Source organism: Phaenicophaeus curvirostris, chromosome 1 (assembly GCF_032191515.1).
Source record: "Phaenicophaeus curvirostris isolate KB17595 chromosome 1, BPBGC_Pcur_1.0, whole genome shotgun sequence".
Classification (NCBI taxonomy): domain Eukaryota; kingdom Metazoa; phylum Chordata; class Aves; order Cuculiformes; family Cuculidae; genus Phaenicophaeus; species Phaenicophaeus curvirostris.
In genome coordinates, this window is record NC_091392.1 from 93,173,149 (window position 1) to 93,461,506 (window position 288,358).

At 38.5% G+C, this 288,358-nt stretch overlaps 2 protein-coding genes across 7 annotated transcripts in view; one reads left to right on the forward strand and one right to left on the reverse strand.

Annotated features, from left to right (window-relative positions):
* Nucleotides 1-16,513: 16,513 nt before the first annotated feature.
* ALCAM (activated leukocyte cell adhesion molecule) lies at nucleotides 16,514-145,992 on the forward strand. Of its 4 annotated transcripts, XM_069868552.1 has the most exons (16): nucleotides 16,514-16,861; nucleotides 110,322-110,422; nucleotides 113,101-113,320; nucleotides 117,383-117,447; nucleotides 117,851-117,938; nucleotides 118,783-118,965; nucleotides 123,546-123,673; nucleotides 125,319-125,448; nucleotides 131,169-131,281; nucleotides 132,155-132,290; nucleotides 132,366-132,497; nucleotides 133,865-133,993; nucleotides 134,686-134,724; nucleotides 135,027-135,144; nucleotides 142,140-142,254; nucleotides 143,927-145,992. In XM_069868552.1, the coding sequence occupies exons 1-15, from the start codon at nucleotides 16,771-16,773 to the stop codon at nucleotides 142,225-142,227; spliced, it is 1,761 nt and encodes a 586-aa protein (XP_069724653.1). In that variant the 5' UTR covers nucleotides 16,514-16,770; the 3' UTR covers nucleotides 142,228-142,254; nucleotides 143,927-145,992. The 4 variants fall into 4 exon arrangements, with proteins under 4 accessions (XP_069724653.1, XP_069724637.1, XP_069724660.1 ...); XM_069868536.1 differs by lacking the exons at nucleotides 142,140-142,254; nucleotides 143,927-145,992 and adding an exon at nucleotides 137,083-137,420; XM_069868559.1 differs by lacking the exons at nucleotides 16,514-16,861; nucleotides 142,140-142,254; nucleotides 143,927-145,992 and adding exons at nucleotides 66,019-66,154; nucleotides 137,083-137,393.
* A 24,551-nt stretch (nucleotides 145,993-170,543) lies between these two features.
* CBLB (Cbl proto-oncogene B) overlaps nucleotides 170,544-288,358 on the reverse strand; it is a 124,666-nt gene continuing 6,851 nt past the window's right edge. For 2 of the 3 annotated variants that reach the window (XM_069868517.1, XM_069868508.1), the window contains exons 3-19: nucleotides 285,173-285,423; nucleotides 230,122-230,268; nucleotides 216,818-216,974; nucleotides 213,320-213,441; nucleotides 209,429-209,566; nucleotides 208,772-208,859; nucleotides 206,376-206,507; nucleotides 202,487-202,690; nucleotides 196,022-196,207; nucleotides 193,414-193,779; nucleotides 191,389-191,483; nucleotides 187,666-187,812; nucleotides 183,182-183,270; nucleotides 182,948-183,082; nucleotides 181,531-181,668; nucleotides 178,957-179,076; nucleotides 170,544-173,277 (exon numbers count right to left, since the gene is read on the reverse strand). In XM_069868517.1, coding sequence (XP_069724618.1) covers nucleotides 173,015-173,277; nucleotides 178,957-179,076; nucleotides 181,531-181,668; nucleotides 182,948-183,082; nucleotides 183,182-183,270; nucleotides 187,666-187,812; nucleotides 191,389-191,483; nucleotides 193,414-193,779; nucleotides 196,022-196,207; nucleotides 202,487-202,690; nucleotides 206,376-206,507; nucleotides 208,772-208,859; nucleotides 209,429-209,566; nucleotides 213,320-213,441; nucleotides 216,818-216,974; nucleotides 230,122-230,268; nucleotides 285,173-285,423 — 2,778 coding nt within the window. In that variant the 3' untranslated portion in view covers nucleotides 170,544-173,014. The remainder of the gene's footprint in view (nucleotides 173,278-178,956; nucleotides 179,077-181,530; nucleotides 181,669-182,947; nucleotides 183,083-183,181; nucleotides 183,271-187,665; nucleotides 187,813-191,388; nucleotides 191,484-193,413; nucleotides 193,780-196,021; nucleotides 196,208-202,486; nucleotides 202,691-206,375; nucleotides 206,508-208,771; nucleotides 208,860-209,428; nucleotides 209,567-213,319; nucleotides 213,442-216,817; nucleotides 216,975-230,121; nucleotides 230,269-285,172; nucleotides 285,424-288,358) is intronic. The other variant, XM_069868525.1, reaches the window with a different exon arrangement.

The following is a 288,358-nucleotide window of genomic DNA, read 5'->3' on the forward strand; positions in this document are numbered from 1 at the left end:
ACATTTTCAGATAGATGTCAGAAATATCTAGAATGACCAGACAGGTCCCTTCCTGTTACTTTTGTTTTGTAAATTTAAGAATTAAAAACTAATAAATAAATGCAAAGCAAATTACTGCCAGGCAATAAAACATTATATCATCATTTTATGAATGTTAATGGCAATTTAAAAAATGTTGATAATCCATCTGCCCATGGCAATTTAAAAAATGTTGATAATCCATCTGCCCAGACAGACTATATCTTAACAATTCTGTTACCTAATTAAATCTTGATTACCTACAAAATCAGCCAGCCAACACATCTATATGTGGATGAAGTTATTCATTTTCTGCAGAACTTGCACTATATAATGCAAGGGCAGGATATTAGAAGCTAATTTGGAGACATGAAAGAAGATGCACAGGAAATATTTCTTTCAATTATTAAACTATTACTTGTTTAAAATTTGTGGGAACAGAAGACGTACTAGAGGACAGCTGATGTGCTGCTAATATAAGGTCTACATGGTAGAGTATTAAATGATGTATTCTGATAATCAAGTTCACTTGAACTCAGCTTAAAAGATATAGACATTTTCTTTCTCCTCTTTTGAGTACCATTGTACAATTTTCTCTTTCTCTAATACATACATCTATATCAGTAGAGATATAATCAGTGAGAAAAATACACTAGGACTTGGCAAACAAAAGTATATCAAACTAGTGCTACCTTTTTCTTATTATTCAACTTCAGAAATGCATGTGTAAGTGCACTAGGTCTGACCAGTGCACTAGATTCAAGGAGCACTACTTATGAAAAACATATGTAAATGCTTGCAAAAATAGAATCAGTGGATCCCACTAAGCTGGTAGCTGCATTTGAACTGTTTCTGGAATTCATCGTCACTTTTCCTTATCTTCTGAAATTTCCACAGAAGCTCCATGGTGAAAGCGCAGGAGCTGGTCAAGAGGGCTGCTACAGTTTTTCTGTTTTAATGAATGGTTCTCCAAATGTTAGAGCAAGGTATCAATTAAGTATTTAAATAACAACAGGATTCTCTATTTGTTTTCAGGGACGTGGTGAAGATGGTAATTATTTGAAGCAAGTCTTACTCTTTCAAGGTTATTCCTCCCTCTCTGCCTGTCTACTTTTTCTCTCCAACTAAATGTAGACAGAAGCACATGGAGAATAATAAATTATGGATAACAACTTTAATTCACAGACCTCATAACAGAGAATTCTCAGTGATCTATACTTACTCTCCTATGCACCAGCAAACAAGCCATTAATCTGAATGTTTTCACTAATATTCCTATCTTTTCCAGTAATTACAAGCAATATCTCAAAAAAATAGTTTCCTTATTCACTTCCACAGTATTGTAGAATAGTTTGATAGTCATGGATTTAGCATTAGTGGAGAGTTCAAATAAAGTTTCAGTCTCAATGGAAAATTGAGATTTTAGTCGGTCACTATGACATCTACTCATATAAACTCTTTGTTTTGCTTACATGCTCTAGCTATTTGCTTTCCAAATATAAGGTGATAGCATAGGAAAATTAGAGAAGAAATGTTACCAAAATGAATACTGGATCAAACCCTTTGCATCTTAACTGAGCCATAATCTTATTTGAAAGGAATATTACTTGATTAAAACCAAGCAAAATACAGCCATTTATTCTGGAGTACCAGAGGCGTGCTAAGTAACCCATGCAACAAAAAACTTCCACTAGAACTTGGTTGTGGCTTGCTGACAGCACTGACAAAAGGACATCATAATCACAGAATCAGAGAATCGCTAGGTTGGACAAGACTTTTGAGATTATCAACTTCCGTCCACTACTAAATCGTATTCCTAAGTTTTTTGTCTACTCGTCTTTTAAATACCTCCAGAGATGCTGACTCAACAACCTCCCTGGGCAGCCTCTACCAGTGGCCGATAACCATTTTGGTGATGAAATTTTTCCTAATGTCCAACCTGAACCTTCCATTGTGCAACTTGAGGCGATTTCCTCTTGTTCTATTTCCTGTCATTTGGGAGAAGAGACCAACACTGGCCTTGCTACAACCTCCTTTCATAGAGTTGTAGACAGCAATAAGGTCTACCCTCAGCCCCCTTTTCTCTAGGCTAAAAAAACCTAGTTCCCTCAACCGATCCTCATAACTCTTGTTCTCCAGCCCCTCACCAGCTTCATTGCTCTTCTCTGAACATGATCCAGGACCCCAATATCTTTCTTGTAGTGAGGGGCCCAACACCGAGCATAGTATCTGAGGTGGGGCCTCACCAATGCCGAGTACAAGGGCGGAATCACCTCCCCGGTCCTGCTGGTCACGCCGTTTCTGATACAGGCCAAGATGCCATTGGCCTTCTGGCCACCTGGGCACACTGCTGGCTCATGTTCAGCCGGCTGTCAACCAACACTCCCAGGTCCTTCTGTGTCAGGCAGCTTTCCAACCACTCTTTCTCAAGCCTGTAGCACTGCACGGGGTGGTTGTGTCCCAAGTGCAGGACTCAGCACTTGACCTTGTTCAGCCTCATGCCATTGGTCTCAGCCCACCGATCCAGCCTGTTCCGATCCCTTTGTAGAGCCTCCCTACCCTCAAGCAGATCGACACTTCCTCCCAGCTTAGCATCATCCACAAGCTTATTTAGCATACATTCAATCCCCTCATCCAGATCATTGATAAGGATATTGAGCAGAGCTGAACCCAGCACTGTGCCCTGGGAAACACCACTTGCAACAGGCCTTCAACTGGATTTAACTCCATTTACAACTACTCTTTGGACCTGGCAATCCAGCCAGTTTTTTACCCAGCAGAGGGTGTGCCACATCAGTTTAAAGTAAATGAATACCATTTGGACTATTAGAAATTACAAGTACTTAAGATGGAAAAAGTATCTTGCCCTCAGCAGGTATATGATGAGAGGAAACCAATGCTGTTATGCAGTGTGTGTTTACAGCAGCAATGGTTGGTACTACTTAGGGTACTAAGAGCAATATAGTAATAGGAGCTCATAGTATGTTAACTCAGCCACATATTTACAGAATTTCATGAAGAAATTTTGCAGGCTGTGATGGCTGTATCTAGGCTAAAAGACATTGAAGATATCCTACATACTCTTCCAAAAAGTTATTGCCCTGAATCAGCTGTTAAGACAGTTCTCCCACTTTTAAGACAAACAGGATGGACTTAGGTAAGTGCATAAATAAAATAAATCTTCAGCTCAGCGGTAACTTATGCAAAAATACTGGTGTCTTTTGACAGTCCAGGAAAGCTTTGATAAAGATGTACTAAAGATAAGTAAAAATCTCAATGCTATATTAAATTGCACAATAATCTGTTTATTAAGATCAGCTCGCATATGCTGCACAAGAACGTTAAGACTGGTGTTGCTCCTTGAACATACCATTGGAGTAAATTTGAATAATCAAAAGAAATCAGCCCTGGACAGCAGTTGTGTGGAGATTATTTTACTAGGCAAAGTTTTAGGTCAAATGATATTTTTTTTCCTCAAATTTACTATAATAAAATAAAATAGTTCTAAAACTAATAATAAAAAAGACCAAAACCAAGAATGTGACTTAACAGGTGTACAATGTATCCCTGCAACTCATTCTCACTGTTGTGTTTTCAAATTCAGCCTCCTACCAGCTGCAACTGAATAATTTTTCCAACTTGTTTGAGTGGTTTAGCTCTGAAGTTAATAGATTGCTGATCAGAAGGGGATGGAATTTTAAAAATGACTTCCAGTCCACTCTTTCCCTTATATAGACATACATACATTCACGTGTAGCCACTGCGTCTGTTTCACATGTTTAAACAGTCGGAGTCGTCAGTAGCAGCAGCTGCTCTACATGAGGAAGATGGTATCCTTCTGAAAAAACAAGACACAATTCCTACAGACCTTCACCCATAAATAGCCTCAACACTTTGAATCACACCAAGAGCCACACATTTCCATCCACCTTTTCCCACAAATGTTCAATAAGGATGATGATATTGCCCATCTTCTGATCAAGACTTAGGGTCTCAGTGTGAAAAGGTCAGAACAAGTGCAAGTAATTATAACAACTACTACATTAACTGTATTAGTCATACAACAAGTAGGTGAAGCAAAAAAGTACCTCTGTCCTCCATGGCTTCCGGATAGCCTTGCCTATGTCCAGTTTGCTTACAGGTTAATAGCATGTCCTAGAGATTGCATATGTAAGATCTTAAAGATGCTTTTATCAAAATAAAAAATTCAAATCACCCCATCATAGTTGATTTCATTACATACAGATAAAAATCACATTTAACCAATATAATCTAAAACATCATGTTTCAGCAGGATTTATCTTCAGTAATGTCTTTGAACAAATACCTTGAGAGGGCAATATGCTGTCAGAGGAGGATAATGCACCCAATAAAAAGACCTTGTGCCAATATATTAGCTCTCCTGTCATCTCTGGCTCAGCCTTCCTCCTGCTCTTCATTCTGGTCCTTGTGGTTGGCAGCTTTTAAAATAACAAAGACCACAGTATATGACTTGAATGCAAAGGAAATATATCAGCATACTGCCTACCTCCTAATAATACTGTTTTCCAGGTTATCCATGGTTTCTACAAAGGCTCCATATACACTTTGGGAAGGCCATGAAGGATTCAGTACCAGAGAGCTATTGCATTAAAAAATTCTCAAATTCAGACTTCTTAAGTTTTCTCAAAGAAATCAAGTGGCCCACTTCAAGAGTTTTTCTCAAGGGCAGCTTATTCTCAAGCAGCTTTCAGAGGAAGAAACTAAATTATAAAGATGACAAGCAGTATTAGTATTTTTGGGATACTGTACGTGATCCCAAGTCTTTTACAGACCTACTGGCTGATTTAGGGAATCACACTGCACCCCTCTGCCTCAGTTTCCCAATCTACAAAATGTGAATAAATGATACTGACATGCTTTCTTAAAGTGCTGTTGGAATTGTAATTGTGTATGATGAGCACTTCATAGAAGCCATGTGCAAGTACTATTATTCTCTCTTTTTTTTTTAAAAATTTGAGAGGCACTTAATTTTGAGTGCGATAGATGCCATCCCTAAGAACCTCTTAAGACCTCAGAATTTCGTTCATACAATGCAAGAATGACATGGCTGTGCCATCCTCCATGTCATCAAGCATAATTTGAAAATGCAACATTAATTCAGCATGAGCTCGGTTAGAGACTCAAATCTTTCTGCCTGCCATGTTAGAGGATTTTGCTTTTCAAGGTTTTCAAGATGTATGCAAAGATTAGTTGCAGCAGTTCAAAAGAAAGTGGAAATTTTTCTGCTTCACAGTAGCATTCACTTCAGTAATCTACTGCTTCATTTATGCCTCCCTAAAACCTTACCCCACTTCTCAGAAAACTGAAATTTTGTAACTGCTGCCCTGTTTCATTGAAGAAAGGGACTGTCACTAAATGTCAGCATCCCCTTCCCATTTCCAAATTCACATGACAAAACGAAAATGCTCGAAGATTTATACTTGAAGAGCAGGTGAGTGAACGTGTGCAAGGTGCATAAGAACCACAATTAATGTATCCTTTTTCCACTATGCCTTTCTGTGTTTAAAGAGATTTTAGAATTGTCTTACAAAGAACAGTGAGCAAAAGTTTAGTTTGAGGATCAAATGGGTCTTCACCGTGTATCTTACACTTGTAAACATCCTTATCCTTGTATAAATGCAACTTCATATCTTTGACTACATACTGAATATACAATTCTGTTGCTGAATATGTGGCATGACTGCTGTCTTGTGTGTGTCATTATCTATTAATAAAGCCATAATAAGTCTGTTTACTTGTAGTGACTAGTCAGCACCTTCTAGTATGGAGTGAATAAAAAGAAGTCCAAAACAGAAAGGAAAATCAAACAACGGGCCAGAAGATATTCTGGAAGGAATAAGACTTGTTTTGGTTTAGCCTTGGAAGTCATGCCAGTGCCCTCCCACCCCCCTTCCAGCTGCTTGCTCACTCCCTTCATTGGGATGGGGGAGAGAATTGCAAGAGTAGAAGTGCAAGAACTTGTGGGTTGAGATAAAGATAGTTTAATAGGTAAAGCAAAAGTCGTATGCACAAGCAAAACAAAATAAGTAATTCATTCACCCCTTCCCAGGGCAGGCAGCTGTTCTGCCATCCCCAGGAAAGCAGAGATCCATCACACATAATGGTGACTTGGGAAGACAAATGCCATAACTCCAAATGTCCCCCCTTTTCTTTTCTTCCCCAGCTTTTATTGCTGAGTGTGCTGTCATCTGATCTGAAATATCCCTTTGCTCAGCTGGGGTCAGCTGTCCTGGCTGTGCTCCCTCCCCGCATCCTGTGCACCCATAGCCTACTTGCTGGTAGGGCAGTGCAAAAAGCAGAAAAGACCTGGACATGTGTTAAGCACTGCTCAGCAAGATCAAAACCAGCCCTCTGTTATCAGCAGTTTTCCTCACAGATCCAAAACACAGCACCATAGGGGCTACCATGAAGAAAATTAACTCTATCCCAGCCAAAATAAGTACAAGACTATAGGTGAATTTACAAGTAACAGGAGAAATTGATGATGCTGAGCTCAGCATCCAGTGAGGAGGAAATGAAAATCAAAGTTAAGGGGTTCTTGATCATGGCAACAGCCAGAGGAAGATGCATAGTAAAGAGTGGGGAGAAGAACTGACTGGCAGGTTTAAGGTTGCTGGGCTGCAGATAAGAAGACAGGTAGAAACCTGCCTGTGGGCTAAGACAAATGACTTTAAGTCCAAGGGAACCAAAAAATAGACAGATATATGGACTGAGGGTGGCAAAGAACAGTAAAAGAAATAATGGGATGCAGGAGGAACATCTTGTCGATATGAGACACAGGAGTCTTCAACAATGGGAGAACAGGGCGAGCAACAAGTGTAAAAATGTATCTGAACTCTGGATAGCAGAATCAAGGGAATAAATTGCCCTCTCTAAAATGTCATAGACTAAAAATGTTAGTTCAAATGCAAGCAGAAAGATTTTGATAAGTCTGCTCTCAGCAAAATTCCCTTTCTTGTTAATAACTGCAGTTTTACAGAACATTTGTGCCAGGAAAGTTTGAATTCTTTTCACTGCCATCCCCAGCAAAGAACTGTTTCACACATACTGACAGAATGTGAATCTGACCTTGAAACAACTATGTGCTACCTCTTGTAGAGCCTGATCCTGAGACAGATGATAACAACTGCCTTTCAATTTTTGAGTTGCAGAGTGCTACTAAATAAAATTGGCAAAATATGTTTATTAGTTATTCACCATTATCAGAAACTTTCAGTACTCTGTAAGAAAAAAAGCCGCTGCAGCATTGCTTCTACAATTGCAATGATTATTTTAGCCACTGCAAACACAAGGGGCAGCCACTCCAGTTAGCCTCTTTAACAAGGATGCACCAGCCATTGGTATTACCTTCTAGGACATGACTCAACAGTGGTCCCTAATCTAGTAATCTGTACTTATATTTTCTGCCAATATGCTCAGTGTCATAAATATTCTTCCCAAATATGTCTTCACAGTTTCTTGAAGATAATGAAAAGGTCATTTTAATGAAAATGCATCTTCTACTTTAATTTCTGCCAATAATAGAGTTCTTCAAGTTTGATTAGATTTTTTCTAAAACTGTTTTTTTCTTTTAATGTAAAAATGTAATGTGCAGAATGCTGTAAACTATTAAATTGAATGAAGATTATACATTATTGGTGATACTTTAATGTGGATGCACTTTTATTTAATCCTGAAATATTTGCTATAGTAGATTGGCAATGTCTTAAATTTTTTTTCTAGACAGATCCTACCATTTTCTTCTCTTTCAAGGATGAACTCTTCTGCAAATTTTTATAGAATATCTTTCCTTTGAATTTTGACATATGCAAAAATGCAGACTTTAGGGCCATTTGAGTTTAAAAACTTCCTTCTCCAGAGAATCATGTCAATCTCACAATGCTTCATTGCCCCATTTGTAAAACAAGAATAACGTTTTTCTTTTCCTTGAAACTACCCTTTGCTCATCTTGTCTACTTAATCTGTAAACTCCCTGTAGCAGGAGGTCTTCCTTATTTGGGAATAGCAGAGCTATTTAAAGGGAGTCTAAGCACTTCAGAGTCTTTTGTTCTAATACAACATTAGTGTTATATAATAATCATTATATAACACACGGCTGAATCTCAAACTCCACGTCCTATGGCTCCTCACCTTCCAATTATATTAGTACATTTCTATTGGTTTGATAAAAAAATACTTTTTATTCACTGAATAAAATTCACTTATGAAGGGCTAATTTTACCTCTGAGGAATGAGCACTGCATATGTAAGGGAGATATTCAACAGTTGCCCTCTAAGTTGTGCTGGAACCCAAACAGTCTGGTCTTAAATGCCTTTCAGTCCTCAAGCATGTGAAAAACAATTTTCAAATTTAGCCTTGGCACAGGTATCCAGTTAAAGGACAGAGGATCAAAACCACTTTTCCAAGGATTTGACAACAACATGGCTCTGAGGACCATGTGATCAACCGACAGCCTTTTTGTCCCTTGAAGAAGGCCCATTCCTTCCCTAGGTAGCCATCAGACAGGGAAGAAGCTACTCCTTTCATTTACTTAGGAACTGCTCTTTCTAATCTGCAAGTGCTGATGTAGCACAATCAGGGGCAGACACGCTGCAATAAAGGTTGCAAGGAAGAAATTGCAATGCTGGAATGTAGTCAGTGGATTCATTTTAATGGTTCTGCATATGGCTGGATGAAAAAAGCATCATTGATTTCCTGCTGACCCTCTCCTCCAAGTTAATGAATGAAAGCTACTCATGTTAAAAAGCATGCAGCATGAGAAGGTCTGCTGCTACTGTGAAGAATTTAAGGAAAACCTGATGAGCAGTATTTGAAGTAATACCTGTCACATAAGGAAGCTGCCCAGGTTTGAGAAGTACAGAATCCAATATGCTAGCATTGCAAAGCAGTGAGTCACGTACTACCTCTTTTTTTAATTTTATTTCCTCCTTTTCAATTCTTATTTTGTTACATTGCTCAGAGAAGCAGTACTTTCAAGGAGCTGAACCCTGCAGTGTGGTACAGCAAATACACCTGCACTACTCAACACTAACTCTTTCAATGCATGATCCAGGTTCTTTGCTTCACCCTAGACAAAAAGGGAAGAAAACTGCTGTTGATGAAGGAGTAACAGATTTCCTTTGGCTTAAGTAAACCCTAAGTAGCCTTGAAAGGCTCTAAGCTATCTGCTGTCCTGTCTATCTTCCACACAGAGACCTATCGGTTGCTCTAAATTGCACTGTCTTTTTCAGCCACAAGCAGACCTAAAATCACTTTGTCTCCACTTAGGATGGTCAAAAGCAAAGTCAGATTTGTCTCGTCACCTAGTTTTCCAATGCTATCAAATTATATCCTGACAAGAATCCTACTTGTATCAACTGTACTATTTATAATGTAAGATGCTGAAACACTTTGAGAATAAGTGGCAATAAGGAGCCCTTAAAAACCATGTATTTTTCTAAGTTTATCTCTACTTTTTTGTTCCATTTCTCCTGCTTTTCTTTTCAGATTTTTACCCTTGGACCTCGCTCCTCTTATCTTAAGATAAGTCGTTTCATGCTTTCATCTTTATCATAGCTAAGAATAATGTGCAGATGGGATGGAAGTACAGAACTGTCTTCTTCCTTTCTCCCATGGACATGGCGATAGTATACTGCTTGGAATGAGCTATAGACCAGACTCCATTTCACTCCTTCCACATCTTACCTTCCAAACTTTCTATCAAATACACCTAAATTATTTCCACTCTTCCTCTCATTCTTGTTTTCATAATGAAAAGGAGAACATCTGCAAAATCCTTTGATGTATGACTGCTCTGAATGAGTTATCTCCACTTTCTTCACCTTGGCTAGGTTTAAAAATTAAACACTACCACACTAACCACTACAGGCAGGTGAATTTCACTGATTTGACGGCCAGTCTTACTTCTGATATTTAAATTTGTTTTTATTACCTTTCTCTATCTAACACAGATATAAACAGAGTGGTTTTAGTTACAGGATTGAGAATGGAAACTCAGGAACTCTGAATTTTGACTTAGATCACCATTGCTTTTTTTTTAAATAGATCTGGGTAAATCTGTTCATCTCTCTAGGGTTCAGTATCTTCTCTAATGTCACATGCTGTGACATATGTGTTCCTGCCCATTCAAAGGGGGTTGGAACTAAGCGATCTTTAAGGTTCTTTCCAACCCAAACCATTCTAGGATCCTATGGTTCTAAATGCTGCCAAGCACTTAAAGCTCTCGGAAGTATCTGAATTCCTCAAATGAAAGGTGGGATGTAAGTGGAACCTATTTGAGTATCTTTCTTACAAAGATGTCATGATTTGAGGCTTAATCAGTGTGAGACCCTCAGACGAAAAATTGCTCAGCACCAGTCTTCTGATTAGATTTGATCAAGCTGATTTTTAAATTTACATAGCTCTTGCAGAAATCACTGATCCAAGCAAGAATCTGAATTTTTCCACCAAAACCAGACAGAGCACCTTTTCCGTAAAAAATGAAGTTAAAATTAATTTTGAAAACAGTGACATTTAAATGGTCTTCTGTTGTTGACACAGGAGTGGGTACCTGTGGCCATGCCCATTGCTGCTCTGTGGGACTGCTGCTCCCCAGCACTCTAGCAAGGGCTCTCCATGAGGAAAGACTGACCCACTTCTTGATACTTCAAGATCTCCCACTCACCCCCCATCCCACACTCCAAAAGCTGTTACGGTACTCCTACTGCTGTTCCAGCACTAGCTCCTAGACCAGCTTATCCGACATCCCATAATCCCAAAATGATTATGGATTGCTTCCTCACTGACCGCACGGTAGCAAAGATAAAAGAAGGATGATGACTAAAAAGGGCCTCCAGCCTCCTCTGTTGCTCTGCGATGTTACTGTCTGTACTTATACTGGCAGTATGGGTAGAACCAGGCAACAAAGGCCCAAATTTGGTAGCTGGCCCAGATTATGCCACAGCTGACCTTGCAAGAATCAAGTTAGTCCAACTCTTAGCTGCAAGCAACACTAATGGAACAGCTAGGGAGACGCTTCCAGGCAAGGCTGACGCCAAGACCAACTGCACTTCACTCCATTAGGAACAGCCCCGAGGAAAGGCTCTTCAGCCCAAGAAACAGCTTCCCATGTCAGGTGTTGCCTGAGCCCTTCTGAGAACTGTGCTCCATGCCACTTAAGACACATGGAAGTCCAGCTTGCATGCAGGTGGATCAGCTGTCGGTAATTGTCAGATGGCCGAAGTCACCAAACAGGGCAATGGAACCCATCAAAATCCTTGTAAACCACATGACACTATGCCCTTTCTTGCTTCTTCACAGCATGCCAACATTGCAAGCCAGATGTCGCAGAAATCCTTGCAGGATGTTTTCTGATAGAATGTGTCATGTCTTGTCAAGGATACTCCTAATTATGGGGCAGGGGCAGCCAGTTCCTATACTATTAACGTGTTTTCCTGCCACAGTCAAGTGCCACCAAGGACTAGAAAGCACAAAAAGTCAAAGAACTTGGTCTTCTGGGTGACGAGAAAGGGAGAAACAAAGTAATAATTTTAGCAGTCTTAAAAATCTCATTCTTTCCTTTACAGGTGTTTTACATCTCCAATATATCATCAGTGCTAATCTTCACACTCTGCCATTTTGATTTCCACTGGATTTTCATACAAAACCCCAATTCTTTATCCTCAAATGCAGTTTTCATAATGATAAAAGGGTCCTGAACTCTGAAAACTGCTCACTTTTATATGCCCGAAACCTGTTTTTTAAAAAGACAGAGGAAAAAGCAACTGAGTCTTCACAAAAGGCAAGCAGGTGGCCAGCAGTTGATACAAACTGATCCAAGCTAAAGGATAGGATTGATTTTGCTCTTTCTGCATTTCTCAGTTGCCATGTCGATCTGCTGTGGTTTTTGTACTTTTTGTCCATAAGACCTACTTCTAGTCTAATATTTTTGTTTTATATATATGTTTTATAATATGTTTTGTTTGCTTTTTTTTTTTTAAGGCAGATCATAAACTTTCAAAGATAGTAACCACCATCTAACCTTCAAACTCCCTCCTCCCATCTTCCACTCACATTTTATGAAAATTTTGTCTCACCTGAAGGCATTCTGGGTATTTTGTACATAATGCAAGTGTAATGTCATTTTAATGAATGTTTGTACAGTACTGGTCCTTTAGTTAAATTATGTTTCAAACAGGTGCATTGGACATGGGTAGTAGGAAAATAAGTTACTTTCAAGAGCCTAATTGCTATGCTGATGACTATAAAACAACACTGGCAGGCATTTGCTGATTTTTTTGTGTAGGATCATTTTTGCAGTCAAGAAATATTGGAAATAGATGTTCCAGGTATTCTTCCACTGCAATTTTTGGGGGTTGTTTATTTATTCCAACTATATGGGTCTCATTTACTTAGACCAGAGACAGCCAAATTTGCAGATAGCTGCAGAAACCTAGGTAAGTAGGTTTTCTTCTTTGCTACTATTGGTCACAGTTCATTTTTAGCCAACATTTGATTTTTAACCATTTTCTATTTGTCCCCTGCATGTTCTGTTGCAAATACCTTACAATCTAGAGACACTCTACCATAGACAGTTGATCTAATTCAGAAACACTTCGCTACTAGTTATCCTCACGTACTAGTTATCCTCTGAGCAATGGAAGATAATTCGTGACAAACATGAGTATTCTGCCACGGCTTGTAATTTAATGAAGCAAAGTCAGCGGAAGACTCCACTTGACTTCATCACACTTTGGCTCAGATCTGCAGAGCCCGGTGGTTAAAGGTATTCAAGTGCCTAAGGGAGCTGGAAGAACCTTGTGGATTTCCCAGTGTCATAAAAACATAGCCCAAGTCCCCCGTGGTTCACTAACAATTCCTTCAGCAATGTTGTAACTGGCAATAAGGATTCCATTCAGGCTTAACCCTTGATGTTAAATAATGTTGCAATGAGTATCAGCACAAATTACAAGAATCTATACCCATGCAGGTATTTTCTGAATTAACACCTTTAACTTAATAGTATCCAGCTAAATTAACAGTACCAGATTTACACAAATACAAATCTAGATGTTGTGTTCAATAGTTACCTTACAAATCATGTCCATTTTTAACAACAGAAGGCTTCCAATTTGAGACTGTACTACCAAATGCTGAGCCAAAAGAGCATGCACAGTTTCACTGACATAATATTAACTATCCTCCAAGACTAAAGCTTCTTCACTCACTATTAACAACAAATTAAACTACCAGGAGCGTTGAACAGTGCTCTATTAAACAGTATTCTCTACTATTCTTGCTAGAAATTTGCTTCCAAAGTAACTATTCCATGTAGCTATTGTAAATAGGATATTATATTTTAGTTTAACCAAAAATCTTTGTTATGATGCACAACAATTATTAATGGATTAAATTTTTAATCTATTTTGTCACATAAGTAGAAAATCTATGATTTGATAATAATAAGCATTTAGCAAAGAATTTTTTTAGTAGTAGTGCTTTTCAAACACAGAGTTATTTTCTACAAATTTTTTATTGCACTAGTGAGTGTTTTAAGTTCTTCAAAATAAATATTTATTTTGGACTTTAAAGCCAGGCAGTTGCTGCTTTCCCAACAGATCAGCAACTTACTCATATTCCCATTAATTTCAGCTGGAAGAGGGGCATGGCACAAGAAAATACTCTGCAAAAAAACCCAAATCTGTATTCTAAAAGACATTAAGGGAATTAATTACAAATTCCAGAATTGAGAACAGTTGAAATGACATAGCATATAAAGATATCTTTAATAATTACCTTGACAATTTCTAATCACGTTTAAATTCCTGTAAAGTTATCAAAATATTTGAGTAATCTGAGTTGGAGATGTTTTCTACTTACTCAGAATTCAAAGAACTCCTTTCAATAGAAAGGTAGAAAAAGCTTTGAAGAGAAATTACAAAGGAGTGAGGGAGACCCTAAATAAACCCTTCTATTGATTTAAGCATTATATCCTTAATGTAATCTTCCGCATTTCTCATATTTCTTACAGACTTCTAACAATGCACCCAGTATTGATATGAGAGCAAGACACTCATTGACTAATTTTTCTGAATACTGTCTTAAGCATAAATTATAAAATGATTCCGTATGTTTTGCCTGTTCAAAATGCATAGTTCTGTAGCTTGCTTTTTTTTAGTCTCTGCACCATGCTATTGGAAATTATTTGCAATATTCACAAAGATTTCCTCAGCCCCACTCCCACTGACAAAAAGATACGTATCACTCATTATTTTGACGCAAATGAAGGAACACTTAATAATCTGCTTTAAAAACAAGGTGCCTGGCCATTATTTAATTCCCTAAACCACTGCAAACTATCTATTTGTATTTATACAAACTGATCTCGACATTTCCAGGTTGAAACAAAACATATACTAAGAGCACCTGTGAGTTCAGGTCTATAAGCCCTTTCCTCTTCTATGTTTGCTTGCATTTAGATAATTTTTAGAGTTTGACTTTTGTCTTTTCTCCCAGTCACACTCCTACCAGATTCAACAGGCTTGCCGACATCAATAAAGAAGGCAGGATTAGGCCCTTAAGTTATAATGGAGCCCAAGTTGTGGCAAAACCAGCACACAATATTAAAAGCTCTAGAAGTTAAAATACACTGTAGGAATACAGCTTTGAACTGGATTAGGTGGTCATTTCAATGCAATTCTACAAAATGCGTCTCTCAAGCTTTTGAGGGGCTCACAGGCTCTACAGCAATAAAAATGTTAAATATCCCTACTAATGAGGACTCTGCTGCTTTTTAAACATGCAAGAAAAAAATATACTGAGAGGAAAATACTAATTGGCCTCAACAAAAAGATTATTGATCTTAAAAGTAGGCGTTTTTTTGAGTCTGCTTAGTAATATGCCCATAGAAAGAAATCTGCTGAGAAAAGAAAGGATGACACAGGTATGCCAAGCAGTAAGCCCAGAAACCAAGATATTTTTAAAATTGATTGGATAGCATGCCTTCCACAATAAGAATAATATAGTAATGTGGACGAACAGAAGGACGTTATGAATTGAAGATAATGCTTTAGACTTAAAGTTCTTAAAGCAAAATATCCTTCACTTTACAGAAAACAAGCATGCTACATAATGAAAAAATACACAAGCTGTGTAGTCTAAACCTACTCTGTATGATGATTGTGTTTAAGAACTCGAGTTGTTAGTCATCATGAAAGCAGTTTTGAGAATAGCAAATATATTTGCAGAACAGACTGGTTAAATTTGCCTTTGATTTCCAGGAGTTCTGGGGAAGCTCCCATCTAAGAATTCACAACATCACATGGTGAAGCGAGATAAAGAACTTGACACTTTAGATTTCACTACTAGAAAAGTCCCTCTGGAGAGACCGTATGACATGCATTATTCATGTTTTCAGATTTTGGACATCAGCCTCACTTCCTATGACAGCATCAGCTACATGTTGATCACACCGCACTGCTCGCCGAGAAACTTGCTGTGTGATCTCAGGGTGCTTAGTCCTCTCAGTGTGAAACAGCACCGCTTACTCAGACTGCAACAGCGAAGCGCTGCGCATGAAAGCACCATTTCTGGATTACGTTACTTTGACGAGCAATCTGTTTGACCTTTAGGGCGGCCGACTTCCAGAAGTGCCGAGTGATCCCTCCTTTGCCCTTCAGCACATTTCTCCATGCAACCAAGTGTTGCGAGCTCCTTTCCCTCCCCTTTACCCAATCCTTTGCTAAATTAGTTTAATCGGATTAAACTGTTTCTTATCATCTTTGGTTCTTTTTTTTTTTTTCATTTTGGCTAAGGGAGAGCATAACACAGGGCCCATTACATTTCTAAAAACCAACAAAATATGGGTATTGTCATTAGTTTGGGTAGTTTGGGTTTTTTTTAGCTTTTGGGTTGGAATAATGGCATCCAGCATGCATCCTGAGCGCACACCTGGAGAAACAGCCCGTGCCCCGAGCAGATGCAAAAGGGGGGGGGGGGGGCGAAGAGGGTCCCAAGACCTCCCATATCCCGAGTAGATGCAAAAGGCGGGGTGGGAAAAGAGGGTCCGAAGAGCCCCCACATCCCGAGCAGATGCAGAAGGAGGGGTAGGCGAAGAGCTCCCGTACCCCGAGCAGATGCAAAAGGAGGGGATGGGGGGGGGGGGCGGCGAAGAGGGTCCGAAGAGCTCCCGTACCCCGAGCAGATGCAAAAGGAGGGGTGGGCGAAGGGGCCCTTCAGCTTTTCCAAAGCCTCCGTCGCCCAGCGGTGCCGGGGCAGCGGCCCATCCCTCCTCAAGCCGTGGGGGGGTGGGGGGTGTTACCTCCCGCCGGGTGCGCGGCTCGGGCTGCCCGCGGGGCTTCCCCCGCCCGGAGCGCCGGGGCGGGGGCCGGGGGGGGAGTTCGGAGGGGGCCGGGCCAGCGCCGCCGCCGCTCGGCTCCGCCTCCCCCGCCGCAGCTCCCAGTCCTGGAGCGCCGCTCGGCTGCCAGAGGGAAGCCGCCAGCCGCTCCGGTGCGGAGTCGCTCCTCTCGCTTGGGAAGGGAGAGAGCAGCCGCCCGCGCTCCGGGGAAGTTACCGCTCCTCTCGGGGAATCGCCGTCCGCCGCCTCCGCCCGGCCTCGGAGGAGGAGAAGGAACCGCCGCCGCGCTTCCGAGAGGGAAGAGCCTCTCCCCGGGCGCTCCGCCGCCTCCTTCCTTCCCCTCCGTCCTCTCCCGGTCCCGCCGCGGGCAGGCGGGATGATGGAGCCCCCCGCCGCCGCCGCCGCCCGCTCCTCCCGCCGCCGCCCGCTGCTCTGCCTGCTGCTCGCAGCCCTCTGCCTGCCGCCAGGTGAGCGCCCGTCCCGGCACCTGCCCTCCGCGTCCCCTCCCGCCTCGCTCCCCGCCGCCCCGGGGAGGCCGGGCGGGTGCCTCGGGAGCTGCCCCGGCGGGCTCGGCGGGGGCGTCGCTTTTCCCCCGTGGGAAGCGGCGTCGCGGTCCCTCCGGGGCGTTGTCGCCGGGAGGCGAGCGGGCGAGGGGCGCGCGGGAGGGGACGCGTCGCCTTCTTCCCACGAGCCTCCCCCGACCTCGGAGTCCCGGCCGCTTCTCTCTCGCCTTCCCCGCGCCCGCCTCCCCGCTTCTCGCTCTCGGCCGGGGCCGGTGCCCGGGGAGCGTCCCCGCTGTCGCCTGGGACGGCGTGGGACGAGGATGCTCCGGGCTCGGGCGGGGAACTTCGCTCCCGGTTCGCTCCGTTGCGAGCGCTCTCGAGGCTCTGTGGAAGCAGGGAGGGAGGCGCGGGGAGCGCTTAAACGCTCTAATTGTTCTGGGAATATTTTGGCCGTGAGGTGTTTGTAGGCTTTATTTTGTAAATATTGAGCGTGAAACTGAAGTCTGAGGGAGAAAGCTGTGAAGTGAGGAGTTCCGCATTCGACGCGCAGACCGCCTCATTATTCTTGTAGAAAGAGCGTCAGCCTGTGGTAGCATTTTGTATTGCTTTAAGAAAAGGGCTTTGCCTTTACGTGCCTGCTTTTGCAGCGGAGAAGGGTTTGCACGAGTGCTGGAGTTCGTGGATTTTCGTTCCTTGCTGTTACGTGCTCCCCGGTTAACCATTTCCAGGTGGTACGTCCCCTTCGAAACAGAAGGACAGACCTCTTTCACTAGGTGTATTCATCTTTATTTTGTACAAGCTCTAGTTAACTAGAAAATGAGCTACAGCAACAGAGCTTTGGCAGCCTTACGCTAATTTCAATTAGAATAGTAAAACAAGCTCCTCACAGAACCAAAAGTGATGTTGGAACCACACGAGATGTGTCGGGTTGCTCTGCTAAGGTTTTGCTTTTGCAAATAGGGTGTGTAATCGCTGTAAGATGTAGAAAGTGTCAGCCTCGGTGGCAGGTTACGAAGAACACTGGTGTCTGTGATGTTGAAAAGTCTTCTAGGAAATATTGTTTATTTTATGGAATCTTAAAGGCATGTGGAGTATCCAGAGGGACAAACACTTTGGCTTCTAAGAGGCAAGACATGTCCCCAGTGGAGAGATTTGTCCCAGTAAATGGGAAATTATCTCACTGATTGTGTGACTGTCTGCATTTTCCCATTGAAGGGAACCTGCAATCATAACATATTTTATCTCAAGGGTTATGTTGATGGAGGTTTATGAAAAGGTAGAACTTGATTACTTGTGATCTAAATAGGTTGGAGGTAAAACCATTTGCCTGTTTCTTTCCTGCTCTTTGTTTCTTCCTTGCCCTTCAAGGAGAAGCTCAGGCTCACTGTGTAAGCAAATATACATAGGGAGTAACCAGCCTCTCTTCAGGTTAGAAACTCTCCCTGCGGTACAGACAATGCCTGGAAAGCCTAATAGAAGGTTCAAGCCTCTAGTTCTTAGTTTATTCTGCAGGTATAAAATATACTTAAATATAGAAGAAGTATCTGTAAAAAGGTCTTGATATTACTGTATGCTTCACACGTTTCTGCTTACTATCTTACTAGTTTTAGATGATAGCTAATTTGCTATCTTCTGCAACAAATTCTGGATATATTACCGTTATCACGGTGCTTGGCGTTTGGGAGTTCCACTTTGGGTTTGCCTGTGGAAAACAAAAGATGAGCTATTAAAAGCGTATTCAAAGTTGATGTGCATCAACTGTAGATCTCACCAGCTATATTCAAGCTGACTGGGGATCCTTGTGAGAAATCCTGAATTTCTTTCTTCACAGAATAAACTCTCTAGGAACATAGCCCTTAAAAAAAGAAAAGAAAAAAAGGTCCAATTCCACGTTTGGTACTAGGAAAGACTAACTTTAGGTTCACTTAAATGAGAGCACCAATTAAAACTTTGTGCTTTTCTAGAGTAAATGACTGTATATGAAGAGGAAGTCCACTTTTTAATTGGTGGTTAATCATGACCTTTGTGAAGCTTCTCCCTCCCCTCTACTTTCTGGTGAGTTATAGCAAAGAAGCTCAGAGTATCTCCTACTATGTTTCATTTCTGAAGACTTGTCACATATTGCTATATTGCGTAAGGGTAGTAAAACTGTAATGTGTAGTCTTCTCATTCACATGTCAGTGTTCTCACTCCTGACTGTGTTTTTCTCTTCCTCTATGTGGCATGACATTGATCTAGGGAAACTAGTTTTCTCTATTAAGATTTGAAGTTCATATGTTTCTTTCTAAGCAAGGAAACGTTTGGACTATATTTTGATATGCTGTGTGTCTGTGGTCTAATACACAGGTAGCAAAGCCACACTCAATTTTAAGCAAGCTGTACATTTTTAAATTGCTTGCTTTGTGAAGTGTTTAATATGTTTAAAAAATTGTTGGGCTTTTTGTGTATTTTTTTTTTTAGTGTGAATATGCTAGAAAAATCTCACAACAGAAATTATTTTTCTTCTTGTGCTGTCCCTTCCCTACTGGGTTTCTAGCACTTCTTATAAGGCAGAGGGCAACAACAGAAATCATCCAGGTCTGTAAATCTCTGAAATTTCAGCCCATTGATTTTTACTGGAGGAAAATATATGTTGTTATGTTCCTGAAATAAATATCTCTGTTGTAAGTCATATTTAATTCCAAGATATCTTATTTCCACTTTCTAGCCTGTGTAAGAGTAATATCCTTCCTAAGAGTACCATCCATTCTCCTTCCTGAAAGTAACCTAGGGTGCTAATGTGTAATCCCAGGATAAATAGTTTCATCTGTCTTTGTAGTATGAGTTAAGCTATTTGTTGGCTTATTTCCAGCAGGAAGTTTTGGGGAACTGGTTCTCTAAATATTTACACGAGGTGACACAGCAAGAGGAAAATAAAGAAAACTGCATTAATTGTTTTCCACAGTGCAGGTTACATCTGTGTGATCAGGTTAAACATATCTTCTCTGTTTTTTTTTTTTACACATATCCTTGTTCCGTAGCGTGATTTATAGTCTTAAGCTCGGAGAGTGCCCGTTGCAGATTTCCATAATGTCATATTTGATTACATATTGTGCAGAAGTACCTTGTATGAAAACAAGCATTACTGTAGTGACAATATCTTTAATGTGTTGGCCGGTCATACCACATCACACCACCATGGGCTTTTCTTGAGTTCCTACCGCAGAGTCTTTCTGGAGAGTATTTTGTGTCAAGGTGCTTTTGGACTGGTTGAGTGAAGCAGAAGTAGATTGCAGAGTAGGAAACAGACTGCAGAGGAGTCAGGCCTACCTGTACGTACTTTGAGAGACTGAATGTGCTAACTGGTTAGGAACCATAATTTGTAACGCTAACACTAGCTAGTCAGTACTCAGTTTCCCCTTTTTGTGACCTGCACTGCATGACTGCGAGCACGATGGTCTCCGATAACCTCGCTCAGGGTCTGGTCTGCAGTGCTTGTTCCACTGCTGTTTCATATGTGGGAGGGGTTTTTTTTTAATACTACTGTGCTGATTGGGGAAACTGGTTTTTTTGCATCACTAGTAACATGTTCTTTTCAGTGTGGTCTTCTGCAAACTCTGATAGAGGGCTAGACTTCACCTACTGGTTTTTGAGAGATAATGTCATATCTGAAAAACATAATCTTTGGGCTCTCTGTTCAGTGCTCCTCAAGGTTCCTCTGGGTTGGCTAGTATATAGGTTTTTCCTCTGGCAATAAAACCTTTTTTATTAGAAAATGCATCTAAACTCTAAGGCTATGCTTGCAAGAGAACTGAGGACCTGTTGCAGTGTGCTGGTTTCTCAAGTTCCTCTGCTTTCAGGAAAAATAGTTATGCTTCCATGCACTGATGCTCAAATGAGAGACTTTTCAAGAACTGTAAATGCTGTAGGGTGGTAATTAGAATTGACTTGAGCAGAATGTAACTTTTCCCAGGAAAAACCGAATATTAGCAGCTCCCCTTGATTTGAAATTGTTGAGCATTATCTTCCCTGAAGACAAGGCTTTGACCTATGCTTTCTTTATCTAGGTATTTTTTCTTTAATAAGAACAGGATAAATACTAAAGAAGGCTGTACATTCCTGTCTATAATACGCTTGAAAATGAATCTCATCTTTTAGAGAAGAAATTGCAGTACAGCTAGTATGCAGACAATGACCACTGGCAGTGATTGGATCAAGTTTCTTCCCTTTTTTCTCTTCCAGTTTCGTTTTGGCTTTTTTCTTCCTCAGTGTGTTTTATTGAGGATGGCTTGAATTGCAGTCGATCTTACACTAGTGGATGTTAATCTGCTGCTCTAAAGTGGTGCCTCTTTTGAGGAATATCTGCCTATCTTAAGATTAAATTGCTTTCCTTATCGTGCATATAGGTCCCCAGATAGGCAAATAAATATTTACTTCTTAAAACAACTGCTGCTTCTACTGAGCTGTTATTTTTCTTCTTGATAAGAAACGTGCCTCTCTTGTGAGGTAAAACAGGGAGAAAATGATAAAACAGCAGAGAGAGCAAGAGGGAGCACCTGCAGCTTTAGGGTATGAATTTTAGAGGTTATCAGGGTTAGAACAGTTCTGTAATGTTTGGTTAGAAAGCATTTGAAGTGCTTTCAATAGCCATAGAAATACTAAGCTGTTCCCTTGATAATGAGCAAAAAGTGCTTTTGGTGGTTTAATGTGTGTTCCAGCAGTGTGTATATATATATCTCCATATCATCTGCTTTCAATTAGGTTGTACTCTATAGTTAACCCCTTATTGTGAAGGAGAGCTTCAAATGTTTGAACTGCATTCCTACATTGCATTTTGTGCTGTGGTAGCTTGATCTGTAGAACCTCCTGGCATTGTTAAACATGGGCACTGGTCACAGTTTTGGTTGTGAGGGAAAGCTCTCAAACAGCAGTCAAATCTTAAACATCTCAGGTCTCCTGGAGAGCAGAAGTCCTCAGGGCTGAAACCCTCACAGGTTGGTAACATTTTGGCATGTGCCTGAAGCTCTGTGTAGTGGCTGTCCCTTTCCCTCAGCTTGCTTTCTCATTCTGCGTGTACCTGATGTGTGTGTCCCAGCTGTCTGGGCTGGAAGGTTTTGGTTTTTTAACAGAATGTTGATTCTGACTGTAGCTGGCATCTTAAACTTGAAGAGATATCGGCAGCTAATTCAATAGAGGGAGCTCCACTACCTTACTGTTAGAAGCAGCACGTCTCTGCTTTTCCAAGACCTCTGGCTCAGCTTGAAAGTTGTGCTAAAAGTCTTGGTTTCTTCTCAGTGTTCTGTGGTGCCAGGCATTGTTTCTGAAGCATCTTATTTTCATCATAGGCTTCCTGTTGTATGAAGGAGAAGGAAGGACAAATCCGAATCACATAATAGGCAAACCCCAAAATATGACTCAATTAGAGATACTTCTATTTTGCAGCAAGGCATTGTGCATGTTTTGAATGGATATGTTACAGAATCAGGTTTTTAAACGACCTTTACTTGCCTGGACAGGGCTTCATGGAAAAAGACACAAAAAAATGAGATTAAAGAAGGTACTTTCCAGGGATGAAAGGGACAAAGAGTAGTGTTGCATGAAATAAGGTACAAAAAAAGATAAGGACATGATTGCACTAGATAGACTATTGTGGTGGTATAAAGTTTCCAATAAGATGGACGAAAACTTCCAATCATATGTATTAAGTAGGACCCTTATTTAAGAAAAATGATTCTTTCAGTAGGTTCTTCTGGGATCATAAAGGAAAAGTGGAATATGTATGCTATGCTGTAACCACACATGGATTCTGTGCTATTGTGAAAGAAAGCCAGCTTAGGTACGTGCTGGTATGCTTTTAACCTATTCCATGTCTTTAATAGATAGAGAAGTACATACAGAAAGCTGAAAACTGCAAACCTAGGAGTTTATATTTTCCTTGTATCCTTTAATTTTAAAAATATTATTTCTCATCAGGCTACTTTGAAACTAATTACGAAGCCCTGTCAAGGACCAGTCCCTCAGCCCATTGTGAAAAAAAACCTCCCAAAATAGTTTAAATCGGGTTGCCATCAAGTAAGCTTATAATGAACTCAGCATTCTTCTTTGATCAGAAAAATCCTACACAATTGCTATTTATCATTTGACTTGCTGCAGAAGTTGCTCTTTCCTATTTTTGTTTTCAATTTAACTAGAGATAACAACCCTAAATATTGGATAACACATCAGATGTAGCTTGTGTACAGCTAGAGTTAAATGTAGCATTTTATGATAGATGTATTCTATGTTTTTGTTGTTTTCTTTTTTTAATGTGAGGTTTAATTTTTTTTTTTAATTTGTTGTTATTGTTTTAGAATGTGGAACAGCTTATTTTTCAGGAAATCATTGCTAAGTGAGTTCACCATGCTGGCCAGGAAGAATTCCTAACACTCATTTTTTTAGAAAGAAAAGAAGGGGTTGTTGATGCAGTTTATTTGTGGGTGGAATACTACATGTTCATGTAAGGTTCTGGAGCTGGGTAGTTTGCAAAAAATACCTGTTTTAAACTGGTCTTGAAAATGAAACGGCTGAATGCAGCTGTAAGGTCTTAATGTTATTTCTGAGATGCATCTTAATGTTATTTCTGAGTTCTTTAATTGCAGTTTCTGAATTATTTGACTGTCGATTAGCTAAAGCATTAGCCTAGGTATTATTCCATTTTGGGCCTGGAATTTTCTGGAAATCAACATGCATTTAGCAAAGTGAGGTCTGTGATTCATCCAGATAAAATCATGTACCTTTGTTGGCTTAATCTAGTTGTTTTGGAGAGTAGAGATTAACTTAATGGCCTTTACCTACAGAACTGTACGTGGAATAGAAAAAAGCAGATGAAGAATGGAATATTTAGTCAGGAATTGGGGAAACATCTTTGTAGCTATGTAGCACCAGAAGAGAGAAGCATTGTGAATAGATTCCTTCATTCTTGATGCTGCACATCAAGTTGTATAAGAAATGCTTGCATATAGAGAAGATGATAGGGTATTATCTTCAAATTCCATAATGCTGTGTCAATGAGTAAATTTTCTTTCTCAAATTGGGGAAGTGGAAAGTTTGACACTGCCAGCAAAGTAAGTGTGCTGACAACTGGTGATATATATCAGGAAAAAAAATTTGCATCTTGCACTTGACAGCTTGAAAGGGTAGCAAGGGTATAATTTTTCCAACTTAATTTGTGACTGAGGTTTTTATCAAGTTTGGTTAATGTTACTCCTTGGTTCTCAAACTGGAGCACAACTTAGTAATAAGTTTTTGGGGCATGCTGGCAGCATTAGGCTGCAGAGCCTGCTGGCTGTAATCATCCCACAGATGGGGACTTGGACCACTGCTGCAGCCACCATGGCAGCACAGCTTGGTGAGGGGAGCTTTGGAATTACTCATGGACAGCATGGAGCTCAAGAGACAGAGATCAGAAACTCTCTTCACTGTTGGTCATCTGTAGTGTCTGTGGTGGCTACTTCCTTTCCACTGTGTTTGAAGGGAAGGGTCTGTATTTCTCTCAAGGGTGAGAAGTTCCCAGCTTTTGCTAGAGACATACTTACCCTCTGAACTCTGAGGAGAAGTATCTGCTTATATTAGGAGTGTTGATATGTTCTCTTGCGCTGAATGGTGTGCGAAGCACACTGTAGCTCACTTTTTAACCATTGTGTCCATCTGCGAGTATGGCAGTGATAAGGAAGGATGGGCATCAGTGTATTCAGTGTGTTCACGGTCTTTCGCTTTCTTTCCATTGCATCAGCAGCAGAGGGCACAGAGGAATGAATAACACAGTGTTTCTTTAATGAATGCTGAATGGCGAAGTGTAAGCTGCCAGAAGCTTTATCCAGAAAGAAGCAGGGTGTTGTGATGATACTTGCACATGAGGGAAGAGACACAGGTGAATCACTTTCAGCTGGAATTCACAGTAGTTTTATTACGTGTGGGAATGGTTTTGGAGACTAAAGTTGGTAGTTCACCCTAAAAGCTTGTCAGTTTTTCTGTGCAGAAGTAGTATGTTTAAACTGCTTCTTGAAATGAATTATTGTTAGAGTTTCATGTATGGTTACTCCCGAGAACCACCTATAAGCTTCTGATTTGGAAAGAGCTTTGCATAAGTACATACAAAAACCTCGCCTTTTTGATATGGTGGGGAGCCTTGTCTTAGATTTGGATTCTAATTCACAAAACCTCATAAATCACTTGCTATTTTTTGCCTTTTGGCCCATTGCTAGTCTTCCTTCAAGATGTCATCATCTGCAAACAGCTGTGATTGTTCTGAGAAGCTTTCCATGTAAGCGTGAAAGAATAGGATGCTAAGCATACTGGGGACTGACTCCATCTGAGAAGGCTTTCTATGTGCCGTAGTATAAGTGTTAGTTACTTTTTTTGGGGTGAACTGTACAGCACAGACTTTTTTTATAACAGTAGGAGGAGGTTGGTGGTTCGTAGTCTAGAAGTTCTATACAGATCATGGTACATGTTACAAAAATTTTGAGGGAACCTGTCAATTGAAAATCAGTGATAGAAGCTTTAAGGGGGGTATTGCAAGGATAGTCTTTCTTTTTTTGCTATAACTTTACAGAAAGCGTGAATGGAGGGTGTGTTTTGTTGGTTTGTGGTTTTTTTCTTTCTTTAAAGACAGACCATTATTCTGTTTTTAGGAAAGGAGAGGAAGATAGGTACTAGAAAAACAGAAGTTTTATCCTGAAGTTCCTAGTGTCTTCCACAATGGTAACTTTAACAAAAAAAATTACTTTGTATCTTTAATTCCTTCTGCTCAAGGAAGACTGAGGACTCGATGTTGATTGAGAGTTGTTGCTTTCATTTTTTTAAGTATGATTTCAGCATGGAGGAAAGTGATCAATGGTCAATGTAAGTGGTGCTATATGCCAGGCTTTTCAAACAGTGATGTTTGTAGGCAGAAGCAAACTGTTATGAACTGGGACTGACAGTGGTTTGGGAGAGGTCACTATGAAAGTGGGTTGGTTTTTTCGCTTGGACATGTTGGCATTCCTGAGCTGTTAAGCCAGGGTGGAAGTACCTGAGTATGCATTTCATGTAAGAGGATTTGAGTGGTGTGACTTAAACTCCGATACTCCAGTTGTGGAAAAAATGATTGAATTTTGTTTCTTGTGGCATTTGCTTGAGCTTAATGTCAAATATAGTGAAGATTCACAGTCTTTGGCTGCCCAGTTATGCATTAGCTACAACAGCAAGGCTAAAAAATTTTATGTAAGCTGCTTCTACAGTGGATACACATCCCTGGTAATTGCTATTGCCAGCACGCTGTTTGTGAGTCCATGGTGCTTAGCCTTGTACAAATTGCATTTGCAGATGTACCAGATGAATTGTATGTTAAAAAGCTCTCCCTGTTTTGGGGGTAGCCAAACTTTGCCCTGCAAGGCTTGGAGGGCAGGCATTGCCATGTGCTCTGAACCTGAACAGCACTTGCTCAGGTCAGAAAGCCCAGAGAGGTCCAACTTCCACCAGGACTTGGAGCAGGAGCAGGGATTCCTCTGAGAGGGTACTTCTACCATCTTACAAGGGAGGTCTAGGTCAAGTGTTTGGTGACTCTTAGGGCACCACCAGCAGTAACTGCAGCAGCTGAGGACCTTCAGTGGCTGCGTGATTTAGCCCTGGACCCTGTGACTGTGTCTTCTAGGTGCTGTATGTTGTATATCTCCAGGTGTGGTCTTTCCTACTGATGATACATGTGAGTGGATATTTAAAATTCTGTGAAGTGAATTGGCATGCAGATTCACACTGAAAAAAAGCTGTTGCTTTTTCTGCAGTTTTGTTTGGAGTGGAGTCTAAACTTGGCCTTTCAAGATGATAGAAGAGGGGAAAAAGATACAAAAATGGAATACTGAAATTCTTACCCAGTGGTTATTTTTCTTTTAGCATCTGATGTTTAAGAAAAAATGTGTAACATCTTTGGTTTAAATAAAACAAGGTAACATAATAAGGGTGTTTTTAATTTATGAACTGCACTTGAACATCAAAAGATATTTGGGAACATTTCAGACTAAGAAACAGAAAATATTTTTTGCTAGCATATTGTTTGCTAAACTTCCCCGTGTCGTTGACTGGCATATGTGTCTCTGATCTGTAGGTTTTAGAGAGTGAAGTCTTTAGAGGTGAGAACAATTAAGAAAAACTAGAGAATTTAGAACTGCAAGAGCAGCACTTTGAATCTTTGACAGGATGTATTAATATGAAAAGGAAGATGGATTGGTTTTCTACTTAAAAGTTCAGTTTTCTTCCACTGCTCTGTAAGCAAATGTTTTTGACAGGAACACGTATGAACTAGCTGAAAGAGAAGTTTGCTGTCAGCAACTGATGGTCAGGCCAAAACCACAAATCAGCCTTTCTGCAGGGAGTGCTGTACACAAATGAAAAACAAATTGCATACTTCCAGTATGTTGAACCAGGTATACCCATAAAACCTTTGCGGGGGGGGAATAATAAAAGAAAATGGTAAACCATGGAAAAGGGTCTTAGCAACAGAGACCGAGAAGGATGAAATGTCACTTGAGAAGGCCTGTAGGAGGGTGCTGCCTGGACAGGAGGGTCAGCTTTTCTGATGTCCAGGAGGAGCTGTAACTGGCATATTTCTGTGTGAAACTTGCACGTCTTGTGGCTGAGAGTTTCTTGGGAACCTGAGGAGAACCCAGGATTTGACTCAATGGGAAGTGGCATCTGTGGCGGAGAGCCTGGGGGTTAGGGAGTGAACAGTGACAGGAGGAAGCAGGGGCATGGACCCAGCTCTGCAGAGCCAGCCAGTGCTACCTCTCTCTTGAGTGGCCAGCAGGCTTGTGGAGGCAGAAACCTTGATGGAGGAGGCAAGCTATCTGTACAGAAACAGCAGCAGGATAGCTGGATTTTTTGCTTGCGAGTGGAACAAGTTGTGGAGGGAGAACAGAATGATTTCTGTAGGAACTTACTGAAAAATGGTGGGGTTAAGGTGAACCTTTGAAGAGTATTTTGAAGGAGAGGAGCAGAAGCAGGTAGGAAAGACACCAGAGAGCAAGGGAAACCTAAATTCCAAGACGGGTGGTGCCTCGTTTTCCCCGCCTGTATCATTATGTGCTCTCCTGGGTTTGGCAGTCACTCTGCCTCCACCCTTTCTTTACAGGTGCCATAATGAGCAGGTTGTCCTCCATGGGGATGACTGCACTGCCACACCACCATACTCAGTTTTTTGTTCCCCTTTTGTCAGCTGTACAATTCGGTGTTATTTTCTGTCTTGGGAGGAAGGCGTCTGCTTCCCCACAGGGATTTTTCCTATCCTCTGCTTGCAGATGACTGCCTGGACTACCATACCCTTTCTGGGCAGCCTCCCCTTTCTATATGGGGAAGAACTGAATGCTTTCTTCTAGCCCTCATAAGAGGGTTGGTGTATGAGGTAATGTGTCAGGGAAAGTGTGTCGTATGCTAAGCATAACCGCTGTGTTACCCAAATGTCCGGCTCTGTCCTGTTGAGCCGTCAGAATTTCTCTGTAGTAGTGCACATTCTGCGCTGTGGTCACTCAAGATGGTCAGGAAACTCTCGTCTCTGGAATGAAGCAGCCCATATTCTTACAGTGTGCTTTTATCAGTTCTGAAGAAAAGTAACATTAGTTGTTTAATATGAACACTGTAATAGATAGAGCTGTATGACCCACTGCTGCTGAAGCTGAAACTGTCAGCTGTTTTTTTCTAGTCTGAGCCTTTTCATGCTGCGTCTATGACTGAGGTGGGAAGCATCACACTGTGGTAGTTAAGAAACACTGTAAACCTATAATAACAATTGTGGTAAGTCACAAATCTGGAAATTAAGCTAACGTGGTGGTTTTGGGCCATGATCCAGCCTGTGTTTGAACACCCAGCTTCAAACGTATTCAAGAATTTAAAAATAGCCTAAAAATTAGGTCTTTCAGAATAAAGGTAACAGGGGCCCTTGCAGAGTGGGGCTCAAGAGGACATGGTAAGCCATAAGTGACGGTGTGGAGGCTGTTAGGGTGCTAGATACTTGCTGCCTGAGAGTTGTAACGTCTTTCTGCTCCTTGCAGAGGATGTCTGTCCAGCATGGCTCGCAGGGAAACAGTTTAGGTAGAGAGCTGATCTAGTTCAGTCTTCATGAGTTCACAGGCGTTTTTAAGCCTGTGTTTTTAAATTGCACACACATGGTTTTTCTGTATATAAAATCTACATACTATATGAGAGGATCAATTTTTTTTGAGGCTATCAGCAGGGAATATGGAGCTTACTAAGCTTTCTTGAGTGTAATTTTAAATGGAGAAAATGCTTCTATATAAACTAAGATTATCTCATCACAATATTTTTATGATTGTTAATTAAAATGTGAGGAAATCCTTTAGAGAAGATTTGCAGTTTTGAGACTTTTATGAGGCTTAACATGAGAGATCTATTTTTATAGTTATGCCTTCTTATTAGTTTTGAGATTAGGATATGTTTAAATGCATGGCTATCAAATCCTGTGATGATGACTTGTTTATTTTGCAACATCGACTAATTCATTTATGGTCCCATTCATGTGTTGTTTGTTTCCCACTTTTCAACAAGATATTGTAGTGCTTCATTGTTATTGCTATTAAAAAACCCTCCCAAAATAGTTTTAATTTGAGCTTGTATTTCTTTCAATATTAACTTTCAGTGAAGCATATTTTGTTAGATTATTGTGAATAATGACCATTTATGTTGTTCCAATTCCTGGAAATCCATTTTTATCAGACTGGAGACTATAAAATGTAAGTGAAGGAAGCCACAACTAGCTGCAAGAGGCTACAAGAGCTCATTAAAAAATTGACTTGATGTAAATGGAAACCTGTAAAAGTTTGGCTCCCTGCATAAAATTGTGATAGGAAGCAAGACCTTTAGAAAGTTTACTGGGAGAAAACAGGAGTTATTAAACATTAGTGTGTTCCCTGTTCTCTTTGCAGCAGATAAACATATCAGTGGAAGATTCATTTTTAGGTGTGATGCTTTCTAGGGGAACTTGTGCTCAGGCTAAAGAAGGAATTGGAGTGAAGATCTGAACAGGATTAAAACAATTTTTTCTTTTGCCTTGCTCTAACCATGCCTATAAAGCGTGACAACATGAATCTTTTGAATTGCGGGCTCATCTGTCATCTCAAAGAATTCCTCAGAGTTGTTTTATTGCAGAATTTCCCGGACTAGGAATAATTAAGACATGAAGAAAAGTGATCAGTTGTAGATTGAGAAGGAAGCCAGAGTCCATCAGAAGTCAAGGTGGTAAGGATTCAAAGTCCCTTGCCTTGACCTATTTGTGTAAGTGACCATGTGGAGACCTTTGTACTCTGGGCCAGCAGGAGACTGTGTAAAGGAGAAGAGGATGCTTCTTTTTTCCTCCTGTGGGTTATTAAACACACGCTTTGGGTATTTTGTGAAAGTCTAGAGAGGAAACACATCAGAAAGTATCAGACAGAATAATCAGGGCTAATTATCTTACATGCTTCAAAGGGAGTATTTTATTAGAGGATCGCATTGCTCAAGAATATAATGTATGTTTCCCTGATGGTTCTATACTAACCCACGCGCTAGCATGGATGCGCTTACGTGAGCAGACTGCTCTGTCAAAATCAAAGCAAGGGAGAGGAAGAAGGAAGGAGAATTGTTTGTTATGCTGGCAGAAACACACATGCTGATGTGAGCTGTGTTTATATTAGCAGACTACTCTGATACAGCTAATTAATTGAAATTCGTCTACTGAACTATGCTTCCGAGATTGTAGACCTTTTGCAGGTGTTGAAGGAGAAAACTGAGAATGGGTAGAGCGTCACTAGTCCTCATGTTTAATAGAGGAAATGTCTTAAAAGAGTTGGCTTTTATTTTTTCATAAGCACATAGCAAAAAATGGGGACAGAAGTTGAAACAAGAAAAAATGAGAAGGGAGAGCACACAGCTTTTAAGAGAATAAGAAATAAAGACTGGAGTTTCGGTGTGTGTCTTCTGAGAGAAAGGCACTGAAAGATGATGGGTAGGTGGACATCTGTCTCTGTCTTCAGAGCTGTGGAAGTAGTGTGCGTACCCATTCCTTTTTGGTCCTGTTGGAGCTCTGGGCATTCTCTCCAGCGGTTATGCCAGGAGAACCGCAGGATTACAAGATCTGCCAGATTTCTGTGACACAGATCTGCTTGGGAGATTTGGGGGACAATAACTAATGATTGTTCCTGACTCCTAAATTCCCTCCTAGAAAAGTAGTAACTACTGATAACCTTGCATCTCATTTTGTTTTGGGTAATTTACCTAGTAATAACACCGAATACACGGAAGTAGTCAATTTTTTTTTTTTTGCAAGTTTGGTTCAGACTTCATTCATAGAGGGAAAGTAAGTAGATGAATTGTTAGATAAAATATCAATGCTTCACATGCAGGCTTTCATATCAGTGTGGTTGGATGCATACTGAAAAGGAGAGTCAATTATATAGCTGCTGCTTATCAGAAGTCAGCAAATGGTAAATGCAGTTTCATTTTTATAATCAATTACCTAGCTGTGGAACTTGTTAGCAAAGGTTAGAAGCAGTAATAATTTTCAGTAAATGCCTACATGTTATCTTAGTACATTTCTACACAGCATGTTTTAGGGAGATGAGGGAGAAATATTTCTCTTCCCTGAAGTCTTTCAAACTGGCTTGTGGAAGATGAGGATCAAGCCTTTCAATTTCGAAGCAAAACTTGCATTCATCCAATGACAAAGGTGATGGAGTATACTTTCTTGTTGGTCAATCTCTTCCCCTGCCCCCCCGAAGTGCAGATTACTTTACTTTCAGCTTTGTGAGTTTAAATGAGGTTTGCATCCATTCATGGTTGTTTTTTCCACGTCATCAGTCAGAATTTACAGGTAAGGGGGTTGGTAACAAAGAAAAACTTTTTTCTATTTCCCTTTCCCTCTGACTTTCTCAACAAGAATCCGAATTTCTTTAAATGCTGAAGTTATTTCTTGCTGGTAACAGACTGTGAATGCATTGTGTCAGAAAATTGCCAATCTTCCAGTCCTACTAGTTCATTCAAGCCTGCATTCACTGTTCATACAAGCTTTCATGTTCCTATTCTTGACTTACCTTCTTATCAAGTACTCCCTTATTTTTGTTAAAATGTTCTAGCTTTTTGTTGTTTGCTTATTGACTCTCTTCTATGATTGTGTTTCTGGAGGCTTCTCTGGTCTTTGTTTCTATTGCTTTTCTGCTGGATGGCAGCATATCCTGTTAGATTTGCACACCTCTGCATAGCTCCTTTCACAAGAGTATTTTTAGCAAAAGGTCTTATGTGCAATGTAATCCTCAGGTTTTTTAAAGTTGCTAATACCTGAAATTGCAGCTATTGGGAATGATTGGATCAAGCTGCGCTGTTAGCCAGACCAAAAGGCAGGCGTTATTTACGAAGAGGATATTTGATTTGTTTGTATTTCTCAGTTATTTTGCTTAGGGTGAAATTTGTGCTCTTCTTTTTATGTTAATTTTTATTTATTCAACTAAACTAGTGAAACTGTTTACTGTATCTGGGGATTTTTCTCATTTTATATTTTCTTTTAATTAATAAAAATCTTGCTCTGTTACTTTTATTTTCCACAACTATTAGTTGTTTCTTATTCAAGGCTAGCTTTTATAGACCAGTTAGTTTCTGAATCACAGTGTATTTTGGCCTCCTGTTTATCAAAGAGCATTTCATCAGCACCAGTCAGGCACTTGTTAACCATGTTTTCTGTCAGTATGATCCTTTCTTTTATTGATTTAAAGTTGCCTAACTGTTTCTCTGTTTTTAAAAGGGATGGATAATATTTATTGGAATCTCTGTGGCAATGATTAGTTGTTCTAAGCCTGGAGAACTTTCTTGCCGTTCTTTTGCTTCCCGGGTCCTCACTGAAGAACTCAACTGCCAGCTGCACGTTGCAGTAGCAGTGAAAATGAAAGCATTTTCTAGGTACACTCGATATGTTTATTTACCAGAAGATCTTTATTTAACTGGAAGCACAGCTAAGAATAGCAACCCCTGCTAGTCTGACTGTCTCAGTTCTCACTCGGGAGTCAGTATCCATATTTACTGGGGCTGTTTTTCTCTGTTCCATTGTGCAAGTCTTCTCAAGTTGTCCCAACTTTCTGCACAAATTACATCAGAGAATCCAGATCACATAGATGGTTTAACAAACTCTTTGGTAAGCAAGACATTACAGGGTAGGGCAAGTTTCTTCCTGGCAGTGGTTTTCTGGGGTGCCACATGCTGCCTTGGGTTGTGCAAGGGTCCTGGAACGAGCACAGCACACTGCTGTGGCTAGATGGTAGCTATGTGAGTGTAAGGCTCTGCTAGGAGTTCATTTATGGAGGTGCTGCACAGCTGCATTGTCAGTGATGCAGTTTTCCTTCTAGTTCTGTTGCTGCCTTGTTGAACTCCAGCTCAGAGGTTCCTGACCTATGCAGAGCTGTAAGAGACTTATAAGACTCTTAAAAGTCCGGTACGGACAGGAAGAGGATAACAGTGTCAGCTCTTCCCTATGTGGATATGAGAGGAGCCTTTTGGATTTTGCTGCAGTCCAGCAACAGTACCACTGCCTCCTTGCCCTGGCCAGGCGGGGTTGTACCACTAGCAAACACTGCTACTGCTGCACCTGAAGCAGTGCTGCTGCAAGGTGGGCTAGGAGAGTGGTAACTGACTGGCTTAGTTCAGGCCAGGTAGAAAGTCAATGGAAGTCATTCCTGTCATTGTCTAAAATGACAGAAATTAAGGAGCCTCTGGAGGACTCTGTTACTGGATGAGACAAATGGGATGGAGATGGAAAAGCTACATGAAAGGTGGAGGAAAGGCAAAGCATAAGGAATGAGGTCTATTGTAGAACTCTTTTTTTTTCCTAAATAAATGAAAATTAAAAAAAAATCTCTTACTAGCATTGGGCAGTAAAGACTGGGAATGGTTTCCTTGCTTTCTAGTTTATCATTTTTATAAGCTGTGCAAAATCTAGAACTGTACTTCATCTATGGCTGTCAGTAATTGAGTCTGTAATTAAGGCCTTTATTACAAATAAACTCTTGTGAGTCTGTGTAGTGAATATTATTGAAGCCCATTTTTGGTTATAAACTTCTCAGTTATAAAAATATTGGTTTTAATTTAAACATCAATGACATAAAGCATTTTGTTTGCAATTAATTTTTTCAGAATACAGAGTAGAAGAGCAATACAACAGACATGGTGATTCAGACACTATGGTATCTCCATTTTTTGGTCTCACTAAGGAAACAGAATTTTTTTCTTTAAACCATTAATGTGATGTGTAATAGAGATCTATTGCGAGAAAATGACCAGAGGAGAAGAAATTTAGCTTCATCTAGAATTTTTTTTCTTCTGAGAATGATGCACCTGTATGCCCAAGGAGAGTGTCAGAGCCATTTTGAAAGTTCATTAATTTAATTTTTACCTGCTATTGTCCAATGCATAGTTTTACATGGGATAAGGATATGCTTGAGCTGTTTTTTTTTTATACACTAATAGCAAGACGTGTGCAAAGAAACTGTCCTCTTTTATTGTATTCTTCATCTAGTACTTCCACAGCCTTTGATGGAGCAGGTGCATTCTTGCCAAGTTAATGAAACTATGCTGTGTCTATTACTGTACAATGGAAACATTTTAAGGAGGGGAAAAACATAGTGGTGCTAGTGGACCCTGATCACTGTATTTTCATATAGTGTGTGACTTACTTCCTGCATGCTTGGTACTGTTTATAGTTAACTGTTGCTATCTGTATTTTTATATTGGAAATACAAGCTAGGTGATGTTTTGCATTGGAACTAGATGAAGCAGAGCACATCACTCCACAGCAATGGTTTCTGCACTGGCATGGTTTGTCTCTCAACATCCTGAGCCTTTTTTCACCCTACCAGGTGACTTGTTGCCAAAGCTGGACCTGCAGCTTTTAAGGTCCTTGTACTTAGTAGCATACCTGTGCTTCAGACTTCCTATGCTTTTCAGCAGTTCAAAGAAACTGATGCCTTGACTACCTTTTCCCCTCCTCCTTTCCATTTCTTCCCCTTTTAGTCCCCAACAAAATTGCTGTCGTATTCTCTTGTTTTAGTACAGCTCTCTTACAGCCTTGCCTCATCAGGCAAGGTAATGAAAAGGCACGTCAAGCTGCTCTCAGGATGTACAATTTCCAGCTAATTGTGTGCTCTTGAATTGTCCTCTTAAGAGATTTTTTTTTTCCAAGATGAACTATATGTCCTTTCACAGATGGTTTCAAAAACATCTTTGGGTGTTTTAGGCACTGAGGAAGCTGTCCAGTACCTTCTTTTGTTTTAATTCATTTACATGCTGAGAAAGTGGGGCATCCTAATTACAACTCATCACTTGGAAGGTCACTTCAGCAGCTCTTCAAATTAAGTTGTCTGTTTTAGTAAAACATGATTTGTAATTTTGTTTTTTTTCCAGATTTTTATTTGATGGGGACTGAAGTTTCTCATGTCCCTTTGGGTAGTCATTGTAAAAGTTCAGGAAGAAAAAGTAGTTTCTTCATGAAATGTACTGTTCTTTCAAAACTACTTGGATGTCAAATTGCAGGTCTTGTTTATTGTAAACAGTGGTGTCCTTAGTGGAAGTTAGATGATGTATAGCTTCTGTCAAGTGAAATCAAATCACCCTTATCACCTTGCCTCCTGAGGTTTTGCTTGCTTGTTTGGTTTTTTTTTTTGTTGTTGTTTGTTTGTTTTTAAATCTCAGGAAGAGTTTATCTCGTCTTAATTTCTTCCACTGATCTTAAAGTATTTTACTTAATTTTTGTAGTAGTGTGAATCCTCACACTGGAATAACTCATGAAGACAAGGCAGTTAAGTTTCACCATTGCAAATAGTGGGAGAACTTTGTATTTCTTTTCATGTATTTATTATTATTAAGCATGCTAAGTAAACAGGGAAATTCATGATAATTTCTAATGCCGGCAAACTAAATCTGTCCTGTTATAAGGTGGCAACTCTGCCACTGAGATCAGTGTTACCGAGTATCTGCTTTGTGTTGCATGTGTCACTTCTGTATTAAAACAAACTATTAAGCTAGTGAAGCTCTGTACCAGCATATTGTACATGCAGAATTACTGTAAGTTAAAAATCGCTCCAAATGTTTCTGCCTCTCCCAGTCTGACATGGAAGTTCTCAGGGTTTTTTAGTGCTTACAGCTGAGTAGCCTGCCCTAATACATTCAAGAAAATGTGTTGGTGACTATGAAAGCATGGTGTGCTTGTGTAAGATTGATTGCTATACTTTGCTTTTGCTCTTGTGTTCTTTTGAGCATTTGTTTTAGTTTTGCCCTTCAAAAGTTTTACTATGGTAATTTGTAAGTGACAATGTAGTACCTTAAGTGGGTGTGTTAATGTTCCTATATTCTGTGTTCTTTACTGATGTTTGCAAGTTGCACTGAATATTGTTACAGGAAAAAAATAAAGCTGAGCATAGGAGATCTTTATGAGTAATTGTGTGCTTTCTGAAGTGTTACGCTTAGCTTAATGCACACTTCAACTCGTCAGAAAGCACCTGAGCAAAAATTCCAGTGCAACAAACTTAAGTTAATCACTTTCTCTCTTCCGTTTCCAATTACATATGTCACAGCATCTCAAGTCTTTCTGCTGTTTTTTGAAGCCAAGAAGGTGTGAGCAGATCATTGAGCTATGGAAAATAAAATGCAAATTGCCATACATAAAGATTTGTGATAAAACAGCAGAAAAGAAATGGTGGGGAGAGTTGGTACAAATACAAAAAGTATGGAGAGCAGGAGAAAATATTTCAAAATAAAATACATTAATGAAACTACTACTTAGATATATTTTGTCCTATGCATTTTCATTTATATAACTGTTGAATGGGCAATCTTGACCATATAAAACTGCCTTCCATCAAAGTATAATTTGCTAAAAGCTTGCATTCACTGTGGAGTTGTTTGGCCTGTGATGGTGTTTTGCGAAATGGAAGGCTGCATTTACCTGTTTAATCTTTACCCAAATCTGCTGATATATTTTGGGTGATGTAAAGCTGAAATTAGGCTCATGATATGTGGTCAAATGCCTTCCATTCAAATGCTGTATGGAATTTCTTCCTTGCTTTTCTGTTTCAAGTTTAACTCTTGGTTTTGAAAGTCTGCCAAATGGTAACATTAGACTTCAGTCTTTGAGATAACACTGTAAGCAGGAGTAAGATCAGTATGTGCATGCCAAGGGAAAAGATGTATGCATTTTGCTTTTGATTTAGGTGCCCTTTCTGACACAAAATGACATAACTTCTGCATGCTTCCAACACAAGGCCAAAGCATCTCTTGGGGACCTGATGAACATACTGACATGTGAGCACATAACATCAGACAAAATTCACAGATTTATATGGGAGGGCAATAATGGATTATTTAAGCTATTGCATTAACAAGTCTTGCTACTGTCAAAGCGCACAATACTGTGTTGTGACAGCTCTACTGCCTGTCACTGAAGTGGGACACTAATAGGACAGATTGGTAGTGCTGATGCAGGCACCTATGAAATGTTGGTTTAAGTTGCACCTGGAGAGGTCTGGCTTTCTGTGGACCAGACACTTGACCTGTGGGAAGTATCTACTCAGTGTTGAGCTGTGGGCATGTGCTAGAAATGAAGGTATGAGTTGCAATTTTATGTGTTTGGGGTCCCTGAGTATGGTGTTTAACTGCTGTTTTCGCTCAGTGTGTCAATCTGCTGAAGAGAGGCTGCTCGGCTCTATGCAGGGAACAAGCCTCTCAAAGCCCTTTGATGTGGGTGTCTGGGGGAGTGACCATTTGAAGAACTTCAGCTTTTAATTGGCTGACATTTGAAAGGTGTTTTCAGAAGCTAAGAGCATGAAGTATCTTGGAAGTTGAGTAAAAGCTGAATTAGCTCAGATTGAGGACCTCTTCAATCATTTCAGCTACCTGTGGTCATACTAGGAATACCAGTCTGAGATCAGTGCTCTGTGCAAACATCTGAGGTCACAATTCTTTCAGTAAGACAAAAATTCTTCACAAAAAGTGACAAAAATGGTGATGCTTGTCAATTAAAAATGTTCTTTAAGCAGTTGTGTAAAAATATGTCTGCTCTTTTTGTAATTTGTGTGTCTCATCAGGGTTGGTTTATTTTCTATCTAGATTAAAATGTAAATATGTAAGTATAGGAAAGTGCCCATATTAATAATTCAGCCTTGTTAAAATTGAATTTGTGTCCAAGACTGGGCATTTGCACTTTAGTTAGCTTAATTTGCATTTGAATGAACAAGTAAAAACTTTGAATTTGATACTCAATTAAAAAATGGTAAGCAGTACATCCTTCCTTACTGCAGCCTCCAGAGACACATTATTTATATGTAGAAGGAGAAGTTCTAGGTTTCTTTTTCAAAATTTAGGTTTATATTTAAAAAGCATCACTGGGGTTTGGTTTGTTGGTTTTTTCCCCCCACCCCTCTATCAATCTCAAATCTAGAATTTCCAGACTAGAATTAAGACTTTGTTTCAGAAGCGTGATTGGTCTTTGTCTCTTTGCATTGATGTAGTGAGTTACAGGTTTGGTATGTTACTTGTTAGTGGCCTTGAAAAACAGTAATATCAGGTAGATGAGATGTGTGAATTAAGCAGAGATGATGCACTGACAAGCTCTAATCCAAAGAATAAAATTAGTTTACATTTACTTCATCTGAGTGAAAGACATGTTTCTCTTTATTTTTTAGAACATGTAGAAGAAGAAACATAAGATTAAGAATGTAATTTGGAAGTTAGTTTAATACCACATTTTTGGGGAGGGATCTTACACCTTGGCAACACCAGCACAAATTACACGTGGAACATGCACACAAACACTTGCTGCTGAACTAGCTTACTAAATGCTAAAAAAACAACAGCATGTCACTTCTAAAACACTTCAGAAAACCTTTCTCTGAGATGTATTTTCAGGTACAGAATGAAGAACAAGAAAGAGGGAGGAGAAGGCAGAGTTCAAAGCATGACTGAAGATGAATCTGCAGCTTCTCAGACTGGTGCTGCATCCCCAGTGCTGCATGAAGAAATGACAGGGTACCAGGCATGTAAAATGCTCCTAGAAGCCTCTAAAGTTAGGCTAGAATATGTTCTTAAAAGTCCAATAAATTCAGAGGGGACAAACAAAATATTTTAAGCAAAAAAACATGGGAAAGTAGCAGGGAGATACAGAAACAATTTTTTGGTTTATCTATATTAAACATATATGGGGCTATGGAAAAAGAAGTTCCTTTTAGGAGAATTTGTTTAAAAATTCAGCAGACTAGAAAATAGACGTAGGCTCGGAGGAGTCTTAGGTTTTCAGTTCTAGTATTCACTGCTAGTTTTGGCCAGAGGGCACAGCTTGTTCAGGTGAAGGAAGTGGGTTTTACCTATGTTGGAACTTCCTTTGGGAAGATTTATAGTGATGTTAGGAAGAAAGAGGTGCACACTTAAGGCTGGAAGGGGCATCTTGGATCATGAAATCCATGCCCACATAGTTGCAGATGATAATGTATATTCCGCTTATGAACTGACTCCTTTTAAAAATGATGTAGTTTTCCGCTATTGACTTAGTCTGTCTAGTACTACTGTCATTGACAACATCTCCTTCTACTTGGCCTGTGGATCTCATGAGCACACTGCAAAGAGCATTGGTGAGAATCTAAATACAGAATTTTGGCATCAAGACAGGCATTTTGAGAGGTCCACTAATAACGTGCCATTTGTTCCTAGGTTTCTTTTCCTATGGGGTTAATATTCATCCTTTGAGGATGAACACAGTGACATGAATAGTAGAGCTGTTGACTTGGTTATGAGCTGTGTAGTGCTGTTGTCTTGACTGAAGCTGTGTGTTTTCTTCACATCTTAACTCCTGAAGTGTGCTTAACTTCAGAAGGTTAGTTCATTCTTCTAGTAACAGTCACTCTAGTGTAAGTACAAATCTAGTGGATTTTGGTGAAAAATATTTTATTAGAGGAGAAAAATGGCTGACGTGAAAATGTCATGAATATGGCAAGATGGATGTGGATAGGAAACTTGGTGGATATTTGTTAATGTACATGAAAGCATTGGACTTTTGTTCTAAAGACTTAGTCTTATCTGCTTATACATGATTTTTCTTACAGTTCTGCAGAACTGAACCTATTTCAGATGTTACTTGGTATATTCTTTCCCTACTGTTACGATGTTAAGTTTTTTTTCTGTTAGTTTACATGTGGGCAATAATATATGGTTTCTTCAGCTGATTGAAAGGAACATATAAGTGTACAGCTGGCTTTGGGTAGGAGGAAAGGGTCTTTCTTCCTGCCTGAAGACATCCTGAGATCTAGGATGTTTTTTGATCTCAGAATCAATACCTGACACCTTAGGACATAATTCAGCTTACTATCCTTGTTGTTACTATATCCAAGATGACCCTTCTTTTCCTCACCCCTTTGCCTGCTTCCGTTCATTGAAAACAGAAGAATTCATGTAGTTGGAGGTACAAAGTTTGGGGAAGTTTTTTGTAAAAAGAGCATAATTTTGAAGGTAGACTTGTAATCCATTTTTATAGCATTTCAAAAGGACAAAATAATTTCACTGCTTTGACTATATCGTTCAGGCTTTTATTTTTTAAAATATAAGTTTTATTAAGGGATAAAATATCAGATAAATATTTTATGGAGTATAAACTCAGTAGAAAAAGTAATGAGAGAGAGAGGGTGTAAACAAGAAAGAAAGGTGTGAGAGAATGGTGAAGAATGCTGTGTGAAAAGTCAGTATGATGTGGTTTCCTATGTTCTTTTAGCAATGTCAGAGTTCAGATTTCAAAGTCATGCATATACAGGATTTTTGTAGCATGGGAGAAGGGATCTAAGCAGTCTGGAGAGTCCTGATTTATTACAAACTTCTGACTTAAGTGAAGAAACCAAAAATGATCTTTCTCATGTCTCAAACATTTCTGTGAGAAGACCTGATTGATTATTCTGTTGTTGTTGTTGTTTTTTGTACACGTTCAACTTTCCTCATCCACACATTAAAAAAATAGTAAAAATTGTTCCTTTTGCTGCTGAGTAACTGGACCCTGAGGGAGCACAGCTGTGAAGTACTGCTGTGAAACAGGGTGGCTGCATGATTCAACACTAGGAAATTGAACTGAAGGATGCCCAGTTTCCTGAGAGTCAACCTACTTTTTTTACAAGTGACAGGATACAAGTATCTGTAATAGCTGCTTATCTTTTAGGAAGGGTGACTATTTGAGAAAGTAACAACATTAAAAAACTGTGGAAGGATATTGATTCCCAACCAGCATCTTGTGAGCAGAATACCCTGAATGTATTTCCTGTGGTACTCTGTATATTCACCAATTATTTTATCCTCAGTGTTACTGAAAATAAGTAGACATTTTTCTGAATGCCAGTAAAGCAATGCCTTGCTGTTTCTTACTTAGCTGGAAGAAAAGTTGCTCATTTTGTGAACTTATGAACAAACATGGAGAGCTGGTTCCTGGAGTAGCCAGCATTTACTCCCTTGTAATTATGAAATTAGGACTAATGGCTTTCCCTTTCTTAGCATGAGTCATTTCTTGCCACTACCCACACAATTAATGTAAATGCAGTAGTAAAATGAAAAGGGGGGAATCTTGTCCACTAATTGATTTTAATAGGTAATATGCATAATTCTTTGGAGTGACATGCGGCTGGACTTAACTTTCAAAAATGGCATTGTAATGAGACTCACTAGCTTTCTTTGTCTATCTATAGTTTATTATCATATATTCTTTCCATTAAACACTAGCTGCCCCTGGTTGTTTCCGGGACATAATAAATTGTGGAGGAAGTAATTTCTTCCAGATTTTTAAAAAAAGCCACACATTGAACCAATAGTGTAACAGTGTTGTGAAGGCTTACTGCTTTGGAGTTTAATGTTTGACTTTGGAGTTAGCAATCAAAACTTGTGGGTTTTGTTTTGGTTTTTTTCTGGTTTGTTTTTGTTTTGTTTAATAAGGCAAAGGAATATAGAAGGTAAAACAAGATAGAATGTCTTGCTTTCATATTCATTTCTCCCCATCAGAAGGAAATTGGTGGTGACATGATGAAATGTAAGTCAGCCATTGATGGCTGCTCCTGCTGAAATCTCAGTTACCTTGATTATGAAAGCCAGTTTCCTGTAGTAGCAGGCAGTGGCAGGCTATGCATATAGTGTTTATCTTATAAAGCAGAGAATGTGCAGTCTTGAAGTGCTGAACAGTTTTAACTTGTGTGTTCAGTTTAGTCTTTTGTTGCCTTGGCGTGATTTTTTTCCTCTTATAAATAATAAAGATAAACCTGAAGACGCATAGAAATATTTTGAAAATTGCTGCACTGACTTCCATGGAAAGTAGTAAATATCAGTCTACATGACGAAAGACCATAGTGTGGTAAATGATTTTGGTTTTCCCCACTAACACTTTAAGGAAAAAAGTGAGGAGAATAGGTCATAAAGAAAATATAAAAATAATCCTTAAATCTCTGTTCTTTTCAGACATTGAGCTACAGCATGGGCTATATACTGTGACTTTTCAGATTTGGGGACTAGCTGGTAAATTCAATTCTGGCATTTTTCCTTGTGTTGAAGTAAATCTTCATGAAAAGATGGAAAGAGGGAGGTTTATACTAAAATCACATCTATCTGTAAAACAAATTAATGTTAATGTACCTAGCTTCCAAAATTGTGTTCAAATAGAGCTTAAAAACCTGAAGGACTGCAACTGGATATCTTTCATGTTTAACCTGATTGCAAGAATTTGAGAAATCATTCAGGAGCTGAGATTATAAATTGTGTTATGGTTGTGTGGGAAGAGACTGTTTTAAGGATAAATAGCATGTCTTGCTGCTTTTTTCCGCACTCCCACCTTGCACGGGAGGGACGTGGATTGAAACAAAACAGATAGTGATCAAATAAAGCTGGCAGAAAGCATATGTAACATAATCACGTTATATGACTTTTCGTATAAAGATCTCTATTTGTGTGGTTGAAGACTTTAAGCTTCAGCTGTCTAACCGAGAAACTCAAAAAGAAGTCAACACTTTTCTGAAAATAAAACCGGATGTACTAGAAATGAAGCACTTCAGTAATGTGGGCAAAACAAAAATACAATACTTTTGAAAAATACTTCACAAAAAAACCAGCTGAAGATTCACAGCTCAGCAATTATGGTGTTTGCTGTTTAGCATGGGAGCCATAGCTTAATTTTCTGAGGAACTGGAGGTATGAGTCTGAGTCCAATTAGCCAGTATCCAACCTGCAGTGTAGGAATGGGCATCTGAACAGCCACTCCATGTTATATTTGTAGGAGTATGCTGCGGCAGAAGTGAAGCCTGCATGTCAACTCCTAGGAAAGCAGCACCTCAGCCCCTGGAAGAAGTAATTTTCTTACAGAAACAGCACATCAACAAGAAAGACTGTATGGGTCATGGCTTCTTGTGGTTTTCTGGTCTCACAGCTGAGCTTGCGACTGCAATGTGCTAGCATTGCTCCAGCCAGCCAAAGCAATGGCACCCAAGTGTCTGAAACACCCTTGAGAGTTCAGAGAGAAGTAAAAATACATGCTTTTACCCGCTTTGTTGGCATCCTATATAACGGTACTGTGAAAAAATTGGTGGATAGTGAGTCTTTGGAGGTGGTTTTGGGGTTTGGTTTTTGTTTGTTTGGGTTTTTTTTTCCTTCATTTAGCAAAGCCAGTAAATTTGTTTGGCGGGTGTTTACTTCTAGAATTGGCTTCTGCTTGAAGAATTATCAAAGCATGAAACAGTTGCTGCCTGGCCATAGCTCCTCTCTTTCAAACCTTCTGTGTGTGCCAACACACATACTGTTCTTGTTCCTAAATTGTGGGTTATGGCTGTGTTGTGCAGCACGCTTGCATGAATCTGACATCAAAAAAGTGATTTCTGCTAAAAGGCAAGATCCTTGAAGGCATGAGCCCTATGCCTTTTTTTTTTTTTTTAATGTTTTTCTGTATCAAAAGCGTGTTCCCTTGCTCACTATACTGACAATACAATGTAGAAGCTTTTTTGCCCCCTAGGAGAGCCAGGGAACCCTGTTTCCCACATGGAAACATGGTCCGACTTGAAAAAGGAATATTTTTTTTGTAACCATTATTAGATTAACAGATTGCTGTTGCTTTCTGATCTGTTGGGTCAGTGTCAGTTAATACCTGCTTTGTGTTTGTAAAACACAGCCTATTTGGAAGTCTAGCCCACAACTGGATCAGAAGTCAGCCAGCTTCACTGGGGGGGGCACTGAGCACCTTTATGCAAACCCACATAGAATGAGGAATGAACATGAGAAGTTAGAGACATACATGTGCCTGCAGGACTAGAATCTCATTGCCATCATGGTGATGTCGTGGGATGGATCCTGTGACTGGAGTGTTGGAGTGGAGGGATACAGGGTTTTTAAGAAGGACAGGCAGGGGTTGATGAGGAAGGAGTGTTGCCTTCTCAATGTGTCAATGAACAGCTAGAGTGCATGCAGCTCCTTCTGTGGATGGATAAGGAGTTGACTGAGAGCTTGTGGGTCAGGTTTAAAGGGAGGGCGAAGATGGCTAACATTATAGTGAGGGTCTGTTATGGGCTGCTGAATGAGGAGAAGCAAGCAGATGAGGCCCTCTGTGGACAGATAGGTGCAGCCTTGTGTTCACAAGCCCTGGTCCTCATGGGGGGACTTCAACCGCTCTAATATATGTGGGATGGATGATACAGCAGGACACAAGCAAGCCAGGAGGTTCCTAGAACGCGTTGATGATAACCTCCTTGTACAAGTGATAGAAGAGCCAACAAGGAGAGGTATGATGCTGCATCTTGTTCTCCCCAACAAGGAGTGGACAATGTGAAGCTCAAGGGAAGCCTTGACTGCAGTGATCATGCAATAGTGGAGTTTAAGATTCTTAGGGCAGCAGGGAGGGCACGCAGCAAGCTCCCAACCCTTGACTTCAGGAAAAAAAGACTTCAGCCTCTTCATGGTTCTGCTTTGTAGAGTACCAGGGGATAAAGCCCTGGCTGGGGAGGCAAGAAGGCTGGTTAATACTCAAAGATCGCTCGCTCCAAGCTCAAGAGCGATGTATCCCCACAGATGGATGAACGAGGAACTCCTGGACAAAATTAAATACAAAAATTAAGCCTACAGAGTGTGGCAGCAAGGGCAGGTAGCCTGGGAGGAATACAGAGAAGTTGTCCGAGCAGCCAGGGATCAAGTTAGGAAAACTAAAACCCTGGTAGAATTAATCTGGCCAAAGATGTCAAGGGCAACAAGAAACACTTCTATCAGTACATCAGTGATAAAGGGAAGACTGGGGAGAATGTGAGCCCTCTTCAGAAGGAAATGGGAAACTTGATTACCCAGGATATGGAGAAGGCCAAGTAGTCAAAGGCTTTTTTTGCTATAGTCTCGCCAGCAAGGGGCTCAAGCCATGCTGCCCAAGTCGCAGAACGCAAAGGCAGGGACTGGGAGATTGAGGAACTAACCACTGTAGGAGAAGATCAGGTGCAAGATTATCTAAAGAACCTGAAGGTGCAGCAGTCCACATGCTGCTCAGATGAATCTGTGGGTCCTGAAGGAACTGATGGACGAAGTTGCTAAGCCGCTATCCATCATATTTGAGAAGCTGTGGCAGTCTGGTGAAGTTCCTACTGACTGGAAAAGGGGGAACATAACTTCTGTTTTTAAAAAAGGTGAAAAGGAAGACCCAGGGAATCACAGGCTGGTCAGTCTCACGTCTGTACCTGGCAAGATCATGGAGCAGATCATCCTGGAAACTCTACTGAGGCACATGGAAAATACAGAGGTTATTGGTGACAATTAATATGGCTTCTCTAAGGGCAAATTGTGCCTGATGAATCTGATGGCCTTCTACAATGGGGCTACAGTGTTGGTGGATAAGGGAAGACTAATTGACAACATCTATCTTAACTTGTGCAAAGCATTCAACACTGTCCTACTTAACATTCTTTTCTCTAAATTCAAGAGATGTGGATTTGTTGGATGGAACACTTGGTGGATAAGGAATTGGCTGGATAGTCACACTCAAAGGTTTGTGGTCAATGGCTAAATGTCCAAGTGGAGACCAGTTGAGTGGCATTCCACAGGGATGGGTACTGGGACTTGTGTTTAATGTCTGTCAGAGACATGGACAGGGGAACTGAGTGCACTCCAGCAAGGTTACTGACAACAGCAACCTCTGTGGTGTGGTGTCATCCCGAGGGACCTTGACAGACTTGAGGGGTGGGCCTGTGCAAACCTTGTGAAGTTCAGTAAGGCCAAGTACCACATCCTGCACCTGGATTGGGGCAATTCCAAGCAGAAATAAAGGCTGGATTGAGAGCATCCCTGAAGAGAAGGACTTGAGGGTGCTGGTGGTTGAGAAGCTCAACATGAGCCAGCAATGTGCACATGCAACCCAGAAAGCCAACTGTATCCCGGGCTGCACTGAAAGAAGTGTGACCAGCAGGTCGAGGGAGGTGATTTTTTTTTTCCCCTCTACTCCACCCTTGTGAGACCTCACCTGTACTGTGTTCAGTGCTGAAGTCCTCAGCACAGGAAGGACATGGATCTGTTACAGCAAGTCATAAAGGTAGGGTTGGAGGACCTCCCATAAGAGGATAGGCTGCGAGTTGGGCTTGTTTAGCCTCGAGAAGAGAAGTCTCCGGGGAGAACTTACAGCAGCCTTTCAGTACTTAAAGGGGGCCTACAGGAAAGATAGGAGAGGGCTCTTTATCAGAGAGTGTAGTGGTAGGATGAGGAGTAACAGGTTTAGGTTGAAAGAGGATAGCTGTAGATTTGATATTAGGAAGAAATTTTTTTCCCCGTGAGAGTGGTAAGGCACTGGAACAGGTTGCCCAGAAAAATCATGGATGCCCCATCCCTGAGGGTGTTCAAGACCAGGTTGGATGGGGCTTTGAGCAACCTGATCTAGTGGAAAGTGTCCCTGCCCATGGCATGGGGGTTGGAACTAGATGACATTTAAGGTCTGTTCCAAACCAAACCATTCTATGATGTTATGAAATGCCTTTTCATATTTTTTTCTGATCTCATTGGGTAGGCAGAAACTAATTTTTTAATGCTGTTACAAACTGATGATACATGCAAGGGTATTCCCTTTGTTGCCATCTGAAAGTTGCAGGAAAAAGAAGCTTTTAATAAAATTAAAAACACCCCTGAAGTCTTAATTTATTGACGGCCATCCGTATTAGTGAGCAGAGAAGGCAGGAATTAGATAAAGTTATTTTGTTACTGGTGGGGGTATTTTTTTTTTTTTTACTTCAATTCAAGAGTTGCTTAGATGACTTCATAAAGGTCCAAAGATGTACTCTTTAGAATATGGGGTGGGTTATTTTTCACACAGCTGAGTAGCAGGAAGAAAGAAATCCATTGTATCAAGACAATGTCAGGATCTAAAGCATTAAACTATTTTTTATCTGAAGTGTGAAATTTTAATAGCCATTTTAAAAGCTATTGTGAAGCACTATTCATATCCTACAAAGGTTAAGTTTTATAGCTTTTTTTAAAATGATGTGTGCTTAGGTTACAAATGCCTTTTGAATTTTTTAGTACCGTCTAAAATGTTTGTGTGGTAAAAGACAACAAATCTGAGTGGACCTTTTCTGACCAATGACCAAAACAATGAAATGGTTTTTTTTTCTTTTTTCTCAATAGACAGTATTTCATTTTCATTATAATAATACTATATAAATATTTGAATGGAGGAAATGGATACTGGTATGCAAGTATATCAAGTGTACATTGTGCTATGAATGGAAGTGCTCAAAGCCTTCCAAGTAAGTGAAAAAATCACAAGGGAGAAGATCACAGGTATGCACTTACAGCCCTGTGAAAGATATGTGGTCTGATCCTTCAACTTCTCTCTTGTACTGGACAGGGATTGTATTGGCCAGTTCTACCTAGTGAATGACTTTAGAATTAGCAAGAGATGAAAAAAAGATGCATAACATCTGGCTAGTGAGGAGATATTTGCATATCTCAGCAGTTCATTGTGTGTTTTCCTTCTGAGGATGTGTTCTTGCAGGGCTGTTTCCTTAGGATGAGCTGTGACCTTGGACAAAGACAAGAAATTCTAGCTTGTCATCTATGCTTCTTATGTTAAGAAGTACACAAGTTTGACTATAGTTAGGGGGTTGGTTTGTTTGTTTGTTTTTAATTGTGTACTTATGAAATATTAGTTGGAATCTAGGTATTTTTGCCATTTTGGTGTTCCATTGTTTTGCTTGGCACATGCATATACACAAGATAAACAGAAGAAACTGAAATTGACAAATACTTAAGGAGCCTGATGGCTTTCATGGGAAGAGTGTATTGAAAGCCACAATTCCTGAGGTAGCAGATGCCAGGAAGGAAACTTTTTGCAGATTGCCTTAAAGGAAATAAAGGGTCTTCCACTAAGAAGGGGATGCCGCCAAGAGCCCAGCTGAAGTGCCTCTATACAAACGCATGAAGCTTGGGCAAGAAATAGGAGCAGCTGAAAGCTACTGTGCTACCAGAAAGTCATGATGTGGTTGCTGTCACTGAAACTTGGAATGAATCCCATGACGGGAGTGTGGCTATCAATGGCTATAGGCTGTTCAGAAGGGACAGATTGGGCAGGAGGAGTGGAGGCTTTGCTTTCTATAGCAGGACATGGGTAGAGTGTGTGAAGAGCTGTCATTGAAGAGCAGCCACAAACAGGTTGAAAGCTTTTGGGTCAGAATAAAAGACCGAGGAACCAATGGGAACCTTGTGGTTGGTGTATACTACAGGCCACCTGATCAAGGAGAGCTAACTGATAAAGTCTTCTTCCTCCAGTAGGAGGCTTCATACCTTCCAGTACCTGAAGAGGATGTACAAGAGAGCTGGGGAGAGACTTTTTACATAGGCATGTAGTGATAGGACTAGGGGGGAGTGGCTTTAAATTGGAAAGGGGAAGATTTAGACTAGACACAAGAAGGAAATTCTTCATGTTGAGGGCAGTGAGGCATGGAACAGGTTACCCAGGGAGGCTGTGGCTGCCCCATCCCTGGATGTGCTCAGGGCCAGATTGGATGGGGCCTTGGGCAGCCTGATCTGGTGGGAGGTTTCCCTGCCCACAGCAGGCAGGTTTGGAATTAATTGACCTTTAAGTTCCCTTCCAACTCAGACCATTCCATGAGTCTATGAACTCCATTTGAAAAAAAAACCAAATAAATAAGAGTAAGAATGCATATAAGTGGCTCCTGACAACCCTGAGGAACATTTGAGAAGCTGTGACTTAACATGTTTTCTGTCATTTGGTGTATCCCAGTGACTACAAGTGGCTTTGCTTCTGTAAGGCAGTACAAAAACATTTGGCTTCTGAATGCAAATGGTTAAGAGTGAATGAAAATAAACTCTCATCTATGTGCACAATGCGTAATTTGATTAATGAAATTCTTTTTTAAAGTCTTACCCTCAGAATGTCATCAGTGTTCATTTAGTAGTCATCATTATCTACTTTGCAGAGTTTATGGCTGTAAGGCTCAGCTAGAAATAAGGCTCAGCTAGAAATAAGGCTCAGCTAGAAATAAGGCTCAGCTAGAAATAAGGCTCAGCTAGAAATAAGGCTCAGCTAGAAATAAGGCTCAGCTAGAAATAAGGCTCAGCTAGAAATAAGGCTCAGCTAGAAATAAGGCTCAGCTAGAAATAAGGCTCAGCTAGAAATAAGGCTCAGCTAGAAATAAGGCTCAGCTAGAAATAAGGCTCAGCTAGAAATAAGGCTCAGCTAGAAATAAGGCTCAGCTAGAAATAAGGCTCAGCTAGAAATAAGGCTCAGCTAGAAATAAGGCTCAGCTAGAAATAAGGCTCAGCTAGAAATAAGGCTCAGCTAGAAATAAGGCTCAGCTAGAAATTAAGGCTCAGCTAGAAATTGGATTGGCCAAGTCAGTGAAAGATAACAAAAAATCTTTCTACAAATATATAAATAATAAAAGGCGGACTAGGGAGACCATACAGTCCCTATTGGACACAGAAGGGACAACAGTAACAGGGGATGAGGAAAAGGCTGAGGTACTTAATGCCTTCTTTGCCTCAGTCTTTAGTCGTAAGGAGGGTCGTTCCGTCTGTGTACAAACCCAGGAGCTAGAGGAGCATAATGAGGCTCCCATGATCCAAGAGGAGGTGGTCAGAGACTTGCTAGCCCGACTGGACAGCCACAAGTCTATGGGGCCGGACGGGATTCACCCTAGGGTACTGAAGGAGCTGGCGGATGTGCTGGCCAAACCCCTTTCCATCATCTTCCAACAGTCCTGGAAGACTGGGGAAGTCCCACTGGACTGGAGGCTGGATGATGTTGTGCCCATCTACAAAAAGGGCCGCAGGGAGGACCCAGGAAACTACAGGCCTGTCAGTCTGACCTCAGTGCCAGGGAAAGTCATGGAACAGGTGATCTTGAGTGCTATCATGAAGCACATGCAAGAGAACCGGGTGATCAGGCCCAGTCAGCATGGGTTCACAAAAGGCAGGTCTTGCCAGACTAACCTGATCGCCTTCTATGACAAAGTGACTTGGCTGCTGGATGAGGGAAAGGCTGTGGATGTGGTCTTCCTGGACTTCAGCAAAGCCTTTGACACAGTTTCCCACAGCGTTCTGCTTGAGAAACTGTCAGCCTCTGGGCTGGACAGGCGCACACTCTCCTGGGTGGAAAACTGGTTGGATGGCCGGGCCCAGAGAGTGGTGGTAAATGGTGTGAAATCCAGCTGGAGGCCAGTGACAAGTGGGGTTCCCCAGGGCTCAGTGCTGGGTCCAGCCCTGTTCAATGTCTTCATCAATGACCTGGATGAAGGCATCGAGTGCACCCTTAGCAAGTTTGCGGATGACACTAAGCTGGGTGGAAGTGTCGATCTCCTGGAGGGTCGGGAGGCTCTGCAAAGGGATCTGAACAGGCTGGACTGCTGGGCAGAGTCCAATGGCATGAGGTTTAACAAGGCAAAATGCCGGGTCCTGCACTTGGGGCACAACAACCCTATGCAGCGCTACAGACTGGGAGAAGTCTGTCTAGAAAGCTGCCTGGAGGAGAGGGACCTGGGGGTGTTGGTTGACAGCCGACTGAATATGAGCCAGCAGTGTGCCCAGGTGGCCAAGAAGGCCAATGGCATCTTGGCTTGTATCAGAAACGGCGTGACCAGCAGGTCCAGGGAGGTTATCCTCCCTCTGTACTCGGCACTGGTGAGACCGCTCCTCGAATACTGTGTCCAGTTCTGGGCCCCTCACCACAAGAAGGATGTTGAGGCTCTGGAGAGAGTACAGAGAAGAGCAACTAAGCTGGTGAAAGGGCTGGAGAACAGGCCTTATGAAGAGCGGCTGAGAGAGCTGGGGTTGTTTAGCCTGGAGAAGAGGAGGCTGAGGGGTGACCTCATTGCTCTCTACAACTACCTGAAAGGATGTTGTAGAGAGGAGGGTGCTGGCCTCTTCTCCCAAGTGACAGGGGACAGGACAAGAGGGAATGGCCTCAAGCTCCGCCAGGGGAGGTTTAGGCTAGACGTTAGGAAAAAATTCTTTACAGAAAGGGTCATTGGGCACTGGAACAGGCTGCCCAGGGAGGTGGTTGAGTCACCTTCCCTGGAGGTGTTTATGGCACGGGTGGACGAGGTGCTGAGGGATATGGTTTAGTGTTTGGTAGGAACGGTTGGACTCGGTGATCCGGTGGGTCTCTTCCAACCTGGTTATTCTGTGATTCTGTGTGGCTGGTGGTAAAAGATGTGGATGTTTTTTTTCTCTCTGAAAATGAGCACATCTAGAATCCAGTGAACTTTGTGGCATACACCAACAGAGAAACATTTTCTCTTACTTAAAAGCAGCGTTTCTGGCAGAAAAGCCTGACATCTTTTGTGTCCTCCATTGGCCCAGGTCAGATGGGTCGGAGCAAAATATTTGCTTAGTGAGGGGGATGTCACTTGTGACATAGAAATAGGGGAGCAAACTCTAAAACACTGTTGCTGGGCTTTGAACATGAATAAGAGCAGCTCCTGCTCTCTTCAACTTTTCTGTCCCAAGCTATTAAAAAAAAAAAAATAAAAAAAATCACAAACTCTATACAAATCTTGGATTTAAACTATCCCTACACATGTTAAGAATCCTCCACCAAAACAAAGCAAAAGCCAATCCACAGTTCAACTTTCCTAAAAAGAACTGTAATTTTAGTGTAACTACAAAGAACTGTGAATAACCACTTATTTGAACAGGTTCTGTGTTTCTGACAATAGATCTGTTCTTTTTGGTGGTAACCATAGTGAAATGCCATTCAACTTTACTTGACTTCAGAAGAAACCTGGCAGAGAACTTTATCTGGCTTAACCATTTGTTTAAAATAACTAGAATTACCACTTAGTAGTGGTACAGAACATGCTTTGGCACAAATTATTGTGTGCTTCTTGATGATTGACTTCAGATCAACTAGTATGGTAAAACTTCTAAAATGTTGTTGCTCTAAACAGGTTCTGAATGCCTTTCCGTTTAATTTCTGAAATGAGAGTAATTGCCTAATGACATGGGTTAGTCCAAGCACTGTGAAGGAACTTTCCTGGTCCAGCATTTTCAAAAGTCTTCATTTAGTCACTATACTTTTGTGTGTGATAGCAATAGGCTAATTTTAAGTGTACGAAAGCACTTGGTTTATTAAGAAAGATAGACTGGTGATAAGCAGGCTTGGTTTTCTTCCCCACACAACCCAAAATAGATCTGAGAGTTCTTACCTTGATAAAGTTGTGAATGTGGATTGTGGGTTTTATTTTTGTGATCCCCTTGTTAAAAAGTGTACAGTAATTAGTATAGCTACAAAGAGAAGCACTCAAGCAATTTAACGTTTAATTGGCATTGTTAAACGTTTAAAGGTAATAATATAGGAACTGAATGTTGAAATATGATGACAGTTTTGTTTAATTCTAGAAAATGTGGGATTGCGGATTAGATTTTTGGGTTACTTAGCTCTTTTGATACTTCTGAGTTTTTAATCCCAGCCCAGTGAAGTATTTTGCATTTCTGATATTTTTTAAATTGTGTAATAAAAGAAACATAAATACAAAAGTCATGTTCTAAAAAACTTAAGTGCAATTATTATCAAGTCTGTAAAATCTGGTAAAATAAAAACCCTCTGAAGCCTGTAAATCTTCTCCATATTAATTTGTGCAAAGTCTAAAAATTCGATAAGCCCTGCTTACGGGAATACACAAAAGATGAAGTCGTCCTGGTAAGAAGTACTCATTGTTGTACTTAGGAAGCTGTAATTTAAATTACAAAGTAAATATGCAAGTTTAGGTTATGGTTTATTAGAAAAAGTGTAGTTCAGTACATCTACATTTTAGAGCTTTGTTTTGTCTATGTTAACACGTTCCCATCGCAAATCTGAACCAACCATAATCGAAGCTGTTTCATATTCCTATGAAAATAGATGGTTCCTGTGGTAGTGTTCTCAAGTTGGATAACACTTGATTTTCCATTTTAAAACTCAAAACACCAAGGTGGATTGATCGTATGACCATGAGTAGAAGTCTGTATATATTTTTTTTTCTTCTGAATACTGGATAAAAGCATTAATGTGCAGAGGTATGATGGGGGCAAGGGCTGTTAATGAACTTGAATCTCAAAGACTAAATGTTTAAGCACTCTTATCCAGTGGTTCCTCTCTTTTCACCTTCTTGTTCTTCTCCTTTCCCTAGAGATGTGGTGTTTCTTGCCCCCTGTTAGGGCTGTTGCAGTCACCTCTAGTCTCAGTGTGCTCTCTCCTGTGGCAGCATCCTCTCCCTCCTGCTACAGCATGCACACCAGCCAGTGAACAGGGCAGGTGGTAGAGCATGGTATGCATTCCACAGCCAACCTTTCTGCTGGGAGCAAAGTTCAGCCAGTGCAGTTTTGCCTGAATTGTGCCTCAGCATGGCCACGTTGTGCTGGAGCATGTGCAAAGCCACCAAATGGCACATAGGCGTGGGGAGCCTGTACCCTTGCACTGCTTGTATCACTGGTGTAAATGTAACCTGCATGGGATTAGCCCACTCTATCCTTATTTATCACTAGGACGGTACATCTGAGGAGCAAATGGAATAGTATGCCTCTCTATTAAGCTCTTCTGAAATAGAAGCTTCTAGTATTCAAAATAGTTAACTAGAAATTAATCTTACCTTTGTAGGTGCAGTGTTTTTACAATATCTAGTTTTGATATCGCTTTGTGACTCCAAGTATTTAACCTCACACGCATGAACTGTAGGCTGCTATTCAGGCAAACCTTTTTGCTAAAAAAGTGATGTTCTAGATTCTCAATGTGACCACTGGATAGAAGTATAGGAGGTTTCTGGTGTTTGCTTGCAGTAGTGATGTTGTAGAACACTACTTTTTATGTTCATGCTGACACATCTCTATCCAGTCTTCTTAACACAAAAAAGAGAAGGAGAATCCAAGATAAAGTTAGCAATACCTCTAGAGTTGTAAACAACACAATTTCTTATAAACTTGCCTCTTACCTAGGGCATTAAGAGTTTTGCAAAGGTTTCCTTGTTGATCAGAAGTTTCTCACTCCCTAATACTTAGTCCAAAGTTCAAACTGAAGCTTATTTCATTGGGAATAGCAGGTTTTTTGTTAGAATTGTTATCTACCATTAAAGAAGATGCCATGTTTTTTTTCATTTTCCTGCAACTCCTGTTTACAAGTTATTTTGCAAATGCACTCTGACTTGTAGTGGAAGTCTAGTGCCAGCATTAGAAGTGGAGGGGAAAAAAAAATTTAAAAGAGGCTAGAAAAGCTACAAGACTTTTCTATTTACCCTGTCAGTAACCTCCGTGTTTGGATGAAAGACAGTTGTAGGTAACAACAGGAACAATGGACTTAACAAATGTGCAAATTCTGTATGGTATGACATTGTGTTAAACGTTTTTACCCAAGAGTAATTGCCCTAATCATCTTTATGTAATTCAGATAGTTACCTTCTGAGGCATTCATCCCATAAACCTATGATTAGAGCAGTCAGGCACAAATGCAATTTAGCAATGATACAATAAGGGTAACAATGAAGCTAATTTTGTGTTTAAAGTGTATTTTAAAGTAACTAAATTTCATATCAAGACATGTAATTAGATCTGTTATTATAGGAGAAGGGTTATGAGGGTATTGCCAGGTTACAGTACACTGAATTCAATAATTTTAAGTTTTGGGTCATTTTTACTTAGTGAAAAATACAAATTTTGAGCTCGCATATAGCTTTTTCCTAATAACTCTGTTCTTTATGATACATAATCCATCAAAAAAATCCACCCACAGATATGTTCTTTAGAAATTCCTGTGTAGAAACATCAAAACTTAAATGCTTTAGCATAAACAGCCTTGCACAAAATTTTGCCTTTTGATCCATGTGATTGTCATTGTAAATGTTTTTTGGATTTAGTATTTGAGTTTTGCCATTGGAGACTATTAAAAAGGTATGCGTGCTTTGAAGAACAGTGACAACTTAATTGCTGCCTCTCAAATGAGGACTATGAGGAATCCCTGTACTGTAAAGATTGCTGAGATTATTGACACTGTCTCTTATGTTGTTTCTTAAATACTAGGCCATCTTCTTAATATGAACCCCTAAGCTAAAGATTATTTTACTTACTTTTCAGCTATTTAGTCAAGAGCAATGTATATCTGCTGAAAACTGACAGAGGACAGAGCTCGGCTGTAAACTTAGTCTCCTGACTGAAATTGTACACTTCTGCAGTATCTGACTATTGTCTGCTGAAGCTGTGAACTCTTACCTGGCTGTTTTGTGATGCTGTTGGTTTGTCAGGTATGCTATGAGAACTTTCATCACCTTTAGGGCATTTTAATATAGGCTTTTAAAAGTACCTTGGTTGTGCTATTACCTGAAGCCAGTTTACTTTTAGTTTTTGGAAATAACTGTGACAAATTAAGAGGAATGCTACAAGGAAGAATTGTGGTGTTGCAACACAGCATCATGGAAAAGATGGGAGAAGGTGGTAAAGCTTATCATTGGCCACAGAAATATGGAAGATAAGTAATAACATTCTCTTTTATTCAGCATGTTTTAAAGAACTGAAGTAAAAGTTGCTATATGATTAAAGGAAGTGTGATAACTATGAAATGAATTTACCTTTGTGTGTTGGATTAAGGGAACCAGTTAAACTTGCTGTACAACAGTAACCAATATAGTAACAGTGCTGTGCGTAATCCATTTGGGAAATAAAGTAATAAAAAAACTCTTATAATATCTGCATATGGTTTTGAAGCAAATGTACAGCGAGATTTTTTATTTTTTTTTAATGGAAGTGGATTGGTACATTCCTGTTGTAACAGTGATGCCCACCCAATGACTTTTACAAGTAGATGTTGCCTGCCTTCTGGTTAATTAAATATGTTTTCCTTCAGTGAGTGGCGAGAGTTGTTGGAGGGAGGTGGCCTGCTTTAGCAAGTTGCATGGATGTTAGCATGTGTGAACCAGGTGTTCTAGATTTGAGTTTAATCTAAAATTTCATGAGAGGACGCATGTTCTCATGTAATGCTTGGAAACCCAGGATGCCAAAGAGAGCTGTGCTTACGAGAGTTTGTGGTTGGAGAAATGTTGGTGATACATGAGTGTGAGGTCCATCTCTGTGGAGTTATTAAATACATAAATGAAACTCACTTTTCTTTGGATGTTCCCACTGTTCTTTTTCTGTTGTGTGAAAATTGTTTTCTAACGGAAACAAGCTATTGCACAGTTAAAGATTCTTGTGAAAATTAGCCTTTCAAAAGACAGGTCTCTAATGTTGTATAATTAACCACTTCTGGAAACAAGTGAAGACAGATTTTTGAATGTATAATTTATACCGATGTCACAGAATCCATAATTCAGGAGATAAGGGATTGGGTTGTTTGTTCTTGATTGATTGTGATTGCAACCAGATTTAAAAAAAAAAAGTGGGGGGAGGGGGAAGGAAGTCTAAAGGTAATTTTAACATGGAAAAAAAGATGGACTGTGGCACTTGTATGAAATTCATGACTTCTATCAGTGTAAATTGACCAAATTTTAATATTTTATTACATATTCAGTGATAACATCAATCAGCCTTTGACCTTCTCTTTTACTTCATGCTAATCCTCTCTTCCTGAGGCTGTTATACTTTCAGCCCTGCTGAGCAGCTTCAAATAGCAGTTACTTAAGGGTAGTAACTTAACTTAAGGGTAGTAACATGCTGGAGCTGTCAGGTCTCCTGCACACCAAATCTACAGAAAAAGAGAGATTCATGGTTTGCTGTGGATCTTGTTGCAAGCTGTGGAAGATATGTGATTAGAGGACACAGGCCAAAACATGCTTCAGTCTCTTGCCTTCAACCAGTATTGTGGCAGGGAATCCTTTAAAACTAGTGTAATATATATATGATAAACACTCTCTTTAGATATAGGGGGAAAGTTTGAACTGTCTTGCTCATAGTTGAGGTGAAGTTTAATGGCCGACCTGATTGTGCTTATATTGGATATACAATGACTTATAACAGAAGAGATGTACAGGACACGAACAAACATTTGTACTTGGTCTGTTCTGCAGACTGTATTTAGAGCAGACAGACAAAGGGCTTTGCCCATTAAAATGACTGATAAATCTTTCCATGATACAGTTGAAATCCCAGGGGAAGTACCAGGAGATGGGTAAAAACCACAGGACTTACCTATTAATTGCTGCCTTTTGTGAGGCACAGATTTTTTTTTTGTTTCTTTCTTTCTTCAGAGGAGAGAGGTGGATGATGGACACAAAAGGGGCAGAGTCTTCTCATTGACCTCTTGGTATGAATCAGACAGGGTTGACATATCTGAGAGGGAAAACTGATGACACTTCTGCAGGAGGCAAACTTCCATTTTCAGTGATTTTTGGGGAAAAAAAGAATGATTCTGGAGTTTTCCTCTTTCAGAGCCTTTCCTGAAACGTTTTCTTCAGAAGCCCTATCTGAACCATACTAAAGGTAAATAAACTTGTCTCAGTGCTTACAAGGACAGGATTTATTTTGTGGTATGTATGGACAACACAGGAACTATGGAGTGAGGGCACATTTTAATATTAACTGCTTGATATTGTCAAGTTGGAAAATGAGTTATGTGACATTTTTAGAGGAGGCAATGAAAATAGCCTTACCAGATGGAGAAATGTTGCAGTTTTGGGACTAGAAATTCAAACATTGATGCGAAAATCCCTGAAATGAGAGATTAGCCGTTAGACAGAAGAGCTTGTGAATTAGAGGAAAAGCTGTTGATTATCTTTGGGTCTGATTCTTGTCCTCGTATAAGGCTGTAGTGTTCAGAGTAGATTGCTTACTTGCTCTTAATGAAGGCTAGCAGCTGTTTGCAATACTGAATTAAGCCCTTGGAGACATTGCATTAGCAAGCAGTAGTACTCAAAAATACATGATAAATGAATATTGTATGGCTGCTCATTCAGCATACATGTCTATGCAATGGCCATACACAAACTAGGATTTATAATAATATATTTCATTTCAAGGGAAAACAGCCATAATGGCCAGCAGGGAAATAGAGTAAGTGATCCTGATCACCCTCCCTCTTTGTTTATTCAGATTGAAGTCTGCTGTGTGGCAAGCAAGCAGTTAAAAATAAAACTATAAATAATTCTGTTAATTAAAATAATTTTGTGTATAATTTATCTTTGTATTTGTTTATTGCCTTGGGTACTTGATTAGGCAGCTCTAACATACAATTAATCAGTAACCTTCAGTGTTAACTTCTCGGCATTGTTTAATTAATCGGTTGTGTTGCAGAGGCTCTGCCTGCTATGAAAGCCAGGAACTGTGCCATGTAAACACTTTTGTTAATGTCAAGTGAAGGTTGAGATAGGCTTTATTTATTTTTTTTATTAGCTTAATTGAACTAATCAGCCTTTCAGGGTATAGGTGCAAGTCCTAGGGACAGTTCTAAAAAACAGACAAAAATACATTGAAACAACGTGTTTCATAAATGCCAGGAAAATTTCGTGCCTTAACTATTATCATGTGTCTTTTTAGGTGTACTGATCATGTGTTTATTAAGCATCAGTACAAGACAAAAAACAGAGTGACATCAGTTATTAACACTTACAATGTGAGGATTGATTTTTACCTTTTCTAGACACAGAAAAGCTACCTGCATATGTAGTAAGAATGGAGGGGTTTTATCTAGGCACTGCAGGTAATTAGCATAAATGTAGGTATTGATGTGTTTTGGGTATTTGGTCTGTGTGAAGGAGGGTTTAAAGTTCTTCTGCGGGTAGAAGAGAATGAATATGCAGGTTCTGGTTCTGTCAAAGTTAAGATTTGCACACAGCTGCGATGTTATTCAGACCCTCAAAATACCATGAATGCAACAAATATTGGTTTCACAAGTGACAGATCTTGACTACTTCGTCACAGTTACGTGAATTTGGAAGGAAATTTGCACATCTCAGTCTTAATACTTCAGTTTGGTTAAATCTATGAAGTTGATATGGATGGAGTACAAGTGGAAGTGCCACATGTGCATGTGTGTCTTTCTGTGAAAATGCCAGAGGAAAAAGCAAGATGAAGACTGTAAGAACAACTGGTCTTCATTATAGACCCAGTTTGGGGATACTGCTCCCAGGACATAATTTCTGGTAGTAAAATGGAAGAACATGTGGCTTTTATCAAGATCGAAGGCCTTGTGCTCTGATACCACAACATAGATGACTGCATAGAACACAGGGTCTTTCATGGGCAACAGGACAATGAGAGTATCACCTCTGTGATTTTTCTTTCCCATTCACTCAGGGAGGAAAAGCAAATATGTATTTCAAACAATCAAGGAGAAACAAACAATGCACAAAAACCTCTCAAGATTTATAGAGTCTGAAGTAAGCAACATCTTGAAGCAAAGGACAGTGTCATAGCAAATGTTGACTCCCAATTGGTCACATAAGAAGAACTTTACAGCCTGCATCTCGTATTTTATGTGTCGCACCCGAGAGATCCTGACCAGACAACTTGAACACGTGTGCCTTGGTACTTTCTTGTCTGTAATTGCAAGATTGTGAATGAATGAATTCTGTGAGAGAATGGTGAGAATAAAATCAACTTAGAGACTTGGTGGATAGCTTCCACTACCTTTTTCTATAGGACTTCCCATAGAGTTCTCCTAGGGGAATTTTCCAGTGATATTTGTCAAGGACGGTCTTTCCTAGATGTTGCAACTCAGGACATGCTACTGTGCATCTTGATCGTGTTGGTTGAAATATGCTCCATTCACACGTATTCTCAAGTCCACATGTTCATCTGAAGACAAAGAAAATAAAGAAGTCTGTTTTCCTACAGCTTCATGTTGTTTATCCCACACCTCTCTCCTGCCTTCTCAGACTGCTGAAAACCTGAGGTCCTCTGCATAACCCTGACCCACTTCCAGGGAGAATCAGCCAGACATGGCTACTTTTTTTGCAAAGAGGAACAAAATGGATATGGGCTTAATGTAGTCCTCTTCCATGTTAAGTGTGAAAACTATACGCAGTTAACATCCTTGAGATTGATGGCTGTATATCAACTTTGAGATATTTTCAGGGCAAAGTAATTAGGACTCAGCTAACAGATGGACAGGTACAGAGCTCAGCATGATTACACAGACTTTGTCCCTATAGGACACTAGGCTCTCTATTGAACAACATTTATTGTAGGCAAGCAAAACCCGTTGTGGCTTTCATCCAGTACTGTGATAGATAGGAATTCTTCACAGAAGGGGAATGAGAAGTAGGTGACGGTACTGACAAAAATGCCAGACTGTGAACTGAAACAGCGAAAAGATGGTATTGCAAAATCAATGCAGCTACCTCACGGGGTAATATAAAGAGGTCATCTTTCTTCCTAGGAGACAGTCATCTACATCAGATACAGCTGAATATGTTTCTGGAAGCCTCACCCAGAAGAAGTATCAAGGATGGTACTGCTAAAAATGATCAGTGTTATTCCTTCTACCCAACAGTTGGGTTGGGCTAGAATAGAAGGGTTGCTCTATGTCACACAAAACCACAATGCTGTCTAGAGGAGAGGGGGGAGCCTTTTGTTAACAATAAGCTAGTTACAGAATGCTTTACCTCTGAAGTAAATATTCTCTTATACCCTTCCTCATTCAAAAGTGTGCCATTTAATAAAAAGAAGACTCTGGCACTTTTTGTGTTTGGTCTTCTGGGTTTAGCATGACCTGCAAAAACTACGATATATTCAAAGGCAGGATTCTATCTGCCAATATTTAACTTGTGTACTCAAGTGTATATTTTTTTAATATTTGCTGAGATGCTGCAAAGCAGACATTTTTATTCATTGCATGCATCTGGTTGCTTTAGATAAATTAAGTAAAAAGAGGTGAAATACTGATGATAGTATTTTTCAGCTTAGTCTTTATTTCCCTATGCTTTGCTGTAAGCTTTAATAGCAAACTATTTCTTTGCCTGGAAGTTCATATTACATTATTTTTCTAACACGTAGACTAATCTCCAGGCATTGAAAGTCTCATTACTGCAGTAATTCTGGATACAGTGACCACTGCTATCAAGTGCAGCTCTGTATCTGAATTCATATGGCCCAAAGTATATGGCTGAGCAAAGTAGCTAAAACAAATCGCTCAAATACTAAGCGACTTTAAAGTTTAGAGGGAGCTTAAATGCATTTTTCACAAATTCATCATTTACTGAAGATTTAACACCTTAGAATTATAAAATTGATATTGAAGTAGTCTTAAAATTACTAAATTAATTCTTTTTCCTTTTTTTTTTTTTAACATGGACACTAATTGACTAAGGATAGTGTTTTCCTGATCTGTGGCTCATGAACAAAATAAAACTGGTTGACTTGTAGCTACCATGAAACAATGGAGCTCAAAATCTTGAGGGGATCCCAAGTGACCTGGCAAGTCCTTAGGGATGATATTCCCTTCTTCTCCAAGCATGAAAATGCTTCTGCCTTTTATTCAGGGAAATGAGTAAATAAATCACAACTGAGCTTTGCTTTGAAAGGGCAGTATTGGGGAGGTGGGGGCTGGGGCAGACTACAAAGGAAGAACTTAGAATTGCACAGGCAGATAGTAATTGTATTAGGAAAGCCAAAGCTCAGCTGAAGCTGAAAGTGGAACGGGGCATCAGATACAACAAGGCAAGCTTCTGCCACTGCATAAGCAGTAAAAGAATAAACAAGGAAAATGCAGACCTGTTCTTGAACAGATGATTCAGTGACAGTGGACACAGATAAGAAGTCCTCAGACACATTAAAATGTCCTCAGAGCCTTCTTTCCCTTAAGTTTTCAATGGGGTCCCTCAGAGATCTGAGAGACAAGCTGACCACAAGCCAGCAGTGTGCCCTTGAAGCAGACTGCAAACAGTATCCTGGGCTGTGTTAACAGGAGAGGTCAAGGGAAGTGCCTATTCCTGACACTTGGTACTCCCTAGACTACATGTGACAGCCTACATCTGATTTTAGGCCTGCCAATACAACACAGGCATGGATGAAATGGAGCAACTGCAGTGTGGTGCTCATACAGCCTGGAGGACTGTCAAGGGTACCTGACAGCAACCTCCTCTCTATGAGGAGGCTACAGAAAGGACAGCCAGGCTTAGTACTGAGGTTCACAGGATAAGAATAAAAGATAGTGGTCTTAAATTGGAGTGGGACAGCAAAGAAAAATACTTTCACTGGGAGGGTAAGGAAATTTCGCTGGGAAGGAGCGGGTTGTCTGGGGAGGTTGTGCAGGCTCCATCCTTGGAGGTTTTAAAGATCTGCCTGAATAAAGCCTTGAGCAGCTGATGTCACCCCATGGCTGACCCAGCTTTGAGCAGGGATGTGGACTAGATACCTCCCTGGATCCTGTCCAACCTGAATTACTGTGATGATTCTGTGAAAAAGGTTAATCTCTAGATTATTGTCCTTCCTTTGCTTCCCTTCTTTCTTTGTTGTCTTGATATTGGATATGTGGGAAGAATGCATGAAATGTATTGTAAGAGAAAAAGATCTTTTGAAACCCTGGTTTGGGGAGTTTGTCCAGTAGTAAATTGCGTTTGAAAACTAGGTAATGCTGGTGCAATGTGATATGCTTGTAGGTAGGGGTCTGAATTGTGGCTTTTTGTTCCTACTAGCAGCCTGTTAGCAATATGCAATCCCAGCACAATTCAGTGATTTCCTTGCATATTTGGGAAGTGTATTCTGTTCCCCTTTGCCTTTTCTCTCCTCCCATACTTAACAAAGGCCTATGTCACAGCATACATTTCTTATTGACACAAAATAGCAGGAATCTAATAGTGTGTACTTGGTATTCTGTGTATCAAAAGTATTGGACACCAGACACACTGGTGCCAAACTAACTTACAAAATCATTTATCAGATCACTTCAGGGGCTTCCCTGCATTTTCTTTACTGCTCTTTGAAGAGTGATGTAATAGGCTCTGACTGACTTCTTGACAGCAGGGAATATACAATACAACATTTGGCTTTTGAAATCAAACCTCCAAGGTATGCTCTATGCAGAGAGCTGTAATGTGACTCTTGAATCCTCAATATATACAAGTCCACTTTCATAAAAAAGCAGTTTAGTAAAAATGTCAATGCAAGGCACTAGAACTTGAAGTTCAGCATTTCCCTCCCCCTCTTTTATAAAGAACCATTTCTCAGCAGTGTGCTTTTTGGAAAAGGAATGACTTAGGTTAGGTCACTTCAATCTTTTAAAGCAGGCAAGGTGGAGAATTCTTACATACTGTATATACTTATATACTGTGTAAGACAGTTGTGTTTAGTCAGGAGAATGCTCTGAAATGATGATCTTGTTTCCATGTGGCCATTTTACATATGAATGTATAATCATAAAGTTGTCCTCACAGCCAGCCATGACTTCTTTGTATTCTCCTCCAACAACACTGTATGCAAGCATCAGTATAAGGAAAACTGTATATGCTTTTTGATGTGTTTTGTTTGCAGGAGTCTTCAAAAACTATTTTCACTAACAAATAGATTATCTGAATAGTTCCATTGAAATAAACTATTATGCTAGGAGGTATCATGTGCTTTGTCCTGTTAAGGGGGAAAAAAAAAAAAAAATAGTACATTGAATTACCTGTTTCCGTGGTGCCTTTCTTTTTTTCTGAAGGTTTCTGACCAGAGACACTTGTTCTTGGAGTTTTCTTCTTTGGGAAAAAATAATTTAGAAGGTAGAGTTTGAAAGTCTCTATCCTAGAAAGCTTGATGGGTCTTATTTGCAAATTTGTAATTTTTTATTGTTGGATTCACACTCCTGGAATGCTTCTTATTTTAGGATCATCCTGAGAAGATGTTGGCAATTGCAATAGAAAAAAAAAAACATTGATTAAAGCAGTAGTACTAAATGTTCTCTAAATGTGCCAGTAATTTTTACATTATTGTTCAGGGGTATTACTTAGAAGAAGTAGTTGTATATTTTGGTTGCTATATCCGACTGTCATTTGGCTTCAATGTCAAAATAAGGTACTAAGTGTTGCATTTCATTGCTAAACATCTGCCAAAGCTGATGATTTGGAATAACTGGAGCAAGATTTCCCAAGGACTTGGCTTTAAGTTGAGGAACTAATTTAGCACCATAAGTGGATTTATTGCCACATGGACATGGATAGTCCAGAGAGTCTTATACCAGCCTCTCTTTCAGAGAGCTGTAGTTTTATCATAAGTATGTAAGTCTATGTTCTCAAATTATTGGGACTGAATTTAGGAATTATGTCATCTGGACAGGCTAACTAAAAATTCTGGGTTGTAACTTTGTTCCTCCTTTTTGAAGTGAAGTTTCACACCCTGTAGGATAACTATTATGCTTGCAGTTAGAAAGCAATGAATGGATTACTCCATTTGAAAGAGTGTGAAGTTAAAGGACCTGATAACTGCTGGAACTAATGTAGCGAGGCCAGGTCCCATTATCTTCATCTTATGAATTTCAGTCCGTTAAGTAACATCCTTAACACTTAGCTTTTGGTAATTACAAACACAGAGAGTCACCATTTGAATTGCTTTTCCAGCTGCTTTGGAAATGGGAAGAGTTTGGGCTACCCAGGCTGCCAAGAGATGCTGCCTCTCTGTGGTGCAGAGCCTGGCACTTCTAAGGTCCCTTAGATGAACTTTACTTTCCTGCTTCTTGATTCCACCGATGTCAGGCCAGTGACCTGAGGTGTTTGCAGAAATATTTTTGTGTCTGTCATGCTGGTGACCCTCTGCATAAGTACCCTGAACTGTGGCCTGATATTACTTTTAATATTCCATTTTTGGTTGCAAATTCATTACTCTGCTGGATATGAAGTCCAGACTCTCTAAGCTCGAAACTCTGTTAAATAGTTTAATTTTCTCTTTTATTTTCTTCAGCTTCTGTGCCTGACAAATAGAAATGGCAATACTGCTCTTTCTAGGTAACTTAAATAGATGTAGCAAAAATGCCTGTAAACCGGTTCATTCAAAATATCTTTGTTATTAAAAAAAAAAAATGGCATGAAACAGATATCAAACACATGGGGGGCCTTATGTGTGCAAGTTTTTATATTGACTTCAGCATTTTTACAGTACACTAGAACACATTTTGCAATTAATTTCAAATGGAAAAAGGATGAAAAGGTGTTTTTTTTCTCCTTTGTCAGCTAATTTGTTTTCTCCAGCATCATTGAAACCAGTTCAGCTCATGTGTCATGTTGTCTGCTGGATTTATAAAGCAGGATGTAATTAATTAAGATGAATATCTGCAGAGCTAGTTTCTAGATCAGGTGAAACCTTTGGCCTTGTCCTCCGCTTTGAATGTGTGTTTGCGCTTTTGGTGCGTGGAACAGCCACATCTACAGAGAACTTAGTGGCTTTCATTTTGTTCAGAGCGTCTAATTTGTTACTTGGAGAAGTCAAAGGGCAAGAGGAAGAGGGAATGTGACCGGATGAGCTATCTGGTTCTACTTGCCTTTCCCACTGTAAACTTTATGGTAAGTAAGTATGGCCTGCCACTCATCTACAGAAAAGGGAAGAGGGAGCGGGTATAATATAAAGAGTTGGAAAGCAAGACTGGGAACCAAGGATGCCTCACTAGAGCTCTTGATGCTTCCATGACCTAATGCTTTTCATCTGTCTCCTCCCAGACAGGGCTAGGAGGGCAAGTGCTCCCTGACAGAAACAGAGCCAGGATTAGTTATGCTTTTGAAGTTCAGCAGGAGAACCTTAGGGCTTTTGGACAGCTGTCTTTGAAAGAATTGATCACTCAGGTAGTTCCATTGCATGAGAAAATTAATTCTGACCAGAACACATATTAGTGAGCCAGTAAGTATGCAGTGTTTTTTCTTAATTGGCTTTTTGGCATCTCTAAGGGAGCAACCGATGCACTGAAAGTTGCCCCATTAAGTTAGATGTCTTTTAGTCCGCGGTTCTTATGGTAACAGAATACGCTGTGTCCCAAGTCTCCATGGAGTACTGACTTTTCTTTCTTCTGACTTCCTTAAGCATGTACCATGGTATTGGAATTGAAGGGCAGGGGAGTGGCCGTTGGCCTCTGGCGTGTTTGCTCTCATTTCATGTTCAAGAGCTTGTATCTTCATTTTTAAATAAAATGTTTCCTATTAACGACCATAAAGAGTTGACTGCAAAACTGTTATCTACCCAATAAAAAATAAAAGCCTGTGCAAACACATTTTGTCAGTCTGTCAGCCTTTGTGATTATCTCCTGTCATACACTCAAGAGGTTTGTCCAAAACAGAAGAAAAAGCCAGCTGCTCTCTGTTCATCTAACCTTTCTGAGAGAAACAACTTTTATGTTGCATCTCAACTACCAAATGTGCAGTCTGAATGTGCTGGTGGAAGACCTCCAGAGTAAAGTCATAACCCTAAAAATTAACAGTCTTTTGTCACGTATCTTATGGAGACAGTTTTCATACTGCAGAAGGGATGTAAAATACAACAGTCATAACATGGATTTGTTTGCTCTTGGCTGACACACAGTTCTCACAAAGCTACTGAAAAGGTATAGGGCAGAAGGAAATAAAACTCTGAAGAGAGTACATGTCCAGCAAACCTAATATATTACGTTGATATAGTCTGCACCAACTGTACTTTTTTCCAACCTTGATTTTTGGATGGCAGCACAGCTTATGGTTAAATACCCTCACTCAGTTGTTACTTCTTTTGCTGGAGGAAGAAAGCGCAGACATAGGTCAGGGCATATAAAATCCATCTTCATCCCATGAACATTATTCTCTACAATCAGGTTAAACAGAGTTAAAAACACATGTTACCACATAAGTTATCAATATTTATATGGGAGTGAGGAAAGAATAATTTCTGTATGTTGTTTTTGTGATCTCCACAAAGAAAAACAACGGCATCATTTATCCTGCCCTGTGAAGGGCCACATATTGATTAAGTTACTGATATCAGTAGCAAAAATCAGTCAGTCTGTGCAGATATATGAGAAAATTAAATTCCTGTAAGCATCCCCCAGATCAGTAGATATCAGCTAATCTCTGTATTCAGTACAGTGGATAAATAGCTATGCAAATATCTAATCTTGATATTCCGGCTTGTAAATGATACAGATACCAAAGAGGAAAGGATGCTCGTTCAAGTAATGCTGATTCATTAGCGAAACAAATTTGTGCTTACTAGTTTTGTTAGCCCAGTGTGCAAAAAAAATGATCTGTTACAATTAGACATCAGTCTGAATAAGATGATAGCATGTTTAAACATTGAAACCAGAAGATTCTTGGCTGTGCCTTGAAGAGCTAAGGGAACACGCTCTACCGCTCTGGGAGCTATAATCAGTTAGGATGATCTTTTCTTGAAGAAATGCTAGGAAATTTGAAAAATCATATGTATTAGAAAGTAAGATCAGGAAGAAATCGCAAAGAGCTAACAGCTCTGTGAAAGGTAAGGATTAGCAGCTTACAGTGGTTTAAAGAGAGTGTGTGGAGGATGACCATGTTGCTTGGGATCATAAGTAGAAACAGATAAATATTAAACTGTCTTGTTAAAATTGCTAGTCTCACTAAAATATTCCAAGATAAACTAGGAATATTTGTCAAAAAAAAGTGAGGAATATTTGGGATTCTTCTTTTGAAAGAGAAAGTATCTCTGTCCTTTTGGTGAGTTATAAACAAAAAGGTAATATCTGTTTTCCTGTGTTGAAAAGCAGTGAATAGGAGAAAGGACTAGTTTCATTAATCCTATCTTTCTCACAAGAAGTGACTTTGCTTTGAGAAGTTAGCTGTTCACCAGTTCTTAATTTTTGCAGTCTTAAAACTATGAACGGATTTTCTCATTTACTTTACTTAGTGTCACAGTCAAATTTGCAGTGTCACAAAAGTTCACTACGAAATTTATTCGGTATTTGCTAACAGCGAATTTGTGTTATTAATTTAAGTTATTAAATGAATTTGAAGAAGTGATATAAACCACTGTAGTTTTTTTGTTATCCTGGTGACTTAGGGTAAGGAAATGGCCTCATGTTGTGGCAGGGGAGGTTTAGATTGGAGATAAGGAAAAAATTGTTTACTGAAAGAGTGGTCTTAGCGTTGAACAGTCTGCCGAGGGAAGTGGTGGAGTCTCCTTCCCCGAGGTTGTTCAAAAAACATGTAGACATGGCTCTTCGGAACGTAGTTCGGTATACACAGTGGTGTTGGGCTGGTGGTTGGACCGGATGATCTCGAAGGTCTTTTCCAGCCTTAATGATTCTAATATCTTTCAAAAACTATGTAGATTTTAACTGAGATTTCTAGAGAACCTTTATATTTAGACTGATATATATGGGAGTCTAAGTGACAAGGTTTCATGCATCAGTGTCATTGTTACATCTTCTAAACACTTTGAATGTTTTAATACTGCAGACTAGATAAATGCCTGTGTAGTGTTCTCTTCTGTATTCAAAGTCTGTGAAATATCTGCTGGTCTTTGGGGAAAGAAATCCATCACTTATGTTATCAGTAAAGAGTAATAGTCTCAAGGCTGATCTATTATATGATTTTGCAAATGTGAATTTTTTCTCTAGCTGTAGAACGTTAAAGATATTGGTAGCATTTGCAGTAAGTTAATGTCAGCATTTTTACTGGAAACCTTTACCTTTTGTCTGCAAAAATTGTAGAATATTGAAACTGCATATTCAGCATTTCAGGTTGCATAAAAGTGACTGCAAAATCCAGTGTGAGTATTTGTACCAGAGTGATAGAAAAGAGGATGCTATTTTACAGGCATGTGAACCAAAATGTGGTAAATACGTGAACAGTCTTTCAGGATCCATTATACTGTGTTGTCATTTGTGTATAGTTATCTCCTCAGATACTCAAAGTCACTTGATCGCACAGCTAAGGGAGAAGGTCTGCTGTACAAGTAGACTTGGAGCAGTGGTGACTGTGGATTCACTGGGTAGCCCTGCTCTCTAGGGAAGACTTTTGGTGTCTTTGGGTGTGTAAAGGGTACCATTTGAAGCAGCACATAGAACAGTTGCAGACTTATGCATAGTGTGTTTGACTGTCAGCTACTGCTGAGAACTTCCTTATAACTGTCTGTTGTCTCTTTGGGATTTTTGATTTTTTTTTTACAATAGTTTGAGTACAATAGCTACAGGAATTTATCTGACTGCTGGGGGATGTGTATATCTGAGTGAGCTGTCTAAATGTTGTTTGTTCACAGTAAAAAAGGCATAATTCACCTTAAGGAAGACTATGAAGTGAGAACCTCATGAGGTTCAACAAGGCTAAGTGCAAGGTCCTACACTGGGGTCAGGGCAATTTCAGTCCACGATGGGGGCTGATGTGATTGGGAGCTGCCCTACAGAGAAGGGCTTGGGGGTGCTGGTTGATGAGAAGCTCAACATGAGCTGGCAGTGTGCACTCACAGCCCAGAATGCCAACCATATCCTAGGCTTCATCAAAAGAAGTGTGTCCAGCAGGGTGAGGGAGGTGATTGTGCCCCTCTATATTCTTATCTTGTGAGACTTCATCGGGAGTACTGTGTCCAGTTCTGGAATCCTCAGCATTAGAAGGATATGGAGCTGTTGGAATGGATCCAGAGGAGGGCTACAAGGATGGCCAGAGGGCTGGAGCACCTTCCATACGAGGACAGGCTGAGAGAATTGGGCTCGTTCAGCCTGGAGAAGAGAAGGCTCCAAGGAGATCTTATAGGGACCTCCCTGTACCTCAGGGGAGCCTACAGGAAAGCTGTAGAGGGACTATTTATAAAAGCTTGTGGTGATAGGACAAGGGGGAACGGGTGAAAACTGAAGAAAGGCAGATTTAAGCTAGATATTAGGAAGAATTTCTTCACCCTGAGAGTGGTGAGGCACTGGCACAGGTTGCCAAGGGAAGCTGTGGATGCCCCATGCCTGGAGGTGTTCAAGGCCAGGTTGGATGGGCCTTAGGCAGCCTGGTCTGGTGGGGGGTGCCCCTGCCCATGGCAGGGGGGTTGGAAGTAGATGATCTTTAAAATCCCTTCCAACCCTAACTATTCTGTGATTCTATGATTCTATTCATTAATTAGTTCTCTAGAAGTGCATTTTTCTATCACCTGAGCATGAAGGTGATGCTAGAGTGGTATAAAAGCCCATATTGAAGGTAATTATTACTGCTCTATTAATTTTTTTAGAGTAAGAAATCGGCTGTAGTAGGTTCTTTTGGGAGTTAAGAGAACACAGTGCAGTAAATATCCTGAGTTTACAAGTTTGACTATCTGTGCTTTAATAACAAATTAGTTGGTAAGGTTTACATCAGCATACAAAAGAAATTATGAAATGCATACTTAGCCCTGATAATATTTACCTATTGAATTGAGAAAAGTTTGTGCATAGCTTAAAGCACTTGTTGAGGAGTTGAAATGCTAATTTTACAGCTTTAATATATAAAAAGCAAGAACAGTAGTATGTTCAGTTGCATTTTCTTTGTATGCTTCAGATACTGGTAGAAACAACTTATTTGTGCAGCTCAAGAAGGACTGTTCAGGAATCAGAATTAATTTGTATGCTGAGTGGGGAAAAAAAAAAAAAAAAAAAGAGGGTATGGACACTGCTAAATCACACAGCAAACATTCACAGAACATACCCTACTAAACCACGGTTTCAACCGATATACCAGAATGCTGGTCTCAACAATTTTCGATAAAAACTTAAGACAGAATTTTGTAGTGTCTTGTAGTAACCAAAAGTCTCTTTACAGATTAGTAAGCTTAAGGTCATTGAAATATTTAGTGATATAGTACAGTCAGAAGAAATTAGCATTCTTAAGTTTTTTCAAGTGTTCTTTGATGTTTTATTTTGTAGCATAAAAGAATTTTTCATGGGACCTGTTAATTTTGCCAATGTTTGATACTGAATCACATTCAACTCAATTAAAAATTCTTCAGATACATCTTTTTGTCATATAACCTGTTGTTATTCAGTTGCCTCCACTTCCTTATCTTTTTTACTGATATTTTTCTTGCCAATGTTCATGTCTGATTATTTCAGGTGTATTTATGAGAGGCATCTTGAGTAACAAGAACAGTAAATTTCAGATTCCCGCTAGAGTGACAATACTTAAATAGTAAATCAACATTTTTTCCCCCTCATAATTATTCCGGAGATATGTTTCATCTGATTTGCTGCAGCTCATGTTACGAGAAATGTTACTTCTTAGCGTAATAGATGCTACAGCTAGTGATAGGTTATGATACCTATCAAGTGAGGCATTTCTTCAATAGATTGTGCCCTGTCTGCATGTGTGCAGGATGACTATTTATTTCATGATCAAGTGTTAACTATTTTAATTCATCTTTTAGCTGTAAAGTCTATTTCTCTTGCTTTCCAGCATCAACTTCAGAATAGTCAATCACAACCTCAACAAATGAAGTGCCCTCCCACCTGTTGCTCATGTGTTTTGAAGACTGGCCATCTAGTCATGTCTTACACTGCTAGAATGGTTCTCCCTAACAAGTAGATAGTGATGCTGGTTTCCCACTAAGAGACTTTGATAAAATCCATACAGATGGCTACTAAAAGTGCAAATAGCACCTATTTTTGCAATCAGATGGAGTTCAGGGGAAAAAAAGATGTTCTTTCATAACTTGAAGTCCTATTTTTTTCTTTTCTCTTCTTTTTTTTCCATTTTTTTTCCCTTAAAATACTCCTTTTAATAAAACTGACATTCAGAAGGTCTTTCTTCCCTGTGGTCTTAATCTGACATTGAGTTACTTAATGGAACCACCCTTGGAGCCTTCCAGTCTTGATTGGTTGTAATTCTTCTCTTTCCAAGTGCTTCTCCTGTATCTATTTATTCTGCTCAGAGAGTTAGCGTTTCAAATCTTTCCTTACTCTTCAGGAGACAAATTTTCCTACTTCCACCAACTGTTCTTTTTCTAGTGTCCCAGAATTCAACTGAAAATTTAATTTGTCCTTCAGTTAATCAAGGCTCTGTTCTCATCAATATCCGGCGCATCGTAGCTATTAGGAGATTGTTATAACAGAGTAAGCTTAACTGTAGATTAAGGCCCTAAAATGTTTGTTCTGGTCCTGGAGGGGAGAACCTTACAAGTTTAAAAGAACAGCCTGTCCTCTTCAGTTAATGGCCAGCTACTCCTTGAACAGACTTTGAGATTGACAAAGCCTTAATTAAATTGCTTAAATTCTCAGGTGTGGATCTGATTTAACACTCATTGAAGTTGATTGATATCAGCAAGCTTTAGACAGACACAAGTCTAACAAAAAAGAGGTATTCAAGTACCATCTCCACTGTTACACAATAATTATCAAACAGTTCAGCTGCTTATTTCTTTCTCCAACTGCAAAACAATGTGGATGGTGGCTTGGGTTTTGCACAAAATGGCAACTGGCATGCAGGGTCTCTGGGATGCTTTGCTCAAATCTGTGGAGCTGCATCTCTTAGTGGCTTTATCCACACTTTATAATAAAACTCTACAGCAGGAGGACATAGGGTGGATTTGCAGCAACTTTTTAAACCTCCTTTAACTTTCTGGTTTGAAATTACATTAGAACTTTTTGTCCCTTTTGTGACAAGACTTAATAAATGAAAATCAATTGAAATGAAAGGCCTCTTATAAAGTCAACACCCACCTCGTATTTGAGTATTCTTCTTACACTTATTACCTATAGGTAAGGAGAATTAGAGAAAACCACAGTATTTTGCTGTAAATATTTAAGAATTGGCTTGATAGAATCATAGAATCACTAGGTTGGAAAAGCCCTATGAGATCATCAAGCCCTTGTAACTTGTAACATCTTGTAACTAACTCCAGGGATGGTGACTCAAGCACCTCCTTGGCAGCCTGTTCCAGTGCTTGATAATCTGTTGGTGAAGAAATTTTTCCTGTGTCCAGTCTGAACCTCCCCTGGAGCAGCTTGAAGCCATTCCCTCTCCTCCTGTCACCTCTCACTTGGGTGAGGATTCCAACACCCATCTCTCTATAACTTTCTTTCAAGTAGTTGTAGACAATGATAAGGTCTCCCCTCAACCTCCTCTTCTCCAGGTGAAACAACTCCAGTTCCCTCAGCCACTCTTCATAAGACCTGTTCACCAGTGCCTTCACCAGCTTTGTTGCCCTTCTCTGGTTATGCTCCAGGTACTCATTGTCTTTCTTGTAGCAAGGGGCCCAAAACTGAACACAGTATACAAGATGTGGCCTCACCAGTGCTGAGTACAAGGGCAGAATCACTTCCCTGGTCCAGCTGCCCACGCCGTTTCTGATATAACCCAAGATGCTATTAGCCTTCTTGGCCACCTGGGCACACTGCTGGCTCATGTTCAGTCGGCTGTCAACCAACACCCCCAGGTCCTTCTCCTCCAGGCACCTTTCCAGCCACTCTTCCCCAAGCCTGTAGTGCTTCATGGGGTTGTTGTGTCCCAAATGCAGGGCTCTGCTCTTGGCCTTGTTAAGCCTCATCCCGTTGCCCTCAGCCCACTGATCCAGCCTGTTCAGATCCCTTTGGAGAGCCTCCCAACCCTCCAACAGAATAGGGCCATGAATAACCTGATCTGTACCCTTTTTTCAATAGAAGTTTGGGCTAAATAATCTCCAGAGCCTCCTTAAGCCCAAACTTCTCTAAGAGCCTGTGACTCTGCAGTACCTTCAGGTGCACAGTGGGTACATGTGCACGTCAATCTGGTTGATCCTAGAGATGTATTTTTAACTTTATGCTCATGCTTCTTTGTAGTCCCACCTCTTGCAAAAAACTTCAATATAAACTGGAGTTACAGGGTGTGCAGACCAGAAGAACCGGGAGTGCTGCTTCTTCACTTGGCAAGAGCAAGCTTTTCGGAGCATGTTACTGTTAGCATTTTAGGCCTGCAAGCAGCAAGTGGAAAACCATAGGAGTGCTGGAAATATTAATGGAGCTCCTGGCAGACATGACAACAAATACAGTTAAGTGAGGGTAATGAAATAATTTATTACTTTGTTCCTTTTAAAATTTGTGTGATGGGCCTTAGACTGTAAGACTATTTAATATGACATGGAGGACTTCAAACATGTTTAACAGAAAAAAAAAATATATATATTTATACAGCTAACCTTCACAGCATTCCATTTTTAGAGTGCAGTGAGATTACATGAAGAGACTGATGTTAGTGAGGAAGTACATGAGTTGGGTCTACAATGATTTCCCAGTGAGTTTTCTTGTCCCTGTAATGTCCTGTTGCACATTCCTTCCTGACAAGAGATGACTCCAGTTCAGGTTAGAGTTTATCTGGGGAAATGCAGACCAAATTATATCCTGGACTACTATTTTATGTACACAATGAGGGAGCACTTGGTGTTCTACAGTGAGGCAAAAGTAGGGATTGTAGCTGTCAACAGGTTATCTTGTGAATCCTGTGGTGAATGGGGATTGCCAGATGATACTTTTCAAAGGCTGAGAAAGTGGTCTTAATTTACAGCACATGTGGCTCTTTGCAATACACTGAAAGGCCTCTACTTTTCAGCTGGATCCATGTGGCTTCTTTTTTAAGATGAAGGGCGTAAATCTCAGGAGCCAGCTGAAGAAATACATAGCTAAGGTTAAACTATGTGCTAAGTATTCTATTAGAAATCCTTTGTTCAAAAGTTTTGATTCTGTAATATCTAAATGTGTAGAAGGGTCTTGTTTTCTGTCCTTCTAGGAACCTGAGATAGCTTCTGATAGTAAAAAAAAAAATTAAAAAAATTGTTTGTTTATATTCATAGTTTGCAACTTTGAATGTGCTGAGTTGGAATAGATTTGTTTGTTTGTTCTATCTCTAAATATACTAATCACGATTTTAATAAAATTGATAGGGGATTCTGCGGGTTTGCACTAGATTATAAAATTTCTCTTCCCCATGGCAACTGAATTTTGAGAGGTATTAAGTTGTGTAGAGACATAATAATCATAAGTAGCTATGCAACTGGCTGTGCTTTCCCTTGTGATGCTGAGCTGGATATCTTCTCAGAGCGTGACTGAGGGCTGACTTCAGAAAATCAGATTTCTCCATTATATCTCATTTTGATCAATCAAAAAGCAATATTGACTCTCTAAATTTATGTTAATGGATATGCTGTCATGCTTGTACGGAGATGTATCTCTGATGGAACTTTGTTTTTCAGCAGTCCTTGGTGGTAGCATCCCTGGGGGTTTGCTAACAGGAAACTTTACAGGACAGCGTCATTTGTGGAAGCCAGACTTAAAGAAGCATGATATAGCTATTGCTCTGAGTGTCTGTTTTGTGTGCTTGGACTCGTCCAGAGCTGGAGTCTGCACCATCACAGAGCTCATGGCTGCAAACCCTGAACGTAACAGGGTTTTAAGATCTTTTGGATCTGTGAAATCTGTTTTCCTTGGGCAGAAAGCTGTCTTTGCCTTTTAACCCATCCTGTCTCCTCAAGATGCTTTTTCACTGCTTAAACAAACTAGGGTAGCATCAAAATGGTGCAGTTAATTGAATTCCTGGGCTGATCTTGTTGGAGATGGTGATTTCAGTCTCTGTGCCATTGTACTAGATGGGTCTGACCCTTTGCAGAATTTCATGCCTTGACTTGAGGGAGATGATCTGAAAGAGAGAGGTTTCCATCTTCCTATCTGCAGGGGATACTGTTTGTGAGAAGCAGGTGTGACCTATTCTGCAATTGTGTGCATGCCATGTAAGGTCTCCTTGCAAACCTGAGAGCCCAGGAGCAGTGGCAGTCTTTTCCCTCTGCTATTTGCTTACTTTGCAAGTTGTAGCAGCCTGTCTTCCAGAGATATGTAGTGCCTGGTATGGTGAAGGCTGAGCCTTCGTATTACTTCATGCCACTACAGTAGAAGTCCTAACAATGCCAATATTTGAAATGCAGAGAGAAATTGTAGTATCTTTTATCTGAGCAATATGAAAGATTGCAAATCTGTAATAACAGATAAAAAATATGCTGACATCTCTCTAAAATCAAGTAATTATATGTGTTTTAATGCTTACTATGCTGACTGCTTTTTGCTGTCACGTAATTTTTGAACAAATATAAAAGCAACTGAAGAGGAGCAATTCCAGTATTTGCACACAATGATTTTATGTATAAGTGGAATGGCGATAAGTTGGTAGAAGAACTGATCAATGTGCTATAATGGAAAAGTTATTAAATCTTGCTTTCTGTAGTTTTGTGACAGGCAGCCCAGTAAAATTAAATTGTGTTTAGAACATGAGGTTAATACCTAGGAGACCTGGAATTGCATTTGTAATATAATGTACTATGGGTTTAATTTTCTAAGTAGCCGTGCCTCAAAGTGACACAATCAGCAGTTTAAAGCTGCTTCTTCTTGCCTCATGTTTCATGAAGAAAGAGCTGAAAGCAGAACCTGTTTTGTTTTTCCAAAACAGAAAATGACTTTTTGTTTTCACAGTTGGATGCCAAATCATAACAATTGTTTTTTGCTGACTGCGATTAAAGCTAGAAGTTAGAATCTCAGAAGCATTTTATAAATTTGTATTTCAATATATAATACATATAAAATAACTTAAAGAATCACTTGAAAAATATTATTGTGTTTGTTCAGTTTATCTATTCCCCAGATATATAATGCTGACATGTCTTAAAATTCCAGAAATTTCTTGCAGAGTTGTAACTATCAATCCAATTTCAGATTGTTCGGTGGAATTTGGTGACTTTTTATACTAACTGTGCATTGGGAGGAGGCTATTTTGCAGTGCCTACTATAAGCTGGATTAAATAGCGTAATTTGTGGTTGTGTCAGTCAGCTACTCCTATAGTATGTTTTCCTGCAGTGGAACACAGATCAGCTAAAGGAGTCCATTGGTCTAATCTAGTAACAAAGGGTTGGGTAAAACTTCATGAGACTTGGTGGACCTCGGCTTGTGACATTGCTTCTTGTTGTTGCCATCTTAAACCTCAATGTGTTGGCCCATTTTAGCAAAAGTCAACAAAATCGTTTGTCTCTTTTAGCTTGTTGTGAAACCATTCGTTAATCTGAAAGGGGTTGAACAGAGAGTCATCTTGAGTTTCTCTGAAGAGTGGAGGAGGAGAAATCTCTGGGTGAAAGGTGCATTTATTTATCAAGGTTGAGGTTGCATGCATATCAATAATCAAGTATTAGATAATTTACTGTACTAAGAGAAAAAAAGATTTTTTAAAATAATAGAATGTATTCTTATTTTAAAAAAATTAAGAAAAAAGATTTGAAAGCATCTTGCCCCAAGTGCAGCATGCACAATGACTTATATTTTGATGGTAGAACAAGAATATGAGTGTCCTTGTTCCTTGTTCATATCTTAAGCCAAAATACTTTTATTTTGTAATATTCACAGTTTGATTGTGTCTTTCTGTTGATACATCAGTACATTAAGTACATCAATAGCAAAAGAAGACTAGGGAAGATATGGGCCCGCTGCTGAATTAGGTGGGTGTCCTCATGACAGAGAATGCTCTTTACTGCTAAGACCAGCCCTAAGAAATTCCAGACCCTGGAGGAAAGAGAGAAAGTCTGGAGAAAATTAAAAGCGTGCTTTGATCAAGGAAGGTCTGATTAGAGATTATTTAGGCAAACTGGACACCCACAAATCCATGGGCCCTGATGGGATGCACCCACGAGTACTGAGAGAGCTGGCAAATGTTACTGATAAACTGTTCTTCATGATCTTTGAAAGATCTTGGAGAACAGGAGAGGTGCCCGAGGACTGAAGAAAAACTAATATCCATGCAGTCTTCAAAAAGGTTAGGAAGGAAGACCCGGGAAACTACAGCTTCACCTCCAGGAAAGGTGATAGAGCAGCTCAATCTAGATGTTGTCTCCAGGTATCTGGAGAAAAAGAATGTTATCAGGACTGGTCAGCATGGATTCACCAAGAGTAAATCATACTTGACCAATCTAATAGCTTTCTGTGGTGGCATAACTGGCTGGGTAGGTGAAGGGAAAGCAGTGGATGTTGTCTACCTCAACTTCAACAAGACTTTGGACACTGTCTCCCTCACATCCTCATAGGTAAGCTTAGGTAGTGTGGGTTAGATGAGTGGACAGTGAGGTGGACTGAGAACTCACTGAATGGCAGAACACAGAGAGTTGAGATCAGTGGTGTAAAGTCAGATGGAAGCCTGTAGCCACAGGGGTCAGTACTGGGCCAAGTTCAACATATTCATCGATCACTTGGTTGAGGGGACAGTGTACGCTCAGCAAGTTTGCTGATAGCACAGATCTGGGAGGAGCAGCTGATACACCAGAAGGCTGTGCTACTGTTCAGCGAGATCTGGACAGGCTGGAGAGTTGGGAAGGGAGAAGCCTAATCAAGTTTAATGAAGGCAAGTATAGAGTCCTGCACCTAGGGAGGAATAAACCCCTGCACCAGTACAGATTAGGGGTTTGACCTACTGGAAAACAGCCCTGTGGAGAAGGACCTGAGCATCCTGGTGGACAAAAAGTTGACCATGAGCCAGTATTGTGCCCTCATGGCCAAGAAGGCCAATAGTATCCTGGGCTGCATTACGGAGAGTGTGGCTAGCAGGTCGAGACAAGTTATCCTCCCCTGCTACTTTGCCCTAGTGAGACCCCATCTGGAGTATTGTGTCCAGTTTTGAGTTCCACAGCTCAAGGAAGACAAGGAGCTACTGGAAAGTCTGGCGAAGGACCATGAAGATTATTAGGGGACTGGTGCTTCTCTCATATGAGGAAAGGTTGAGAGACCTGGGTATTTTTAGCCTGGAGAAGAGAAGACTGAGAGGGGACATTATCAATGCTTATAAATATCTAAAGGATGGGGGTCAAGAGAATGGGCACAGACTTTTTCAGTGGTGCCCAGTGGCAGGACAAGGGGCAATGGTCACAAAGTGCAGCACAGGAAGTTCCACCTAAACATGAGGAAAAATTTCTCTACTGTGAGGGTGACAGAACACTGGAATAGGCTGCCCAGAGATGCTGTGGAATATCCCTGTGATGATATTCAGAATCTGCCTGGATACATTCCTGTGCAGGCTGCTCTAGGTGAACAGGCTTTAGCAGGGAGGTGGACTAGATGATCTCCAGAGGTACTTTTCAACCCCAACCATTTTTTGATTCTTTGATACTCTGCTTGTTGCTCTAGATATAGAACATATCATTTTCCTAGCAGTAAATCTTTCCAATTCCAGTATTCAGCTTACATAAAGTCTTCCTCCCTGCTTCTCATGAAAACTGACTTGTACTTAAGAGAATTAATTTAGAAGCAGCATGGAAGATAATGCTGCAGTGGGTTCACTGGCTTGAGCAGGGTGGGAGGCAAGGGTATATGGATTTGAAACATTGGCTTTTAATGTTTTGTTTTGGTGGCCGTAACAAAATTTTCGACTATGATTTAAAAAATGTACATGACCACATTAAAAATGTAGAGTCAGTTACTCTAGTACACATCTGGAATAACTTAAATGTCACTGATTTATGCAGCTACAACTGTGATCAAAACCCAATCCGTAACTATTGCATTTCATCTTCTCTTCATGCATTTGAAGAGGGGGAGCTTGAAGGCTGAAATCTCAAGAAACTGTAATGAGTTCATTAACCTGTTACTTTTTTTTTTCCAATTGTATTTGAATCTTCAGTAGTATGTGAGTGTGAGATAGATGCAATTTTCCTCTGAAATCAGTTCATATTTGTAGTGTGATTGTACATATATACAAACAGGTTGGTAGCATACATACTACGTTTACCTCCTTTGTCTTTCCATAAACCCTAAACACAAAACCATTATCTATATTATTTTTTTTTCAGTTGAGTAAATACCACAGCTTCTTAATATTTTGATGAGTCCCATCTTCATCTGCTGGTTTGAATATTTCTCCTTCCATGATATCTTAGAAGAATTTGTAGCTGAAAGAGTAATGCATATTTATAATTAGGGTTCTCCAGAACTGCATAAAGTTCTTTGAACATAAGAACTTCACTTGCCAGACTGGTCACCCTGGAACAGCTGAATTGGACCCCTTGTCTTATTTTAAAACGGTGGCAAGAAGGGGAAAAGTCAGAACCTGGTTGCAAATGAGGTTTATCAGCAATAGCAAAAACAAGTTACAGAATGCACAGAAGTGCTGTTATGTTTCTAGTCCTTAAGTACCAGAATATGCCATAATTTAAATTGTCAGGTCTTTGCGACACTTTCTTTTCAGGTTAGTAAGTTTATAAAATTTTGTAAGCAGAGAATGAAGACTATACTGTTCTATAATGGCATATATATTTAAATAATCCAAAATCTAGGAATATAGCCTACATATCCACGAAATTTGAACTTCTTTGCAATTTAACTTTATTTTAACATCAGATATGTGGACTTTAGCTCACACCAGATATAAATTTTCAAATTATCCCTGCAAAAGTATGACAGCTAGAGCTTGAATATCTGAAAAGGATTACACATGCATTTAGTTTTAAAACTGAATCTGTAAATCTTATAAATATTTTTCCTTTTGCAGAAATCAACTATCAAAGATCTAGTATTTGACCTTAAATATTCAGTGTAATCCCTAATAATCTCTACTTCAATTTTCTGTTGTGGGATTTGTGGTTTTGGTTTTGTTTTTCCTGCTAGGAGTAATGAGTACTTTAATATAATTTCACATTTATAAAGCTTCTTCCATGTACAATTTTTTTTAAACCGACAAAACAAGTTATAAGTGAAAATAATTTTACCTGCTTGCTTAGAAGGAACTGTTATCATAGGAGAATATAGATTCTATTTAACATGGCATATCCTCTGTAAAGAATGAAGATATGTTCAGTGAAAGACAAGCCACAAGTTAAGGTGATGAAGCATAATTCTGAGGAAAGCATTATTCAGAAGATTAATGCCTGGCTCCGAGCCTGGTGTGAGGAAAGGGGCTTTGGCTTCTTTGATCATGGGGTGGCTCATGCACCCCGAGACTTTGTTGCTAAGGATGGGACACGTGTGTCTCCTAGGGGGGCCAAAGCCCTTGCTAAAAACCTAGCTAAGGTCATAAATCAAGCTTTAAACTAGATGTGAAGGGGGAGGGGGTTGAGACCAGGCTAGACAGGAGCGAGCCTCGACGTGGGGCACTGGTGATTCTAAGAAGGTATGCTGGAGAGGACCACCTCGGGGTGCTAAGGGAGATACGAGCACTCTGGTGCTAGCTACTCCAGTCACCAGGCAATTGGGAACGAACTCTGTTCCCTCTAAGAGGGCTGAAAGCTCGGCAGCTCAGCTGAAGTGCATTTACACCAATGCAGGCAACATGGGTAAAAAGAAGGAAGAGCTGGAAGCTGTTGTAGGGCAAGGAGCCTATGATGTCGTTGCCATCACGGAAACATGGTGGGATGACTCATACAACTGGAGTGCAGCTGTGGTGGGGTACAAACTCTTCAGGCAGGATAGGAAGGGTAGGAGAGGAGGCAGGGTAGCCCTCTTTGTAAGGGAGGACTTGGACACTGTTGAGATGGATTGTGGCGATGAGGAGATTGAGTGCCTGTGGGTTAAAATCAGAGGAGCCCATAAGAAGGTAGATTTTGTGATGGGAGTCTGTTACAGACCACCCAGCCAAGGAGAAGCAGCTGATGAGCTCTTCTATAAACAGCTGGGGTTAATCTCTAGATCAATGCCTCTTGTTCTTGTGGGAGACTTCAATCTTCCTGATATCTCCTGGAAGTACAATAGAGCAGAAAGGAAGCAGTCTAGGAGGTTCCTGGAGTGTGTGGAAGACAACTTTCTTGCACAGCTGGTGAGTGAACCAACAAGGGAGGGTGCCCTCCTGGACCTGCTGTTTGTGAACAGAGAAGGCCTTGTGGGGGATGTGGCAGTAGGTGGACGCCTAGGACAAAGCGATCATGAGATGATAGGATTTTCTGTTCTAGGTGAAGTGAAGAGGGTGTTTAGCAGGACAGTAGCATTAAATTTCCGGAGGGCAGACTTCGAACTCTTCAGAAGGCTGGTTGGCAAAGTCTCATGGGAGGCAGTCCTTAAGGGCAAGGGAGCCCATGAGGGCTGGGAGCTCTTCAAAAAGGAAATCCTAGCAGCTCAGGAGAAAGCCATCCCCATGTTCCGGAAAAAAAGCCAGCAGGGGAAAAAACCAGCTTGGTTGAACAGAGAGATCTTGAGTGATATCAAGAAGAAGAGAAATGTTTATGGGCTCTGGAAGAGGGGACAGGCCTCTTGGGTGGACTACAGGAGGGAAGTGAGATTGTGTAGAGAAAAAATCAGAAGGACTAAGGCTCAACTAGAAATCAGATTGGCAAAGTCTGTGAAAGATAACAAAAAATCCTTCTATAAATATATAAATAATAAAAGGAGGACTAGGGAGACCATACAGTCCCTATTGGACACAGAAGGAACAACAGTGACGGGGGAGGAGGAGAAGGCTGGGGTACTTAATGTCTTCTTTGCCTCAGTCTTTAATTGTAAATAAAGTCGTTCCATCTGTGTACAAACCCAGGAGCTAGAGGAGCAAAATGGGGCTCCCATGATCCAAGAAGAGGTGGTCAGAGCCTTGCTAGCCCGACTAGACACCCATAAGCCTATGGGGCCGGATGGGATTCACCCAAGGGTGTTGAAGGAGCTGGCGGATGTGCTGGCCAAACCCCTTTCCATCATCTTCCAACAGTCCTGGAAGACTGAGGAAGTTCCACTGGACTGGAGGCTGGCTGATGTTGTGCCCATCTACAAGAAGGGTCGCAGGAAGGATCCAGGAAACTACAGGCCTGTCAGTCTGACCTCAGTGCCAGGGAAAGTCATGGAACAGGGGATCTTGAGTGCTATCATGAAGCACATGCAAGAGAATCGGGTGATCAGGCCCAGTCAACATGGGTTCACGAAAGGCAGGTCTTGCCAGACTAACCTGATCGCCTTCTATGACAAAGTGACTCGGCTGCTGGATGAGGGAAAGGCTGTGGATGTGGTCTTCCTGGACTTCAGTAAAGCCTTTGACACAGTTTCTCACAGCATTCTGCTTGGGAAACTGTCAGCCTCTGGCCTGGACAGGCACACACTCTCCTGGGTGGAAAACTGGTTGGATGGCCGGGCCCAGAGAGTGGTGGGAAATGGTGTGAAATCCAGCTGGAGGCCAGTGACAAGTGGTGTTCCCCAGGGCTCAGTGCTGGGTCCAGCCCTGTTCAATGTCTTTATCAATGACCTGGATGAAGGCATTGAGTGCACCCTTAGCAAGTTTGCAGATGACACTAAGCTGAGTGGAAGTGTTGATCTGCTGGAAGGTTAGGGAGGCTCTGCAAAGGGATCTGAGCAGGCTGGACCACTGGGCAGAGTCCAATGGCATGAGGTTTAACAAGGCCAAGTGCCAGGTCCTGCGCTTGGGGCACAACAACCCTATGCAGCGCTACGGACTAGGAGAGGTCTGTCTAGAAAGATGCCTGGAGGAGAGGGACCTGGGTGTGTTGGTTGACAGCGACTGACCATGAGCCAGCAGTGTGCCCAGGTGGCCAAGAAGGCCAGTGGCATCTTGGCTTGTATCAGAAACAGCGTGACCAGCAGGTCCAGGGAGGTTATTCTCCCTCTGTACTCAGCACTGGTGAGACTGCTCCTCGAATCCTGTGTTCAGTTCTGGGCCCCTCACCACAAGAAGGATGTTGAGGCTCTGGAGCGAGTCCAGAGAGGAGCAACGAAGCTGGTGAAGGGGCTGGAGAACAGGCCTTATGAGGAGCGGCTGAGAGAGCTGGGGTTGTTTAGCCTGGAGAAGAGGAGGCTGAGGGGAGACCTCATTGCTCTCTATAACTACCTGAAAGGAGGTTGTAGAGAGGAGGGTGCTGGCCTCTTCTCCCAAGTGACAGGGGACAGGATGAGAGGGAATGGCCTCAAGCTCCACCAGGGGAGATTTGGCTGGAAATTAGGAAAAAATTTTTTCACAGAAAGAGTCATTGGGCACTGGCAGAGGCTGCCCAGGGAGGTGTTTGAGTCACCTTTGCTGGAGGTGTTTAAGGCACGGGTGGACGAGGTGCTGAGGAGCATGGTTTAGTGTTTGATAGGAATGGTTGGACTCGATGATCCGGTGGGTCTCTTCCTACCTGGTTATTCTATGATTCTATGATTTAAAAAAATAATTATTTACCTAGGAATAAAATAAAAAACTTGCCTAGGAATAAAAAAGCATAGGACTGAAGATACCTGTTTAAATATAGTATTCATTAAAATTAGATCATCAAGTTAAGTAGAAAATTGTGCAAGTGTTACCCTTATCATATTACTCCTTTGAACATGGCAGATTCAAAGGCTGCTTGTTAATATATACTTTACTCCTCTCTAGTGGCTGTATCCAGAACACAAGAGTGGATTTTTTTCTTTGATAAATGAATAGAAGAAAGAAGGAAGAGGCAGGAAAGCAGGTGTGTCAGCACATAGCCAAGTGTCCTGCCAAGGAAATAACAGCTGAGCCTGTGGTTTATCTTATCATTAGTTTTATGCTTTAAATTAATTCACCAACTAATATCTGGTGAAAAGTACAGAGAAAGGTGGTTTTTAATAATTATTGCTAAGCATATGTTTCTTTTATGATAAGTGACCACACATAGCAGTTTTGGCTGTAGTGGAAAATGGGAAAAAGTCTGCCCTCGGTTTGTACCAACAACAACAGCTGGCATAGGTATATGAGCTAGGTATGCCAAAACCAGCTGGAATACCTGTTATTTTAATAAATAAATTTTCTTAAACTTTTGAGGTTTTATTAGTTTGAGGTTTTTTTCTTTTTAGTAGATTATTTCAGAAAGCTTGATGATTTTCAAAAAATAAATACATGAATTAAAAGATGCATTTATCAGCTGTATTACTGTGCAGCTTTCCTTCTGGCAGAGGAGCTTGTACGGGTTGAGGTTTGTAAGCAGTGTAGATATGCATTCTGACTTTTTTTTCTTGTTTGTATGATAAATTTTTGTGTTTAAGATGAGATGATAGAATATCTCATGAGGTGTCTTCAGTGCTAGAAAAACAGTATTTGAACCAGTTTCATTGTCCTGCTGTAGTAGTGTGATTTATAGAAGTGCTCCTAGGATAGATAGTATGTTTTTTTAAAGATTTTTAATCCACTGAGTATTTACTTCCAGTTGAAATCCATTATTATAAAAGATGCAGGTGTGAAGACTGAGTGGACAAAGTGAGGTGCTGACATTGAGAGAGCTTTCCTGTCCCCCTCTCTCCCCTCTGCTGGAAGGGCAAAGCAGAGTTGAATGATCCACACCAAATTACATTAACGTGATTTATAACTTTTGACAGTGACATAAACGTATCCAGCATTCAAAAACATGTCTGGTTCATGGTATAAACTACACTAATCTTACTGGAACAGAGGGGAGAGGAGATAGTGTGCAAAAGACACTTACAGACTTCAATACTAGCAGTGTTAGTAGTTAATATGGATTGTTTTAACTCCTAGTGCCACAACTTTTACTCTTAACTGGCATCACACCCATGGTTTTAGAGAGTGTTTCTTTTGCCACATTTACGTGCTGTTGTTATGTAAAAGGTAGGCCTATTCAAAATATCGCAAAGCTTTTCTTTTGCACATCTGCATAGTCTTCAACCTTCCAAGGCCATGGTACTCAACAAATCAAACCACAGCTGTGTTATTCTATTAACCTCTTGGAGCTGCAACTAGATAGCTTCCATTATCTAGCATCTTGCTAGTGCATAGATTATGTAGCTCGGCCTTTAGAAAATTAGCTCCAAAGGAACAACACAAAACTAAATAGCTGAAGCTCCTAATCATAAAGGAGAAGAAACTCTGCATTGCTATTTAAGCTCTACTTTAATTTATCTGACATGTGTATGCCGAAGGCCAACAATGTGGAGGTTTTGTTAAATCTTCATTTACCCACCATGGCTTGGGTTTTTTTATTACTGAATGTTCCTTCTGGATTGACTGTTCTTATCACTTGTGTGCTTTAAAGTGGTATTTAAAAAAATCCTTTTCTTTCATGTGTCAAAATTAAAAAAAAAATAAAAATAGCAGAATCACTGCATCTGTCTTGGTTAGAAGATTGCCATTTTGTGCTTCGGGTTCTCATAGTTTGCAAGGAAAAATACCGCAAAGTTATCTTAACATTTCAAATTCAAATGTAAATCTTTTCTTATTCAAAAACACTGTCAGTAGAAGGGAAAAAAATTATCCAAATTATCCTCAGAGATTGCTGAGGTAGAATAGTGCTGAGCAAATCAAATGTACTTAATCTTTTTGGGGGAGATTATAAGTTTTGTTTAGGTTTGCTTTGGCTTTGAATGATATGGGATGGGCTCCATCCCCACTTTTCTGTCAAAGCTTTGCAGAACTAGAGGGAGTAGGGAAAGGCGCTTAAGACATTGACATGGAAATAAGCAGCTCTGAGTCTGCAACTTTGAATGCCTACCAAGAGCAGGACTAATGAATAAAGTGTCACCATTTTTTCATTGCTTATTTTTAGCACAGCCTTAGCACTTTGGTGAAGATTTAAATAGTAGCTTGCAAGGATTAAAAGTTGATATCTTTCATAGGGATCTTTTCTCTAACAAAACCAGTCAGAATTGTACGTAAAATTAAAATGAGATTCTAGTCGGCTACAAGCTTTCCACACTTTTGTCTTGTATTTTTCTTATTGTAACTTAGTATTTGGTTTGCAGAGTGTTTGTATAGAGAAGTATGTCTTGGTGTGTGTTGGTACAAAGTGAACGTTTTCTGACATCTCATGTCTCTGGTTAGGTGCTAAATAAAGGCAGAAAGAGAAACGGTACTGAATGAAACACCACTGCTGTACACCGTTAATGCTTGGGTGTATCAGACATAATGTATCTGTCAGCCTACTCTCCTGAAACATCCCTTAAATCAGGATAATGGCTCTTTTTTCATTCTCATTAATACAATTCGTTATTCCCTACACTGCTGCCACATTGTATTACAAGTACCTAGCTTGAAATCCACTCTACTCTCCTCTGTCACCTCTGGGTCTTTTCCAGCACGAATCCTGTCTGCATGTGTTCTCTTCCTTCTGCTGACACTTGCTTTGGATTATTTTTCCTGACATTAGGTTATGAAGCTTTTTTTTCTGTGCAGCATCTAATCAGGATTTATATCTCATATTCAAAGTAATCTGAATAGTTCAGCATTGTGATCTCAGCACCAACACTTTCCTGATATCTTTTTATTTTCCACTTTTTTTTTTTTTTAATTAGTGGAGGCCACAGTAGTGCTTTTTGCTTGTGGTTTTTTGAGAATGCTTAGTAATATAAAGTTTCGTATTATCAATAGGTGTCCCTAAATAATGAAATGCATCACATTTTATTGTGTTCTAATGTACTTTGACACAAATAGTTAAGTCTATGATATTGCAAGTTTAAGGTCTTTTACCTAAATAGTTCCAGGAGAAAACTAAGCAGAAATCCTTTCTGTTTATGAAGGCCTAAATTGATTACAGTTGTTACAATAATTTGCAATGTGTTTCATGTGTGAACATTCAAATTTGAATGATTTTTAAAAGTGATGCTTTTTAACTCTGTTAAAAAATTAGCTCAGGCTTTGTAGTCACAAGTCATTAATATTGAGTGAGAATAAAAATTTTAATCCATTTTAACATGAAGTGTGAGCTTTCTACAATTCCCCACATTATCTTAACAAAATGAATGAGCTTTCATTAGGAAAAAAGTAAAAAGTACAAGATTAAAGTTGATGAGCTAAATCAAGGTGTCCTGCTTGGTTGATTTAAATCCATGATTAAAATCAGTGATTTGATTTAAATCAATCCACTGTTCTTTCAGCCAGCCTGAAAGGAACTGTTCTTCATTTCCTGCCTAATTAGAATTGCTTCTGTAAGATTAGTTAGGATTGTGCCTTGATACAGCAAATCTGCTGCACTCTGAATTCCCCGAATGTCATTTTTAGGGTGGAAGACCTTTTTCCCTGTTGTTTTCCTGCTTTACAAATAATAGCTTTAATGAAGTGATATTTCTGCTAGAACACTGTACCGCTATCTTGATAGCTGGAGCTAGAAAAACGGGTCTCCATTTGTAGCTCACCTTGTCTGTTAAGGATCAGTTCAGTTGGATGACTTCTTCAAATACTGGGGAGGAGTCTGATGCTCCATTATATCTTCCAACTGCCTGTCCATTAAGCTGGGATGTGACATTCCCAGGTGCCTGCCTCCCTGAAAGCTACATCTGTGCAGCCTGACAGCTGCTGACAGGTTACCCCTCTCCACCTAAGTAACTGAAAATAAAGGAGTGGAGAGGTAACTAAGTACACAAGGGGCAGTAAAGCTAATAATGGCTATTTCTCTGTGGCTTCATGCCCATCAGTGGGTCCTGTGGAGATAAAGCCAGTGGAGGTTCCCACGGAAGCTTGTCTCCTCCTGGGAGCCTTGCAAACTTCTCCATGGGGTGGATGCTCTGGTAGCCTGTCAATTTAAGCTTGTTTTTTAGTCTTTTTCTCAGCTGACCACTGTTTATCACCCCATGGATTGCACAGCTGTTTAAGAAAGAGATTACTACATAGTCCAGGTCTTTGGAGTGCCTAATATTGTGAGATAGGGAAAGCATGGAGGCAGCTATGAAATATTACTTTATTAATAATGTGCAGAGATACTATGCTTCAAAATAATACTGCTTTCCAGTTCTAAAAGCTGAAGAATTTACCTTCAAGATGGAAGTGTAAAAGCTTGTCTGTACTTATGACAAGAAAACAATATTTTGTTAGATAGAACATAATGTAAAATATGTTATGGGAATTTACATTTTCTAAAGAAGGAGCTGCCAAATCAATTGAGTTTTGAATTCGGGAAACCTCTTGTTGAGGGATTTAGACAAGCCATATGGTACTCTCTTGAAAAGATCAAGGCAAGGGAAGTATTGTGTGGGCTTTTATCACGTTGTAGTCATTTTGAGAAGAAAATATGTTTTAATATTTTATTATGTACAAAATGGCTCATACTGCAATTTAATGAGAAAGAAATGACATGTGCCTAAGATAAATCTAGATAATGAAAACCTACACAGATGCATTCAGCTTGATTTAAGGTGCCTTGTTTTTATTGTAGAATAATTAATATATTGAGATTTTTTTTTTAATTTAATAACTGTGATGGATGTGAATTTTGTGTTGGATTAATTTCAATAATGCAGAAGCCAATTTCAGGTACTTACATGGATGGTCTAGAGAGGAAAAATTATTCTTGGAGCAGCTGTTGCACAGGAGACAGGTTCAAGCATGAAGCTACTTCTAGGGACTTTTTCAGGCATTTCAGCCTCAAAGCAGAGACAAGATGCTTATTAAACAGAGTCTTAGAATAATACCAAGAGTATAATTTTAATAGTGCTGCAGAAACCCTCTCACAACTCAGCAGCCTGGTGGTCTGTCACCTGATTCAAAACTTCTTTGTACCAAGTGTCCATTGCTTCTTCCTACCCATCCTGCCTCTGCTGCAGCTGGCAGTCCTCCTCACCCACAGGTTGGCAAGGTGTTGTGTGCCTGCAGACTTTTGCTTTGCTGTTTTAAAACAAGTATGAATAGCAGCTATGTCCATGGGAAATTCTGTTCAGATCCATTGGTGCACTGCCTGTACCAGGTCTCAAAGCCCAGTCATTCACCTCTCCCTTAATTCTATGCATTTGGTTTAGGCTGTGAATATCTATCTTTCAGACTGAATTTGCTTATCCAATGCATTTAAGAACCAGAGGGGAAGAGGGGAAAGGCATATCAAAAGGTTAAACAAAGCAAATCAGTCTAAAAAAGCTGTTACTTTGCTGGCGGGTAGCTTGAGTTATTCTGGTTGTTTGGTTTTGTTTTGTGGAGTTTTCTAATGTGTTGTTTGTTTGTAGGACTCAGTTAAGACCAACCTAAAATAAGATACATTATCCCAAATACCACTGATTCCCCGTCATGCGCGCACAACCCATACCACATGTGTTGTGAGCACATGTGCATGGACATCATGGCATCCCTCTGTTCTGCTGATACTGACATTTCTGCAAAGGCCCTTAAGAAAGGCAACTTCTAAGGAATAAAACTTTGCAAAGTCACTTTTATCTTCACCGTGCAACATTTGTTTCCCATTAATTTAGAGTAAAAAGGCTTGTTGTCAGTATTAGGGCATTAAAAACATACATCATTCCCTGAGCTGTTCAGACATGGTCAAAGCTCGCATAAATAATTCTCTAGCCTTGGTATTTTAGGGAGGGCACCATCTGGCTCCAAAAAGAAAAAAAAAAAGGATTCCAGAACTAATAATTAGTTTTCATGATTTCTCAGAATAATTAGGTGTAAGAGTTTTTTTAAAATGTGTGTTGTAGTTAGTGCATATTCTCAGAAAAGCTGGAGACTATGAAAAATCGTTTCCTCAAAAAAAACTACCAGAATGACAATATCGTTTTCTTTGGGAGCTAGATCCTTTGCCTCACTGAGCCATCCTAGAACACCTCCTGACCCTAAGAGGTGGCTTGAAATAGCCGTAACTTTGTTCTGGCTTTCAGAAGTTCTTCTGCCAGGTGCCCAGCATGGTTGCATTCTTCTTGTCCCAGCACAGTGGATAGGAAGGGCTCTAGGTCATGTGTGCTTCAGGATACCCCCTCAGGTATGATGGCTTTGAGAGCCACAGCACAGCAGGATGACTTGTGGATGACTTGTGGGTGCTTCTAGCCCTGCCAGGCCCTGTGCAAATGCCATTTGTCTGCACAAAACACAAGATGACTCGTCTGTCTATCATTTATGAAAGAAATAAGGTAACTCTCACTTGTTTTGCGGTGCTGTAGTATAAAGATGCACACAAAGGCTTTGCCCTTCAGTAAGTGAGATACTTAAGCTTAGCACTGCAGTACCTTGTGTGCTTGGCCAGCATACAGGCTGTGTAGCAAACACCTTGTCCTCTATGGTTGTTGCAAAATGGTAATGCTCTGAGTACACAGTTAATGTGGGATCTGAACAGGCTGGACCACTGTGCAGAGTCCAATGGCATGAGGTTTAACAAGGCCAAATGCCGGGTCCCGCACTTGGGGCACAACAACCCTGTGCAGTGCTGCAGACTAGGAGAAGTCTGTCTAGAAAGCTGCCTGGAGGAGAAGGACCTGGGGTGTTGGTTGACAACGACTGAACATGAGTCAGCAGTGTGCCCAGGTGGCCAAGAAGGCCAGTGGCATCTTGGCTTGTATCAGAAACGGCGTGACCAGCAGGTCCAGGGAGGTTATTCTCCCTCTGTACTCGGCACTGGTGAGACCTCTCCTTGAATCCTGTGTTCAGTTCTGGGTCCCTCACCACAAGAAGGATGTTGAGGCTCTGGAGCGAGTCCAGAGAGGACCAACAAAGCTGGTGAAGGGGCTGGAGAACAGGCCTTATGAGGAGCGGCTGAGGGAGCTGGGGTTGTTTAGCCTGGAGAAGAGGAGGCTGAAGGGAGACCTCATTGCTCTCTATAACTACCTGAAAGGAGGTTGTAGAGAGGAGGGTGCTGGCCTCTTCTCCCAAGTGACAGGGGACAGGACAAGAGGGAATGGCCTCAAGCTCTGCCAGGGGAGATTTAGGCTGGACATTAGGAAAAAATTTTTCACAGAAAGAGTCATTGGGCACTGGCAGAGGCTGCCCAGGGAGGTGGTTGAGTCACTCTCCTTGGAGGGGTTTAAGGCACGGGTGGACGAGGTGCTAAGGGGCATGGTTTAGTGTTTGATAGGAATGGTTGGACTCGATGATCCGGTGGGTCTCTTCCTACCTGGTTATTCTATGAATGTCAAAATCTACCAGTATATAGGTAGAAGCCCTTGTCACAATCAAAATAACAGCTTGGCAGACCTGTCTTCTCTGTTCTTGCTGTGGGAGAAGTGGTGATATAGGTGGCAGGAGCACCTAGAGAAGGAAATTGGTAATTATGGCCCAAATACATAGGTCAAAATAGCATAAAAGTGCAGTTGGGCATGTATGCAGTTTGCAAGACCGTAATGCCCTGCAAAAGCTGTCATGCTAACTAAAACACTGTTGCCTTTTCCACGTGGAGTTTTTGACAGGTATGTAGAGAAAGCAGATGACTTTCACGCTGAGATATGTGTTTACAGAGAGTTTCAGTGACAGCATAAGTGCAGCCACTCTGTGCTGGAAGGCACGCATCTAACTGAGGCAGGCTATTCTGAAGGAATTGCTGTTTACTCAACCATTCACATCGAAATCTAAAATTACAAGTATTCAAGTCTGTGCAGCTGCTATAATTTCTGATACTGCTGTTCAGGACTATGTCAAAATGAGTGCCATGTAGTGAACACATTCCCTAAAGCCAGTGTAGTGTGTTACCCAGGTAGTTTCTCTGTTCTTGCCAACCATGTACCAAGTTTTGTTTGTGACAAAGGTGCAAGCTGCATGCCTGGAGTTGGGACGGTCCTTGGGCAGGGTTTAAACTCTTTAAGTTACAGTAGCTTCACAAGGTGCTGAACTCCTCTCCTGAAGGCTGGGCTGGGTTCCTGAGCAATCACTCAATTGTGCTTCTTTGTTATGTTATAAATAATAGAATCACAGAATACTTAGGGTTGGAAGGGACCTTAAAGATGACCTAGTTCCAACCCTCTTGCCATGAGCAGGGTCATCCCATTAGAACAGGCTGCCCAAGGCCCCATCCAACCTGGCCTTAAACACCTTCAGGGATGGGGCATCCACAACTTCCCTTGGCAACCTAGCCTGTTCCAGTGCCTCACCACTCTCATGGTCAAGAAATTCTTCCTAACATCTAGTCTAAATCTGCCCTTCTCCAGTTTATACTCGTTCCCCCTCATCTTATCACTACAAGCCTTTGCAAATAGTCCTTCTCCAGCTTTCTTGTAGGCTCCTTTCAGGTACTGGAAGGTCATTATAAGATCTCCTCAGAGCCTTCTCTTCTCCAGGCTGAACAAGCCCAATTCTCGCAGCTTGTCCTCATATGGGAGGTGCTCCAGCCCTCAGGTCATCTTTGTAGCCCTGATCTGGACGAGTTCCAAAAGCTCCATATCCTTCTTATGTTGAAGATTCCAGAACTGGACACAGTACTCCAGATGAGGTCTCACAAGAGAGGAGTAAAGGGGCAGAATCACTTCCCTCACCCTGCTGGTCACACTTCTTTTGATGCAGCCCAGTATATGGTTGGCCTTTTGGGCTGTAAGCGCACACCACCAGCTCATGTTGAGCTTCTCATTGACCACCACACCGAAGTCCTTCTCTGCAGAGCAGCTCTCAATCACGTCATCCCTCATCGTGTACTGAAATCGGGGATTGCCCTGACCCAGGTGTAGGACCTTGCACTTGGCCTTGTTGAACTTCATGAGGTTCTCACAGGCCCACTTGTTCAGCCTGTCCAGGTCCCTCTGGATGACCTCTCAATCTTCCAGTGTGGTAACTTCACTACTTATCTTGGTGTCATCTGCAAACTTGCTGAGGGTATACTCAGTCTCCCTGTCTGTATCATTGATGAAGATATCAAACAGCACTTGTCCTAGTATGGACCCCTGAGGGACACCACTTGTCACAGATCTCCGTCTGGACTTTGAGCCATTGACTACTACTCTCTGAGTACGACCATCCAACCAGTTTCTTACCTACCATACTGTGCACCCATCAAATCCATATCTCTCCAATTTAGAGAGAAGGATGTTGTGGGGGACCGTGTCAAAGGCTTTACAGAAGTCCAGATAGATCACATCTATCTGTTTACCCATGTCCTCTGCTGTGGTTACCCCATCAGAGAAAGCCACTAAGTTGATCATACAGGATTTGCCCTTGGTGAAGCCGTGCTGGCTGCCATTAATCACTTCCAGGCCTTCCCTGTGCTTTAGCATAGCTTCTAGGAGGATCTGTTTCATGATCTTCCTAGGCACAGAGATGAGGCTGACAGAGATGAGTAGTTCTCAGAGTCGTCTTTTCTGCCCTTTTTAAAAATGGGCACAATGTTTTCCTTCTTCCAGTCACCAGGGCCTTCTCTTGATTGCCAGGACTTTTCAAATATCATGGAGATTGGCTTGGCAATTACATCAGCCAATTCCCTCAGGACTCTGGGATGCATCTCATCAGGTCCCACAAACTTATATACGTTCAGGTTCCTCAGGTGGTCACAAACTTGATCCTCCTCTACAGTGGGAGGGAGTTTATCCCCCTGGTCACCATCTTACCTTCCCATGACCCAGGAGGGGTGAGGAGAGCAGTTATCAGTGAAGACTGAGGCGAAAAGGTTAAGTACTTCAGCCTTTTCCTCATCTGTTGATACATGATCTCTGTTTCCAACCATCAGTGGGGATACGTTCTCCTTGACCTTCCTCTTTTGATTGACGTACCTATAGAAGCCCTCCTTGTTAGTCTTTACTTCCCTTGCCAAGTTTAGCTCCAGCTGCGCCTTGGCCTTCCTGACTTCATCCCTACACAACCAGGCAGTGTCCTTAATACATGTCCCAGGTTACCTGTCCCTGCTTGCACTGCCTGTGTAGTTCCCTCTTATTTAGTTTAACCAGCAGGTCTCGACTCAGCCACCCTGGTCTCTTCCCTTCCCTGCCTGATTTTCTACGTACAGGGACTGAGTGCTCTTGCACTTTACGGAAAGCATCCTTGAATATTTTCCAGATCTGTTCTGCTCCCTTGTCTCAGAGGACCACGTCCCAGGGGATCTTACCGAGTAATTCTTTGAAGAGCTGGAAGTTTGCTTTCCCGGAATTTAGTGTCCTGACTATACTCCTTGCCTGTCTCATATCCCTCTGGACCTTCAACTCCACCAGTGCATGAGCACTGCAGCCCAGGCTGCCTCCAATCCTAATATCATGATGAGTTCACTTGTATTGGTGACCATCACGTCCAGTATTGCATCTCCTCGGGTGGGGGCCTCAGCTGGACTAAGAAGTTATCCTCAATGCAGTCCAGGAGTCTCCTGGATTGCCTACAGTTTGCCGTGCTACTTTCCAGCATATGTCAGAGTGGTTGAAGTCTCTGAGTAAGATGAGAGCTTGTGGGTGTGAAGCCTCCTGTAGCTGGAGGAAGAAGACTTCATCAGTTGGTTCTCCTTGATTGGGTGGCCTGTAGTATACACCAACCACAAGGCTCCTGTTGATTCTTCTGTCCTTAATTTGGACCCACAAGCTCTCAGCCTGTTCATGGCTACTCTTCAATGACAGCTCTTCACATTCTATCCCTTTCCTGAGATAGAGAGCAACATCTCCACCCCTCCTTCCAGGTCTGTCTGTTCTGAACAGCATGTAGCTATCGATAGCCACACTTAAGTCATGGGATTCGTCCCACCACTTTTCCGTGATGGCAACTAGATCATAGCTTTCTAGTAGCACAGTAGCTTCCAGCTCCTCTTGCTTGTTACCCAAGCTTCATGTGTTAGTGTAAAGGCACTCCAGCTGGGCTGCCGGTTGCAGCACCTTCCCAGTGGACCCTTTATTACCTACAAGGTGTTTTAGAGAAGTATCTTCCCTAAAACCTGACCCCTGGCACCCATCTTCGCACCACTTGTTACAGGCTAGCCTGATGTTATCCCCCTCCCCCTTCATATCTAATTTAAAGACTTATCTATGAGCTCTGCAAGCTTCTGGGCAAAGACCCTTGTCCCCCTCTGAGAAAGGTGGCTCCCATCTGAAGCCTGTAGTCCCAGTGCTGCGTAGGCTATCCCGTTATCAAAAAACCCAAAGTTATTGAGGTGACACCAGCCAGGGAGCCATGTATTAACTGACTGGATCCGTCTGGGCTGTGCTTTGTTGCCACTCATAACTGGAAGGAGGGAAGAAGAAAATCACCAGGGCCCCAGATTCCCTCAGTACCTATCCCAATGCCCTAAAATCTCTTGTAATCCGCCTTGGGCTTCTTACTGCTGCTTCATCCCCTCCCACATGGAACAGCAGTAATGGCTAATAGTCTTCCGAACTCATGAGGTTGGAAAGTTCCCTGGCCACATCCCTTACGTGGGCTCCTGGGAGGCGGCAGATTTCCCTGTGAGTGGTCTTTGCTCAACATATCGGACCCTCTGTCACATTCAATAGCAAGTCTCCTACAACTATGACTCTTCTATCAGTCTTTGTGGCAGTCATGGCAATGGGGGTCCTGGACTCTCAGGAAGCTACGACTGTATGTATATATATAATAATAGGGAGGGATGCCTGCTCAGCATAAATGTTGTCTAGTACTAATGCAATGTTTTGTGCCCTGGTCCTTGTGCTGTGGGACTGTTTGTTCTTGAAGATAAATATGTGCATAAATATTTCAAAGATTGAACTTCTGTATTGCTTCTGCCTGCACACATTTACAGTAACTCTTTGGTACCCTTTTTGGGACTAAAGATAGGCTTTACAGTGCATGAGGCTGCTTTTAACTTTTATAGAAACACTGTATTTGCAGAAAGCAATGCCTACAGTTTAAAAATCCAGGAAGTAATTCATATATTATTTTTAAAAAAGAGTAGGAACTGTATTGTATTTTCTAGCCCTTCAGATTTTTCTCCAGAGGGCAGCTGAAATTTAGAGCAATTTGTTCAATAGCTGGAAAGTACCTATATGTTCTGTTGTTATATTTTCTTGGAAAATCATTGTGAGCTGTGAGCCCATCCACCAGGTTTGAACTGTAATTGAGTGGTCCTTTCCTGCATTGTTTTGTATACACAGAATTATTTTAAGAAATAGAGGGAATTTTTTTGTAAAACCGACAAAGAATTAATGCAAAAAAGAAAAGTAAAGGCATGTCAGATGCTAGCTTCTGTACACACATACGTATATAAATACATGAAGTGGAAACAGGCTCTAATATTTGGCAGCATTTCATACCACTGCCCATGTCGGTAGTATCCACAAGTAGAAATGATGGGCACTGGTGTCACACCAGCCTTACATGTTTCCATATCCATGCATCTATGTTTCATTATTGAATAAGAGTCTGTGCGATGTTAACTTTCTTTCTATATATAGTTTGCACGTAGTGCTGCTGACACACCTGCTAATTTTCAGCATACTGCTTAAGAAAGGCAAGCAATGACAAAATTTACAGAGATGAAGGTGATACTGATTTCTCCTGTTGGTGAAAGTGCATGTCTGCTTCAGCTCATCCTCCTACAGCAGGAGACAGTTGCTAGCACCAGGGCTGGCTGCAGGCATCTGTGAAATTTAAAAAGCTGTGTCTGTGAGGAGCCCATTAAATCTAAAGAGGGCCTCAGAGGAGCTGTTAGTCACTTATTTTAGCATAAATCATAAGGATTTATAGCATTATACTTTCAATGAGCTTTCTCCTCCCTCACACCTATGTTATTGTGCTATCAGTGAAATGATAGGTCTTGTCTCCAGGTAACAAAGACCTGTTGATGATTCCAGGAGGCTGTATTCATCTCATCTGCGTCACTTTGTCCTCTCCCTTATCAGTAGGGAACGCAGTTGGAAACAGATGGAGCAGCCAAAAGCCTCTCATCAGCTGGGGAGATGTCCATTCAACTACAGCCACCTGATGGCACATAAAACTGATGCTTTCCATTTACCAATCTGCTGGCCTAATTCAGAAGGGCTAGAAGGTTTCTTTTGAAAGCATGTACAGCTTTTTCCACCCACTTAGTGTTACGGAAAGGTAAATATGTCCTTCGTCTATGCCCTTTAAAGGTGTAGCTTCTGTAAAGAATTGGGGAGTGGGTGGGTTTGAGATGATTAGTGCATGGTCTTTACCACAACTAAATATAGCACGTTCACTGGAAATAATATTCTGTATACATTACAGTCACAGGTTATTATTTCCTTTGTTGGTGAAATCTAGCTGGTTTCTTTGGGAACAAACATTGCTAAAACCAGTCCAGTAAGTGTGACTCCAGTTTGGAAATGTGGCAGGACACTGCCTGTTAATTAGCTGTGGATGCCACAGCCTTGATGAAGGGCAGGTAGGAAAAACATGTTTCTGTGGTACACAGTATTGCATGCATGATTTCAGGTGCCTGTCTAAGTAGAGTGTCAGTGGAAGCTAGGTTGTGCACATCTGCAAGTTGGCTATCAAAACTTCCATTCACCAAATAGTTTGTTTCTTACTTGTTGGTGTGAATGGGATTATTAAGGACTTGGAATTTCTTCAAATGTTTCAGAGCATTGATAAAGAAAGAGAAGGAAAAAACATGGTTTTTCCTCACAGATTCTTCTCTGCTTGCTGGAAACCCCGTTTTCTGCAGAGGGAAATGCTGACAGCAAGTCTGTTGCAGAGCTGGGGAAATGAACCTTAGGATAGTTTTGCACAAATAACGAAATGCCTAGATGAAATGCAGGTAATGGAGAGAATGAGGTTTGCAGATCTGGAACGTATACAGCAGTAGCGATCTGGCCTTTGTTTTAGGATTACTTGACAGTGTAAATATGATTTGATGTAGAGGAACCATGAGTATGATTTAGAAACAAAAAATACTTGATTTAGAACTATCAGGTACTAATTTTCAACTTGGAAGGATCCAAGACAGTCAGAAGAGAAATGCTTATTCCTATAAGGAGGACTGTGGGCAGAATGCAGACAACTCACATGAGCAAAGTGGTTAGAACAATGCCTGCTATTGAGATTCCTTTGCATAGGAGGACTGTGGTAGCATTGTTTTAACTACAATAGGTTTTATAATTTTTTTTGTGTTTCCTTATTTTTTCCAAATCCTTTTTTTTTTCCTTTGCCTTTATTACTTTCAGCTGGAGTGAACAGTGTTTTGGTTTTTTTCCTCATACTTTGCAGAATGATCCTCTGACGTGCTTTCTGGTACCTTGATTTTTCTTTTGAGACTCCTTAATGCTTAAAGAAATGCAAGAAATGTATACATATTTTGGGAAGTACATCTTTGGTAAAAGATTAATTGTTACTAAATTTTCACTTTTCAAGAAAATCAGTATTTTTTATTTACCTTTATAGTGGGAGGTACAGATAATTTCTGTTCCTGTACTGCCAAGCCTTAGGCATGTTAACCATGCAATTTTCACTCTGTCAAAGTAGAAAATGTGCAGAAAGCAAGTGAGAAAATTCAAGTAGCATTGATGCTGCTGTTGTTTCTGTCAGCTTGGCCATGGAGCCCTTCCACGTATTTAATATTTGATTGGGAGTAGGTAGGTTCAAGGTCAGATTTCCCTATGATGTCTCTGTGCACATTCTTGCATCCGGCTGGTACCAGGGGGAAGAAATGCTGCTTATCAGCTGCTTTTTCAGAACTAGGTGCTTGCTTGAACTATTTTTCCTCTGTTTTGATGCAGAAGTTGGAGCATAGATTAATGAGGCATATGCTTCTTAGCACCCAACTCCTAAAACAACTGTATGTGGAAGATCTATCTGCTTCTTGTCCTCTTACCTGCTTATCAATCCTCACAGATCAAAATCTAAAGGGATCTACTTACAAGGGATGCTTCTATCCAGACAAGTTAGCCTCAATAGCATATATGTACCATATTGTGTGTGAAAGGAAACATTTTACCCTGTGTTTTTCATAGTTGTAGAGGACCACCCTGGGTCAGGAACTTGGGCACAGTACTGCTTTTTTGTTAAATGATGATCACTGTGGATTCTTAACATGGTGGTGTGATTGCATCTTCCCAGAAACAGCAGTTAACCACGTGGGATGTAGTCACCACCTCTTTGACGTCTTATGGTTGCTTCTTCTTGTTGGTTTAATCCAGTGCAGACTGGTGGGAAGAGGTTAATGGCTGTGGCAGGGAGGGAGCCCAAGTTTCTCACCCTATGAGGAACACTCTGTTTGCTTCCAGGTGCCCTTGGAAGGAGCCAGCAGGTTTGGGCTCCCTTTGCTGTCTCCATGCCAGATGCCACCATGATTGCAGCCCCGTTTCTGAGGTGTGCAGCAGCATTTGCAATCAGAAGGATGCAAGTGGCAAAATTTCAGCCTCCTTTTCCAGGTCATCTGCCTTGGTGCACTGCCAACTTGACATTGCCTTAAAATCTAAGATGATGAGGCAATGTACTCTTACTTAGAGTGCAAACAAAACCTTTCATAGGTCTGATATGAAAAACATGTTTAGCCTTTTATTCAGTATTTATGTATGTGTTTTTTCTGCACTATTAGCCTGTAGAGTGTATTGATCCACACTGTCAATAATAAGTTATGAAAAAGTGAGAGGGCCAGCTCTTTTTTTAGTATACTGTCTATTGACTTTTTTAAAAAAAGGGGAAAAGGATTCATAGCAAAATATAATGAGGGATTTTAGATAATTATTTTTAAGAAACTACAGGTTTTATTTGACATAATCGAAACTTTCAAGTCCCTTTAAGCTATTGGATTCTCAGCAGCATTGCTGACTAGCATAATGAGAAGATAAAAAGTGATTGGAGTAGTTGTAGCAAATGGAAAAGTGCTCTGGAAGGGCACTGGAGAAGTGTAACGGAAGTATGCTGCAGGAGCAGCCAGAGGCTAACCTCAAAAGGAGTAAGAAATATCATCAAGCTACAAAAGCTTTGTTGTTCTCATTTTGCCTAATTAGCTGTACCCTTTAAAGTTGAAACTCATTGCAGTATTGACTCAATACTGTTTTCCCACATTTGAGCTCATCTCTTGGCAGATAGCTTGTATCATGAAACATTAGTAAGCTACAACTCACTTCCCTGACAGATGTGCTGGACCATTGTAAAAAATCACACCGTATGTTGGTAACTATTTTAATAATTCATTTTCCATTTTCTACTATGTTAAAAAAAATCTTAGTTCCTTTAGTCATGGCTATATCTTGAACAGAAGTATTTATAAGAAGATATGTTGGCCATCTTGTCTCTTCCTCTGAATTGTAAGAACTATCCTAAGCAATGTTTTGTAAAAAAATCTTATTAAAGTAAATAATTAATAGTGGCCTTTCAGCTGCAGCATCAAGTGTGGGTAAAATAGCTTTTTTCCCACTGTATGGTGTTCACACAGCTGTGTTTTCTGATGCTGACCACAACTTGCCAATACTGGTCTTGTCTTTTGACATGGTTCAACCTGTGGAAACATTGTCTCTGCTAGCCTTATAATAATTCAATAATTTCTTATGTAGGTAGGAGTTTTTTGCCCAAAATTCCTTTTTGTAAATATTTGCTTGGAATTGAACTACATTTTTTTTCCTACTTACAGCAACACTGCTAAATATGTAAGTTCTCAAAACCTGTGAGATTTACTCTAAGGACTTGAAAATTTAAACCCTCAAATCATTCTGCAAAACAGATCTGTGACTGGTTTTGGATTAGCACCAAATCCAGAAATAGAGTTACTCAATTCTAAGGCAAAAGCTAGGGTTTCCGTAAAAATAGTGTGCTTAGACGGCCATTGAAATCACAGGTGATGTTTTGGGGTGGTGATTTGTGGAAATAAGCTTAGGACTTTCTGTTTGAAAGGAAAATTTTTCTGTCACAAAGCCCACGCAGTACAAAGGCACTGGTGGCTTTCATGTGTTTTCCTTCCAGTTCTTGAGCAGATTTTGAAGCCTTCCTGATTTAAAAGGGACCAGATTAAAAAGCAGAGAAGTGCTTACTGCTGCCAAGCAAACCAGAGCTTTGGTGGTCCTGTTTCAGAGCTACTGGTCTTAGCAGTTTCCTTTGTCTTCTTGAAGCTGGGCACCAGAATAGAGGCAGAGGTGAGAAAGCAGGAAGGTTGATGTGCTGACACAAATAATACATTTTGTGATAGCATTTTGCATCAGTTACTGAGCTTTGAACTGCTCATTTGATCTCAGGCCCTGCAGAAGCTAATACTAGGAACAGCTTTTTATTCTGTAGCTTGAAAGCTTTGCTGACTTGGAAAGCAGTATCTGTTTTACTTTAAGTGACAATTATAATGCGTTTAATGATGGGCATTTGATTTTAAAGGAGTATGACTATGTACAAATTTCTTTTGCATACCTATCAAAAATTCTAGAAACTTTTGATGATTATCATTACTGTCATGATCATTATTTTATATATAACATTTTAAATTCCTAAGCTGACAAAAGGTTATTAGTCATCATTATTTAGATGCAGTCTATGTGTTTTAGTAGATTCAGACTGAAGAAGCTTTTCTAGTAGTGTTCTCCAGTGCTCCTTTAGTAGCAGTGATGATAGAAAATGTTCAAAGAAATGCTCAATGTGAACCTCTCTAGGGTAAAGCTAACAGTAATGGTAACCTCTACAAACTACACACTGTAGCATCTACTACAAAACCATCCCCTCTTGGAAGAACATAACTTTCTAAGATCTCTGCCTTGAAGTTTGGATTTTTCCTCAATCTTTTCAAAACCTTGTGCTAAAATCATTCAAAATCAAGCTACAAGTGAAGCTTCTGGGAAGGGAGCATGCATATGTGAAAGCTGCTGTGGGAGGTGGGAGAAAATAGTCACTGAGTTACTGAAACAGCTGGATGTCTTGATATCTTAGAGCAGAAATAGCCCTCAGTGAAATGAACAGCAGTTGAATAGTCTGGTTTGTGAACAGGCACACAGCACTTCAAGTTTTATTCGGTCATGTTGTAGGACTTTGTGGTTAAAATGCTCCGTGGGATTTTGGACCTAAATTCATACAGGCCCCAGCCTTGAGCTCACATATAGGGTTACATAGAAAGCAAAAAAATATGCATGTGTAGGAAAACTTTGCAGTGCAGAGCTGGCTGAACTATAGAGTGAAATACCAGTGAGAAACAGGCAGTGACTTCAAGTCCTCTTGAAGGAAGGAGCTGGGGATTTCTTTATTGATCAGGTTGAGCTTGTGCAGCCATGGTCAGATTGGACAGGTTATCTCAGCTAGTTGCTAATTATAGCTCATATCTTTGTACTGATAAGGAAAACATTTGATTTGTAAGGAATTAGAAAGGAGTAGAAGCATATTAGTCTAGGATGTCCGAAGTACTATCATGTTTCCTTCAGGAGATTTTCCTCACTCATAAGGCAAAACTCTGTGTGTTAAAAACGCATAATGCATTTTGTAGGGTACTGATAGCTGAATTCTGCTGTCATTTAGTGCCCGCTCTCTGGTGTTTTCAGTATCTCTTCAGCTTGAAATTCCCTGCCCGTTTCCTGATGTGTACTGCCTGATGCCTTGATATTTCTGAGCACCAGGCCCCATCTCCCTAATCTGTCCGAGTACTTGCCAAAATCAGCGTTAAGCACATAATTGCTCCTGCTTGTGCGAACTTGGCTGTTTGTGCCTTTGGAGTTAAGTAGATGTTTCTTTGACCAGCTTACGAAAAGAGAACACATCTTCCAGAGGCACAGCCATCTTTTGTGTTGGATCTTCATCCTCCAAAAAGAGACCCTGAATGTGCAGTCCCATTCAGTAGCTTCACATCTTCAAAGAGCTCAACTTAGCATTGATGATTCCAAAGGGTAATTGCTGTCCATTGCATCAGAGCTTATAAAATGATAAAGGATTTATTTTTCCTTTGGTATTAAAATTGGCTATGCTCTAATATTATTCAGGTTTCAAAACTCATTCAAGGAATGCTGTGATAAAGTATAAGATACCCTTCAGCAAGTCCTGTTACGTTGTTTTACAAGTGTATGTTACATTAAATACTGTTGGATGTGTTTATCTGCAGTTAGTTTCCCTCTTGGATAATAGTGATGATTCTCTTTAACTAATAGTCCTTTTGAAGTCACCCACCTGTAGATTTGTTTCAGTATTTAAAAAGGCAGAGATAAGCAATATACCATCTATGTAACCTGTATCAGATAACATGTCTACGAACACACACTCTTTTAATTGTATTCATATGATGAAGATAAACAATGTTTGTATTTTCTTGGGAGTGTTTGCCCTGGTTCCCTATTTTGATGCCCAGCATCTGAAACAAGGAATGATTGTAGCTACCAGCCTGAAATGAGGGCTGTCATATGCATGAATTTTGATAACGCAACCTTTTTTTTTTATTATTATTGCTTTGACCAGTCTTTTGACATCCTGAAGTGTATCTTTTTTTTTCTGTGCTATGTCAGAAGATTATTACCAAGGGCACATCTCTGAGCTGTGTGTAAGAGTGCCTATTGTAGCTCCTGTGAAGAGGCTTTTTTTTTTTCAGTACAGTGAGCTAGATCACAAGGACAAGCTTGTTGAAAAAAATGGCACCTGGGCCTCTGTTGCAGAGGTCTGGCTCCCAGCCTGTTGTGGCTCAGCAAAAAGGATTATTAATGCCCCATTATATCTGTACAGGACTTAGCCTTTTTACAGCTAACTTTGTCAGGCCCAGGTAGGGAAACATGAGGTCCATTACATGTTTGCTGGATTTTCTCTTCTCTGCTCCTGTGAACAGTGTTGTTAATGTCTTGAAAGTTCACTAAATGTCTTACTGGAAAAGTTACTTTTTTTGCCATGCAAGGAAAAGAGAGGGAGAAAAGTAGTTAAAAGTTGAGCCTTGTCTGAAAAGTCCAGCTTCCATGTAGCATGGAAGGTGGCTGACCACCTGGAAAGCAGCTTTGCAGAAAAGGTCCACGGGGTCATGGTGGATGCCAAGTTGAACATGAACCAGCGATGTGCCCTTGCAACAAAGAAAGCTAATGGTGTCCTGGGCTGTATTAAGGAAAGTACTGCCAGCAGTTTAAAGGAGGTGATCCTTCTTCTCTACTCAGCACTGATAAGGACACATCTGGAGCAGTGTGGCCATTCCTGGCCTCCCTAGTACAAGAGAGAGATGGGCATACTGGAGAGAGTGCAGTGAAGGGCTGTAAAGATGCTGAAGGAACTGAAGCATCTCTCACATAAGGAAAGGCTGAGAAGATGCAAAAAGCATAGAGCCCGGTGCTTTTCAGTGGTGCTCAGTAACAGGACAAGATGTGATGGCACCAACTGAAGCACAAGACATGACTCTGCACATCAGGAAACACTTTTTTACTGTGAGAGTGACTAAGCGCTGGCATAGGTCGCCTAGAGAGGCTGTGGAGTCTCCATCCTTGGAGATACTCAAAAGCTGTCTAGATATAGTCCTGGGCAACTGGCTGTGGATGGCCCTGCTTGAGCAGCAGGGTTGGACCAGATGACCTTCAGAGATTTTTTCCAACCTCAACCATTCTGTAATTCTCTTAACTCTCTTAATTTTTTCCCTAAATACTGTTTCTAGTTAAATGGAAAATACTTCTCCATGTTAAAATCCACCTTAAGACATGATTATCAACAGTTGGGACAGTGAGTACATGTCAAGTCTTGTCTGATTCATTCAAAGCTGGGCCTTTTTGTCTTATATGTTTTATGTTGTACTAACACCTTGCTGTCATCTATGTGCTGCTTTGTCCTTAAAAAAAAGGTACTGTTAATAAAAGATGACTTCCTTATCTTAAGAATGCAGTTATTGTTTTTTTTAAATGCTGACTTTCCTGGCTAGCGCCTAAATGGATACTTAAGAGGACCTGTATGTGAGCCTGAAATACTTTTAGGAAGTGGCAGAGAGGTCAGGAAGAAAGATCTGCCTGTTTCTACTTCAAAGCTGATAACAAGCCACTTAATAAAATATTTATTTCATTGGGGAGAGCTTTTTAGCTTCTCGCAACGTATTAAATACAAACTAATCTGGGCTACCTGAAGATAAGATGGGAAAGCCAGATATTCAAGTAAAGATTTGGAGTGCCAAACATAACTTACGTTTCTGAAGTAGGTGCTGAATGGACATAATAGCTCTTGGATTTGGACACTTCCATTTCAGAAGCTGCTAAGTGAGCTTCCCTGCTTACTGCTGATGATTGCTGTAAAGAACCATAGTGGCAAACAAGCTGTTCTCTGGTAATGATACCTTGCTCCTTGCGTTCAGAAAATGTAGTAGAAAGCATCTTTGCTGAATTTGCTGGGGCAGAAGCATCAGCAGTAAAAAATGAGATGAAGAAGGAAAATGCAGGACAACTCTGTAGATGTAAAATACCATTTAAACCAGTGGACTAAAGCATATTAAGGGAAGCTCAGCTGCCCAGTTTTCCGTTGCTTTAGTAACTGGAAGTAAGCTGTGCTATGAGGTAGACGAGCGAGCCAGTGAAGACAAATTTCAGGCAGTACCTCTGCTAGTAATAGTTTTAAGATACAGATTTATAGTCTCCAGTGGATATTGCATCTAAAGGATGTTTGAACAGCCCTTGGTCTGTTTTACATTTGTCACAAAAATGTTACTCTTAAGCACTTAAAAAAAGCATCTGTGGTGAGAAAAATACTCAGTATTTCAGATGGAAGGTAGAGGTGGAAAACATGGTGACTTTCCACATGCTTCCAAAGGCTTTTGATATTTCCTTGGAGAAACATCAGCTTCCTGATTTTTAGATACTCACCTTCTATCTATTCCTCTTGTGTGACCCTGTTGATTTAAAAACAATAATTAGTCTAAATTATGACCTGCAATCATAATCTCTTGGTGAGGACCTAAATAACAGGCCCTCTGCTTCCTTTAAGCCTCTGGTGAAATAGTCAGATTTTTTTGTTTTGTCATCCAAATACATGAGTACTTCTTGGTTCTTGCCCTGTGATACACAGGCAGAGAGGGTGACAAAGAGGAGTTACCACTGCCATGGGAACAAGGAAAGTGCTATAATTGACAGCATCAACAGCAAATGCCATCTCAATTCAGCAGTGTCCTGCGAGGATTTTTCTCTGAGTCCTAATGCTTCCTGTTGCTGCTACTTTCTTCCCATGTCCAAAACTTATGTGGAAAGGTTTAATCTGACTTAAGCAGAGTTTCTTCAGCACTGGATCAAAGAGAAGGAAATTAATTAAGAGTCACCTCAGCCTGCTCAAATGTGTATCTAAAGACATGGAAGGAAAGTGAGCTTTATTAAACTGCTATATAGCTGTAATTCATAGCTAGCTCAAGTAGAGCTTCTCCTAGTGTATGTGGGACAAGATCCTGCCTCTGAACTAGTGTTGTTATTAACAGCACTGGTTCAGTTTTAGAAGGTAACATCTGAAAATCATGCAGGGGAGCTGTCTGAGCTCTTAATTAGCTACAGAAAGGTGCATCAGAAATACAGCAAGACAGGGCATGGTGTCTGCTGACTTCTTGCGGTGTTATTCCCTACAGGGGCCTTTTTGCCCTCCTGCAGTTAATGAGATACAAGGGCCTTGACATTGACCTTGAGTTGCGTTAGGGCATGAAGCAATTTGTTAGGTATTTGAGGATCCCACTTCCCTTTTCTTCTTCTCAGAATAAGCTGGAAATTGTATAAAAGGCTCTTAGAAAATGATGATTCATGGTAAGCTCTGTCATATAGTTAAGTAGTAATTTTCTTCTGATTTCCTCTTCATCCCACCATTTTATACATAGACTTGTAAATATATTTGTATATATTTATGTTGCAATAGACGGTGGGATTTTCAAATTTGTTGAGATGTTTTTCTAGATTTTTTTCTTACTATAAAAGTTTGTAAAGTTGTTTTGCGGAGATTGCTGCAATTCTTCCAGTGTAAGTTTACAGTTGTTCAACTAGTTTGTGCTCCTTAAATGTCCTAGATTTCTTGCTACAAATGTAGGAGGAGCAGGACCTCTTGTATTCTTGTGAGGACCATTTATCTGCATTTGAAGTAAAAACCTGTGTCTTCCTGATTCTGCAGTTCTGTGTCCCTAGAAAACTCTGTGATTTTAGTTTAGGCAAAATTTATGGGAAGACATGATTATTGGGGGGAAGGATGTGGGAAGTTGGCCATCTTAAAGAATGCCTTTCAGATGAAAGAGTTCTTCCTAAAATCAGAGGCCAGTCGTTCTCTTGGTCAGGCCATTCATCAATTACCTGGTATGCATCCTTTCCAGAAGGAGTTTCATTCACACTCATGAGGCTGTTTGTGAGGTCTTTGGTGGCACATACTTGTTATCTTAGCAAAGTGCAGGGGTTAAAGAGATCTCTAGGAGAGAATAATATTGCAGGTCCCACAGGGTCATTTTGTTTCCTGCTAATCATAGAATCATAGAATAACCAGGTTGGAAGAGACCCACCAGATCATCGAGTCCAACCATTAATGATAGGGAATATCTCATAGCAGGATGAGCAGTTTCTGGTTTTCTGTGTGATGCCAAATTTCAAATTATTAAATGACATTTGACTAGAATTTGACAGGTATTGACCAGCTTACTAGTTGAATATATATTTGCAAGTCTCAAGTAATTTTGTACCTGTAGGAGAGAGGAACCAAAAAGGATTGGTTTTAATAGCTCTGGCAAAAGTGGAAATTGGGATTCAACTTCCAAAGCTGAAGTTGCATGATCCGCCTCCTAGAGTGAGGATAAATGCAAGAGAGGGCCAAGGGAAAAAACTTGTTCAAGCTTTGAATTTTATTTCCATTTATAGTTTGATTTTGTAAAACTTCAGTCCTGTTTCTGTAAGATTGAAGTTAGCTGATTGTTTTTTTAAAAAAAAAATTGTTTCATTTTTAGAGATTGCACTTACTCAGCACCATCTAGTGGACCAACTACTATTGTCATTAACAAAACAGTTGGTCTTCATAAACCATACAGTAAATGAGAGCGTGCAGCCCTTACAGTGTGAATGACCTACCTAAAGTATGTCTGTGACTTATGATGTAACAGAATTAGTAGTCGTGTAGTCTGAAAGGAGCTGTATGAAGGAAAGAAAGTATAAGATATGTGCGGGTAATGGTGCCTGTTATCTCCTGTGTTCCTTTAGTCCATCGAGCTCCAGTCTGCTTGCCTGCTTCTCTGCCTTATCATGTGATGCCATCTAGGTTGTAAGCTTCTTTAATGCAGGATTTTGGAATATTATTTCTTTGTGCAGTGTGACGCAGTACAAATCACTGTGATACAAATGATAAGTATGACCTGGTGCTAACAGTGAGCTCTGAAGTCCTCACCTGAAGAAAATGCTCTAATTTTAATTAGTCTTTCCAATTTAAATTGTAGGCAAGTAATTCAGCACTTGGCTCTTTGATGATTTTATTTAAACAAAAAAGTACAGCCTTGGGAAAACCTTCCGACAGAGTATATGTGTACAGAAAGCGAGAGAATTGTTAGATCATCCCAGTGGCTGCCTCAGGACTTGGGAAATGATAAAGGCTCTGTGACTCCAGTCTTTTGGGTGAATGGGAACAGGTTTGCTTTCTCTAGCTCTAGCAAGAAGGGCCGAATCTCTGGAAAAATGAATGTCTCTAGAAGACATTCTGTCTCTGTTTCTGCAGCCCTGGCTACATCACCAGAATCCCACTACTCTCTCTTAAATAAGGTTTCTTTGGCACCAAGTGTTTAATTTTGTAGCTCCAGTTGCAAAGGAAGGGAGAGCAAAAGGGGAGATGCTGAGACCCTGACAGAAGCTACAGATGTGTGAGAGAGTCCAGCTGGTGCGCTTTCTCAGCAACACCAGGCAAGCACCAGAGGCAAAACGTTCCCTAAGTGTAAGGAGAACAAGCATAACCAAGAGCAGGTGGAATGACCGAAAACGCAAGCAAAGCAAAGTTGCGTTGAAGCAAGTACACCACATTGTAAGATCCTCACCTTTAAACTTCCTTGCGTTTTAATATTTCATCGCTTTAGGGTCTGTTGTTTTTGTTCAATTCCCATGTTTTGGACAATGAAAATAAGTGGGTCAGTTTCATTCTGTAAGTTTGTATGCATTAGCATAATAACATTGTGCTGAGCTTTCTATAAAAGCTATTCTTAAATAATTCATAGAAGCATTTCCCTTGGTTTTTCCAAAATCCAAATGTGCAGACTAGTTTGTTTCCCAAGTTCGAGGGAATCCAGCACTTAAATAACACTTTCTTTCTTTTTGAAATTTTATGTAGTGCAGCAGCCAGAATATTGCTTGTCTGGTAGCCTCCTCACAATAAAACTGAGTTACAACATAACCTCTCCAGGCAGAAGTAGCTGTTTTTTCAGATGAAGAAAATAAAGGTCATGGAATTTTCCTTTTGAAGTCTTATGTTTGGGACAATAGCTGTGGACACTGATTGTGGTGTGTGTGTTGATACAGTTGAGCAGATACAGTCCTGTCTGAAAATCCACTTGGCTCCCACAGGCTGCAGCAGGAAACATGGGTCCAAAAAGGTCATAATGTTTAAGTAAAATAATTTAGTGACAGGAATCCTGTTTTGTCAGAGGTTTGGGGATAAATCTCATGCTGGAAAATACCCATTTACAAAGGACATGGCTCTGGTTTTATAATAGCTGTGAACCAAACGTTAGCTAGGATATGGGAATTCAAGAAAATACTTAAAATTGTTTCCTCTCTTTCTGTTTCTCCTGTAGCTCTGGGATTGTACACAGTAAATGCAGTATATGGAGATACTATTACTATGCCTTGTCGTCTAGAAGTACCAGATGGTCTTATGTTTGGAAAATGGAAATATGTAAGTACAGCTTACTTTTATGTTCATTACTGCTGGTATAAGAAGATGTGTGTTTTTTATGGGTGAGATTACAAGACTCCAGTCAATAGGATTTGTGCCTTGAATACAAAGACATCCATTGTAAGACTGCAAGATTCCAATCTGCGTAATTTCTGCCAAGTGTAGATTAGAGGTTTGAGGAATTAATCTCATTGTTCGAGAGAAATAATTATGTGGGAGTTCTCTTATTAGAGGTATGGCATGTTACCTGGTGGTGTCTTGCTTGCTTGAGGAGAGCCATCGTTGTACATTTGAATACTTTTGAAGTGGGTTGCCTTGAAGCAGAGCTTGTTTTATCCCTGGGAAAGCGCCGTACCCAGGTCTTGTTGATCTGACAGTCACTCAGTACTGATTCATGCATCAACATGTTTAATACAGAGCGATGAAGAGGGCAGACCTGATCTCAGTAGAGTTGCTGGTGGTTTTATTCTCCCATTTATAGCACATGGAGAACAGAGACAAAAACTGTAATGCTCTCCTGGTTGGCTCTGTCAGCCTGCAATAGGAATACAGCAGGATGTACTTCTCTTATATGCAATTAGTATCCAGGGCCAAAAGGAGAATAAGCTTATCAAAGTTAAACTAAACCTGGAAGCATATGTAGAAAAAAAAAGCCAGGATACCAAAACCCTTTCACTTCTCAGACTGATGTTGGGACAGCTGGTTTGCCTGCTTCTGTAAATCTCTCATGCTCAAAGCAAAATGTTACCAGCAATAACAGGTGATGCTTACTGTGACAGTGGATTTAAAATTACATCGTTTTCTCTCTTTCTTTCTGAGTGGCATCCACCTGCCTACTTTACAGCAGGCTTGTCTGCTACTGAGGATTGTTTCATAATTCCTGCTTGCTCCTTCCCTCCTACCAGATGGTTTACAGCTTTTGCAGACCTCATCCACTCAAGAGTTCCTGCTCCACAAAAATGTTTTGGGAAATTAAGTCAGAAGTCTATGGAGGGACAATGAAACTGTTTCATATAAGCATTCAGAAGATGCAGGGCCTACATTTTGCAATGTGCTTTTCAGTCTGCTGACTTCTTGGGATGAAGTCCATCTGTATGAAGATGTATGGCTCTTTTGAGAAAAAGAAATGCATTATTTCTTTCCAGTGCACTTGGATTCCTCATCTCGGACAAGTACCAAGCAGCAGATGGAGGCATTATACCTTCTTCTAAATGGAAAGGGACATAAACTAATGTGAAGAAAAGCTCATCCAATTGCAGTCGTATGAAGTTTTTGACACAGCCCGCACACTTGCTTTTAGCAGGGGCGGTGGTGGTGGTTTAGGTTTTTTTGGTGGGTGATTATTTCATTAGAAGAAGGAAGATCATTTTCTACTCTGCTGCCTTAGGAGTAGCAATTTGGATTGCTGATGGGAGCCTGGGACATTGGGAGAATTGCACCATGGCAGGAGCAGGTGTTTCTTTAGTTTCTACCTGTGCATGCTCATGCCCTGGCTTAGGGAGTTAAGAGCTCATTTTCATTTGACAGCCAACTTTGGGCATGTTGAGTCGAAGCAATGCTTTCTTTCCTCTGTGACAGACACCTAGAGTAATCCAAGAGTTAAGAGAGGAAGAAAGACTATAAGGGAATTTAAACTTAGCATTAGCTATAGTCTCCTACTCCCTGCCTGGCTCTGACGCTGCTCATCTCTTGTCACAGCATCGTCATGCTTTTGTGGGCTGTGCAGTCAAGCAGAGGTATTGTGCTGGGAACACTACTCACATCAGTGCTGCAAGGTACAAGGGATAAAAAGGAATGAAAACCTCTTGCAGCTCCCAGCACAATACTTGAGCATAAAGATGGGAATCAGCCTTTCACCTCACTTTATTAAAGACAGACAGTGTCCGTTCCTGCTCTGTGTGTGTGTGTGCGTGTAGGAGGGGCGGGGGAGGCAAGGGGGTTGTAATCCTGCAGAACTCAGCCTGTAACTTTGTCTTTCATAAAAATAAATTTTTGACGCGATAGGTTTGTACGAGGTTGTCGACTTTGTATGTGTTCTTAGGATGGCAGTTGCATACTGATTAATATAAGGAGGATATGTAGAAGATGATATTTTGCAGATTATCCTGAGATGCATAAATAACGATATTTGTTTGTATGTATATTTGCATGCCACAAGCTCTTGGGTCCTTTAAAAAACAAAGAGAGAAAAAAAAAGCTAAAAACTAATTTATAATAAAGTGGGCATTTATCCCTGATTAAATCCTACATTTGGAATGATGTCTGAATATCCCAGACAAACAATATGAATATGTAAAATAATCATGGAAAAAAGGAAATGGAAGCTTTTGAGCCTAGCTTATGAATGCTTCTATTTCGAATACTTTTTCATACAGGCAGAGGCAGGTGGTGCCACAACCACCAGCCTTCATTAAAGAAAGCCCTATGCTATGCTGAGATTGAACTGAAGGATTGATATTATTCTGCTGATTATATTCTCAATGTGTACCAAGGCAATCTTAAGCGAGCTTTGTATTACACTGAATTTCTTGTTTATATGACAAAAATTAATCAGAAAAAAAGCCATTGGATGTAGTTTTCAGATTTTTTAAATTATGAATTTTGTACCAATTGCAGATCTTCAGAAACTTCTAAATGAATGCTTATACAAAATAGAAGTGTTTATCCTTCTATTATAGGAAATGCCAAATGGATCTCCAGTATTTATCGCCTTCAGATCATCAACAAAAAAAAATGTACAGTATGATGATGTACCAGACTACAAAGACAGGTTGAGTCTTTCAGAAAACTATACGTTATCCATCAAGAATGCAAGAATCAGTGACGAAAAGAGATTTGTATGTATGCTAGTTACAGAAGATGATGTTTCTGAAGAACCAACGATAGTCAAAGTCTTCAGTAAGTAAATCTAGTTGGTACTACTGTTAACATCAATCAACAACTGAATCGTAAATTACAGAAACTTTTGTTTAAGGAAAAGAAAGATTAAAGCCAAGAAAGTGTGTTTGGCTGAGTAAATTACTAAGACTAGCAAATTTCTGCAGCTTTCAAAAATGTAATCTACTGGTGGCATTTATGTAACAGGACTGCCTGCACTTGCAGTTTATTCATGATAAATGCTGGCTCAAAGAGAATTTTAGGCTTTGATAATGACTCACTTATGTGATGTCATTTGGCCTTGGAAATGAAAACTGTAAAATTAGCACTGATTATTTTCCATTTGTTCTCCGAGCAAAATTTTCTGCAGGAGGGAAGCATTAACTGTGTGCAGTCTACAGGATTAGATCAGTGGAGATTTTTAAAGCAGCTCCGAGCAGCTATTATGTAATGTTATGAACTGTGAGGGACAAAGTGAGAGGCTGGAAAACAAACTGATAGCCCCAAATGCTTTTTTTGTCCATGCTGAACTACCAGGAGGAAGACCAATCTGCAGTTCTCTTTTAGAGCACAGCGAAGTGTGTTAGACTTAGATATCACTACAAACTGATCAAAAGGCTGATCTGCAGTGCAAACTACAGAAACCTGAGGCTCAGTCCTGTTCTGAGCTCACACAGTAGTGTGGTCAAACTTGGCCTCTTCCCGTTGTGATTCAGAGCAAATGTGTAATCCTTCAAACCCTGACTGACCCCTTGGAGGCATCCATTACACCTTTCTTGGGGTGCAGGTCTGCAGACTAAGGTTAGTGTTGGTAAATGCTGCCCTGTGACTGCACTGTGTATCTTGCTTAGCTTCATGTTTTTATATAGCATTTTTCGGCCTCTTCATAGGCAGATTTACACAGTCAAAGTTAAGTCTCTGTTGCGTTGCTTGCAGGGATGAGCAGTTTGAAACGGATAACACTTCTGCTTTAAAAACAGGAATTCATGTTTGGAAGGGCAGCCTTGTACTCTCAGGGAGAAGGTGCCAGGGAGTCATCAGTGGTGTCTAGGCAGAAGTTTTGTCAGTGGCATACATGAGTTTGAAGCTAGATTAGGAGTCAACAGTAATTCATTTCACTCTCAATTTGACTGCAAGAACAAGTGAATTAATGACAACAGGGAGGAGTGTGCTCAGAGCACACATAGTAAACACAGCACTCCAAAGGAAAAGATAAAGAATTATCATGTTTACTTATCACACAGCAGTAAATATGCAGATGAGCCAGTGGTATATGGTGAAACAAAACGCTAACTGCTTGAATTACTGTGTACTGTACTAAATATTAACACAATGCTAACTCAGCCATGGAGCACAGCTTGTATGTTTTATTACATGCATTAATACTAATAGACAAAGCTTCTACTTACTAAGGAAGATAAGAATAGGGATTGCCTCATATGTAATATGGCTGACTTAGAACTGCAAGAAAAAAAATCCTTTTGCAGTTTTTCATTTTCAATTCACAACTTTATTTAGAGTTCTCTTAACATTTTTTTGTCATCTTTTTTTGTCAACTTCCCTGAGTCTAGTTTTTGGGGTTTCATTTTTATATTGTTGTTTGCTTGCTTGTTTGTTCTAATTATGAAAGAGTTAAGAGTAGCCTGGAAGCTTCATTTATTTAACCAGTGGAATCTCTAATTCCTTGAACCACAGATACAGAGCTAAGATGCAGTAGTGCAAAGCCTTGTAAACCAAAATCTTGTGCACCTGAAACTCAGCTGTATCTCAGACGTCCTGACTGATGCTGTGTTTCACTGAAGCTTGTCACGTCTTCAGCTGTGCTACCTGATTAATGCAGAACTAACGAGCTGAAATGGCTCATTGCACAGGTACCACCTGCTAGTCTCACTCGCTGGGCTATTCAAACAAGCTCTACCAGCCTCCCAGATGGATCCTGTCAGCATCTTCTTTTCTGGAATTAAATGGCCAGAGTTTCAAAAGCAGAGCAGCCCAGCCCGGCAGACTTTAGCTACACTGACGTTTGGCTTTAGCAGGCAGTGAGCTCTTTTCCCTGCTATTATAGGGCCTGTATAGAGTTGCAAAGTACTCTGGCAAGCTCTTAAGCTGGGAGATAAGCAGTGTGCTGAAGTTGCAAACCCACCAAAGAGGGTTCTGCTGTTGCCAAGTTTAAAATTTCTTCTCGCTTCAGAAGCTGAGCTGGTAAATGCCAAATAAGTATTTTCTAGTGAATTACCTTTGTGCACTAGTGACTCTGAGGATTTGGCAGCAGGCATTTCCTTTCAGAGGCTATTCTGACAGAGCAGGTGGTGGTCTCAACTGTAGCACCTGATTGATGACCAGAACACTCAAAATGGGGAGAGCCATGCAGGCAGAGGCCAGGAGCAAGAGGTCCTCCCCTTCTCTCAGTAGAAGCATTTTGGGTGTGGGGGAAATGCACAGAGTAGGTCTTCTCAAACCAATCTTGGGGAGGATAAGAGATGAAATGAAACAAAGGTGAGGTGCAGAATGGTTTTGTGGTTTGATCAGCTGGTGACTGTGACAGGCAGCCAACTGTGCCTGTTATGGGACCTGAAAATCTGAACCAAAGGTGTGTTAATGTAATTTGCACGAATTGACATGCAATGCTTTGTCCTTGACAGATTCTTACAGAAAATAGGTTAGCCTTTTTCCTTTAAAGCTAACAAAAGAGAAATAAACATACACACTTAAAAAAAAAAAATCTTTGTTAGCCCTTTGAAGAAATTGTGATGGTTTTGCTGTATAGGTTTGACTGTTACATTTGTTTTATGTTTTGGGGTTTTTTTGCCACAAGCAAAGTTGTTTGAAAATGTCAAGTGAGTAGCTTTTTTTATTGCCTTTCATTTCCCTTTTGAACTATCGTTCCATGCTGGTGTAGTCTTCCAAGCGAAGAGTATCTGTGCATTTGTATGCACACAAACACATGCACACACGTATTTGCACACACACAGAGTGGATGCATTATTGTGGAAATACATAGCCTTCCTATCTTTGTATCAGCAGGAGCAGTACAACTGCATGTTAGTTACTTCATCAGTGTGTAAAAATTTTGGCAAGATAGCGCAAAGTTCATTTTGGGCTGGGATTACTGATGTACATATATTATTTCTTAGGGAGCTTGATTTGGGAAAAAGATTCTGTAAGTTGGCATGGTTAAGGATGTTTGGTCTGTAAAATTTTATATGTATGCTTATTTAAGCAGTATAGCTAGGGTGTAGAGGCTTTCTACAGCTGTATAAATATTGATTCATTTTTTTTCCCCTTACTTTTCCTCTCTTCTTTTAAAAATGTGGGGAGAACTGTCTCTTTTGGAGATAAAAATTTGCATTCCGGGCTTCAGGCCAAACTATTTTAACAGACAAGTTATATAGTCTCTCAAAAGTAGTCTTTTATGATGGAAGTGCTAATAGATCCTCTACTTTGGCAAGCTAAGAGGTCCACCTACCATAATAAAAGTAAATAAGAAGATATACTGTCACTGAGGAAAAAGTTGGGTTTGTTGGGGTTTTTTTCAAGAAAATCTTAACTAAATCAGAATCAGTTAAAGTAATTACACTTATCTCTGTCATCTGAATTTCTTAAATGTAACAATCCCAGTCAGGAAAAATAAACCTTAGAAGAATGATTAGGTTGAATTTGTTCCTTTATAACATGAGAGCTCAGCTGCAGTAATATCCACAGTAAAGCTGTATTGCTGTTGCTGTGTTTTCTCTACTACAAATTCCTTGTCCAGCATGTGTGTCATATAAATCAGATAGATGAAGTTCTCTCCTCCAAGGTGATGAACTAGTCTGCTTGGCTGAAATGTATATTGTCAGAACATATGGAATTTATTATAGAAGGTATGACGCATTTTAAGGTTAAGATTTTTCCTTTTCAATCAATTTGCTAATATTGAGGTGTCTCACTTTTTCTCCTTTAATGGCAAGGTGTAGGTAAGACTATACCAGGCCAGATTGTTCTATTTAGTCTCAAAGTCCATGTATCATTTAGTAACTTCTTGTTTTTCAAACAGCTATTTGTGCTCCCTTCACTTGAATTTTTATCCTATTTATGTTTTAGAACAACCCTCTCAACCAGAAATCTTACATCAAGCAGACTTCTTAGAAACAGAAAAGCTACAAATGGTAAGAGCAGCATTCTCCTTCAAAGTTTTGTGCCTGACTGCTGCCTGAAGCCCCTTTACAGTCAAAGCGCAGATAGGTGATGGACTGAGGCATGCACACCTGCTCGTGAGATATCGTGGTCTATAGCCAGGCTGACATCAGAGCAGTTCCCGTGTCACTACTGCATTAGCCTTGCCCAATCTGGCAAGCAGGAGCCATGCTAATCCTAGACCCACCACTGAGCCGTCTTCCAAATTGTATCTAAACCTCACTGATGGGATTTGTCTTACTTTTTTTAAAAAAATCTTTGGGGCTAAGCATTTGAACTTTCTAGAAATATTTACCCAAAGGAACATACGCAAAAATAGAGTTAGATTAAAACGTAGTGGAGAAAAACAGTGACTAATTCCTTCCTGTTTTCCAGCTCGGGGAATGCGTTGCAAGAGATAGTTATCCCGAAGGCAATGTTACGTGGTACAAAAATGGGAAAGTTTTGCAGCCTGTGGAAGAAGGTACGTTTTAACAATGGCTGGTGTCCCTAAGACTGCAGACAGGAGTACGCACGAAGAACTGTGCTTTTAAGAATTGACCTGCTTTAGTCTAATGTACTGTTCCTTTGAGGAAGACTACTTGTATGGAAAGATGAAACTGGAAGGGAACTTCCAGGCCTTTCAGAACACCCAAGCTACACAGTATAATCTCTCTTTGAGTTCTAGCTTTAAAACCACATAATGGGGCGGAGGATTGCCTTTCTTAATGGTATTGCAAAGTTATTCTTGAGCCTATGTAGCTAGCAGGAACCTAGATCTGATTTCCAAGTTTTTATAAGGTATTAACTGACTCAGTTTCACACTTGTCCAGCATTGTTGTTTGGACCATGTAGATCATCATCTCCTTACACAGGTATTTATTTTCCAGGACATTTGGAGAGAAAACTTCTTTCCCACTCCCTTTCAACTTTGATTTTTGACAAGCTGAGCAGACCACAATGTTTCACCTTGCTTAAAACAGAGAACACTTAGAAAATTAAATTGTAAATGTGATGCTAAAGCAATAGGTTTTGGCAGCATTTTTGAGGCCTTCTTCTTGTCTTACAAATTAAGCTGAGGTTTGTATTAAAAAAACCTCATGAGTTTGCAATTTGTTTTTTGTTTTGACTTACAGTGTATGTTATGTTAGGAATATGTTGTTGATAAAACGTTCCCAGTATATGTCAGTGGCAATACCAGAGGAAGACTGTTTGTACAGTACCTTGCATGCTTGCAGCCTAATTACAAATACAGAGCAGGCAACAAAATGTAGGAAAAAGGTTGCAGATTCTGTCTATGTGACACTGAAACAATATTTCCTTTTCAGTTGTGGTCATAAATTTTCAGAAGATGGTGGACAAATCGACTGGACTTTTCACCATGACATCATCTCTTCAGTATATGCCAACGAAAGAAGATGTAAATGCCAAGTTTTCTTGCATTGTAACATATTATGGACCATCTGGCCAGAAAACAATAGAGTCTGAACCAGTTGTCTTCAATGTTCACTGTGAGTAATTAAAAAGCACCTATTGGTATGCACTTTATCTTTGGCGGAGTGGGGTGATAGAGGGGAGGAAAATCAGAGAGAGTTTACAAAATTAGAGACATTGTCCATTGGTTGTCCAGATGGTTTCTTCAAAGCTGGTTTGCAGCAAGAAGGTTCAAGTACATTATCTGTGTGATTTTTGCTTATCTTCAGATTTACCCAAGATTTCTTTCTAACAGCAGAATACTGAATGTCAAGATTGCATTGGCAAGAGGAGGGTGCTAACCACAAAAAGTTACAGTGAAATGGGCTTTTCACAACTTTAACAGAAGTCAGAGTGGTTGATTAGAGCGATTCTCTGTGCCCTCTGAAATATGCAATAAATACACAATGCAGTTTTTAGTATACTCAAATGTTATTTAATTTTTGGCAGTCAGTGCCAAACAAGTAATGCTGGCTGACTACCTTGTACAAAATGTAGTAGGTTCTCTACAGCTATAAGATGCTGATTTTTACATCCAGTATTGGATTTATTGGTAGTACAGAATTTGTGTAAATAATTACTTCCAGCTGGCCCAAGTCCTAAAACAACTCCCTTACTGTGTTACTGACCAATCTGGAAATAGTAGTTCTCTTTTGAGTAAAGAAAACAGGCAGTTGGCAAGGAAAGGTCAAAGAGGGTGGTAGCAGTTAGAGAAGGTTAAAGAGGATAATGGATAAGAAAACTTCCGGGATAGTAACCATTATCCTTTCAAATAATAAAGAAATTTCAAGCCTGCAGATGAAAATCCCATCACTTTAAAGCTAAGGATTGTTTTAGGTTTTCGTTTTTGTTTTAAAGTTGGTTACCAAGTCTCACTGGGTTTTTTTTTTCTGTCATCTGTGGAGCCCCATGACCATGAATGACTCCTACTGAGAATGGCAGATGTTCACAATAATGTCACAGAAGTTTAATGACCAGAATGTACTCACTAAGAGATGCTCTGCTGTCCCTATTTCCCCACCACTTTCATGCATTAGGCTGCTTCACCTGTTAAAGAAGAGGCTCTAGCCAATTTCCAGGATGCATGTACTATGTACACTTGCAATTCAGAAGAAGGTATGAGGAGGGGAAAAAAAGAGGGCTGCATAACACTGCAGAGTAGTCACTGCATCAGATATTGTGTCCACTCTGAGATGGGTAGTATGACAGTAGTGCTAATTATCTGACAATGGGAGACAGACACACCCTTGAGTACCCCTTCAGTACTGAAGACACCTCAGGTATCAACTTTATTTGGCTATAGAATATGGGGTTACCCAATTTCCTTTCTGAATATTTTCATTTGCTGTTACTTCAATTCCTTTCTCTGCTTAAATGCATCTCCAAATGAATTTTTAAAACTAACTATTCATAGGTGTCCAACAGATAGATTTCTTGACTGATGTTAGTTGCTGTTAATGAAGTGTCTGATTTGGTTTTTTTTTTTTTATTTGGTTCAGTGACCCTGGTTAGTTTTTTTTCTTAATAAATGTGATTTTTTAGTTTGAGTCAGATGAAGTGCAGTTGAAAACATAATGAGAATCTCCAGCTCTATGAGATGGACGTCTTTCAGACTGACTGTCAAAACCATCATGTTTTTTGGATCTCTGAAGCAGGTAGAAAAAAATCATAAAGACCTGCTGTTCATTCTCTTATCTAGTGAGATTCCTTGCAGCTTATCCATTTGTCATAAAGAAATGGAGAGAACCTGGTTAGAGCTATGCTTGCACAGTAGTTTTTCTAAAGATCCATTCAGATTTAAGAAATGTTTTACAGGGTATTTTTTAGCTCTTGGTTAGTGCAGGCTCTAGTACTCAAGTGTTTAAGAGACGTTCTGGAAGTAACCAGCCACTGTAACCTAGTATAAGAAGAAGAGTGAATTAGCTCCTGCCAAGCTGGATGCTAGTTGGAAATGGATAACTTGGCTTAGCTAGCAGAGGTTATCGTTCCTAAGCCATTGCCGCTGGGTTGCAGCAATAGTGAGCAAGCCACAGAAGGAACACGAGTAATACAAGAGAACTCCTGGAGCTGGATGGTTAGTAGTATCTCAGATATATGTATTTTCTAGACTCCGTTTGTGCTGGGCTCTGTTCAGTATTAATCAGTGTAAAAAGATATCATTTGTCAGGCACGATTTCCAATCATGCCCTGTTGTGAAGCATCTGTCTTGATATGGATAAACTCCTTTACTTAAAGATTAGGTTCAAAGACGCTTTATACTCGTGCTGCTTCCAATGCTCTTATTTTTCTCATAATTACGCAGAATGATGCCAGTTACGGCCATGGCGGGCCTGGGATAGTGGCATTCGTTTACTAAATAACTGCTTTTGGTGCTAGCTCCTAGAATTTTGCTATTGTGGAAAGCAGGTACAAAATGTCAGGTTTACAAAAACACAAGGTGAGATGGGCCAAGCCAGGGATATGTGCCACAGTGAGGCAAGACACACCTTCACCAGCCTGCTCCTGTTTGTTAGTGAAAGTAGGGGAGCATGTTACTCCTGCCAAACAGCACTCAGTATTGCATTGAACACTATCTTTCGGCCCTCAGGTTGTGTCTTTCTCAGATGGGTGACCTGCTCAGCTTAGAGAACAACTTAATTAGTCTTTTGCTATTTACTTCTGTAGATTAGTTTTTCTTTTCCAGTTTAGAGAATAAAATGCCAAATTTTCTCCTGATTGATTGAAGTAGGTAGAATGACAGGAGGCAAGACTGGTGTTTTCCAATAATATTATTCTTGTTTAACTATGTCCACTTTTAATCCGGTTCTGTTCATCTCTGTGAGAAAACCTGTTCCAAATTGAAGTCCTAAAGACTTTTTCACTATAATTCATCCCTTTTGTGTCTTGAGATAAAGCCTGAGCAATCCCAGGTCTATCTAGACATGTTTTATGATAACTACTTCACATTTTGTAACATTCACATAAACTTGAAAGAAGGAACGACAAGTTTCTGCAGAAAGTATTTATTCCCTTGAAACTATTTATTTTGATCCAGCAGCCACCAAGAGGCATGCATGAAGAAGAGGAGGCTGAGGGGAAACCTCATTGCTCTCTACAACTACCTGAAAGGTAGAGAGGAGGGAGCTGTCCTCTTCTCCCAAGTGACAGGGGACAGGACAAGAGGGAATGGCCTCAAGCTCCGCCAGGGGAGGTTTAGGCTGGGCATTAGGAAAAAATTCTTCACAGAAAGGGTCATTGGGCACTGGAACAGGCTGCCCAGGGAGGTGTTTAAGGCACGGGTGGACGAGGTGCTAAGGAGCATGGTTTAGTGTTTGATAGGAATGGTTGGACTTGATGATCCGGTGGGTCTCTTCCAACCTGGTTATTCTATGATTCTGTGTGCTTCCTGGCCAGCTACTTCATAACATTTGTTATGTTAACATCGGCCACAATGCTGGACTTCTCTTTCCCAAGCAGGCAAAGCTGTGCTTCAGCGTTGAAGGTACTGAGATGGAAGCTGTTTGGATGTGGAAGGGAGCCAAGCATATTGCATCTGTAGGAGGGGGAGAATGTGGCTTGTTGAAGCCTGGTACCCCTTCTCCTGTGGGAAGGAGTGAGATGCTGTGTTAAGGCTCTCAATCATGGAGAGGCCACAGCAGAATGCAGCTCCTGTTATTGAAAAGTGCCATAGCAGACCACAGACACGATGAATGCCTTAAGGATCAGAGGGGTTGTACTGTGCATATTTCACATACTACATAAAATGAATTGTCAGGCAAGGGTTTCACTGCTGTGTAGATTTTTTTTAGTGTCTAATAAGGTGCAGTGTACTGTGTCTTAATGCAAGACTGGCATCTTTGGTGGAATTTTATTCATTGAAATTAAAACAGTTATCTGTCCATATTATGTCCTTCAGTTTTGTTCATTTTACTTTGTTTTTGAAGAATTGTATTGTAGGCTTCTACTTAGAAAGAATAGCATCTATTAAAGTATACTCTGTCTTTGCCTTAAAAAACTACTGAAGTAAAATATAAGTTATTGTTCAACTTCACCGAACATGACAGAAGTATGTTATGTTTACAGTTCTGTTGACTATGTTAAGGGTCCTATTATGTTCACCAAATTCATCTTTCTGAAAGCCTGTAGTGATCAGCATATAGAATAGGCTGAACACAGTTGCTTAGCTCATATTTCTTTCTTTTTAATACAAGAAGGCTCTTATCTAGTACTAACGCAAGGCATTGAAAGCTTCAGTTGTTTTTCTGATTGCTGCAGTCCTCCAAACAGCAAGCTTTACAGAGGACAAGTTAATCCCTCATAATGAAATCACACCATGAAACTGTTTGTACTTACCAGAGATTTTCTTCTTTTAAGCACAGGACACAGCTATAATCATTGGTGTTTCAGTTACAGGTTGCAAAGAAAAATTAATTTTGATTATATGGCTTCTTTGCACTTAGTTCATTTGCAAAAATATAGAAAGTGTGATTCAACTTCAGTTCTTCTATAAAAAGATGTACACATGCGAATACCTTTGCCAGCTCGATGGTAAAATCACATATTCTTCAAACATGAATATTGTATGCATAGCTCTGTGCTTTCTTCTAGAAGTGATTAAATGTGTACATTACTTTCACAGATCCAACAGAGAAGGTGACTATTCAAGTACTGCCACAAAGTAGTGCCATTAAGGAAGGTGATAACATCACTCTGAAGTGCTCAGGAAACGGCAACCCTCCTCCACAGGAGTTCCTGTTTTACATTCCAGTAAGTCCTGCCTTGCTGTCACTGTGTAGTGAAATATTCTGTATCATCCTTTCCTACAGACGCAATTTGCTATGTGTCAGTGTAAACGTGATTTTATAACAAATGAAGGAAGGAATTCAATGCAACTAGAATTGAAGACAGACATTGACTGTTACATCACACTGAGAACGCCTCATCTGAGTTAGCAAAATATTTTGAAAGAACCTCTCCTTCCCCCTATCTGAAATGTTGGGGGGTTTAGACCTGCTAAAAATTGTTAGGCTTCATTTCCCAATTTGAGGTATTTTGATAAGAATCAGTTTTGACGAAAAGGGTTTAGCACCTTGAATAAAATCACCTTATCTGTTGTCATAACAGCCAAAGATCCAGCAGTGAAAATACAGGATATTAATTCTGCTTTTTTTTTTTTGGACATTCACAGCTTAATCTTTGTGTAATGTCTTTTAATTAATTCATGCATTATTTGGTGATATAATGACACAAAAAAGAACCAGTGGGACAGCACAGGAGAAAGTGTAGCACAAATCCATCAAATGCATAAGATGCAAATGGAGAAAAATAAAGGCTTTGGTTCCATTAATCTTCTTAGTATTGGTGAAATCCACAGGCAGATGTGGCTTTATATTCTAAGATTCCTAGTTATGCTTCCTGTGTCCTGCTTCTCTCTGTCGTATTTGTATCCCTTTTTTTTGTTCCTGTTGCAGTAGTGAGCAGAGCTGATCTTGAGAGAGGCCAAAAGCAGTGACATGCTTTCAGGTATTTCAAAAACTGCATGTCATCCTTTGAACATAATCCCTATCTACTTTGGACTCCTGTCATGTTTGAATTGCAGAAGACCAGCAAGGGAAACTAGGAGCTGAAGTCTTCTTATCTCAGAACAGCCATTTAGGTTTAGTGAGTCATCCAAGGAACTCTCACTATATGCCTGGGAAAAAGTGTGTGATAACTCTCCTTGCTCCATGATCACAGTGAGCGAGTTAAATGCTCAGTTCGTCTTATCTTCAGTTTCCCTGCTACCTGATACTAGTACTTTTTCTCAAGGTGAGCTGAAATTGGTGGTTTCTTTGCAAGACTTACAGATACTGTGACAAACCTGGTAGATCTCTTTCTGGATTCAGGGAATCAGGGTTTCATTCTATGCTTGCTAATTCAAAATACGAATTTCCACAGGTAACAGCATGTAAGCTAGTGTATACCTTTGCAGGCTCCATACCTTGATAATGGATAGAGCAGGGTTTGCTTGTGCTGTTTGAAAATGTGTAATGCAGCACACTTAATTTCATGATTTTTCCTAAACTGAAAATAGCGTATGAGATATGGGTTTAGAAAACTACTTGTTTTGCTGTTGTGATTTCTCTAGTGCTCTTATTTGTAGGCTGTTTCAGTCATTTGTTTTCAGATTTGGTATTTTAATTTTAAGTTAGTCATTCAATTAAAGAGTAAGTTTTTAATTGTACGTGTTTTCTAAAGCTATGCTGTCATACAGGAAATAAACCTTAACAATGGTTAATAGACAACTACACTTCAATGATGCTGTGTCTATACATATTTTGGAGTATTTCAGGATCCTTATAATAAAAACCTCATCAAAAATGAGTGGTTTAGCAGGCCCATCTTCAATAACTCATTTGTTTTCCATCCACAGGGAGAAGCAGAAGGTATAAGAAGCTCTGATACTTACACAATGACAGATGTGAGACGAAATGCAACAGGAGAATACAAGTGCTCTCTGACTGACAAAAGCATGATGGACTCTACCACCATCACTGTGCACTGTAAGTCATTGTATTTTGCACTCCTAGTGGACACAAACCTATCTTACATCTTCTGGGATGATCTCTTTCTGCTTTACTTAGGTAGATTTGTCAGTTAACCTACAGGAGAAGTGATTGATGTGGTTGGCCTAAAGCTGTGACAGGTCACTTCTTTTCCTTTCTGGTTTTTTTTTTCTTTTTTTCTAATGTATTTCTCTTTGAAAACCTTAGCTTTCTCAATTCATGGGCTTAGATACAGATTTGCTTTATGCAACATTTGTATAGTATATGCTATTCTTGCACTGTCACGTACCATGAAAATACTGGTATTTTATGTTTCACTCATGTGGATATATATACGACAAATTATTCTCCTCCAGCTGTGCCTTACAATGTACTCAAACACACAAGCTGGCCCACAGTGGTATCCCTGAAGGTCATACTTCATAGTCAGGTTCAAACTTCACATTAGTCTAGTATCCTTTATCTTATCTCAATGAGGTTAACATATAAGGAGTCTAGGGAAGAGTCTTAGGAATTCATTATATTGGCATAGGACAAATTGCAATTTTCACTTTACCAGAGCCATGAGGGCTATAGAGCTCAGTAAAGTTTCTTTAACTGAATGCTAGAGCATTTACTCACATTTTACCAGCACCACTTTAAAAGCATCCATTGAACTGATTGAACTAAAATATGATTGCTTTTCCAATGGTTGCTTTAATCTCTTTATGTTGGAAAACAGAGCAGTGGGAAGTCTTTCCTACTTTTTTGTGCTATCACAAGCTGTGAGGAAAGACTCAGTCTAATGGTACTAAGTTTCCCCTAGAAACATTGGTGGTCTGTAGTCTTCCCTGTGGCATAAATACCTGTAATAGTTTACAGGTTCACAGGGACATGATAGATAACGAAGTTTAAAGGCTTCCAGAGTGGTTATACTTTACGTAAAAAGAAACTTCATGTTTGTATACTTGATTTCCCACCTCCCCCCCAACCCTTGGAAGAGGTACAGTGCATGCAGAATGTATCTGCCCATGAAAAATTGCACTATTCCATTTAATGAGTACTTTGCGTTTAATAAGGTGATCTGTTATTTTCCTAACTGCTCCTCTTTGCCAGTAGTCAGGGTATGTAAAATCTGAAGAGAGCTCGTGCTGCTCTGGTATCTGCCCAATATCAAAGGTAGCTTGCTAGTAGTTTGCTGTGGTATAACTGACCCTTTTGTTCTGCTCCAAGTGGATTGCATGTCTACTTGTACTTCCATAAATAGTTACGCTAAAGAATGACTTCCTCAGCTCCTAGTTATTTATAACAAGCCAGTTTTTCTTTCTCTGCTATTTTGTCTGCATGTCAGAAAAGCTTTGCTACACGAGAGAAGCATGTATTTTCTTGACAGAAGTCTTTCCAGTGTTGGCAGCTAGTGCAGCTACTCAGAACTCATAAGTACAATCTAGTACCCTGCTATTTCACTTCAGTTAGAGTTCAGAGTTGGGGGAAGGAGGGGAGGTTGTTTCATTTTCATTAAACACCTCTATCTGCAATAAAGCCTTTGCTTAAGTGAGGTACAATAGCTGGAGTAATTCTGTAATTTCTGAATATTCAGATGATGCCCTGTCTTTAAGCTGCTTCTGTGTCTTGCTTTACGCTAGTCTAAAGCATTTCTACAGCATGTGTTCTTTTGAGGAGAACTGTTCTGAAAAAGTCATGAAACTTGTAGATGCTTTATAATATCCTCCTTCATCTTTCAGTTGCTTACTTTATATTAATTTTCCAGCATGACTCACTAATTTTTAGTGCTTTCTCCTTCTAACATACTTATAAATTTTTGCTGTTAGATGTTCAGATATTTTTATGCTGCCATGATGTTTTTTTATCCTTCAAATACTACTTATTAACAGCTATCAAATCCTACTTTTTCTCCCCCTTTTGCTCTACTGCTTACCTTCCAACATATGGATGAATATTCCTGTCTATGCTATTACACTAAAAAAGCCTTCATTCTGAGTCAGGGCATTTTGTTTCCACACATCTAATGTTGGCACTTCATTTATTTTTTAATTTTCACTTAGGAAAAAAAAAACCAACACACACATACAACAAAAACCAGGCAATACAATAGTTCTAGTTTAAAACTGTCAGTCTATTTATAGTAATTTGTTACATTTCAACTGTAGTGCTTTTTCCCAAACAGATTTATTGAACATTATAATTACACTGGTTCCTTTCAATGTCTAGGTAGAGAAAGCTTCTTACTGGTATGAAAATACATTAGCTCTTTTTTTCCAAGATGAATAGAGATTATGAGATCCACAGAAAGCTTAAAATTGACATTAAAACATCCAAGTTACGCGTAATGGGAAATATTACCTTTTAAAGCATGTTTTGAGTGGGAGAGAGAAGGGCTATTCCTTACACACAGAACATGATAGACAGACTGGACAACCTGGCCTCTTGCCTCTCAGAGCAAGTGCAGGATCCATACAGCAAAGTCCTGGTTTAAAGTCCACCAAAACTATGTGTCTATAGTTGGCATTATTTGTCCCTTAACAGAAGGAGCAACAGAACAGGATTTACTTTATGGGTTTGGGTTTTTTATACTAGATTGTTAATTTTCCTCCATCTCTGTGCCTTGAATGAGTTTGGCCAGGATCAGATAAGCAAAACTCGCAGAGGCCCGGAAGAAAAGGGAGGGGACCATGGCAGACCCTGGTTACAACCACTTAAACTGCTCTAGAAGCATACTCTGTGTGAGGCAAGCAAAGCACGTAGGAGTAGAGGGGTGGGCACACCTTCCTTAAGCTACAAAGCAGCAGGTGACTGTTTCAATCCCCAGTCCCTTTTCTTTATCTCTTGTTATAATTGTTTCTGTAGTAAGGCTGTGGAACTTCTTAGTGATACTTTACTTTCTGCTAAGTTGTTTTTCTGGGGAAATAGTTTTGCAAACTGTCCAGTAAATTAAGGGGTTTAGAAATTTATCATTTGTGTTTCTCCACAGGTATTTTTTAAAGTCTTTCTTGCTTTACAGATACATTGAAAATACAGGGGAAATCACCCATTGAGTGTTGCATGGAAAAAAACCTCTGTTCTCAATATATATACCAAAAGTTTCTGGTTGTCTGCTAGTATATTTGGGAATTCAGACTGCAGGCAAGTTCTGTGCATAGTTTCCCTAGTCTTAGCACAGTGTTCCTTCGGAAGCCTCCTTTAAATGCTGGGAGCCTGTCCTATATGTGCAATAGATTTTCAAAACAGAAATGTTTACTCCAGTCTTCCTCACATTAATTCCATGCCTCTCACATATGATGTGGTAATAGATGCAGAATGCACTGTTTGCTTCTTCCCTGTGCTACTTGGTATGCAAAGACAGCACTGAAATCAGCGCAAGACTTCAAGTGAGACCACATTAAGAGCTAGCATATATTGAAAATGGTGCCTGATGAGAAGTTTGTTTATGAAGAACATTTCAAAGCCAAACGGGAAATGTATGGAAAATTCTTGAAGCAAAGTTTTTCTTTCGGTGGCAAGTAAAATTAATTTTGACAGTCTTGTGTATGCAAGAAATAATTTTTCCTCATACCTCTGTACCAGGAAGAGATTATTTACTAATGCACCATATAAGTTGTGAGGTAAAAGAATTTACTTCACATTTCTTTGTGGACCCTACAGATAAACTGACAGAATATTAATCCAAATCAAATTGCTTCCCTTCCTAGAGGGGATCCTATGTTAAACAGTAGCTTAATTTTGTAGTTGCCTCATAAATCATCTTACCAATACTGCTCTGAGCTATGCAGTTCATCTGCACACTGTAAGTTTTCCTGAACTTCTATAGCAACCAAGACCACTATGTGAGAGGAATTGTAATTATAGTTATACCACAAAAAAAGGAGGGAGTGCCACCCTGAAGGAAGACTAGGTTGAAAGGTTGCTCTGGGCTCAGTGTCAGTCTTGCCTGATATGAAGGCCAAAAATTTAATGAGCTTCTGCTTCCTGTGACCTGAGAGAAGTCCCTCCAGTATGGTCTTTGATGATCTCTTGGGTTTAAGGTGCCGTCTTGTGTCAAAGTAACAAGGTTTAAGTAGGTGTGGAAGGAAAGTTGCCCTAAGGAAATAAAAAAAAAATTGTCTTTTCTTCAGCCACCCCTCTGCTTTGGTAGTATGTGCTCAAGAGTAGCAAAGCAAGAAGAAAAAAATGCCATGCGCTACCTGAATTTATATACAAATGCTCACTGGCTGAATCCTATCTTTATTAGTTTATTTATTTTGGGGTTTTTTTTTTTCTGGAAGCAATGGTAAAATATAGAGGACCATTTTAGTTTGGTTGCTTTTACTAGTTTGGATAGACAGGAGGAGAAATGCCCCTAGGAATAAAGAAACAAAATGCCATTTTATCTCTTTAGTAAATTTTTTGCTTTACTCATACATAGATGAAAGTATCATTCTTATGACCTCTCGGACTAGGCATTAGACTCGTAAAGCAGATAAAAATGCAGACTAATAGTACAGGATGGCCCCTAGTTGTTCCCTGAAGTTCTGCCTTTAATTATAGTGATGTTCCCAGGGCAACCACTGAATGAAGCCGGTAGCTAAGTTCACTGTTTTGTTAAGGAAAACCCACTGTTCTTCCTTTCCTCTACCAACTGTGATTTTGCTTTAAGCCTTTTTTAAACTCTGCTTAAAAGCCAAAAGAATGTTTTGCAGTCCTTTTCCAGCAAGTACTATATTTGTGATGAAATCATGTGTGCTTACCATTTGAGAGTGTGTGTATGCATCTGTGATAGTCATTCAACTAGGCAGCTTGGCTTACAAGCAAGGCACTGTGAGAAGGAAAGCAAAATAGAAGTTTAGCTTGGCAAACCCTGCCAAATGTTTCTTTCAGTGTAGGGTTTATTTTTTTTTTTTAAAGAAATTACTAGCTCACCAAATCCACATACGAGGAAAAAACTAGAGCAGTGTTTCCTGACCTTTCTGTTACTGGCCGTCACCCTGCATTGTGTCAAACACTATGACCGCAATTTCCCTGCCACTGAAACAGGTCAAGCAAAGCTTGGACTCTACTTACACAAAAATGGCTTTTTAAGTTACAAATTAAAGCAAATAAATCAAAGGTGCTTGTGTCTGGCCTCCCAACTCTATAATTCAGGCTTCTCACCCCTTCATTCAGTATTCTGTTTCACACACCATCCTCATCCCCTCCAGATGCTGATAAAAATCAAAATCAGAAAAAAGGTGTTGGTAAAAATGAACTTGTTTTATCAGATTCAAGAAAGTTATGCCTTGTCCTCCTGTCCTCTTCTCCACACTTACAACTTAGGTTAACCTGCCACTCCTCTGTGAGTTCCAACCTGAAGTTAGGTTTTTGCCTGGCCCATAGCAAGCTACCCTCACAGCAGCCTACGCTTTCCCTTCCATGACGCACATACTGCTCTGTGAAGTACTCCTTCAGTTGCTTGTACCTTGTCTGTCATTCCTTCAGCGGTAGAAGGTGAAAAAAATATCCATTTGTCTAGTGATAAGTGAGTTTTTGCTTTACCCTTTAGCTTATAATTACAGCAAAAATGTGAATGTTCTGCAATGCCTATTTTAGAATTATTCTCTCTTCTCCCTTACTTGTAAAATTGACTTAGATTTTATTGAAGAAATGAAATCTTGAATTTAATGAGCACAATTAGCTGCATTTTCTTTCCTTGGTAAGGCAGGCTTTCTGAGATTAACTTCTGACAAATGTTTATTCTCTTCTAGATTTGGATTTGCAGCTTACTCCTAGTGGAGAAGTCACAAAACAGATTGGAGAGGCTTTGCCCGTGTCATGCACGATTTCTTCTAGTAGAAATGCAACTGTGTTTTGGTCAAAGGTCAGTAATTCATCTACTTCACACTTCATCTGAGTGTTCACCTCTGCAATATTCCTGTAGCTACTTCAGCATTTTGGAAGGCATGAAGGAAGTAATTTGTTTGTTTTTTTAAATAATAGTGTTAAAATTATTCTTCCACGTATTGCTAAAATGAGAGCAGCTAACTCAGGTTCATGACTGCAAATCAGTTACTGTAATTATCAGCTGCTTTAAAATGGAAAGAAGTAATGCCTACTGTGAAACAAACAGAACTTTCCTTAAAACAGTCTGTATACAGCCCTTTGAGAATCGAGTCCTTCTAAGATGAAAAGCCCATTTGGAGGAATTTAGATTCATTGTTTATTTTCTTGGAGGCAAGCTTGGTATTAGTGTTTCAATAAACATAATAAAAGGGCAAGGCAGGTGGAGAGAGAAGATGTTACCAACTGGTGTTCAGTGGCTGATGAAAAAGGTAGTTACCACAGATAATAGGTTTAAATTAAACCTATGCTACTGGAAACTAAAAATAATGTTTGGTGGTTCAGTATAATATGTTGATCTCATAAGCCTGGTTCCTAGAAGAGAGTTATTTGTCTCGTACATATTGTACCACTAGTATTTTTGTCTAGCCTGCCAGAAAAGCTCAGAACAATTGATCCCATCTCTGCCCTTGCCTCAAAAGTGAAGAAGGGAGCTAACTTTTGTAAAACTCCAGTAGTTTCCGCTTTTCATGGTGTTATGTTGCTGTCAGCTATTCAAAAGTAGTTATTAATGGGGGAATACTTTGAATGGGGGTCTAACCTGCCGACGTATGTGAAAAATTCTGTTGATAGTAGTTACAATTGTGATTTAGAGGTTATTGTATTCATAGAGATTAACTTGTTATTTCATCAGGACAATACTAGAATGCCAACAAGTCCGTCATTTTCAAGTCTTCAGTATCAAGATGCTGGAAGCTACATCTGCGCTACAACTTTACAGGGGGTTGAAGGGTTGCAGAAAAGGAAGACACTTAAGCTTATTGTGGAAGGTAAGGGAACGGGTGACTATGCTAATTGATTGTCCTTTTCAAACAAAGTGGTTAACTGTAATATTGTTCTTGTAGGAAAACCTCAAATCAAAATGACAAAGAAAACAAATAAAATGTCTAAAACTATTATCTGCCATGTGGAAGGTTTCCCCAAACCAGCAGTGCAATGGACAGTTACTGGTAGTGGAAGCATCATAAATAAAGCAAGTATCTTTCTTTTTACTTTATTCACCAAACGATAGTGCATAGAAGATACAATTTAAAATCAGTGTTTTCCCAATAGTGAGACTGAAGAAACTAAGTCTATTTCATTTACCTAAGAGAAGGTTAAGTTGTAGTTGTAGCTACATGATGCCTATATGAATGATTTCTGATGATAAAGGTCTTCTGAATAGAGCAGGTGAAGGCACAGAAGATCCACTGGCTGCAGGCCAAAGCTGGAAGGGAAAAGAAAAGATTACAAATGAAATATGCATTTTTAAGTGATAGTACTTAGTCATTTTATATGGATAATGTGGTGATTTTGCCATTGTGTAAAGAACTTTCAAATAGTGATGGAACTGTAGAACTTACATTAGAAAGCAAATGGGTACCTGATCTAGGAATAAATGAGGTGATATGTAATGAAATGTGGCAAGTAAAAGTCCGAGAATATGGTCAATATAGTTTCTTATGGGCTTTGCAATTTTTATCGTAATTTTTATAGGGTTTTTTGTGTGGTTATACCTTCTGTGTCTCACTGGAAACTGAACCATAATACAGTCATCCTGAGGGAGAGGTATAGAGCACCCATAGACAATAGGAAAAATACTTGGAAAATAAGTAAACTGAAGTATTTTCATATTGATTACCAAATGACAAAGCATTGCCACCTTTTGCCTTAGCAGGAAAGGTAGATGAGACATCTATACAAGCAGTCAGAGACTGGAAGCAAAAAGCATGGTGCTCCTGTAGATTTCATTACTCCATTAGGTTTTGCTTTAATCCTACAGAACTTATGCATAGCTGTCAAGATTTATCCATTAAGTTGAAACTACAGGGCAGGAATTGTCTTGATGTTACATAAATGCTTGAAAATAATTTTCTCTGGACATTGTATTCAGACTAAGAATGATGTACAGCAAATTTAATGAACAGCTTCACATTACTATTACAGAACAGATGCTGCGGGTACCACTAAATACACATAGCTTGGCAAAATAATGCTTAGTGTGGAAACAATTTGGAATGATAGAAACTGGAAAATTTACAGTGATTATCTTCCTTATAAAGATATAAATAAAAAACAGCAAGATGGAAAGAAATGAGAACTTAGAAGTTTGGTAGGGGAGTTTCTTGAAGAATTTTATCACTTTAAATATCTTTGAAATAGTCAACAGAAACAAAAGCAATTGCAGAATGTGGTTAACTTTCTCAGAAATGCCTCTATTATGCGATAAGGCATTATTTCTGTTATTGTTTGGAAAACTGTAATATTAGTTGAAAATTATTTCCCACTGAATATTTTCAATGTGCAATACAGGTAATGCATTTTTGAAAGACACTAATCTTCCAATTTTTATCTTATCAGACAGAGGAGACCAGATACGTTAATGGAAAATTTTCCAGTAAAATTGTAATTGCTCCTGAGGAAAATGTGACTTTAACTTGCATTGCAGAAAATCAGCTAGAAAGAACTGTGACCTCCCTGAATGTCTCTGCTAGTGAGTGTCTTCTAAAGTCCTTTTCCTTAAAGTTGTAGTTTCACGTAAAGTACCCACACTTCATGCTCATATGAAGAGTAGGTCTGCATAGTAATGTTGATAATGTTGATTTTTAACCTTGTATCTTAAGTCAAGCAATTGTCTTCCACTCTGGATCAGTAATATATAATAGTTATTGATAGCTTTCTGGATGAAGTCGCTTAGTGTTCATGACTTTCTTGGCTAGCTGTATCTTGTCTGCATTATATTATTTACTTCTGGAAATAATTCAGCAACAGAATTCTACAATATAATAGAAAAAATATTGCAAAATAATACATTCTTTATGAAGATAAAAGTCTTTCTTTATTACTAAATTAACAGCATCTTTTATTCCCCGAATTCCAGTTTGTTATTATTCGTATGACTTGATTCAGAACAGAAATCAGCCACAGATTTAGAAGGGTAGCACAGAAATGCTCAGTCAGAACGATTTCTGAGATTAATATTACACATTTTGAATAAGATTTTTCAGTTGGATATATTATAGTTACAAGGGAAAGATTTATTCTTAATGATAAAATTAAATACCTTCTTTTTTGGCAAATACTGCATTAAGTTTCATTGTTTCTATCATTGTTACAAATAGGAAATTAAATGTGGTGTTCAGGTATAACACATTTTGTCTTTAATTTTAACATTTTTCATTTCAGTAAGTATTCCAGAATATGATGACTCAGAGGATAATAATGGTATGTTTCATTTTCTATCTCCATAACCCTTTCTGAGTTCAAGACCTATTTAGTGTCATTGAACAATTTCAGTTCCCATTGTCCCTTAAAGTTGGACTCTATTTAAAATAGCTAGTGCTGTGATTGACTAAGAACGTGACTTTCTTGAAGCTTTAAACATCTTTTTTTAAGAACAATGTCTGGGTTTTTTTTAATTTTTACTTTCTGACCCCTTTTCTTGTTTCTAATGGAAATTCTTTAGAAGTAGTATAATGCTTGACTTTATCATAGGTCACCTCATTAACTTTTCTTCTTTGCTTCAGGTGACAGCAGTGAAAAGGTTAATGACCAGGCAAAGCTTATAGTGGGGATTGTCGTTGGTCTTCTGCTGGTTGCTCTGATCGCAGGTGTTGTCTACTGGCTCTATGCGAAGAAATCAAAGTAAGAATTTATGGAAAACTTGCTAATAAGTTGAAAAACAAAAATCATAAGTGGGAATGTATGTTTATCTGTTTTCCTTCTGGCAGCATTCCACTAGTCTGAATGGGTCAAAGTTGTTAGTTAGGTGCATTTAGTAGAGAAAGATCGGGTACCTCTGATCAGGTCTTCTCAATGCTTAGCAGGATTCATCTTCTGGAAGTGGGGCTCCAAGACTCTTATAGATCACCACCTGTAATGAAGTTCTGTTTCCTGACAGTCAACTCTGTGCTGATTCTTGCATTTAAATATTGTACCTGCTACTTAGTTGTGGGATTTTACCTCTGTGTGGCTTTACTGGTACTAGCAACTGTCTTCCTTTAGAAAAAGGGTAGCTTGTTTGCCTTAAAAACAGAATAAATCACAGAATATGTCTAAATCATCTCAGAGGGAGAAGAGATATCTTTAATTCATTTGTTCATATATACTTTGAAACCTCTGAAGTAAAATTGGTAAAGATAGACCTTGTTTTGCTGAAAACTAGAAGCTGTCTTCCAAATCAATGTGTTTTAGCCATCCTAGGTATAGAACAGGATTTGCCAGTGAGTCCTTCTTGGTTTCACATTTCTTTATTATTACTCAGGCTCGCTTTAGAAAATACAGTGAAGGTTCTCAAAAAGTAACTATGTTTTCCATCCTTTTAAAGATGGCCATGACTATATGCCTTTTGGCATTATCCCTATAAATTTGTCTCCAAGGAGAAGCGAGGGCAGCTTGCTCTCTGAAGGGTTCCTTACAGCTGCTTCTTAACAGGGAAGATTAAGGTAGTTATGCACAAACCACTACTGGTATAGAAGCAGTCTTAAAGTTCAGTTGTTCTTTCTATGACCTTTCATTAGCTCAAATGAGATCTAAAATATACCAGTGGGATTTTACTATGAACAAATGTGTTTTCATTGATTTGGAAGTACAACGAATTCTCCATCTGCTTGCAAATACTCCTTTTTGAATAATACAGAGGGATTTTACTCTAGCCATAACTGAGCAGGTTTTGGTAGTTTTTCAGATAAAGAATTGCTATAAATTTCCCAAGCACAGAACCACATTCAGATATTATACAGGGAAAAAAAGCACATATTTTTTGCAAAGATTACGCTTAATTTCATAGAAATTGAAAAGTATTAACAATGTTGAGCTCCTCCTCCACAATTTACTACTAGAGTAATAACATCTGCAGTCATTTTCTTTTGTCTTTCTTTTTGAATGTGAGAACGTGGAATCATGAAACTGTGATTCACTGGTTTGGGATTTTTTCGCAAGAGGGCGAGTATAAGGAGGGCAGAGGAGGTAACATACCTTTTCTTGTATCATTATCTAGTGTGGGGAGAGCTAGCCAGGATCTTTGAATATAGTATATCCCTTGCTGAGATGATTTTGTGACTTAAGATAACTTTTCAACATCACAGGTAGGATACAGCACATTCTCAGTGGGCAACGTTTCTTTTCCTTATGCTCAACTTCTGTTGAAAAAGCTTGGAATAAAAATTAGAGCTAGAATTGATTAAACAGGTTCACTGGAAACAAAATAAAAATTCCTTTATAGTGAAATGATAGTCTTCGTATTTGATACATGGTTGCTGGCCTCTGCAATCCATTAAAAATGCATTGTCACTGACAGTCTCCTGTTCTCAGCATATATTTACGTTGATCTGTTGTTACCCTCCCTGCTTTCTGCATATCATACTTGGAAGAGCAAGCAGAGTGTCAATACCTATTCTGAAAAAGTTTTCAGCAGGAATTATAGCCTAGAAACCAAAGATGAGTTGGCAGAAACCACCTTACGCCTTTAGGCACAAGATGTGTCTAATCAGAACCCCCCATCTCCATACAGGCCAACAATGTTAATAGTTATTTTTTGAACCCAGTCTTGAGCAGTAACTCACCTAATCTCTATCCCTGAAGTGACACCAAAGGAAAGTCTGAGAAGGCAGCAGAACAGAACTTTCCAAGTCTGCCGAGGCAAGAAAAACATCACTGTTTTCATTATTGGTGTTGTGATTTGTATAATCTATTGTCTTGTCATCCTCACCGAGTAGGAATTAAATGTGTAGCCTTGGAATATATTCACAATAATTCACTTATATAGTTATTCACTGCCTCAGCACCAATTTGATGCAAAAGATGATTTTTGCCAGGTATTGTTTCACTATGTATATTATCCCACAAATCAGACACTCATCCGTAATCCACATCCTTCAGCCAGCCCCATCTTGAATAAAAAGTTGAGGCTACCTACCCCGGCATGTTGTGTTTCTCCTTCATCTGAGCAGACGGCCAAAGACTTGTTTTGTATAGTTTTCTCCTTTTTCCAAAAGGGATATTTTAAACAAATTTAAACTAGTTTAATTTAAACTAATTAAGCTATTATTTTAAACTAATAATTTACATTATTTAAATTAATTTGCAGCAAACAGAATATAACTTAGCTCTTCAGAATCTTTCTAATTTTTGTCAGACACAGTCAAGTGATTCCAGGACACCTATCTTCAGTAAATTCTTCATATATGGAATTTTCACCTTGCCAGAAACACATGAGTACAGAACAAATGAAAAGTTTAAAATGAAAATACTGTACCCAGCCCACTTTATCCCTGTTCTCTAGGCACAGAAGTTCTGTGTGTGGATTGGACTTCTGCCCCATTTTTGCTCCTTGGGCTTGGAGGTGTACAAATTTCAAGTCACGTGACACTAGATCAAGGTTGAAATGTTTTAAAAATGCAGTGAGGGAAAAGTCAGCTGAGGAAATGAAAGCAAAGCAGCAGTTTTAAGGTTGTTCTTACCATAGCACACTAAACTCTTGAAATTCTTAGGTCAGGGTAATCAAGAAGGCTACAAGTGTCTCTGAAACTGAACACTTGAAGCATAACAATTCTGCTTTTCTGATACTTTATAGGAAACTAGCATATGAATCCAAACATGGCAGGCCAAATACATAGGAAACTCACGGTATGTTTTGAACAAGAATTAGCATTTTTTTTGTTCTTTGTGCAATTCTCTTCCAGAGAAAAGATAGTGTTATAAACATCTCTGAAAGTGAAAGTTTGTGTCACAGAACTTCTATGAAAGTGGCACAAATTAAAAAGTGATCACTCAATTCTTGATGACTAGAATATTTTTTCCAATATTGTCTTTTTTCATACTGATGGAAATTTGAAAATAATTGGAGGAAGTGGAAGTCAAGATTGAGGTAAATAGAGGTTGCAGATAATCCAGATGTGAATGTATAACACCATTAGCTCCTAAAAATTGTTTTTCAGCAGTGCAGCTGAACATTTAACATGCCTTTTGAAAGTAACACACACTTCAATGAAATTTGCGGCTCTTGCTTCAGCACCCAGAACTACACTGATGTGTGTTCTCTTACCTGTCATTATTGCAAGTTTGGGTAACAAGGACAAAGAGCACTGCAGATTTTACACTTTAAAAAGTGTTGAAGGTGAGGCCTATACTTGCAAGATTAAAAGAAATCAGGAATTAAAATCCAACAATAATTTCTGAGTCATCTCTATGCAGTCAGTATTTACTCTACAGCAGGCAAAACAATTGAGATGAAAAATGGTCTTTATTAAAACCAATGGTATGAACAGTGTCTGAACAAAATCCATGAAAATAGTGGGCCTTCAGAGCACACACTCTCCAAAGAAAACTAAAATCCTCACCTTGGTTAATACTCATAGAGACATTTTGATTAGGATTCCCCGAGGATAATTATTTTCTTGAAGAGCAAACATAGAAAACTTAAAATATGAGTTTAACAAGAGCTTGGAAAGATCCATGTTTTACAAATGAATTTAAAAACAGTTGAGAGAGACATAAGTAAACTCATTTTCATACAGCCGGCTCCTCATTCTTCAGAACACTATGGCCAGAGCAGGCTAAGTCATAAGCTTTGTTTGTGGAGCTGTAGATAATGTTAAAGTGTGAGGTGGCCTGGGCAAAGTGAGCTGGCTGTCTTGCTCTTTTTGGCAAGTCCTTGGGAATATTTCTATCCATCTGGACCGTGTTACCCAGCTGCTCAGGTATCATCAGGAAATGGCTTTTGAGCAAGCTGACAGGACTTAATGCACGAAAACATAAGGAACAACTGGTTTTGAATGTTGAGCTGGCAAAGGACCATTTGTCCTGTGCCTCAAGTCACCCCAGGAAGTGATGGAAACCATGTTTTGAGCCATTTCTCTGTTATAAACACAGGCCACGTCTGTCGAGCTCTGAGGACTGGTCCAGTGCCAACATGGCCTATTCCTTTACTGTTGGCAGAGCACTGCCAGTGGATCATACTGCTGCAACTCAGTGCAAAATCACTCTTTTATCTTTTAATAATTCTCTTTAGGTAAGAGTGAAAAAGGCAGCAGTATTGCTTGAGCTGAGATGGTGAATCTGCCTAGATATCAGTGTTTGGGGAACAAACAAAAAAAGCCAGTAAGACACTGAACCACCAAAATTAAACTGCAGTATTTCAGTGTCTGTCACTGAGAATCTAAATCCATCTGATTGTCAGACATGAAAAACTGCTACTGCTCTCATTTCAAGCAAGCGGTACATGCCATCCTCCAAAAGACTTCTGGATTGCCTGCCTCATTCAAAATCATAGTGCTGCCTTTTAAATCTCCTATTTTCACCCTTTCTGGCCTTAGGAAAACAGAGGTGACATTTAGCAACAGGAACAGTTTCATTGAATGCAGGACTAAAATAGAACACTTGAAAAATCAAAACCTGATCACATTGCAGAACCTCCCACATTTGAGTCACCAAGTAATTTTAACCTAACCATAGACTAGTGATGCTAGTTTCGGTTCCCTCTGCTGTTAAGTGTCAGGTCACGTGAAATCCAGTCTGCCTTGGGCACTGTAAGACTCTTGATAAGAGGCCAAAAAAAAAGAATAAAACTGAGACATGCCAATAGTCTATCCAGCCCGCTCTCTTGTCTCCAAGACCAGACAGAAGGACTTACATGAGGGCAGATATGCATGATACTGCTTTTTTGCCTCCAACTCATTTCAGCTCAGGTAATTGCCAGAGTCCTGATTCTTTCAGCTTTTAATCTCATTCACCACTGTCTCCAGTTTTGGAAGGCTTATTTATGGAAAGCCATGACAAGCCAAATCCTGTGCGCTACCAAAACCAAACATTTTTTCTATTTTAAGTTCTTTAATTTTACAGGATTCGTTTGAGGGTTTGTTTCTTTATTAGGATTAAAGAGATTTGTGAAATGTTATTAAGATCACAGAAGTTTAGTCGCTATCCGAGCACTGAATTTTTTTCTTCATTGCATCTTACATCCTTTCCTTCTGTGCATATCACGTGTTTCAGGTTTTGAATACCAAAATAAACTAGAGAGTTACTGCATAATAGAAATGCACCACTTTAGAACAAGTTTTTTTATTATATGATCTCAGCATTTTTCAAGTTAAATTTGCCTGCCATAAGCATAAGCTTGGATCTTTGCAGTAAGCTCAGCTCAGCACAGGAACGTTCCTGTCAGCCACACAAACAAAAACAGAGGCACTCTAAACGACTGATAGAAGGTCAGTGCAGCTTTGAAGCATTAAAACTTACAGGTACTCAGGAAATAACCTACTCTAAAACCAAAAACATTTTAGAATGGTTCCATTCAATGTAATCCGTGGGATTTAGGCCCAGAATCCCATGTCTCCCTGGCACTCTACTTCCCATGCTGCTTCTCAGTCCTGAGAGCAGCATTTCAACAGTGTTTCCAGAGGTGCTGAGCGCTAGGTGTGCTTGCGCTCCAAGCTCTTTTGAGGTGGGGACTAAACTATATTCTCTTAACAGTGCTGTTCAAGGTTACTTCAACTCAGGGCTCATGTAGTGCTTAGTCACTGCTAGTGGCCTTTGCTCAGATGGAGGATGCACACCAAAACATCCACTAGCAAAAACTCAGATCAGAAGATTTGGGAGGTACATACCTGCATGGTGTCAAGCGTGACATGTCACACTATCTTCTAACCTGTGTCTTCATTGTATTTTGCAAGTCAGTGTCACTATGAGTCTTTACCCTGGAGCAAGGGTGAGCGTATGCATGAGCCTGTCACAACACACGTTACTGTTCTGCAGGGGAAACAAGTTATCCATAGAGAAATGTGTGTACCATAATCTGCTTTGACACAAGGGATTTACTTTGTCCCACTCAAACACGTCTGCCCATTTACATTTTAAAAATTGTAGCCTTCAAAATGTTATCGCAGCACTGCAGGATTCTTTCACCTTGGCAGACAGCGAGGCTTCTCACACGTAAATGAATGGCTTAGTGGTTTTATTGTGCTAAGCTAAACTAAGCACTTAACTCATTAATTCATCTCCACTACTTGTATTAAGGAAGTCCTGCTATTTTAAACGAGATATACCTCTTTCCCCCCCCACCTTAAACATTTAGACAATCTCTTCTTTACTCAAAGCTTGTTAGTCATGGCTAGCACAGCTCTAAAAGCCAGAGCAGGTTTTTTTTTAGGTGTTACCAGAATTTTCATTAATTTCTTCATAGTTAAAGAGCTTCCGTTTGGCATGGTCTCTGAAAATCAGTTTACTACAAGTACACAGAAGATTGCTATGTTGAACAGGGTATTTTAGCTATACTTGTAATGTTTTAGTGTGCCTTAGAGCAAAGTCTTGTTTATTGAAACAAGATATATACTTAATTTGTCAAGAAACATGGAGCTGCACAACGGGTTTAACCTTACTAAATGTCTGGTAGCTCAGAATAATTTCGAATTCATCAAGAAGTAAATCAAAGATACACAGCCCGACTGCAACAGTTCCTGCAGTACTACTGCTTTTGGGGAACCAGTTCTGTTGGCCTACAGACATATGCAAGCCTATTGCTCTTCTCAGAACAGAACTAAGAGTTTTCTGTCTTACAGAGAGGGGAAGAGGCAATGTTGCTAATGTGAGGATAGAACAAAAGTGCTGTAGACATGCAAAGATGACCTTTTTTTCCATTATAGGGCAGCATCAAAACATGTAGACAAAGATCTTGGGAATATAGAAGAAAACAAAAAGTTAGAAGAAAACAACCATAAATCTGAAACTTAAGAGAAAAGGTGTCAGTTACCATTGCAGGTAAGTGCAATATTTAACATCTCATTGTCCACATTGTTCTTTCTAGCAATCACAGTGGTGTCTTGGATGGAGCCTGTTGCTCACCTTCCAGCCATTAGGCAGTGGAGTAATTTTGAGTGGTGCAATATTAGGACAGACAGACTAAAGCCCCTGGCCAATTAAGAATTCATACCCGTATATGCATGTATTAAAGAATCCTGACATTTAGACGTAATTTATTACTTGGCTTTATATTAATCCACATACTTGGGAAAATGTAAATACAAATTTGCATAATATATCACTGGGAGGGAGGGGGGAGTGTGTGTGTATGTATGTATATGTGTGTATGTGTGTGTGTGAAGAGTGTGCTTAGGTATAGTTTAGAAAGTCTTAAGTTGTAATAACGACTTGAAATAACAGGAACCGTATACCCTTACTGGAAGCAACAGTTTCTAAGTCCTTGGTCAGCTTTATTCGTCATCACTGTAAGAGGCATGAAACTTAGAACAAAGTAATTCTTTTTCTCAAGATTTAACATAATCATAACTGTTATCAATTTCACCCTGGAAGGGGATGATGTCTATTAAGTTAGTAGCAATGCAACAGGTATGACAGTTTCTCCAGCTGAGATCTATATAAAATAAAGTCTGTACAAATAATTAGGCAGAAGCAGAAGTTCTGTGAGGAATTACAGGAGCATTACAGAGCACCAACAGCACCATCCAGTGTTCACATTTATATACACCACTGCTACATATGTGCTACTGCTGTATCTCTCCCCTTCGTACCCAATGCAGAGATTTAGACCACTTTTCTCTGCCAACTAAGGCCATTTTAAATTAACACTGTGGTACAACAGTGTGGAAAGTAGCTAACCATATTGGGGTTTCTTGAGTTTAGTCATAAATGTTCTGAAAATTGACAATAGTAAGAGTTCAGTGGTGGGGCATTTAGATAAGGAGATATTTATTTAAATAAGGAGGACTGTCTTTATTAATAATTTCAATATGTTAGTATTGTCTGAAATTTTAAAGTACAAAGCACTATTTTTGCATTAATTATTTGGAATTCACTGAGTAGAGTGATTATGCAGTACAGAAAGAAATGGAGCATTGTAGTATGCACTTTTTTACTAGTTTAAAAGAGAGAGTTGGGAATACCAAAATTCTGCCCTATGAATGATTTAAAAGTGGAAAATAAATGTGGATTTTGAAAAATTTGCACTGTAAATACCCAGCATTTCTACTACAATTCTGTAGGAAATTCTGTCATCTTTTTTGGTTAGGACTCGTTTTGTACTTTTTTTTTCCTAGACTTGGTACCTTCTGCAACATTGCAGTATTGAGGTGATTAGATGGAGCTGAAGTTAGCTGAGGGTATTTAGTGAACATAAGAGTTCAAGTAATATTCTGTGCCTTCAGCACAATCTTTAATTATTTTATTTCTTCAGATCAATAGATCTACATAAAGGAAAGCTTATCCAAAAATCCATTGCTTACTAGGTAAACTTACTGGAATTACCAGGAACAGTATTGCAACAGCTATTCTTATAATGAAAGAAAGTATTTTCATCGTTGAAAGCCAGGAAAAAGTACTATTTGTGTAGCTGTTTATTTGAAGGTTAGATACTGAGTAATGTTGGTTAACATATTAAAAATGTTTTAACTGGCTTTGTCTTTCATATTTTCAGAGAATACATATAGACCAATTGAAGCATGAACGTGGATTGTATTTAAGTATATACAAAGAAATGACAGCTATTCATGGTTCAAATATTAAACAGATCATACTACCAAGTTTTCAAAGGATTTTAGACACAATTATCTCAAGCTAAAAAAAACCCCACAAACTAATTTTGGCAATAGCCATGATAATAGGTCACCATGTTGTGTTCTGTTTGAAATATTTTTTGTAAATGTCTGCACTGAAGATTTCTTTTTGTTTGCCTTTATGTAAATTTTTTACGTAGCTATTTTTATACACTGTAAGGCTTTGTTCTGGGAGTTGCTGTTAATCTGATGTATAGTGTAATGGTTTTATTTCAATTGTTTTTATGACACCCTTTGAGCAGGTACATGTCTAATTCTGATTGCTATCAGTGAAGCCTCTGTTTTGTAGCAAGTACCTAGAGTGTAAGATTGTCTTAAAGGAAAATGTCAAACTCCCTTTCGTTCTTTGAAATCACAGTAAAAGAGGAAGAGTGACAGCTGTGACAAGAATAAGTTGTTAATAAAAGTGAATTTTTAAAAAACCATGCAAAGCTAAACAGTCAGAAAGGGAATAAAGAGTTTCCACGAGAAGGCTGGATATTGAGCAAGGAACACAATAATTCCTAGCCTACGTGTAGATGGTGGCTAATTATCCTTTTCGTCTAGGGCAAATCACACATTTTATCGATACATTATCAGCGTCTTTCATGTTAGAATTAAAATAAGGAACTGGAATTCTGGATTAATGTTGATTCCTTTATGTTATCTGCTGCCTTAAAGTACTGTACATTTTCTTCATTTCAAAAAGACACCAATCAGAATTGAATTTTTTTTTAAAAAGTGGTCATATCAAAGCTGCATTTTTTCCACAAAAATAGAATATATATATATATTTTTTGTGTGTTTTTGTTAACTATGCTACAGATATTGAATGCACCTTGAGATAATTTTAGTGTTTTTAACTGGTACCTAATTTATCAAACAGTACATATAATTGTAACAATGAAATGTCTATGTATCTTTAGTTAATTCAAGTTTGTAACTTTATAAACATGTTTTATGCTTGAGGGAATTTTTAGAATGGTACTGACAAGGAAATGTTTTGGGATAAATGGTCAATAGAAAGTTGTACTTAAGGAAGAAAAGTTTCATCTTATGGAGAAGGTTAATTTCTGGAAGACAGTAATGGGCAGCTTTGATGGAGAGGAGCAGTAGAGTAAGCAGAAGATCAGGTTTCCATTTACAAATATCCAGGGAAAAAGTAAGTTTTTATAGTCTGGTAGGCAAAAATAAATAATTAAATAAAAGAAAAAGATGGACGTTAGGAAATGTATTTTGCCACTTTTGCATTATTTAGGGGGAAGAAAACTGAAAACTGTTACTTGTAAATTTGTAAAATGTTAAATGTCTGGGCAGTAGTGACTGATGTCTTAATAAAAGCTTCCTGTAGTGCATTGGCATGGATTAAATACATAAGATGTCCTATAAACTCTATGCTGTATAAAATATTAGAGGGAAATCATGTTATATGCCTCTAAACTTTGATTTGTTACTGTTTTATTTGGCAAAAAAAAAAAAAATTATGATCTTGGTCAATATTTAAACCAAAGTAAAATGGGGGGAAAAAAACCAAAGTAATTTGTTTTGCATGGCTAAGCCATTCTGTTATCTCTGTAAATATTGTGATTTTTTTCTTTTTAGAATTTTGTTAAAAAAATTCTAAAATTTTTAGACACCTGTTTTTCCAAAATAAAACGTGAACACACAAAAAAGTTACTTTATATAGAAATATATCTTTTTCTTTTGGTGGAAGAACACTGCCAAGTGATACACATTTTTTAAAAAAACATGCAGTGGGCGTGACTGTAAACAGGAAAAATTGTAAAAGATTCCTGTGAAGGAGTGTGTAAGCATCACCTGTCTTTGTTTATAACACTACCAATAGTTCTTAAATGCAGAGAAGAAACCTCCAAAGATCATAAGGGAAAGAGCATAGGGAAGGGCTGAGAATTTTCATACCACTGTCTGGGGAACACAGGGGAGAGGAGAGGAAAAAAAAGTGCTTCAACTTCCACAGCTTCAAAAAAGGAATAAAACCAACTCCTCACCTTTTGGGATTCTGCTAGATCTCCTATGCACTTTAAATCATCAGTCCTGGGAGCTGGGTTTTTCACTGCTCCGAGTTTGCTATAGGAACGTTTCAAGAACCAAGAGTGCAAAAGAATTAATGTTTCTATCCATGCCTAAACAACAATAAAACTGAAGTATGTCTTCATTCACTTGTCTCAGATGTCAGTTTACAAGGACGTATACGAACGCGAGGCAGGGCACTTACCTAGAGCTTGCGCTGCAAATGAATCTCCATGGAGCCTGGCTGGGATGAAAAGTTCCATAAAGCCCAGGGGGTCTTGGGGTGGGTGTGTGGGGCCTCCTCATGGACCTGAGGGTCACGACCCAGAGACTATAAGCATTCATTCAGAGAAAAGCGTGTGCCTGGCAGTCATGCAGAACCTTCCGAAAGTTCATTATGCAGGTCTCTACTTCTGACCTGGTAATAAAAATACCCTAGCAGAAAATCTTAACGTCTGAGTTTGTACATCACTCTGGAGTTCAACTCCATTCCATTTACTGCAGAAGGGGAGAAAAAAACTTTTCTCATAAATTGTTTAAAAGCATGACAAGAGGTGGGTGACAGACGGTCTTGCTGTTTGAAGGTTGGGAAATAAAAGAGTTCATGATGTCTGTTCATGGCTGTATAGAAAATAGCCTCTGAGTTTCAACAGCTTTGTCTGCATGTTGCAAAGGCAGTGTCCTGCAAAAATACCATATGGGCTTCCCAAGCAACTGTGGAAGTCACCAAAAGCACTAATACCCAAAGTATAGCTCTACTGCAGTCGATATGAGCCACTAGTACCACACTTGCACAGAAATATGATAGCGGTGCAGTCAGGAGGTGAGGTATTCGGAAAACAATAAAAGCACTTTGGCACAACCCAACAAAAAGCAAAATATCAGGGACATTTTTTACTGGTTCTAAGTGCTACAGAACAGCATCTGTTCTAGGGCTTTACTGTACCTACAGCTAATGCTCTGCTGGGGCTAGCAGCTGGTCAGAGCCTTAGCTACTGTTAAACGCTTACTGGACTGCTTGCCAGAAAAACAAACAATCCACACCTGCTCCTTTATATTATCCACAACTTGCCAACATCAACCCAGCATTACAGATGGCTTAGGCAATATGTTACACCTTATTCTGGACACAGAGACTTTTCATTCTGTCTTGTTTTAAAATACATACAAAAATATGTAATTTTAAATTCTATATTGATTATTACTTGAATATTCTGAGATACCAATGTGAGTTTTATCCATATTGGTACTAGCTTATAGAGACAGACAAAAAATGAATAAATGTAAATTTGTTGTCTAAAGTAAGATAAATTTCTTCAGGGAACATCTGATATTCACCTAATATCATCAGCTGCTGGCTGTTGCAGTTAAATCTGATTTACTTGTAGTACCATATGTAGCTAGATACCTTCCTGTTGACTTCATGTTTAGACAGCCATATATATGTAATTACCTCAGCTAAGATTAAGCAGCGACATGAAATGAGATCATGAGCTCCTGTGTCAACTACGTCCGTGCAACTGTCTCTGGATATGCTTTTGGCTTGAATGCATATCTCCATCGATGTCTCTGTTTCCAAGGATTGTCCAATACTGTTTTTTTCAAACAGATTTCTCCTCCAGGCAAAAGAAGATGGAGGGAACACAGGTGGCATGTTAACAACTCTTGGTTACGTGCATCTCCCAGCACCTGAAGGGCTGTCACACTGTTCTGGAAAAGGGCAGCATCCTCAAGCTGGCATAATTCAGTGCTGAGCAAGGCTGGCTTCAGCATTTCCCTTCAATAGTCTGACTGGGAGTGAACGCATTGCTTTATTGCGGAAGGAGGCTAGGAAGGGAGATAGACAGGCTGCAAACAGATGAACAAACCAACCCACCACCCTCACCTGAACTGTGTATGCTTCATGTGTAGTGCAGCACACTCTTAATAGTGACTTGCTACATATCAAGTTATCAAAGAATTAGAAAATAAGGTTATTACTTGATATAAAATTATGCCAATTTTTAAAATAAGACTAACTCCATCCACCCAGCCACTCACAATTCTTTAAATGTCCTCTAATTCATACATTCTTCTCATTTACATTCTAAACATAGACATTTATTCTGTTCACAGCAAGGCATTCGCTTTCATGTAGTAATGAATTTCGGCTTGAAAAGGCAGAGCCTAACAAATTATTATGAAATTTTATTCCTTAGTAAGAAAACAGTAATGTACCTCTCTCATCACGCACGTTCCCCAAATGTTTTCCCTGTTCTTATGTTCCACATTATGATACAGCTGAGGCTTCTGTAGTCCTCCGTTCCTTATCCTAGTGCTCATTTTCGTATCTCCTGTGCTGTATAGAATGATTCTCTTCTGCCTTTCACCATCATTTATTTATTTGTAGGATATGTAGTTCAGAAATGACAAAGCCACCTTGAGACAAATACCAGCAGTTTTAACACAATCAGAAACATAAATAGGCTGTGAAACAGAAAAAAAATAGCAACATGCCCAGCTTCCCATGTTTGGACTTCTACGTATTTGTATCCATTGTTTTGAAGTCTCCTGGAGTTACCAAATTTTGGAAAAATTGCACAAAATCTAGTTCATACTATAAAAGCTCAGCTGCAATACCATAACATATGCCTGTAACACCAACGTGCCTAAGTCTTTTAAGGGGTTTTTTTGGCTAACCCTTTTCGTGTCACTTGTACAACTAGAAATAATGTTAAATAAATAACATGAGGAATCTGTGTGCTGGAACACCAGCACAAGTTTTATGTTTAAGGATGTAATCTTTTCCATATATTTCAATCCATGTAGTTGTGATGCAAGGATTTATTGCATGCTATCCAGCCTTGCACTGGAGAGAGAGCAGAAGGAAGCAAGTAACATCCTATTGCTCTAAGAAGTAACAGATTAAATTCTGTTTAATTATAGTAGTCTCCACCCATTTACTTTCTCTGGGAAAAAGCCATCCCCCCCTTCAATACCTACATTCAACCTTGCTCAGAAAAGCTCTCAGTGAAATAAAGTTTATACTAAAATCCAGAACAGGAGCAATGCTTCTCCCTCAGTTTAAACTCACTTCATCATTATCCTTTTTACTCCTGAGGTTCTCACTGGGGCAGTCAAGTAATCATGTGCCTAGGTACATCACTGATGACAATTTGTTCTCTCCAGAGACAGCAAATAGAAATTCGGATTGTGTTGTAAGTGTTCAGTAATGTCTACACACCAGATCCAAGATTCCATTAATATTTGCATCCATCACAAGAGGAGCTAGGCTAGCATGGGTAACAGAATGCATCTGCAAGGAAGAATATAATTGAATCTAAATTCAGGAAATGAAATGAATTAAAGAAACAAATAAAGTGTCATATAGACAAAATATTTCCACAAATTCAGTTTCAGTGATGTTAATATAAAAGGCTCTCTCTGTTTATATCACTCCAAATAAAAAAGATCACACTCATTTCCATGAGTTTAAGGGAGTAAATAAACATAACAAAGAACTGGCCAAAGTGACTACCCTTCCTAAACAGAAAGAAACAGGATATGGAAATCAGATCAGGCAGATTTTCTGTTAAATTTGAGTTAGCAATATTAATGCGTGCACTAATGTAGTTTCAATTCTGTGTTCAATGTCCTAATCCCACACTTGCTGCACCTTCAAGTAATCCTTTTTGCAATATAGTCTGTTTGCTGCATGTCTTCTGCATAGTGTTTGATCTCAGATTTTCCTAATCCAAAATGTATCAGGAGCAACAGTGGAAATTTTTACACATATTATGGGTAGGGTAGGAAGTACAAGTTTGGCAGCAAAAGCTACCAGTCAGAAACTCTAGAAAGTAACATTTGCAGACCACTTCCTATTGCTATCTATGCCTGAAAAAAAGAAAAAAATGATTTGATCCTTCAAAAAAGGATTAGGGAGAGAAGGGAAGAGTGAAATTGCTAGTAAATAGGAGCATAATTCACTAAAAGTTATCTTTAGCGACAGGTAAATCTCTTTCAAGTGCAGAGGGCTTTTTTAAAAAAAAATAAGGCAAGAAAAGAAGCTGAAATGAGAGTGTTGCTGTGCTCACTGTACTCCAAGGATGTAGTCCTTTGACAGGTGCAGTGCTCCATCCTAATGCTATGTCTACGGTACTCTCTGGAATCATTATTCAAACATTTGCTCTCTCTTCTTTATGCACATGCTTTTCTAGATTTATACTAGCTAAAAAGTGCTAATAATACCTATCACAAAGAACGGATCTGGTTTCTAAGGCAGTAAAAGTTGTCCTCTGTAAAGCTGCTAGCCTTAATGGCCATCTTTAGCTCCAACAGGAGCAACCATCACTTCACTTTAGATAGCCTCAGAGAGGGAGCAATGTATAGTATCAGGCAGAAGTAGATTCAACAAATTAACAAATCCATCTAGTTCCAGTTGCAGCAGAACAGCGTTTTAAAAACTGAAATGTAACTTCAACCATTACAGAAAGCATACAGAGAGATGGCATTAAGCAGGATATATTTGCTTTGGAAGATTTAAAGAAGGTCTAATGGCCGAACCAGCAGAAGCACCTGAAGCAGAACTTCTTGAAGCACTAATCCAACCTCAACATCGCAGTAGGCATCAAGAGAACTTTTTAAACATTTGCAATTCTCCAACAACTACAATTCAACTCGGAGTTCAGAGAAGAACTGAGAGGAAAAAAAAATGATGACCAAACCAAAACAGCTCAGCTTCCTCACTAAACATAATACTGCTTTTATTAGAATTCAGCTTTCAATGCAAAAAAAACTTTTACATAAATTTACATGAGGAAAAGTACTCAAATGCATTTCAAGGTATTATTAACTAATAAGCCTTTCTTAAATGATATTTTAATGCACTCAGTTCTTTCATCCGACTAGATCTTGACAAAAGACATGATTATAATAAGTAATCTGGCATAAAAATGCATTACTCACCATCCCTAATAAATCCACTTGAAATATGAGGCATGGCCATTTGTTGCTCACTGGCTGCGTGGAAGAGACACAGACGAAGGCACAGTGAACATCGCTGCAAACATCTTGCAAAGGCAAGAGAATATCGAAGTGGGAAAACAGCCTCTGTTTCTACCACTCTGAAGAGAATTTTGGTGTGAAGACGTCACAAATAGTACTCCCAATTTCTATTACTGGTGCTCATCCATATGAGAAACACACTAAATGTGGCTAATTCAAAAAGTAACACAGCAGGACAGAGGTTCTAAGAGGGAAAATGCCAGAAATCAAGAAATCAAGATGGAACAATTAATGGAATTACTCACAAAGCGTAAAGCTTACCAAGAATCATTAGAAAAGATCCAAAGGAAATTAAATAAGGAATGAAAATTTTCTTTAAAGTTCCAAGTAAAAATTCGGACATATGCAACCCTGCCCACAACAGGTACCATAAGTCTAAACTGAAATATGAGACCAACACAATTTTGACCATGCAGGAACTAATATATAGCTTTGAATAAAAGAGCTTTTAAATTAAGCACATCATTATTTAAGGAAGAATTCAAAGTTTGTAGACTACTATGGAAGACAGCCTAAGCAGAGGAGAAATCAGACTGCTATTTAAGTTATGTTTACAACAGTTCCTTACTCTCCCAGGTTGTACAAAGACACTGTTGTGCAAAGTCTGATTTCAAAATAATTACCTGCTAGGTTGTTGCTTCAGCACTCTCCTCCTTTATATTACAGGCTTGAAACGTAACTGATAGGGATTATAATGCTTATTGATTAATCAACATATTACTAATAATAAATAACCTAAAAAACTAACAGACTACTTTTATCCGTGTACATTATATGGCTTGCTATTACACACAGCTACAAAGCTACTGTTTATTGTTATTAAACCCTATTAGCTACACATAGCTACTATTGAAATACAAATCCCTCCCTCTTCTTTCCCCACACCATTTAACAGTAAGGTGCAAATAATTTCACTTCATCCCATCCTCCTATGCCCGGCCTTTTCAAAGCAGATTCAATAGGTAGTCCAGCAAGTTGTCTCAAGGGTTCTGTCCAGCATCCTTATGGCCTTGAGGCTGTGGTATATCTATGCAACCATCTGAAGAATTTCATATTCTTACTGCTAGAAAATCTGCCTCTGTTTGTTCTTTACATGATCTTTATCTTACTTTCAGTTGTTCCATTTCTGAACCTACCTTTTTGCTCCCCTTGTACCTGCCTATCTTCAGCCAGTCTCTTCCTAAATGAACAGCCTGCTTCTAATTAATTTTCAAGTGGTGTTAATTCTGATAGATGTGTACCTAATATGAGTGATTTTTATATCAGCACTGAGGTAATTTCAGCTATAGCTAGTATTACTACAGATAGTTTACTATGGGTGACCTCGCAAGCCAAACTCACCTACGGCTGCCCAGTTCACGCTGGTTACCTTTAGCTTACAATCCCTCTTAAGAACCTTCTCTCTACTTGAGCCTTGATACCACTACCTGGTTCCAGTTAAGCAGAAGCACTCTCCTATCCTCTGCATGAAGAGTGTGCATGTGACAGCCATTTGTTTTTCCTTTCACATACCTGCTCCACGCCACCCAGCTCTCTCTTAGCTGATGGATTGTAAAGCAGTGTCTCTGAGATGTGCTTTGAAAAATCTGGAGATTTCCTGTAGAAACCTCAGAATACAAGACCTGTAATTCCAGCAGGACATCTTGCTCCCTCCCACAGGTTACATTAAAGTGATCTGGTAGGACAAAATCCATAAAAGTTTATGGCCAAATTAATAATTTGTGCAGTAGAAGTAGCTTAGCTGTAATTTAGCAGAGAAAGTGAGTTGATTTAAATCCACATAGCTGAAATTCAAAGAAGCAGCAGAAATATCACCCTCTTACATGTCTGGTACCTGAGCTAGTGTGAGTGAGCATGCTTAGAGGAAGAAATTGTCCCCCTGAACATATCTGGGGAAGTGGAAAGTTTTACATACAACAAAAATCATCACAGTTAACATTAACGGGGTTTTAACTGTAGACAGCTGACTTTATTAGCTGCAAATATCAAGCAGTCATCACAAACATACCTGTCTGATGCCTAATCATTCTTGACAGCAGGTGAAATTTTCGTTTTTTTGAATTATGAGTCCTTCTTCCTTCACATCAGAAATAATTTCCTTCCAGTACAGTCTCAGCGCCTGGAAAGCAAGACAGTGTTAATAGGTTTCTTTTCCCCCTGCTGATGCTGAACTGCCTATGATTAATCACACTGTCACCAGATCCTATTCTGATGAGAAAAGTAAGCTAAGCATTATTTGTATTTCTAAATCTGTTAGGCTTTTACAATAACGCTTTAACAGTTCATACACTGAATTTCTGTGACACTGGTTTGAACAGTAAAATGGCAACAATTTAGTGTGTGGAGATGTACTAGCCATTACTCAGCCCAGGCTCAACCAAAAGCATAATTCTTGTAATTCTCTCCTTTTCTTCTAAAATGTCTCATCAGTAAAAATACAAGGTCCAATAACATTTCATTGGCAGTTGCTTCTTATATGTAATTATCCTGTTCAGAAGATGCTGGTGATGTTGCTAGCTTTAATGCTTTCCAATGAAAAGGTTAAACTGCTAGGACTGTTCAGAATATTTTAAGCATTGAACCAGGCTGAAACCTGTGATGGCTTAGACATATTTTTATGTTCCTACATTCTGCAAGATAAAGCCATGTACAACAGTGATCTCAGGGCCCTTCAGCTGGGACATCTGTCCTCCTGAGTTGTCACCTCAGGCGAAAAACAGCTACCTATCAGATATTTCCAAGGATACAAGTTTTACCTTGTTCATTAAAGGCAAAGATTTCCCTATTCCCTTATTAGTACTTTTAATTCTAATAAAATTATTTGATCATCTTCTGCCCGGTTGCTGACTAAGTCCCAGTGCACATCCTATGTTATTTAGCAGTTGTCTCAAAGCCCTGTATCGTGTTTGGAATCTCATGGGGAAATCAGAGACTTTAATTTTATTACAAGCTTCTCATTGAAAGCAGAACATCAGACTGAAGCTAATCTATTCTCTTGACACAGCAAGCTTCAAGCTTCTGGCTTACACTTTCCTAATCAGAAGCCTAATCAAATTTTACTTGTTAATATGATCTGATTATTAACCTGCCCAGGAAGGAAGCAATTTTTGCCGCCCATTACTCAAGACAGAACCCTCCTGGGCTCAGAAAAATCCAGACACTGGGAAGCGGTGGTACAGATCTACCACCTTGTTTTGGTGGGGTGTCACTTCTTAAATAATAGTTAAAACCAGCCATGAATGAGCAAGAGCCCAGCAAACATCATGCTTATGGAAAGGCAAAGGAGCTTCAAAAAAAGGCACTGCGGGCTCCACTTAGCATCTCCTACACCACTCCCACTGTCAGGTGGATCTCTACGTCTGCCAGAATGAGACGTGTTTGATTACAGCCAAACATGTTACTTGCCTCCCCTGTGGGGCAAGGTTATCGCTGCTTCCTCTGCAGCCGGCAGCTATTACCTGACTGCCAGCTGAGCTCCTCTTTGCTCTCCTGCCTCTCTGCGCACTAAAGCATTGATAGAAATGTGGTGCGTTTGAAGGCAAGCAGCCTTTTGCTTTGCACAACAGCCTGAGAGCTACTACTGTTTGGCACTCATCTGGCTGTGATGAGGTGGCCAGGGGTCAGGGACAAAGAGGAAACCTTTTAAAGAGAACTTCTGATAGGAGGAAATGCTACAGAGCAGCAACATCAGAAACATCAGGGAGTAAAGGGCCGCAGCTGACAAAAAGCAACGGAGGGAGGAATTCATTCCAGAAAATAAGGAAGAGTTCTAAAACCCACAGAAAAGCTGGGGACTAGGAAAGGAGAGAGGACAGCAAAGATCAGAGAGAGCATATTAAACATGCAAATTCACACAGACTAGAAAGAAAAGGAAGACTTTTTTCTCTTTTTTTGAAAGAGGAATCAACACGGGACAAGGAAAGAGGCTGAGCAATGATCAGCAAGATAGTGAAACACTACTGAGAAAGGATATACCACTCTACAAAGGACAGAGAAGGAATAATACAAGGAGGAAAGGGACACATTTTTTGAGGTGATGGGAGATTCTCAACATTTTGTTTTGTATAAGCACTATTAATAAATATTCTACACTGAAAATATACATTAGATTCATAGGTGCAAGGAAGCATTACAATAAAAAGGAGACGAGAATGTGGAACAGGTTGAAAAAAAAGCATAGTGAATTCTACCTTTTGTCTCAAATTTCCATTGTGAGGCACACAGAATGGATAAGGTGACTTTTTTGCGCTTGTATTGGGGCAGTGCTACTACTTGGAGATTGTGGGAGGGATGGGAAGGGGTTTGAGCATTTTTGAAAAATGTGCATTTCTTCAAAACACAATCCCTTTAAAAAATGGAACAGCGAGAGTGAAATAAATTATAACATGCTCCCCTCACCACGTAGCAATAAAGATAAGCTTTCAATACTAATTACTTGATTTTTCTTTTTTTTGAAGGAGGAATGAGTAAACAAACCCATTTGATGACAGAGGAATGTCAACAAGGATAGTTCAGAAGCAAAGTATTAAAAAGATCATTCTAATTACTGCAAATCTTAATGTATTTAAAGCATATGGGGGTCATCTATGAAAATGAAAGCATGTTGTGATTCGAGAACCACATTAGGACAGGATACATCTTGCATTACAAGGGAGCTTTCCAAGATTAAAAACAACATACAGGGAAAAATGTCATTCCTTTGAGCTTTTACTGAAATCTTTAGACAACTTGTAGTTAATATGCACACATAATGACTTTAACTTGGTGGGTAATATCACTGTCGTGCTTTTTTAAAATTTGGTAATTTTAATGCCATTTTTATTAATATAATTAATGCAAGTCAGTTTGTGTAGATGTCAAGGAACAGAAGCAAATCAAAGTTGGCTGTCTGTTTCATTTAAATTCAGATTGCTAAGGAGGTATAGCGCTCTCTGGCCTGAAATTTGGAAAGGGAAAAACAAAACTTCAGAAAAATGGAACTATTACTTACTGAAGATGATTGAAAGTTGTAATCCATCTAATGGAGCTAGTTCAACTGTACTTTGGGACATAATCATACCTTCTGCAAAATGCCAAGATAATGGATAAAGATTTCAAAGGAATTTTGATAAAAGACAATATTGTGCTGGCTGTATAGGAGTTTTAGATTGACAAACACCTCCTGATAGTGAGCTAGAAAATTAGAGAGGCAGTTTAATCCACACTGCCTTGATGTAGGCTCATTAGATTCACAAAATACCACTAAAATGTGAGGCTGTCATTTATGAGAAATCAAGCTTTCTTCTACAATTTGAGACTCTATTATAATTAAGCATGTAACGGTTGCAACTAAAGCTCACGAAAAGAGGAGGCAGAAGTAGTTGGCTTCTCTGAAAGCCAAGCCCATAGTGTCACAGATTAAATCTTGAAGAGCATTTCCTCTTGGCCAGAGTCCTTTTGTTATTTAACTGCTTTAGAACAGAGGTGATTGGAATGGGATCCACAAGCCCTCTTGCAGCTTGCTGGGTTGATTAACATTCACCCTGCAGCACTGCTCCAAGTAGCCTCTTCTCCTGTAGTTGTACTCTCAAGATCAGCATAGCTTCTCTCCCCTCCCCTCTGTTGCCTGACACAGCACAGGCATGGAGTAGATGTCTTGTGCATGCAAGCAATCCTGCAGAATGTCCAGTTTCTCTTGTGTTTGCTACTCTTTTGAAGAATGCATGCAGAGCCAGCCTTATATTTCAGGAACAGTTTTATTTCAAAGTTTATTTTATGTGTACAGTAAATCCTCTGCATTGAGGAGGATGTGTCCTTCATGCCCTCCTGTGTGCACACACAGAATGGTGGACTGGATTTTTTCAGAAGAGTTCTGGGCAGGGCTGTGTATATGCACAGAGCCTACCCTGTGTAGCCGCATGGCCTATGCAGCCTGTTCAACTCAGTTTGTCAGGAAGCTCCTTCAGAGGAGGATACAGTTAGGCTCTTTGCTTGATGGGACACATACTTTTAGTAAGACTTCAGTCAAACAGTTCTGAGGTCAAGGGGAGAAATCACTATCCATATATTCACTAATTCTGAACTCTGATGGGAAAGTCTTCACAGAGAAAGCTGACAGAACCGAATGAAAGCAGTGCTGAAGACGGAGTCCATACAGATGCTGACAAGCATTAGAGGTAGCGCATCAATACTGAGTCAGTAACCAGGGCAGACAGCCAAAGTTTGGAAAGAGCATGCCTTTGGATAAGGTTAAGTTCACTAGATAGCCCACACTTTGGTGCTAAACCACCCTTCAGAAGAGCTGTGCAACCCCCTATCAACCTGTTTCTGGACTCTTTTTTTGCTGCTTGTGTCTTCTTTTATTAAGAAAACCAACCACAGCAGGAAGACTCTTTCTACTTTCCTGCTTTCTCTGCCTCCTACCTATTTACTTTTTGTCTGATCTCCATCCTGGAAAGCCTCCTGCCAGCTAGTTTTTCTCTTGATGGAAAGTGAAGCAAAAAGAATCAGTCTTACAGCACAAGCCATTTTTTCTGACTGTCATTAAATTCCCTTCGAAGTATCTCAATGGCTATAAATCTCTCCTGCCAGCTTTATATATTTGCCATAATTTTATCCTCTATCTTCACTGCTGCTGCAATTCTGCCTCGTTTCCATCTTTAGTCTTGTGTTATTTGATCATTGTCTCCCATTTGTTCTTGATCTCATGGCAATAGATTTGGGTAGTGATGTAACTTCCAGTCTTCCTTAACCATGTGATTGGCACAGGTAATTAGACAAAAGGAGAATGAAATCATCCAATATCTTGCTTGATCCGCACACTCTCAAAAAAATATTCCAGTTATATGCTAATATCTGCATTTTCTTTTTTTTTTAAAAAAGAAACTCACTCTGTTAATAACAAAGGGCCAAGATCACCAGCTTAAACTTGCTCCCCGAGAGGGCACACCACAGTGCCCCTCTACCCATGTGCTTATGAATTGTCCCGGTTCATGCTGGGTAAGACTAAAGTAAGCATGGGGTCTGATGCAATGAATAATATAGGAATTCTCACACAGCCAGCAATTGTACTTCCCCCGATTTTACATTCTCCCTTCAATTAACAGGGAAACAGAATATCTTTGCTTGATAAGTCATATTGGCATTGCCTAAAAGAACAGCCTTTGTCTGGAGTCAATACAGAACAGTGGTGGCTTGATCTGTTGCAGTTGTATGGCCCACACTATCCTACTGCTTGTATTTTATGACAAACCACAACATGCCTTCTTCCCGAGACTCCCCTGAGAGACTATTTAACTAAATTTGAGAGCTCCTGTGTGTTCACAACCTGAGGCACCTGGAATCAAGGCATTTCATCTATAGGAGTTGCCATTCAGCATCACAGAGAGCATTGAAAAGATGACATGACAGCACCATATGCGCATACAGAAAAGCATTACTCCCACTGCCAGAGACTAAACCACTGACAAATTTAAAAGCTTAAAGTTCTCAACATTGCATTGATATTTGAATGTCCAGACAAGAAATTACTGTACTTAAAGTAACATTTACAGAGCTGGCCAGGCAGCTAAAGGTAGCCAGGCACTTCAGGATGGCACCAGCAGCTGATAGATAATGAACAGATTCTAATGAGATAATTACTTACCATGGAAGAGAGAAGGAGGAAGAAAGAAGAAAAGCATTACTGTCACTGAATGTTCCTAGGCAATAAAAATTGTAAAAGAGGAAGATCACAGTGATACGTCAGTATCTTGAGAGGGGCACAAGCTCTTCTCAGCTCTGACACTTAGGCTACAATAACCAGCAAGGGTGAGAAGATAAAATTTCAAAATTTACTGAACAAAGTCTTAACAACAAAGGAATAGTTTCCTAATAAGCAAAGAAAAGAGATGAGGAAAGCTTAGGGAATCTGTATGAATGTTTAAGATAATCCAAGAGAAAATGTTAAGCACGAGATCTGAGAAATTGAGGGGACACAACTAGCAGAAAACTACGAGAAGAAAGCTGTGCAAGTATAATCCAAAAATGTGCATCTGCTTTCACTGAGGATGGGACTAGAAGGCAGAATGGAGATTCTAAGAAAAATCCTAAAGGTGTATAGAAGTGTCAAGCGTTCCCCCACTGCCACATTTCAGCTGCTTGCAAATTAAATTTAATTGCATTTCACAAACAGCTGCAACGGTATCTCAACACAGTACAAAATTTTTATGGCTCAAAATTTCCACGCTACCTTTCACAGTTGTTGACATGGGAGAAATATGGCCCATCGAGATATTTGTTTGCTGGTACTCCCCTACTTGTCTATTTGCTCAAATTTTCCCTTGTCTTATTTCTATTTCATACTACAATAGGGTAGTAGTATATGTTTCTGCCTCACTCTAGAGGTAAAACTATTAGTAGAGAACTTGGCTTTTTATTCTATATTCTTCATTTCTCCAGCATCTAGTCCAACAGGGTCTTGTTTCACCACTGTAGCAACAGACTTTGTCCTTGATCAATTAAACAGCAAGAACGACAGCAACATTTCTTTCAATTGTGTTTTCTCTTATCTCTCAAAGATGGCAAAAAAAAGTGAGCCAAACCAACTGCACTTAAATGTCAGCATTCTAACAATTTCTTCTCATGGAGCTCCATGTCTTTTGCAGGAGAGGTCGGAAAAAAAAAATCTCAGCAGTTCAACTCCTGACTTCAAGGCAGTAGAAGTTTGGTTGAGGAAAGGTCAGTGTGGAATAAGAAGCAAAATTTGTTCTAGTATATTAGGAAAAAAGCTTAGTAGAAACAAGATATATATATAAAATGGAGAAAGTTTCTTTTGATGGCTTTAGCCCAGATAATCAGCTTTTAATTGTTTATGATTTCAAATCATGAGGTCTTTGGTGTATGGATCTTACTTCTATATACTTGATTTTTAAAACAAAAGAATTGAGTCACAAAGAAGTCAGCCTTCACTGACTTAAATATTTTGATAGAAACCTAAGAAACAGAAATAGCTGGAGATGGAGTTCTACGTGCTCAAACAACATATGTTTAGAAATACTCATACTTTGTCCATTGGGCAGCCTCACAATCCTGATATTTGAAAGTGACACCAACATATATAGAATCATAGAATCACCAGGTTGGAAGAGACCCACCGGATCATCGAGTCCAACCATTCCTATCAAACACTAAACCATGCCCCTTAGCACCTCGTCCACCCGTGCCTTAAACACCTCCAGGGAAGGCGACTCAACCACCTCCCTGGGCAGCCTGTTCCAGTGCCCAATGACCCTTTCTGTGAAGAATTTTTTTCTAATGTCCAGCCTAAACCTCCCCTGGCGGAGCTTGAGGCCATTCCCTCTTGTCCTGTCCCCTGTCACTTGGGAGAAGAGGCCAGCACCCTCCTCTCTACAACCTCCTTTCAGGTAGTTGTAGAGAGCAGTGAGGTCTCCCCTCAGCCTCCTCTTCTCCAGGCTAAACAACCCCAGCTCTCTCTGATGTTCCTCATAAGGCCTGTTCTCCAGCCCCTTCACCAGCTTCGTTGCTCTTCTCTGGACTCGTTCCAGAGCCTCAACATCCTTCTTGTGGTGAGGGGCCCAGAACTGAACACAGTATTCAAGGAGTGGTCTCACCAGTGCTGAGTACAGAGGGAGAATAACCTCCCTGGACCTGCTGGTCACGCCGTTTCTGATCCAAGCCAAGATGCCATTGGCCTTCTTGGCCACCTGGGCACACTGCTGGCTCATGGTCAGTCGCTGTCAACCAACACCCCCAGGTCCCTCTCCTCCAGGCAGCTTTCTAGACAGACTTCTCCTAGTCTGTAGCACTGCACAGGGTTGTTGTGCCCCAAGTGCAGGACCTGGCATTTGGCCTTGTTAAACCTCATGCCATTGGACTCTGCCCAGTGGTCCAGCCTGTTCAGATCCCTTTGCAGAGCCTCCCTACCCTCCAGCAGATCCACACTTCCACCCAGCTTAGTGTCGTCCGCAAACTTGCTAAGGGTGCACTCGATGCCTTCATCCAGGTCATTGATAAAGACATTGAACAGGGCTGGACCCAGCACTGAGCCCTGGGGAACCCCACTTGTCACTGGCCTCCAGCTGGATTTCACACCATTTACCACCACTCTCTGGGCCCGGCCATCCAACCAGTTTTCCACCCAGGAGAGTGTGCGCCTGGCCAGGCCAGAGGCTGACAGTTTCCGAAGCAGAATGCTGTGAGAAACTGTGTCAAAGGCTTTGCTGAAGTCCAGGAAGACCACATCCACAGCCTTTCCCTCATCCAGCAGCCGAGTCACTTTGTCATGGAAGGCGATCAGGTTAGTCTGGCAAGACCTGCCTTTTGTGAACCCATGTTGACTGGGCCTGATCACCCGGTTCTCTTGCATGTGCTTCATGATAGCACTCAAGATCACCTGTTCCATGACTTTCCCTGGCACTGAGGTCAGACTGACAGGCCTGTAGTTCCCTGGATCCTCCCTGTGACCCTTCTTGTAGATGGGCACAACATCAGCCAGCCTCCAGTCCAGTGGGACTTCCCCAGTCTTCCAGGACTGTTGGAAGATGATGGAAAGGGGTTTGGCCATATATATCAACATATACAATGAAATTTGCACAACCCGTAACAGTGATAAAATGACAGTCACTGTATCAGGCCATAGGGATAAATACTGCAGTTAGAATTTATTTTTGACCCTAATAAAAACTATATATTGGCTGGTATGAGTGCTAAGACAAGGATGTTCAGCCTACAACTGAACAGAAGGGCAGATAAGAAGACAACAAACATGTTTCAGTAACATACACTGTTCCAGTAGCATCTAGGAAGCAACCTTTGCCCTGGATACATCTCCAAAACCATATTCCTACATTGGATACATACTAACAATTTTTTCTCCTTTTCTTTCCACTTCAATCACTTCATCAAGCAATAAGTTTTTTATCTTCTTTCCTGCTATGCAGTTTCTCTTTCCCTTCTTATTTCCCCAATGTTAATATGCAGAAGCCATTCTTGTGCCACTCAGGTCTACCCTCCTCTTCCTCCTTACACCACAGCAAGTCCTTAATGAGGAACTTTTTCTGGGACTATATTCCAGCCCAGAGGGAATGTAAACAACACCACTGCTTGCATTACATACAGAATATCTGGATAAATATGAAGATAACATCAATGAAAGAGAGAATACTTACGAGAAAAAGAAACAAACCATAGACAACCACGTGATGAGAAGCCGCATCCCTTGGACCATGTGATTTTGTTTTCCCAGCAAAGGAAGGCAAATGCCATTTTCACTAAACTTTTGAACTTTTCATGACTTCTCTTGCTGAACCCATGGTGGTTTGACTCTTCATTTAAGCTGAAACAATCACATTTTTGCCTTTGCAAAATATCCCAAAATCACCAATGAGGGAGCTTGGAGAAATGATAAAACTGAACCTGCAATGCTTTGTTCCATCATTTACAATCTGATCTATCTCCCGTTGTTGACAGTACAATTGTAGAAAGGGCTTATCCTCCAGGTGGAAGAAATACATGTTTTGCAGCTTCCATTTTGCCCCCTGTAGCATTGTGTGCAATGCCAACCTCCACTTTTAGAAGTGCAACTAAATGAACTACACTTATCACGCATAAATTCCAGTTATCATACAATTAAGCTACAGCTATGCTTCTCAAGAAATAATCTGCTCTTGCAGCATAAAGAAAAGATCGGCAAAATGACTGAGATTGTCTCTTGGAGACATAAACCATCTTCATGTACTTCTTAATGCCTGCCACAGGGACATTGCTTTATATCCATGGGATGCCTCCCTCTCTATATGAGAGTTCTGGTTTCACCACCCCTAAAAGAGCTTTAAAAACATTTTGAAAATCACAAGCACCAAATCTTGTGGAACATGCAACACCCTCCACTCCAAAGCAACCTGCTAGAGCTTTCATAAATAAAATAGGTACCCGCTTTCTAATGGGGCAAACACCTCAGAAACTGAGAATATATATATTTTTTTTAAGAACTTCAATGTAAAGGATTGAAAAGAATTGTCAAACCCCCACCCAAACCTGCACAACCAAATATTCTGGTATTACCCTTACCTGATATTTTTAGTTTCAGTCTCAAATTCCAATTTCTCTCTCAACTGAAAGGCAAGTCCTAGCATGATTTTCTCCTATCAGGATACGGCTTTGTAAAATGGACCCCTGGTCTGAATAAAGCCCAAGTCATTGATGCAAACGTTTAATACAAAAAAGTGCCGAAATCTTAAGGACTTTCCCCTTCTTTCTTATTCTCTAATTCAAGAAAGCCCACTGTTGAGGCAGCTTCAAATTAGCTGACATGCAGCCCAGCGATCAGGCAAGCATTTCTATGCTTATTATAGGCTGCTTTTTTCCGGGAGTCTCCCTCTCTCTATATGTCATTCAGTGGACATGCAAATGAAGTATTGTCCAATTCCTTCCCAAGTTCCTTACATAAATGCAGAAGGAGTGCTGTCCTTTGTACATTTGTAAACTAGCCTACCAGCCTGGCTCCCAAATTTTTGCAGCTTCTAGCAGTGTTTGTGTATTGAAACTGACTGAAATACACAGAAATTGCATTTCTTGAGTGACCAAAGTCACACAAGATTTACTAGTACTACAGAAAATAAAACTTGCACAGTTTAGAGACCTCTCTCTAAATTTCTACAGTTTAGAGAGATTAAATATTATAGATGGACATAAAACTAGAAAGAGGGCATCTCCCACCCCTCTCTCTCCCCCTTCCTGAGTTCTACACACTAGAATCCCTGCCAAGGGCACCATTACAGAGTTTCTCTGGATAAATATGTTTCGATTTTTATACTAAAAGCAGCTACTGATTCTAGGTGCACTGATAATTTCAGGTGCACCAACTGAGAAATTTTAAAATATACTGGAAAATCAGGAAGTGACTTTTGAAACTGGACCACCTGAAAGTGAGGTAATCCCAATTGCCCCCAAAATAATTGCATTATATTTGTGCAGCAACAGTGTTCAGCATGCCTGATGTCTGCATGAGTAAATGCTAAAGACGAGCATAAAGCATAATCACAGCATGACTGCTCTGTAGTTAGAAAATTATTTCCACTACTGCATTGAAAACTGAAACCCAGATTTCAAAGTCAAGAAAGAAAACCCCAACCTTCCATTTCAAATAATATCCTGTTCCAAGTTCTGCGCATAGGAAGAATGAATGTGTGAATGGACTGCATGTTGCTGGCACTCCATATAGGATGAAGTATAACCCTTAATATTGTGGGAACTATCTGACTGGGTAAAGCTTAAACTGGCATTCCTGTAACACACAATTCCAGCCCCTGTTATTTACATGTATTATAAGCCTCACCAAGACTTAAAAGGAGGCCCTCTGCTGCAATAAGGTCTCGACATTTTCTAGATTTAGCAGGCTCTCCAAACTGGGATCCAATACAAAACTCTTGAATGACAAATTCGGATTTTCTTTGCTAAGTCATTCATTTGCAAGATGCTTAATTTTAATGAATATTTTCTAATTTTAGATGGTGTTAACTACACATTTTTATTATAACATAAAAACAAACAAAAATCCCATTCTTTCTGTCTGAGATTTTCTGTTAATTTAAAGCAGCATTAAATAGGATTATTAAGCCCTATTATCTACCACCGTTTTTGTTTTAGCTAATGATGCTATCTACATTTCTCATTTACTTCTGGTGAAAGAATGTTCATCAAATGAACCATTTTCTTTCTTCTGTTTTTCATTAAGAGTATTTTCTTCACCTGCTTTTGTTTTCTTCCTTTGCAGGGATCTCAGTCATATTCCTCCTTCCCCTCTTTCCTCTGATAAAGCTTTTTACCTTGTCACTGCCTTGCCACCAAGAGATAGATAACAATGTATTGTTCAAACAGTGTAACTGTTGGCATCATTTCAGAAACTATATGAAGAGCAGAAGTTTTCATAGTGTTGATTAACTAAGAAGAAAAAAAAAAAAGTTGTGCTATACGTAGCTCCTTCAAAGCCACTTTCGACATTACTTTGAAATACAAGGGAAAAAAAAAAGAGTACCAGTAGCTCTTTCCCTTTAAAAACATGTGTGTTAACTTCCAAAATCTGAAAATTGATTGATAAAAGCTTTTCCACCATAAAAATAATTCTCTAATAAAATATATACAGAGAGATATATACCAGTGCTTCTCCTGAAATCCCTTTTATCTCACAAAGACATGCCGCTAACAAATCAGCCAACTAGCCCCCCTCCCCACATCTCATACATCCATCTTGACAGACTTTGCTACAGTCTCAAAAGGGAGAAGACTAGACAGTCCCATGAGGCATCTGGATATGATTGTAATGGAGAGAGCTCAAATACAGTGATGATACAGTGCAAATCATACAAGGTCCCATAAGGGCAGATCACTGGAAAATAAATTTTAGCTCAACCAAGAAAATCAATCTGTATTGCTAAGGTAGCTGGTACATCAACAGGAGCCTTTGTATATTAGCCGTTAGTCCGTACTGCTGTACTTATCCCTAGCAAGAAATTAACCTTTGTCCTGTGCACCCCATTGCAGGAACTTGGTATACTTCACAAGGCAATTCATATCAACCACTAAAGAAGCATGGAAATTACCAGATTTTCAGGATAGGCTGATTTTTACAGCATTATGCTCATGGCACCACGTATGAATAGAGGAGGTTACATAGCCACATCACCCCTGAACAAAGCCACAATTTCAATTTGGTCTCAGACCCTTAGGAATTGTTACAGGATGTGGTTAACATGGGACCCAAGAGGCAGTTTGATGGGAGATTCACAGCCTGCCTAGTGCCCTGGTCAGCCAGTATTTAACATCAATAAAAAAGAAAGCATAGGTACAATTAAGATTCTGCCTCTTTTAATAATCTCAGAGACAGTTTACTCAGCAACACTAACACATCAAAGCAGAGGATGCCAATGCCTGAAGACAAATCTGTTTAAGTCCGATTATTTCTAATAGCCTTCTTGCTAGGACTAAATCTCAAAACAGTTAGAAAAGCCTTGAAGGGCCTGGAAAACACCACGTTAAACCACTGGTAAGAAAAAGAACATTGCAATGAGAACTGACTGAGCAGTTTGCTAGAGAATTTCACAGCTGTGCCAGAGACAACAGCAAGGTATGGGTAAAGAGTAAAGGTAAAGACTAAAACAAGGATATTAACTGTGGTGCAGGTCACCTAGGAATGATACATAAAAGACACATAATGCCCCTTCCATGTGACTATGCTGTGTCATAAACATTAAATTTCCCTCACTTCAGCGCACTCTTGCGCACAACACAAAAGATTCCTTCCTCCGCCCACACTCTGAAACACCGAAACATTTTTCTCACGTCAGACTTCTTTTCCTTCTGCTTTTTGCTGTTTGCTCCAAACTTTTGTCGTCTTTTATCTGAACCACACTTTGCTCTCACTCTTTCCCCTTCACCTCCATTCCCTAACCCCTCTTTCCATTACATTATTCCTGCTCTCTCAAAATAAATCATGGTCCTCACACACCACCTTTACCACCTCACTGCTCACTCAGCTTGTACATTCTAAACCCTTCCCTCACTATCCAGCTGTCTTGTCTCTGGAGGATCTTTTCTGGGTGGGTATTCTACATTTACATGACCTAATGTAAAGTCCCATTTCTGTTAGTTTTTGGGAAAACTAACAATGCATACACTCCAGGCAGCAGCACACAAAACAGGAATCCTCTATCTACACTCATGATCACGTTAAAAGCTACATAATTCTCATCACAACCGACCTATAGGCAGGTTACTTGACAAATGAATAAAGGTCCTATGGAGGCACATGGTACAATCATTCAGACTGTGCATTTGTACCTTTTCTGTGGGAATTTTCAAGCTACACAATACTTATTTCTTTGACATCAAAGCCATGTAGTCAATCTTTAATCCCAGCCACTCAGTTACTTTTATCTGCAAGTGACTTCCCAACTGCATTGACACATCTTATAAAATTTCTCTCTTGAACCTCCATCTCACTTAGTACAAGAAGTAATCAAACATAAATGAGAATTTCCAAGCTACAAACCACATTTCTTGAACAAACTTCTTAACTCTCACATTAAGACATGAGCCATCTCAAACACAAGGACTATTAGGAGAAGATGTCTTTATTGTTTTATTTTTTTTTGCATCTCAGAAACGGAATAGGGATCTGCTGAAATAAGGAGTGGACTTCATCTTTGTCCCTGACAAACAAATCATGAGAGTTTATTTCCACGCTAGGAAGGAAACAGGAAAAAATGCCATGATAACATGCTTTCTCACAGAATTCTGCATCCATTTGGACAACTGTGCTCACATTTGAATATTGCACGTAAAATCTGTGTCATGATTGAGACAGACAATACAAGCAGACCACTTATGAAGGATTACAGAAGAAAATAAAGAGATGTGGTCATAAGCTGAGATGGGAAACTACTGCCTGTTGTTACTGAGATGAAGGATGTAGACGAAGGTTGATGTCACATTTAGAGTTGGAGAAAGAGAACAGCCTTAGAGGTAACGGATAAAGATGCAAAATAACACATATGTTGTATGACATAAGCAGGGCTGAATTTGGCCCAAGTTGGGATAGGTAAGTGAATATAACTTGAATTTTAGGGTATTGTTTTTCAAGCAATTTTAGTGTATGAGCCTAGTTAATAAAGGGACTATTAATAACAGCCATAGTAAAAAAGACAAAGAATAAAAATTTTGATATAATGGTCCAAGAACTTCATATGGACCATACTGAATTGGTAATAAAGATATAAACTTCAAGAGGAAACATCTGTAAATCACAAGTTCAAGCAACATAATAGCTTCAGAAAACTATGCCAGCCATTACCTTGAGATATTTCTCAATGGTTGATGATGTAGACTTACTTTTGTACTGAATCTGAAATTCAGTTATATTTAATCAGCAAATTAACAAAAGAGAAGTTCTCCTTAGGGCATTTGTTGCACTCTGGGCTAATGAAAACTAGCATTCACACTATGCTGTGTAGGCAGCATTTATTATTATCAGTGTCCTAATCATTACAGAGATGCACAGATGAAGGTTATCTGGTTTGTGGTAAATACGTGCACCTCCCCAGCTATCTAGGCAGAATAATTTGCCTTTTAGAACATAGATAACTACAGTACCTTGCGTGTTCTGTAGATTCAGTTCAGCTGTCCAAAAGGAGATGATATTTTGCACAGGTAAATAACATGCCTAGTTCTGAACTCTGCAGGCTGGCACCAGTTAGTATACTCTCTTCCATGCTTCACCAGACTAGCACACACATATGTATGTCATGCAAAAAAACAAGATTATGAGCTATAAACCAGGAGTGTTCCCACTTAAATCCTTATGAAGCTTTTGGTTGTTTTGCTAGCATCAAAAAACATGGAGTAGAGTGCTATTTCAGCCCCTAGCATCCTGCCCTAAAACAATGTCTTTTAACAAACGCCTTGGAGAAGGACACAGTAATTGAAGGCTGGAGTAATCTTACCAGATCAGAAGAGTAAAAATGAAAGAAATGGGCAGCTATGGACAAGTATACCAAACAGTTAATATCAGTACTTAGTAATGTGGCTAGTGACCTATATAATGGACAAGGATTTAACACAGGCTGAAGAAAGTACCAGGAAAATCTCATTGAAAGTCTAATCTGACCTGCAGGGAATGGTGTTGGGCTTTAAATAGTAACAGTTGTATTGTCATGCATAGTAGAGGGTTAGAAATTCTAAGCATTTTTAGAATGCTGGAATACAATAATAGAAAAAAAAATGTTCTACACTCCTAAAATATTTTTTTTACATTGAGTACAATGCTTGAGAATGCAAACACAGAGGATGTTACAGAAATATCAGTACGAGCTTATTGTAATTTTCTTTTGGATAAAAATTCTGTAAATTAATGTACAGTCTGAGTTTACGTTTACAAATTTAGATTTTAAGTATTTAATGGTTATCATCTTTCTGCCATATAACCATTCCATACACATTGCAAAATTACTGCCATTTTATAAATTTTTATAACTGGAATTCAGAAGTGAAGTAATGTAAAGTGAATGTCTCAATGCAATGATTCACCTTATTTTAAAGCAAGACCTCATTTCTGTGGCTTACAAAACAATGGTTTCTAAGGCCCCTATGCATGATAGGCTATGTTTCTAAATCACCATGTGAAAAGTGATGATATTCAATAAAAGAGACAGAGACTTGAAAAATTACAGACCAACACAACATTCTGTTAACATTAATTTTATAAAATACCTTACAAGAACAGATAAAGAACTTGAGCTTACATAATAACCAAAATTTAAAAAGAATGTTGAATAAAATATAAATTAATTGAACACATAACTAAGTTTGCCACATGTTAGACAAGTTTACAAAAGGCATTTTCAGATAAAACAGTTATTTGAAAGAAAATCCTTCAAAATGGAAACTACTGAAGTCCGTTTTCAAGAAGTCATTCCTAAAAGCACTAAATTCCAGGTCAACAGGTAGTATCTGACTTGGCTTAGAATATGATGTTCATTTGTTTCAAAATTTGTCAAGCTTTAAGACATAAATTTAAATGCTTTCAGGTCAGAGTCATCAGTGCAAAGTAAAGCTTCAAGCTGAAAATGAGAGAAATATAACAGAAGAAATGATCCCGGTACAAAACTTCCTAAATTCACATTACAAATAAAACTGTGCCAGATGCACTCTTGAGATACTGAACATTAAAAAATTTTACCAGTCGCAATTTTAAGGTTCCAGCCTAGCCATTAACATGGCCATTCATACTAAATCCATTTATTTTATCACAATTCCAATTTTTTCTACTCATTGTCTTTGGAAAAAAGCCATGCTGCTGATGTCCTCCTTACTCTGCTCAACTTCTGATACAGCCAATTTGCTTAAAATGCAGTAATCTGGCCAAAAGGAGACAAGAGTTGAGGCAGCAGACATCAGAATGATGGTCTAAAGCCTGCAATGACATTTAATTTAAAGAAATGTGGTAGCATATTTCTCAGCTTAAGCAACTTTGTTCATTCAAGCACTCTCACTAAAGTCAGTCTTCCTTAAAGTTGTACATAACACACTGCCAGGCTTAAACCTTTGTCTTTCAAAGGTTAAAATATGTTTAGAGAATGTGTTTAAAGAACTAGACTGTAGCCAGATTAATTTATTTTAAGCCCATAAATTCCTGCAGAGTAAACATCAACACTCTAGCAAAGCAAAATCGCTCCATTTGACTTTAAAACTATTAACCAAAACAGGTTTTAAATAGTCTTCCCATTCCACTATTTAGAAGTGTTATTAGCACACCCATTTAAAGATTCATGGAAGTCTTTTCAAGTTACCACTATTGCTCATCAAGCTTTTTTTTTTTTTTTACACATGGGAATAAAAAAAAAAAAGCGTCTCTGGTGGACACAGCCAGAAAGGAGAAGGAAAAACTTAAAAAACCTTCATCTATCATGCAGCAGTTCTGGCCTCTAATTGAAATATAAGACTATTTATACTAAGCTTCTGCATAAAAAGGGGAAAATTAGGTTTCCATTACGATTCACATTTTCAAAACTCAATCTGCAGAATGTTTCCTCATCCTTGTAAAGCGTTCTTTTTAAACTGTCATCATTCCTATGCTGGCAGTTAGGCTAGAACCTCGTTTAAGTAATTCCACTACAGAGTGTTTGATTTAATAGCATGAATCATTTTGAATTTATAGTTAGCTAAAATACTAGAGTGATGTTGTAAACAAACCAAATGAATAAGAGCATTCAAGACTGCACAAAACTTTCCCTCAAACAGAGGAAAGATTTACTTGAACTAAAAAGCACAGAATATAACCTCAAACAAAACTTCTCATGAATTGTACTCAAGGACTGAATATTAAAGGAAGTTGCAAATGCCCTTTTCTAGAACAAACTCAGTAATCGGCATAAATCAAAATGGAACAGCAGCTCTTCCCTATACCCTGAATTCTCCTGAACATTTTTTATCAATGAAGCAGATTAATGATATCCATGCTATGCTTTGTGATGCTTCAAAATAATTCATTTAATTAGTTTCAAGAATAATTTATTTAACTAGTTCCATGAATAAGTTCTTTGATGAAACAATGGACTTTAAGATACCACAGTAATTTCTCCTGTGTTTATTTTGAATCCTGCAATTCAGCTATTTGCTGTCTTTAAAAGAAAAAAAAAAATCTTTAAAACAAATACATTGGCTGCTGACATCTGATCCTGTAAGTGACTTAACTTTTACCACTTGATCTGAGTGAAGGAGAATACTGATAACTGAAAGGAAACAATAAAAATGTATGCCTCACACCCAGCTCAGCACACTGAAAATTCTCATATACTGGTCACATCTCAAAATGTGAAAAATATTCTAAATACCACATGGTTTTATCTTTTCAATAGTAACAGAAGAAAAGATGATTTTGAAATTCCCCCCCCCAAAAAAACCCAAAAAACCCAAACTCAAAAAAGCAGCAATATTAAGAATTATTCTGGAAATATTTGGACTCTCACCTTTGAGTATACTACGAGAAGTGTTGTCTCCTCTCTTTTCTGAAATTGGAAAGATTTTCAATTTGGCTTGCATCAATTTGGGCTCAAAAATGAAACAAAGCCTGGAGTATTGCTAACAACTTCAAGCAAAAACGTATTTCCAACTAAGCAGCTGGAAAGTGAGTGAATGAACTAGAGTATCAAACACATATTTGAGAATAAAGAGGTGTACAGAGGAGGTGTTTACTAAAGAACTTTGCAAAAAATATTGCTACAGTAGCATTAGGAATTAACAGTGCATCAAAGATTTAATGTTTCCATGTTAATACAAACTGATCCAAGCCACAATGAACCACAGGATAATCACTCAAACAAAAAAATTAACCGCATTCTACTTTACAGAAGCTAGAACTGGAATTTACCTGAACACCATTGATATGATTCAAAAAGACACCTTCTAGACTGGCATGTCACAGTTTGCATAGAAAACTGGCGCAATTAGCATGCCATTAGCTTGTAATCAAAACACTATTATCATGAGCATTGGGCTTTTTTGAACATTTGCAATTAAATACTCAAATTTGCAAGAGCTTTTACATGTTAGAACTCTATCACTGCTGCATGACATGTTTTATTTGTTGGTTGGGATATTTTTGTGGAAACTGTGTATAAAAGACTTTGAGGATTACAAGGTCATGGAATTCATGTTAAACAGAAAGCTGCCCAATATTACTGTCAAAAAACCTTTGAAAAGGCAGTTCATAGACTAATACATTTTACATTCAGATACTTCCTCTCTCAAAAGCAAAGGAATCTCAGAAGAAGAGAAAAAAATCAGTAGTGAAGGCCACATACTTTTTGCAATTGATGAGCTGAAATACAAAAAAAAAAAAAAACACCGAAACAATTAAAGCATTTTGTAAAGAGGGAAAAAAACCAAAAACAAACAAACAACCTATAAACCAAAACATGGAACTTCTGGAAAGTGATAATGGATGATGTAGTTGGAGTGGTCAGCATTGAAACTGTTGGGAATGCTACAGCAGAACTGACCACAGAAATAACAAGGGAATATGAACAGGAACATAGTACAGGCATCAACTAGAAAACTGTAACTTGCCAACTTGTAAACAAGAAAAAGCATTTCACAGATTAAAAGTTCTAGGGAAGTAAACTTCTTTAAATTATTTTGTCAGTTCAACCCTGATTTAAAAAAGTATGGCTAGCAAAAATACATAAGCCTCAGCATATTTATAAGTCTTGATCAGAGCAGCCATGAGCCTTTGATAAACGGCTGGAAACAAACACCCTTCTATTAAGGATGAAAGAAAAATATTCTGTTCTCTTCTTTTTCTCATTCCCCAATCCACGCGTGTACATGTAGAATTCACATGCTCCAAGAAAATCTTGACGCTGCTATAGATTGAGGCGTGGGGAGACCGGTGGAGGAAAACAGACAAACTCTCTTAAAATACTACGGGCCACGTCAACGTTATTCTGGGCAATTTCAAGTGCCCTCTTGACTTCTTCAAAGGAATAGCCCTCTCCCATAAGTTTTGCAATTTTTGCATCCACATTTTCCATGGAACTATCAGAGCTGTATACTTTCCTATGGTGTATTTCTGGTGCAGTCCTCCGAGGAAGTGGTTTAGGGGGCCTGGCTGGTGCTTGTGAACCATCTGTTTCAAATAAAGGAAACAGAAATCATTATAAATTGACTTACAATTGTGTTATAAGTAGGTCAGACCACATGAAGCACTTTAAAAAGTAAAATTGTAAAGATACACAAAGATATATTTTCATTTACTGATAAATCTCATTTTAAAATTGAGACAGAAGCTGAATTTCTCAAGAACATCCAAAATGGAAATAAAATAGTGAAATGCTATTTTAATAATACGACACAATCTGAATTATCCAGAGTTGGAAGAAAAATAAATATGATGAAACAGCAAGAAGGGTGAAAATAATCACTCAAAATTTTAAAGAGTCTCCACTCCCAACCCAGAGTTTGGGAACACCTTCTGGGTTTTTTAAAAAAAAAAACAACAAAACAACCAAACAAAAAACCCCCAAAACCACCCAAACCAACCCTAAAATCACAGCCAAATTTGATCACAATTTTATTCAGGACCATAAGCTGTGAAAGAGAGGTCTCCAGCCAAATATGCCTGAGGGAGAATAATCCTTCGCTTATTGGTACATCTTGCAGATTTTGTTCAGTCAATTGCAGTTCATTTCATGCCTAGCAGCTACGCACAAATACAGAAGCAAATGGTTTCTCAAAAAAACCTCTAGTCCAATTATTTTCAGCACTGAGAACAGAACACTATCCTTCCTCTCCTGTTCTCTCTTGGAAATATGTCCCCCTTCCTTCTCTTCTATTGAAAAGTTACCTTCACAGTTAATACTGCTGCTAAGAATCACGATGGGCTGTTGAAAAAAGCTAATATTCAGACTTGCTAATCTACTCAGAGTCAAGAGTTTCGTGCTCAAGCAAACTTGGTACTTTACTGAAACGTCTTTATCCTCACTGACTCCACAATAAGAAGCTTAAATACAAGCAGGCATACAGCAGAAAACACTTCTAAGAGCAAAGTATTTTTTTTAAAAAAAAGTCTAATCCTTCAAAAAGGGTTCTAAAAAGTTCCATCAAAAGTGACTTTGATAATAGATAAATTAGAGGAACTTCTGGCTGCGATATTTCCTGTTTACTTGCACTGAGAGCAGTCTTAAGTACTTCAGAGACAGTTTTTTAGTGATGAAAGAATGTTGTGTTTCATGTTTCTAGCATTGCTGTTAGAACATGCTTCCTTATCATAAAACTGGATAGAGAACTGTAATTCAACTGAGTGAATCAAACATTTCAGATAAATGAAAATAGTTGACAATTGTGCACCTCTAACCAAGGTGTATTTTTCTCTCAACTTAGCTTCCGCGCATTCAGATGAGGCTCTTGGTATAAAATTTAATTCAGTTTTTTAATTCATGGATGATAGGCAAACCGTACTTTTAGCCAAATGGGGATACTCATATAACAAACAGATGAGAGTAACTTGATTAAAAATTCACAATATGGGGCTAAGATTAATTATGTTCTAATTTAATTGCTTATTTTCCTTGCAAATAGTTATGACACATCCCAAGATAGTAAGGGCTCTTTCATATTTACTATGTTTTTTTTCTTTCTGAAGATGAAAAGAATTATATAAAACACTAAACATTCTAGTCAACACACCTGAAACAGATACAAACCTCCTATGAAGGTGCAAAAGATCCATGAAACACACTGGTTTGAGAGAATAATTATACCTCAGGAAATGTGATTAATAACTGAAAACCAAATCAGAAATGAGGTCAAATTTCTCATTTCACTGATTTTAGAAAATTCAAGGCTGTAACAGAAGATTCTTCATATTTAAAATGAAGGTATATCATGGCAAAACCTGTCATTTCTCTTTCACAAACATTTCAAACTGTTTTAATATGGAAGTTTTGTTATGGACTTCATTTCTATAGAAGGTGTAACAAAATTAATTTGCAAACTTTACATTTTTCCCTGGACTTGAAGCAAAAAAGGAACTCCTAATACATAGATCAGATCCTTCTCTGTGTGTGCGTAATGCGAGGTACATTTTCTCTACCCAGTGTAATATATGCTTAAAACCAAAATTATTTCTTGTGTAAAACCTTCACTGTGCTGAAGCTTCCGAACAAACTTTCTTAAGCAATCACATCATTTAGAAAGGTCATTTTTAATTCTGTCAGCAGATTTGCAGCACAGGCATTTTATTCTCACTACAGTGACATCTCTCTATAGCACATATACTTTAAGATCTTCAGCCTTCTCTTTAACTCAATTCCCATTATTATTTTTTCAAGCGCTGACATCTCTTTCAATATCTTCACATCCAAATAAAATTTTAGCTGAAGCTGGGTATCACATTGGATCCTGAGCTTAAAGATACTAAGCCTAAGCTGCATGTCCATCTGGACACTGAGATAGAGGTATTTAAGCAGGACATTCCTTCCCAACCTCCTATCCTCTGATGTTTCAGCCACCGCGGATGCATAACTAGAAGTTCAAATAGATTTTCTAACTGTGTAATTAAATTAACAGTTTCTATAGCAAGGAGCTTCCTCTATCACTTATATTTCTATAATTCAGCACTAAAATTAACCCTTAGGTAACGGGTTAGTATAAAGGCAGAGATGGATTCATTTAATAAGTGTTTAAAAAGTTGTAATACGAGAGCTCTGCAGCACAGTGAGAGGAGGATTTTGTAATGATGCCAACTGTCTCCTGCTGTGAAACAGCCCTCTTCATCCCTTGCTGCTCGTCATGTATGTTCCACGGTCTTGCACCAACAGACTGAGAAGCATCCAAGAACCAGCTGACAAAGGTCTGTTGTGTAAGGCCCTCTGTGGAACAGTGGCAACCAGCTACATTTAATCTAACAGGGTACAGGAACAAAGCATACTCAGGGGACATCTATACTAAAGAACTGACAGAGCTGGGAAAAAGTGAGAAAGGAGTAACCTGCTCATACTGGTCCATCAAGATCTAGGTATGACCTTGATAATGTACATTACTGCAGCAGGTTAATCCCCCAAGGGACAGGTGAAATCCACATTGAAATAGTAATGGTTGGACTCGGTGATCCGGTGGGTCTCTTCCAACCTGGTTATTCTATGATTCTATGACACTCTCCTCCAACATTTTCATGTAAAGAAATTTAGGTTTGCATGCAAGAGCTTTAATAATGCCAGGTGAGTGAATAGGCAGCAGAAAATATAGTTAAATCATTTCTTATGGAGTAGCGAAATTCAGTAAAACACAGCAGACATTTACATTAAAGGCCTAATTTTCTTCTACCTTTTCCACGTACCATTGGTTGTGCTTTGGTAAAATAAACTAATTATTATTAATATCTCCTTTTCTTGCTTTTATCATAGTAATTTTAAAAAGGTCTATTTAAGAAGTTTTGAAAAATACATTTTTGGGGTAGTTACATCATAGTTGAAAGCTCAAGTGTTCAATACAAAATACATTACTGAATTAGAAGAAATTTCTCATTAGATGCTAACGATTCAGTTAAACATCATGACAGCAATCTTGAAAACAGAAGTTAAAGGACTGCCTATGCTACTATGGGGAGCTAGTGGCTAAATTATAATTAGATTTTGGAGTGAACAGCATTTCGTTTCGAAGGATTATCATATAAAAGGGCTGAAATTAAGAATTTCCTAATGGAACTGATTATTTCAGAATAGATGCTAAACTAAAAGTTCTGAATACAGTTACAACTCTATATTGTCTTTTCAAATTATAAGTGAAGGTGAATTGGCTCATCCTGAGGCTCATCAGTTCCATACTATGGAATTACTGCCACTGTAAAAACAACTTTCCAATTAAGAGTATGACATGATCTATCACATAGTTTTCATTTAATTGAAATTAAATTGAATATCTTGCTGTTCATCATGCTGTTTTAAAATGATATTTATAGCAAAGTTTGACACACGTGGGTGTTTTAGATGACGACTGTGGGAAACATACAGATGGAAAAGTATTTATTAAGTGACATCAGAAAGCTCTGAGATGTTAAGTAGCAAACAACTTGCAGCAATTTAGGAAAATTAAAAATTGTTTCACCACAGAACTGCAAGAATTGCAGGAAAACTCTGTAGCTTTAAAAGGTAGTTATATCATTGTCATAACTTATTTTATGGAAGAATTTAAAATGTCCTAAATAAATCAGGCTAACATTGTAAGATAAATAAATCTCTCACTGTCACATATAAAACATGCATTATAAAATATTTTTGCAACGGGGAAAAAAAGACAAACTGTTATATCAGTAAATCCACCCTCCCTGAAGTGCTATGATTTACCAAAGGCATCACACTAATTTTCAAAAGCATTATTCATTAAAAATTCTGTAGCACTCTTCAGGCTTACTTAATTTCCCCTGCACTTTAAGTTGAAAAAATAAAGTACTTCATTCCTATACCACGGCAGAGCTAAACTACATATTCCTAAGATGGAGTCATATAATTACAATTAAAAAATACATTGTTTTTCCACTTGTGATTGTTGCAATTAAACATGATCATCACAACTGAAACAGTAGAGAAATAAATCCCTTCATTTCCTTATGCATTAGAAAAGAGTTTTCATGCACAATTCACTCATCTGGAGAATGAAGGCATCACTCAGCTCTTTTTTGTGTGGTTTCTCCACAGAGCAAAATGATACAGGTGGTACATTCTTCTCCCCTCCCCACAAACCATGCACATCTAAAAAAAAAGAAATTTGTCTATAAACTGGTGAATTACTTTGAACCACAAGTGATATTGTATTTATTTTTTATAATTATTTTAATTATTTTGAGTAGCTTTCCTTTAAATACAATTTGTGTTCCCTAAAACCCATAAGCAAAAATTTAGTGGTAGAGGTATTGCTTCTACTGGACTTCAAAGAATTGTTTTGGTTGGAAAAGACCTTTAAAAACATCAACTCCAACTGCAAACCCAACAACGCCAAGTCCACCACTAAATTACGTTCCTTGGCATCACATCTACACATCTTTTAAATACCTCCAGGGATGGTGACTACACTTCCCTGGGTAGCCTGTTCCAATGCTTGACAATCCTTTTAGTGAAGAAATTTTTCCTAATATCCAATCTAAATCTCCTCTGGTGCAACTTGAGGCCATTTCCTCTTTTCCTATCGCTTGTTACTGGGGAGAAGAGACCAACACCTGCCTGATTACAACCTTCTTTCAGGCAAGTGTAGAGAGCAATAAGGCTTTTTACAATGAAACTTGTTCCATTGCAGATGGAAAAGTGAATTATAACTGGTTTTGCTTCTTGTTCTTTTATTAAAAAATATTTTAAAATCTTCTTTGAACTTAGCAAAAAGCATTCAGAAATAATAATACTTTAGAGAGTGAAGCTACTTTTTTTTTTTTTTTTTTAAGGAGCAACGAAACAAAGATATAAGATGCGTGTGGTTCCTGCAGGGCTTCTGATCTCTTGTGAGCTTTAAAGGTGGCAAAGAAAATCTCAGCCTTTCTCTAAAAATAAGGAACACTAGAACTCACATAAGCATTCAGTCTGGCAGTGGGTGAAATAGGTGTCATAATATCTACACCTACATAGAAGAGGTAGCCACTTCTACCTTTATTGCAAAACTTTGATCTTTCTTATACTTTGATGATTTAGTATTTTTGTAAAGCAGTACTATCATTGCTGTTTGTTGTCCAGAATGAAAAAAAAAATTCTTGGACTTTATGGATGAATATTATTTGTTTCATTAAGTTGCAGTTTTCTACAAGAACAGTTTTCTACCTTACCTGAAGAGGAAGGAAGTTGATCATAATCTTGAGATGTCCTATTAGTTTTGACATTTTCTCCAGTTACTCTACGAGCAGGTGGCAAAGGAACATGACCAGTCATCAGATCAAAATGGGGATCTGTAAGAACAATAAAAAACCCCATGTCTTAAAATAATTAGATTTATTATTTTAAGGGAGGAGGGGGCAGGCTGATGCATAGAACCTAGGCTTAAAAAAGCCTCCATTCAGACATAGCCATGAATCCAAACAGAGATGTTCCCCCGTAGCATGTGCATACACACATATACACTCAAATTCAACACTTACACAGTAGACACATAACTATGTCTCCAAGTGCCAAAAACAAGGCCACAGCTCAAAGCCAGTCTATCCTGCATTGACTATGGCTCTTTAATTTACATCCATGCGGTATCTTTCAATTACCCAACCCTGACACTGCTAAGATTGTGGCTGGCAAAGCATGGAAGAGGTTGCAAAGCCCAAAGCAGCACAATTATTATAGAAACATCCCAGATACTCCACCTCCATGCTTTGCAGTTCACAAAGACTGCAGGGCAGATTTCCTGTTCTGACAGTCTCAGCTACAGGTAAATATTGCAGGCATGGTAAAGACTGTGACTAGGCTTTTCAGTTTCTACTGCTGATTACAGGAACAGAATTTAAAAAATTAGAGAAAGATAGTCCTGACAAGCGTTAATTTCATCCTGGACCTGGCTTCTGCTCTGGACTCATAGCAGTATTTGTATGTGAGTACAACTTTTTGCTGTTGTTGATGATGAGATTATTACTCTAATCTGACAGGCTCTGATGGATAGCTGAGAAATCATCCCTAAGACTTGTATGGAAACCCATCATCAAAACCTCATCATAAATCATCAACAGCAGTTTATTTGACAAGATGCAAAGTGAGTAATGTGGTTTTAGAAATGAACAAAAAAAAAAAGCAATCCACACAACCATGTATGCCTAAGCAGATATATACACTTCTAAGACAACTAAAAAACTGCTGCTGTAAGATTGTATTCACTTTGCAAATATCAAGAAAAAACCTAAACGTAGATACATTTTCCAAATGAAAAGCTATTAAACATTCTTGTAACATTATCTGCCATATTTCTTGATATTTCTGCCATATTTCCTGCACATTTCTGGCATCAATGGAGTTAGTGCATTTGTGTGTGAGCACTTCTCTTTTTCCTCTCCATCCCCGCTAGAACTGAATGCTGCAGTCTGTGTTTCTGCAGCAGTTGAGGCACCCATTGAGACTGTATTGCTGAAGATTACATTATTTTTGTTTTGAAGTGCAGAAGATAAATTAATTCCTGGTCCTGCATCCTTTGCATCCTGTAATGTACTAAGTCTCTTTATTAGGATACATTTAGAGGCTTGTATGATAAAGTAATATAATGAGCTGAATTTGCATTATAAAATGTATGCAGTTTTGGCAAATTACTCCATGTTGGGCCTTGACTGGTGGCAGAAAGTACATCATAAAAAAACATTCCATAAAAGTAAATCCAGTTCAATCTAAACTAGCTCACTCTCATCCCACAGCTAGTATCACCCACTAGGGTCAGCCAAACACCTGACAACCTATCAAGCCATTATGGTCTTGCACGTAACTGCTTGTCATCTATGTTTTGGCATTCCTGTGATATCACCAAAATATTTCAAATTCATCCCTCTCCATACAGTTTCAAAGAAAAACAGATATGAGGAGGAAGACACATCGCTGCACCACAAGGCAGATAGTCACTAAACACACTCCTGGGACAGGAAAACTTAAGACAGCAACATCCGCTAGATGCTTCCATACAGAAAAAAGAAAGACATTTTACAGGTATGCACTGTAACCTACACTAATCCTGTTGTAATTTCTATCATCAAAAGCAAATGTATTTGACTTGATTAATCTGATAATTGAATGCTTTTTACCTCAAAGACAAAATTTGTGAATTCTGAACACAGCTTTTATACCTTTATGAGCAGATTACTAGACTGAAACAGTGTCACGGTGATTCATGGGGAAAGACGGGTGAAAACTTGACTTATCCAAAAGGTTATGAACCCACAAGAACCTGCAATTGTGTTCACAATTAACATAATTTTGCTGCCACTTTTTACAACAGTTAAAGCAGGATGTTCTTTTCCCTTACATTCTAGTTTTTCCCCAAGTTGCAACTTGAAAATAAGTCCCATGAGTTATGTTTTGATACAGAAAACAACAGAGTTATCAAAAGAGATACAAACATGTACCACAGATTACAACAGAAAAGTTGGTACTTCACAAGTAACAACTCTTACCAGGAAAGCACAATTTACCAAAATTGTCTTTGTCTGCTACAGAAATAGTGACCTTATTTCATTGCTGCGTGATTATGAAAAGTTAAGACTTTTTGCAGTCTGAATTGTATCATCCTCATCATTAAAAAACCCTCTATTTTAAAATATTTTTTATAACTACGTATAGATAAAACAGGCTTCTGAAGCCTGATGACAACTTTATCACAGAACATATATGCTTCTGAAATAAAGGAAAATTGAATAAAAAGTTTTCCTTTGTATTCCTACCAGAATGAAGGAACAGCTCATGTCCTGAAGAAGGTCTGCTTCCTGAGCCAGCAGGTTTTGTGTGTTCAATCATGCTGTGTCGAGCAGGAGGTGGTGGTGGGGGGAGTGAAGGGGGTGAGCTATCAAATGCATCTTCACCTGCAGTTTAGAAAAGAATTATACCATGAACAAAAATTCATTAAGAGCTGTAGAATAAAGAGGAAAGCTTAAAATTTATTTTTCTCTGGCAGCTGAGTCTTTTACCCCTAGGGTTCATCTAGCAGCAGAGTGATTCCAGTAAGGAAATAGTAAACCTGACTCTTACTATGCACAATCCTATTCTAAAACATGCTCTGAAAGACCTTTTGCAGCACTCAGTTTCTTTTCTGCGATGGGGTGAAAGATTTATTTCAGTACCTCTGTTGCAAATAGTGTATTATAATGAAAGCTTCACTGAGTATCATTGTAGAAAAACTGCTACGTTCCACTGGCTAAGCAAATAAAAATATATTCAAACACCAGTGCTGACTACACTGAACCTGCAACATTTATACTGCTTATTATCTTTATCTGCTGTTCTAAAGCTCTGACCTCAGATATAAATTGAATTTTCAGAGCTTGATGAAAGAATGTATTCTGTACACAAAGGTAGTACAGACAGGACCAGGGTGACCTTGTAGTCTGATTTTTAGGTGTTCTTCTGCCTTTAATTCTATGTACTCTCACAACTCACGAACACTTCAGGGACCAGAATACAGTGCCAGAACATGCTCAAAAGGTTTCATGGACTCAGAAAAACTGGCTAATGACACATACACCACAGTAACAATCTTGCAGCTGAGTCTGTCAATGAAGGTGTGGGGAATGGCTAAGCACAGCTCCAGTATATATGCAGAGCTCACTGAGTTCTGTGTAGGAGAATAGAAATCAGGTTTGGAAAAGACAGTTTTCAGTGATTGTAAGCAGCAGTGAGTTTTGAACTGTCCCTTGATAGTGGAAAAAAAACTAGAAATAAATGTATTGATTTAATTTTGTGTCTCTAATTAAATACCACCTCTTTGGCATTGTTCTCTGTATTTGATAAAAAAAATTGAATTATTTAAGTTACAATGGAAACCCACCTTCACTCTTGCATTAAATTGGAGTGATCAAGCTTCATATTAAGAGACATAATAATTTATTTTAGGGAAAATGATTTTGCTTTTCTTCATAGCTCCAATACAGATTTAGTATGTCTTTTGGTCTGTACTGCATGAAGGCTTACAAACAGATACCAAGTACAGAACATTGACACAAATATTGACTTACAGCTGTAATATTTAGCCCATAGCTTGTTTGGTACTCTTAATATACCCAGAATTGGTTGTTTTTCAATAAATATGGCATTTGCTTCATCTAGGCAATGTTAATCATTAAATATATCAGCAAAGTCTGCAACCTAAAGGGGGCACCAGAAGATCATAATCGGATGGTGTCCTGTTGAGCAAAGAGCTGTGTTTTGGGTTGTCTCTGGTAGGAGGAGGTCGTGCAGGTGGCAAAGGTACCGGAACAGTAGGTGCATCATAGGCATCTCCTGAATGACACAATCACAAGAAGTGAATGTTTTCTTGCTGTACCCCTAGCACAGCACGAAGTAAATTTTCTTGCTAAATAGTGAAAAGAAAAAACATACCTAATTCTGGATGTTTTGATTTCTTCATCTCAGAAGTAGTACTGTGTGTTCCGTTCATTACTCCAGCACATTGACCATTCTCACACACCCTGAAAAGATACATTAAACAGGAAGGAATCAACCAGTTATCCAAGAATTAATTCCCAGGATGATCAAGTACTTGAACTGGAAGCCCATTACAGGGAAAGAAATGAAAAGAGAAGCTGCACTAATTTTAAACTTTATGGGTTTTATATTGAGAACAGATATTGAGAAACTATCCATGGAAGTCCTCTGAAGAATTATACTATTTTCTTGGTGGGAAACTAACATGGCATACACAACTTATGGAAGTCTGCAATGCAAGATAGAGGAGGAACATTAAACAGTTCTCAGGTTAGAGCTCAGGTCATTAGTTTATTCACAGTCAAATCACAGACTCAATCCTATTTTGTCTTCTTGGCTGCTGATTTTTCCCTAGCAGAAATACGATAAAGGGAAATGTGGATTTTGGTAACTATCCACATTAAAGTACACATAAAAGTCATTAAACAAAACAACAAAAAACCCAAACAGAACACACCCCTCACCAGCAATAACAAATTTCAACTAAACTAAACTCTTAGCCAAACATTAAACAAAAAAAAGCAAGCCAAAGGAGTTTTGCAGGTGCCTATTCATTTCTGCATCAAACCCCATCATTGATACTTCTGCCACATTTTTTTTAAATGGAAGCATATTACAACAGTATCAAATTAAATATGAAAATAATCTAAACCAAACAGCACCCAGCTGCCTGCAGTCTTGTCAGAAAAACATTGGAGTTAATTTTGCAAGATGATACTGTTCAAATATGGCAGGGGAAAAAAACCCACAGAACAAAAGCCTTTTCATAATATTAAATGTTTAAATAAATGTCAAAGAACTTGGAAACTACTCCTGTTATTAGAACTGTGGACTGCATATTCAGAAAGAACCAGGGAGTTTCTTTGGAAAAAGGCCACTAGGCTGAACAATTCCAGCTTAAACATAAAAATCCCAACCCAACATGGATCCTTATTACTAAATATTGGCAAATCTGCTACAACTACATAGAGCTAAAATTTCAGATCTGGGGTTTTTACCAACAGGACGAACATTAATAAACCTATCAGCTTTGGCCACACGGAAAGGAGGAATGAATGAAGGTCTGGAATCATTTAAAATATATAAACAGGAAAGAGGAAGTGAAATTGTGTTTGTAGTCCCAAGAGTTGTAACTAGGAGTAATGAAAAATGCAAGTATAATTACAAGACTTAAAATAAAAAAATCCTAATGGTAAGAGCTATTTTGTTATGAATTAATTTCCCCAAGGAAGTAGCAGACGAAGTGTTGCTTCTATCTTTGAAATTAGATTGGTTCAACCTCTCACATACAGTAGATGCAACACAGACTCCTAAGCCTATACACTAAATAACTAAGTATACTGCCTAATTTAATATGAATTTATTCTGCATTTTCAACAATCTAAACAGCAACAGCGGCAAGATAACTTCACATGGTACCACTTCAGAGTCTCCAGGTCATAAGCAGCCCAGTTGAGTGATCAATTGTGCCAAAATACCTGTTTACATCAAGGTAAACACCAGAAAAAAGGGCAGCAAATGAGTATGAATGAGCAGGCCTTCTGTCCTTTTATTTTCCTCTTGGAAAACGCTTTATTAGGAAAGACAGAAAATGCAATAATGTATCATTCTTCTAACAGTAGCCTAATTAGTAATGCTGACAGTCTATCCTTCCATTTCTTATTGCTGAACTTGTCCCATGCCTGGAGAATTAACTGATCTGCCAGAAAATAAGATTGTGAATAATTTCTTGTATTGTTCTTGCAATATTTTTAGTGTTGTCATATCTACAGGTAAAAACCCCAAGAAGTCTTAGAAATAACAAATTGAAGGTAGGATGGAAGAATTGCATAGATTCTAAATTAGCATAACATCAATAAGAATTTTTGTAGGCTCTTTAGTTTACTGAAATCTGTAAGTACTATCCAAGAACTGAGTAACACTGCTCTGGAAAGACATAAGAGAAGGTGACATGGTGAGACAGAACTGAAAGAAGCTAAAAATTCATGACAAAATCAAAACAAATAAATAAACAGTTAACTGTTTTGCTAAACCATACTGAAAGTTAAGTGTTTATTGACACTGCGCTCCCCGTGAGATTAAAAAAAGTGCATTAAAAGAATACACGATCAACCAGAATCAAGATTCTTTTTGGAAGTTTTATAACAGTTGTCATGCCTAAGCAGTAGCATTAGCTAAAAGGAGACATTTAAAGTATCATCATATATATATATTCATATATTATGCAGACTCAAATATTCAATAGGATTTTTTTTGGTTTTTTAATGCTTAGGAGAATGGTTTGTTTCAAGTAGCAATTCTTTTCAGATTATATAATAAGACTTAGTGGTTTTAATTACAGAACTACCTGAATGCAAACTGAGGTATTTCCACTGTAGCAAGTCCTGGATTAATGCCAAAAAAAAAAATCATAAGTGCAAGACCAAGTGTACTAGGTAAAAAATAAACTAAAAATTAGAAAGTCCTTTGAAAAGCATCTTTCCATCTACAGCCTCTATTAATAATTCCAAGGGCATGGTGAAATCCTGTACCAGCCCATTAAAAGCGCTAAGCATTTTTTTTCCCCTGCAAAACAAGCATACCAGAAAACCAGAAGTTTCTAATTTTCTCACTGGTTATGTTCTCAAGAATCTTTCAGAGTGCATCTACATTTGCATTTCAGTTCAGTCATGAGTATGAACCGAAACAAGTCTCCACAAGACATCCTCACTTACAGTTTACACTACAGAGAAGTCTCTGAGCATGCAGGCTCAATTTTTTCTCCATGATTTTAACTCAAAAGTTGTCCTGCAGGAGGTACTGCAATTACTAAAGGGTACTCCAGCCACAAGACCATGTTACGGCTAGTCTAAACCCAAAAATTCCCAAAATATACAGCGTAGATGTGGGGTCCTTGGAGTCAATTGGTCTTACTTACTTACTAACCTAGGCATAGCTCTCAGAAGCTGCTAAACCAAGGTAATTTGTCCACATACTGCTCTCTTCCGTTGTATTCTACTTCTTGTCTAAGAAAGGTTAAATCCTGTGTAACTCTACCATGCAAGCCTCTCTTAGATGACTTTGCATGGCACAGGAAGACAGTTCCATGCAGAAGCAGAACACACAGATAAAACATGGCCTAGGTAAAAAGGATTTGGCCCTTGGATTTTTTTTTTCTTCACTTTTTTTTTGCTTAATCAACATTTAGAGTTTTATTCACCATTGATTTTTTTTTGAAGCCTCAGACTAGAGGAATTTAAGTACTCAAGATTTAAGTACTTTATACCATAAAGCTCAGGCAACTGTGTCACATTCACATCGACACAGTGAAGGTTGGATCTGCATTTCTAATAATGACAGAACTTTTAATCAGCTTTCAAGGAGTGATCAAACTATGAACTTTTTTCCACCTGCTCTAAATGCCTGATTAAAGAGGTCTAAACATTCCAATTGTCTAATTTTGGGATGAGACACGCGTTTTATTGATGGTAGGTCCTTGACATCACAATCTGACAGAAAGAAGAAAAAATAACAATATGCCACTGCATTTTCCAAACTGCAGAAGAGTCCAAACTTTTTAAATCAATACGTGATTTTACTATCATACTTTGACCTATAAGACCAATAGAGAATAGGTCCTTCTTTTTCCTAAGACTTACTCTCTTAATTCCAGGCATTCTTATTCTTTTAAACAAGTCAAAGAAAGAATTTCACCAGGAACGACATAGCCTGCAGTTGTCATGTCCCTTGGCTCCAAATCTATTTGCCATAATCCATTAATAATTCAAAACTGTGACAGTCTGGAGATATTATTTTAGTCTGGAGATATTATTTTAGATATTATTTTAGTTAAAGCAAAAGAGAAATAGTCCACCTGATTTTTTTTTAAAAAAGGTTCCCTTCCTGAGAAGCCCAAAGAAAACATGCTGTGAAACAGGCTCAAAAGGCCTATAAAAAGGGAATGGAAGTATGTACATGCAACTGCCAATTCACATATTTTTCAGTACCGTTTTACTTCCTAAAATGAATTATATAAAATGTGAACGTTTAAAGATTTTCGAAGATGACTTTGAGAATTTCAGTCACACTATTGTCCTGAAAATTAAATTGGCAAGATTTGTTGGGGCTGAATCTCCCAGTCAGTTCTAAAAACTGCAACCTATTTCAGAATGATGATGAAATGCAGAAAATATCCCAGTCTGACAGAACAGAGAGAAACCTGTGAAGTTCACTGTATTGTATGATTGTGGTGGTGGTCAAATGAAACAGAGGCATAAGTAAACCAAGCTTGAAAAGGCAGATAGGCTTAACCTTCATTATAAATGTTGAATCCAGTTAAATTTTGGAAAAACAGGAGTTTTTGTAAATAATTTGCCTCCAAAGCTGCTAAATGACCTTACCGAGCAAGAGGTTTTGTACTATGACTATGAGGTGGTTGTGAGCTCAGTATTACAGGATGCGAAGAAGGAATTTTGTATTCATCATCATCATCATCTGGGTGATCCCTTGATTTATCAGACAAAGAATTTGCTGAAGGAGCAGGGCACCTAAGGAGATCACAAAAGGATTGATTTTGCTTTACTGGTTACATAATTGACCTCAGTATAATACAGCAAATACTCATCTTGAGCCTAAACATACTTTATATATGTCTTTATATGTAAGGTAACAAAACCACCATTTCAAACTAAAACTTGTAAGGTCACTGAGACTGCATAGAGAAATGCTCAGTTGACCTCCCAACAGCTACTTTAAGCAAGCACAACATAGCACAGAACTGCAAAGAAACAGAGTAATAAACAGGCATTTACAAGAATTAACTTGTTTGCACTTATTAAAAGAACTAAACAGAAGTTAATTCAGGGCCAATGGCCCTGAATTCATGGCTCAGTGAGGCAGTGCACATTCACCCTTTCAGTGAAGTTTTCTTCCAGCTATAACATTACCAAAATCCATGACTTTGCCTGTATTTTAAATTATTTTTACTTCATATAATAATTGCCTTTAATTGTCATCCCAGACAGTGGTTTACATCACTTCTTGAAATGACTGGAAGCTCAGGAAAGAAGTGGACTTTACAATCTCCACAGGTAACAAGTTCCATTGTGGGGAATACTGCTGGATACGAAATTTCTTTGAAAATTAAAAACTAACACTCCTACCATCCGGTTTTCTGTTACGTAAGTATAAAAAAATGATGTGCAAAAACTTCATTTTAGTGAGCATTCTGAGGAAAGTAATTTTGTTAGATACTAACAAGTTCAACATCTCTTTTGGCCTTCATAAAATATAACTAGCTAAGATACAGGTCTAGCAATCAATATCATCTACTCTTTTATACGGACTCTCTCAGTTTATTACTCCAATAAATAAGAAACTCGCAAAGCATCAGAAATGCAAAAGATTACATTAAAGACTTCATTTACTTTAGCTTGATCACACTTGAAAACCATGAACAGAAGTTTGATTCTAATACTAGGTGAACATGAAGAGCAATAAGTGTATAACCTCAAAAATCACTTGGATATTACATTATGCAGTGAAGAGCAACTTTATTCTTTGCCACAAAAAAAGCCAACACAGCTGGAGCACCTTGAATAAAGACCTGCAATACATGCAGACTCATTTTGATTTGTGGCTTGAAAGAATGGCTAATGGCCCCTGAGATGAACTACATGCTGCATTACATGATATATCTACTTCATACATCATTTAGGGAAGTTCTTAAGGACTCTAGGGAAATATAAGAAGGAAGTGGACACGCTTTCTTTTACTGTGGTCTAATTAGTTTGATTTTATCATAAGGGCAAGAGCTGAAATAACAGGGCGGGCCTATCTCCTCATTTTTCCAACACAAGCAGCGCCTGATTCACACAGCACTCTGCTTCACAAAGGAAAAACGCATCTTTATTTACTTTAGATGATGCCACGTGACTTCAGAACATTCAGGTACTCTGTGAATAAAAATGCACAACTAACTACCATTAGTACTAGCTAAAATAATAAATGATAAAAAAAGTGAGAAAGGTGAACAGAGAATGAAGGGGACAGATATGCTGCTTTTGTTGAATATATTCAAAGTCTAGAGCTCCCTAGCTCCTTATAACTGCTCAGACACTCTTTCCTTCAACCAGTTATATATTTTGACTTCAGAAAAAAAAATCATGAAAGATGGAAATCCAACTTCTTTTGCAAAGATACACAAGCCAAAGGCAGGGGAAAAGATCTATGGCACTGAATTTGCCTTTTTTTTTCTTTTTGTGAAATTGTTTTTTTCCATCCTCGATTTCTTAGATGGACAAGAGGTTTATGTCACTGCTGTACAGTCAGTTAAAGAACAGAAAGTAAAGATTTATCAGGACAATGAGAATGCTATAGTATATTCAGGTAAACCACTGAAAGGCCCACAAAATATACTATTTTCTCACTCATTTTGGTGAATGTGCACTCATTCTTACATCTCCAGCATGTTCTGGAGATGTTACATATACATAGACACATATATGCATAGGAAGGCATATATGTAAGCATGTCTGTGGCTTTTGAACACAATCATATATTGAATTTCAAGCTTCTGCCGACAGCAACATTTGAAATATTAATATCTAGATTAGCACCAAGGCCCAAAGGCAAAACAGGAAAAGATGTGAGAACTAGTTTTTGTCGAGCCACTTAATATCCAGTTTAGGTATAAACAGAAGTCCAGGGAAAACAACATCTCACGCTTATTTAGAAGGACTTCAAAGAAACGTTGTTCCTCCATCATTTACTGCTAATCTAATTCAGAGAATTTAGACACAATGAACTTGCAGTCCACGTATTTCAGTTTGGATCAGCACCGTGTTTTTGAAATGAATCCCCTTAATCTCCCTACTTGCCAACTTTGATTTGCCCTGTGGAGTACACAACTTGAATACCTTTAAGACTGAATTACAATACATGATAAATTCCAAGTGTGTCCCTACTGCGTTCTAATTGGTGAAAACTTCAAATGCAGTTCACCTTTATTCATAGAGGACACAATTTTCTGCTTGTCACAGGGTAAGCCTGCAAAGCAATGAGTGTTAGCACAGAACAGGTGATGCATCCAAATTCCTGGCCTGTTAAGCTATGAGCTAAGAACACCTTGTGTACTCCAGAGCATCACCTCTCAAACGTGTGGAACCTGCATGTAAGCAGTGCTCCTTCTAACATCACTGGAGAAGTGCCATGCCAAAGACTGATTTCAAGGGAGTCGGGATTTCCAAGTCACAGTTGCCTTTAACGGAGCTATCATTTCACCTTCCAAGTTTGTTTGCATGATAGAAGGGATAGCAAGAGAAGAAATATCTTTTGGTGCTACTTTTCCCTAACTACTTCAAATCAACTAGATATTTCCAATGTATTTACAGACTACAAAAGTACTTGAAATTGCACGACTCATTACATACTTCAAAACAGATGGCTCTCTCACAGAAAACATCAGGGTGGTATAAAGTACTTCTGAAACAAAGTGGCAAATTTTCTATTGACAAAGCAAAATAGGACCTACTCACAGGAATAAACCAAACACTATTTAACTTGAAAGTTTCTACATAGGTCATATTCTGAAACTCAGGTAGGCTCACTGCATTTAAAATGGATATAAAATATGTTTGGTTGGTTGGTTGGTTTTCATCCACAACAAAGAAAAGAAACTGGTGTGAACCCTGAATAAGTTAAATGTGTATAAAGCATGACTAGATTAGGGGCAGAACTCACACACAGAAATAATGCATTTTACTCTTAGCACTTTTCCTAGAATCTCTCATCTCCTGTGATAAATGGCCCTGACCACACTTCTCCTGTAGTAGTAGAAGTAAAATCAGATAGTGTCTGCTGCCACTGCCAAATGCCTGTGAGCAAGATCTGCTACAATTTATTTTCTCTTCCTATACAAACGTAGTATGTTCATTTAACATTTGAACTGCTCCCACTTAACCAATACAAGTTAAGTTTCCTTTATAAAACCACATTAAAGTTCACAGAAATTGTATTAGATAATTTTATTTCTTTCTTTTTCCTGCTTTTCTTTTAGCACAAGAAAATCAGTGCTATTATCTCACATCAGTAAACACATTTTTTTACAAATCAAGTTAACTTACTTCATACTAGGGACGATGGAGGCAGCTGGAAGAGGAGGTGAAAGCCGTGGAGGGACATCATATTCTTCATTTACCAGATGACCATTTGAAAAGATCTAAAAATTGCACAAGTGTTACAATTTGTGTTCTCCTGCTGCTTATTACTACAGATGTTCATCAACCAGGTATTACAAAACAGACCTTACGAAGACTACAGGTAAAGGCTTTCCTAGCCTTTCACACTACAGAGCTGTTATCTGAAGTGACCCTCCCCCATCTAGAGCTGCAGGACACATTAGCAGCCCTGTGGAGAAGGACTTGGGGGTGCTGACTGATGAGAAGCTCAACATGAGCCAGCTTTGCACACTTGCAGCCCAGAAGGCCAACTGCATCCTGGGCTACATCAAAAGAAGCGTGGCCAGCAGGTTGAAGGAGGTGATATTGCCTCTCCATTCTGCTCTTGTGAGACCCCATCTGGAGTATTGTGTCCAATTCTGGAACCCTCAAGATATAGAACTGCTGGAACAGGTCCAGAGGAGGGCTACAAGGATGATCAGAGGGCTGGAGCACCTCCCATACGAGGACAGGCTGAGAAAGTTCGGCTCGTTCAGCCTGGAGAAGAGAAGGCACCGAGCAAACCTTATAGTGACCTTCCAGTACCTGAAGGGGCCTACAAAAAAGCTAGGGAGGGACTGTTTACAAAGGCTTGTAGTGATAGGACTAGCGACAACAGGTATAAACTGGAGAGGGCCAGATTTAGACTAGACATTAGGAGGAAATTCTATACAATGAGGGTACTGAGGCACTGGAACAGGTTGCCTGGGGAAGTTGTAGATGCTCCATCCTTGGAAGTGTTCAAGGCCAGGTCGGATGGGGCCTTGAGCAACCTGATTTAGTGGGAGGTGTCCCTGCCCATGGCAGGGGGTTTGGAATTAAGACTATTTTAAGGTGCCTTCCAACTCAAACCATTTTATGATTCTATGATTGTTACAGACATACAGATTATTCATACTGCAGCCAAGGACAACATATTTCTCCCGTGGGTGACAAGCAGATGCTCCCTAGCCAAATCAAGCTAGACAATCAGTGGAAATGTTGCAAGTGACAACTCTGAACATCCTCAGCAATGAAAATGGATTATCAGACATTACACTGAACATTTGTCCAAGAGCAGTCAAAAGCTGATATGGATAAATTAGAACAATGTACTATGCCAATAGCCAGAGTTCTGATTTAAGTATGGAGGAGGCGAAATTCAGCTGAAGAGACATATAATACTGTAAATGACTGACAATGAAAAGAGGAGTTGCAATGTTAAACATCTGCAGTGAGGTTTAGAGCACTGATGATAACACCAAATCAAACAATGCAATACTGTGGTTGTGCCACTGAACACTTTACCATCAAAGACACTGCCCATACTGCTGGCATTAAAGATATAATAAATGAGTCTATATTTGGGTTGGCTTTGGGGGCATCTCTCTTGGTTTTTTAGGGTCAAGGCAGGTTAGACCTTTTCCACTAGAGTATAATGAACATCATGTCTTATTTATATGCTCTCTTGAAAATAGTTTGTTTACTGATTAACAAGACAACTGACCTTTAGAATATTAGCTTCTTATGGTAATGTACACAATATATCTGTCAATTTAAGTATATTTGTATACATCATCTCTGCATATCACATACATTCCGTATTGAAGAAATTACCAAGTCCTCACCTATGCCTTACAGAATACAGTGCTGTATTATTATCATGCACCGTAACTGTATGGATAATTTGCTGAAGGAATACAGGAAATCTAGAATTCGCTCTCCAAACCATTATTTTAAAAATTTAACTTAGATCCTAATGTACTACTGCTTTACAAATCACAATATTTAACAAACCATTTATTTATGATAAGCTTATTATTAAGTACCAACAGGAAAGATTTGAAACCAGCAGATAAACACTGACCAGTATAAACACAACTTTAGCCAGTGGAAGACAATGCTACAGTAGGGTGTCAAATCAGAACTCAACACATTCGGCTCATTTCATACCTTAGCACCTTCCGCAGGCAGCTCATGACGTCTATGTTTCCTCATAAATCCTGGATCAGAACTTATGCGGCTGTGCCTTCCATTTATATTTGAAATTGCTGTCAGTCCTGGTTTGGGAGAAGCATCACTCCCTATTCGACATCCTACCAGCTGATTTGTCCCAAACACATCTCTGGGACACCAGCCTTCAAGGGGCATCGGCTGGTCTCTAGAAGGCACACTTTCTGGATGATGCAGATGTCTGCTTATCCTATTGTCCGGTGGAATTGGAGGGGGTCTTTCCGGTGGGGGTGGTGGAGGATCACGCAAGGGAGGTGGAGGTGCTGGCAAAGGTTTGTCTTGTTTCCTCACCATACAAGGAGAAGACTAAACAACATATTAAGTTAAAAAAAAAAGTTATATATAGGCATGCGTAAGCCTTATGATCAAGTATGGCTTTACCATTTGTAACTGAGATATTTTCAAGGCATAATAAAAGTATTAGCCAGTAGGTTAAATAGTTACAAGTGTCTAATTTGTTTGAATGGCAGTACAGTTTTTCCAGTAACATACTTAAATAAGTAGTTAGGTTTGAAATTAACTCATCTGGAAACAACCTTCACCAGAGAACCTCCTTGGTTAGAATTAAATGTATTATAAATGATGAAATTATGATATATTTTCTAAAATTATGAGCACTAGTACTAAAAAGGTGAAAACCAAGCTACCAAAAGGAAAGCTTATATGGGTAGCTATATAGTTCCAAGAGCACAAATCTGATAAAACCAAACCATTTTAATTCGGATAGAAATACTAACAGTAATTACTATTTGGTAGCAATTAAAAAAAATTACTACAAGAGTAGTAATTTTAGTAATTACTACAAAATAATGCTCAGAACAGGTCTTTATGAAAGATGTTTCTCTTACCACCATCTACTGTAAGAAATAGAGGAAAGATTACTTGCATATTATTAGTCGGCATATTATTACCTCTTGAAGGGATCAAGGCCACAAAAAGTTTTGAAGTAAGAACAGTATTTGCTCTCACTTCACAGCTTTGCCCACCATTATTCTTCAAGCAACATCTCAATACTTTACTTAGATTGAAAATGAAGTTACTCTATCCAAAAATCTATTCATATAAATAAGACGGTGTATTAAATAAAGCAGTATTTAATTCAGCTGCTAGTTAAGAAAAATAGTTGTTCTCACTGTCAAGGCTGCAATAAAACAGCTAAGTCAAATATTTTTATAATAGCTTATAATTACAACTATACTTAAATTTTTCCACTGTAGAAAAAGAGAAGAGTATTTTTAACTGAAGCAGCAATCTTGGCAGAACTAAACTCTCCTTTTTTTAATACACACATATATACATATATCTTTAAATGAAATTATTCCTTGTTGCCTCTCTCTTATTTCCCTTGCACTCCCTCCAAAATACAATTTTTTTTTCAGAGAAAGTTTAAAGGAAACACCCAGCATTTTCAAAACAATGTCATCAAAAAAATTAAAGTAACATTAATGGTATTTCTGATTTTCTGTTTTTTAGAAGACATGAACATATGCTACTGCAAAATTAATTAATAATGGACATACCAAATGCTTAGCATATATCCTCCATATGTTATAAATTCCCTTGTATAATATAAAAAGCAATGAAAGACAATTAAAGAAACTATTCTAACTTCTATTTTTTCCCCTAAATTACAAACTACTAGTATCTTAAAAAGATGTTGATTTTCAAGCTTTAAGTAAAACCTGACAAAATAAATAGCATACTTCATACTGTGTAATTATGAGCAAATAGGTTTCAAGCCATGTTTTGAATTTCCAGTTTGAATTCATCACCTAAAAAATCACTTTTGCCCTCTCTATACGGCAATTACAACAAATTATCAACTTGTAATAGAGAGCAACAAACATAGTATTTTTTTCTCCTTCATGCTTATTGATTCAAAAAATCATTAACTCTTTAGTATAATTTTTTTCCCAAAATACATCATACAATTTATTGCTATAGAATTATTACTTTTTTCCTTTAAAATTCAGTCCTAATATATGGCATTTAAAGTTTTGAAAGAAGTGTATCTGCACATATTTTTCTTGTAAGGCAATTGTGGAAATTGAGCATAAATCATCATCAGAGCACAGCATGTAATTTTAATGAGATAACGACCTTTACATTTACCTTCAGGAAACTTTCATTTCTATTTATTTTTATGAATTGAGCTTTATTACACAACTGATCCATTAGAGTAATATCTTTGAAATTCTGACCATAATCAAGTGATATACAATCATCAGAAAAACAGGAGTCACACTTGATCAATACATGTAGCTGTAAACATCTGAGTACGTAAGGTATTATGCAAAGGGACAGGCATCCTCCAAAGTCAACTGAAGGAGATTAGATCTACATTGATTAGTTCTCCTATCTAAAGTGTTTCTAAGCTACAAGGAATTCAAGTTCTTTTGGACAGGGCAACTCCTGAAAAAGAAAACACACATGGAACATTTCATAACAGTTAATCTTCCAAAATAAACAGGCAAGCTCACCTTGAAAGCAACCAAAACCAATTTCTCAACATTCGTATATAAAGCTTTAATGATTCAGTGAGACTCACCTTTGGAGATCCAGTTGGGCTGGCACATGGTGACCGTGCTACTCCCTTCTGAATAAGATCCAGACGAGGGGGTACAGGTGGAAGACTAAGATGTGGGATTTGCAGGGGGTCTGGAAGTGGTTTTCTTCTTTGTGCAAGAGGGGAAGATCCTGGGGAAGTCACTGGGGAATTTTGTCTCTCATTGCACTTCAAGATAGAGAAAAAAAATATCACTAAGTATTTACTTGATGACCAAGTATACAACTTCCATTCCATGAGTGAAACCTTTTCAGGTATACTAGTTAACAGTCATTTATCATAATGGACACCCTGCTACTCTTAAATTAGTAGACAGTATAGTTGCTCAGCCTAAGGGGAAGGCTACATGTCATTCTACCTCAGAAGTAACTAAAATCCATGTTAACTTGTGATGAAAAGAAAAGAATATGTATTCTAGTAATTTGTTTAAAAGACAAGCAATCATTGTCATACAAAAGGAAAAAATCAAAAACAGAGACAAAGATTCCACTGCAGTACTGTTATTCTTGACAGCCTTTTTATTAATAGAGAGTACTCAACCTGAAAGTGTATATATGACTTCTAAAAGCTGGTTGGTCCACCACATTGCCTGTTGGCTACAACCCATTTTTAAATCATACATCCATGGAAAATGGAGTGTACGTGTCTTCCAAAAACTTACCAATCAAAATCATCAGCAAGCAAGAAGGCAAAGCAGTTATTTTTTTCCTCATTTATTTCCTGATTTACAATAAATCTTTTTAGGACAATTCAGTTTATCATTTATGCAATATTTACTCAACAACACACACATGCATAACATGCATCAGTATCAGGCCACTTGTGCACTGAGGCATCCTACTATTCTCGCTATATAACTTGCTTACAGAGGCTAACAATCTGTCATTTTCTTAACAGTACCATATAGAATTATTCATAAAAATGCATCCATCTTAAAACCTGATATGTTTTTAATACTGCTGAAACAAGAGATTTAATTTATGCCATAAACTTCTGGTTCAATATGTATTTGGTATTTAGCTGTCTCTACCCACCACATTCCATGGATGGTAAGTCATTCTGCCAAAACAAAAAGGAGATTTTTCAAAGTAGTAAGTGTGTGAAAGGACTTCAAGTTAAGTTTAAATCAATGTCTTGCTTCAAAATAGCAAAATAATCTTTCAGTCCTCTGAACTACTATTGCCTGCAGCCACAACGCTATCACAACATGCTGCAGCTTCAGAGATTTTAAGAAGGGAACCGATGATGACTAACAGGTCAAAAAAAACAACTTATGAGGCTTAAAAGGAAAACAGCTGCAAACACCTGCAGTTTTTCTCCCCTATAAGGAAGCTTAATCTGTATCATCACTTGGTGCTGAAGAGAGAACGCTTTGCTGGAAGAACCTAAAAATTATGATTCCTTGTTTAGATCTACTGATACTTAAAATAAAACAGAAGAAGATATTCCACAGTAACAAACAGGTTTTCTTCAGCATTCAGTATCAGATTTCCATCACATTTTCATTATAAGAAAAACATATTTTTCCTGTGTACTCCCATCCCACCTAGAAGGCTGCATCATTTGATGTTTGTTGACAGTCAGGCCAACAAGATGACTGCATTTGTTGTGGATGCCAGGGCACTACAGATGTACGTATCAACTACTCTTCTTGGCAGACTATCTAACAACAAAGAGATTTAAAATTTTTCTGTTTGTCATCTACTGGAGATTTCTGTGTTTTCTATTCACTAGAAATAAAAGAGCAATAAGAGCAGCACAGTGACAAAAAGATAAAACAAGCAAGCAATTAAGACAGAAACTAATACAAACGAACTGGCAGCGACAGAAAACAGACCTCCAATGTACAAACGGGCTCTGCTACAACACACACAGACTTGTGCAATAAAGATGTAATTAAGGGAAAGAACACAGACTCCTTCATAAGAACACAGACTTCTTCTAGCTGGCATGACTACTGTCAAGGGATAGGCATCTGAGACTTACTTTGCAATTGAACTGCAGAGTGAATCACACTTGTGTTATTAAACATATATATATATATAAAACTGGGATATACTGGTATCAGTTTGCCCCTAGTCGCTTTGAATTCAAGAATAAGCCTGCTTCTGACATTGATTACAATTTCTATAGAAGATTTATCTGATGAAGATATTAATACTCAGGCTATAGAACTGAGAAATTCAGCTTCAAATGCCTTTCTGCCAGATAGGCACGTACGAAAAGCATTGTGAACTCAAATCTTAACAATCGACTGACTGAGGAATATTATCCTGATTGTTAATGTTCTGCTGGAGCAAACTCAGTAATTTATAAGATGCATAATAAGACCCATAAGAAGATCCAAGCAGACCTACGCTGTAAGTGGGCTATTCATTTGCAACTAGTCCCCTGAAGTTTCTTCATTTGTAATCACATGGAAGTAACTCACATACCTGCTATTTCTTGTTAGGATTAGTTATGACCTAGACAGATCAGTGGAATGTGGAGTTAAAAATTAGTATGAGGCTATAAAGTTTCATCACTTGAACACTGATGGCTGTAAACATTTTTTGTATAGAAAGGTTTATTCTTTACTTGATCTTTCCTTTGCTGACTTAGCAAAACACATGTGAGGCAGGGAGAGGGAGTTAAGGCGGGGAGAGTCAGCACCACCCTAACTGTCCAAGGGAACCAGTAAAATACATTTTAACTAAGGGAACTACGTTGCCTTCCAGCATTTAAACCTCTTTCAAATACTTATAACTGAGCAGCTAAGGACTCTCTTGTTTAATAGATTCCCACAAATCAGATGTACAATTAAGAAAGAAGCTATATGTATGCATGAGTCAAGAACGTACGGTGAAGAGAATGCCTGGATATATATTTGAAGTCTTTTTTTTACATATTCCTGTATTTTTATGATGACATTAAAAACATTATCACTATGTAGTATCTGTCTTTTTCCATTGCCACAAAAAAAGTTATTAAATAATATGGAAATGAGGAGGAGGATGCAAACCCATAGTCTCCTACCTGAGAGCCACAGTATTTTGTCACAATTTGTGAAGTTTCATCTACCTCATCTGATGGAAAAAGTCTAATCATGACAAACAGCGGCTTTCAGCTTTGATAATTTCCTATAACTATTCTAAAGTAACTGTGTGAATCCAAGTCAAGTTTTGGTGCCTTCAAAAAGCTAGGAAATTAATTCCAGAGAAGAGGGTAACTCTCTAGACAAGGTAACTTAAACTAGTTTTATAAGAAAGCATTTTAGAGAATGCTAATTCACCTTACGCAATTAAAAACCTCATAGTCTCTTATATTGCTACAGTCTTCCTCTGTTTTCATGTAATATTATTTGGATCAAACGATTATCTTAGCACTTATAAATTAAAAGTTATTTGCTCTTAACAAGAAGTCCTGCACTATGCATTTTCCATATTTTCTTTCTTTCTTTTTAAAAGAAGTGTGTCAAGTTACATCTTGTACAAGGTAACGTGACAGGTATTTCTTAATTCATTGGGACAACAGAATATTAAACATTACAGAACAATAAAAATAGTCTACTAAAGACTCGGATGCCCTCTTCAAAAATAAAAAAAGCCATTTTTAATATTTATCTGCGCCTGTAATCTGCATATTTTTTAATGTGCATTTCATAACATTGTACCTGTCTAGCACAAACGTTACAGAGCTAAGAGGAGGAACACTTCAGGCAACAACTGCATTAGCTAATCTGATACCACGGGGCTGGAAATTTCTCAGCGATGAGACAATTAACAGAGTTTTTGGCACCAATCTTCATCTGTCTTTCATAAAGAAATATCAGAGGACAATTTGGAAACTAAAAAAAATAAGATGCTTGATGAGGCAGATAAACACACTAATTGCAGCGGGTTTCTCTAAAGCCTCTGTTACAGCTGCTGCTGACTCATACACAACACCTAGCAAGAATGATTCATTTTTCTTGAAGTGGATCCATTTACTCGTTGCATTAAAGAAGGAGTAAGTAGCTTTGTGATTACTCTTTCCCTTAAAGTGATTTCAAGTCTGAGGTCCCTCCGGGACTTAATTCAGATACCTCTTAAAAGTTTACGAGTACACTTCAAAAAGAGAGTGATAAACTGCAGAACTGGTATTTTTCTGATATCCAATTTATATTCATAATTCATACAAGTACAGCGGGTGATTAAAAAATACGTTCTTTATATAAACTTTGATGATAATTCCAAAAAAGTGTTGTTCAGCTTTTAATTTTGCCAAAGAGAGCTCACTTAAAACCCACCCAAGCCCCTTAATCAGGGAAGAACCCGACTGTGTACTTCTAAAATAAACTTACTGCAACTATTCTTTGCATTATGAATATATGTCCAAGTTCAAGCCCCAGACCTAGTGAAAACTGTTACTAACAGCTTAGAAACATTTTAATAGTGCACCTCACACAAGGTTTTAAGGACAATAAGAATTGATTTGAATAATTCTGTGACACATTGTGAAGGTCTACAGCCACTTTCATCACGACTTAATGTTCCTGGAATTTTCCTCTTCTAGCAAGTATAACATCCCAGCTCACTACTAACCAGATATGCCACAAGATTTTCTCAGTCTAACTAGATGATTTGAAACAAAATTGGTCCATTTTATTTTCAAGAATTAACCACTATGTTGAGAAAACATATGACAATCCTTGTAATAAAATAAGAACTGAAAAAATGTTCATTGGGATCAAAAAGTAAAAACAGTATCAGCAGGCTGGCTGCAAGAAGAAAATCGTCTTTGTCACCTAACTTCCACTGTTTCAACAAATCAAGTGGCAAAAACACAGCCATTATGCAGTACCATATTCATATTAACAGCATTAACAAGGAACAAAAAAAAATCAAGAAGGCTAAAATCCTACATAATACCATGGCAGGGGGTGGGGGGGGAAGGAATTTCTTCTAGCAGGCTCTGAAGAAATACTATTTCGCAGGGATAAGAAACAAACAAGGTTGATAAGGGTATTACTAAGTTTAACTGTAAGGTGTGGTAAACAGTATCACTGTGCAACCACTGGTAACAGTTTTAAGAAGAAAACAGCAGTTGATAAATCACCAAATGACCTGATAATTCAATACTTTCACAAATAAGTGGCTAACCAAGTCAAAAAACGCAGTTCCTGAACTTCAAGGATAATCAGTAGATTTCATTCACTGAACAATTAAATTAATGACACAAAAATAGCAAGCACCAAAGCACTCAAGCACTTGGTGGATCCTGAAAACAAGACTTCTTATAGTAAAGCCTATTGTTCCTTCTTTTGATGAAAGCATAATGCATTTTTGCCTTATCACGGAAGTGATACTGCTATAAAAGCCCATCAATTCATGGCTATCTCACAGAGGTCAGGCTGCAGACTGCAATTTAAGTCCAGGCAGGAAGGATAAACTGTTCCCAAGAGCAGGCAATGCTGTATTACACAATACAAGAATGATTCATATGACTTAAGAGGTTAAGAAGGATATCAGAAGTATATTAACTGACAGTACTCTCAGATGAGAGTAAAACACTTTTTGTTAGGTTTTTTGCATTTTTTTTTAAGCAAATACTCTTCTAGCTCCTTATCATTGTGAGATGTCAGATAATTAATTCCAAGCCAGTTACGCATCTAGATGACCTCAGTAAAAAGGTAAAACATAGAAAACGCACCGTAAAATTCAGTGTTGCATGGCCTATGACAGTATCAATTCCAGGCTAAAATATAGTAGTGAAAACTAGCATCATAAAATAAACTTTTGTTAATGATAGTGATTTTTTTATCAGTGATAAAATCTCTTGTGACCAAGAAAGATCTGAGAATTTAACATGGAGCACTTTCAGGATGGAAAACATACCACAAAGTCACTGAGGATAATCTCAGACACACTTTTCCTGTTAGAATTACCTAATACTAAAAATACAGGGGAGGAGGGGAAGTCACAGACAACTCAAATGGAACATGATTAACAGCTACTTGTCTGCAATATGAATTGGGTTCCAAGTCACCTTTACCAAGTAGTAACATTTATATCCTATTTGGAAACCTGAGTTTAATCCTATAACACCCTCTGTGTATGTGTATACACACGCACAAAAAATTAATAATATGTTCTGTATATATGAAACCTTTTGCTCCTCAAAAATAAAAGTTCAGGGAATTGTCCATACAGAATATTTTGGATAAGAGTCTCAGCTGGTGCAAGCTGCCCTATAAACAGAGTTAATTCAGTTCTTATCAGCTGAGAATCTGGAAGGTTTTTTTCCTCTTCTTTCCAGCTTCCATATTATTGCTGCAATATCGATACATTTTATCTTTCCAAACTGAGAGCTGTTCAGTGAGTTGCTGAAATGTAGAGTACGAAGAGCAACCTCTCATTGTTTAAAGTTACAGGCAGCTTCATTTACAAACATACAGCCTTATCTGTTGTACAGTATTTCAAAATTTACCTTGCGGACTGAAGCCAAACGATTCATCATTAAAGACTCTTCTCTATCATCATCGTCATCCAAGTCCAACATGGGCATACTAAAGCTATCAATAATACTGCAGCACCTGGAGTTTTCATCCCTTGGATCAAAGGGATCCACAATGATTGGTTCAGTTCCTTTAATTTCGCAGCGGCAGAAAGGACAACCCTGGCCATCAGATTCCTGCAGAAGACAAAAAAAACCCAAACCAGATTCTTAAAACTAAAAATAGAAGTGCTTTTAAAAGTAGGTCTTATATATTTCTACGCAAAAACACCCTTAACAGATCTCTTAAGAGCTCATAAAGCAGCACTAGAGTAAACAGGAAACCAATTCATAGGTATTTAACTATAGCAAATGGTAAAACGGCGGCACTTTTAAAGCTGTCTCTCCTTAAAAAAACTGAGCTTCACTTAAAAATAAATAATCAAAATGCAACTATTATTTTGGTGCTTTGTATGGACAAAGCACCAAAATCTTAACTGTCTTAGCAGTACAGGTCAGGAAGTAACACCTCACCTTTCAGGATTACAATTTTCTTGTTTCTTCAGAGGAAAAAAGGCAAGGTGTGTTGACAAAGATAATGCATTTTATTGCATATTTTTATATTAAATATGAAGTAACAATTTTTCTTTTAAGTTAAATAATGCAAATGAGCTTTAGGGCCACAACTCTTATTCTGTGAGGAACCCATGCACGGTCCATCATGGCTGCAACAATACCATCATTCAACGATATGCATACAGAACATCTAAAGCTACATACTTGACTTGCTTACATAACAGAACAGGACTCTACTACATTTTCAATAAATTATATAAAATAAGGAAATATTTTCACATGTTATCAGAAACAAGAATTACTTGAATTTCAAGTTCTAAGTGGTATAATGTGTTAAATAAGTAGCCGTATATCCATTCACTTTACCCTTTTCAGAAATACTCTTCTCCTCACCAGAAGTAATCAAAAAGCCTTTAGAGTATATTTCAGACTAACAATCAATAAAAATATCAGAGAGAAGTCTTTCAAACACTTATAAAAAAAAATTTCTCATCAGGAGGCACTATGTAGACTTGAATTACAAAACAAACAAATAAACAAGCAAACAAAAAAACAAATCCACAACCTAAAGAGTCCCAAAGCTTCAAGACAAAGATAATTCAATCTGAATTCAGAAATCACATTGTGTTGTATTTGCAGTCAAGTAGACAGACAGCTAAAAAGATACAAATACCAAAACTAACTCTAAACAACATTTCTGAAGTATCATCAAGCAAGCACAGCTTTTTGACTTTTCAGATGTAAGGACAGCTTTAACTCTTCTCTAGTATTATTTTTATCTTGACACTTGCCAGTCTTACTAAACTGACATATGCTTTTACAGTTTGTAGAACTGCATCCCAAGACCATATAATTATAAAGGATATCTCCTGACGACATTCATGTCTATTTGTATGGTCAGTACTGGATCTTCATTTTGAATTGAAAGATATACGTAAACTACTTTAAGCAGTCTTGCATCCTAATTGCAATGTACTACCCAACATCACTTATTACTCCAGAGTACCTCCAAATCATATGGAACTGCTAAAGTAATAACTGTCAAGTGAACAGAAGTCCTCCCTTACTAAAAGAGTTCTTTAAAGTTCCCTTTTCCAAGAACAGCCTTACGATAAAGATACAGAGATTAAATTTTCAAGGCTTCCTTTTATCTGTGTTGTCAAATAGTTCGGTACTAGCAGTTTCCCTCCTTTCTTTTCAAAAGCACTAAGTTCACCAAAATATACTGGGTAACCATTCACAGCAGTAGAGACTTGTATTCAACAGTATGAATACAACTGAGAAATTAAAACGGAGATCCAAGTTATCTATACGAATTCATGTTTGTCTTTGTCCACAGAAAGGTCATTTATAACCCAGAGTAGATTGCAATGTATCATATATGCCCATATGCTTTTAGAATCAAGTCTAGACATGTAGTTTTTAGACAAGAACGAGTTTCTGTGGAAGAAAACGACACTTTACTCCTGTTGCATAATAAAAAAGGAAACAAACCAAAACTTATTTGAGACTGAGCTCCATAGAGGTGAACCACTCAGAATCACCCTTAGCATTCTATGCAGATCTGATGTTGCTTACTTAATATTTTCTGCTTAGTGAAAACATCTGTATTGGACCTCTTCAGGCATGTCTAATGAGTCATTATGCTACCAGTTAAATACTAATCAGCCAGAAGCTCATAACAGTTGACACTGTTATAGCCTAATATTTCTTTATTGCCCCACTAATTATAAAAAAAAGTTAGATTTGTAATGAGGACTGTAATGTATCTGGCCAATTACAGGCAATTGCAAAGTTCTGATGAAGGTTGATGTTTTTGAACATGTCAGTTCTCCAAGCCTAAAAGGCTTTTTTGTCCTCTTCCTGAATCCGTAGCCAGTTGGCCAAAATACTATGGACCTTAGATTCTCAAGTCCCTAGAATCAGCACACGTCACTGGCACAACACTGGAACACACTCCCATGAGACACACAGCAAACAAAAGTACATTCTGCAGTCCCTTTCCCTAGTTCTTTTAGATAAGTGAAAAAAAAACCCAAACAAAACCCCAAACCTACAGACGTCAGGATTTTTTTTTAGTCAAAGACTAACATAGTCAGACCTGTATGTTTGGAATTGAGAATGAAACTGCTAAGAACAGAGAAAGGTTACTCCTGAAATGAGAAATATTGTTCCAGCTCAGCAGCTGCTTAGTAGTGAAATAAATATTTGGGTAAGTCTAAAAGGGAATTTTCTCAGAATTTCTGCTCTGTGGGCAATTCGAAAGATTTGTTTGGAGCAAACAACTCCAATTTCAGAAAGAACACAAATCCGAAACTGAGAATACTCCTTTTTCAGCAAGCTTTATTGCTAATGGAAGAAAAACTCAAATGGAGTTCCCGATACATTGTGTTGGCTTGCCAATGATGATTTCTTAATTAGGAGTTTGAAAAGAAAAACTATAGCATTTTAAGTCATATCCCAAACACAAGAATGAAAACTCAATCTGAGAACAACTCATTTAAAACCAGGTCAAAAACAGACTAAAATCAAGGATTCTTTTTACTCTTCTCACTACACTTCTAACCAAAGACTGATGACTAACTGTGGCACAGAGTCCTGCCTGAGAATGGGATGACCCATACTTCCTTCTCCCCAGGGAAAATAGGTAAGAAAGACGAAAGTTCTCTTTTCCCACAGACTGGTAAGTCCATGAAAAACACCAACATGTGTAACCAGGAAGTCTCTGTGGTTTCGGGAATATTTTGTAAATGACATTCAATCACTTACCCCAGCAACTGGCTAAAGCTACGTGGTTTAGAGCTTTATTTATGATCAACAGGAAATACAGGAATTCTAAGCTTATCTTCCACAAGTCATCTCACGACTTCTTCTACTGATTGAATCCTTCTCCAAAGAAAGATATCCTACCTCCCTATAAAATGCTGTCTTGTCAGTTATCTACTCTGAGCTGCTACTTGTTGCCTTCATGTCTTTTGAATACAACATGAAGTGACCTGGGCAGCTGTTTTGACACCAAATGCTCGGTTTTCACGGTCTCAGTAGATATTATACCTGTAAAACAGTTTCCACTTGGCAGCAGCCTATGAATGGCCCTGGCAACCCAAGTCCAGATTTTAATGACTCCTGGAACTTTTTTCCACACATTTTAGTGCATAAAATGAAAAAAACTGTCATTTTAAATAGATATGTCCTTGAACTCGAGCCCTCTTACCGAGCATCTGGAAAAGTACACATATACCCACACCATAAACAGTGATGTAACAGAGAAATCCATGCTCTTCTCCACTAAATGAACTTACAGTACCTGCCATGCTGTAAGACAAGAAGTGCACATGAGGTGTCCACAAGGCTCTATCTTCACATCCTTGTCATTCTCTGCACAGATTTTACACAGCTGAAAAGTGGAACCCATTTCACAATACAATTCATACTGCTCCTGTAACAAAAGAAAGTCAAACTATTATTTCTTTAGCATGATTTGCTCACAAGAATATACTTAAGCATCAGTAGCAACAGAGAAATGTTTGAGTCCCCTATTTTCCAACCCATTTTACTTATTAGTCAAGAAAACTATTGCTACAGATCTATTGAAAAGCCACGCGAAGGTTATTGAAACAGCTTACTTCTTTATTTCTTCAAACCTATGATATAATACAATAAATGCTGCAAGCAGTTTAAAATATCTGTGCCTATTAGGTTTCCTACAGAGTTCTCACATTTAACTACTATGCAATGCATACATTATGCTTTTTCTTGGCTGCAGCTAAGAGGAAGATAATGAACATGTAAACGTAAGTGAGAAATTAATTGATGAATGGCAACAAAATCAGGATTTCTTTTTCTAGGCATGAGTTTAGGTTAATAAAAGTTACTGGATTAACAACTGACAAGTTAGAGGGCTTTCTACTCACAGCAAGGATTTAGCATGGTAGCAAGGTTAACTGAGGTAAACCCCCCTTGTGAAAGAAGTGTGGCAAGAGTACCCTCAGGATAACATGGCTTACACGACAGGTATAAGATCACCTTCAGGAGAAATAAATAATAGATAAAAAACAGTTTTCTACAATTAAGTGTTGTTCGGGAACTAACAATCAAAAGTATTTTTGTAGAAATACAGCTTTTTTTAGACTTGGAAAACCAAAATCTAGAAGTTTGAAGTAACTACAATCCAGGTCACAGGAAAATAAGCAGCTACTGCTGTGTAAAGGGACAGGGGATGGGGCTAAGAAAACTAGGAAATAAGAGACATCTCATATCTGCAGCTGTAATCAGTATGTACTAAAGATACTTATGGTGGAGCTCTCACAAAGAACCCATCTGCAGCAATCTAGCCCTGTAGCCACTGTTATACCATCTTTTCATAGTTTAAGAGGCTCCAGTGACAGCTTTAAACTACTGCTGTTATATATTACTTAAGGCAGCATTAACATAGTTCAGACTCTGTTGAATTATCTGCCATCAGAATTAACTAATAGTGTACTCAAAACTACAAGTCCAGAAGCAATCAGATTCACTGAGGGAATTTAAAATACAACACAATTGGCTTGTGAAGCACAAGGCAAGCACTAAGAATATCTAAGCTGTTGTTCCTTTTCTTGAGAAAAAGTAAAGATCTGGGACTAGAAAATCTTCCTGTGCAACACAAATATCTGATATCTGTGCACTATTCTCTTATTAGTATTTTAAGACTCCAGAGAAAAGAAGAAAGTGAGAGAAGTAGAAGTACTCAAACTTTCTTCAGGTCATTGTTTTTACAATTCATTTACTTAGTAAACAGATATTTTTATAATGGTATTCCTGATAATACCACAGATGGTAATGAATATTTCCTTTTCTAAAACATTTTTGGAGGTGGAATGTGCAGTCAGAATTACATAAGATTCAGTAGGTCACTCAGTCTACTCTGAGGAAAAAGAAGACCACCTGAAACAGTATTGCTTGTATCCAGTCTAATGTCTTTCATTTAACATATCCTCAAATCTTCCAGACACTTTTGTCAGTAAAAATGCTCTACACAGTATAGTTTAACTTTTCAATGTTAATTTCAGCACCATTTCTAATCAAGCAATTTTCTTGTGGTGGCTATTTCCTATTAATTGAATATCCAACACCTGCACATTAGTTTACCACATCACGACTTAACAAGATTACAATGACATCTAGATATTCTGATTTTCTTTGCAAAGTGAGTCCCTTTGGGCACTTAATTCTGTTGCTTTTCCCTGATCTCTCTTTTAATTTGCACAATAGGCGAACAAGAGAGACTCTAGAACCAGTACCTTTATAATACATGAACTATTTTGTTCCTCCTGGATCTGACCACATACTGAACCATTCCTATTCAGGCTTCAAAACTATCATCTGATCTTGATTTTATTTCTGTATTCCCATCTGCTATTAGCAAGGAAACACCAAGCTACATAAACCTGTAACATAAATATCAGATAAATCTTTAGTAACTGTTAACACATTTCTGACTTAGAATAAACAAAACTTTCCAAGATATGCTGTCTGCATCGCGAGCAGCTCTAGAGTTTAAAGGTCTATTATCTTGTTTTTCATCTAAGCCCTTCTATCAACAGCATATTTTCACTCTTAGGAATTTATATCTCACATTTTAATAAAAGCTTATTATCACTGCTAGATGAAATGCTAACTGAACTGCAAATAACAAAATAACTGACAAAATCTGCAACATACCTGTGTGACTTTTATGTGATCATGTGGTGTGGGTTCACATAATCCTGTCAAATCAGGATTATAACTTCGTCCATCTGGGAACAGATAGCTGCATCACAAGAAGGTTATTATAAATATGAATATTAGTTAAATAATACCTATGACATTTCAAAGACTTCAACCAACCAAGTAAACAATGTACCACTCCCTACAAACTTAAATTCTCTTATAATTATAAATCTTTTCAGTAAGCTATTAGAACCTGGAAAATGTTCTGGCTGCACAATATATAAAAAAGCAATTACATAGCTTTCGAATCATTGTCCAGAGTTCAACACATGAGTAACTGGCAGTAGTAATTGTTCAATAAGCTTTAGTGCATTTGGGACTCTTATTGGGTGGGGGAGAAATCAATGTGACAGATCTGCCCAATTTTGTTTTCTCCTAGAACTTATCTGCTATGAGATATGGCTTTCGTTAACTTTGGTTAATGGAATTACCTGGAAACAAGGGTTTCTCAAATTACTAAAAGGGATGGTTCTTCAACTCCAAAGGAATGCTAAACACCATATCCAGATTTTGTGTTTAAAATATCTTTAAGAGCTACCTATATAAGCACTAGAAGAACAAGGAAATCAGGATTTTATACCTATGGTGTCTATAGTAATTTGTACTTACAATCCCTCACGGCTGCCATCAATCAAAGCTTGAAACAGAGGCTTATTATGAGGTATGGTTTGCAATATGTTCCCATCACCAGTCACATATCCAATGGCCCACTGTCCCAAACGAGTGCAACTCAGTCTGAAAATATAGCTGAATTAAAAAAAAAAAAAAATCAGTGTTAATCACAGTTCAGCAAAACAAGCAAAGAGAGCAACTATAGCTTCTGGTTAAGACATTGAATTAGGTTTCTCAAGATTTGGTTTAGATTCCCAATTCTTCCATGAGTTCTTCCTTAAATAAACCTGCATCTTTTACACTGTCAGTTCACCTTGGGCAGAAATAAAGTCACAGTGGCATCCTACCCTTACATTTTCATTTGCTTGCTTTTTAGTTCTCGAAGTGAAATCTGCATGTTCACAGTTTAAACATTCCCATAAAAATTTTCAGGAACCGTGTATTATATTTAAAAGTCCCCATCACTACAACACATGCCTTTTGTGCATACACAGGCCAATAGCCGGAATTCAATGGAAAGAGAAATACAAAACATCTTAAGATAGAACAGAAATGCGAATGATGAATAGAATCATAGAATCACCAGGTTGGAAAAGACCCACTGGATCATCTAGTCCAACCATTCCTATCAAATACTAAACCATACCCCTCAGCGCCTCGTCCACTCGTCCCTTAAACACCTCCAGGGAAGGTGACTCAACCACCTCCCTGGGCAGCCTGTTCCAGTGCCCAATGACCCTTTCCATTAAAAATTTTTTCTTAATGTTCAGCCTAAACCTCCCCGGCAATGTTAATTTTGTGTGTACCGGAGTAGGTGAGCATTCAGAAGAAATCAGTTCTACTTCAAAAAATACCAGATAATACGAATGCAACTGGACTTCAGATTTAAATACTTGTGTGTTACAGGTGATAGCAGGAGTATACATAGTGCAGACAGAGAGCACACGAGAAGAAAAAGAAAGACAACAGGCAATAGTTATCAGGCATGCTTAGCTCTTCTTACCAATTCAATTTTGTATTACGGAATAGCTTTGTAGGGGGCTTATAAAGGTTAAGTCCTGCCTGACAAACTTAATTTCTTTCTGTGACGAGGTTACCCACCTAGACGACTAAGAGAAACTAGTTATGTAATCTTTCTGGATTTCAGTAAGGCCTTTGATATTGTCTTTTACAGTATCCTCCTAAACAAAACATCCAGTATACAGGCGAATAAACACATAATAAAATGGGGAACAATTGGATGGTATGTCGGGCTCAAAGTGTCCTAGTAAATGTGGTTACACCAGGCTGGCAACCAGTCGCTAGCAGGGTTCCACAGCAATCCATCCTTGGGCCAGTACTCTTTAATTTCTTCATAAATGACCTGGATGCAGGACTTGAAGGTTTACTAATCAAGTTTGCTGATGACATGAAACTCAGGGGAGCCATTAGCACTCTTGAGGGCAGAGGCACCCTGCAGAGGGATCTAGACAAACTGGAGAGCAAGGCAATTGCCAATCACATGAAGTTTAAAAAGGCCAAGCGCCAGATTTTGCACCTGGGAGACAGCAACCCTGGATGCAAATACAGTCTGGGGAGCGATAGGCTGGAGAGCAGCCCTGCAGGAAGGGATCTGTGGGTTCTAGTTGACGGCAAGTTGAACATGACCCAGCAGTGTGCCCTGGCAGCCAAGAGGGCCAACCAGGTCCTTGGGTGTATAAAGCACAGCAGTGCAGCTGGTCGAGGGAAGTGATTGTCCCATTCTGCTCAGCACTGCTGCAGCCCCACCTTGAGTACTGTGTGCAGTTTTGGGCACCAGAGTATAAAAAGGATCTCAAGCTACTGTAGAGCATTTGGAGCAAGAGCCACAAAGTTGGTGAAGAGTTTAGAGGGGAAGCTGTACAAGCAGGGGCTGGTGTCTCTTGGTCTGTTCAGCCTGGAGAAGAAGAGACTGAGGAGAGACCTCACTCCAGTTTACTGCTTCCTCCCAAGGGAAGAAGGAGGAGCAGGCGCTGATCTCTTCTCTCTGGAGACCAATGATAGGACATGAGGGAATGGCATGAAGATGTACCAGGGGAGGTTTAGACTGAATATTAGGAAAAGGTTCTTCACCCAGAGGATGGTGGAGCACTGGAACAGGCTTCCCAGGGAAACAGTCATGGCACCAAGCTTGAGAATATTCAAGAAACATTTGGACAACGCCCTCAAACACAAGGTGTAAATGTTGAGGTTGTCCTATGCAGGGACAGGCGTTGGACTCTGTGAACCTTATAGGTCCCTTCCAACTCAGGTCATTCTATAATTCTGTGAGCTTCTCCTAATTATAGATCAATATTTTATTCCATTCCGAGCTGTTTAAAAATAAGGATCTTGGCCTCCCTAAGGTCTGGCATAGCTTTTCCAAACTTGAGCAGGGCCAACATTACATTGAAGTAGTAACTATTCATTTGAACAAGATCTTGTAGTTTCCAGGATGTTTTAGACTGATTAAAGAAGTAATTCCACTTCATATCTCCTCTTTCACACTTAAACATTTCGCCTAAGCAATTGAGAAAGTAATTTTCTGATATGCAATAGAAAGTTATCTTAAAACTAATATTCTATTTACAGGGAACATAAAGGCAAATTCAGTAATTTCTCTATTACTTCTTTTTTATCTTCACAGAATCATAATCAATAACAGAGAAAATAGTAAGTATAGCAATCACTCTCAAAATAAAACTAGTTATCTGATTTCTGTAATAGTGTTCCTGAGTGCCAAGCTAACAAAGAAAAAGAAAATCAATGTTATTGCACTGGATCCACAAGATTTTTATATATGCAGTTGACCATTCAGGTAGCTTAATAAGATCCAACACATCGTTTGCTAAAAATCAAAACAAACCAGGTACAGAATATGGGTATAACCATTGCTAGACTTCTCTAACAAGTTTCAAAATGACGTGATCTTAATTTTAACTATGCATCTATATGATCCTGCAGCAAAGCTAGAAAACCAGAAATTACAAAAAAATCTTCACAACTGAAAGACATAGCAAAATAAAAGTTATGTAATATAGGATTAAATCCATTAATGAAATTTTATTTTCCCAATCCGAGTGAAGAAGAAAAAAAACAAGACAGCAGAAGTGGCATAAATGACAGAAGTTAAATGATAAAATGATGACAATTCAGTATGCATAGCACAACATAGAAATTATTTAAAAAACTCTATGTGTCATGATATTTAATCTGAAAGATTCCTTTTCTAGCTGCAGAGTCTGTGATACAGAATCATTACTGGCAAAGAAAAAAAATATATGAACATAAAAGAACACCTGGATTATCAATTTAAGCAGTGCTTAAATGTGCCACCATGAAAAATGTTAAGACAATTTTTACTTTACTATTAAGCCATAATTCAGGGCAAATTCTGAAAAGCAAGTTATATTTTCAAACATGCTTTTCAAGAATGCATTGTTTGTTGTACATAAGCCAGGAAAAAAACTGAAATGCAATGTACAAGTTTTTTTATTATTTGTACTTATTTAGACTTTCATGTGCTAATACAATTTTTTTTTTTTGCTTCATATCACTGTAGAGGAATTACAGCATAAAAACCACCATGGTTACAAAATTCCTATGCCTTAAATTCTAAAAGGTCAGCGTTGTGTGAATCTGAAGTTGTGAGCTTTAGTATTAAACATTTTTTAAAAGATACAGTTCCATATAAATAAAATCACAAATATAAAAAACCCCCAACCTACTACTTCTCTGATTCACACTGTTACAAGAAAAAGCCAAAAATTCATACCTTCAATACTGCAGTGAGTGTAAGTATCATGCAATATAGAAAATAAGAACCTAGAATAATTATATAGCTTCTGAGACAGCACGTTTATCTGGAAAGCAACAATCAAAGCCTCTCACCTCCCAGGCTTAGTGCTGTATTTTTGTAATCTTGCCTTCACTTCATCATATGTCAGGAATGCCATATATCCAGGATGCGTCACAGCTAAGAAGTTCCAATTCCTTAAGATTGAACCCCATGGCTAAAAGAGAAGAAAAACAATTAAACAGATGCAGTCAGGTAGTTACCCATTTCTAACAAAATTCAAGTCAATTTATCAGAGAAACTTACTCTGATATAACTTCAGCTGAAAAATACACAGTTTTGGTTAAGGTCAAAATAACACAAAAGACTCTTCTATAGACCTAGCTTTGCTAAAAGGATTCCTTCAAAAGAATTATTCCAAGTATGTAAAATGTAATTTTTTTGATATTTTTTAAAATCTTGCATTTAACGGATCTCCTGTTAGTAGCTACGTTAAAATATTAGCCCCAAATTCAGTGAGAACCTGCAGAGTATGGCTCCAAGACGATTTAATAAAAACCCAATTAAGCCTATTCTTGAGTGGTCCTGAGGCACTCTCATTGTTAATGATAAGTAAAACTAACAAATGAAGCTTAATAAAGCCAGTAATTTTAGCTGTCATTCCCTTTTATACTCTCTACTTCTTGATTTCTTCAGTTACCGTAATAGTATTACAGCCAGAAAAAAACCCAAATATCGACAGCACACAGACATGAAATTAAACAGTGAGGTTTCAGCACAGAGGCAGTGAGTAACCCCAGGTGTTCAAATTTGTACAGAACCAAGAAGGAAAATTTCACAATCCTACATGCAATACCACGTCTTGACAGCTCCTCTCTGCTACCTTACCCATAGATGGATGCCAGGAGGCTTCATCCCATGAAAAATGTTAGTTCCCCTAACTAGAAAAAAGAAAAAAAGGAGTCTACTTTTCCTCCACCACATCAGCACTGACACTTCCTTCACAAAAACACAACATTCCTTCTCCAGTTGTATGACACAAGCGCAAGCACATAAATCAAAAAGGATGATCAAACACTTAGTACTTAAGCGTTTTGTTGGACTGTGGCTTATAAAGGCTACAGTACATTATAAAATGAATTCAAGTAGCACACAAATTCCTTGGTTTATTGCCACCAAGCTTCCAAGCTGACAGTAGGCAGTGTCTTCCTCAAATGCCTACAGTCTTTACAGAGTATTGCAACGCTGCTCTACCTGAAAAATGATGTGACAGTACAACTGAAAATCAAGAGGCAAGAACTCATAGCTTGCCTTGCACACACGCAGAGTATTACAGAAGTGGAAATGTTAAACAGGAAAAAATTTGTAAGCTCTCTCTTTGATGGAAATATTTTTGCATAGAAGGACAACTTAACTGAACATTTTAACAGTGACAGAACAAAGCTCCTTTCCTTCAAAGCATCTAGGTGTTCTGCTCTGCTAACTTTACTGCTGGTCAGAGAACACAGCACCCGGAACTGTGCATGCATACAGTGGGGAGGCAGGGGGAGCAACTTCACTTTTACAGGATCATCATAAAAAGCAGTCTTGCTTTCCTCTGTGAATAATCATCATTATAAATGTAGCTTTTCTGTAATACACCCACAGTTGGCAAAACACTATTTTGATTACTTAAACAATTGGGATTTTCTCTCCGTGGGTGTACGCACACATGGTTACAGAAGCTGTTTAAAAACTAGAGAAGTAAAATGTAACCTCTGAGAGAGGTTCTCAGACCAAGTTCAATGCAAGCTCACTTCAACAGTTATGCAGCTATTGCACTAGCTGGCAATCTGTTTGGCAAAAAAATCTCTCTCTGCTTCCCTGTTAAATTAAATGTTAATCCTAACCAGCCTTCTCTCCTTACACGTTGATCCCCTTTTTCCAGTACCAGGCATAGTAATGACTCAATTGAGCAATGGCCAACTAATGCAAATAAAAAAAAATAAAAAAATTCATTGGCTTACAGAACAAGGAAAATAAATCTCACTTGAGACTTCTGTCCTGAAGTTTAATGCTATCTATAGGATACCATACAGGATCAGAACAAACTGTTACTTATTGGATCATCAAATATGAAATTAAATGACAAGTCAGTTTGCAGACTAAAACAAAACAAAGAAAAACATACCAAACCATGTTACCAGTCATAAGCAGAATGCTTAGGGGAAAACATTCTACAGAAAAGAACCTTAAAATGTATTTCACAGTGATGCATGTTGAAACCAATGGGTCTCAGACATTTCGCAGACAAGTCTGAGATCAAGATTTAGGCTTGTGATAAGAACACCAGAACACTATATTACTTTGCCATAACTGAGAAACTTTGACAGAGCAGAAACTGCTCCCAAGGCAGCAACATTCAGAGAGGAATGCTTGATCATATCATGCTCCACACAAAGGGCAAAGGATGGGGGGAATTTTGCTAAAGCTGCATGAAGTAAAATGATCTATAGACTCTAGTTTATTATTTAATCAAGAAGGACTCCCAAAGTTTTGTTCAAACCTCCATAACCTGTGTGTACTTTAATAAATGACCAATATTTGTGGTTAAACTAAACAAAGACTACTTACACTATAACTTTGTCAACCTTGATATAGTTTTGGCTTGGAATGGAGAAGAGTTCATCAAAATCAAAACTCTGTAAACTAAAACCATTACTCATCTCCTGCCAAATCTTACTATCAATTTTCTAATGGTACCCCTTCCCATAACAGCAAACCCGAAAAACCTAAATAGAGGCTATCCAAGAACAACATGGAAGACAAAACACACATACAAACATAGAATTGGTGTTTTGAATGTATTTGCAACAAGCTGAATAATAATGCGCCAGTTTATTGCCGTATGGTCTAAAGAAAGTTATCAAATAAATGGCCATATACCTCAAAGATTCCTATATGCAAAAAAATATTCCAAGCGACAAATTCAGAATTAATACATCTAGTATGAGTAAAACCAGCACAGCCTTCTATATTCAGTAAAATACTTGAAGTATATTCTGTAGAAGGGATACAAAGTTAACAGAGGTACCTAACGTGCTCATTTCAGATAAACATTACCTATCAACATTAATACAATAATGATATTCCCAAAGATAGGCCCTTATTCTAAATAAACAGCAGACTATTAATGGCAAAATACATTCATAAAGAAAAACTTAGGCCTACTTTTAGCCTAACAACTGTATGTAGCTTTCCCTATGTATCTGTAAAAACACTTCACGTAAGTATATATAAATGCAAGAGCACAATGAAATCACAACTAAAACTTAGATAAGCACCTGAAGGTCTACGTTTCTAGGTATGCATTTAAGAACAGTGAAAATAAAGTAAGCAGCAAACATAGATATATTGTAATCAGATTTCGATACTGACTCCCAAACATCTCAGAAGGACTTAAAAAACCAAAACAACCAACCACAACTTACTTCTGAATTCTAGTGTTTCAGTTATTTCCATTTTTAAAAAAAATCCACTTCCTTGATAGGTAGTTGTCTCACGACACTAAGCTTCTCAAATTCATATAAATACCTGAAATATTCAAATCTTACCTGAAATAATCTAGTGAAGATATCAAATTCAAAAATTGAAATGTAGTCATTGCAGGTCAAGTCAATAGTTGATTTAAGAGCCATTGCTTCCAAACCAGAGCTTATCTGATGAACTTCATGAAGGCACTGCCTGAACACTTTCCACGGCACTATAGTTCTGTGAGAAAGTGGAAATAATACATTTAATAAACCCACATATTTAAGATTTACTATTTTATTTAGACATCAGACGTGACTTCTAAAGAACTGGAACATTAATTTGGTTTCTCTACAGACAATAAAAATATTTCTTACTAAAAATCATGTTTCCTGAAAGCAGCCTAAGCAAATGAAATAATGGCTTAACTTCCTTTAAATACAGTTAAACAAAGCATCACTTAATTTACAACGCTAAATATCAAGCTTCCTTTGGATGACAACAAAAAGAACACTGCAGAAACTGATATATACTACCAAGCACATGTAGTAACCAAGATCACAATCCCTCAAAGACAATGTAAAGGAACAATCTCTGCTTGGTAAAGAACTTCTTTCTTCTCAGAATGGTAAGCATCGATGTAGTATCTACTGTGATGACACTTTAATAGCTTAAGCTCATAAACAGTGGTCAAGTAAACTGATAGCATCAGCCAGATACCACTTATCCAAGGTCTGTCATAGCCCATAACAGTTCCATGCCTATTAGAAGACACATCTTTCCAGATTCCCACCTTCACACATTCTCGAAGGATAGGGAATATTTTCAGACAGTAGTGAATGAGAGAATGAGTGGGAAGTAGGATAGAAAGAAATTAGAATTATCCTCTCTGATACAAAGCCATGTTCTGTCAAATACAGTTTCTGTTTGCATAGTAGGAGTTAATACAGGTTAGTTACTTTGCCAACTATGCGTTGATACTTGGAGTCTGACACAAGGCTTAAAAGTGCTCTATTTTTTCACTCACAAATTTACAAGAAATTATTTAATGATAGCCACTCCACTCATGTAATTAGAGTTAAATCCATGTTAAGCCACAACACCTCTTAGAAAAGTTCTGCCTCACATTGAAAACAGACTATACAATACTTTAAAACATTTTGATTAAGTAAAACATAATCAATTATTAGCCAACATAAAACTGGTTTCAGGATAAGACCTTACACATTCACAGTCATAGTTTGTTAATAACTGCTAAAATGACAAAAGACACCAGCCTCAAAACTTCGTCAATTTCTCGCAATTTTTCTTACTTCACATTGCCTTTTATTCCAGTTCTTCTAAATATTTTCTTAAGCAGAAATGTATATTTATGTAGTAAAGTACAGTACTGGGGGCAGGGGAAGACCAATTGTATTAAGTTGGTCCTGCATAATAAATAATCTGCAGTTAACCTGAATTAAAACAACTAGTAATTTGAAGTACAACAATAAAGACATCTTCCTATTATTCCTACTGCATCAGGCATTCACTACATTTCTAAGTGCAATGAAATCTACTTCTTACTTGAAGGCTTATACTGAGAAAGTCATAAATGATAAAATGTGAAGTTTAATAGATCTCAGCAGATACTTTCATCTGTGTATGAAAAACAGGAAACCACAAAGAGCTGAAGAGAGATACCACATCAGACGTCATTTAAAAAAGAATGCACATGAAATTTTGATTATGGTAAAGAGCATGAAATGTTGCGCTAAGTTCAGAGAACAAAGTTGGAAGTCAGTGCTTTTGTGGTGTTAAAGTTGTCTTAGTTCAAGTGTCTATTGCTTATTTAGTTCCTGTAACTGTGGCTCTCAAGTGTTCTCTTATTCTCTTGTGAGCCACCCTAAATAGCACTACAGCACTGGGATTATGCTGATATGGGGTTAGAAAAGCTTGTTGGGGATTTCTAGGGGTTCAAAGTTGTTTGGGGGTTTCATTTGTTTGACTTGCCTTTTTTTTTTCTTTAAAGAGTCAAGACAATAATCCTCAAGTGAAAAACAACAGATAATCTATCAGGAATGATTCTAGCAATACTACACCTTTAGAATCACTTCTTCATGTCTCACTTGAGATGGTTTCTCAAAAAAAGAATCACAGAATCATACTAGATGCGATTAATAAGTAGGATGCTTTTGCCATCTATTCACTAACATCCTGCACTCCTCAAACCCCCAAAACAATGGAGAAAAACAAAAGCCTTTAGGAGCATATGCTTTTAGAGCTCTAGTTAGCTAGTACTTTGGCTAAAGACAGAAACCAGATGTTGGAAAATGAGTGATTAGCTAATGAAATAACACCTAAAGCTACTTTGTGAGACTGCTCCAAGAACAAGTGTCTGAAAAAGTGGTAGCCCCAATTTAAAATTCACTAAATTCAGCATATTTTTTTTCCTGCAGCTTTGTGGAATAGGTTTTTTATCTTCTGCTTAAATAAAGGTGAGAATTGGTTGTTGTAATACATTAACTCCTATTTCTCACCAGTTACTTTTATGCAAACATCATTCCTAAACACTTTGAAAGAGCACCAGCTAGGGATTATTTCTCCCCCAGAGTGTCTCTCCAGTTTACATTAACAAATTGCTGCACTCTTTTGAGACTTTGCAGACAGCACACACTCACTCAAAACGAGGATGTTACAGAGCCTTCACAAGGCAAAGGATACTGCAACATCCTCTCTTCCTGCTGCTACAGCACTGAAATCTGATGACCTTTCAGGCACACTGAGAAATACCCTCCCTTCCCGCAGAGATCTAAGAGGGGGTCATGCAGAATGCTTCCCCAGTGATGAAGGCTTGAAAGCTCTTTTTGCAGATGGCTGGCAAGTTGAATTTCTGTTTGAATTAACATTATACTGCTATTGTTCTCTTGTGTTTTAGGGGATACAGAGCCTTTGAAAGCACCCTTTCCTTATTCATATCTAAAGAGTTATTTTAATTGTTTGAGGAGGCAGCCTGGGCAGTGAGAAAGGAAAGAGAAAAGGACAAATGAAATCAAAGTTGAGACTAGGACCGTCCTAGTTATCACCATGCACAGATTGTTCTTTAAACATATATATATACACACACATATATGACACTGCCTTTATAGGTTAAAAAAAAATAGGAACCTGTTCATAATGAAATAATGAGTGCAGTGTTGAACTCCTGAAATCTTCTATAAATACTTTCACTGATCTTTGTACTTGTAATGTTTGTTGCATCATACTCTAAAGATGCCTCGCACTAGAGTCTGGCAGGTATTCTGCACATGCCTCGTACTATTAGGCTGACCCGTGGACACTTGCTGGAAGAGATGAGTAAGTCAACTCTGCAACAGCTCAACAGAAAAATGTGATATGACATTCCGGTAACACTAGTTCTCTAAAGATTTAGGTTGAAGAAGTACAGTGCCTTGGTATTTGAGGTATTTAATTGTAGTTACAGCTACAGTTCAGGTGGGACAGGAAGGGTAGGAGAGAAGGCGGGATAGCCCTCTTTGTAAGGGAGGATTTGGACACTGTTGAGATGGATTGTGGCGATGAGGAGATTGAGTGCCTGTGGGTTAAAATCAGAGGAGCCCATAAGAAGGTAGATTTTGTGATGGGAGTCTGTTACAGACCACCCAGCCAAGGAGAAGCAGCTGATGAGCTCTTCTATAAACAGCTGGGGTTAATCTCTAGATCAATGCCTCTTGTTCTTGTGGGAGACTTCAATCTTCCTGATATCTGCTGGAAGTACAATAGAGCAGAAAGGAAGCAGTCTAGGAGGTTCCTGGAGTGTGTGGAAGACAACTTCCTTGCACAGCTGGTGAATGAACCAACAAGGGAGGGTGCCCTCCTGGACCTGCTGTTTGTGAACAGAGAAGGCCTTGTGGGGGATGTGGCAGTAGGTGGAAGCCTAGGACAAAGCGATCATGAGATGATAGGGTTTTCAGTTCTAGGTGAAGTGAAGAGGGTGGTTAGCAGGACAGTAGCACTAAATTTCCAGAGGGCAGACTTTGAACTCTTCAGAAGGCTGGTTGGCAAAGTCTCATGGGAGACAGTACTTAAGGGCAAGGGAGCCCATGAGGGCTGGGAACTCTTCAAAAAGGAAATCCTAGCAGCTCAGGAGAAAGCCATCCCCATGTTCTGGAAAAAAAGCCAGCAGGGGAGAAAAACAGCTTGGTTGAACAGAGAGATCTTGAGAGATATAAGGAAGAAGAGAAATGTTTATAAGCTTTGGAAGAAGGGACAGGTGCCATGGGTGGACTACAGGAGGGAAGTGAGATTGTGCAGAGAAAAAATCAGAAGGGCTAAGGCTCAACTAGAAATCAGATTGGCAAAGTCTGTGAAAGATAACAAAAAATCTTTCTACAAATATATAAATAATAAAAGGAGGACTAGGGAGACCATACAGTCCCTATTGGACACAGAAGGAACAACAGTGACAGGGGATGAGGAAAAGGCTGAGGTACTTAATGCCTTCTTTGCCTCAGTCTTTAATTGTAAAGAAAGTCGTTCCATCTGTGTACAAACCCAGCAGCTAGAGGAGCAAAATGGGGCTCCCATGATCCAAGAGGAGGTGGTCAGAGCCTTGCTAGCCCAACTAGACACCCACAAGCCTACGGGGCCAGATGGGATTCATCCAAGGGTATTGAAGGAGCTGGCGGATGTGCTGGCCAAACCCCTTTCCACCATCTTCCAACAGTCCTGGAACACTGAGGAAGCTCCACTGGACTGGAGGCTGGCTGATGTTGTGCTCATCTACAAGAAGGGTCACAGGGAGGATCCAGGGAACTACAGGCCTGTCAGTCAGTGCCAAGGAAAGTCATGGAACAGGTGATCTTGAGTCCTATCATGAAGCACATGCAAGAGAACCGGGTGATCAGGCCCAGTCAACATAGGTTCACAACAGGCAGGTCTTGCCAAACAAACCTGATTGCCTTCTATGACAAAGTGACTCGGCTGCTGGATGAGGGAAAGGCTGTGGATGTGGTCTTCCTGGACTTCAGTAAAGCCTTTGACACAGTTCCTCACAGCATTCTGCTTGGGAAACTGTCAGCCTCTGGCCTGGACAGGCGCACACTCTCCTGGGTGGAAAACTGGTTGGATGGCCGGGTCCAGAGAGTGGTGGGAAATGGTGTGAAATCCAGCTGGAGGCGAGTGACAAGTGGGGTTCCCCAGGGCTCAGCGCTGGGTCCAGCCCTGTTCAATGTCTTTATCAATGACCTGGCCTCTTCTCCCAAGTGACAGGGGACAGGACAAGAGGGAATGGCCTCAAGCTCCGCCAGGGGAGGTGTAGGCTGAACATTAGGAAAAAAAATTTCACAGAAAGGGTCATTGGGCACTGGAACAGGCTGCCCAGGGAGGTGGTTGAGTCACCTTCCCTGGAGGTGTTTAAGACACGGGTGGACGAGGTGCTAAGGGGCATGGTTTAGTGTTTGATAGGAATGGTTGGACTCGATGACCCGGTGGGTCTCTTCCAACCTGGTTATTCTATGATTCTATGGTTCTATCCCTTGCAGCAGAGCACACGTGACCCCAGTTGAGGAAATATTCTGGGGAGTATCTCATAAGAGAATGATACTCCATAGTGACTTGTACATCTCAAAACGTTTGATGCCCAAAGTTAAGAGTCCTACTACACAAGCACATGTGAATATTATGAATAGATATATACCCACAGCTTCTCTTTTCTTATGCAATTTGGGGAAAAAACACAGGACACTGAAGTAATACAAAAATGTCTGACCACATTACATGTGCATACTGTTATTGTGCTGTGTGTATTACTTTATTATGACCTCATTGTTAGAGTCGAAGGAAGTCCATGCCAATTTAAGCAAAGAAAACACAAAATAAAATAAAACAAACTATCCTGAATAATATTTCCTGAAAAGGCTTTCTGCGCACATCTTATTTCTCTTTCCTAAATAAAAAAAAAAAAAAAAATTCTGTATCTTGGCATTTACCTCAAGCTTATCTTCTTATCTGAATCCTGTCAAAACCCCTACAATAAGTTATCTGCCCTCCAAACCTCAAAAAATGACATCACTTCTACACATTTCTTCTGCAACAGTAAAATTAGTTAAGTGCATTTAAAGAACAATTATCAGTTAAAAAATGTCCTGACTGAAGTATAAACTTTTAGAAAATGCTTTTATATAGTATGCTATCTATTTACTATTACTGACAGACATCAAAGGAAGTTCACTCTGTAGTCCCAAGCAGTGTTTTAAACATCACTTCCATATGCCTAGAGGAGAAGGATTAGTGTCCAGCATGTAATTTTCAAGCAATTTAGCAATGGAATTTAGGTCCTTCCTTCTTCCCTCCTGCCCTGATCACGTGTACACGGGACTTTCTTAAAGTCCCTGCATATTGCTGCAATAGTAAAAAGAAAAAGACATTAAAATAAACCTGGAGAGCAAATGTTTTCTGAGCCTGTGGAGCACAGCATGTCAGTAGAACTTTGGAGATGTAGCCATACAGGAATGTCAAGCAACACTGCTCTCATCTGAACCAGAGCAGACCACAAGCATGTCTTGGAAGGTAAACATGCCTCTTATTACAGTGAACATTTTTGTCTGCAAGAGACACTCTCAAACGCTGCCAGAAAACAACATGAAAAGGGCACTACAGTATCCAGAGCAAACTAAAAAAAAAAATTAAGCAAATACTGACCCAGATAGAACCAACATTCTTTGCAAGTCTACAGTGAGCAATGTGGATTTTAGTTTATCATCACTGAACAGAGCATTTTCTTAACGACTGCTGCTTCAGTTTTAAGTGAGTGGCCACATGTTTTCATTGCTTCTGAACTGCAGAGCAAACAAATTGACACAGAAGGCTTGAGAAGTTCATTCCTAAGAGAAAAAAGGAATCCTGCCATATCATACCAGTACAATCATTAAATAGTGACATCATGCAGAACAAATATAGATGAAACTAACATGAAAAATCAGAAGGTAAAAGAGCGAAAACAAGCCTTATGAAATGGGGAAAACATACCGAAAATATCCACTTTCAAAGTCACATAACTGGACACACTGAAGAGACAAGAAGTTAGTATGTCCTTAAGGGACGCAGGAAGTCTGCATTTCCTTAAGCATCCCTAACGGGATACACTTACTTTCCAACCCTGATCTCTAACCACAAATCTAAAGCACACCCAGGCTTTTGCACATCCTTATACTTAAAGCATTACCTCTCCTGCCTATCCATTGAGAATCTGTTCACCTGTCTCACAAGCTTGTGCACCAACTATTACAACTTTCTCTGCTATGGCCTTTCTACATGCCATTTTACGTTATTCTCAGCCTCCCAGAATAGCTGTGAAGACTGTTATCCTTTTTTGGTTTTTAATCATATCGCGTAATTTTCCAGTAACTAGCTCTTCTCTATAACATTCTCTATAATATCTATCTTCTTGTTCAAACTTGTTTATCTTGCATTTGTATGAAAAACATGTAACAAGATTCGTGGCTCACAAGCACCTGGGGAATTGTACCTCCTGCCTCTAGCTCAGATTTTTACATAAGGGCATGAATAAACCTATTTCCCATGCTGCTGATCAGCCAAGAGAGGATCTGCCCTCTAAAAGCCTCATTTCCCATTTACTTCCTTCTCTTTAAAAGTTCCTGTTGCCAAAACACCTGTCTTGATGCGGTGATGAAGACTATGGTAATCGGATCACTGCCCCTTCCTCCTTCATCTCTCTATATTTTGGCTTCCCTTTACACTTCAGTTCATACAGACTTGAAGCTCTCTGCACCAGGACTGCCTCTTCAGTCCATATTTTTACAGTGTTCACACAACAGTAGGCTTCTTTGGCACTATCAGCAGCAAGAACAGGCAATGAAGCAATAAATTAAGGTATCAACAAGGCATTAAAACCTAGCTCAACTGAGGTCTCACTTTCTGACAGCTAAATGTTTTCAAGTTGAGTTGCGCATTGTGGTCTGCCCATTCTAGTGATTATTCTCTGAAACCAAGTCACAGAGGCTATGTCTGTTCTATCCAAAGCCAAAAAGCACTGACCACAGCAGAACCACAACTACTCAAAATTTAGAGTATCATTCTAAAATATTGTGTTTGACTGCTACTGAAAAATCAATAGCCACATTTTTCCATAAATTCCAATGAAAAATAAATACATTTTAGGCCTCAGCTGGAGGGGAGTTAAAAAAAAAAAAGTATCACAGCTTTAAAACAGTAGTGTGTTTGACCCTAACAGCGAAAGAATTTCCATTTCCTCAGAAATTAAAAAAAGGTAGGAGGAAATCAATTTATCTGACAACAACAACAGAAATGCTTTCAGTTTTTTAAGGCTTCACAATGAAGAGTAAAACCTCAAAAGTTAAAATAAATGGCAGAACTATGGAGAACCAAAAATCTAAGAACAGTGACATTTCGCTGCTGATTCATTCTGCAACATGAAGATAGCCACAAATCACAAATTTCAGTAGTTGAAGCCGTGCATGATTTCACTGCAGCTTTCAAATTCAGAGGCTGGAAAGATCTGTTAGGTCATCTTGCCCACTCTCCCCCACAGTTCAGGATTGTTCCCAGAGGTATTTTGCACATTTTTGTATAAGATGTAAAGAGCTATTAAAATGAGCGAGGAACGGAGGAAAATTAACATCAAGCACTATACAGGGATGAAATGCAGATAATGAAGAACCTATCAGGTTATGTGTTATATGCATTTTTTTCAACCTACTGTGGGTTACTGAAGTATTTGTAAACAAAGGCAACTGCTGACTACGTGCCTTACAATATCACAGTTCCATTTAACGTTACTTTTTAGCTGTCATTTGCTTCAGTGCAATTGTAATGGTAAATGATGGGTGAAGACTCACTCCACTAAAACCACTTGCTCCAATAACTGTATTCTAGTAATCAGTACAAATTCAAAAATCATATCTTCTCAACTGCACCAATTTCCTGCTTTAGACACTATCAAGCTCTTTGTTGGTATAGCTCTTAACCTAAAATCTTGACCCTGACTGTATTGCAAGGCTCATGTTAATTTATTCCTTAGTTATTTTTCAAACTGGTTCTTTAAGAAGCTCTCTTTCTCCCTGTAGACTGAAGCCAAAGAGCTTCATTCTCAGCCTACTCCAGTCATTCAGCCCTGGGAAAGTTTTCACAAAGCTAATACAACATTCTCTCTATTCCCCATCTCCCTGATAGCTTTTCTCAGTCAGCTTCCTTGACAAAGTCAATACACCAAAATCATCCTGGGCCTTCTATTTGGACACTGCTGACCTCCTCACCCACCCCTAATCTGGATACATATTCTACTTTGCCCTCGCAGAAAATCATTTCTCTCATTTCTTCCTTCACCATACTGCTGTCCACGTTTTTTCTCCACCTAGACAACAAAAATCTCATTATTTCCCACCTTGATTAATCAATTCTCCTTATACATTCCTGAACTCCACATTAATCTCTCCAGACTCTTTCCAAACATAACATCACTTCAAGTTTTCCCTTCCTCCTTTGAAACACATGACACTGGAAAACCTCCACTTCCTCCTTTTGCACTCTTCCTACGTGAGGACTAATGATTTCCATGGTTATTGTGTCTGTTGCTCTCACAACCACCACAGCATTCTCTCCTATCCAAGCTTCTCTAACCACTGCCATTATCTAGATGTTTTGTAGAAGCACATCAGAAATGCAGAAGTTGGATGCACCTGAAGGCCAAGAATGTGTGAAGTTATTTTAGCATACTGCTCTGATGGAGCCATTCAAATTGCTCCCTAAACTCTACTTCTGTGTTTTCTGCAGAAAACTCAAAGAGCTGCTAGATGTATGATCAAAGTTTCGAAACAGTTAACCTAGCCATTTATTTTTGTTAATGAGTTTTACGTCACGTTTAATGTACAACTTACTAGCTTTAAACAATTGACTGCATCCTATCACAGGATGAATGAACGTAGTTACCACTGCACAGTTTGACAGCAAGTGTTATGACAGACAAATGTAACAAATGTAACAAACCAATGCTAGCAGTTTCCTGTTCGTTGGGGAAGAGCAGTAAAAGAAATTGGATATAGAATATTTTTTTAAAGACAAACCAGACTGTTGGAAATAGTTTCTTTTGGATTTTATTTCTCAGCAAATTACAATATATTGTTTTGTATAAACAGAAGCGTAGGGTCAACTTAAAAACATAAATGACTACTGACCTTCTTGCTACTTAGAATATTTCAGATTAAAAAATGACAACAATTCAGAAAGATATCAAGGCAGAAAATGTTTTTCAGAAAAGCTTCCAATTCATATGTTTAGAAACAGGCAGATTATTTTATGATAATATTATGCTGAACCCACTCCTCCACCCCCCTATAAATTAATCTAATAGTTCAACTCCCTCCTTCCAAGCAGGTGAAACAATGCATCAGAATGATTTCTTGTGCTACAATTTAGCCATTAGAAGCCCAGATCCAGAGCAACTTTTCATTTATGCTCTATTCTTGTGCAGAACTACATACTGACCTAAAAGTAAGGGCTGCTTTTTCAAAAAGTGAAGAGCACAACCTTTCCCTGTAAAAGAGAGATGCAGCCCCAGAAGACAACATAGTTCCTCCCTGTCCTACTTCACTTGTGCTGCATATCTAACCAGAGTTGGAGGCTTCAGATAGTCCTCAGGATGTACCTTTAGGTGGCCAGTTTAGGAACATATTTTATCAGTTGTTTGCAACACCCAAAATCTTTACATAAGTTGTGCTTCTAGGGAAGTGATTTGCAAACTAATTTGTCATAACACACCCACTGTAAAAGATGTGGCTCATAGGCATACCTGCCACATATTTCTGAATGGATTAGAAGACAATTCATGTCTAAAAAGCTTGAGGCATTTTGTTTAATAGGCAGATTAAGTCTAATGCCAAATAACCCCTTTTCTCATCTATTTGACGTTACATGCTGTTACATGCTTTACTATTACTTAAGCACTATTAACTAAACCTGAGATAACGGCAAGGCTGCCAAAAAGAGTTCAACTGTTAACTACTTGGATAGCAGAGGACTAAACCAGCTCCCTTTATCAGAGCTGAGAACACTAATAACAGTGGTTATTCACCTGTCTTATAGTAAAGCATCTGACAAAACAGAATTCAAAAAACTTTGAGGCTAAACTAGATGATCAAGATTACACATGTAATGAACTGAATGTCTCCACCCCCAAAAACAAACAAAAAAAACCCCATCCCAATAAAAAAAATCCCAAACAACCTCAGCCCTATCAAGGAACACACATGGAGTGAAGAAAGGAAGTCAGAGGGTTAACATTGAGAGTTGATATTTAAAGTTGCGTTTTCTGAAGAAATTTATGTAAGCAGGAAAAAACTTGAAACAAAAAAGGCACAGTTAGAGCTCTGGGATCCTGAAAAGGACTAGAAAGAATTGCTCCAGCAGATGATTCAGAAAAGGAGATGAGTCAAATGCGAGCACAGTGAAAGACAGGGGTAGAGCAGTGTTGCTCAGATGGACCGATGCATCTGAAAAATGCTTCTTACCAACCTGGTTCTGATAAAAATTTAAGTGTTACAGTATTCTACTTTCTGACACCTCAACTACCTATCTATTGTACCACCTCCCAAAGGAAACTGGCAGGATCATTGGAAGGAAGCCTGAAGGGAAGCACTTGAATCTCACACAGAAAGTACAAGTTAATACAGAAACACAAAGAACATGATAGCGAATATGAAAGCTGGTAGAACTGATTTAAGATCAAATGACAAAGAAACTGCAGCTTGCAGAAGATGAGATCTCTAAATTACAATGATAAAAATGCAATTTGCAATTAAGACATTTGGTAAAGGTTATTCAAGTAGAGACCTCAAGAGGAAAAGAGAAGGACTGTAAGGATATTTAAATTCTGAGAGTTGCTAAGCAAAGTGAAAAAGGGAGGAACACTGAACAAGATGTTCATGGTTAAGTAATTTTTTCAAAGCTCCTGTTTTTCTTTTTGACTGACATTTTTAAAAGCCTCATCTGAGAGACCCCCTATACATCACGTAAATTAATCCTTCAAGTAATTTTATCTGAACTTGTGTGGGAATTTTGAATCATCTTCACATTCAAACACATAACACAAAACATGGTCAGACTCCTTTCCTCTAACAAAAATGGGATTGGTACAATGAATTCCTAAGTCTCCGACATTACCTACAGGGAAAATAAACTTGCTAGACAACTGAAGTTACCAGATCACACTATAATGAAACCAAAAGGCTGGAAGCTAGCAGTAGATGTGTTTAGGCTAGCAAAAAAAAAGGACGTGAAAGCGTTGCAACTTCACACTGAAAGAGATTCAGTTTGCAAAACTGCCAGCCTACTACACTGGTATTCTACATAAAGAATTAAAGACTTATTTTAAAGAATTGCTCTTGCTCAGAAAATATTGTTGCACGAATTGTTCTGTGATTTGCTATGACCTGTATCGGGCAAGCTATCAGACTTGATGACCATAATGACTGCTCCATTATACTGCAAAATACACAAATGTCTGGCTTACTCCCTCTCATGTCACTGTAGCACTAATAAATATTTCATATCAGAAAGTGATCAAGCCATATATCTTCTACATTTCACATTTCTACATCTTCCACTTTTACATTTTCAATATTACGTTTTCTTTAAGGATTTAGTCACGTATCTACAAGTCACACTTAGCATTCATTTTATGACCCATTCTGGAATGCTATGTTTCTCCAAAAATTGCTTTTGATTAAAACTTCTGACATATCTCCAGTTATTCCGCCTCTTTCTGTTACAGAGAATTTGAACATAAGAATGCAGCAGTCCCTTGTGACTGCATTATAGGTGGCGCAGTTGTAGAAAAAAATGTTTCCATAACAGGGTATAAAACCACTACTTCAATTACTTAAAAACCATTAAATATTGTGGTAGTTGGAAAGTTAAAGATAGGATAAGGGAACATACTTTTAATGAGTCCAATACTGAGCTACTAATTCAGACTTCAGAGTTATCATTTCTATAGTGTGTATATATATATAACATTGAAGAACATGATTTGCCATATACTTTACGAAAACAACGTATATCTTCATCCAAGAATGGAAAAAATACACTTCATGCAACGTAGCCTAAGTAATGATGGAGTGTACGCACCCTTTACAGAACTGACCATTCACTTCTACTCTTCCTTTGAGTAAATTACAACATAGCAAAAACCATTTGTTAATAATGAATTCAGCAGTTTCATCCAATTTAAAGACTTCGTCAAGAAATTACATTTAAAATGACCACCAACATACTTAGGACTATTATTTCCTTATTTTTTTTTTAAATATCACCCCATTTCACACTCATATCTACACAGAATCAAGGACTTTTGTAAAATGTTAGTACTTACTTATCACCAAAGAATTTTCTCCAGAAATCTGCAGCATCGGCTTTGGTGATACGGAAGTTATCACCCTGGAACTGGCCATTTGGAAAAATAGCCTTGATTTCTGCTAGCATGTGGCTGAAGATGAGGGACAACTTTGTTAGGTTTCTCCTGTGGATATAAAAGGAAAAATATAATCACTGCATCAAACCCTTCAAATTTAACAAATTCAATCGGTCTTTCAGAATCTCATACATCCTGTATATTTGTGTTATAATCACTGTGTGGCACAAGAAAAACACTGAACCTTCAACTGAAAACACAAAGAAATACAAATCAGTTGTTTGTGTTTCCATGAATATAAAATATTTTGTTTAGCAACAGAATAGATTTGACTGCATTTTCCAGATACCTTTCTGATACTCAAAGATTAAAGCTTGCGCATTTCCACTTAATTTAATTATCATAGAAGTAGGAATTTATACTAACTAGACAGTAATATATTTTAAAAAAAAAACAACAAAGACACAAAAAACCCAAAACCACAGCAGAAAAATCAAAATATATTTTTGTATGTGACAAACCTATTTCACTCCAAGTTCCTAGAAATGTAAACACAGGACAGGACTAGGCTTACTCTTCTTACTGATCTATCCTACAACAATTTTATTCTTTTCATTCTTTCCAGCTTTCCCCTACTGTAGCCACTTCCTATTAACTAAAGAGTTAACTAAAGAGTTAAGACCGCTTTCAGTTTTCAGTGGCACATCAGAAACAAAATCAAGCTTCTCTACTATCAATTCACTTCCATAAGCTTTCCAGACTTAAATCAGTTAATCAAAAATTAGATCATCCTAGCAGTGAAAAAGGGGCATTTTCCCCCCTGACACATGAAATAGAGGAGATGGGGCAGTTTCTGATGAAAAATTTGTACTCTTAAGTATTTTAATGAAGTACTTTAATGAGTTAGAAATGTCCTGTGTCAAGCCCATTCACCTTTCGCAATCTCAGGTGCTATTTCATAGTGTCTCTAAAAAATTTAATGAAAAATATAATAAAATACTTAGCAGTCATCTAATTTATAACTGCTTATAGGCAGTATTTTAAATAAATTCAAACGTAATTCATAAGTCCCTAGATACATGAAAAGATTAACACACACCTGATTGGTACGCATGTGCTAAAACACCTAAGAGCTTTCAGAACACGAATATTAGAATTTCTCATGCTTAAAATCTCAAAAAACACCCCATCCCAATAAAACAGATTTCACTGGACCTTCCTAAAAGACTATTCAACTTAGTACTGAAGCAGCAATCGTGTTACAGATTTTACTACAGGTTGCAGATTTTACTATAGGTTTTGCTACCAGGAAAACAATGATAAAGATAGTTCTTTTGAAAACATAGAGTAATTTAAAACAAACAAACCACTCAACCTGATGGATACTCTCTCTCTCTTTCCTCAAGATTCAGAATGGCTGTAGGGCTAATTATTTTGGAGCCCTTTAATTCCTCTAGTATAATCACATGTCTATGATTATGATGCACAACTGTTCCTTATTTTCTGGCTTTGTTTCTTGCTATCCCTCTTTCTATATCCTTTGTACTGTAATTACAGACATGTGTTCTTTATTATTTTACTCTACAGAACTCAATCCTGATGCAGAGAGCAAGCAACAGCTATTTTAATGTGGCTTTCTCAGCCTGTCCTAGACCCAAGATTAAGCAAGAAGCCTTCTGTACTCAGGACAGATGCATACATGGTTTGGTGCAAGTTTGAACAGAACTTTCCTTGCCTGGTACACAATACATCTATCTACATTAGCAATGTACCGTGCTGCAGAGGTACTTTTCAGATACAAATTTAGCTAGCAAAGTATTACAAAACTTGGATTCATGAATCTTGAGCTGCATAGTGAATTAAAGGGTGAAGTCATGCACGGGTGCCACCTGGGGCATTTCCTTGCTGGGAGGAGGGTGGGGGCGTCTGTAAGCAAGCATCCATGGTCACTCATTGTCTATTAGATATAGCTACAAAGTACGTGCTCGGAACCAACAACTGGCCAGTAAATGCACACCACAGACATGCATCCAAATGACTATACCTAAATCACAAAGCCTGTTCCTTAAGTCTTAGCACACCAGTCACTAAGTGCGTCAAAATACTTTTATTTTGTTATAAAGTTTTTTTAAAAACAAAGAAGAAAGTCAATTTATATTTTGTATTTGTATAGATGTGAAAAAAAATCTTTTAATATCACACTAAGACACCTTCTTTCTATGTGACTGCAAAGCTGATACTCTAAATCAACTAGAACCTCATTTGTGTCTGATCATATATCACAGCATGTACACACAGCAGAAAATAGCAAATTCTTCATCATTTATATATATGGTGGCTCTGTTTCCTCCCTGGTTTTGTTTCTTGCTGTACCAGCTGGCTATTGTGTGTCCTTCTTTGGTATCAAATAATCATGATAAATTATGTCTTAACTTTTAACTTGTATAGTTTTTCATTAGGATTGTAAAGTACATATTGCAATCATTTTTGCTTACATAGGCTTATATGATATCAAATCTCAGTAACTTACTGAGGCAGAGATAAAAAGTTCAATGACTTCAGAAATGGTTTTCAAGAATTATACAAGGTGCAGAGATGATGTGCATCAGAGTGGGCCACTGAATCTCACTAGCTGTGCATTTTAGTCTTCTGACAATGCCTCTCCCTTTTAGCACATGTACTTTTGCTGCCTTGTGAAGGAAGTACACACTCCACTTGGTAGGAAATGGAGCCACTTGTGAGGCTCCATTTTTGAAATTAGGATGACTCCCTTTTCTCCCGCCACAGAAAGATGGAGCAGTGTCAAAAATTTTCAGTCTTATTTTCCATTTATAAGTGTAAGAAAATGTATTCAAATCATATTAATTTGCAAAACAACAACTAACACTATCAGCTTTATTCTTTTGGTGAATAAACCAAACGGAAGCCAAAGAACTGGTCAACCTGGGCCACCTATTTTAGGTCTCATTCCCACCATGCAACTACAAAGAAAATCTATCAACCCAGTCTGCATCTCTGATGCTGACACAGGCTTTTCTTCTCCAGGTCACAGTGAAGACTATTATAGTGGCAAAAGGACAACTGTACTGGCAGTCTGGTAGCACAGAAGAGCTGAGCAGACACATGCTCTAGAGCAACCCTTTGACTTACCAGATTCTAGCAGGGGAAATATATCTTAAGGTATCATCTTGGAGCTATGCCTCAAAAGAAATTCTATCCAAATAACAAAGAAACAGTTTTAATGTCTGAGCAGCCAGCCTTCAGGCATTAAAATGATAATATACTTTCACTTGAAACTACAAGCAGGTTAGAGGTAGTATTTCTTTCCTCAGCTGCGTTATGCCTAGTACAGAGCACAAGCATCTCCTTTTACTTCTGTAGAGAGAATGGGTTTCATGCTGATGTGAAAAACCTCATCATTCAGAAATCAAAATCAAACAACGCTGCCTCTTTATACCAAATTTAACTGAGATGATCATTCTCCACAATATAACAGTAAGATCTAAGGTTTAATCAGAAGAAAGATGAGTTTTCTTTATTTCAAAATTAATCTGTCTTTTGAAGTTGTAATTCATCTATGAGTTTTCTAAAATAGAGACAGTAAAGCCTGACAACAAGAACCATGAGTCAGCTCATTTTTCAGTAAATGACTATATAGTGAATCAATTTTCTCTTCAACTCCAGGAAGGGGGGTCAGGCTAGAGAATACTGCAAAAATTTCATAACTGAAGGACTTCTCAAATACCCAGTCATATGTAATCTGAAAATAGGGCTTAATAATGGAAATATTAAAATATCCCTGCCATAACCAGAGCAGTGGCAGCTAGTAGCAGAAGGTCTGAGGCAGTCCTACCCTCCTAGATCTATTAAACAGGAAAGTGAAGGGTGACTGTCCTGCAATAACACAGATAAGTTCTGGCTGCGTCAACTTTGTAATCACTGCATGAAAGCAAGTTTTACTTTATGGAAGGCAATACAGTCTATCAAGCAGAACCTGATGGAGAATTAGGTGGTGTCACTTCCTTTCTGCCACTGGCCTGATAATTGAGGTGGGAGGGACACCAGTGTCCTGCATTTACTGTCTGCATAATGTGGATGAACACAAAAACATTCAGAGAGCCCTAAACTTGGAAAGTGCCAAATACACTTGGCAGAATCAGTTTATACATAAATATACAAAACAAAGCATACATCTGTGCCCTGATTCTTCATAATTACTGGATTTCACAGATAACCAAGACAAAGACATTTTAGCAATATGTACTTACATCTCATGCAACAATTTGAAAATGCGTAAACCTGCTTACATACAATATGTGTATATCACCTCTATTTTCATGCTCGTATATTACTATCTCCCATGAAAAACAATTATTTTTATTTTACAAGTATGCATATTTCTAGAAAAAAACCCATAGTGTAAAAAAGTCATATTGTGTACCTTTGCAGTTAGGTCATTCCAAAAATCAGGTTACTGCTGGGCTTCCTTCTCTATTGCTTCCACTAAGCATTTAATCTTTCTGCATCCACATAGATGTATTTGTTTATTACAGCAAGTTGTTGTTTAATAAATATATCAACTTTCCAAGCTCATAATATATAACTCAATCCCCTGGCACAGAAAAACAGTCTTTAGAGCTAGAATAAAATCCATTTGGCAGCTAAGAATAACTTCCAGATAGATCTGACATAAAAGTATATTACTAAACAGATAATTCCTCTACAATTCTTATTTAGAATAATTGTACAAAGACAGCTGTTGCCTGGAAAAAACTGCAAGTCATACCTGCTTATGATCCAAGATATAAGGAAGCTGAAAATGCCTTCTTAAGGTGGACTATAGATTTCAACTTCTAAAAATCCATCTCCCCTGAACAGTAAAGCTTCAAAATCCAAAGCATATGTACAGAGCTCATTTCACATAATCAGTAATATTCAAAACAGATTTCTGATCCATATGCTCAAGTTGCAATGAAACACAGGGATCCTACAAAATAAATGCTACTAATTTGAGGGCACCAAATAGAGCCTAATAACTCTGTTACAAAAGAGGGAAGCAGAGACCCATGTTCCGAGCTCTTCTTCCCCTTTGCTCTCCAAGAGTTCAGCATTTACATTTGTGCCAAGCTTCCATTCTGTGAAAAAAGCCCTTCCCAAGTTATTTCCTATTTGTATTTTGCCATCATGAGGAACATAATAGCTAATCATAAAGCCCTTTGACAGATTATATTTCTACCATTAACTACAGACAAGTGACAGAGACAGGAATACATTAAGTTCAGGACAAACAATGAGAAAAAAAAAAAGTATTTCTGAAGAAACATTTCCAAATGTCCAAAAGGCACAGGAACACGACTAAAAATGATACATGCTGCTAGCAGTTTACACTTGATAATTCAGTAAAACCCTGACACATTTTCCCCCTTCCTCCTCCAGAATTTCCCCTTTCACAGACAGTAAACACTGGAATAATAACAAAAAAACCCCCCAAAATACAGAAAACCCCAACAACACAAAAAAACCCCAAAACAAAACAAACCACAATGCTGCTGTTTTGGAAAAATGCAGGTGTAGAATACAATCACACAGTCTTAACAATGGAACTCTCCTTAACGCTTCAGAGGAAACCAAAGATTCCTGTCAACATGTCTGCAGAGGGAAAAAAAACAAACAACTGCCTACCATCATACCTAGCAATAAGCTAAACTCTGGATCTGAGCAACAATAATTTTTAAAAGCCATATAAGCAGAGAGTATTGTTCAGGGACCAAAGTATATGGACCTAATTTTGGGATGAAACATTCCTGGGATTAAGAACACATATGAGCTCTATTTCATACTTGAGCTGCTGACTCATGGAAGGAACAAAGAAAAATGATTTTGTTGTGCTTTTGTATTCCTCATCTGGAAGCCCAAGGGAAAAAAAAAAAAAAAAAAAAGACTGCTTTAAACATGGCAAGGTTCAGCCAATAATTAAACTCATCACAGGATAAACATGAAAATCAAGTATAAAACTGTAAGACACTAGCTGGAGGCAACTACTTCTATTCTTTAAATTCTGCAGGAGTTGAGCTTATGAGTAGGAAAGCAACACCAGTCCCTGAATGTCTCTCCATCAGCTTTTCTGGCAGATGTAATGACTATCATGCAAGTCTATCACGGATGTGCTATTCATTATGGATACTAAAAGGAAAAAAAAATGGCAGATTTTGGGTAAGATTTGGGCAAGGATGTCTGTGAAAACAAAAAAAAAGTTTATCACAATGTCACCTTCAATTTTCTGCCACCTTTTCCGTTGATTAAAAATCATTTTACGTTGATACACTAACTTCTACCAGCAGTCTGGTTCCTTCAGTTCTCATATTTTAAAGACCAGAAGAGTAGCAAAATAGAAGGTGGCAATGCTTGATCAACTCCAAATTTCATTCCCTCTTTCAAAACTGCTTATCAGCTGTTAGTGCTTCTATAGAAGGTTGCCTCATTTATGCACAAATAAAAAATGAATATAATATACAATTGCTCAGTGAAGAAAATGGAATATAAATAGAAAGGAAGGAAGATAGCCAGGGTTTCTCCAAATCTAAGACATTCTCCAAACTGATGAGTCTGCCCACTCACTACTCTTTGATCTTTCATTTATGAACTGGCCTGGCATTGCGCCGACCAATATCTCTTTGGCAAAGTGCTATCCAAAGATTATATTTGGGATTTTGCTAAACAAATGCTCTATACATCAGCAAGCATGAATAATTATCATCAGCTGATCTTTACAGCATATGTTTTGAAAACTTCATTACATCCAGTTCTGTCCAAACGACAGTTTTCCAGCACAGATGAGTGTCTCAAGGTACTCCTAACGTAATGTAATCTAGTTTCTTGTTAGTTCCCAGGTATAGGAAGTAACATATCCAAAGAGTGTTAGCAGGAATTAAAGCAACAAAGGAAATACAGTCTTCCTAAAGCAGAAATGTGTGTTATCAAAAATGAAAAAAGTTGTGTTGGCAAAAGATCAAATAATTTTCTCCACAAGTAGCTATTATCTCTATTTACTTATGAAAAGGACAGAGATAAAGGAAAAAAAAAACCTCTAGAGAATGCTACGGAAAGAAATTAGAATAAACCTGATATGAATATTTATAAGTATAAATACTCTGTAAAGGATGGTCAACCCAGTGACATTATAAATAGAAACATAAAATAAGGGCTAACAGATTTATTGATTTTACTACCAAACTTTTTAATCCCTACAAAACACACAATTTAACATATATAATCTGATCTGTATAGAGCTGGACACTGGTTTGTTTAGTTTTATTTGCTACTTTTTAACAGTCAGTCTTAATTTCAGTTAAGAAATTGAAAGAACAATCCATAGAAATTAGAATCATCAGGGGTAGGCAATATAGATTGCTTAATTTTAAATTCAAAACCTATTGAATTTTGTAACAGTGTAGTTACTTGTCTAGACATATCTTTTTTGAACACTGAATCTGAATTTTTTCAGGCTTAGTGCTCTTGTTAAACTCTGACTGCAGAAAAAAAATCTGCAACAAAATCTAGCCATTTCTAAAAGCAGGACTATTCGTTTTTGCTGACATTAAGTAGTTTTTCCAAGCTAACATGCATATATATATTTTTTTTTTCAAATATAACATTCTTAAGTACATAAACACAACTGATATTTAACAGAAAATGGTCTTTGGATCACGCGTCTCCAAGAACTCTTGTGAAAATTTACACTAGCCAAACAGTGAAACTGAGGGAAATCTTATCTGAGATGGTCCAAAACAAAATTCAAAATTCTTAGCTCCTGTGGTTGACTAAACTACATACGAAAAATACATGGACCACAACTCAGCATGAGCTAGTTTGCAGCTGTGGGGCACAACTGTAAGTCGTGCGCTTTCAGTACCACAGAGGACAAGATAAAATCCTTCTCCATTTCCCACAACAAACACAGAAAGGAAGTAAGGCTGGTTGATTCAAGGGCAAAGAAAAACAGAAGCTAGAGAAGGGAGACGGAAAGAAATACACGGCAATATCGAGCTTTGTGAATATTGAATTTAAATGTATGATAATGCAGAGCAGCATAAGAAAAGCCACAAGAAAATGCCATAAAAAATAAAAAATAAAAATAAATCATAACAATATACATTAAACATTAGGAGCAAACATATATTTTACGGTTACTTGCTAAGTGAACATCTACACTATGCATTCAGGCCTACCCAGGCAACTACCTCACAGAATAACACATACTGTGTTCAGAGACTAATCACAACGTACAAATGCCAAGATGACCAACCACGGTCGCACAAAATCTTATTTCTGGCAATTCTTTTGAGTTCTTACCTTTTCAATTTTGAAACATTAAAATTTGAAAGGGTTTGTTTGAGTCATGGAATCACTGAACTGTTCAAGTTGGAAAAGGCTTTTAAGATCATCAAGTACAACGGCTAACCTAACACTGCCAAGTCCACCACCAAATCATTACCCTAAGTTCCATAAAAAGCTTAATAGTATCTTTACTGGTCAGATCTTCAGCTACAGATAAGGAATCTGAATAGAATTTTTAAAATCACCTAGCATTCACTTTCTTCCATTAGAAGTATGAATAAGTAACAAGACTTTAAAATAATGTATCATAACCTACAGAGACACTTATTACTTTCTGTGTCACTCATGATTTCCACAGAGTGCAAGTCAACATGATCGCAAGTCAACAGGCTGTTCTAACATACCTAAGAGACTAGCCTAAAAGGAATTTTCCTAGCTGAGCTGCTTCTAAGAGACTAGGCAAAGCCGCATGTTTTGCCTTAGAAATCCTCTAAAGTCCTCGGACTTTACTTTTTTAGACTCTTGTACATTATCACTTTCTACATACTTTTTCTGTGGCAGTGCTGGGAGCCCCTCATAAAAAGCAGAGTTAATCGTTTTACAAAGACTACGCCTTTTCATACCACGTTTTCCTGTTAAAAATACCTGCCATCATTAAATAAGAGGAGGAACTCTCCAACCCTATCTCTTTACAAACATTTTTTCACAGACCTTCAAACATGTCAACGTAAGAATTTTTACTCTTAAGTCCACATAGGTAGCCACTCTCATTAAAGCAGCCTAAAAAGTGTCTTTGGGTTGTCATCTAAAATACATTATATTTTCCAGAATAGGAAAGTCCAAGTGAGAGCTAAATAACTTATCAAAATACAATAATCAGGCTTCAAACCACGTCTCAATTCCTAGAGCTAAAATTTATTGCATACCCATCACACATATCATAAAAATTCCAATTTCCTCAGATGCACTTTAATCAAATCTACTGAAATCATCCCCTGAAAATGATTTAAGCATTACTTAGCCCTGAGATGCAGCTTGTTTGCAAGAAACAGTTAACAAAAACCTATGTCACATAGCTAAGCAGTGTGACACAGATGAATATGGTGCAAATCCATACAGAATAAGACATATGAAGTACTGAAACCATGTGCAGGTCTTAGAATAACCATTGTATTTATTTATTGAGAGACTATAAAGTGACTTTCATTCAAAGAAGAAATTTACAATTCTCTGGCCCAAGCAGTAAACAATATAAATCTACCCTCTTCACTTTCATATATGCCCTGAAGCAATCAGCTTCCTGTCCTCCTGCATATCAGAAATGCCTCTAAACCATTTAAAATGAGACACACTGCTGCCAGATTGTGTTAGGAACTTTATCTGGGCAGAATAGCAAGACAAGAAAAATCAAATACTTGGTTCCAAATCATTACTTGAAATAGTTTCATGATGTTGTACCTACTTACTGCCCATGAAGATCAGGTCAGTAGACATCCAATAGGATAATTCAAAACAATCGGGCACCAACTGGGAGCACAGCACAGATCTTGGGAAAAGTCTAACAGATTTCCTCTCTATAACAAGTTGTTTGATTTCATACTAACTAGAGCAAATAGAACAGGTTGAAATATCATCAAGAACTTGAATTAAGTAAAAACAGCTGCTAAAAATGCAGAAATATAGCTAGACAAACAATAGTATTTTTCACGAAAACTGAGGCAGAATCTTTACCTTTGGGAAGTACTGATGCCAGAGTTTCAGAACAGAAGCTGTCTGTACAAATAAAAATAAAAGCTTTTTGCTTCTTCACTATCCATCTCCCACAAGAAGCAAGGGAAGAGGATGAAATGAACAAGACTAAAAAGAGTTCTCTGTGAAAACTATTTTTCTTTGGTTTAAAGTACAGCTACCAATGAATAAATTTATACCCTGATCTGCTTACTAGATGTTTTTCTCCCTCCTTTCAACATTAATAAGCTTATCCTATTGCCATAAGAACACTTAGGAACATGGGCCATCCACTACTACTTTCAACCAGTGGTGATATTGTCATATGTGGACACTTCAATATGTGAGACAATAAAAGGTTTTAAAGAAAGTCATGGACTAAGAGGAAAGGTCTGGCATGAATAATAATCGGGCTAAAAAAATTCCAAAGAGAGGGTAGGCATTAAAGTTTGTGCTCGAAATGGAACTACCACCTGAGTAACACAGGGACTTTCTCTATTCAGCGCATTCACAGGAAAGCAGCAAGCAGCAAAGTGACAAAGTCTGCTGATTACATAAAGCTATTCAAAGGCTATATGGCTGACAGATAAGCGTGAATAGCTGCAGAGTAACTGAACAACAAAAAAGAGAGATAAAGTTCATATATGTGAAGGCAAAACTATGTACTTGAAAATATAATCTTGACCTCATGTACAAAAAGGCATGCTCCGAGATGAGCACTGACATTCAGAAGCAAGACTTTGGATTATGACAGGTAATTCTATGACAGTACGAGCTCAGTGCTCATCAGCAAGAAAAAAAACGAAATCAAATATTCTAAATTATTAGTAAAAGAACAGAGAACAAAATAGAAAACAATTATGCCACCACGCAGAATCACAATCAGCTCTTATCAAATCAGATATGTAAGAACAGGTGTAAGAATCATATATCTAAGAAACACATCAAAAGATAACAAGGTTTATCAAAGCTAAGAAATGACTTCAAACTGAGGAGGAACTGAGCATGCTGGGACTCTTCACCTTGGACAAGTAACCACAGAAGAAATCTGACAGAGGTCTACAAATTGCAAGTGGCATAAGGAAGACGGATGGGGACTGACAGTAACTAGAATACTAAATGAAGCTGACAGGAAGCAAGCTCAAAAAAAACCCCATCCACAGAAGTTGTTGCCTAAGGATACTGTGGAGGAAAGTTTAAATAGGCTTGAGAGGTGACTGAAAAAATACTAAGAAGAGCGGCTTCACTGAAGATTACTAGAGTAATAAAGCACAACACGCTCAGGAAATCCCTGAGCTAAAAATGGCCAAAGGCTAGCAGAGTACTAAGGAAATGTACTATATTATGCATGTTTGCCCCATTTATTCTTCCTTAGGTATCTGATTACCCTCACCATGGAAAACAAGAGTGACTATACTGATATAGATTAAGAGTCTGTCTTAAGGATGCTGTAGTCTACACTCTTAAATTCACTTTGTTTCTCGTACAATTTGATTACACAAGAATTTTAATACCTTATAAATTACTTTTGGATGTCTTGGCAAGCTGAATTGTCCTACAACTTGACAATCATTCTTTTTAACCCACATAAGACAGGCAAAGGTCCCCAGAGGGACCTCAACAGGCTTGAGAAATGGGCCTGTGCAAACCTCATGAAGTTCAGTAAGGCCAAGTGCAAGGTCCTGCACCCGGGTCAGGACAGTCCCAAGCACAATGACAGGCTGGGCAAAAAATGTATTGAGAGCAGCCCTGAAGAGAAAGACTTGCGGGTTCTGGTGGATGAGAAGCTCAACATAGCCAGCAACGTGCGTTTGCAGCCCAGAAAGTCAAAAGTATCTGGAGTTGCATCAAAAGAAGTGTGCCCAACAGGTTGAAGGAGGCGATTCTCCCCCTCTATTCTGCTCTTGCGTGACCTCACCTAGAGTACTGCTTTCAGTTCTGGAAGGACATGGACCTGTTAGAGTGAATCCTGAGGAGGGCTACAAAGGTGATCAGAGGGATGGAGCACCTCCCATACAAGGACAGGCTGAGAGAATTGGGCTTTTTTAGTCTAGAGAAGAGAAGACTCTGGGGATAACTTATAGTAGCCTTCCAGTACTTAATAGGAGCCTACAGGAGAGCTAGAGAGGGACGCTTTATCAGGGAGTGCAGTGATAGGACAAGAGCTAACTGTTTTAACTGAAAGAAGGAAGATTTAGATTAGATATTAGGAAGACATTTTTTACTGCGAGAGTGGAAAGGCACTGGAACAGGTTGCCCAGAGTAGTCACGGAAGCCCTGTCCCTGAACGTGTTCAAGCCAGACTGAATGGGGCTTAAAGCAACCTGATCCAGTGGAAGATGCCCCTGCCCCACAGCAGCAGGGATGGATCTAGGTGATGTTTAAGGTCCCTTACAATCCAAATCATTCTATGATTCTATAATTGTGGTTGAAAATCTGAAATTGCCCAAAATGCAGACTGTACCCCAAGTGTGGCTGTGCCCCTCACAGGGAAGGTGGCTTGGCAAAGTCTGGCAGTAGGAAAGGGCAGGTGATGCTGCAACACTGCATTAGGTAAAGGGCAAGAGATGTACCAGGGTCATTCAGGAGCAGAGCACTATGCTGTACTTTAAGGGGATAGATGCAACAAGAACCTAGAAGGGTACTTGCTGACCTTGGAGAATTAAGTAGCGTTAAGTGAGTTGATGGCATAGTCAGATCACAGATGTCTTCCAAGATAATGAACTTTAATAGTGGGAGCCAAGTACGATGGTATTCTTAAAATTAGATGAAGAGGCTCATAGAGGGCAAGAATCCAAAGAAGATGAGAAAAAGTTACTACAGCACAGCTAAGGGGGAAATATCAACATTCTGAGTCGCAACATGAAAATCTGTATGGTTTTCTCACTGCTAAATCTTATCAAATGCTATCAAAATAATACAAATGGATACAACCACGACTGGAAAAAAAAAAGAAAAAAACTAAAATTCCTTCCAGTAGAAATGTTATTTTTAAGGCATGAAGGTTCTAAGAGTTAGACACGATTTTTATTCCCCTGAGACTAAACATTTGTGTAGTTTGCTTCAAAATGTAGTTTACTTTATTACTTCCATAAGTAAACACTTCCTGTGATTATGGATTTTGGAATTACCAAGCAGCCTCTGAAGACAAATTGCTTTGAAACAGGAGCATAAAACTAAAGACAATCGTTGTTTCCTATGAAACACCAAAACATTCCGGCTCTTGCTACCAAAGCAAGTAAGAACAGACAAAAGAGCAGATACAAAATTAACATCTTAAGTTGAAGTAAACAAACACACATGTGGGTACTAAGAAAGCTAGATGTAAATTTCTAATAACTCTTTTTTTCATGAATCATCTTAAAATCACCACACTACATATTCTGAAAAAATTATCCTGACCTGAAAATACTAGTATTGAGATTATATAAAATTGTATATACTATCTTTAGTTTTATTTAGTTTGTGGAACCAACACGTCAATTCCTCTAATGACTTGAATTCTATAGCTAAATAATAATAATAAAAAAGCATATATTGTAAAGAAACGCCAGGCTAAAATATTCATATCAAAAACATATTCCCACTTCTGGTTTTCAGATAGTCATCTTGGAATAGAGGAAAGGAACATTAATTCCCAAAGCGTACCATGTGTCTAACTACGCTTTAAACTATGACTACTATGAAGACTGTCTAGATTTGACATGAAGGAAAACAGAATTAAAAAAACAGAAGTGCGTTCCTGCCATGTCTGGGAAGCTCAGAGCACCAGCCACCATGGCAGATGGCCTGCTGAGGTTTGGCTTGATTTGAAATACTCATGACAAAGAGCTCCACTTGTGGCATATTTGGTGTTGGAAACCACTTTCACTCATACCAGCAGTTTTCATCCTGATATCTAATATGAACTGGCTGACTTGAATACTACTGCTGTTTTAAGTCATATTTAAGTTACTATAACAAATACTTGTGATCAACAGCTATTGTTCAATCTTACAGTCAAGCAAATTACAAGCCTCTATCTACTAAAGAGAATGAAAAAAATCATTACCAAAATAAGAAATATTACAGCTTCTTACAACAGGTATATACTAAACAAGATTATGCAGCCATCTGTAAAAACATCTCAATTTGTATCAGCAAAGAGACAGCAATCTGGAGAGAAGTTTTTGTGCCCCAAGTGCCCACACAGCCTGCCCTGTCTCTGACTGGCTTCCCAAAAAAAAAAAACCAAGGCCCTGTACATCAATTTCCACCAAAAGTCCCACAGAACTACTTCATTCCTCCTATTCCCCAATGGCTGAAAGTAATTTTTTTCATCTGGCTCCCAGAGAAAAAAGAGGAAAGAAGGTGACAGACAGACAGGAAAGGGGGAACAAAGGAGGCAAAGGCCAAATAGTTTTCCTGGGGATTCTTGTTTCCCACCCACCAAGCCACATTCCACAGCTCCACAAGGGAGAACCCCTTCTTCAGTACAAAAGATGAACCAGTATCTAACATAGAGTGTTCTCTTACAAAATGCTCTTCCACAGAAAAAGACTGAAGAAAACATGAAGCATCTAGTGTGTTGCACTCACATGCTTTCATACTGGTCTAAATCCCAGCAGACCACAGTAAATATTTGAGAAGGGAGAGAACCATGCTTTGTGTTAAAGTCCTGAACATATAAAATCCCCAAATGCTTCTCTAAAGAGCAAGAGAATTAAAAAGCCTGGCTGGTATGTCATAGTGACTCATAGCTTAAGTCCACAGCACTAAAAGGTTTGCCAGTCAGAAGAACCTTCTTTTGCATCAGTGACGTTAGTTAAAAGGCAAAGAAAAGACATCTAGAATGGGCACTGTGAGAAAAACAGCAGAAAAAGGTATTGAAAAGGACATAAAAAATTATTAGAAAAAATATTTTTAATAAAGGTGGGGAGTAAAGGAGGATATTATAAAACCCTTTCAAAGCTTAAAAATGAGTGAAGGATAGTAAGTTAGAAATGAAAAGTGGGAAATATGTTTCTGATTACTCCTTAAGAACTTCATATTCCTCAAAGTTTTGTCACCTTAATTGCATATATGATTCACAACAGACTTATTTGCTAGTAGGGGAAGATAACGTCAGTAACAAGGCAGAGTAAGTTTTGATTTCAATAGCTAAGTAAGACCTCAGCATATTTTAAGAATTTACTTCAATCAAAACATAGAAGTACGTGAGCAATAAATCTCTATCTGATTTTTTCCATTTCTTGGTGTTTCTATGGTCTGGCTTCAAGGAGTCTAGTAGTAACAGTAACAATGAGCTAACACTGAGCAGTTCATCAATTCAGCTACCTGTACATAACTCTTGGAGAATATGAAAGCTATATACTTCCAAAAGCAAGTACTTAGTATATGTTAGAACAATGTAAATAATTTTGAATTAAGACTGTATGAAGCAGCAGTTTCAATGCCCTGTATTTACTCTAAGAATCACAACTGTGGAAATAAGGTGTTTTCAAAGTATTTAATTCAGAATAGTCTACTCTGGCTTCACTTAAACGTTTAAGCAAAATGCCATCAAGATAGCATAACTTCTTTTGGAGGAAAAAGTAATTCTAAATAAACCATAGCTAATCTGAACTCTTAGTTAATAATTTTAATTGCAGATGAAGTGATAGGAATATGTTTAAGAGAGGTATTGCTTTTCCTGCAGAAGAAAGTTGAGTTCCCAATGACAAAGCTAAATCAGTCAAAACAGAGAGCACGAACAACACAGAGGATTTCTCTAAAACAGGTTGTGACCCTCTGAGCAGATGCTGAAAGGTCACAGACATCTTTCTGCAGGACTGGGGACTTCATGTGAGGTTCTAGCTTTCCACACTTGCACCCATGGAAATTCAGCACCAACAAGTATAATACATCATCAGATGCAGCTTTGTTCAGCTGCAAGTACGTACACAGGTGCAGCTTCCCTGCGTCTCAGAGCGAACATGTTTAATGCCATGACCTCATACTATCATTTCTTCCTCATGCAGTCTACAGCCAACCCTCTACAATGGGTATTTGAATACTTACAATGGTTATTTTTATCATCAAGGCCGTGGCGGGGGAGCTGGAGGAGGAGATCCAGGAAGCATTCAATGAAAACATCCATCCCAGTTGTACATGGGAAACTTAAGCCCGCTTTCAAGCTGAACTGAAGTAATTTCACACTCAATTCATAGAGCTCAATGGATTCTGGTGCTATATTCACATGGTCTAAATTTCACATAGCTTGCTATGCGTGTTTATTTTTGCAAACTGATGAAGTAAGTCCCACTGAAGAATCCACAACTAAAAGAGCAGGTTTAAATGTGGCACGCAATCCTTTCTGAAATTCCTTTGATATAAAACTCTGCCTTTTCCAGACATTAGAAATACCGCTGAAAAATAATTCTCATTTTAAAAAATTAGCAAAATCAGGCATCTATGCTTTGTCTCTAGAATTATTGGAGTACTTTTTTTTTTTTTAATAATACTTGCTGATGAATACTACCTTGCAGTCCTACACAACTGCAAGTATTTCAGCTTAGGATAAAAAAGATATTTTCCTCTGCTTCCACTGCAACTTACTCTGCTTGGCCAAAAACAACTTTATTTCTTTCTCAAAAATAAAAGATTTGCAGAAGTTTCAGGTCAAATACTTGGAAGGAAATCACCAGAAAGGGATCTTCTTAAAAATTTACAGAATGTGACTTATACTTGACACCATACACTTCAGTTCTCTCTACATTAATCAAAAAGACTCTTTAAACCTACAAATTCAGGAAAATACTGAAATAATGGAAAGGCACTGAATATAAACCACTGTATGCTTGCTGTAATAACATCTTACAAATATCAATTTATGTCACTGAAGCATTAGTCAAAATATAATCAGACATTTAAGAGAGCTGTAAGACTAGTAGGTTAAGTGTTAAGGGACAAAGGCTGTATCTGCAATACTAAAAGCGTGCCTTGTACCCATAAGTTAATTTGCATTATTTCTTATACTGTGAACTCCCAATCCAAAGAGATCTCTAATCTTACTGAGATGAATTATGAGTTAACCTCAGACAAGGGATATAATGCTGATTTTGTCTAACAAAGAACTTATTTACAGGTACTCTGCCTCTACTAGAGCTTTACATGAAGAAATTACTTCACATCCATCTCCCATCATTTTCAGTAGCACCCTCTAGCATCTCTCTCAACAGCAATGCTATATACCTAGATTCAAATAAAAAAACAGAAATTCCTTTTCATGGATGGCTACAGACTGTGGCACCCAGCGCTACCTACTGAATTCCTGCCCAAATGAATCTCTTACACAGTATGGATTAAAAATAAAGAGGTGGCAGGAAGCATCACTCCACAGTTTATTATCTGCCTTCTGACAAGTAATAAATCCTTATCCTAATTACTAATCCTTAACTACTGACTTTTCTAATTATTACCTTCCATTATAAGCAACTGAAAGAGTAACAAGGTCCCTTTATAGATAACGACAGGAGAGCCAAAAACGTGTAAGATCTTGATTCTAGGTGAATGTCTCCATACAGATGGGTCGCTCAGGTGCAGGACTACTAAACAGACAAAAGCCAACAGCAGAGATTTGGTACATTACTTGCAACATTCTCCAGGAAGGACCACTAGGGAATGGTCTCAAGATATAATCTGTCTCTGTGCCATCCCTTCTGACCACAAAAAAATTCGTTTCTTCAATTTAAGAATTCCTCATCCAATCCTCCGCTCCTGAACACAGAGTTCAAGGCATTAGTTCTCCCTGTCTCTCAACAGAGAACAAAAGACTATTGTTGGTTATCCTTCATTACACAGGAGGAGGTGATCCTTTTATTACCAAATCCATACAAATCATAATACCAAGAATACATACAATAAATGGTGGGATTTACCCACAAATGTCATAGAAACAGCATGCTGGTTTTATGTGGTAAATTGTGTGGTAAATGGCACATTAGCACATTATATAAAACATAACATAACATTTTCTTCTGTTTCTAACTTTATATGATCTTCCTAGCCTACTGCATTCATCTCTGCCCTTCTGTATTTTCTTTAGATTACTTGCATTTTTTTTAACATTTATTCAGTTGACTTGAAATGTATTTTTCAGCTGCAAGTGGGAGTGAGGTATGTATCAGCTTTCCAGATAACCAATAAACTAGTTCTCTCCTGTGTGCTTTTTGGTATCAGAGGGTATTGTGATATACAGAAACACATATATATTTATCAGAGGGAATGTGTATACACCCTCTTCATATCTATATATATATGTAATTGGCAGTTAGTTGAAGAGGCTGAAAACTACGACAGTAGGCCACTTCCTCTCCAACACTGTAGAAAAAAATCTGAATTAGACATGGGTTTGTTCAGACTCCAGGGGCAAAACATTTTTTTTGAGTGCTCCTCCCAGACCCATGCTTCCCTTTCACATTCACAGTTGCAGTTAAGACTTCTTAGGTGCACAATGCAATACAATCAGACACCAGTAATACATTTGTATGCCTTGTCTCAGATTGCACATTTTGCCCCCTGAAGAATGAAACACCTTCCTTTGCATAGACCTGAAGTCATTCTCCCGCTCTGTGCTACCACGCAGGACCAGGGACTGGTTCTGTCAATGCAGACACCTGCAATGAGGGTCACTGTCTGGGGAGTGCCCCGTCCATTCTGGGAACAGCAAGCTCCACCTAAGCCCTAAAGTCAAAGAGCCTTCGCTCCTTCTATCGCAGGAGGTGGTTATTATGGACATAACTTAACTAAGGAGTCAATGAGCCTCTGCCCTGCAACAGGACACAACAAGGCGACTAAATTTGTGTTAAAGAGAGTGTTAAAATGAACCATTTAAACAGAGTTTTTGCTATATCCTATAGCAGATACATGGCTAACATTTGCTTTCCTTGATTTTAGGAAGAAGTGAAGAATATACACTTTTAACAAGCGTTCAACAGTCCTGACCGCACTGGCTATAGGTATTAGGAAACCAAAAATGGCCACCAGGGCATGAGTGCTCCTACTGCAGATCCCCCAGTTTCTCAGGTGCTTTGGTATGACTCTGGCCCAGGCAAATTAATGTTCTGCCACGCAACACCTAGGTACCGTACACGACAGCTCCCACTAAGGACTGCTGCCAGCGGGCTGTGTGGATCAGGTCTCCCTGTCTGGAGAAAGGTACGTTCTAGACATACACATCATACCACACCATTACTCCTAAAGATCACTCATTGAGTGTTAGCCCATTTTATTCATAAGCACAAAAATGGCCATCAGTTATAGAATGGAAATTACGTGTAGGTAGAACTGGTAACCAGAGACCTAACTCATGAACATACTTAAGGTTCACCTGGACAATAGCGAACCTCTGCTGATGTTTAAGTGCCTGATCAATTACAAAGAAAGCCTAAAGACATTTCAACCAACCTATATAAAAAAAAAAGTGAGTAGTGATTCAACCCAAACTTCTGTAACGATTGTTTCAGCTGAAGAAACGACTTCATTTGTGAACGCCAACAACTGAAAGGAAGAAGAAAGAGTAAGGGAAGAACAGCTTGTGTTTTTAAATAGAAAGCAAGAAACGATTTGGCATGCACCTTTTCTAATAAAAATGTACCAGAAATTTTACAGTGTAAAAACCACTCAAAAGCACAAAGCCATTTCAGCATCTGTTGAAAACACGGCATTATCTCAGAACGTAACTACGACACAAATGTACAGAACTATAAATACAGTTACATCTGTAGTTTTTATCTAAAGTAAACAGATGTTATGCATGATAGTATCAAAACCAGAAGGAAAACATCAGGTTTTGATGAAAGTTGAGATACTATAGGATTTATATGGCAATAAACTTTGCTCTAAATAGAGACAGACCTGTTCCTAGCCTAAAATGGGAGAACTGTCAAACTTTATGAATTTCCACTTGAATTTCAAACAATTTCCATTGTTTTTAAAGGAAAGGTGGTAATATGCAGTCACATGTAAAATCATATGAGTTTGCACGAAGGAGTATCTCCCTTGCCTATACTCAAAGTTGTATATTTTGTTTACTATCAAACTTACTATTTCTTTCAAAAAAAGAACATAACCCAAATATTAAGGAACAATGCTACATACTCTAAGATTAATTACAGGATGAAAGCAACCTTAAGGATTGTTTGTTGCTTTTTCTGTTTTACAACATTTCTTGAGAAGACTTGGTAGAAAAAAAAACTCAGAAAACCTCTTCCTATTTTAAACTGTGGATTTTCTTGTTATCTACTTTGTTTGACTGAACTCTCTCACATCATTAACATAAGATTTTTTTGCTCTGAAAGTGATAAAACCAAAGAATTTCTCAAAAGTGAAAGTTTTGTTAAATTTCCTGACTTCTGAACATCCTGTTCCAAATTTTCCTATTTTAAATTCAACAGCAGTTTCCATATTGAAAATCAGTCACCCCAGTGAATGCACAGCAATTTCTATCCAGTTCAATCAGGTCAGAATTTGAGCTGGTTGGAAACAACCTTAATGAAAAGTAAGCACACAATTGCTAGGCAGTTTTCTGCATGGGAAAACTTCATAAATCTTCCAGAAAATGCACCAAAATTCCATATAACAATTACTCCAGACATGATTTATCAAGTAGTGTTACTCAAGTTTCCAAACAGATGTTAAAATCTACCGTAGCTTTCTTTTTGCATGTGCCACACTGCATATTATTTAATGTAATTATCCTTTGAGGTGCAGTTTCATAATTCAGCTCCTCTGAAGTAGGAGCTGATGCTAAACAGGTTGCATCCTGGTGTTCCTCACATGCACCACACCCTTCCTTTGCTCAGAGTCCCCTTCAACCAATGCTGCCCCTTCCATAACCATGTACTGTCACATAGGAAACCAGGTGATTCAGCAAAGAAGGGGGGAAGGAGGGGGACACAAGAAGGTGATGGTGTGTGCACAAGGATTAATTTCTTTAGCCAAATCATGACTTCTTTTCTCCTCCTCCTCCCCTAAACTTCCAACAGAAGTCCAAACACAGATCTTACCAGAAATAAAAGTTTGGCCTTTGAAGTGGCTGGTTAGGGTTCCTGGTTGATTGGGGGGGGAAGGGGAACGTTAAAAAGCGGGGATGTTGATTTGGGCTTTTGTTGTTGGGGTTTTTTTTTCAATGTAAGAATACCAAATTGCTTTCACCTTTTAGACTTTAATTTCAGCTAAAATATGAATACTTTCTCTTCCTCTGCAATTTTAATACAAAGTTGCAAAACCTCTCAAAACAGATGTATCTAATGGAGATTTTGAGATGTTTAGTTAGAGCCACTGTAGTCAGTGCTGGTTTATGTAAGGTCTTCCCTTTTTCATACACGAGAGATTTTCCTGTAGAAGTCTATATTTGGGATGACTTTTTCCTCTCTATTTAAAATCACTGATGTGCTCCTGACTTACAAAGGTTGTTGAAATGTAGACAGTTGGTTGGGGAGGGGAATCGAATGTGTTTTCTTACAGCTAAGAAAAGTCAGCTGTCTTGCACTTAATTGCTTTGCATCCAGTCCATGAGAAACACTGCCAAGTCAAAGTGGCTAGTGAAAATAGTATGCAGAAACCACGGAGGACATATGTAAATAGCTATTTGAAGTAATGGAGAAGGGCTTGCAAGCAATAACTAGCCAGCCAGTCTAAAGCTGTATGACATATAGACCTATACAGACACTTCCGAGGTGCCAAAAGCAGAATTGTGCTTCAAATGTTTTTTGGGAGATAGAAAGTCACAGAAAGCAAATCTTATTCTGCTTATATTCTGATGAAAAAGTTCTTGGTTATTTTCCTATTTTTCCACAACTCTTGCATTGCAATAGTACAATACTTGCCTATAATTAAATTTTGTAACTATCAAGTATAGTGGAAAGCTAACTTTTTTTTTCTCTCTATCATTAAAATTGAAGTAAAGAATACCTAGCTGTCTTTTCAACTTTAATAAATCAAGACTTAAGTTCTTCTAACACGCTTTATGTATTCTTGTGCATCTTAAGGCGAGTTATTTACACTCTGAGTAAAGAAGGAATTAGTGTTTGTCTTACACAAATGACTGAGTAGTTATGCAGCAAATAAGAAAGTTCCAGAGTTCATCTTCATTAAGCAGTAAATATGTTGAGAACGTTGGGAGGTGGTTAATTATTGTTTTTACCTTTCATAAAGAGCCTAGAGTAGAGACAAACTGACTAAGAACACTAATCAAAGTGAAAATCTTAGGTTACAAAATTTTGGATGTAATTCTTCAACTGGGTATGAAGTTTAACAATTTTTTAAAAAGCCACAACAAATACACAAATCCTTGGAAGCTTTATCTCATCACTGAAAAAGAGGTACTGAAAACACAGTCCTCACCTGACTGTCATTTCCCACTGCCTTCTCTCCTGTCTGGAAACAAAACCAAAAGGTTCAACATTCCATCTTGCCCTACTCCCTTTGCTCACCATAAGCAAAAGTTTACACATCTCTCCAACTTCTTCATTCCTGAACAGGAATTAAGTTATCATCATCATAAGCAGAATGATTTTACCAAAGTGGTACAAGGTCATCATACACCACACGATACAGTAGGCAGTTTTATTTGGGTTTACTTTAATAAGCAGACATTTTACCTTTGGAGCTGATAAACAATTCTAAACATATTTTCAATTTGCCATAGGAGATGAAATACTTAGAGATACATTTTATAGGTCCTCATTCCTATAATAAAAATAGAGTAGTAAAGTACTACTGTATGTGTTCTGTACAGACAAACCCATGAAGCCCTTTTAAATTCCATTCAACCTTAAAAAGATGCATCTCATTTAGCTGCTTTTAAAAAAAAAAAAAAGCACATATCACAATTTGTAAATTACATACTGCAAATGAAGCAAATGGAAATCACACCCTCTAGATACAAATCTGTTAGCATGATGCATGCATGCTATGTTCCACGGTTATCTATACCATGGGCATACTCAACAGATCAAAATCGCACTATGAAGAGCTAGTTCTTTCTGCCAGTAACTTCTATAGAACTCACAATGTGCCCCTGCCAGGATCCTTATTTTACAAAGAGGAAACTGAGCAACTGAAGACAAAGTCAGTTTACCCAGGGTGGTCCAAGAGGTTGATACAAAACTAGATGGACACTGAAAACCCAGGTTCCAGGCCCCTTTTCTACCTATCAGAAAGCATCAGCTAGAAAAGAAAAAGACATCTGTCCAGCTGTTTGAGCCAGACCACACCACTGGTATTTGCATTGTGATTTGAGAAAAGGTGAAGTTCTGATACTTTTTGTGCAAGCTTTACCCACTTTCCAATCCATAACTTCATGTAAACTACTTTTGCTGTGGCTGAAGTAAATGCTTATGCATTTGCCAAAGACTCCTCAGTACATGAAATAATTATTGTTGGTCTGATGCTAACACAATGCATCGCTCACATAACTTGGATCTTTCCCCACCTATTTGCTTAAATAGCTTCAGGTTCTTCGGTAACAGCTGAGTCTGTCCTTGATAGCTTTACCTGTCATTTTAAATAAAATTTTAACTTCTGATTTAATGTATTTAAAACATGTTTTATATATTTTCACTTTCCCATTCTACTTACAAAGCACAATCTGTTTGGCATCAACAAAATTTTCTTTAAATTTAACATCACTAAGCTGAAGTTTGAAATGGGCAGAGAGCCCAAGCATGGTTTTGTGGCTTGGCTTGAGTTCATACAGAAAGCAGCAATGAAATCTGAAGGAAAAACAACCCACCTATTTAAGTCAGGACCATTATCAAAACGACTCTGAAGCTTTTCTGCTCTACGCATCCACTTTCTCTATAGAGTCTGCAAAATAAGGCCCAGACCTCATTCTGTCCTCCCCAACACATACCATTGTGAAATTGAATGATGGGGATGACAAACCACAAGGTACCCCAGCTGCTCCTTTCAGTCTTTTACAGTGGCACTAGTGAAAAATAACCACTAAAACAAGTCTGCTGTATCAGTGCACAGTCTCTCCTGAGCAAGGTAGGTACTATGTTTGCAAATGCGCTGCTGGATTATTTCTCATTCAGTGATAGTGACAACAGACCATATATAAAAAAACCCCAAAAGTTCATACAAAACATTACAGAGCTTCCCTTCAAAGGAATAATTATCCTTCCACTTCGCCGAAGTGCAAACTAGTAGATTCAGAGCCAGCTAATTAAAAAGCCACATAAGCTACACGGTTATTTTTTGCTACCCTGCTGTGCAGCCTGACAGTCACCAAGTGAGGGGAAAGAGAAAAGCAGGGAAAGTGCTTAAGTGACAAATTAAGGACTGTATTTTGCAACCAAGAAGCAATTAATGACGGAATTAGTTTATAGATACCTCGGGAATGAAGGCTTATTCAGTGGCATAAGGAAACATTACACAATTTGACAAAATGTGCTGAGCAAACAGAGGAGGAAATAACACACACCAGAAAGGATACGGAGAAAAAAAGTTACACGCACATAAAATAGTTGATCTGTTTAATTAAATCTTTTTTATTCAAACACTTTTGTGCGGAGACATTCCCTACCTCTGCACCAGTATTCTGATTTTTTTTTTCTCACATAACATTTCCAATTATTTTATCATTATTTATTAGTTCCCAGACTCTGTACTGTCTGGACAGTAAAATTTCCCTGTGTATTTCTTTCTCTTTGTGCCTCTGTTGTGTTAACTGGTTGTTATCTTTTCTAGCAGCCCAAATTGTTGCCCCAAGTTCATTTCTTCATTCCAGTGCAGTGACCAAGAAGTCAGATTACACTGTCAGAAATGCACACAATTTCAATAACACAACAGCAAAACCGCTGTCAACATACGAATTAACATTGCTTAGTTATGCTTTCAAATAGTGATTAATTAGCTATATTGTGAAAGAGTAGACTGCACACAATCAGAAAAAGTGCACTATGCATTCTGTAAGCAATATAAACATGCACAAAGCATACCAATTTCTAAAAATAGCTCTTCAGAACCTTGAGGAACATGGCTCATTTGAAAAAACAATGGGAACTTTTAGCCATATCCCAAGTTTAAGAGTCCCTATGAAAAGATTTATAGCAGAGCAACTTTTGTGGAAGTTCATTATGTTCAATAGGATTAAAACTTTACATTCCTATACGCTGTTGCCTCTGTGTTACTCAAGTATTATAGTAAACCTACTACCAAAGTGACCTTGCAAATTAGACGATAGTTGCTTCACATTCAGAACTCAGTTTTCATCCAGATGATCTAAGCTTTAGTGATTTGTCCCTGAACAATTTCCAAACATGTTTTCCTGTTTACTCCATTAAACACAAACACATATTTATAAATACTGATATTATTTGTCCTAATGAATGTTTAGAAATATTAAGACTTTATGAAATCCTAGCAATGTACTGTCTCTACAAATACAGAGGTTCTTCCAAGTAAAGATTAAATAGTTAAAACTACTTTAAAATTTCCATGTATTTATTTCCTATGCAAAATACTCCAACTGAAGATCTTTACATGCTTTTTAGCAAAATTAGATGAGAAGTAAAAAATGAAAGACTGTACAGAGTATATAATTCCACAGCCTACTCATCTCATTAAATCTGTGAAATAATTAATCCAAGTTAAGTTAATTAACTCACTTCTGTGACTCTAGTAAAGTTACCAAAGGACTAATACTACTGCTTAAAGATGAAAGCATGCTGTAGCATACCCTGCCAAATTATCAAACCCAAATTTTACTCTCTTTACTGAGTTGTAACATAACATCAGCTCACGGTTCACGTATATTTATGACTACAGTAGGAGGCTGGCGTGGAGAGAAGAGAAAACTATAAGAAGTCAACACAGTCATTGCTATTTTATACTATTAAACATGCTTAATTTATTTCTAATACTCCTACTGTATAGCAATGATGTCTTGACATGGCTGAACTTGTTCCTTTATTGCATCTGTGCTGGTATATTTTGTTTTTTGCAAATAAACTGTTTCATAAACCAACCACACCTGAATCGTTTAAAAATCAGACCATAAACAGAGAACTAACTTTACCTAGAGCACTGTACTTTTTGTAAGTGTATAGAAAACCTTCTAATGCCAAAGTGTTTGTTTTGAGACTTTTTTTTTAACTACCCAGGTAATATTTGAATGAGAAAATTAATGACTTCAATTAAGAACAAAGCTTTTCAGGACAAGGGGACTCCTAAGAATACTTTGTAATGGTTATGCTTATAACAATTTTTTTTCCTTCAAATGATAAATACAAACATGAGACTGAAGGAAGACACATTGCATATAAAATTGAATTTTCAACTGTAGAACCCCGTATATGACTTCCCATAGCAATATTCCAAATGTCAAAATTCACCATCCAAAGTTTGACACAGATTTTTTTAAAACTACATATTTGCTAGTTTTGAGGTATCAAGGATCAAGAAAAAAAATAGTCACAACAAATATTTTACTATGCATTAACTGTAATACCTTGTTTCAATACAGTTTCTTACATGGTAGTGCTGAGTGTTTCTACTCCTTTCAAAAAATCGGTCTACACAATAAAAACATCAGGCTGCTGGTAACAGTTCCTAGGAATAATAATATATCAACAGAAACCCAAGAAAAAACTCTCACTTCAATATTAGCAGTAAGTCAGGGAAAACTACCAGCATCCGAAGTATAAAATAATTATGTATTTGCATTGAAAACTACTACAGGTTGATCAAAATTGCTCAATACACAAACATTCAAGAAAACCCTGACAAACATTTATTAAAGTAATAAGGAAATAGCAGTCAAAGCAAAGATGTTCAGCTAGCCCATCCTTTTGTGACAGCAGATTCTACTAGTAAGCATTTCATTTCCTTTGCAATTGTACAGCTCCAACACAACTTGCTGATGAACTCAGGGTTAGAATCATAAATGCTTCTGCTAATGGCCTTTCCCTATACATGGAATATATACTGTACCCTATCATACCATACCATCATCCATTAAATACATTTCCTCAAAATATGTTGGTATTATTCATATACTTTTGCAGTATAAGGTATGTCACAAAAAATCTGCCAACTTTGCTGTAAAAATTGCATCATGTATTTAGCCTGGAGATTCATATACAAGTAAAGGAACTTTCTGCTAAATAGAACACAGCAGGTATATTTGTTAGATCTGATCTTCATCTCTTAAAGGGTAATCAGGACTGCAAGTTAGTCACAGTAACGTGAAAGCATAAGTTTTTGCCCTGATGTGGAAAGTCTGACAAGTCCAGAACTATTTCTGTAACAGGTTATTTTACAATATGTTAAGATCTTTATGATAGCTCTTGAGTACTTCACATGGTTACTTTAATAGATATAAGTTTCTTTCTCATAAATAACTCATCCTTCTTTAATTATTTTTCTTTTTTAAAATCCCTCCCTCCCCCTTTCTGATTATACATTTCAAAGCTCACAATGCTAGTCAACTGCCTGTTCCTGGGAGCCCCTCAAACATTACACACAAGTTTATTAATTAACTTACTTGCTGCATGCAAAGAAACCTAGATGTTTCCTTTCCAATTACTTTCTTTCCCTATATCAAGTCCATTATTTATGGGAGTAGTAGTAAGCATATTCTCCAAGGATCAAATACAAGGTCTGGGATTGTTTTTTGCCTACTTCCAATACCATGTTTTACATTTTTATACCTTGGGATGGGGCTTAGTTGTCACTCCAAATTACATCTTTAGACACAGAAACATATCAGCTTCATCTCACTTTGAGGTACAATTAACTTTGAGAAACGATAAACCAAAGGATTTTAAAAGTGATAGAAAAAAAACCACTTATCAGTTCAAAACTTCAGCCTTGTAAGACACCAGTTAAGAATTTTTGCAAGACAGAGAAAGGAGAAAGCAGTCTAACAAATAGGCCAACATTTTATTTATTATTATAATGATGATTACAGAATTTCAGAATTTCCATTTCAGAATTAATCTGATAGAAAAGTAAAAGGCAGGTTATTTAGGTCTCTTATTCGAGACTCTGTTCTTCAGGGTTTTTTAAGCTATTCTCTCCAATTTATAGCAGTTAGATTAATTTTTCTGTTAATCCAAATGGCAAGTCTTTTCTTCCCCTTTACAACTATTTTTAAGAATTACTAATTCTTTACTTCCCTCTCTAAAAGCATAAACACATTTGTTTTTGTGAGCAGTAAGCTGATAACAGAACACTGAAGATTTCTTTGCCTAGCAAATTAAAAGCCTGATCATACAAAAATAGAACCTCCTATGCAAACATACTTTTACTACATTTCTTAGAAGATAATCAGTAAGCTATTAAAGAACAGTCATGACAGACGTGAGAAGCTTCACTTCTCTGAAACAGTGAAAGCATTCTCTCTGCATGCAACACGTTTGTTGCAGTAACAGAAAAGATTTTTCCTTCTCCATATTTAGGTGTAACATTTTATATTAATTTTTCAGGTTGATCCTCCCCTTTGGTGGTAAAAAGGTAGAAGTACTTCATGATAAAGCTCCTAGTAACACCAGTACAGATAGTCTGTAACAGCTGTCAGTGACCAAGCATAGTAACATCAAACAACCATAAAAATTTAACTGTTTGGGCAGCTTTAAGTTTTGCTTCCAGAAGCAAAAAGTCAGTTGGAAAACAGAGTTTCAAAGCACTGTCAGAGAGGAGAGAGAAAGAGGACATTCCTCAGCAGTCAGAAGCTCTATTTCTCAACCACTTCAAAGGTGACTAACCTAAAATTAAGTCAAACAAAAGCTGTTTCAACTGTGAGCTTTTACAAGGTCTATCATAGCAGATCAGACTGAACAGAGATTCCTGCTCGTTGAGGACACTGAAAGGATTGCCTCTGAAAGTGATCTGGCATTCATGAAGCTGTTGTGACTACCAAAGTCCTGACTGAACTGATGCTGAGGTGGAAAACCAGACATGTCTCAATCAGACAAACAAAATTAACGGTCGCTTACCATTACAGCAATCCTTATGTGAATGCTCAAAGGGCCAATTCAAGAAGTCAATCCTTGTTTTACTTAACTTTCAAATACTTGATATCATAACTTCAATGGTTCTAACACCTTTTAAAATTCACGCTATACCAGCACAGAGTCTATGAAACAGAGTAGTAGCAGACTTTCCAGGGCAGTATTTGTGAAAATGGACATAAAAAGAATAGAAAATTATTTCAACTACAAATGAGTTAACTATAATCAACAAAAGGGCAAAATATCACATAAAAGAAAAAAAAGAATTTACTCCCGTTGTCTGGAATTTCAACTGAATGCTCTGAGCTCAAGACCACCTCTTTACTTAATGTTTCAGACAGAAGGCCGTATAAATACTGATCCTGAATTTGTGTCCTTCCTACAGAGACAAGCAATAACCAAGAAAATGATTGGTTTCCTCCTGTTTCTATATTAGCCCCTTTAATATTTTTGATATATTAGTATAATCCTACGGAAGACATAACAAGCCAGTCCACTGTACTTCAGAGTTCAAGTTCAATAGTTCAGGTACAATATCTATTGGTATTTTAGGTGTTCATGTAAAGATCCCAGGTTACTGTGAGAAACAACTGGTAGAAGTCTCTAAATATACATATTCATTTATACTAAAAAAAAAAACGAAAGAGGGGTAGAGTATAGAAGAATACCAGAGCAAAGTACGAGCATATCACAAGTTTCAACCAGTGTTTATGTATGAAACCTTAGTTTCACTAAAAAGCCTCAGTCATTTACTATTATAAACTTAACCTTACGCCTGCTCAGTCTACCCACATCTCAATTTCCAAAAAGTCTTACTTGCTTTAGACACTAAATTCAGTGCAACAAATCCTTAACTTTAAAGGCAAAATAGAAGCACCCCTTTTGGAAGTGACTGACCGTATATATAGAGAGAGACACTCAAATATTTGTGTGTCTGATGCCTATAACAGTGAGCTAAACATGCAAGGACACAAGGATCCTGACTGGATCATACTCAGGATACAGTCAGAGTTCCAATAATACTTCCTTATAGAAACAGACAAAACCAAATCAGCTTTAGACAGAGATAGCCACTTTAGAAGTGAAAGGAGTAGTGAAAGGTTAAACTCTCACCACTTACAATGTTTTATACTACAGCTGGCAATTGTTAAAATTCAATTAAATGCCTTACAGAAGTGTTTTGCTAAACATATCTTTAAAAACAGTTAAAAACATACAAAATTCCTCTCTGTGCATGATTTCTGTAATGCGATAGCACCCTGTCATACACCACAGCCCACAGACTTTTGCCTAGAGCATCTGCTGGAGAAGAGCACGTTTGGAACTGTGGAGGGGGTCCAGCTCAGCACATACTCAGTAACAGCCGAACAACAGGCTGCTCCTGTCAAGGCAAGATTTAATCAACAGCATTTGAAATGTAGTTCAGACTGCTGTGCTAGCAGAATTCATCCAAACATCTCACAGGGAGGAAGCAGACCATGACAAATATTTCTTTTTACTGGCATTATACATAGAGATTAACAGCTGTTAGAGTGAAGTACAAACCTGCCTACTATTTTCAGCAGAAGCAGGAGGACAGTCATTCTTTGAGCTGTATGACCCCTCTGACGGCAGAAGTTGTTGAAATACTTTGCTCTGTGCTGCTGTTTGGCATAACTTTGGAGTCTACAAAGCAGACTTTCTAGTTGCATGAAAGCTGGCCTTCTTTTCAGGCTGAACGGCACAACTGTTTTGGATTCTATAAACTGACTATATGCCTTTCACAGCCCAAATCATTAGTGGCAAATCGTTTGCCACCAGAGCATAATAAACAGTGAAAATGCAATAAAAGTGAATTTAAGCTAAATACTTCTGGAGAAGATGCTGCAGAGGATGTTAGGATGACATGCAACATCACCTCAGGGAGGCACACATACAGTCTTCATGTAGCATTGAACCAGCCCTCCTGTGGTAGCACTCCCGTTCCCACAACCTCGTGCTCCAGAAAGAATGGGGACGGTGCTGGCAGATGCCGGGCACTGCACCTGATTTTCATCCACTTTATGTGTTAAGGCATGGGTTCCCTCATAGCCTGCTTATGAGACCCGTCTGTTTATAGTCTGTAACCTGTGTGGAAAGCCATTTCAGGAGGCTGCCCTACAAACTATGACAATGATTACTCATATAGCTCAGACAGCAAGTAGGTTCAGTGAAGGAGCTACTGACTTATAGCACAGTGTTCAAGAAGTGCAGTGGCAATAAAATCCTCTGCTTACTTAACTACAAGAAAATTTCAAGAAAGACATAGCTGTATTAAAGGAACCATAAAAGTTTCAAAGCTATTCAGAAGTGCTAATATAGTGAAGTCTCCAGGATTAAAAAATGTGAAACTAGAGCTGCGTGCTATTGCTAGAGGAGTTGCGTTTCATCATAGGGCCTTAAAAACTATTTCACCCAGCAGAACCGCTTACTTCAAATACCACAAACATAACACTTAGAGTAAAAAATTAAAAAACATAATACTGTGGGAAGAAGGAACATAGAAGCCTATATTTTTAAAGACTAGAACATAAAATGAGTACAACAGCAGCTACAGATTGGGAGTCATGATTATTCTAAATAATGAAGATTTTCATTGGCAGAAGTTACACAATGTAATTCAAAACATATTTTATGGAAATAAAACAAAACATCTACATTTGAGATTTTAACTATTTATCTTCAAATCTGTGGTTTTTCTTTTCTAATGGAAAACTTAAACTAAGATATGTTATTCCTACATAGCCTTAGAAAGGCTTCATGTACGTTGACTCCAAGCAACTTTCACAGTGGTCTGGAAGCACTATATTCATTTTTACAACACCCAAAGCCAAATAATGACAGAAGAATGTGATTTCAAATTATATATTCTCCTTTGGAGAAAACTTAGTTCTTTCCTCCCACGCATTACTTATCTTTGGATAAGCTTACTTTAAAATTTTAAATATGGTAAAATAAAATTGACAGGCAACTATACACGTGCACATACACACACCCTACCATAAATAGGCATGTTAATAAAGTGTATGTGTGTAGAGAACTTAACTAGACACACATCTGGCAATTGCCCATGCACAAATAGCAACAGTGCACACTTGTAGCATAGAAATGTCTCTAAATGTTGGCAAGAAATTAAGAATACGTTGAAGTAAATACAAAGAGACAAAGTCAATACAGGATTAAAACCCCACGGAATTACAATGCTTGCCATATCTAAAAGGATCACAAAATAAGATACATAGTGGGACAGAAGTATCTCAGAAATTTATGACTAGACCTGCTTGCCTAAATTTAAAGCCAGCTTTTCAGTACTCTGCTGACATATACACATCTTGCTAACAAACTCATGAATGTTAATTGCATCATGGACTACAATCTCACTATTAGATATCTTGTGGAGTGCAACCACTTCATATGTCAGCAGGCATAAATAGAGCAGCTCAACTAGTCCTCACTAATCACCTTCCCTTGCTGATAATTTATATACTTACCTTCAGAACACAGTTTAAGAAATTGGGCTCCTAGGAGCAAAGACAGCAACACAGGACTGGTCAAGAATATCTTTAGAGTTATTTCAAATCAGCAAAAGTACACATGAACTTGAGACTTAGCTTGAGTTCATTAAAGGCTTTTCAAAAAACTAAGTGTCTTACACATTAGAATACATGCTGAACTTTAAAATATCAGTCTCTCACTGTATAATGTTTATAGTCCAGCTAATTTATATTTTGCTCTTCCAAGCATAACTAAATCCTGCAGCTTAAAAATGTGCATACCTGATGAGTTTTGAAGTACCACGTTATAAGGGCCACATTCACTTTCAACTAGGACAGGCCATGTACAGCAAAGGACTTCAGAACAATATTATTATAAACAGAGATCTATTGTCTTAAGACATACTCTTCCATGAAATACCATGGCATTTCTTCCAAATTTCTGCATCTCTACCTTTTCTTACATACACCTAAATCTTATTAACAGTGTTCCCTTTTGAAACACATCTAGACCACAGGTTGTTTCCACGTTTATTCCCTATTCAAACCAGGGCTAAGAAAGCCACATTGCTGTATCTCAAAGACCTTGCTCTGTTCTTTATTTTGAAAGCCACCAATTGATTTTAGATAAAGGAGGCTGAATAGCCTGTGCCCACTGCATAGTTGAAAACCAGAAAATTATATAAATAGGTAAAAATCAATAATATAAGTTTTGGTAACGCTTTGGTCTTCCTTCTGCAATTCTGCAGCTCAGCTGCACACACTTTTCTGTATAGGACACATATGAATTGGCAGACAAAATCAAGTAACTTCACATTATGCTAGCTGCCTTCTTCCCTCCAAAATGGAATTATGTTAGCTCAAGAACTTCTGCAGCATGAAGACTGAACAGAAGCCATGCTGCCTGAATCATCTGCTCATCATCGGGGAACACTTAGTATGGTAGAAGAAACACTGAAAAAGTTTCCTCTGTTCTAACATTACTCACTTCTCATAAGTCACATTACCCAAACTAAACGTGGCTGGGAGATTTCCTCTCTAGTTATTCACACACAGAATCACACAGCATCACTAGGTTGGAAAAGACCCACAGGATCATTGAGTCCAACCATTCCTATCAAACACTAAACCATGCCCGTCAGCACCTTATCCACCCGTCCCTTAAACACCTCCAGAGAAGGCGACTGAACCACCTGTTCCAGTGTCCAGTGATCCCTTCTGTGAAAAATCTTTTCCTAATGTCCAACCTAAACCTCCCCTGGCAGAGCTTGAGGTCATTCCCTCTTGCCCTGTCCTCTGTCACTTGGGAGAAGAGGCCAGCACCCTCCTCTCCACAACCTCCTTTCAGGTAGTTATAGAGAGCAATGAGGTCTCCCCTCAGCCTCCTCTTCTCCAGCCTAAACAACCCCAGATCCCTCAGCCACTCCTCGTAAGATTTGTTCTCCAGCCCCTTCACCAGCTTCGTTGCTTCTCTCTGGACTCGTTCCAGAGCCTCAACATCCTTCTTGTGGTGAGGGGCCCAGAACTGAACACAGGATTCGAGGAGCAGTCTCACCAGTGCCGAGTACAGAGGGAGGATAACCTCCCTGGACCTGCTGGTCACGCCGTTTCTGATACAAGCCAAGATGCCATTGGCCTTCTTGGCCACCTGGGCACACTGCTGGCTCATGGTCAGTCGGCTGTCAACCAACACCCCCAGGTCCCTCTCCTCCAGGCAGCTTTCTAGACGGACTTCTCCTAGTCTGTAGCACTGCATAGGGTTGTTGTGCCCCAAGTGCAGGACCCGGCATTTGGCCTTGTTAAACCTCATGCCATTGGACTCTGCCCAGCGGTCCAGCCTGTTCAGATCCCTCTGCAGAGCCTCCCTACCCTCCAGCAGATTGACTCTTCCACCCAGCTTAGTGTCGTCCGCAAACTTGCTAAGGGTGCACTCGATGCCTTCATCCAGGTCATTGATAAAGACATTGAACAGGGCTGGACCCAGCACTGAGCCCTGGGGAACCCCACTTGTCACTGGCCTCCAGCTGGATTTCACACTATTTCCCACCACTCTCTGGACCCGGCCATCCAACCAGTTTTCCACCCAGGAGAGTGTGCGCCTGTCCAGGCCAGAGGCTGACAGTTTCTCAAGCAGAATGCTGTTAGAAACTGTGTCAAAGGCTTTACTTTTGTCAAAGGCCAAGAAGACTACATCCACAGCCTTTCTCTCATCCAGTAGGCAGTTCACTTTGTCACAGAAGGCAATTAGTGGAACTGAGGTCTAAATTTCTCTGTGTTGTTAGGTGAGCTCTAGGTGAGTCTGTGCTTTCAGGGTTACTATCATACAGCTGGTGTCTATTAAACCCATGCAGTGGATTATCATTTAAGTAAAGGCAGCATTAGACCTTCTCCCACTCCCTAGCTCTCCACAGGAGAAAAAAATAGAAGAGGGAGGAGGTTGCTAGGGGAATAGGGACAGAGGATCTCTGTTATCAGTAGACAGCATCCTGCTAACTTCACTCATGTAAGCCTGCGTGATACACACTCAGTAAGTGTTAAAACTGAAACGAGAGCCTACCGAAAAAAAAAAAATCTTCGACTTGATGCCAGCTGCTGCAACATTAAAATAGATAATATTTGAGGACAGTTATTTACACCTAGCTGTGACTGCTCCTTGTAAGAACCAAATTAAAAGGCAGGAGATGGACCTTCCCCCAAACTTGGGATGAAAACAATTAATTTGTTTTCTCTTTTTTTTAACCCACCTCTAGTATCTGCACAACCGGCTGCCCCATGTGAGCAGTGTGGTTGAACCTTCAGAGGTCCCTTCCAACCTCAACCATTCAGTGACTCTCAGTTATGTAAATCCTAAAATCAGCATATCCACTGGAAATGCAAGCCTGACAAGATGTAAAATTGAAGGATTGACTCTCCAACAGTAAACAACTGCTTTATCAGAAAGGGGCTGAATTTCCACTAAAGAAAGTTGTTTAAATGAATATCAACTCAAAAAGAAGTAAAAGATTAATAAAATTCTCACGAGATTCAGTTCATGAGCTGTGTGAATCAAAGTTCGTAACTAGTTTTTGTGTATCCCCAACTTTGTCCTGAAGTACTCCATTCAGGAACTATGATCCATCTGGGGGTATTTCTCCACTGAAAACAGAGACACAACAGGAGATACTGTAGCACTCCCTACATTGACACTCACATAGACACAGCAACAACCACAAATGCAAGGAAGGAGAAACACTTTTGTTTTTAGTGCAAGATCATTTTTGAGAACAGCATTTCTTCATTCAATAGTTCTGAAGATAAAATTTAGTCTGACCTCTGGAAATAAAAATTATGGTATCAAAAAAAAAAAAAAATCAGGCCTTACTCAGTTTTAAAACTTCCATTCCATCTTCATAGACATATGAATTCTCAGATGAAAGAGCAGTATTACGAATATAGCTTTAATCATGAATGAGTCATTAATGCCTACTGCTCAACTTGGCCTTTTTCACATGCTCTCACAAAACATTGTATCTTACCTTTACTACATAAAATTAACTCCAAAATGTTCTATTTTCCAGTTACTGCAGCAGATACTATGTTTATCCTCTTGTTTTCAAGCAGTCAAAAACCAAATGCTTACACTAAGTCCACTCACTGTTGCCCTGTTCAAGAAACAAAACCAGAAAAATCTAACTTCTTGTGAAAATTTAGTTATGTACTGTGGTTCTATTATTATTTATTATATCCATTATGTGTCTGCATGATGACAGGAAATAACTGAAGAGTTTTTAATCCAGCTTGATGACCACCACATGAAAAGCAAATCTGCCCTAGTAACTCTACAACTAGCATACTTGTTCCTCCAGGAAAAATTGTGCTGGAGTTACAGCAAATCCCTAGATCAGAAAGCGGTTCAATAAAGTCTTGTCTACCCTTCCTTTTGTAATAAAAATATGGAAGCAGCAAAATCTTTAGTGTGATATACTAACACAAAAATTAAAGCAGGAGCCTGAAGATGTGGAGATACTCTTCCTGCCACTGCAATGAACGAGCTACATAATTCTAGGAATATTACTTTCACACCTCTCCAGCTCAACTGCCACAATTTCTAACTGAAGAAAACAAAATGCTTTTAGCTTTAAATACTGCATAAAAGCTAAGAATACAGTCAAAATTCTACTTCTATTTATTTCACATATAACACTAACAGGCAGGCCTTTGTGAAATATACATCAACCACTGGGGGCTGAGGGTGGCCATCAAATACTTCACAATCCATGTCTACATGTTGGATGCTATTGGATATGATTACGCAGAAACACAACACTTTAAAAAACAAGTCTGAATGTACACTTATCTTTTGTCAAGTTTTAGACAGAGACATGGCAACAAGTATGTAAGTTTGATATGCTTAAACTAATTCCTCATAAAAACTTATTATTATAATAATTATGCCAAGTTTAAAAAGCAAAGTTAAAAACACAAAGAACCCCACAACCTTAGTCCTAGAAAGCTATTTTGCCAAGTTAAATCATAAATTTAAAGCAACTGCATCTCCAACAGTCAGATAAGTAACAAACCAAGAACCAGAGAAGCAGCTCTCCATTATCAATGTGTATTAGCTGAGTGTTTCCCACATACCCTCCAAAACAGTTCAGTGGGGAAAAAGGCAAAAGCTCAAGTTCTTACATCCTAATAAGACCTCTCAGTCACTACTACAGATAGAGCAGAACTTTGCTATTTCAAATATATTGGGATAATAATACCTTTCAAAAGAACAAAAATGTGTAGTGGTAAATTGTCATGCATATATTCTTCAGATATGTTACCAAAGTTGTTTTTGCCCTGAAAATGAGCATATATTATCCTGCAGATCAGAAGACACACTGACTTCCAAAAGCATGCCCTAATAACAGACACGCTTTGGACAGAATGGCAGCAGGGGCAGCAGTTTGTATGGGGAAGATCTCACTCCTCACAACATTTCTGGACAACCATTGTCCAGAACTCCCCTTCAAAACTGAGTGTGGGACAGAGAAAATAAAACAAAAACATTGCAGTTCTTCACTTTGAAGAACTCTGAAACCCTTCAACTGACTTAACAGATGTGGATAAACATAGGTTTGTTCTCAGATCTACCCACAGATTCCAGGTTAGATGAATACTATAAGCCAAACCAAATCAAATTAAATCACACACATCGAAACACTCCTTAGAGAGGGCTATTGACAGTGAATGTTGATTTTTCAGTAACAAAACACTGAGGTCACATGTAGCAAGGCAATTAAGACATGTCCAGTCACACAGACAGCATTTTGTGTGTTGTCCTTGTGAACTCTGAGAAATCTGATAAACTATTCCAAATGACTTGCATAAAGAGATTCAGAGATAAGGGAATCTGAGGAGTTGCGTGCTTTTACACAAAGCAAATAAATTATCATTAGCTACATGTATAAACCTGAAACAGAAAACAGAATAATGCTGTTCCATTCACATTTACCGTTTCTGCCAAAAAGTCACAGGGCACAAAGCTATCAGATTCAAGTGTGGGTCACTCATGTATTATTTTTGCTCCTCCATCACTTGTCCCTTGCAAGCTTTTATGCTCTGACTCCCTGCAGCCATACCTACTGTCTTTTAAAACTGTTACTCATAAGAGTAGTGAAAGTCAAATATAATATATTCCAACTCTAACTGCACCAAATTGACTTCACCTGTTTATGGGGGGATAGAAGTAAACTCGTCTTTTTTTTTTTTTTTTTAGCACTCATCGCCATGTTACTGCTTTGTCCCACACTTTACAAACAGAATTTCAAGTCAATTTGCAGCTTTAATATCATATTCATATTGTGTTAGGACCAGAACAGTGAGAAAAGGTTTCTGCTATTTAATTTGGAAAGCACAAATTTAGGCTGTATCAAGTAGACATCCTCTAGTGGTTCATTTGCAGATTTCTCCAAACAAATTATACTAGACAGAGCAAATATTGAATTGAGAAGCAAAGTAAAACTCCCAGTGCAATTGAGTATCTAAGTTAAAAAATTAAAGTGCAGTTCTTTAAAAACAAATCTCTCTGAACATAAAAATCTAACTACCCTTTGTAACATCACTTTGAAGAGGTAAAGTACTATACAAATAAAACTGCCACTCAAATATTAATGACATCAAAAAGAATAAAGTAAGCATTCTGTAAAGGTCTGGTGAACACTTGCTAGACTAGTAAAACAGAAATGTATTGTAATTAATCAAAGATGAAAGAGCATCTATTTAAACGTGATTGTTTGAATAGTCCTTGGTGGCACAGCATTAGTACTACCTATTTCTCTCCATTATAAGCTAAAGAGTATGTAAAATCTCAACTGCAGTGTAAAACTACATTACACTGCAGTCACTGACAGCTGTATTTGCTGACTACATTATTTTTCCTCCCCAGGGGGACACACATTCATCCTAAATTCACAGGGGAATCAAGTCTTGTGGAAGAAGAAACCCTGGGGACATTTTAGCAATACTGTGGTGGGCAGGGAAAACTAATCATGAAAATGAGGCAGAGCTATTACAATGGGAGCTCCAGGACATGCAGGACTCTAGAGAAATGAAAGGAGTAGCAAAATAAGAAATATGACTAATCCAAGGCTACTTGAACTGAACAACTTTTTTTTTTTTTGTTATCATGAAGGGTATGTATCTTACCATCCAGCTAGTTACAGCTGAATGGAATGCCCTCTTATAAATAAGAAGTATTTCTGTAATACTAAATCCAGAAAATGTATGGTCTTCATGAAAAATGCCAGAAAGAAATGAAACCAGTACGTTATCAGGCACAGTTTGTTAAGCAGAATCAAATCTATATGGAATTTAAATAACTTTGAAACTCCCAGGATCTTTTCAAGCACTCGCTTACTTGCATATGCATCCATCACTGTCCTAATATTATTAGATGGTATCGTAAAGAATAAAGGCCTAGAAGAAATACTAATTCTGTCTGAGGTTACTGCAAGTTGGTTCCAACTTTGCTGTGGGGCATTCAGAGGAAACAAACAGGGGCTTGAATGTCAGATATAGGAATTCAGTCAGACATCGGTGCAATACGATGTTAAAAAGATAGAAGCATTTTGTGAATAAATTAGAGTAAGCAACCCCATTTCGCAGATGGAGAAAAGTAGGACACATACTACATGAATTTTCCAATGACACTTGTAACCATCATCCTGCAAAGGTGTTTACAGCAGAACACAGTATTTGTTGACCATCTATGTGCATTTATTCCACTCTAAATTAGAGCTTTACTCAAGATTTAATGACTTTGTGACCTGCAGACTACATTACAGCTGCACAATTTTCTTGGACTAACATTAAAAGACATTCAGACTACAGTGATTCATCTAATCTGAAGGGTAGTCGGACTGTGTACCCAACACATCAACATGCCATGAGCTCTCCTGGATGCCCAATTATATCCAGGTCCAGGTCATCACCTAGATCATTCTCCCACATGCAACCACCAACCACTCCAAAAAAGGGCCAGAATGTTACGTTGCTGTTTGCTTCAGGATTTAACCTCTCCAGCTCACCGAAATCCTAAACTCTTGCAACATCTGGGCTCATTGTTCTTTGTAGTCAAAGATTTACATTCCAGAAGATTCTCTGCAGTTTGTGGGGGTTTTTCGGTTGATTGGTGGCAGTGTGTTAACTGGGGGTTCAGAATAGAAACAAGAAATCTCACATTGCCGTCAATTCAATACTCTTACACCAGGTATCAGTATTTATTGGTGTTGCCTAAGGAAGGCACAAGAACTAAATAAAAAGTCAGGAATTTGCATATTTGCTGTCACTATGCAAACTATTGATAAATCTCACATTTAGGTCCTCTAAAGGGTTCAAGGAAGTAGGATTCAGTCCATATAAAACAGTAATCAGAAGGATAACCTACAATCACAGAACCATGGGACCACCTATCTGGATGTCTTATTACAACCAATACAGTTGCACGACAAACTGTTTTTACAGGAATGTCCCGCTTGCCCACTTTTCCTACCAAGGATGTACAGAGGAGCTCCTTCCAAGGGTGCCAGTTCTCAACTCAGATTTCAAAACATGGAAGAACCTAGATTTGTTTATCTTCAAATTGCAGGCTTGCCTAGTTGGCACGCAGTTGCTCAAACACAAGCCTACGTTCAAAAATGATCTGCATTTGAGATGGAGGTCTTTAGATGGCATTCAATCAAACAGGGCTGAAACTATATTCATTCAAAACTAAACTGCTGTTCAGCAATTCTAATCACACATAAATAAATCCCAAGCTTATAAGACAACAACAGTTTGTTTATGGCACTTAAGATTTTGAAACTATAGTAGCAAGTTATTTTTTAAGCACAAACTAAGTGTTACAAGTCTGGCAATTTCAAAACCCAATCTAAACTCCGCTCCTACACAGCCACCCACATAGCACAGAATCATCACGTCCTGCCACACAGTTTGTCCTGCTGCATGTACTAAACAAGATGGCTTCTGGATTAGAGAAAGGCTTCTATCAAGAAAATCATACAACTTGGAGGAATACAGCTTAAATACAAGGAAAACTGCCACAGACAACCCATTTCTCAGTATAAAAAAGAATTATTTGACATGTAAGAGAGACATCAATTAATAGACCACTATGATGACAGAAAGAACCTCAAGCAGACAAAAGAAATTTGGTGAAACTCAACGTTCCTCATACTCAAATGTAATCACAAGCAAAGCATCACTGCGTTTCAGACTAGGCACAATCACAAGACCAAGCACAAGGCCATCTTGTTTTACTAAAATTTTCTTACAATTTTTCAAAAATAATAGCACCCACTGTAGCTTCACTTCACTAATGATAAAGTACTGCTTCAGAGTTAAAGAACAATCTATCACGACACCATGTCTCCAGAGATCCTCCATTCAATTTGCATATATTAATTCAGCATATGTTCACCTGGCAAAAAAAATGACACTTGAAAACTAGAATGGCTGTGTCTGTGTGTAAAGTTCCAACACAGAGCCAACTTCCATATACAGGCTGAAACAAGTCTCTTAAAATAGGGAATTATTCTGGAAATGCTGACACATCTTTAATACTGTGAGTGGGCGCCAATATAATACACACATTGTGTACACATATGTTGCTGTCTTCCTGGGAAGCTTAAATGAAAACCCACATGGTTTATGTGGGACAGCAAGAATGCCTCTTTGAAAGCACTCATCCTGCTTATTCATAATATCTCAAACAAAACTTGAGGCACGTGTTAAAATTATGCCATTTCACAAAACAGTGCTTATGACAGTTAACAATCCTTTTGAGTCAAAGCTACTCGATACTTCAATAGAAAAAATCCACCTTGTTGGCAGAACTTAGACACAATATCAAGCACTTCAATAAAAAAAAAAATCTTAAGAGCTAGAATATTTGAGGTCATCAACACGGTTTAATAAAATTACTTGCATTTACTACAAAAAGACTTACATTAGTTCTCCATTTTTTGCTAAAGCACACACCCACTATAGAAGGTCAGACTCCCAGAAGAATAATGAAACAATAGTCAACCATCTGCTGCTACATAAAGCAAACTGAAAATCGAGGAATAAAGTATATGGGAGCTGCTCTAAAAACAGTATTTCCTTTCCATTTTCTTTCACAACAGATTCTTATCTTAGCTAAGCTTTTAAAAGTGAAAGAAACAAACAAACAGTCACCAGACAGAAAGGTTGCAGGAGCTTCCAGGCATAAATGTACAGGGTAAAGTGTGATGCGTCCTTTGAAAGCTTTTATTTTTCTCTTCCTGGCAACTCTAACTCATGCATAAGGTTCCAGTGATGAATATTTTGCCTCCTGTTTATACAGTAAACGGCTGGCATTTATGGAACCCGTATTCCACAAACGCACAGAAGGATACAACAGGTATTTTAAATACAAACTCTACAGGTATCCACAAATTAAACAACGTCTTCACACCCATCAGTTGATTTCACTGTAAGGTTTACTTGTTATTGTCCCATTCCCCCCAGCATATTTATGTGCATCAAGCATAAGGCAGTTACAACTCCCTGACATGCTTCAAACAAATGTGAGCAAATAACTGCCCAAGGAAAAGATTGCCTTGGAAAGACTGGCTGCAGAGTACAGGATTACCTGAAAAAAAAATGAAAATAAACAGAAGAATAAATAGTACATTAACACTTTTTTCCCTGACAGCTGTTCATAAATTTGGCCTCAAACTGCAGTAATAGATATGATTCTTCTGTTCCATTACGCTGGAATGATTTACCTACTAGATAATTTTATCATGTTATGGCAGATACTAGGAGGTGGGTATTGCCCTTTTATTGCTCTATTTATGCTGAGTAAACACTAGTTAATTTATTTCTGCAATATTTTAGCCATTCATTTCTTCCCTCGTTATCAACTTTCCAGTAGTTGAGTGGGTTAGGCTAATAGGTTTTGACAAAGTATTTATGTCGAAACTCCTTTCAGTCATCCATTTCAATAACAAACTGCATTCCCCAAAATGACAGATTTAATAAAAGACTGATTTTTAAAACAAATATCCAACAATCTGTCCTCTGAGTCCACTTCAAAATATATTTTCATATTTTAACCAATGAAGTCTATCTTTTATGTTGCCCATTACAATTTAGCATGAGTAACACTAAATTCACTACAAATGAACAAATAAATGAAAACTCTCAAAAATCCTTTGTCCTTTCAGAAGCGCATTTTGCATGAACACTTCCTTGAAGCCACCATAAAACTACTATATAGCGTTCAAACATGTCTCTTTCTGGCACTGGGCTTCATCAAAGATTTCAAAGAGGACCTGTGATCCTCACCCTCATAGAACAGCTTCCCTCCCCCATTTTTTTTCTCCCTCTCAATGGAAGCAGAAAAATGGGAGACAGCAATTCAACAATTTCTCTGTTTCATAAGGCAAGGTTCCTTTTAGGCAGTCATTACTGGCCTGTCAGACAGATATGCATGTAGTTAATGAAACCACATATGTATAGACCGGAGAACAGCTGCATACCAACTGGGTCACCACTGATCCATACATACTACTGAACACCTCCCAGATGAGCACTGCCTTTTTACATTACTGTGCTCTGTAAGTGATTAGAGCCTCATTCCTCATAGGGCATTAATTATGGGGATTAACAGTAAAAGGAAACACATGAACAGGATGTTACGTGCTTTTTTTTTTTTTTCTTTCTTTGAATCTTTGTGTATCTGCTATGGCCATGAATTATGGAGTAAAAAGGATATGCAGTGCTCTGAACAAAATACAATATAGCCTTCCAATCTGCTATCCTAAAGAAGCCCATTTAAAAAGAGTATAAGGGAAGAGGATTTCAGCCTGCAGACATATGGCTTCCTCAGTCAGACAAAAAGAAATTGGCTCTATATGCCACATTTTCTGTATTGTCCCGATTGCAACAGAGAACATGTATCATTAAGCTACAGAAACACTGAAGCACTGGTCACTGGGAATAAGCTGTCAGTAAGATGCAGTTATAAAGTCGATTAAAAATTCATATGAAATTCAAACAGACACAAGACTTGACTGGTGCGCCTGTAATCCACCACTACTCTACTACTACAGCCAAAAAGCAGAATCCTAATTATTACTCCTGATTCTAGGAAAACCTGCAAGTGCTGCACTGGTGAACTACATAGCATGATACTTAACAGATGTAAGTGATCTACAATGATGGATGTAAACAGTAAAAAGTAACCTAACAAGAAACAAAGCATATGTATCCAAACTCTCTGTTCTAACAAAACTACCAATATCAACACCTTACTAGTTATGACCCACTCAGCATTATCAAGACAACTTAGCAACCAAATATGTACTTTTCATACTTTAGTGCTGCAGAGCTGAAACTTATGACAATATTCCATTACAAAACCACTTTTTTTTTCCCTAATATTTAAAAACAAATACTTGGAAAGAAAAAAGATAAACCCAAGTTAAACTGTAACAGACATCTCCTTTATTGCTAGTATATTAGAGGAGCAGATGTTCTTAACAGAGATGGTCACTTTTAATGACAAACAGTAATTGGAACACAGGCCCAGGGTCTGTGACATCAACTTCCACTTCAGAATTTTCACAACAGACTGTGTATTTGAACAACAAACAGAAACGTTTTCAGGCTCCATTTGTTGCATTATGTCTTCCTTAAACATGCATGGCATTTACAGAGTATTAAATACAACTTATGCAGCCCTACTCTAAGTGTACTGATGAAAGGCTTACGTACCACGTTTGCTGAAACTTAAAAAAAACTTGTTGATTTTTCTTCTGTTAAAACTTAAGTTTTTGCCAAAAATACAAATGGTGCACAGGGAGTTTTGTGTTAAACCTTAAATAAAGAAACCTAGTAATACGACATGTCATTTTGAAAGTTGTATAACAACTAAATCCCCGTGATCCCATAAACTGTTAATAACGTTGACATGAAGGTGTTTCTCTTCATCCCTACACACTTAGCCATAGGAAAATATTTAAAGTTCTGCTCTTGGCTATACAACTGTAATGGTCTTGCCAATTAATGACTGCTTTAAAAAAAATTAAACATTTTTCTTACAAATACTCTTAGGTACAAGATGTTTTACAAGTGACCCTGTATTTCATCCTTCCTATGACAGACATTCATGACTCAGAATCAATTCCGAGATGAGTTCAGAGTATTCGGTTGGCTAAGGACCACTTTTCATTGGAACAGTTTGAAAACAGATGCTAATAAGTTTGTCTTGCATTAATGTCTTAACTCGTAACAAGAGTCAATTTTTTTCCCCAGACAGTCATTTTTTAACACTACAGTATTGCCCAAAATGTACTATTTTAAGAGTGATAACTAACAAATGAGACTAGCTCCTCTTAAAAAGGCAACAGTATTTCTGCTGTAGAGCTGCTGGAGGTGTTCGGGGAATAATTTCAAGACAAAAAAAAGGTTGGCAAAAGCGTTTAGGGTATCACTAAGGCCTGGCACACAAAAACCAGAAACAAATTAAGGTTATGAAAATGTTTCTTTATTCTTCGCATAAGCAAAACTAAAATTTTTCACAGAATAATCCACTATGCAAGCTAGTGAGTGATCGTAGACTTTCCAGTGAGTGTGTAGATTTCAGTTCTTTGAACAAGTTAGTCAACAGATACCAGGAAAAAAAGTGAACGCTGCACCCTAGATATAACTAATTAGTGTCTGCAAGAGACAACTATTTTACTCATTTATAAACAAGTCCATGCAACCTTTTCTTTCAGCCAGCAGTACTGAAGGTCTAATCCAACCCTGCAATAAGCCAAGTGCTTTCTGAGAAAATCTAGATATTCTCCGCCCTCAGTCATATCAATACAAACAAATACTATGCAATATTTCAGGTTTGAGCTCAAGAGGAGGAAAGAGCAATTAATCAGGAGATAAGTCTTCCATAGCTTATTACTCAGGATTCGTCCCCATCAGGAGACAAACCTACACTACGCAGGGTAGATGCAAAACTGGGGCTAATATTTAGTGAGATATGGTTGTGGATTTTATATCTACATACACAACTGTTTATTATCAGACAGAACAAGTTAAGGCTGTAATTATTGATGGTGACAGCTTCATGTAAGAATTGTGAAATAGATAAAGTAATATTCATACGCATTTTTGCTATAGAAGATAGGAATAATTTTCCTATATATTGCTGCTTCTAACGTTGGAGTTATGTAGTTCCACCATTTTATCTTAGGGCAAAGAAAGACAATGTTTTGTGAGCTCTCCCACAACAGCATCAAACAGAAAAAAAGTAATTACTTTTCCCAATATTCTTCTCCCACTGTACATTTGCACAGCTTGGCGAAGATCAACTAGTAACAGTGAAAGACTAAGTCATCAGGTGCATTGTGCATGTTCCCAATGGAGTACTGATATATACGATGCAGCAGTTATTATGCTGCATACTGTAAACGTCCCCTTAGAAAGACCACAACAATCTAATCTACACAGAAATTAAATTTAGGTCAGTGTGTTACCATTGATTATAAAACTTTCACCATATATCCCCAAAATGTTTGATTCTTACACATCTGCTACTCTTCTGTCTCCTCTTTAGTTTATTGTGTTATATTACATTAGAAAGAAATACAGTCAAATCTACTTCTACATCAGACATACCAGAAAACAGTGAAGTCATAATTACTATGACCAAATAGTACTGAAATGAACAAAACAATTATTTTTTTCACCTATTTTCTCATCTGTCAAGATATTTGCAAGCATAAATATCAATACATTCTTCAATATGTATTTCACATGACACAATGTAAAGAATCATGTAATAGACTAGGGTTAAGAACATCCACTGCAAAACAGAACAGCTCTATAATTCTGACAGGTGAAATCTGTTTTCACTACAGTTTATTCAATGTTTTATCATATGCTAGAGACAAATACAAAAAAACATTCCAATTCTAAATCCTTTAGTTCTACCTTGGTTGCACTCAAAACAGAAAAATTCAAAATGTATCAGTCATCTATATTATAGACAAGATACTGATGACAGTCACCTGGCTAATTGCTCATGAAGTTTTATGCCTCATATAAGGTCACTTACCAATTTCTTTTTCCATTTTCGTTACATATTAATATGATTATTTTTAGACACAGCTTACCACTGTTTCTTTGTGCGCTATTTTTCCTGTTTGTTTGGATTTTTTTAATAGTTGCATTCATTGCAGACTCTTTTATATAAATATCACATTTTCTTTCAAATCAAGCTAATATAGCTCCTAACCTGACTCTCGGAGAACATGCTGTTAAAGTATTTGGAATTGTTCAGTACAGAAAATAAGAAACATGAGAAACATGCCAACATATTAATCTCATAAGCAGCAAAACTGTTTTGTGCAGACAACAGAAAACCTACTTTTTAAACTAAAAATCCTTGTTCCTTCAATATCAATTAACAATGTTCACTCTAGAGACTGCACAGTGTAATTGCAGATTCTATGAAGACTTGAGAATGTGCAGCCATTGACAGAAAAAAGCCCAAGAACAAAAGGTACTCTGTATGCAACTTATACTAAACAATTATACTAACTCTTTTGTGCCATTTTTAAGATGATTCAACTAAATTCACCTTAATATTAAAGCAAAGAACAGAACAGGAACACGAGAAACTTATGTCAAATATTACAAAGAATTTTAAAAATTTCATTAAATTATTAAAGCTCTCTTGTATTTCACATTTCAATGAATGGAATTGGATAGTTCCATCCATCATCTTTTCCATCAATATCTCATTCTTTCTTGTTCTGAACTCAAACTTCAACTGCATGAACTAAAACATGTAATTTCACTCCTTTTCAGATTAAGGTTATTTCCTACTCTGCAAAGGTCAGTGAAATTTTCCTTATTAAAGGTTTAGGTACACAGCAAGCGTGTCTTCTAGTATGATTTTTGATCAAACATTCTTTGGATAAAAGAACCGTGTATTTTTACAACCTGAAATTAAAATTAGATATGCTTATATATTTAGACAGCTATTTCATGAAAATGGACACCTTCTTCTAAAAGCTTTCTCTCTGTTTCTTCTTGCATGATGATTAGCTGCTATCATGAAGGCTAGTGTTGAAGGCATCCTAAAACAAATACCTAATCACTGAATATTATGCATTCCTGACAAAGAAGCAAAGACCAAATTTTCTAAAAATCAACCATGCTTTCAAAAACAAATGATGAAAGATCCTTCCAGGTCCATTACAAGAGCTTTCCTTTCTACACAGTAAATTCAGGAGTCGGTGCTGTTCTTCGAGAAGATCCTAAAGTTCTTGTCTTGATATGATCAGCTACGCTTCAGTATAAAAACACCACCCTATTAATAGTTGGCAACCATGACATGCCTTCACAAGCAGCGCAGCTGTTCCCTGCAGAGACCATGCAGACAAGTACGGTGAGGGGATGTGAGAAACTCAGCTGCTATAAAGCAGAAATGGGTACTAGTATCCTCACTGTCAAATCAGATCATCAGAGACATATAGAGATACTCCGAGTGTGCTGTATTTTCAGAACACCATCTATTCTACCCAGCTCATTTTGTCAGCCTCTGTTGGAACAGTGTATAAAACTATGTGTATAGACATTGCATCACTCACATTGTATAAACTTAGTAGTAGAACTGTCATTAGGTCTATCACAAACAAAATTCATATATAACACATGGAAAGTCTGCAGGACTGATTTCCCTAACTTTGTGCTTTTTGAGAGCTTACACACCTACACAGAGTGAGCATAAATGTTATGGCATCTTAATATGGCAACATTACCATACACACTTTTCACAGGTATGATTACAGAAATGCGCAACAAGGAAGAGATCAGGCTGTGCATATCCACTCACAACGAGCTGAACTCTGCTTTGAGGTGACCATCACTGCCACGTTACTGGTAAGAAAATGTCTGAAAGAGAGAAAATGCTACTCGATTCTATAGCAGAGTAAAAAATGAAGGACGAACAAAATGCACATATTAACCCTCTTCTACCCAACTAGATATGAATCAAAGACCTAAATAAACTGTAATAATTCACAAGCCATTATTTTTTTTCCATTGAGGATGTTTTGTGGTTTTAAAATCCTTGTCTTCCTCTGCAACTTGAATAAATAGTTGCCTTTAAGTTATTTTGGTACTAATACTTCCTTTGTTCTCATTTGTTAATACCTTCCCCCAAGCAGTAAAGATGATAAAAACCATCTAAAATTTATATATTGCCTTACAACAACTGCAGTCACACAGTCTGTTAGCATTCATGTTGAGAACAAGCTGTCACAACACTGCCTTACCATTTGTAACCTGCACATGTTCTCACCTGCCCTCTCAAACAAGAGTCTCTTTGTCTGAAAGGTGTGTTTGTGTAACATTCCTTGTTTAATTTAGACTAGAACCAAAAATAGCAAATAGCTTGTGCTTCACCAAACTTGCACTGAAGCTCAATTACTCAAGCAGTTCAGGTACACCAAAGGGCTTCTTAAAGCTGTTTTGGTTCACATCTGGTTTTACATCACATCTAAGGAACGGGGAGGGGAGAAGAGCGAGGAAATGTTCACCATAACATGAAAGCTTTCACAAAAAAAAACAAAAACCAAAACTCATTGCATTTCCTTCTCCCAAGAAACCTCATCCAGTAAGTCATGCACTCGCTTTTCCTCAGAATAAGCCTCTCTACTAGAAGCTATTTATTGTAGCCAAATTCCATTCCCGATTACTGTATTATGAGCTATACATTGAAGTGTTGGGTTTTTTTCCAGGGACAGCACAGGAGTTCAAAGCAATGAGTCAACACTTCAGAAGCTTTTCAAGCAGAGTAAGGCAGCTTCTTTTCCTGAAAACCAAACGAAGGAATCATCTAAAAATACATGTAAATAAGTATAAGAAAGAAAAAATACTGGATTCCTTTGCCTCAACTCAGCAAGATTAGAATAAAACTATCAACACAGTTGATCTCTAAAACATATTGACACAGCTTAAATATAGGGGTTTACACATCACATCAGACAGACTGATGGCACGTATAGCCTAACTATTTGGCTCAGTGTTTACTGAAGAGCAAAAATTTCATAATATGCTTGGGAAATAGCCCAAATCACAGGATTCTAAGGAGCCAGTAACTTTAACCACAAGATCATAACTTCAAATCCAATCCACTTTAGTGAACGTTGCCATCCTTACTGCCCTACAATTGCTGAATTACCTACGTGATGTTAACCAATAGCCAGAACCAGCTCTATGAAAAGAGCCATTAACATCCTTTTCTGACTGTATATTCTATCTGTCAAACAAGAAAACCATCAGCCAAAACAATCTTAACTTGTCCAAATAAAGTCATCCTGAATTAAAACTACACTCTTCCTGATCCTTCTCTTGATCAACAAAAGCTCCCCTGTCTGGAGACATGAACAAGTTACAGGGCTAGCTAAGTTATAAACTTCCTAGCTTCCTGTAAGTAAAACCGCAAGGTTATGGTACAAGAAGAGGCAAGTCAAAGAAGTTGGGTAAGCTACCTTTCACTTAACCCTGGAACAGAAGTACACAAAAGGCTGTCACTGGGTTCCAGCTGACGTAACTTCTGTACTTTCAGAATAAGGAGGGAATGGGCTAGAAGTTTCAGCAGTAGAAAGTTCTCTACTGAGAATGCTGTGTACTTTGATAGGCCAGTTCTGGGACTTGATTCAAGAACCTTAACTGATGTCTATTTTTCAACACAGACTTAAGGAAGAGAAATGAAATACTTCATAAATCCACTAACCAACATGAACAGTAATGAAGGAGAACCTGATCTATCACTTAAACCACAGGTGTAAGACCACCCTAGAAGACTTCAGAGAATGTAAGAAATCTGATCTAACAAAACACTTAATCAAGCTGTAAAATCTAGATGCATGCAATTTAAATCAAGACACAAGACGGCCAGAGGCACAAGAAAATTTAGCAAGACTTTCTGTACAGCACCAGAGCGGTTTTGTGAACCCCTTGAGGGACTTGCTTGACTCTGACTTTCCCTATATGAACACCCCTTTCAGTATCGACCCCCAAACTACCTCAGCTTTTCTCCTCATTATTTTCATCTGTGCTGCTCACTACTTAAGAAATATTCATCTTTCATCTTATCTTCCTCTTCCACTTCTGCAATACCAATTAAAAACAAGTGGCCAACTAATTTTGGCTGAACCAAGTAGCATTTAATAGATTATTAAAAGTAAATCTACACCCTGGTTTTATAATTTTCCTCTTCTCCTAATTTAAAGGGCACACAGCAGAAGGCATGCAATATTAAATCAGATAACAAACAAGTTCTAGCTCAAGATATAGCCTTCCAAGGACACCATTTACATCTACGGTTGAGCATAGGAAAGCTCACGCTTGTCTCCATTACTAAGAAACAGTTGTGTTAGCTGTGAAGACTCTGTCCAGCACCTCAAATGAATCCAGTTGTAATCTCCCCATTGCCACTTTATTCCTCCTCTAGTCTTATTATTGCAACTTAGGAGCTTGACTTCTACACCTGGCTAACATATTTGTCTGAAAAACTGTCAGCCTACAAAGTTTCTATTATTTCTGGATGGATAATTCTGGAATGCAGCAAGACAAAAGGAAGTTTGGCATCACATAAATGATGCCTTCCAGCTTTAGCCTACTTCCCAATAAACAAGGGGCAGGGAGGGAGCAGAAAAAACAAAAACCCCAAACAAACAAACAAAAAAAACCAACCTCCCCAAAAAAAGCCAGAAACCAGAAGCTCAGATCCTTAGACCCTCAAAGACACAGAAATCCTTTTAAGAAGAGTAGATGTATTCAAATCAGTGATTTTAATAATACTGTTAATAACCTTTAAAAAGTAAGATCTGTAACAAAAAACCAAACAAACAAAAAAAAAGACTTTTAATTACTTCATACATACTTCTGTGCTGCCTCTATTCAGTATGGTTCACAGAATTTACTGAACATCATCTCTTACTTCATTAAGCAAGAGGACTATGAGGGGACATAATTTCATACCAGACAACATACCCAGAAGGTAGACACAATTCATATACAAACTTGCAGGCTACACCTTCCCTGTTCAGCAAGACTCATCCCATAACAAGACCAACTACCCTCAAATGGCTATCATATACATTTCACATGGAACACAGGATAGACAGACAACACCAGCACAGTGCAAGATCTTATTTCAGCCATTTGTACAGAATCTGGCTGGCACGCTGTCTCATTTCATTCATAGGATCATTGGGAACTAAAATTCATGACAAACACTTCACAACAGAATAATTTTGGTGTTATCAAGCAAGTAAAATCACATGTACGTTGGTACCAGTTCCTAATGTACCATCACTATAGAAGTTAAAAGACTGTTCAATAACCCCAATACTCATCAAGTATACAGAGAGAATGCTTCCAAACATGGTCAGTTTCTCCTTTTTATGATGACCTTTTATCCAGAAATCAGAGACACTAACAGAAAACAAAACAGAAATCTAAGATTGAAAACTAGAAATACTGGCCAGGTGTCTGGCTTTTGGGTGAAAGGTTTTTGGCTTGCCTTTTCTTAAAAAAAAAAAAAACAACAAACTACACTTCAATTTGACAGTCATTTTAGAAACATCCTTAAAAATACTGACTTAAATGATCACTTGCATTATAATTTTAACAAATAAAGTACTTAGGATAACACAGGCATACTTGGAAGCAAAGAAGCTAAACACACGAACAGTCTCTTTTACTAACTTACCAAGTATTAACAAGATTAAATATGTTGAAGCACTGCATAGCAAACGGGTACCTAGTCATAGCGCTCAAACAAACAAGTATACCCTTATTCAACTTTAAACTAGCACATGCATACAGATAAAGCATCACCAGTAGATGAAAGAGTGCACTGAAGTCCCAAAGAAGTAACTTTAACTTATAATGGCAAGAGGTATGAACTGCTGAAACAATGCTTACACTTTCTGGGTTTGTTTTTCTTTTTTTTTTTTGTATTAATTTTTTATTTAAGCATTTTGACAGACAGAATGCAGTGGGTATAGGAAACAAGTAATAATTTTAGCACAGGGGAAAAATTTCTGGTTTTATCGTTTCCTCAAGCTTCAAAATCCATCAGTCAGGCAAAATAATACAGTTGTCACCTTCTGAAATACAAATTTAGAGAGCCTAAAGCAGTCATTGTGACTCAGTGCACTTCATTACTATGTTTTGTTTTAAAATCCCTCCTCTCTGGTCACCTCTCAAGAACGGCCCCAGTAAATAACAGCAAATATGCTAAGTGCACTTTCTTCAAAGACTGTTTCCTTCACAGAAGACATCCTTGTATTACCACTGTTACCTTTATGCAGGAAATGAAGTGGATAATTGGAAAGAAGAAAGCAGCTCTAGCAACTAAGTAGTTACTAAGACACTGTTTGAATGACTGTACAGAGCACATAGAAGACAAGTTTTGAAAAAGTGACTGAAACTTGCTTTAATTTGTTGCTAACTGTAAGCAAACCCGTAAGTAAATCTGGATTTCAGACAACATAGGGAAGTCAAAATAAAACCTGTTTACATAATGCAACCGTTTATGTCAAATTTCCCTTACCATAAGAAGTCCTAATTTCCTGTGCAACACAATGACTTCCATGCATACAACAAATGGGATATTAAAAAAAGAACCCACAGGCTCACTGCTGAACAGGGCTTCCAGTAAGAAAGCATTTACAGTGAAAATATTCCTTTACATACTCATGAATTCAAACACAAAACACATTCATCAAGGTTTTTGATGATCACTAAAGTTCAAACAGCGTATTTTTCTCCATTTAGACAAACTGCTCCAAATATATACACAATTGGATAGTCTTTTACGTACGTTACTAAAAATTTCCTGAGATGTTAAGCAAGCTTGAGACCCTCTCTCAAGCACAGGAGACTATCACAGTATACTGAATAGCTATAATAATTGCTAAAGATCTGGAAGGAACACATGTATAAATCACACATAACAGCAGTGACATTTACAAGAATGTAGACATTTCACTGCTGCTGCCAACACTTTCACCATCTGTAAAATTATACTGCAACCTTGCCTCTGAGCTCAGGTACAGACAGAATGGCACAGATTCAATCTTCCATTCTCTTCCTGTCTCTGTGCCCTTCCCTGCTATCTCCTTTAAATACAGCAGACCTTGGAAGCAGCTTTGTATCTTTTATTTGAATCGATTTAAAGATACCACCCATGGCAGAGTCTTATTGCCACAACATTGCTGTACTCCTTCCCAAAACATAACTGCATATTTTGCACATAATTTCTTGTAATATTATTTTTAATATATTAGGTAATAAAATCAAATATTAAAAGCCTTTTCACTCACCACCAAGAGTACACGAAGTGGACATTAATCGCTATTATTAAATCAGAACCACTGCAAATCAGGAATCTATTACGCTCCTGGTAAAGTTTCTCAGCACCAAACTAACATTATAATCACCTTATGCTAACATCACACAATATCTGAAAAACACTAATATTGGCTTACTGCATTTCATCACTTGTGAAAGCTCCAAATCAATATTGAACATGGCTCCCACAGTTTTAAGAACTGGGGAAGGGAGGTCAAGCTCAATCCAAGTAACAGTCAGTCACTCTCTGCTAGAGGAACTACATATTGTAAGGCCCTGTGAACAAGTAATTACAAAGAAATGAATGTTTTATGAAGGAAATGCACTTGGTTTTAGAGGTCACAAAGTGACAGATAAGAGCACAATGCGGAACAAATCCAGCAAATTACAGATTGACCCACAGGTTCAATGAATCCAAACAATAAATATTTCTGCTCTTTAAATAATTAAAAATGTCAAAACACAATCGCTGCAGACAAATAGTGTAAAGAATGCAGAAAGGCCAGACAATCTACTTTATATTTCACTTACCTGTCCTGTGACTGCTCCTCATACATTCTTTCCTTTCCTTCTTTGAATAGTCTTATAGCCCGTTTCGATTTTTTCATGAGACTGTCAATGTAGATTTTAAAATATTCATTCTCACTGAGTTGTGCAAGTTTCTGGTTGTCATCATATTTGCTCAATATAAGTCGCAAATGTTGATAAGTGTCCGGTAGAATGTCAAGTATGTAAGGTGGGCTGTTTTTGAGTTGAAGCTTTGGGTTTTGGCACAATCTTACCTACAAGCAAGAACAAGAGAATGTAAAATACAAGAAATATGTCGGGGCAAGAACTGTTCTGATATCTCAAAATTAATAGGTGCAAACATAATTCTCTAACCTGCAGGCATAAAAAATGAAATCTATTTAATTTATATTCCAGGAAATCCCGACAGTCTCCAGCACCAAAAGATGTAAAATTTAACTTAATCCTTTCACATCTATAAAAAGCAAACAAGCTTGCTTACATAGTTAGGGGGGTTGTTTTTAAAGTAAGAATGCCTTTTCCTGCCTTGTATAAGCTATGGAATATATTACCAAAAGGATCCAACTAAAACCAAGAGAAGTAGTTTCATACAGATCTGTTTGCTGCAGGTGAACTTCCTTATGGATGTTTAAACATCTATAGAGAACCAATCTTATAAATTACTTTGTCATCTGCTGGCTCCCTCTCTTCTCTATCTGATAATATAACCTGTTAGAATCGATAGGAATTTAAAGTTTGAGAGGTCTTCGTATAGGAAAATGGTATGAACAGCACCAGTGGCTCAAAAACTATCAGCTATGGCAGGCAGAAATTAAGTCACTCACAAACAGGAAATAAAACTTTATAAATTCAGTATGTTCCAATTCGTGGCTCTAATAGTGGATAAAATCTTAATGGACTTCGAATCATCACGTTCCTAAATGGCACAAAAAATGGTTAATATATATATTACTTAAAAGAATAAGCTTCATATTAATTGAACACCTTTATTTCAATCCAGAGTCCACTGGAAATGTTTCTGGAAGAAGGCACTACCGGTACTGTTTTCTGAACATATACAAAGTTAGAGCAATTATCTCCTGGCTACCTAAATCCTCTGGTAGGTTTGTTCTGTAATGTTCTGTACTGGAAAGTGAAAAGGGTGGAAATTAACCAGTAGTTTTTGAGTGCTATCACATTAAGATATTCACAAACTCAGCTACAACACTGCGGAGTGACACATTCTAGACACAGATGCAGCTGTATGTATGCAAATACTTAGGGAAATAATTAAGTCCCTATGGTATAAAAGTTTTATAGGTATCATTTGGAGAGCGCCACATTATATAAAATTTTGACATCCTTTTGAGATAATTAAGGAGGCTGTAAAAAAACCCAAACAAAACTTAATACTGCTGAAAGCAGACTCCTATTCCTACTAATGTATCAACTTCCAAAATGTGTAGTCTTGAGCATTTCAAGGCACAGGAAAACAAACCCGTATCCTACAACATTCACGTCTCCAAACTCAAAGCTGTATTACTATTGCTGACCCCTCCTTCAATTTCTAAATCTACACCATTAAGAAATTCACTGCTGCCACTAACAGACTTCCATGCACAAACTGGAAAGCAAGCACAATTATCTCTGAAACATACTCACAAACACCCACCCGGCAATTAATTTTAGGTAACTGGGGTCATAGTTAGAAAAGCAGAGACACAAGAGTGGACAGAAGTCAAGCATTAACAAGTTTTAAAAAAGTCTAGCATCATTAGAAGAGTGAAAACTCATGACTACAATAGAAATGTTAGCACCGCTCAAAGCCACTATTTAAAACGTGACATTTGCAATCTCTCCCCCCATTTCACTAATCCATTGCTACTTTAGTACAATCTATTATTCTTTCACCTACTAGACCAAGTAATAAACCAGGAACCCTTCTGATGTGTTGTAGAATAGGCAATCTTTAAACCAGAGAAACTTAAAATCTCGGTAAGAAACAAAAAGACAGCAGATGAAAGCAGGCAAATATGAGAACATGAGCACAACATTGTTCAACATGCTAAAGAGTGGTTCAAGGCACGAGCAGTTAAGTATTTCTAGATATAAACAGCAAAAAAAAGTTTCAAGGCACGCTCTAAAATAATTTAGTGGCTCATTAAGGAATTCCTCCAAAATTGAGGAAGACATTGGAAGGCAACAAACAAAAAAAGTAAAGTATAAAGATGTTTGATCATCGCTTCATCATGTAACTGAAGCTTGAAGCTGCAATCAGCAACTGCAATGGTGAGACAGCAAGAGACTTTAAAATTGAAAATAACATGTTTATATGACGTGCAATAAAGAGAACGTTATCAGGGTAAGGAAAAGGCCAGTGTGATCCAAGTTCTGAGTTAGGAGATGCCTGCAGCAGCAAAGAACAGTAAAGCTGAACTTACTGATATACAAAATAGCAACATCTGAATTATGAGTTTAGGTGAAAGGATGATACAGAAAGTTACATTTGTCTGTGAATCACATATCAATCTGAACAATTTAGACATAGCTTTTAAAAGAACAGTTCAAGTAAAGGAGTGGCTCGAATGAGTAAAGAATTTTACATGTGTAAACAGATCTGAAAATCATCCAGGAAGTGACATATGTGAACTTCTTTCACAGAAGTGTTAGGAGAACTGGAATCATCAAGATTAAAGTGAAAACTTTCATGAGAAATGTATATGTTTTTCATCTGAACTTTTGTTCTCTGTGACTTTAGATTTAGTGAAATCTTGAAACGAGACTGACATTCTTCCCAAAGTCAGCTAGAGATCACAAATCAATATCACTGATTAGGCATTGCAACTTTCTGGAGAGACCAGCACAATGAAAAGAAAAAACCAACCTGCTGAAGGGAGGAAAATACTTATTTCGGGAAAAAAGTCAGCAATGAGAGCAGACCAGAAGCAAAGAAGGCTGCAATCATTTTGAATAGTGTATGTATTCTAACTTAAATCTCATGAACGAAGAATTAATTCCTTTTCTAACATCCATCTTTTTGATCAGATGTGCCAACAGGAAGAATTTGAGTGGTTTCATATATATTAGAAATACCATTAAAAACAAACAGGAAAAAGCAAATTGCTTATGCTGGTTGGTGTATTTTCCACAGTTGCTCCATTCAACTACAAAAAGAACAACCAGTGATAAAGAATTAGTTTCTATTTCAGA

What these genes read in the sequence shown, in the direction of transcription:
- ALCAM (XM_069868536.1), top strand. Translation starts at nt 16,771, where the DNA reads ATGATGGAGCCCCCCGCCGCCGCCGCCGCCCGCTCCTCCCGCCGCCGC. An exon ending in CTCCCTGAATGTCTCTGCTA is followed by an intron (nt 133,994 to 134,685) that starts GTGAGTGTCTTC and finishes TTTTCATTTCAG; the next exon opens with TAAGTATTCCAGAATATGAT. An exon ending in TGACTCAGAGGATAATAATG is followed by an intron (nt 134,725 to 135,026) that starts GTATGTTTCATT and finishes TCTTTGCTTCAG; the next exon opens with GTGACAGCAGTGAAAAGGTT.